The 288,358-nt window shown below is 37.9% G+C and overlaps 4 protein-coding genes across 11 annotated transcripts; 2 read left to right on the forward strand and 2 right to left on the reverse strand.

The window, feature by feature from the left end:
• Positions 1-14,210: 14,210 nt before the first annotated feature.
• NSUN3 (NOP2/Sun RNA methyltransferase 3) lies at positions 14,211-75,268 on the reverse strand. 5 transcript variants are annotated; one of them, XM_081138951.1, is made up of 7 exons: positions 75,103-75,268; positions 73,841-73,950; positions 62,998-63,341; positions 47,807-47,961; positions 46,955-47,016; positions 28,145-28,348; positions 14,223-15,700 (listed from the first exon to the last, which is right to left on the reverse strand). In XM_081138951.1, exons 1-7 carry the CDS (start codon positions 75,112-75,114, stop codon positions 15,439-15,441), a joined length of 1,149 nt encoding a protein of 382 aa, XP_080995077.1. In that variant the 5' UTR covers positions 75,115-75,268; the 3' UTR covers positions 14,223-15,438. The 5 variants fall into 5 exon arrangements, with proteins under 5 accessions (XP_080995078.1, XP_080995077.1, XP_080995076.1 ...); XM_081138950.1 differs by having other exon boundaries at positions 46,955-47,076; XM_081138952.1 differs by lacking the exon at positions 28,145-28,348 and having other exon boundaries at positions 14,211-15,700; positions 46,955-47,076.
• Positions 75,269-80,106: 4,838 nt separating this feature from the next.
• ARL13B (ARF like GTPase 13B) lies at positions 80,107-148,707 on the reverse strand. 4 transcript variants are annotated; one of them, XM_081139413.1, is made up of 10 exons: positions 148,332-148,707; positions 132,212-132,282; positions 125,829-126,078; positions 101,378-101,483; positions 100,356-100,558; positions 96,576-96,690; positions 92,874-93,099; positions 89,591-89,707; positions 88,557-88,625; positions 80,107-82,429 (listed from the first exon to the last, which is right to left on the reverse strand). In XM_081139413.1, exons 1-10 carry the CDS (start codon positions 148,388-148,390, stop codon positions 82,353-82,355), a joined length of 1,293 nt encoding a protein of 430 aa, XP_080995539.1. In that variant the 5' UTR covers positions 148,391-148,707; the 3' UTR covers positions 80,107-82,352. The 4 variants fall into 4 exon arrangements, with proteins under 4 accessions (XP_080995539.1, XP_080995542.1, XP_080995541.1 ...); XM_081139416.1 differs by having other exon boundaries at positions 132,212-132,278; positions 148,332-148,649; XM_081139415.1 differs by lacking the exon at positions 148,332-148,707 and adding an exon at positions 144,067-144,172.
• STX19 (syntaxin 19) lies at positions 105,754-117,544 on the forward strand. Its single transcript, XM_081139417.1, has 4 exons — positions 105,754-105,804; positions 105,970-106,020; positions 113,656-113,838; positions 115,683-117,544. The coding sequence occupies exon 4, from the start codon at positions 115,696-115,698 to the stop codon at positions 116,578-116,580; it is 885 nt and encodes a 294-aa protein (XP_080995543.1). The 5' UTR covers positions 105,754-105,804; positions 105,970-106,020; positions 113,656-113,838; positions 115,683-115,695; the 3' UTR covers positions 116,581-117,544.
• Positions 148,708-158,191: 9,484 nt separating the features above from the next.
• PROS1 (protein S) lies at positions 158,192-217,554 on the forward strand. The gene is made up of 15 exons (XM_081138720.1): positions 158,192-158,383; positions 179,692-179,849; positions 180,909-180,933; positions 190,281-190,367; positions 191,949-192,071; positions 192,168-192,299; positions 195,745-195,870; positions 197,999-198,120; positions 200,158-200,273; positions 203,025-203,214; positions 205,088-205,255; positions 207,287-207,455; positions 210,786-210,934; positions 212,927-213,152; positions 216,332-217,554. The coding sequence occupies exons 1-15, from the start codon at positions 158,308-158,310 to the stop codon at positions 216,490-216,492; spliced, it is 2,028 nt and encodes a 675-aa protein (XP_080994846.1). The 5' UTR covers positions 158,192-158,307; the 3' UTR covers positions 216,493-217,554.
• The last annotated feature ends 70,804 nt before the right edge of the window (positions 217,555-288,358 follow it).

The raw sequence follows: 288,358 nt of genomic DNA on the forward strand, positions 1-288,358 counted from the left end.
TATAGAAGTAGCAGAATCCTACTCAGAGTGGCAAGATGCTCACAGTAACAAAGGTATGCAGTGAGAGAACATCAGCCACAAGCCTCTCATACTCACTTCAGTGTATACTCTCACTCAGTGTGGAATAGTGGAATGAAATATGATTCTCTCTTTAGTCACTTGTTTCCCAAAGCACAAATGCTTGTTCAAAGAGGATCTGAAATTACTTCTTGTATTAGGCAGAATTCTAAGATCCCCGCCTCCTATGACCCACACCCTTATATAATTTCCTCTTCTTGAGTGTGAGTCAGACCTGTAACTATGATGGAATATTCCTCCCACGATTGGTTTACTGATGGTTGACTCTGACTTCATCAAAAGGGAAATTATGGTAGGTGGCTCTGACCTAATCATGTGAGCACTTATAAGGACTGGGAGGCTTTCCTGAAGGAAGAGATTAAGAAATTCATAGAGTGAGCGGGTCTATGGAGGGGAACACATGACAAGAGCCTGTCAGTGACTTCCAGCTGCTGAGAGTGGTTCTAGCCAACAGCTAGTGTAAAAATTGTACCAGTAACCTAAGGGAGCTTGGAGATCATCTCCCCTTGACAAGTCTCTCGATGAAGTCATACCTGGCTTACACCTTCATTTTAGCTTTTTGAAACCATATGGAGAGGGTCCAGTGAAAATGTGCTGGGCTCTTGACTCATGAAAACTGTGAAATAATAAATTTTTGTTCTTGTAAGCTGCTAGGTTTGTAATAATTTGTGACACAGTAAAAGAAAACCCGATACATCTGCTTTCTATATATAAGACACTGTGCTCAGCACTTTAAATTCATGATCTTTTTATTGTCCTTATTGGGGAGCTAAAGGATCTGACATTTAAAGGGGTTACATAACTTGCCAAGTTTGCATAACTGGGAAGTGACAGCGAAAGGATTTTATATCCAGATTTACTAACAAAGCCCATGCTCTTAGACACAGCTGATTGGAAAGTTGAGCGTTCTCCTTTGGTCTCATAGCCTCAGCTAATGTTCTGAATATCAAATTCTCTGTGCTTTCATCAAACTCTGTGGGGATTTTCACTCCTTTCTACTGAGATTGTTTTTGCTTTATTGACATTGAAAAGAACCTGTTTAATTAATTTATTTCATTAAAGATTTACCTACTATAGGAAAACATTGAATGAAGTGCTGGGGGAATTTGAAAATTAATAAGACAGCCCCTGACCCTCAAGTTTCTTGCATCCTAGTGGGAAAATAAACTCATACATAAATATCACAAAGGAGTAAGTGAGAAGTAGGGTGGAATTACCCAGCCTTAAGATTCCAAGACAAAACAGTCATCTGTTAATTCATCTGACAAAGGGACGTTTGTAAATTAGATGCAGAGACACATTGATATGCTCACTTCGGGTAAGACTACATTCATGGGACTTTCCTGGTTGTGTAATACTGGGAAAACAAGAAATCCTTAACTAATTGTATATTTGCTTCTAAAACTTTAGATGGTACTAGTAATAGCTTCATTCATTGTCCTCTTACTATAGGCTAAGCAATGTTCTAAGTACTTAAAAGTATTATCTCATTTAGCTGTAGCAAAAACCTATATTATATAGACACTATTGTTATTATTGTTATCCTAATTTTACTGTTGAGAAAACTAAGATACAAAGAGGTTAAGTAAGTTGCCTAACATCACACTCAGCTATTTAACTCTGGTATATGTTGCCTTAGCCAGTACATATTCCACAACATGACCATTTTATCAAAAAAGACAGTAGAGGGGGGATAAAAGCCATATGGAGAATGCTGTATGTGAAGGAAGGTAAAGCTATGTGCTGCAACTGATTATAGCATTTAGCTATGTTCTCACCACCCGAGGCAAAATGGGGGGGAAAGCTTGATTTACACAGGCTTTCTAATCTACAAATGTTCATTGACATCTAACAGAAATTCAGAAGGGTCCTCACATGGGAAGGCCTTTGAACGACATAGTGCACCATGTCTTATATAAGACTTTTTATGTTTTGAAAGTGACTCTTACTTAAACCAAGAACAAAAGAGTAAATTGAAATTCTGTAAGGACGCATGGAAATCAATTAATATAGTACAGTCATGTACCTGTTTACTTACTTCACACAGAGGGGAATGGCTGGTTAGCAGTGTTTTCTAAGTGCAAACCACAAACCGTTAATGGGTCATGAATCAGCTGAGTGAGTCACAAACAATTTTTTTAAAACTTCTATATGGGCTGGTGCATCTCAAGTTTAAGGATACTGTGGAATAAAAATGTTTGTATGTCTATGTGTTTACATGTGTGTGTCCTTTTACAAATGCGATTCACATTGTTTTGCTTTTATTTATTTATTTTTATTCAAAAAATATTTTCCCAATACCTTTTATCCCCTCTATGACCCCTTCCACCTCCACCCACCCCCTCCCCCAGCCATCACCACACTGTTGTCCACGTCCATGAGTTCTCTCTCTTCTTTTTCCCTTTTTTGCTCGATCCCTCCCCCCTCCCCCACCAGAGCTGCCTGCTTGCTCTCTAACAATGCATGTGATTCACATTGTTTTATAAAACTTTGAAAGCCACTGCCTTAGTTTCGATCATTTGTCTTCACTATCAATGATCTAAGCTGGTATCTTGTCAAAGCTCCTTAAAAAAATAACATCAGATTGAAGCCACCAGCAAGTGTTTGGAGTGTAGCATTTGAGTTGTTGATTAAAAGGAGATCCCCTTGCTTTAGATTTCAGGCAGAGAAGTGGAAGTCATTTTGTAATTAAAGAGGTTTATATTTGTGCCGAGATGAGAGAGCATCTCTGCAGAGAGGGGGGACTGTGGGAAAGTGTGCGGAAAGGACGCCAGCACTTCTCATGCAGCCTGAGATCTATTGTCCATTCAAACAAATGGGTGCCCATCCTCACCCTGCCCCATGCACATTTAGGGAGACCACATGACCTGTGGGCCCATGATAGTCCTAGTTATACTAGTTGTCCATTATTAACAGCTTGCTGTCCCACTCTCAAAAATATCCTGGTTAGGCCCTAGCCAGTTTGGCTCAGTGGTTAGAGCGTTGGCCTGCAGACTAAGGGATCTGGGGTTTGATTCTGGTCAAGGGCATGTACCTCGGTTGCAGGCTTGGCCCGGTTGGAGCACGTGCAGGAGACAATCAGTAGATGTGTCACATCTATGTCTCTCTTCCTCTCTCTCTCTCTTCTACTTTCTCTGAAAAGCAGTGGAAAAAATATCCTTGGGTGAGGGTAAATATATATACATATATACATACATATATATGTGTGTGTGTGTGTGTGTGTATGTGCATGTGTGTGTGTATATATATCTATATCCTGGTTTGATGATAAATTACATGACCACCCTTTCCATAAGCAAGAAAAAAATGTCCCGGGCCTGGAAAGAAAGATTTGTAAGGAAAAGCTGTGTACCAAAGATGTTCTGTCCTTCTGTTCAAATCATGATTTTTCTGTGCTTTCTTTCCCCTGGCAAATCCTCTGAGACATACTTGTCAGAGAAGACTCCACATTTTCTTGTTCAGGAGTGTCAATAAGGACCAGAGAAGTGTTTCTCAGACTGCAGCTCATGAACTTGAGGGTTCTCAGCTAATTCTCAATTAACGGAACTCCCTATGAGAATTGGGGTAATTTATATTCCATCTGAAACTATTCTAAATTAAAAAAAATAAAATGTAGGCATATTCTGCATCATCTAGTGATTACAATAATATTCCAGTCTTAAAGATGTTTCTGTTATCCCCTAGTTAATGTCTGTGACATAATAATTTAAGAACCCCAAAAGTGTTCTTAAGATATAAATTCCGTATTTATGAAAAGTTGGACACAACAAAAATGAAGGTTTGTTTTCTACAGTCCAAACAGAGAAAATTGGTGAAGGAAGTGAGAGATTGTACAATGCATGGGAGCTGAGACAGGCTGAACTCCAAAGCCCTATGTCTTAACAGTACGTACCATGCTTGGATTTCAAGTGGTACTATAGTTTCAGGAGGACAGCATCACCTGAGACATCAAATTAATGCTATTAATTTCAACTTTATTTTCAACTTTTAAAAACCTTATAAGGTTTTGTTGGGCTTTAGAGTTGTGTAAAACTATATACATACAGAACTTTATATACCATTCTATTTTAAGTACTTGATAAGACACTGGGGTCACAGAGAACGTTTGTTTTTTATAAGGGGTACCTATATTACCAAAGTGTGAGATACACAAGAGTGAAAAACATCATGCTTGGAAACAAAGACAAGTTTTCACAAAAAACACAGAAGCAACCAGGCTTGCTGGCATGTTGGCTTAATAGGAACGCCAGTTTAGCAAAATGAATGTTAGCTGCCAAGACCGTGAACTAACACAGGCAGCTGTCCTCTCTGACGAGGTCCTTCTGCTGCTTCTCCCTAGTCCATCCATTGCCTACTCAGACCATCCCCTTTATTTCCCAGCCCCTCTTACATCTGCTTTGGTTCTCCAGTACCGTGTATTTTCCTTCTTGACTTTCGTAAACAGAATTAGCCCTTTACCTCAATCTCAGTTACAGTCAGAGAACTTTTAGAAAGAAAACACACTGGATTAAATAAAATATATGTAAATACTTAGAACAATGCCTGCAATAGAATAATGGCTTAAAATATGTTCACTTTTCTTAAAAATAATCTGTTTTACTTACAAAATGAGGCAACCAAGGTTTAGAAAGTCCAAGACCCATTTAAGGTCACAGATCAAGTTGAAGGTAGAAGTAGTTCTGAATCACATTAATTTTCACATTTCAGAGAGAGAGAGAAACAACAACTCTGGAGTAACTGATAAGTTTATATAGAATAAGATTTTTCTATAGTTTCTGCAAGTGCCATTTTAATAGTCTATTTTTGACTGTCCTTGATGTGCTGAAGTACATTTCTTTTTCTATTTTAAGGCATTCTCATCTGCTGTTCCGCCCTTGGATATTCCTTGTAGGTTTGAAGTATCCTCCAGAAGACAATTAAGGATTTATCCACTGGCATTCCAACCTTATTACTGGGCCTGTTTCATTTTGAAATTTTCCCACACTGTATGCATGACTAAGCATGCCCATAATATAGTGGATTCTCTATTTCATTTACAACTCTCGGTCCAATGCACAAGCTTTTCAAAATAGTTTCACTATTCTTTCAATTCACTATGGAAAAACTAAGCACTGCAGCCTAAAAAAATACCTATATTGTTTTCACATAGGAGTACAAGAACAAAAAGACTATACTTTTAAATTTCTAGAAGACTTAGATAAAAAATACCATCAGGTCCTCTCACAGAACTCTAGCTAATTAAATGCGGCAAGTTACTTAAATGGTATTCCAATCAATAAGTTGGGACACTTTATTTTTCTTTGTTGTTTTTTAATTTCTCTTTTTTTGTTATTGAATTTATTGGGGTGACATTGGTTAATGAAATTACATAGCTTCAAGTGTACAATTCTGTAATACACCATCTGTATATTATATTGTGTGTTCACCACCCCAAGTCATGTCTCCTGCCATCACTATTTATCCCCCTTTACCCTCTCCTACCTCCCCCACCCGCTCTCCCTCTGGTAATCACCATACTGTTGACTGTATCCAGAGTCTTTTTTTCTTTTCTTTGTTTAATCCCTCTACCCTTCCCACTCAGACAGCCCCCATCCCTCCCCTCTGACAGCTGTTTGTCAGTACTCTGTACCTATGAGTCTTCCTCTACTTTGTTAGCTTATTTTGCTTATTAGATTCCACTATATAAGTGAAATTACATGGTACTTCATTTTATTTATTGGGTCCTCTCTCTCTCTCTTTTTTTATGAGTCTGGTTAAAGGTTTGTCATTCTTGTTTATCTTTTCAAATAACCAGCTGTTGGTTTCATTGATCTTTTATATTGTTTTTAATGGCTCTATTTCATTTATTTCTGCTCTTATCTTTATTATTTTCTCTCTTTTACTCACTTTGGAATGTGGTTTGTTGTTCTTTTTCTAGTTTATTTAAGTGTAAAATTAGATTATTTGAGATTTTTTTCTGCTTCTTGAGATAACCCTGTAATGTTAAGAATTTCCTTCTTAGGATTTCTTTCTCTCTGTCCCATAGATTTTGAGTTGTGTTCTCATTTTCATTTGTTTTAAGGTATCTTTTTATTTCTTCCTTGATTTTATTGTTAACTCATTGATTGTTTAGTAACATGTTATTTAGCCTCCATGTCTTTGTGTTTTACAGTTTTTTTCTTGTGGTTGATTTCATTTTATACTATTATGGTCAAAGAAGATACTTGATATTTCAGTCTTCCTAAATTTGAGACTTGACTAATGTCCTAAGTATCTTTGAGAATGTTCCATGTGCACTTGAAAATAATGTATATTCTGTTGCTTTGGGGTAAAATGTTCTCAAGATATCAATTAAATCCATCTGATCTAGTGTGTCATTTAAAGCTGCTGTTTCCTTGTTCATTTTCTGTCTGGAAGATCTACCCATCGATAGGGTATTAAAATCCCCTACTATGAGTGCATTACTGCCAACCTCTCCCTTTATGTCCATTAAGACTTGCTTTACATATGCCGTAGCCCCTATGTTGGGTACATAAGTATTTACAAGGGTTATATCCTCTTGCTGGATTGTTCCCTTTATCATATGTAGTGTCCTTTTTCTCTTACTATAGCTTTTGTTTTAAAGTTTATTTTGTCAGAAGTGATGCTACCCCAGCTTTTCTTCCTTTCCATTTGCATGAAATATCTTTTTACATCCCTTTACTTTTAGGCTATGTGTATCTTTTGTTCTCAGGTGGGTCTCTTGTAGACTACAACATATATGTGGGTCTTGTTCTCTTATTCATTCATTGGATCATCGAAGCTATTTACATTTAAAGTGATTATTGATAGGTGTGTATTTATCGCCATTTTACTCACTCAACTATGTTCCTCTCCCCATCCCTCCTTCTCCTCCTTCTTCTTCAAGACCCTTTAATATTTCTTGTAATATTGGGTCGGTGGTAACAAACTGTCTTTTTCTTGTCTGAGAAGCTCTTTATTTCTCATTCAAATTTAAATGATAGCTTTGCTAGGTAAAGTAGTCTTGTTGTAGGTCCTTGCTTTTCATCACTTTAGATATTTCATGCCAATCTCTTCTGGCCTGAAATGTTTCTGTTGAGAAATCAATTGACAGTCTTATGGGAGCTCCCTTGTAGGTAACTAACTGACTTTCTCTTGCTGCTTTTCAGATTCCCACTGGATTGCCCGGCTGGGTGTGGGTCAGCGGTTGAGCGTCAACCTAGGAGCCAGGGGATCGGGGTTCAATTCCCGGTCAGGGCACATGCCTGGGTTGTGGGCTTGATCAATGACTCTCTCATCATTGATGTTTCTATCTCTCTCTCTCCCTCTCCTTTCCTCTCTCTGAAATCAATAAAGATATATTTAAAAAAAAAAAAAAAGATTCCCACTGGATTAAAAAACACACATTGGATTAAATAAAATAACAAGTATGTAAAATAAGTATTTCAGATATTGTATTCTTCATTTATGTCTGGTTCTTTTTTATGGTTTCTATGTCCTTTTCATGCTGTTGTAGTTCTCACTAAGTTTCTTGAGCATCCTTATAACCATTTTTATTTTAACTCGACATCTGATAAATTGTTTGCCTCCATTTCATTTATCTCTTTTTCTGGAGATTTCTCTTGTTCTTTTATTGGAGCATTTTCCTTTGTCTCTCCATTTCGGCTGCCTCTTTGTGCTTTTTTCTATGTGCTAGTTAGATCTGGGGGATGGCCAATGCCCGAAAACCACACAACTCATTGTGTCCAAGATTCTGCCCAGACCTTGGTAGGGTGGAGTCACCAGGAGTCAGGGCCTCTGGAAACCTGGAGAATGGGGCTAGCAGATCTCCTGTGAAGGGGAGTCACGAGTCAGGTTTGTGGGAAAGTGCTCCCATACAACTCAGTCACTGACACTCCCTGAATCTGCCCAGACCTCTACACCCAGGCCCAGGCAGCTGACTCCTCAGCAGGGCACAAATTTTGCAGGGTGGGGCTACAGAGAGTACAGATAATGGGGCTCTTGCATTCCACCAGGCTAATGCTGTAAGGAGGGGAGTGCTCCACCAAAGAAAGATGGCCTCTGCAGTGTGGGAGAGTGACAGGGATCCTGGTGGCTCTCCGTTCAGCTATCTCCCCATAGCCACAAACCCCAGTCTCTCCTCATGCAACTCTATTCCACTGTGCCCTCCCTACATAGGAGGCCACAGTAAGTGTTTGCAAACAAGATTTTTGTGCACTGGCCTTTTCAGAGGTCACATGTGTCTCTAGCAGACTCTCCTCTCTCCCTGGTGGCCAGAAACCCTGCTGATTTTCACAGCCAGATGGTTTTTGGGTGCCTCATCCCAGTTCTGGTGCTCTGGGCTCGGGGGCCGAGTTTGGGTTTGAGATCCCACTCTTCTCAAGGGGAATCTTTGCAGCTGAGATATCCTTCTGGTACCTCAGCCACCATCTGCAGGAGCAGGGTTAGCCCTTTTCATGGTTTTTCCCTTCCTACCAGTCTTGATGTGGCTTCTTCTGTAAATCCTTGATTATAAGACTTCTCTTCAGCTAGTTTCAGTTGGTTATTCAGGTTGCTTGCTCTATATTTTAGTTGTAATTCCAGTTTGGTTTTGGGAGGAGGTGAGTTGAGTATAGTGTCCATTCACTCTGCTGCCATCTTGGATCTGCCTCAAGTTGGGGCACTTTATACATCTTGGTATTAGGTTTCCTCCATAAGACCATTCAAACTTTAAGTTAAAAAGGATGCAGGTATGTGTGTGTGTATAAGAGAGCAAGAGCGTGAGAGAGATCTAGATCTCAAAGCTAGAGGACCTAATATGAATGCTAAGGGTTTGGATTTCATCCTGTAGGCAACAGGGAACCATTGAAGAATTTTAAGCAGGGTAATGACATATTGGGATTCTGTTGTAGGAAGAGCCCTTCAGCAGCAAAAAAGAGTGTGGACTGTGAGGTGTGAGGCAGCAGGTGGGGAGATGAATTGGGAAGAAAATTAATAGGCTGGATCGCCTTAGTTAAGGCAATGCCAATAGTAATAAGTAATACGAGAGAACAATATAAAAGGCAAGATTTGCTTATTATTTAGAACTGAGGGTGAGAAAGAGAAAAGATGAAAACTACACATGACTTCCTGGTTTCTAACTTATGAGGTCAGATGGATGATGGTGCTTCTAAACAAAATAAAGAGTATGCATCAGGAAAGATTAAGGACACTCACTCTGATGGCCACAATTTTCACAAGAAACTAGGAGGCAGGGGCATCTTCTGAGAGAAAAGAGGAAAGTGTTTATCTAAGAGAGTTGTAGAGAATAGTGGAAGTTTGGAAAACTCACTATGAGAATGGAAAAGGAAGTTGATCAGAGAAGAGCCAAAGTTACTGAGCAGTGTAAAACTCATAGGAAAGGCAGGTGAGCACAAATTTGTAGTGAAATCAATCTGGACAGGTGTGTAAATTTGTAGTGACATCAATCTGCAATTCTACATCATTTTCTTTTTTCCAAACAATGCCAGCTATCTAGGTATATCAGTAGAGGCATGGACTATTAGACTGATCTAAAGTTGCAAGTTTAATCATTAGATGTAGTGAAATGCAAGAGCATGAAGGAGATGAAAGTACGTGAGAAAAAGTTTTAGGGCGTCAACCACAGGGTCCAGGATCAATAAGTAAAGGAGATCAGAAGAGGAAAGGATAGTCTTAGGGAATGAAGGTTTAAAAACTACAGTTGTCAAGGAAATTGGATTGCAGTTTTAATGAGAATGAGAGAGTAAGAGAGCTGGAAGAACAGGAGATACTGAGATTAAATTTTCCTAAATGGAGAAATTCTAGATCTGAGCTATCCAATATGGAGGCTACTAGCCACATGTGGCTTTTCACATTTAAATTAATTAAAATAAAATTATGACCCTCAATCACACTAGCCACATTCCAAGTGCTCAAGAGACATGCATGGCTACCATATTGGACAGGACAGGGCAGATAAAAAATTTCCATCATGTAGAAAAGTCAATTGGAGAGTGTGGCTCTAGATAATGTCAAGTTCTAGAGAATGCCTAGGTGTGTGAGTTGCAGAAGAAAATGGAGATAAAAGCCACTAAGGGAGAGGCAGTAAAGGAATCAGGAAGGTAGGATATGGGACAAGTTTTCTAAAGAAATGTTCAATTCAGCCTGTGGCAGGAGTTGCAATGGAGAAGACATGAGCTAGACACTAACATCCTCAGTGAATATGGGGGATGTGACCAGACAGATGAACACATAAACTTTGTTGGGAGTTGTAATGTGCTTCCTGTGTATCCTAAGCCCTTCAGGTCTATCATAGTGTCCTTCACTTCTGAAACATGTTTGATTGACTCATTCCAGACCCTACCCCAGAGTGATGTTGAAGTTCCAGATCCCATTTAAACCTCTTCAGAATCATTCTCTTGGTTCAAAAATTACCTCTTCTAAAATTGTACCAAGTGCTTCAGCCAACTCAATACTGGGATGGAAAAGAAACATACTGAGTTAATTCTATGTGGTCAGGTTAACTAGATAGCTAAAAACAATGCATCTATGGGCATATGGAAAATTTAACAGAGATTATCTGTACTAGAATATATGAAAAAAAGCAATCTTTTTTATTGAAGAGTAAAGGTAGTTTGTGTATGTCTGCTGAATTTGTTAAATACATTTATTATAATCTGAGACTTACACATAATTTTTTTAAATGATCAAGTCAAGAGGGATGTCTATCAATGTGGAAATGTGGTATAGCTAGTTATGTTGGCTGTTCATGGCTAAAAATATCACACATCACACAAAAGTTTCCAGTAGCATCATGTTAGTTGCCACTACCATGTCCCCATTTTCCTTTTCTTAAGAGTTGGCAGCTCTGAGCTACAACTGACAGTAATCCTTCCCTACTAACAATTCATTAGTCAGCACAGTTCTTTGGTCCTCTCATTCCTCCACCCCTCATGCCAGTGATTATTGTGACATGAGAAGGAGAGAAAGGTTTACCATTTTGGAAAGGTTTTTAGCACCTTGTTTAGGTGAGTAAATGAGGAATCTCTCTATAACTTAATAATTATAGGATGAAATAAGCCCAGTCCCTCTTTTTGCCTGTCACCAATGCTAATCCCTCTTAACTTTGTTCATTCTTGTTAATATATGCAATTTTACTCCTACTTATTTTTAAGAACTAGGGCATATCTGGGTGCTATAGTCCTGTTTCTTATTTTTCAATAGGCTATACGTTTCTAGTCTCTGTTGATTCTGCTAGGTTGTATAGTTATTTGTGTGTAATGGGCTCTTCCACAGCAATATGCAGCAGAAAATTCCTTTTGACAAGCCATAGCAAGCTTAATTGAGTCATGACGTTTTCCATCAAATAGTTTCCAGTGAGGCAAATGGTCCTTTTCCTAAGGTGGCATATGCTTTCGCACAATTTCAACAAGACTATATGGTCTCACATGACTGAGGAAATTACTTCCTTCATTTGTGAAAAGTTACAGAAAGGTATAGAGTTAATATCTGATTGAGCTAATTAATTTTTAAAGATGTATACACTCTACTGGGCTTTCTTCTCTCTAGATTTAATGAAATCTATTTCTTAAAAATCTTAGCACTAATTACAGGTCAATTTTTAATTTTTTTTTACTCTATTGTTTAAGCATCCCCTAATGAGAATGCCAAGTCAATTATTTTTCATTTTAAATGTCACACAATAAGTATTATTAATAGAAACTATTCAATCAAGATAGCATTTCTTTTTTTAAATTAAATTTATTAAGGTAACATTAGTTAATAACATTATATATATTTCAGGTGTAAGAAATGTAAATTGGTATAGCCACTATGGAAAACGGTGTGGAGGTTCCTTAAAAAATTAAAAAATATAACTTCCTTATGATCTAGCAATTCCTCTTCTGGATATTTACCCAAAAATATGAAAACATTCATTTGTAAAAATAGTATTTCTGATTCACTTCCAGTGACTTTGCAGCCTGAAGCCATTTCAAATCATGACATTACTTTTAATGTTTTCAAGACAGATGCTCTTAGGGCTTTCAGAACAAGTAGTAGATTATCAGCAGATATTAGGTAACTTACGAACCTTCATCTGAATATCCTTCAGATACCCATGGGGCCTGGGTGATATTACAGCTCCAATGTCAGCCTGAGGAGTAGCACCAGTAATGGGCATCATCCTTTCTTCCCTCCACAATGCAGCAATAAGGCAAGGAAAAGGGAGACTATAAACCATTGATTTGAACCATATAAATGGGTTGAAAAGAAATTGTGCTGTTATATTTGTCCCCAAAGCCAAATTTACCTAGCACATAATACAAGTAGCCCATTCAATTGCATCAAAGGACTTCCCAGTATCTAATAAAACTGTTGCCATTGGTTCCAATTTCCTCTTTGTATTCCAGATGAGTTGCATTAGCCTATGCAGATTATCTGATGCTTATCTCCCAAGATACAGCCTAGTTGGATAAGGGCCTATTAGATTTTTGATTATTTTATTTAGTCATGTAGCATGAAGTCTGGTCTCTATTATTTGATACATCATATAAAAGGTTATTTTTCACAATACTGCTAAGGGAGTAACATGCAATTTTGAGCATAAGGCTATATGGATATATGTAATTGGATAAAGGACTGTAGACTGCCTTGATTCCAAACCACAGATAATATCTGATGCTTTAAAAATTCAGCACACACCATTTAAATGCATTACATTTATTCATAGTCTATTTCTGAAACTAGTGGCTGCTCAGTGTGCTGATGGCAGAGAGAAGTTAATGTGTTGGTAAGCAACCTAAATTTTTATAAAGCTATTTTGAAAGTAACTCAATGCCACAGAAAGTAATATCAATTACTCCTTGCTTTTCAACTGACATTGCAAGGCTGCTCCAAATTTCTATTCTTCAGTTCAGCATCTGCAAAAAAAAAAAAAAAAAGGAAGGCACAGAATACCTCCTTGGGATATTTCCGGGTATGACAATCACAAGAAGTACTTCTTTAGAACACACCCTGAAATATTTCAATGTTTTTTTACCCCAAATATGGACTAAACCTGGATGCACTGGGAATAGGGAATTGCATTAGAAGACTGAGCAATGTAGAATAAGGGTAAAGCCAGTTGATGACCTTGAGGGTTCCTACAGCCTAAATCCTGTGAGACAGCATAGCATAGGACGAAGGGCTGGCCTTTGGAGCTAGTTTTATTATTGGATCCACCCTCTACAACTTTGGCAAGCCAGGAATATGCTGAGCTTGGGTTTTCTCACTCAGAAAAGGTGGTAACAATATATATACACACACACTTAATCAAATATTTAATGCTCAAAAAATGTCAGCTGTTTCATTATAATTATTGTTAATAATAAAGTGAGCTATGTATACATATACAGGGTAGGGTAAAAGTAGGTTTACAATTGTGCATATGCAGATATAATAATTAATATTTATTAATTAATTAAATGTTATAATAATTAATAGTACTAGACTAAACTCTATTTCGTGTACTCACAACCATAAACCTACTTTTGCCCCACCCTGCATATATACACATAGTTGCATTTTTTCAGTAATCATAGGAAGGTCTAATCCAATGGCACACAGTACTCAGAATAGGCTTCATGGCATTGTGCTGGGAAAATAAAGACATTCAACAATGTGCACCATGAAAATTTACTTTGTGATTAACCTGCTAAGAATGGATGCACTGAACCTACAGTATCTAAAGACAGGATTTCAAATTGAAAAAACAAATTAATAAGCACACACACATACACACAAATAAATATCTTTTCCATTATCATTATTCTTCTATATTAAGCTAATATATTTGAGTCTAAAAGATCCCGCTTTTCTTTAAACACATTGATTAGATATAATGAAAAAAATGGTTGTGCTCACTTCGGCAGCACATATGCTAAAACCAGAACCATACAGAGATTAGCATGGACCCTGCTCAAGGGTGACATGCACATTTGTCAAGTGTTCCCCCACAAAAAATGGTTAATGGAATGAAGGTATAGAACAAGCATTCTTCCTAGGACTTCCCAGTTATAGGAACCAGTTATATATATATATATGCTTGCAACACAAAAAAGGTTAATGAACAAATAGTCTCTAGTTTATGTGCACAGAATAAACAATTTGAAATGATTCAACTTCAGCAGAATTTTGTATTTATATAGTCAGTTTATTTATTTATTTTTAAAGCTAATTTACAAATAGATACAATCTTTTGAAGTGTGCTGCATACTTAACAGTTTGAAAAATGTGTTTGGACTCTAAGTGAAGCAATTTCTAAAGAAAACACATGATCCACCCTGAGACTAAAACCCTAAGCACATATACAGAAATGTGAACAATATCCCCAAGATATATGTAAACAGGGAGAGCAGCTTAGTAAATGTATTGGGTTTTGGTAACAGTATAATCCACTCTCATTAGGCATCTCCCTCTTGTGCATTAACATGTGACATCACACTCTCATATAACATTTCATAACGGAGTGAAATAAAAAGCCCCTCCAGATTGCAAATGTAAGATAATTAGATTCTGTAGTGCTCATTATAACTGCAATTATGTAACAAAACTCTCCAAATATAGTTCAGTTATTGCAGTTATTAATCATTCTGGTTTTGTTTCAAGTACTTGCTTTATAGTCTGCTGGATAGACCCCATTATTCCACAAGCTGGATGTCGGAAGTCAAATGTGTGCATGTGAGCCTGCTCTTCTAATGGCCTTTCAACATAATTTAGCCTTTCAATTTGTATTTGTGAACACAGAAAGCATGGAGAAGTAAAGCTGGTGTCGATAGAGTCACTGACCTTTGCAGTAAACAGAAGACAGTCCTTAACAAAAAACAACTTAGCAAATAAGAAACTTATTTTGCTAGACCTAGAAATAGTGCTGCTTAAGAAGTTAGTCTCAGAATACCAATCAGTTCTTATAGAAAAAGGGAGGGGAAAACTCTGAAAGAATTTGTGTATTTGATAAGGAGAAAAATTATAAGAGGGCAAGCAAATGTGCATTTTTAAAGTTGGTTCAAAGTACCAACGTCATGGATAGGACGCATTTCTACACATCCTATGCACAAAACCATGTAGATTAACTTAACTACAAAATGCCAAGTAGAAGACAGCAGATTTATTATACAGAACAAACACCATCTGCACCACCTTAAATCACTGCTGTGGATATATTTCTAGGAAAAATATACACCTGGAAAATTCTCAAGCCTAAACTCTGAGATGCTAGAGTATTAACTTAATAGGATTCCAAAACAGACCTAGGGAAACCGACTCCATAATTACTGAAATGTTCACACGTAGAGAGCCCAGAAAAATAAATATAATAGTACATTGCCATGGTTTACAAAATTCACATCACCAATTTCATACAGCTCATGATTTTTTCAATTTCGCTACATACATTGGGCCCCAGGCTTTGCCCTTTTCTGGAATCACCAGGAGTCCACATTCCTGGCCAGTGGGAGCAAATGTGAAGTCTTGGGAGCAAGTCCTTGCCATTTCCTTGATGTCCATGGGCATGATGTTACTGCAGGAATTTAAAATCTCACTGATCACATCCTGATTTTCTGCCTTGGAAAGTGTGCATGTAGAGTACACAAGTAACCCTCCAGGACGTAGCGCCTTAATTGCAGATCTGCGTGTAATCAGGAAAATGCATTAGATTGGTTAGGTGCATTAAAAGCAAGCTATGGGTTCTAAGGGCAAGGTAGCTTACATAGTTGAAACTAACCTTACTCTGACTCAGACTGCAGTAACTCTGCATGTTGTCTAGCCTACAACTATTTCTAATATATTTCTGGATGACTAGGAAAATGGTAACAAATCAACCAACATGGGAAAGAAAGAGAGTGTATTTGACTGGTTCACTATTTGGTTTTTTAAGAATAGGAGGAGGGGGGTAGGACATAAAATAATGGGTTTGTATTTTATTCTTTATTGTTGAGAGTATTACAGATGTCCCCCATTTCCCCCCCACTGCCCCCTCAGTTTGCCTTTGACTATATAGAGTGGCACTCAAGGACAGGTGGAATGGAGCAGCTGAACTTCAGGAAAGAGGTTAGGGCTCAGTAATAGTTGAAGTCATGGGAATAAGTAGGATTTCCCAGGAAAAGAGAAAGAAAAAAAAAAGTGGACTAAAGACAGACACTCAGAGAATGCCTGTATTTAAAGGGAGGTAGAAATTTAAAAAGAAATTAATTGGTGACAGAAGATGATTTGACTTTGGGTGGTAGACACACAGTATAATATATAGATCTTGCAACATAGAAATCCACACCTGAAATCTACGATCCTACTAACCAATGTGACCCCAATAAATTTAATTTATAAAGAAGAAATTAAGAAGGCTTCACCAGATGAAAGAGTAGCTTCAAGGGAAAGATGGGAAGAAAAGGTTATTGTGTGTTTGTTGGTATGTTTTGAAAGGGAAGACTTACACATATTTGTAAAAGTAGATCCAGGAGACGACCAGTCCCAGGCTTCAGACTGCAAACGGAGAAGTTAGCTTTTGAAAAGATGGGGTTCAGCTCTTCATGGGAAACAGGATAGAAGCATGAACGGGGAACCAGGATGTTTTAAGGTGAATGAAAGTTCATGATAGATAGCCTTGGTAAGAAGAGTGGAGTGGGAGGTAAGGTCATCAACTGAGACATAAAACTAGGAATGTTTTAGTCCTGCTGCTGTGGTGATAACCCCAGAACAATTACTAATCAATGAGTTAAAAAAAGAAAGAAAGAAAGAAGGAAGGAAGGAAGGAAGGAAGGAAGGAAGGAAGGAAGGAAGGAAGGAAGGAAGGAAGGAAGGAAGGAAGGAAGGAAGGAAGGAAGGAAAGAAAAAAAGAAAGAAAGAAGAAAGAAAGAAAGAAAGAAAGAAAGAAAGAAAGAAAGAAAGAAAGAAAGAAAGAAAGAAAGAAAGAAAGAAAGAAAGAAAGAAATCATGTTCCACCACCTCTACTGGATTTGAGTACAGCCAAGCCCCATGTCTCACATCTACAAACAACCTGAGCACATCCCAGTAACTGAGGTTTATAATACAGATCTATATGGCAAAAGGGCATTTGCAGACATGATTAAATTAAGGCTCTTGAGATGGAAAGATTATTCTGGATTATCAGAATGGGCCTAATGTAATCATAAAGACCCTTACCAATGGGAAAGGGAAGCAGGATAGTGGGAGAGAGAAAGGTGGTGACTGATGCTAACTAAGGTTGGAATGACAGGATTGCTAGCAATGGCCAGGAGCCAATCAATGCAGGTTGTTGCTAGAAGTTGGAAAAGGTAAGAAAATGATTATCAACTGGCTTTACTCTAGTTCATTCAGGCTTCTATAACAAAAATACCATAGACTAGGTGGTTTAAACAATAAACATTTATTTCTCACAGTTTTGGAGGTTGGGAAGTCCAAGATCAAGGCACTGGTAGGTTTGGCATCTGATGAAGACCTGCTTCCTGGCTCATAGATGGCCACTAGGTCCTCACATGCAGAAAAGGGCAAGGAACTCTCTAGTCTCTTTTCTAAGGGCACTAATCCCACTCATGAGGACTCTTCCTTCTAACCTAATCCCTCCCAAAGTCTCCATTACCTGATACCATCACCTTTGGGATTAGGAGTTCCATATATAAATTTTTGGAGGGACACAAACATTCAGCCTACTGCAGCTCCTATAGCTTCCAGAAAGAACTGTAGCTCTGCCAGCACCTTGATTTTAAAGTTATGACCTCTAGAAGGGTAAGATAATAAGTTGTGTTGTCTTAAGTCACTAAGATTGTGGTAATTTGTCATGGCAGCAATAAGAAACAAATATACACTCGGTGACGGTATTTTTATATTTTTAATAATGATATACTAAGGCATCAGATTTTGCTACCATTGTGTAAGTTACATCTATACTCATTTTAGATCATTTCCTACTGCCTACAGCAATGGATAAAAGATTTTCTTTTACAAAGTTAGAGTACTATGCAAGGGATATATGCAGATGTGAATGCAGAAATCTATAAACTTACATTAAAAGGACTTTTTAAAATCCTAGTTCCACAATTAGCAAAGCCAGTGCTTAATCAAATAAGTATAATTCTTTCTCATTACAATTGTACAAAAGGACACAGAAGCCTCATCATTCACAAACAATATGTTTCTGGTTTGATGCAAATTTAAATTAATTTCTATAATGTTGCCAATGTTGGCTGATTCTTCTGCTTTGTTTTCCATCCAACATTCATAATTTATCTTTCTAAAATTAGGTTGGTATAACTTAAGTGGTCTCATTAATTTCTAAACAAGGAAAGTCTTTCGGAAGCCTTTTTTACAAATTGGGTTAATCTCAACTCCCTAGGGCAAAATGTTAGGGATTCCTGTCAAATGGTTGTTGCTGTTTTGCTGCTGATGACTGTTCTTTAAATACCACTTTTATCCTTCTGCTTGTAATATTTATAGATTTTAAAAATGCCATAATTTGTATTCAAAGATCAAGGAAAAAGGGGCTGAAAAAAAATCACTCCCAGGGTTCATATAGCCAAGACTTTTCTACACTAAGACTTATTTTATGCCATAGAAGGCATTTTTCTCATGAATTGAACCAGTTCATACTGAGGTCCATCACTGGTTTTGCAGAAAGTATAAATCTATCTCTATATTAGCATTTATCAATACATATAAGAGTTTCTTTGCTTTTAATACATAAATGGCACTAGGTACTCAATTTCAATTAAGGCTATAGAGTATTTAACAACTCTATGATCAAATTAGTTCAATGATTTAAAACCAACACTTTTGGTATTCCAATAAAAATCAAAAGATAAATTTAATGTGTTTTATAATATATTAAATGATGATTAACACATGCCTAAAATACAAGTACTTAAATATACAGTAATCTGCCCACTACAGTAGTGCCTAGGATAAATCACTATAAATGTATTTGCAAGACACACAGTAGGATGTTGCTTCAGGAGAGAAATGATAAGAATGGAAGAAAAATGCTGCTTAGTAGTTCTTAACAAGTCCAGTAAGAAACTTAAAATTCTGGCGGGTGAAAAAACCATTTAGAAATTAGAGAGACTTGAATAACACCAATATACTGGCAAAGTTGTGGTAATGGCCGCATAAAAAAATAAGTCAGGATTACAGAAGGAAAACAAGACGTTGGATCTGGGTTCTGATAGAAGGCAAAGGGTTCTCTATACTTGTGTAAATTTCTAGGCCATGCAAAGTTATTATTATTTTTTTTAATAAGAGGAAGGAAAACCAAACAGCTAACTAAGCAACATCCATTTTGGCATAATGCTATCCTCTGCTAACCTCCAAAGGAGCTGTGCCCCCCTGATTTCTCAATGGCTGTAAGTTTTATGGCTTAAGAAGATCCTGAGTAATGGGTTATTTTTCACCTGTGCTATACCACTAACTATATTGCATGAAATTACTAAAAAAGAGGTTGTATTATGATTGGCATTATTTACCATTGAACTGTAACTGATACTAAAAGGGTTAGCAGAGCTTTCTAGGAATACTAACCAGTAGAAGGAAGAAGATGTCATGACTAAATATGGTAGATGAAGCAAAAGTATTATTCTGATCAGACTGAATAGAAGGCAAACCTAATGCTTTAAACAGAAATGGGAATTAGTAGACATTATCTTGGGCTTTATACATTATTCAATACACAATGTCCAACCCTAATACAGAGCTGGGGGAAGTACTTCTAAGGGAAGCAGACTGGCCACATAATACAATCCTTCCATCATTTTCCTGAAACATGTATGTTCCCCTCAGAAGCCTCCTACCTAAGTGCTGATTAGGCTTAGCCCTACTTGAAAAACGAAATAAGATTCTATCTCCCAATACTGTTGCAGGAAACAAAACTGACCTTGATCAATAATATAGCATAAAATAGAATGGGAAATGCTTTTACCCAGAGTACTCCTAACAGATAACGGATGATGGCTTTCTTGCCACAGAATGTATGCCCGATACCCTGTTGGGTGGTGGCAGATTGGCTTGCACAAATTTCTCCAAATCTCTGATTGTCTTTCAGTGTATTATGGAGTAGGCTGAAATACATTCTGTGCTAGAACCACCTAGTTAATAAAGCAGCTAAAACATAAAACATATTCTAAAAACTAAAACCATTAAATATGATGTAATGTTAAATTAAAATTTCCCTATTTACAAACAGAAAACCTTACTGATTTTTGGCAGTTCAGAGTATACCTGAATGGTACTTCACGTCTACTAGCTCTTACACACTGTTGTGAAACCCAAAGCTCTGCAACCTACAGTTTTTTCTTAAGTTTGTGGCAGACTCATTTGGCCTCAAAAATCTGACCTAAATTGCTGTAAAGCTATTTATGGTCAAGACTTAACTCCCTGTGGTATAACTAGTCATAGGTTTTGTTGAAATCATATGACTGTTTGGTTACAGGGTGCTGCACAGACACTACTGGGGGAAGCTGGTTATGTGACATGCCAAATATGTACATTATTACCTGTTTAAAAACAAAACAAAAAAATTGGAATTCTGAAACACATCTGGCCTCAAAGGTTTTGAATAAGATTTTGTACTTGTATTTTAGATTCAAATGAGTTATAAATATCTTCTATACTATATTGACATGTTAAACTAGCGACATAGTTATCTGATGAAAGCTTAATTACTTTTTAAAAGCTAACCATTTTAATGTTAACTTTAAAAAGCATCACATAGGCAAATCTGCAGTCTATATGTAGGAGTCCATCAGTGTTTTCTGGTTCTAATACTAAGTATGGAGGAAAACGATTGTTTTGTGTTCTCTCAATACACCAAGTCTTCCTCCCCAGCCTACCCCCAACAGCCCCGCAACATAAGTGTTTTAATTTGTATGTTTGTTATTTTTTAAAGAACACTTTGTACAATCAATAATAAAGCCATTTTTTCAGGAGTTCATTTTGTCATTTTGTTCAAGGGCTTTTCACTGAATTTCTCCATCCTTGAAAGATCTGCTTAGAGAAAAACAGAGAACCAAGTCCCAAGAGTCATTTAAGATACTGGCTTAGAAACAAGATGAGAAAGTGCTGCTTTCCCAGCATAAGAAGAGAGACCAGTTTTGTATTTCCAGATTTACAGTCCGTGTAGCTTTCCAACTATCAGTAAGTAAAGTATAATGACCCAGGAAAAGCAAAGAAAAATAATTACTCAATTTTAATACCTTGAAGAAAATAAGTATTATGCTAATGAAAGCATAAGTTTAATGACCCTGAAAAACAAAACAAACAAATAAAAACCTAAAATATCTTGGAACCCTGACAGCTATCCAAGTTCCAAGGAAGGGTATTTCAAACTTAATGGCAACTGAAAACATGAGGCAGGGTGTCCTGTTGTTCCTTATGGCAAAGCTCTGAGTCTCAGAGAATGTTATTTTTATACGCAGCTATTAAAACAACCTAACAATTTTTAAAATATAAATTCCACATTTCTGGTCTATTCTTCAGATCCTTGATTAGATTTCTGGCATTCTGTTGGGGAGGGTCAGTGTTAATTGGACCACTAAATTTAACTGTTTTCTGCATTTAAAAAGACTGAGACTAAACTGCAGAAGCAAACAATCAGCACAGCAATAGTGCCATCTTTTGTCCAAAGCAGAAAGCAACTTTCCCCCTTTTCATTAATACCTCTTGATTTAACATCAGGGGATATATAACTTCTTTTTATGTTTTCCTCGTAACATGTTTCAAGTTACGGTCACTGTCTCTCCTACAATTCATCATGCAGAAGTGAAGGAATCACAGGTCTATACTCTTCAAAAATTAAGAATACAGCTAAACACTGCTGTGACTAATATATTTATTCTTCATCTTTCTCCTGACTTTTCTATTACAATGAAAGCAACAAGGCAACAGCTACCACTATTTCAGAGGTAAACATGGGGAAGCAATCAAGTGAAATAGGCTTAAAGACTCCTTATTGCCACAATATTAGCAAGCCTGTCTCCGTCCCCCTTGTCTTAGAAACTCTAGCATTAAACACTTTTTAAAACCAAGTAAGATTGTAGTAATTTTAAAAATTTTAAATCATAAGAGCATCAATCCTGCAATTGGTTCCTTGTAACCATTTAATGTTCAATAGCTATTTCAGAGATTCTATATAAGGCTACTTCATAAGGTCACTTGCTACTTACGTAGAAAAGTTATATAATTCATTGTGTGGGGAAAAAATGTATGCAGGCTCCTGGCAGTCTTTGTATCTTACTGCCCAAATGACAATTTAACTAAATCCAAAACTGAAAAGGTGAAATGCTTACAGGACACGGCACACACCGCACATATTCTTCCGTGAGGAAATTCTTATTTTCAATAGAACAGAACAGAACAGAATATTCCTGAATCAACAGGATGTGGATTTGGTCCAGGAATCAAATGAGATGCTGATCCTGTGTTACCAAGTGAAGGACAAGGGATCAGCCTAATTAATAATGTTACCTTATGTTTATTTGGTGCTTAATTTAAAGACAGCTTCACACATAAAGTCTTAATAAAACCTTATGAGGTGTACAGGGTAAAGAGTCTGACCCATTTATCAAATGGAGAGTCACAAAGACTGGGTGACTTGCCCGTAGTTACACAGCCGATTAATGCAGCACAAAGACTGCCCCCCAATCTAATACCAGGAAAGGGATCGCAAGCCTAACCAGTGCTACATACCCTGAGGCAAGTATTCCCACTGCTGAAATAAGTATGGAATCTGGAGCAGTAAGACAGAGGACACCTCATGCATACATTTTATCTCCCCAACTGTCCCAAATACTCACTGAAGGAAAAGAAACACTACGTACTTGTAGGCACTTTTAACATAAAGAACTAAGATTTAATAGGTCTGAAGCTATACCCTGAGAATCTGGGCTACCTGCTTCTTTTACAGAGCATACAACCTCCACCTATTAAAGTGCTACTGCACAGAACTCACGATGCGATAAACAGAAGCAAATACCTCACGTTGAGACATAATCTGAACCTCTTCATCTCAGATTGACACCTAAATCATAGCTCTAAAGAGTTTTAATGAATCAGACTTAACAGTTAGAAACTCAAAGGTACTTACTTCAACATTCCAAGTAATCTGGACTAACATGATAATTATTCCACATTCCAAAATAATCTGGTAATTCATTTAACCAAATTTTGTTTCCACAACTCTAAAAGGTAGGTATCTGTTTTCCTCAGAAGCTTGATGATAAAATGAGTGCAAAACCAGTCTACGTGGAAAGGCTTATGTTCGGCCCTCATCCTACTATACTATCAGATTCTGTCATTCACCCTCAACTTCACAAAACACTGTGCCACTTTGGCTTCCTGGATGTCACTCTTTGTTCATCTCGCACGTTTCTGAAGTTTTCCTTCTGCCCTCCTTCTGTCCCTTCCCTCTTCTTCCTACCCCTCAAACATCTGTTTCCCTAGGACTTTATCCTTGCTTTATCGTTTTTCCTAAACTTAGATGTTTTACATATGTTATTTCATTCAACCTTTTAATTAAGTTTTGAGACATGAATTATCATTCTCACTTTTCAGGTAAGAAAGCCAAGGTAAGAAAGTTAAGCGCCTTGTACAAGTCCACCCCGTTAGTGAGTGTCCAAACCAGGATTCAAATCCGGACGCTAGAGCTGTACGTCGCGTGCTCTTAACCACAGTTATTCTTGACACGTTCTTTCCCTTCCCCCTCCAGAGCCAATCAATCACCAAATTTTATTAATTCTCCATTGAAAATATATGCAGAGGAAAAACAAGATGGCATAGGTCACAGCTGCACCCGCCGCCTCCCGCAACCACATCAAAATTACAACTAAAATACAGAACCACCATTATTCAGAGCCTCCTGAGATCTGGCTGCACAGAAGCCCTACAACCAGGGACCTGAAGCAGCACCGAGACGGCAGGAGGGGCGGAGACGCGGGGCTGAATCGCAGAGACGCGGCCTCGGGCCCACACCCGGTGCCGAGGTTGAAACCCGGAAGGGAATCTCAGCGGCGGCGTTTTCCCAGAGCAGGGAGGGGGTCCCAGCCCCACAGGAGGCCCCCAGCCCAGGGCTCCAGGCCGGGAAGAGACATCCCCACAACAACGGGCTGTGAAACCAGCGGGGACTGTCCCTGAGGGTCGCGGAGGCTGCGGGAGCCCAGCAGCTCCTCTTAAAGGGCCCGTGCACGGACTCACTCGGACGCTCCCTGTGAGCCCAGCGCCGGGCAGCAGCCTGAAAGGACCCGGGACACTCGGGAGGAACTAACCTGCCTGAGATCCGGGCGAGAGGCGGAGGGCGGCTTCCTCCCAGGCAGAAGGGCTGGCAGAGGCCATGGCTTCTGTGGCGAGTCCACCCCGCACACAGCCGGCAGGCAGGCGCCATATTTGAGTCGCCAGCACCTGACTCACACCTTTGGCCCCGCCCCATAATTCCCGGAGGCCCCGCCCCTCCCCACCTGCAGCTCATCCGGGCCATTTCCAGAGGCTTTTCTGTGCAAGTGGCCTCTCGAGCCTCATACTTAGGACTTTCCTAAAATCTCTCAAACAAGCAGCAGCGTGCCTCAAACGTCTTGATCAGTGGCCCCAGGCCTGGCACTAGCCGCAGCCTGCATTGGCTCATAGCTTGGCCTCTCCTGGACACCTCCAAGCCCAGTACAAGTAGCAGCCAACTACGGTTTGCTGTGTAGCTCATGCTGGGTGGCCCTGGGCAAGGCACTGGCACAGGCTGACTTTGCACCTCCCGGGAGGCCCCAGAGACAGTGCACCTGGTGGTCAGACTCAACCATGCTGGATTACAACCCTACCACATCCACGAGTGACACACTCAAGGGGTGCACTTGGTGAACACCAAAGCCCAACTGAAGTAAATCCTGCTCCATAGGGGTGTCTCCATCACAGCAGCTCTTTGGCTGTAGTTGCAGCTGGTCCTCACAGCTGATTGGCCTGGCAGTCAGTTCCTCCCAGGGATGCCAACAGCAACCAAGGCTCAACTACAACAGGACAGTGCACACAGCCCACACAGGGGAGCACCTAGAAGGCCCAGCTCCGGTGACTGGGGAGGCTGAGCCACTGTACCCTACAGGACACCTACTACACAAAGCCACTCTACATATTCCAGGAGACATAGCAGCTCTACCTAATACATAGAAACAAACACCTGGAAGCAGCCAAAATGCGGAGGCAAAGAAACATGTCACAAAGGAAAGAACAGAAGAAATCTCTAGAAGAGGAACTAAATGAAATAGATCCAAGCAAGCTAACAGATACAGAGTTCAGAATTTTGGTTATAAGGATGTTTAAGCTGACTATTAGGGAAATAACTGAGAAAATTGATAACATAATAAAGTACCAATTTAAAACGAAGGCTACAGGAACTGAAATGAAGAATAATTTATGGGGAATCAACAGTAGAATAGAGGACGCTGAGAATCAAATCAACAATTTGGAACATGAGGAAACAAAAAACACCCAACCAGAACCTCAAAAAGAAAAAAGAATCCAGAAATGTGAAGATAGTAAAAGGAGCCTCAGGGACAACTTCAAGAGGCCCAACATTTGTATTATTGGGGTGCCAGAAGGGGAAGAAAGAGACCAAGGAATTGAAAACCTATTTGAAAAAATAATTACAGAAAACTTCCCCTACCTGGGGAAAGAAATAGACTTTCAAGTCCAGGAAGCACAGAAGGTCCCAAACAAGAGGAACCCAAAGAGGCCCACAGCAAGACACATCATAATTAAAATGCCAAAGGTTAAAGACAAAGGGAGAATCTTAAAAGCAGCAAGAGAAAAGCAATTAGTTACCTACAAGGGAGCCCCCATACTACTGTCAGCTGATTTCTCAACAGAAACCTTGCAGGCCAGAAGAGAGTGGCAAGAAATATTCAAAGTGATGAAAAACATGGAACTACAACCAAGATTGCTCTACCCAGCAAAGCTATCATTTAGAATTGAAGGTCAGATAAAAAGCTTTACAGATAAGAAAAAGCTAAAGGAGTTCATCACCACGAGACCAGCACTACAGGAAATGTTGGAGGGTCTTCTTTAAGAAGCTAATGAACAAAAGAATCTGATGAACTAAATAGATCCAGAGACACTGACGCAGGCAACAGACGATCATATTTCAGAGGAAAGAGGGAAGGGGGGTGGAGGGTGGGAAGAGATTAACCAAAGAAGTTATATGCATATATGCATAACCCATGGACACAGTCAATAACGGGGTGAAGGTCTGGGGAGGGGGTGGGAGTGAAGTGGAGGGGGTCAGTTGCGGGGGAAAATGGTATACCTGTAATACTCTCAATAATAAATTTAAAAAGTAAAAAAAAAAAAAAAAAAAAAGGAAATATATTGCAAATCTCACCACATGTATCTATTCCCCTCCCATTCACTTAGTTGAGGCCTTTGTCATCTACTTCTTTCAAATTGGTTTTCTTGCTAAAGAATTTTCTTGTTAATTTTCTTTGCATCCTCCAGTGTCCTTTGATCAAGGGATTTCCGACTTGTGACAGATACTTCTAATTGTTCTTCAATATCTGTTCTCATTTTCTTCAGCAGTAATGAGATTTTTTAATTGGGCACAGCTAAGGCTAATTTCCTAAACTGCCTTTCACTAAGTCTGACCCATGAGATGTGAGTGCAGTAATGTGAGGTATGCTCTTTTGCCCCTTCCCACAAGTTGGAATGCAGATTAAATAGCAAGAGTTGGAACAGCAACCCTGGAGCATGAGGTGGAAGACAGATGGGGCCTGAATCCCTGAAGACTGTGGAGTCTGGCGATCAACCCTGGGAAGCCTGCTCAGACTTTTACTTAAATCACTATTGCTTTGAGTCTCTCTGTGTCTTTACCTCTTTTTCTCTGTGTTAAATTAGAAGAAAAAATACCTTAACTGATAGTGAATTTGGCATCAAACGTGGAATTGTTTTAGCAGAATCTAAAATCCAGAACTGGCTCAGAAAGAGGCCTTAGGGGGTAAAGTCACATAAATACTGCGGGCTAGAAAGCCAGTGATTACTAATAGTATGTGTCAACCTGGCTGGGCAATGGTGCCCAGATATTTGGTCAAACATTATTCTAGATGTTCCTGTGAGGCCATTTTTGGATATAATTGACACATAAATTGGTGGACTTTGAGTAAAGCAGCTTGCCCTCCAGAATGTGGGTGGGCTGCATCCAGTCAGCTGAAGGCCTGAAAAGAACAAAAGACTAAATGACCTCCCTTGAACAGGAGGAAATTCTGCCAGCACGCACGTGCGCACACATACATACACACACACACACACACACACACCCGTTTGGTTCTGTTTCTCTGGAGAACCCTAATACAGCCAGTGTCCCTCATTATGCCATGGAAATACACTTAATAAAATCACTATTTATGATATCTTGAAAGACAGATCACATGCTAAACAAAGCTTATATAACTCCAGGATGACTAAAAGAAATTCCCAAAATGTTAATATGTGTTAATGAGAGAAGTCCGTAAGAATCTTGGGAATTTGGAAGCAGAGATGGAAGGAATAGAGCTCTGCTAAGGAAGGCTCTCTGTCTGTGGATTATAATCTAAATCAACTACAAATTCAGTAATTCAGGCTTTGTAGGGTTGGAAAAGTCAACAGATTCTGTGCCCCAAAGTGAAGCAGTGATAAAAAGGTATCCCTGAAGAGGCAGTTCTTACAGAGATAAGACAGTGGCCCAAAGCCTTGCTCAAACACTTCTGAGTAAATGATCTGGTGTGGGCAAAAGGATGAAGTCCAAAAGCAAAGATGTTGTTTTCATACTTCCCCTAATAAAATGGAACAAACTTCTGATATACGCAATATGAATAAACTTCAAAAACATTATGCTGAGGGGAAAATCCCAGATAAAAGAGTACATGTCTGATTACACTTTTACGTAGTTTGAGAATAGACAAAGTTGATCTACAGTAAAAGAAATCAGAACAACGGTTGCCTCTGGTGAGTGGTGTGAATGGATTCGAAGGAGCACTAGGAATCTTTCTGGGGTGATGAACATGTCCTACACTTGAGAGGGCTGTGGGTTACACATGCCTACGTAACTGTCAACATTCCTTGAAGTGAACATGTAGCTTAGTGTACCCACATTTTGTTACAGATCCACTTGCTCAACTTGTGGGCAGGGTGGGGGGCAGCTCCCCCGGCAATCACAGGATCTTCCTTCAACATCTCTGTATTCTGGACCAGGCTCCTGTGCAGCTCCATGGCGAAATGTGCCACTCTTCCACTGATCACCCACATCATCAAAGTTGGATGCTTAGTGGTGCTAACAGACATACCTCTGCAGGTTCTGGTGAGAGTGAAGGGAGCAAAGTTTTGCCACCCTGAAGTCGCCTTCTTGGAATATTGATTTTTAAGCTGTTGATTAAGAAACAAAAGCCTCAGAAAGAATCTTTGACCCTCCCCCTTTTCCTGCCCAAGAGAGTTAGAAAGAGAACCCTGCTTTGGGAAGGACCTTTGGCTTAATCCCCTTAAGAAACTTCACCCTGGCAGGAAGGCTCCGAGCCTGTTAGCTAGATACCCTGTGACCCACTGTTTCTGAGTTGCCTAGCAAGAACTTTCCTGCCATGCATGTTCTGCCCTTCCTCAATTACTTGTAAATTGTCCATTCTAACTTATGATATCTAAAGCTCTATCCCTCACCCTTTCTCCTTTGTCCAAAAATGTCTTTTATAGCCAATGCTGCCTCACTGTCTTGGAAATTTTCATGGAATCTTCATGTCTATGTGAATTCCCCATGCGCATGTATTAAAACTTTGATTCTTTCCTGTTAATCTCTCTATTAAATTTGACTATTAGCCCAGTCAGAAGGACTTAGAAGGTGGGAGGAAAAGTATTAATATTTTTTAGTCCCCACAACAGGAAGGTGTGGTTCCTCTTTCACCTTCTGGGTTCTAGTGTGCCTTTGTTCCCTCCTGCGTCATGCGCTAGTTGCCAACCCTGCTACCTTTGAGGCCCACACCAGGAGGGACACAGTTATACACAATTTCTATAGACTGCTTAACCAGCTCCCAAGATTAAGATCTAATTCCTATAAGAAATTGCGTACATCACTTGCAGGGATGCCTCTCGGACTAAACGCTTACAGTCAGCAATACCTCTGCCCCTTATAGAGTAAGGCAGACACTGTTGTTTAATTAACTACCAAGTCAAGGAATTAAAATTCATTCTTTGCCTCATCTTTCTTGACACTTAGCAAGTTGCAATGCTTGCATAATTATTTTCCAGTTTCCTTTTGACCAGGAAAACTTGTATTCTTCATCCTTCTAGACCCACTTCAAAGCTCACATAGTCTCTCAAACCTTCACCAATCCCCCATAGAATTCCTCCCTTTTCTGTTTTTCCCAAGCAATAAATTTTTAGCTCCTTGAAAACAGTGTTTATACTATATTCGGTTCTTATTTTTTATATATAACACAACTGGAAAGAATGTTCTCAAAACACATTTATTAAACAAGTAAATGAATAAGTGCTATCTTAATTAAGAGGCAGGTGAAGCAGAGAATTTTTCGGTGTAAAACAAAGGATTCTATCTGTAAGCGTAGGTAGCTAAATATTAATAAAGGAAGAGAGTAAAGGGAATCAGACATCAAGCTAATAAACTAGGAAGCATAAGCCCGCATTGCTAGGAAGTTGTGGCATTCATAAGCACCCCAGGGGATTGCAGCATTTCCCAACCAAGGGGATTAACACCCTTCCCTCCCTATGTAGGGAGAAAGGACCGGTTTTCCAGTCTCCCCAGGGTACAAATGTCCATTCCCCGCAGATGACTGGGGGAGGGATCAAACAATAAAGGGGACATTCCTCTGCTGGGACATGCCCAGGAGACGCTGAGATGGCGCAGGGGGAAGTGCTTCTGCTAGGAGGCCTGTGCAGCAAGAGCCACGATGGTCACCACAGAGAACCTGTCAGTCTAGCCTGGGGAAAGGACTGGCCTAGATAAGGGACAGAGAACCCGGGAAGATCTAGGAAATGGACTGGTAGGAGGGGGATCCAGGGCGAGCCCGAAAGCTTGGAAAGCTGACAGGTTAGTTTGAAGAAGCTCCTGGTCCTTCCCAAGCCTGAGATAATATAACCCAAGCTTAATAAAGAGCTCTCTCTCTCTCTCACCTGGTAACATGCTCAAGCCTCGGTTGCACATTCTCTCTCCACAGCAGCCATGTGGCACTAGCAGCTGCCTGGGGCTGGGGCCCAGGGCCTGCGGCCCAGCCACAGGGGTTCCAAGCGTGGGGCCCAGGCACAGCCAGCTGAAGTGCAGCTGGGAATACAGACTAAGCTAGCTGGATGGTGACAGGGGCTGGACTGGACTGAGCCAATGGCATAGAATTTTGGACCTTGGCCTTTGTACTGGGCTTGATGAAGACACAGCTACACTTTTTCCACAGTGGGACAAATGGAGATGGTGTGGTAGGCAGTTAGACAGACATGAGCAGGGCAAGGACGACGGGCCAGGTAGAGGTCACCAGGGAGGAAAGCCCCAGGTGCCTAGCAATGAATAACTGTAGGGCGGGACCTCATCCCCAGGGTAACCTTTCCTCCACTAGCATATCTGGCCTTTCCTTTCTAGAGATAACATCCAGGTCTCAGTTGTATTTCAGCTCCAGGCCCAGAAAAGCCAGCGAAACCACCTCAGGACAGGCAGCATAGAATAAAGATCCCCCCCTGGAACTGAACAATCAGTGGAGACCTAGACCCTGAAAGGACACACCTGGAAAGCTGATGAATATTCTATTGAGATCTTCCCCTGGGACCTCCCCTAAAAACTCCATCCTTGAAACCCTTATGACAGAGGATCCAGCTCCTCTCCCTCCTTTCCCCTCTCCCTCCACCTCTTCATCCCCACCCCAAGGTGTATCACCCTTACCTTCTTCACTTCTAAGCCCCAAGGGTCCTTCCTTTGCCTCTGTAACCTGTTTCCTAAAACCAGCTCTTCTATGAATTACTTTTTATACCTCTGTGATTTTTCTAAATAAATGTTCTTATAGTTTGATTCGTGGCTCTAAATTCTTTCCTAACCAGAACTCAAGTACCGAGGTTGCTGAACCCAGGCCACGTCTGACCCCGCCGGTTTAATACCTGATGTTCTCACTGCCGCCAACAATGGGACATCAGGAACCTGGGGGCAGCCTTCTATTTCCACCCCAATAGATCTTACCGTGAAACCACAACCTCCCATGCGTGGGTCTCCCGAAATGCTTCTCTCACGACCCCGTGAAAGGATGCCATTCCCACCGGCAATACATCTAGCAACTAACACGCAAAAACACTGAACAGGGAACAACTCACATGACCTACAGTTCTTAATTGTAGATAAAAATGACAGCGGCCGGAGGATTTATTTGGAAAAAAGAAAATAAAGCTTTTGTCAACAAGTAATCTATAAAAGTGAGAAAGAAGGGTTTTTTCCTCTTGCCAACAGGGGTCATGGTTACCACTTAGCAATTATGGTCTCGTTTCTGACTGAATGGAAAAGATTGGTAACTTTCAGAAAGTGAACTTGACTCTATGAAAACCATGGCCACCTGAGCTACGTGGTACTGCGATACTGTGACTTATAATAAGAAATACATATATTGGACCCTCATCCCCTTTTCTGCACAGAGCTCCTAAAACCCTGGGATTTCCTTAGTGATGGGAGCGTTTGCTACGCTAGTGAGGTGACTCTGGGACTGCACCTAAGGTTGGGGGCTGGCTGCCAGGGGAACCAGCCACAGGACTAGAGGAATTTTGGATCACCCCTCTGACTTCTGGGGAGGAACAAGGGGCTGGAGGTTGAATCAGATGCTAGCGGCCAATGATGTCATCAACTGTGCCTATGTAATGAAGCCTTCATAAAACACAAGGATGAGGGTCAGAGAGCCTCTGGACTGGTAAACACGTGCTTGTGCCAGGAGAGTGGCATGCCCAAAGAGGGCACGAAAGCTCTGCACCCCTTTTCATAGACCTTGCCCTAGGCATCTCTTCCATTTGAATGTTATCTATATTCTTTATCATATCCTTTCATACACTGGTAAACGTAGGTAAACTGTTTTCCTGAGACCTATGAGCTGCTTTAGCAAATTAACCAAGGAGGGGGTGTTGGGAATTTCTGATTTACGGTTGACAGGTCAGAAGCACAGATGACAACATGAATTTGCAATTGGCATCTGAAGTGGGGTGGTGGCACTCTTGTGAGATTGACTGACTCCTTAACCTGTGTGATCTGACACTATCTCCAGGTGGACAGTCAAGCTATAGGGCACCCAGCTGGTGCTGCAGGAAACTACTTGGTGGTATAGGGGGAAACTCTCCACCACCACACTGGAACTGATACCAGAACACTTTTTAGGTACCAAAAGTTCCATCAAGACATATTTAAAAACAAAAGTTATCCCCGTGACACTATCTTTCTGGAAACAACGGAAATCTAACAGAGGAGGTTAGTGTGGGGGGCAGATATCCTAGTTTAAGAGAAATAAAAAAGATAAATCTAGTCTTTTAAAAAATTATTAGCCTAATTTAATGTACCAATAGATACATTTTAATTACTACAAAATAATTTAACAGCCCTGACTGGTGTGTCTCAGTGGTTAGATTGAAGGGTCACAGGTGGATCCCCGGCAAGGGCACATACTTGGGTTGCAGGTTCCATCTCAGCCCGGTTGGGGCCTGTGCAGGAGGCAACCAACTGATGTGTCTCTCTCACTTCCATGTTTCTCTCTCTCTCCTTCTCTCTCCCCCTCTTCCCTCCCTCCCTTCAACTCTCTAAAAATCAATGGAAAAAATATTCTCGGGTGAGGATTTACAACAACAAAAAAGATAATTTAACAAATGGTAAAACCATACCTTTAACCAACTGTTTGGAGCTCCACAAAGCTTTCACCTCTAGGTTGTTCCTTTTTGCCTCACCCACTCCAAATGTTTATTCCTCTACATTTCATTTTTTTTCCCTCTCAGCATTTCAGGGATTTTTGTTTCATTTTCTTTTCCTTACCATTCCATTTTTTATTTCTGTGTTATATTGTTGGCTTCTTGTATTCCTTTCCAATTTTTCTATTTTTGTTCCTTTTCAGCAGTTCTCATTTCTTTCATTTTTCCACTGCCTGCATCTCATCATTTCACTCATTTGATACATTTGTATCAGTTACTATTTCTGCTGGTAAACAGCAGTCTAGGCAAGAAAGCAAATAAAAAATTCCTTCCACTATTATGCACTAAAACCAAAGAAAACATTAAGGGGAAAAGTAGAAGCTCATGTTCAATCTATCAAATAAATGCAGATTTAAAATAAAGTTTCAGATACTATAGGCATCTAAAACAGATATTTCCGGGTTGACAGTTACCCAGTGCTATCATTGGCTTTAAAAGTATTATTTTACAAACCTTGAGGGTACTCTTTACTGTGCTCACAGTAAGTAATCAAAATTCTAGATATCAAACTGTTTATTATCAAAGAAGTTCTGTAAATTTAAGATCAAGGAACATGACCCAGCTTGCAATTTTCAGAGACATCATACCCAGCAGCTACTCCTTTGTCAACCTAAGAAACAAAACCAATGCTGATAATTATCTTTCTTCACCAGCAGTAAGTTTTTACCTTGAAGAAGGGATATTTTTTATATAGTACTGGTAGAGCAGGGTACTGACACTAGATATTCCTGAAATAGATTAAAAATGACAAGTTTTAACATATTTATTGTCAGTTTCTACTTGGAGATCTCTAGTTTAATGCATCTTCTCAACAGTTAATTACCTCTAAGGGGTATGGGAGGGTGCTGTAGGGATTAAAAACTCTGCTGAGGTTAAACATAAGGAATCCAGTTTTGTGTTGCTTAAATTAGAAGGGAATGGTAACAGACACATTAGACCTAATTTTTTTTTTTTTTTTGGAACTATCAGGGTAATATATTTTTATTGGTTAATAAAATGATATAGGTTTCAAGGGTACAATTCTATAATACATCAACTGTATATTGTATTGTGTGTTCACTACCCCAAGTCAAGTCTTCCATCACCATTTATCCCCCCGTTACCCTCTCCTACTTCCCCCCATCCCCCTTTTCCTCTGGTAACCACCATACTGGAACTGCCTTATGACCCAGCGATTTTACTTCTGGGAATTTATCCGAAGAAACCCAGAATACTAATTTGAAAGAATTATACGCACTCCCAAGTTCACTGCAGTGTTATTTACAATAGCCAAGATTTAGAAGCAGACCAAGTGTCCATCAGAAGATGAGTGGATAAAAAAGCTGTGGTACATTTACACAATGGAATACTATGCAGCTGTTTTTGAGGCAGCATGGATGGACCTAGAGAGTATAACGCTAAGTGAAATAAGCCAATCAGAGAAAGACAAATATCATATGATTTCACTTATATGTAGAATCTAATGAACAAAATAAACTAACAAACAAAATAGGAACAGACTCATAGATACAGAGAACAGACCGACAGCTGTCAGAGGGTAGGGGGTAGCAGGGCTGGGCAAAAAAGTTGAAGGAATTAAGAGAAAAAAACCCTCATTAGAACTAAATTTAAGATAGGGTCTTTGATCTACTATCAAATATAGTCTCTTCACTCATACAAAGTAAAAGAACTAAAAAGCTTTCAAGAAAACCACCAGGGCCCTGCCAGTGTGGCTCAGCTGGTTGAGCACTGTCCCGTGCACTGAAAGGCTACCAGTCCAATTCCAGTTCAGGGCACATGCCCAGACTGTGGGCTCGATCCCCAGTTAGGGAGCATGCAGGAGACAGCCCATTGATGTTTTGCTCTCACATTGATGTTTCTCTCTTTCTTTCCCTGTCCCTTTTTCTCTCTCTAAAAATCAATAAAAAATTCTTTTAAAAAAGAAAATCACCAGAATTGACTTGATTTTGGCCCATAGAAAATGTGCTTATGAGTGAACAGAGATTACTTATCACTGATTTAAGTGATTGTGAAAAGTTTTTTTCAAACTTTTTTTTACTAACAAGAAAAATCTTTCTCCAAATTAAATACTACAAGCTGAATCATGTAATATTACAACACCTCTAGTTGGATCTGGAGTGGTAAAGTAAGGGGCTCTCCTGTCATCCTTCTCTCTTCCCTCAGGATGGACCCTGAAACAATGCTACAGAATCCCTGTCTTTACAAAGCCAAGTTTAAAAATCACTGTCTTAAATAATTCTTTGGAGGAAAACAACAGCTGTTTCCCATTATAACCTGCAGTGGCCATGTTATAAGAATTAAAAGCCCATAAGGCCAAGTGCCAGGAAAACCTTTCTAATGGAAGAAGCAAGACTTTCATTTAGAGGCTTTTCAACTACTAAGAAAAACTAATTTAAACTCTTATTAACATCAATGATATTTTACAAATTGAATAACTATGAAAAGTTAGTGAAATGCTTACATATTTTATTTTGAATACCTTAGTTTTTTAACTTTAACCTATTGATAATCATTCTTACCTCAAAAATTTTAATAACTTCCTAACAGCTTTCCTTTCTCTGTTTGCTCCCTTCAATACATTCTCTATGTGAAATAAACTCATCTATCTAAAATAAATGTAATCATTTTACTCCATTATGAAAAATACTTAAGCAGCTACCCACTGTGTGTGTATAAATAGTTGTGTTAAATTATGGAATAATCTATCAAATTAAATATTACTGAAAAGTATAGACAATTAAAAGAAATAGAAGCAAACTGTCTAGCTCAAGACTAAATAGGGCCCGGCTGGCGTGGCTCAGAGGTTGAGCATTGACCTGTGATCCAGGAGGTCGAAGTTCGATTCCCGGTCAGCACACATGCCCAGGTTGCAGGCTCAATCCCCAGTAGGGGGTCTGCAGGAGGCAGCCGATCAATTACTCTCATCATTGATGTTTCTATCTCTCTCTCCCTCTCCTTTCCTCTCTCTGAAATGAAAAACATATTAAAAAACAAAACAAAGACTAAATATAGTAGAGCCCTACCTTTTAATAGCCAAAATAGGATGGTCCCTAAGAGTTCTGGACATAGTATGAAAATCACTAACAAAACAAAATTTGTATGCTTCCAATAACATTGGCTTAAAATGTGTAAAGCAAAACTTTACAGAACTACAAAGAGAGGTGCACAAATCCAAATCATACTTGAAGATTTTAACATTTTTCTTTCAATAACTGACAAGGTCAGGTTTTTCTTTTAAAAGTAATACTATAGAGAATTTGAATAACAATATTAACAAATGTTACCTAATGAGCATATAAAGAATACTATACTAATAAACAAATGTAAAATAAAATATTTACAAAAAAACTGACCCACCCTGGCTGGTGTTTCTCAGTGGTTAGAGCACCTGCCCATGCACCTAAGGGTCTCAGATTTGCTTCTCAGTCAAGGGCATGTACCTGGGTTGCAGTTCGATGCCATCCCCCCACCCCCGGTCCAGGTGTGTGCGGGAGGCAACCAAAATCAATGTGTTTTTTTCACATCCAATGTTTCTCTCTCTCTCCCTTCCACTCTCTCCGAAATCAATGAAAAAAGTATCCTCAGGTGAGGATTAATAACAACAAAAATTGACCTAATATGGGGCTAAGAAGCAAGTCAAAATAAATCTCAGGGGGCTGATATAATACAGCACATGTTCTCTAATCACAATAAAAATAAGAAAACAAGAAGAAAGATAACCAGAAAATCCTCATATGTTTGGATATAGAAAACAAACTTACAATTAAAAAGATGAGAAAAGATAAATGCTGGATCTTAGAATGAGCCTCAGGCAAGACTGATTAAAATAAAAAAGAGGACATTATAAATCCTGCAGGCACTGAAGGGGTAACAAGGAGACACTGTACACAACCCTGTGTCAATACATTTGTAGACCTGGGTAAAACACGAAAATTACTAAAAACAAAAAACACCCAACAAACCCAAAACTCATAGAACTGATTGAAGAAGAAAGAAAACATTCAACTAATTTGTTGAAATAATTTCAATGAATTGGAATTGCTACACCTAAGGATGCTCAAAATTTATATTTTGATTCCCAACTAGCTTTCCCCCTAATTGTCGATGCTTCTCATCAATCTGTGTCCCAGGGTTCGGTTATGAGAGTTCAAACTGTAAAACACTGTTCAAAACTGAAAAACGCTGGATGTCAGTGTTTTTAGTCTGTGACAGTGTGATACTGCACAGAAGCTGTTCTGTCGCTGTTCGGCACGATCACATACGCTTAATCGTTAAGCGTCATTTTCATTATTTCATTTTCTTTTTTTTAGTTTCCTTGGATTACAGTGTCTCTGTTACTGGTTTCTAAGAGCTTGTTTGTGACTAAAGATGTTAACCATTTCTCATGCATTGCAAATGAAATACCATGTTTTTTGTGATTATTTTACTGTGGTGTTTTACTTTTTGGTTGTACCGAAGTTGTGTATTAAATATTATCAGGTTCTGTTTAAAAAAAGAAAAGAAAAAGAAGAGGAGGAGGAGGGGGAGGAAGGGAGAAAAAAGAAGAAAAACATCTAAGAGTCTTATAACCATTAAAGAAATTAATTCAATGGTAAAAAATTTTCCCATAAAGAAAACGCCAGGCCCACATGGCTGTAAATGCAGGTCCCATCAAATAGTCAAGCAGGGAAAATCACTGCAATGTTACATAAACTGTCCCAGGGAATACAATGAAGCCCAATCCTCAATTCGTTTTATAAGGCTAGAATAACCTTGGTTCCAAATATAATAGGAAAAATTCAAGAATGAAAAATTACAGGCCAGTCTCACTTAGGAACATACATTTAAAAATCCTAAGCAAAATATTATCATACAGAATCCAAAAAATTATATATTTCTGTACATTACAGAATTATGAAAGTTTTGTTGAAAATTCAAAACAATCTAAACAAACTCTGAGACTTAAATTTATCAATATTGCAAAATACTGGAAAATGTCAAAACTCTCAAAATTTATACATTTAATGTAATTCCAATCAAAATCCCAACAAACTTTTCATGAATCTTGATAAACTGATTCTAAAATGCATATAGAAATGCAAAGTGGTCAAAAATAACCAAGATATTCTTAACAAAACAAAAGCAAAAAAATGAAACACAAAACCAAGGGAAGATTTGCACCTACATGTTATGGTATTGATGTCATGGTAATTAAGTTAGTATAGAACTAGCTTGAGGATCAATAAATAAAGCAATTAAATAGGCTAGAAATCAGACCCATGTTCACGTGGATGTTGAATTTATGACAGAAATAGAACTACAGAGTGCTGGAAAAAAGACAGACTTTTCAATAAATTCTGTTCTAACAACATTCTGCTGAAAGCAAGAAAAGAAAAACGAAAGTTGAGGGAGAGTGGAAAAGAAAATAGATTCCTCCCTCACACTAACAAGCAAAAATCAGCTGAGATGGATTATAGACCTAAATGTGGAAGTTTAAAAATAAAGCTTCCAGAAAATAAAACAGGAGATAATCTAGTATATGGAAAGTTTTCTTAAACAGGACATTTAAAGCTTTTATCATAAACAAAAATAAAGATATAATAAATTACATAAAAAGTAATAACCTCTCTTTGTAAACTCACACCTCCCCTGCCCCAAGAAAGTAAAAGGGCAAGGCACCAAGCTACAATATGGGAAAAGACATTTGCACCACAATGTCAAAAACTCTGAAAGGGCTGTCTTATCCTGCTTGCAAGCTAAAAAGTTAGCCTGTCAGTTTCATGGATGTTGGTGGAAGACACGAGACTCCTGAATCAGAAATGATGGGCAGCCCGGCCAGTGTGGCTCAGTTGGTTGAGCGTCATCCCATACACTAAGAGGTGGCCGGTACTCTCCACCAGGGCACATGCCCAGGTTAAGGGCTCGATCCCCAGGAGGGGGGTGCAGGAGGCAGCCGATGAATGTTTATCTCTCATCGATGCTTCTCTCTCTCTCTCTCCCTTCCTCTTTCTGGAATCAATGAAAATATATTTTTAAAAAAGAAGAAAACCCTAGGCTTGATTTTATTTACAATATTAAAAAAAGAAAGAAATGATGGACAGTTAATCACTCAAACAACAGCAGCCAAGTCAAATAATGTCTGAATCTGCCCTGCTTACCACTATGCCTGGAACATAAAAGGCAGTCAATAATAAATACTTATAGAAAGAATAAGTGGTTAGAAGACAACCATCACCATCATTGCCTCATGTTTCTATAGAGGAGATTCCTCCTTGCTTCCCACAAGGTAGAGGGTAGGCATTTCAGTGGCGTTAACAATTAAAGACTCTCTCCACCTATTTACTTGAGCCTCTGCAAACAAGGAGAGGAGAAGCAGCTAATGTAGTCAATGAGTGGCATCCATTGTTATTATTTGACTAGGGGATGGAGACAAGCCGGGAAATTCAACGGGGCTCCCTAAATCCTGCTTCTAGCTCACTATGTTTTCTAGTTAGACTAACAGATGAGCTCTCTAAGCAAAGTTCACAGATCACCTCACACATGGGGAACATTTAGGTTGTCACATCTCCAATATAGCCTAGGGAGTTGAACAGCTTATGTGACACTTCCCAGGAAGCCATGCCTCACAAATGTATAGATCCTAAGTTGTGTTTATCATAGGCAACTCTAACCAAGGACATTCTCCTCAAAGCATGCCATAAGCAAGAGGTTTCCTCCTAAAGTTTTCCTCTTAGCAAAATTCATTAGTCTATTTACCAAAGAGGTTGGTTATCAACATGTTTAACTCGGTTACCTGCCTTCTTTCTTTCCATGAGAGTGTCTCCCGGGAAATCAAAAGAGAAATGGATCACAGGACACCTGCTAACTCCTTCCCCAAAGAGTTATCAGGCTCTTGCTTGGATCATTAAAAAAGCTGATGTTTTAATCTCCATTAAGATATGTTTTATAATTATTTCTATTATTAGAAAAAACAATCTTTCATAGTCCTATGAATGAAGTGATTTAATATGATATCATTTCATAAGTATGATTTCAAAGACTATTTAATTAAATGTTCCTAATAAATTAAGTAGAAAAAAAGATATCAAATTGTATATCATTATGATTTCTATCCTGTAAATAGTATGTGCAGTCAAAGGAAATAAGTCAGTATAGTAACAGTTACTTTCAATAGATGGCTTATTTTATTCTTTATATTTCTTTGTATATTCCAAGTGTTTTATGAGACTATATTACTTTCCTGATTAAAATGAACAGAATAAACTGACAAACAAAAAGGATCCAGAGACATGGAAGCATGCAACAGACTGATGATTCTCAGAGGGAGGGGGGTGGGGGGAGCGGGAAGAGATTAACCAAAGAACTTATATGCATATATGCATAACGCATGACACAGACGGTAGTGTGGGGAAGGCCCGGGAGGAGGCGGGAACAGGGTGGAGAAGGTCAATGGGGGAAAGAGGAAGACAACTGTAATACTTTCAACATTGAAGATAATTTAAAAAAAAAAATAAAAATAAAAACAGAAATCATTAGAAAACATGTATTCAGTTTAAATATCTACCCATTGTTTGTTTGGTAAAATAAACCTTCTTACAACCATACCATATCCTTATCCTGGATAAATTAACAAATGCTGATAAAATGCTATTTTCCAGATTATTTCATACTGTCAATCTACATTTGACACATAGTTTTATGACAGAAAATATGATTGCTACAAATTATAGCTATGGATGTCTCCTCAACCTTTTACAATTTCATTTAGTGTGGAATATTTTGATCTGTAAACTCTTACTAAAAAGCAGTATGTTTTTTGCCCAAACAAATGACAGATTTTTAACTCACAATCCTGCTGCCTAACTTCAGACGAAAGGAGGAAAAGGAGGAGGAGGGGGAAGAGGGTTACAGCAGCCAGAGTCCTAGCAGTAGCAGCAGCAGCAGCAGCAGCAGCAGTAGCGGTAGCAATGGTATTAACTGTGCTTTGTCTTTGTCTTCTGGATTTCACACCCAAGACCAAGCATATGATGACAGTGTGCAAAGTGAGCTGAATTAGTTGGACTTTAAAAAGAAAATATGTGCATAGCTAAAACAGTGGTGGGGGTATTCCATTCTAATAGAACTATATGTCCAAAGATTATTTTTCCAATATGAACACATCAACCTTTTGGGCACTATGTTGATGAATGATGAAGGCCCATGCTCCAGGCACCAGGTATCTCTTATCTCAGCTCAAGAGCATAACAGAAGCGATGTTGGTGATGTTTTTTAATGTTTCTTTTAAAAATACAGTTTCCGCTTTTTAAGGATTGTTATCTGGATGATTTATACAATTTTTCAAAATGTTACAAAATAATCTAAGCTTCTCCTTTTTCGGTGAGTTCACAAATTGGATTTTACTTGTCAACTGGTGAGAAAAGAAAACCAGAAGGGGTCAGTATTTTAAATGTGATTGATTTCCTCTAAGGAGATGGATGACATGATACATTACTGCAATAAGATACCTATATTTTTGTTATAAATCATACTCTTCAATTCATACTTTCCCACCTAAAAATCATGTAAACTTCTCTTGCACAAACATGGTTACTTTCTAAAAAGACTACATATATAATATCATTTTTAGCATATTTTCTCACTGTTTTTATTAATATATTTAAATAAAAAATGAGCCAAGAAAATCTGATTGTGTAGTATGTTCATCTATAGTATGCAACAGAAATGATTAGTCTCAAAAATTATTTTGCGAAATAATAATAAAGGTATACTTTCAATTGCCACTCTATAATTAGAATTGGCTTATGGTCAATTATTCCTTATATCCTTTCCAACATTTTCATCTTCTGAAAATTATTTGGGGGACAGATGTTTAAGAGAGTTGTATGTAACTTCTTGTTCATGTTTTATAAATTTAATAGAAGATTCTAACTTTTCCACTTCTATGTGGATAAATCAGAGACTCCTTAATAAGTGGTACAACAAACTCATCTATTTTGAGATCTTTCTCCTGTCATCACTGTGCCTTCCAGTAAGCTTTTCATGCTAAAATATTAGGTTAGATTACCATTTTCATGATTATATATATTACAGATTCTATACATACATTAATTTTTTAAAGAATTTTTAAAAGACTATTATATATATATTACTATTCCATATGTATTAACATTACTCCTTTAAAAAAATTAACATCAAGAAGCTTCTATTTAATGAAATTGTGGGCCATATGGGTTGGTTATGGCATCAATATTTTACCCATGGGAAGTGGTTTTTTCCAAGCTTACACACCTTTGTTCAGATCACTTCATGTAATTGCCATCTCACTCATTATATTCTTAAAAAACAACTCTATAGCTCATTCTAGCGTTGCTTATTTAACAATATACAAAGGCCATGTTGAAATTTGAGGATTGCTGCTTTAAGGATTACTATGCTGTCAAACTTAAATTTTATTCAATTTATGTAAAGACTAGAGTTGCTTAGCATCATATCCATGTTTGTTGCACCTAGGTGGAGCTTCTGAGTTTTGTACTGCTTCAGATTTTCATAAATAAAATTTTTTCTCATGGTGGTAAGATAAAAACAAGAAACTTCTAATAAAGCATCGATTTTCACGTAAGTATCACATTCATAAAAATGTGTACAAGATTAATATTAGGTTGTAGACTATCGTGTTTCAAAAGCTATAATTCTGAACACTCTGCAGGCTGCCTGTTTAATATAAATATGAATGATTTCTGATAAGGTAAATGAATATATTGCCACAAAGAGCATAAAGTACCTTTGAGCACCATATGTCAGCAGACAAAAGCAGATACAAGTCTAGTCCAGCCAAAAAGTTTTCCTTATTTGTCTCTCAGTTTCTCCCTTCTGAGTGCCATCTTCGGTCCATAATACCAGGCTAGGCAGTATTTACTTGCTTGCTTTCTAACTGTTCTTTGCAAATGCAAATGAGGATCCACTATCAACCCTTTATACTTCTGACTCAACACACACACATCAATATATTGACTCTCTTGCAATTGTTTGATTTAAAACTTTTTATTTCTTATTGTGGAAAAAAAGTATTGCCTTTGTTAAAGAAATGTAATAACTAGGTGAGGAAGATCTAAAGAAAGAAAATTTTTTGTATGTGATACAGAGATAGAGCTGCCCCAATGAGAAAAATACTATAGACTTCCTTTCTTCATTTTTTGGAGTCAGGAGATAAAAGAGAGATTGTGGCTGGGATTATCATTTTTTTCCTTTATCTTTTTAACCCCCAGACTTGTAGATATGAGAGAATTAGAGCCATTTTCTGTGCCTATAGTTGGAGTATCCCCACTTTCCCCTTTACCATCATAATCACACAGCCAAGGACTCAGAGTTTTAGCTGCTTCAAGTGGCTCCTAAACCTCACACAGACCAGACATCAGAGGCAGGGACTATAGTAGCTGCTCAAGGGAAAGAAAGGGAGATGGCCTGAGTGATGGTCCTTCCCCATCACATAAGACTGTATGTATGAGAACCTACACTCATTGTGACTCAGATGTCAGTTTTGTGCCTGTCAATATGCTGCTACAGTGATGTGGTGCTAAAGCCAGTCCTTTGGAGAGTAGGATGATGGGAGGGAGGAGTGGCCACTGGAGAAGAGCCCTAGTTGCTCGGGCATAAGAAGGTGCCTAGGGGAGCTTTACATAAATGCAGCATCTTCATCACGATGACTGAAATGCTGTGCGATGTTAAGGGACATGTATTAAATGGGGAAAAACTAAACTAAGATGAAAACCATGCTTTGGTTATGTAAAAGCAATACTAATCAAAACAAGTTATGTGAATTGCTTCACATTTATGCCTAATTATACCATGCAGCACAATAATGATCATTATCATTATTTTTGTCAGATTAACTTTGCTATAAATTTAATTACAGATGTAAATTCTAAATACTCAGCCCTTGTAATTTAGTGTTTTTAAACAATTATTTACTGACCCCTTTCTATATTCCAGACAACAAATTTATAATATAGAACGCGAATAAAAACCACCAGACAATCCCTGCTCCCATGGGGCTTACGGTCATGTTGAGGGGAAAGACAAGCACTGGGCAAATGTCAAGCAGAGGAACTGACAATCAATAAATTTTTAAATAAAGTTAAAGATTTGAGGGGAATATCAATCTCAGGCCTACGGAGTCAGGTAAGAACCAGGAGAGTTAATCAAGAGAAAGGAGAAAATGAGTTAGAAGAACTCTTAAATGAAAGGAACAGGCAATGCACTGGCTTCAGAAATGAGACAGTGCAAGGTGAGTGTGAAGAGCTGCTCAGCTGGAACACAATGCCAAGAAGAGTCCTGCGACATGAGGCTAGGCTAGTGAAATAAGAAGGAACCATGTACAAAAAGGACTTGAATGTCATACTAAGGAATCTGACATCTCAGTGACAATGGGGAACCATTGCGCTATTCCAGAAAGGAAACTGACAAGATCAGATTTACATTTCAGATTGGATTTGGCTTTATTATGGGGAGTCAAATAGAGCTCACACCTGGAGACGTGAAGGGCAGTTAGGAGCCAGTTACAATGATTTAGGTGACAGATACTTATATTAGACTATTAAGGATGAAAAGAATTAGATGGGCTTGAGAAATATGTAACAGGTACAGCTGAAATGTCTTAGTGATAGATTGCATACAAGAAAGAGGAGTTGGAGATGAACTTCTGACTTAGTCAAATACGTGACGGTATGCATGGCGATTAATGAGATACAGGAGAGAGGAAAAGAGGCAGGTTGGTGGGGTTTCTATTTGATTTTTTGTTTTGCTAATTGGGAGGGGGAAGCAGAAGATCATTAGAAATTATGAGTTCCTTCTTGACAAACTTAGTTCTATGTGTCTGAGGGGCTATCAAATGGAGATCTCGAATAGGAAAATGAATGTACATATAGGTCTGAGACAAGGGAGAAAGATCTGAGCTTAGGCCCATATTTGGAAGATAGTGTCTTAAATCGGTTGAAGTTATCAGATAAATAGAACACCAGTAGCCTAAGGAAACCCAAAATTTATGGTATGAACTAATTAAGAGCAAATTAAGAAAATAAGTAGAAAGAAAATCAGGAAAGGATAGGATTACAAAAATCAAGCAAAGACACTATTTTAAGAGGAAACAAGCAGTCAACAAAGTCAAGTGCAACAGAAGGTAAGGAGTGGTACAGCCGTTTTAGAAAACAATATCTCTGCAAATGGTCAACCTTCAAGGAATATGTTAGCATGTATGTCCAATGAGACAAATTAAAAGATAGTTCCCAGAAGCGGAAAAAAAACGCTTAAGTATCCAAAACAGATAATTAAATGGAGCATGACAGACTGCCCCTTTGAATATTTCATAGAAAATATTCAAAAGGGGCAGTCTTTTGAAAAGAAAAAAGTATATCTAGAAGGAACAGACTTTAAGAAATATTAAGTACAAAAAAGAGCAAGTTTCAGAACAATATATACACAATGACAGCAGTTATTTTTTAATGTATTTCTCTAGGTATATGTAGTTGTAAGAAAAGCAACAGAAAAAGTTTGAAAGATTATACACCAAACTTAAGTCCAGTAGTTAACCCAGGGAACAAAGCTGGTATATGGTTGGGACTGTGGCCAAGGGGGCCTTTTACTTCACTTGTATTGTTTGAATATATTACAGTGAATTGAGACAAAATGGAAGGAAGGCAGTAGACAGAACATAAAAGACAGTAAGCTTGGTAATGACCAGGAAGAAAAAGAAGTGAAGGAAGAATTTTTCATGAGAGAGAGAAGAAAGATAATATTCAGATAAACTGTCTGATGAGAAATGTTTAGAAGAACCTTCTGGTTGCCTACTCACAGGCCATTACAAAAATTAGAGGTCATAATGCTAATAAGCCATCGTAAGATTTAGTGTCTGTTATAGGGTATAAGGTCTAACAACGGCAAGGCCCAGAGTAGCAGGAATAATTAACTAAGAAGGTAGATCAAGAAAGTTTAGGTGAGAAAGAAGATGTAGAACAGAAGCTATGTAACATCCCAAAGCTAATAACCCAAAAGATAAAAGGGAAAGTTGATAAGAATTCTCAAAATATCTTAGGATTACAGTGCATGAAAGGGTGACACTGGAGGCATACAAACAAATTGTCTGATGAGAAATGTTTAGAAGAACCTTCTGGTAGGCATTAGCAAGCATCCCCATAATGAGCTGATACATCATCTGATACAAAAACAAGACCAGCTATTAGTACTGACATAATACTTAGGTAATGGCAGATGTTCATAGTTGTATATCAGTTTGACATAGGAAGTAAAGCACATTGTCAAGCACACTGTCGGCAGTGCAGAGAAATCGTCACTCATTCTCCTTCCACAAGTGAGAAATAATGAGTGATGAGGCATCATTTAACTATATTTTAAATATTCCAGAGAAGTTGTATTCAGCATTAAACATAGGGATTACTTGGGAGCAGGGCATAAGTAGAAATCTTTTTTGAAATGAGGGTAGTCCCAAAATGCCTTATTTATGAAGGAAACCTAGCATCTCTTGGTCATGCCCTTTCGGAAAATTCTTAGGGACATAGGGGCTAACAATTTACTACCACTTCCTGGGAGGCTGACTCATCCAGAACAATGTGTTCATTACCAAACAAACAAACAAAAATGTATTCTGGTCCAAAGCTGCATTCTGGTTCAAATTCTGGCGAAAGAATAGGGTGATGAACCCTGGGCTTGGGATGGTCCCAATAAGAAAACAATTTTTAACCACAGTAAAATCATTTTAAAAGGCAATGTGCAGTAATACTGTATTTCATTGACAGGGCAGGGGCAGAAGGAACATTACAGCATGAGAGCCGAAAGGGAAGAGACTGAGAATTTTCTGGGTGCAGTCTTTGGAGGAATAATTGCTGACACCTACATAGGAAACCCTTCATTGGGGGGCTTCCCTGTGTCATGTTCTGTCACGCCAATTTAAATTACACTAGAAACCAAAATGAATGTTTGCATTAATAGCCCTTACCTTAAGAGTTCTATCTGTAGAACAGGCAACTTCCTCCTCTGGCTTATCCTACAGGCTGCCTTCTGCGAATCAGAAGAGAACAACCAACTTCGATCATTTGAACATGGAGCATCAACTAACACCTAGGAGAAAACGGGACATGTAATGCAAACGTGTGCTGGAAACACATCCTCAGACACAAAGCTATCCAGAACATGACCAAAAATAGCAAATAAAGACATTTCTTTTAAAGCCAAAAATACACCATGGTTAAGTTCTTCTTTATGACATTTCTTCACCAATACTTTTCAGCAAAATTTCCTGTGAACTTTCAGTGGCTGGATTTTGGGGGCGGGGGAAAATGGGAAGACTAAAAGTCTAACAATATCCACTAATATTTCATATTCTTGACAACTACAGTAAAAAATTTTACAAAAGTGACTCATTTTAAACAGATGTTATATTTCTGAACTCTCTGCATTTATTTTTAGGAACTGGTATTTCCATTTCAGTTTACTGAAATGCTCTTTTTCTTCAACTATCACACCCTAAAATGAAATGTTGCCGAATTAGAGCAATACAATGCACATGTTTGTGTCCTGACCCAAATAATATCTGATCTTTTCCTAAGTATCTTTGAGGTGTCTGGAAATAAAAAACATTCTACAATCTCCAATCCCAATGTTACTGCTTCCTTTGAACCATGCTGACCATCAAATGAAAACTGCTTCCATGTTCACTTTATCAGAATTTCCCAGGGTACTGAGAAATTGTATCAGGCTCCATCTGGAAGCTGACAGAAAACAACAAAAAAGCAACATACCAGTGGTATCACTGGGAGTCCATCAGTTTGTCACAATGTAATAAAAGTACCTTGTCAAACGTTTCAGGCGTGGCATCTCCCATTTCTCTGCCATCCAATTCAGACACTTTAATTACATTTACCAAAGGCTGTGGGATGAAAGATTCTAACGTCTGCCTCAGCCACCTCAGTCTCAGACTATCGTATTCATTACAGTGGAGATAACCTAAAGATAAAGAATTTAAAAGTTTTAAAATGAATGCAATGGACCTGTTAAATTTCTACTTTTGATTGAATAAATTTCAAAAATAAATAAATTTATCATAATTATGCAGAAATAGGGCTCATATGTAAATATTATGATTCTTATCCTCAGAAATACAGAAACACACACACACTACATAAAACATTAATAGTTTTGCCTATATGGTTTCTCAGGAACTCAATATTTACTCATTTAAATTTAATTTTGGAGGTGAAAACCTGTAATATACAACCAATACCTCAGTTCCCCCTTAAACTCTTAAGAATAAACGACTATTCTTTTACATACACAGAGCTTCTTCCAGGGCAGAACCCCTTCATGTTAAATAAAGGAAGATACCTGGTATGTGGGAAAAGGCATGTAACGTGCAATTGGCACTATGGTTAGAAATACATGGGCTCAAGTTATGAGCTGTGAGACTTCAGTGGGTAACGCATACAGCATGGTATGAAAAACAAAGGGATGATTCACATCTGGGGCTGGACTGAGCAGGACAGCACAGGATTTCATCACGCTACTCAGAATGGTGTACAACTAGGACTTCATGTTTATTTCTAAGATTTTCCATTTAATATTTTAGGGCCACAGTTGACCCTGGACAACTGAAACCACAGGAGAAAATATGGTTAGGGGGAAACTACTTTACAGAAGGCACTTAGCAACTGGTTCTCTTCCTAATAAAATTGATGTTTTGATTTTCCTTTATTTGAATATATTTTCATTATACTATAAATTATATAAAACATGTAATTATATAATATATATTTAAATACAAGCATATTTTTTAAAAGTCATAAAGGTATAAAGGAAACACATAAAAACTACATGAAACTCTTTGTGTTCAGATAACTGCCATTAACATTTCGATAAATAACCATACGGTATCTCTTTAAGTATATAACAGCACATAAAATTTAGAAAATAGAATTATATATTTGTGGTATCATTTTTTTCACCCCATTCTTCATCCACCCCTTCAACTAACTACCCAACTCCTCCATCAAAAGGAATCTACATAATTATTTATACACCCAGGATTATATTTACACACTTCTCTGCCTATGTCTATACTTCACATATGTCTATACTTCAAAAGAAATACCATTATCTTCAGCAGCAAAGATACAGAAGGAGACCAGCAAATGACTTTAAAAGATATATATTTTTTGTTTTAAGATATATAAGCTATTCTGTTAAAAAGGTAACTAGTGAAGAATCTCCTTTAGTGACTAGACTAGAAAGATGCACAATTTTGCACATCAATTTGTAATAAAAAACTTCTAAAATGTTTGGAAGAAGTAAAAAAAAGAAATACCATCAAGCCCAGCTGGCGTGGGTCAGCAGTTGAGCATCAACCCATGAACCAGGAAATCACCATTTGATTCCCGGTCAGGGCACATGTCCAGGTTGCAGGCTCAATCCCCAGCAGGGGGCGTGCAAGGAGGCAGCTGATCAATGACTCTTGGTGTTTTTATCTCTCTCTCCCTTTCCCTTCCTCTCTCTGAAATCAATAAAACACATATTTTTTTAAAAAGAAATACCATCAAGTCTGTTGGTAGTGATAAAATTTTTATTTATTTATTTTTAATAAAATATATCTTTATTGATTTCAGAGAGCGGAAAGGAGAGGGAGAAATAGAAATATCAATGATGAGAAAGTCATTGATCGAGCCCGCAACCCAGGCAGTGATAAAATTTTTAAAGGTTGCTAACTAAGTAGTCCATGGAATAGATGTACCATCCTTTATTCAACCATTACCAATTGCTGGGCATTCACACTGTTGTTGGTAATAACAACATTCAATAAACATCTTTGTTTATTTTCATAATGTGCTTTTACTATTAGGGATAGTACCACAGAAATGGATAGGTTTGGGTGGGGAAAATACTAGTTTTAGTAAATACTACCATGGCCCACCCACAGAAATGTTATTGTTAGTCTGATATGGGATGAGGTATTGTAGTATAATCCTTGATCTCTAACAATTGACCATCTTTTCATTTGTTGATTCACCATTTGGTTTTGCTTTTCTGTCAAGTGCCTATTCTTATCCTTTGCCCTATTTTTCCTGTTGCACAATTTATATTTTCTTATTAAGAAGACATTGTATTACAGATATTAACCCTTTTTCTGCCATCTGATTTTAAATGTTTCCTAAATTGTCTTCTGAATTCATTTGGAGTATCTTTTTTAATATATATAAGTTTCACAATTTCTTTTGTAGTTAGTCATATCACTTTTGTAATTTCTCAGTTATTGGTCTTATTTAACGTGGTCATTTCACCACTAGATTTTCATCTGATTCAACTATACATTTAAGCAGACCACATTTGTAATCAACCTACACAGGACAGGAACCAGAGCTTACCAAGACATTCCTCTTTCATGGAAGGCCTTCTGATGGTCCACACAGGTGGTAATTCAGGTTCAAGAAGATGAGGCTCACATTGGGCAGGTGAAGGAGCTGTCCTAGCTTAAAAGTCTCACATCCCACAGGTGCCCACACCTCTTCTAACAACTCCAAAGGCACAGCTTCCAGGGTCCCCACAAGGGACATGCTCAATTACAAGAACCATTGCACTTCGGAAGGCCCAAAGTACGGCAAACCTCTCCAGGGTTTTAGTCTTTCTCCCAATGCACATGCATTTCATCAGTCAGGGTCATTCTTATCATAAGCAATGTTGAAACACACTGATAATCTCTGTCAGGTTACCAGGGAAATAGAGCAAGAGAACTAATTGAAGGTGAAGTTCTACTGTAAGGGGGGGGGATTTTTGTAAACCCTTTGCTCAAACACATATATGTATGTACAAATGTGTGTGTATATTACATCTCTATATATTTATAACATGTGTTATTTTCTCCTGATTGTCACTTCACTGTTAAAAACTTTTAATTGACTTCCCATCATCCACTAAATAAAATTCAAACACCTAGCCTTTAATTCAAAGCCTATAATATTAAAACCACAGGACAACCTTCCAATTTTAACCTATTATTTCACCAACATACTCTGTGCTCCATTAGACTTGACTGACTAGTTCATCTCTCTAACATATTTTGTGCCTCTATGGTATAGAACTTACCATACTTTATCTCAGAAGAAAGATATTCACATGTTTTGCTTACCTTCTCTATACCAGGGTTCCAATTTCTATGTGGCAAGAGCTCAGGAGATGGCACCAATTTTGTTAGAAAGGGAGGAAGAAGTGGGAAATCAACTTAAAGCTGCATTTGCACAAGTAGGAAATTTTTTATTATTTAGTTTACATGTTTATTTTGGATGGTTTCTGGAGGATTCTCTAATGCAGCTTATGGATAGGTGACTAAAGGTTGTGTCTTAGCCTGGAATCACTAGAACACAGTCTAAGACAAACATTTATGTTATCGAAAGGGTGCAAGCCCAGGAAAGCATGAGTGAGAGGAAAAAAAGAAAGTAAATCATTCAAGAGGGAGCACTAATTTAAGAGGGTTTATAATCAAGCTGGCTACAGCTCTGCTCAGTCTCTCAGGATATGTCAATAGTTTGAATTACTGAGCCTTGGAAGAAACTGTGCGGTTTAGTGGAGTAGGGAGAAAGAACAATCTGCTGGTTTCTTCCTCTCTCCCGCCTTTCACTGGTCAACGTCCATTCCAACTGTTGATAACTCGCATACACTTTGGGTTTGTGTTACCTGGCCCTTCCAGGCAGATGCTAAAGAAGCCAGAGAGTGCCAAGGCGAGGCATCGCAAGCACTCGGGCATGGTAATCCCTGCTTGTCAGCTGGCACCCATCCAGAGGCTCCTCAATTATAATGTGGCAGTGGCAGCAGACACCTGCAGGACGGGCATGAGCCTTGGCTAGGGTTTCTCGGGTCTGGAAACAATTCAAAGCAGCTCAAGCTTTGAGGTGAGGAGTGGGAGGAAATGTGAAGCCAAGCATATCTAGGTGGTTCACAAGCTGGGGCCAAGAGAGTCCCCTGAAGTTACTCCTTGTCTCCAGCACTGCTGATTAGATACTAAGAGCCTTAAAGGAAAAAAACATGTCTTAATTATCTTCAATTCCATTTCTCCCTTTTTTGGTTTAAAGATTTTACAGTCTATTTCTAGTATTTTAGTAGTAACTCTAAGGTTTTTAACATGGATATGTAAAAGAAAAATCCAAATGAAGTCAATCTTTACCATTTTTCCTAAAAGATACAAGAATCTTACAAGAATCCTTCCCAAACTAGATGCTAATGTTATTATATATGTGGGTTTTATTCGAGCTTACATTTTTCAACTGCACAAAACATTATTATCATTGGCTTCTATACTCAATGCCTGTTAGATTTTCCCATATATTTCCCATCTTCTTTGCTCTCACTTTTTTGGATCTTCTGTCTTCCAGCTAGGATAGAGCTTTCCTTTCTCCTGAAGCACACCCTTCTGAACGGTTGGTGGCAAATTCTTGCCCTCTGTCTCTGTCTTAAAAAAAGAAAATGCTACTTCATTTTTGCTCTTCCAAGATATTTAAGTGACTACATTTGGGGATTCACAGTCCTCTTTCCTTAGCCCACTGGAAACATCATTGCTCTGAATGCAGGTTTCCATTGTTACTCTCAAAGGTCATCTCTCAGTCTAACTGTTGTTCCTTTGAAGGTAAAATGTCCTCTCTCGCTTCAATTAAGATCTTTTTTATTTTCCGTGTTCTGCAAGTTCACTATTTGGTGTACATTAGCTTAGTTGTGGTTACAAAATTCTATAGGGTATTTCTATTCTTGCATTTTCATGAAATAATAAAAATCAACATGTGTTTTAGGTTAAGCAAATGCACTCAAGTCAAAAGCCGGCTTCAATGCTCAACTTACCTTCCAGGTTCCCACTCTCTCTTAGATTTTGGCCACTGAGTATTTGGAGCTGATTAATACATTTTAAAAGATTTTTTCTTTCTTTAATATTATCCCCTACATTTTTTGGTTGTTTTCAGCAGGAGGGCTGGTTATGGTACCTGGTCTGTCATACCTCAGGAAACAGAAGTCTTAGTCATTTCTGTATCCCTCAGAGCTCCACTTACCATCCAATGCCTTGCACATAGTATGTGCTCCTTTTTTTTTTTTTTTTAAATATATCTTTATTGATTTCAGAGAGAGGAAGGGAGAGGGAGAGACAGAGACAGAAACATCAATGATGAGAGAGTCATTGATTGAGCCCGCAACGCGGGCATGTGCCCTGACCGGGAATCGAACCCCAATCGCCTGGATCCTAGGTCGATGCTCAACCGCTGAGCCATGCCCGGCCGGGCAGTATGTGCTCCTTAAATGTGGCTGAGTTGATTTGAAATGTGCCATTATAATAAAAATACTTAAGTATAATAAAAATACTAAACTGAAAATCAGGCAGCTTTTCATTAAATTATAGCTTTAGTAAAGATTCTCAATTCAGCGTTGTAAAATAGCTCCCAGCTGAAACACAACTTTATTATAAATTGCTGCTTTGCATAGGGGATTTCATTTGAAATAGTATTAGGTTGGCTAAACTTTTAAAAATATGCACTATAAGGCATCACCACCCAGGTTTCATGCAGATACTAAGACTTACTATACTGAGATAGAAAGAATTTCATGCTGAGATTATAAAAAATACATGAAATCTTCGTTTTCCATCTAAGTAGAAAGGGAGAGGGTGAATTTAACAAATTCCTGAAACAGTCATTAAGGCTTTACATTTGTATATGGCAGCCTTTGGTCCATGAAAAGGAACTGAGACGAGGAGTTTCACTCATTAATTTATTTTGGTACATATAATTTAGAAAAAAATAATTCTGCTAATTATTCCTTGGAGCCATAAGCCATAATGTGATTTTTTAATTGAATTTATTGGGGTGACATAGGTTAATAAAATTAGGTAAGTTTCAGGTGTATGATTCTATAACACATCATCTGTATATTGTCTTGTGTGTTCACCAACCCAAGTCAAGTCTCCTTCCATCACTAAGTACCACCCCCCTTAATCCTCTCCTTTTCCTCTGGTAATTACCATACTGTTGTCTGTCTATGAAGGGTTTTTTTGTTTTGTTTTGTTTTTTGCTTAATCTGTTCACCTTTTTCATCCAGCTCTACTACTCCCTTTCCTCTGACAGCCGTAAGTCTATTCTCTGTATCTATGAGTCTGTTTCTATTTTATGTTAGTTTATTTTGTTCATTAGATTCCCCATATAAGTGAAATCACATGGTACTTGTCTTTCTCTGACTGGCTTATTTCACTTAGCATAATACTCTCCATGTCCATCCCTGCTGTCGCAAAGGGTAAGATTTCCTTCTTTTTATGGCATAGTAGTATTCCATGGTGTAAATGTACCACAGCTTTTTTTTTTTTTTTAACTAATTTTTAGAGAGAGGGAAGGGAGAAGGGAGAAGGAGAGAGAGAGAGAGAGAGAAACACTGATGTGATAGTGAAACATCAATTAGCTGCCTCCTGCACACCCTCTACTGGGGATAGAGCCTGCAACCCGGGCATGTGCCCTGACCCAGAATCAAACTGGCAACCTTTCAGTGCATGGGAAGACACCTCAACCACCTGAGTCACACTGATCAAGGCTGTACCACAGCTTTTTTATCCACTTAATCTGCTAATGGGCATTTGGAATGCTTCTAAGTCTTGGATATTGTAAATAATGTTGCAATGAACATAGGAGTGCATATATTTTGTCAAATTCATGTTTTGGGTTTCTTCAGATATATTCCCAGAAGTAAAACAGCTGAGTCATAAGGCAGTTCCATTTGTAATTTAAAAATAGACATGAAGATCAATGGAATAGAATAGAGGGCCTCGAAATAAACCCATGCCTTTATGGTCAATTAATATTTGGCAAAGAAGACGAGAACATACAATATGGGAGATAGTCTATTCAAAAAATGCTGCTGGGAAAATTGAACAGATACGTGCAAAAATAAATAAATAAAACTAGACCACCTTCTTACACCATACAAAAGAATAAGCTCAAAATGAATTAAATACTTAAACATTAGACTTGAAACCATAAAAATCCTAGAAGAAAACACAGGCAGTAAAATCTCACATTTCTTGTAGTAATATTTTTTCTGATATATCTCTTCAGGCAAAGGAAACAACAGAAAAAATAAACAAATGGGACTACATTCAACTAAAAAGTTTTTGCTAATAAGTTTTTGCACAGCAAAGAAAATAATCAACAAAGTTAAAAGACAACCCACTGAATGGGAGAACATATTCACAATGATACATCGATAAGGAGTTAATATCCCAAATTTATGAAACTTCAACTCAACACCAACAAAAAACAAAACACCAACACAATTTAAAAATGGGCAAAGGACCTGAATAGACAGTTCTCCAAAAAGGACAGATGGCCAACAGACATGAAAAGATGCTCAGTGTCACTAATCATCAGAGAGATGCAAATTAACACCACAATGAGATATCACCTCACACCTGTCAGAATAGCTACCATCAACAAATCAACAAACAAGTGTAGGTGAGGCACTGTTTGTGACAACGCAGATTGGTATAGCCACTGTGGAAAACCATATGGAGTTTCCTCATAATGTGATTGTTTTGTATGTCCTTCTAGATGTAAAAATTGGAATAATGATACTGTCCATACAGTAAAAGTGCTGTAAGGGCTACCTGGAAACGAAGTAACAAAAACAAAATGGTAAGGCGGAAACAAGATGGTGGTGTAGGTAACCACTGTAGCCGCCGCCTCCCACAACCACATCAAAATTACAACTAAAGTACAGAACCACCATCACTCAGAGCCTCCTGAAATCTGGCTGAACAGAAGCCCCACAACCAGGGAACTGAAGAAGCGCCAAGACCCATAGGAGGGGCAGAGACACGGCCGGGGGCTCACCCCAGTGCCGAGGTTTAAACTTGGGAGAGACATCTTGGCAGCGGAGGTTTCCTGGAAGAGTGAGGGGTTCCAGCCCCACAGTGGGCCCCCAGCCCAGGGCACCAGGGCTGGGAAGGGAAATCCCCACAACCTTGGGCTGTAAAAACCAAGTGGGACTGTCGCTGAGGGTCTCGGAGGCTGCAGGAGCCCCAGGCTTTCCTCTTAAACGGCAAACGCACGGACTCACTCGAACATGCTCCCTCTGAGCCCCAGTGCCGGGCAGTGGCTTGAAAGGACCTGGGACACTTGGGGAGGAACTAACCTGCCTGAAGTTGGGGTGAGAGGTGGAGGGGCAGCTTCCTCCCAGGCAGAAGAGCTGGCAGAGGCTGTTGCTCCTTTGGCGAGTCCTCCCAGCACACAGCTGGCATGCAGGCACCATATGTGAATCGCCAGTACCTGACTCACACATTTGGCCCCTCCCTGGTGATTCCGGGAGGCCCCGCCCCTCCCCATCTGCAAGCTCATCCAAGCCATTTCCAGGGGCTTTTCTATGCAAGTGGCCTCTCGAGCCTTATGCTTAGGACTTTCCTAAAATCTCTCAAACAAGCAGCAGTGTGCCCCATACGGCTTGATAAGTGGCCCCAGGCATGACACTAGTGGCAGCCTGCACTGGTTCATAGCTTGGCCTCTCCTGGACACCTCCAAGCCCAGCACAAGTAGCAGACAACTACGGTTTGCTGTGTAGCTCATGCTGGGTGGCCCTGGGCAAGGCACTGGCACAGGCTGACTTTGCACCTCCTGGGGAGGCCCTAGAGACAGTGCATCTGGGGATCAGACTCCACCACGCTGGATTACAACCCTACTACATTCACGAATGACACACTCAAGGGGTGCACTTGATGAACACTAAAGCTCCACTGAAGTAAATCCTGCTCCATAGGAGTATCTCCAGCACAGCAGCTCTTTGGCTGTCGTTGCAGCTGGTCCTCAAAGCCAAATGGCCTGGGGGTCAATTCCTCCCAGTGACGCCAACAGCAACCAAGGCTCAACTACAACAGGTCAGAGAACATAGCCCACACAAGGGAGCACCTAGAAGGCCCAGCTCCGGTGACTGGGGAGGCTGAGCCACTGTACCCTACAGGACACCTACTACACAAAGCCACTCTACAAATTCCAGGAGACATAGCAGCTCTACCTAATACATCGAAACAAACACCTGGACGCAGTCAAAATGTGGAGGCAAAGAAACATGTCACAAAGGAAAGAACAGAAGAAATCTCTAGAAGAGGAACTAAATGAAATAGAACCAAGCAAGGTACTAAATACAGAGTTCAGAATTATGGTTATAAGGATGCTCAAGCATGTTAGTAAGAGTATTACGAAAACAACTGAGACCACTGATGACATAATAAACTACCAATTTGAAATGAAGGCTACATGAACTGAATTGAAAAATAATTTACGGGGAATCAACAGTAGAATAGAGGATGCTGAGAATCAAATCATCAATTTAGAACATGAGGAAACAAAAATCACCCAACCAAAAGAGCAAAAAGAAAAAAGTATCCAGAAATATGAAGATAGTGTAAGGAGCCTCTGGGACAATTTCAAGAGGCCCAACATTCATATTACTGGGATGCCAGAAGGAGAAGAAAGAGAGCAAGAAATTGAAAACCTACTTGAAAAAATAATTACAGAAAAATTCCCCTATCTGGGGAAAGAAATAGACTTACAAGTTCAGGAAGCACAGAGAGTCTCAAACAAGAGGAACCCAAAGAGGCCCACACCAAGACACATCATAATTAAAATGCCAAAGGTTAAAGAAAAAGAGAGAATCTTAAAAGCAGCAAGAGAAAAGCAATTAGTTACCTACAAGGGAGCACCCATAGGACTGTCAGCTGATTTCTCCACAGAAACTTTGCAGGCCAGAGGGAGTGGCAAGAAATATTCAAAGTGATGAAAAACAAGGAAACACAACCAAGATTGCTCCACCCAAGAAAGCTATTATTTAGAACTGAAGGTCAGATAAAGAGCTTCACAGATAAGAAAAAGCTAGAGGAGTTCATCTCCACCAGACCAGCACAACAGGGAATGTTGGAGGGTCTTCTTTAAGAAGAAGCTAATGAACAAAAGAATCTGACAAACTAAATAGATCCAAAGACATTGAGGCATGCAACATATGATCATATTTCAGAGGAAAGAGGGAAGGGGGGTGGAGGGTGGGAAGAGATTAACCAAAGAAGTTATATGCATATATGCATAACCCATGGACACAGTCAATAACGGGGTGAAGGCCTGGAGAGGGGGTGGGAGTGAAGTGGAGGGGGTCAATTGGGGGGGGGAAAATCAGACACCTGTAGTACTTTCAACAATAAAGATAAATTTTTTAAAAATGATAATAATGAATTTGTTAAACCGTGGTAGACAATAGACTAAAATATACTTGAGTATAAATACCTTAAGATTCTGGTTCATTAAGCACCTATTATGGACTGGGCACAGTGCTAGTTGCTACAGACACAAAGGTAAGCCTTCCAGAAGCTAATGGAGGATGCCTGACATGACAGCAGTTCACTAACCCTGGGAGAATGTAGAACAGAGGCAAGAACTAATGTATTAGTGAAAACTTGAGTTCAGATCCAAGTTCAAATCCAAGCTCTGCCACCCATCTACGGCAATTTCTCTTTGTCTCAATTTTGTTTTTAAAATGGTGATAATAATGCCCAAATAATGGGTTGCAGAATTCAATGAGGTCATATAAACCAGTGATAGTCATCACACTGTGTTCCTCAGAGCCCTAGGACTTCAGGCATATGTTTATAAGGAGATTCAACCTAAGATGCTGGAAGCAGACTACTAAAAATGTTTGAAAAACACAGATTTATGCAATGTGATTAATACAGTCCTTAGCAGATACTGAGTGTTCCAAGATGGTTATTACTTTTATTTTTATTATTACCACAAAGAAGGTACACCCAGTACAGGGAATTCAGGGAAGTTGATTCTGGAGTGAAAACCTGAAGAATGGAAAGAAGTTAGCAGAGGAAGAAGAGGGAAGAAATAGTACGTACAGGGTGTGAAAGAAGCTAGAAGGGCAAGAGCAATTCAGCAAAAAACTGAGTCTTTCTAATCTTCTCTACCACCAAAGACTGACTAGATGTCAAAAAGATATCACTAACAACAAAGAGAATTTCATGCCTGGAGAGACAGAGTCCTCAATAAGAAACTGATTAAGCCACTCTGCCAGGCTAGGTCATTCTCAGTGTATTAATGTTTTCCTAGAATCTGAATTGTTTTCTCTTTTTCTGTCAATACCAGGACATATCAAAGGCTGTGTTGACAAAAAACAAACCCAAAACACAATGGACAGCCCATCGCTGTGTGAACAGGTGGGAGCAGCTGGACCAACAGAGAAGTAGAATACTTTTTAAAATCAACCTAAAACATGAGCTTTTTAATCATTCAAAGCTGTGAGCTTCTTGGAATAAAGGCCAGTCTGATCCAAGGAATTTGGTGTATAAATGCACATTTAGCAAAGCCATCACTTTAAGTTTTGCTTATAAAGGCTTTGATTAGCAATGCTTCTGCATTCCAAATGCAAGCACTGTAGCTAACCTAATTTGGGCTTTGAGCATCAGCATGAAGACATCTGTACTTCTTAGTAAACCATTATCATTAGTCCTACTTAGATGAAAAGCTACTTTACTTGGAACACTGCCTGTAGTTCATTGCCCTTGATGTAAGAGCAGGAAGATTCTGCTCTACTTCTAAGTCCTAGAATATATCAGCTTGTCTTTGGCTTCTAATCACCTTCTCTACCATAAGCATGTAAAATATTTATAGCCTACTAATAAGGATAATTTAAGATTAAAATGCCCTCTCTTCAAAATGGTACCCCAGTTGACATTTCTCTTCCATCTTTTGCAATACTAAAAATTGTATTTTCAAAAATGATGTAACAACCAAAATAAGAATCCTGTCAAAGAACACAGAGTGAAAGTAAAGCCCAGTACTCCTTATGACACATAATTCCATGAAACTTCAGCTCAAATTATAAAAATGATAAACTTTACAAAATAATCTCTCTTGTTATTTCTAATATAAAAAATATAGCAAGCTTCAATATCAGAGTTTTAACCACAATTTGAAACACACTGGGTGTTTCCTCCTAAATATACAGTTAACTGATCTATTTGTACCAATGTCTACTACAACTGGATTCACAGTTCTCATAAGCATTTTTGTAATCTGTTACAATAGGGAATGCTCTCCAATGGAGATATAAATGAGCAGTCTTCAAACTCAGATATGAATGGTCAGGGGATACATACAACTTTCTAAGGAATATGTGGGCTTGGACAGTTTCATAAGAATCAATTTTCAGATCAAATTCCTCAAGGAGGGGAAGCCTTGAGTGAGGGCACCTCCTTTCACAATGGCTGTTCACCAACTTCACATATGAGAAGCAAACTTCCCGCCAATCCCGAATCTTATTACTGAAAACTGCCAGGTGTAGAAACCTCCAAAGCACCGAAGTTCAACACATTGTGTCTTGGCTAAGAAAGTGAATGAGTTCAACAACCAGGAGATAGACACAGCCTTTTGTAATTAAAATGGTTCTCCTAATCCTTTGCCTTCAACAAAATAAAAAACGAACCCAGAGAGTGCTCACCTAGTTGATAACTGAAACAAGGCTTGATGAAAGATAACTGTGTGACTTGAGGTTATAACTCAGGAGTTTAAAAACCTAGTGAAACTACTATATAACACAACTCCCACTATTTCCACCTTCTAATCTATGTGAACAACAGCACTTGCATTTAAAAAAACAAAACCATCAAACAAATGAAAACCAGACGAACTGATGCTAAACCCTATCTCATCTAGCTATAAGTAATTCATCCAAGGAAACTTGAATTTTTTAAAAAAATATATCTTTATTGATTTCAGAGAGAGGAAGGGAGAGGGAGAGAGAGAGAGAAACATCAATGATGAGAGTCATTGATCAGCTGCCTCCTGCACGCCCCCGACTGGAGATCAAGGCCACAACCTGGGCATGTGCCCTGACCGGGAATCAAACTTTGATCTCCTGGATCCTAGGTCAATGCTCAACCGCTGATCCGCGCCCGGCCAGGCCTAGTAACTTTTTTTTAGAAGTCCCACAGTCTCATTAAGAAAATAATTATGATGAATTGGCTAATTACTTTTAACAAATGTACACTATATACATTTCACCATTTTTTTTACTAATAAATGGCAATGCCAATTCACTTCAGAAGAACTTTAAATCTTTTGGAATTGCATTGTCGAATACTATTATCTACTTGTGGTTGGTTCAAAATGAAATGTGCTTTAAGTGTAAAATACACATTAATTTTGAAGACTTTGTAAGAAAATGAGAATGCAAAATATCTCATTAAAAATTTTTATTCTGATTTCATGTTGAAATGAAACTTTGGATGTACTGGATTATAATGTATTATTAAAATTAACTTCATCTGTTTCTTTCTACCTTTTTAATAAGATGAAAAGGAACAAAATTTTGTCACCCTAGAACTGACTTTTGAGATACTGACTTTAAGACTCGGAAAGAACATTTTGATACTGTTGTAATTAACCTAGTTATTAATAACAGGAAAGGCCAAATATTATAGGCATGTCACTTGGCAGCTTTGCTAGGAAGCTGCAGCTTTACACTCCCATGTGGCCCATGGCCATGTGGATCCTACACACAATGGATTAATGAACTACAACCAGCCTAATGTTCAACTGGACCCAGCTGCAATATGGAATGGAAACTCTGGACACTGGCTTTGCCTTTAGCTCTACCAAATCCCCAGCTATACTTTTTCCAGAACTGGATTAAGAGAAATGGGACTTTTGAAATGCAGAGATGTAATTCCATGCAAATAAAAATCACTTATCCTGCCTGGCCAGCATGGCTCAGCGATTGAGCACTGACCTATGATTCAGGAGATCTCAGGTCAATTCCCGGACAGAAAACATGCCTGGGTCTTGGGCTCGATCCCCAGTAAGGGGAGGCAGCCAATCAATGACTCTCTCATCAATGATGTTTCTATCTCTCTCTCCCTCTCCCTTCCTCTCTCTGAAATCAATAAAGACATTTTTTTTTTTAAAAATCACTTATCCTCCCACGTGAGTCTCAGAAAATTCTTTTTTTCAAGATATCATAAGGACCCAGCCCCAGCACTTAGTGGGAAAAGGGATACCTCAACTTTCCCGATAACAATTTGACTCTCTCCCTTTCCTGTCATGAGATTAAGATGGAAAGACCAGTTCTAGGAAAGAAATCTTAGCTTGCTCACCTTAACCTAATTTGAATTAAGTATAGTGGATAGGAGAGCTCCAAGCAGGGGCCTGAAAACTAGATTACTCTTTGAGTCCCACTGATTCTGTGTTACCTAGTAAGAATGTGCCTGCAACATGCGTTCTGCTCTTCAACTATCTGTAAATGGCCTATTTCCTTTGATATCTCAGAGCCCTGTCCCCTTTCTCCATTGTCCACAAAGACATATAAAATTCAATAGACCAATGTATTTTGGGGTCTCATATCTCATGACAACCCCTGGCATGTACATCTGTAATAAACTTTGGACATTTTATCCTGTTAAACTGTTTCTGTTGATTTATTAGCTGGGGGGAAAAACATCAAACTGTTTTTTTCAGCCCTCACAGAGACTACTCAAAAGTTTTAAATTATATGTAAATGTTGTATTATTTCTACTGGACAGAACTGCCATAAAACCTTATGGTCCAATGATACAAAAAACAATTATGTCAAATGTGTATGCCTCTGTTTCATAGTAGTAGGACAAGGAAATCAACATAAGACTCTTAAGCATAAAAGTAATAAAATTTTTAAAAATCTTTGTCATTGCTTTATTGGGATTCATATTATCTGATAGATTTTCATTCCCAAAACATAGGTTTTGTTCCCAATTACCTGCCAGGATTAAGTAACTGGGGGAAAAATGTTTTGGACACTGATTTCCTCGTCTAAAATCTCCATTCTCTCCACATGGTCCTGTTTTCATGCTTTCAAAGTGCGCATACTCAATCTTACATTTCTCCCCATAGACTTTAAAAGCACTTTATACAGGTGGACATTGCAAAGTGGTTGAAAACTGAAAGAAACGCACACTACCTGGATAAGCACACTGCAGCAGAGCGACGGATTTGCCCCCGGGGGCAGCACACAGATCCAGAACCTTCTCTCCATCCCTTAGCTCAAGAGCCAGTACTGGGAGAAGAGAGGCAGCATTCAGGAGATAGTACTTTTTCAGGCTTCCCACCTGGTGCCTTTCCGAAGGCAGCAGGTGGGGAATTCTGCTAACGTAGCACTTCACTGACTTCGGGCAGTAGGGTGAGGATCCTTGGAAGAGTGTGTGATAGCCCCTGGAGCGCAACTCCTCTTCCAGCTCCCAAGGGCAATTGAATCGATTAAGTAGGACAGCGTGTTGCCAGCATGATGGACATGTCAGTGTATCCCTGGAAAACAAAAGCAAAGTCCTGTTATTATGAACACTAATACAATTTTCTATTACTAATTGAGGAGATGTGGTCCTAGTTTTACATTTTACTTACCTGAGATTTTTAGAGCCAAGATCAGCATTACTGACTTTCCCTTTTGCCTCCGGCTCCAAATATGATCCTGTCTTTGTTGAAATCTTTGATATTTTGTTTAACGTGGGTTTTTTCTTTTATATCAGTTTTGACCATTACAATATTATTTACCTTCATTATGATAGATAAATAAATTTTCAGTGTCCCATACAATTCTGCACTGTTGAGGCCTCACTTGCCTCAGCCTAGTCCCTCCCTGCAGAATATCTTTCCAAGAAAACCAGGGCCTGCTTTTACATATCTCTAAATCCATCAAAATAGATTTTAATCAATCACCCTTTGCACAAGGAAGTGTTTTTCTCAGAGACAAAATTTAAAACCTGAGACTATTAATATCAGAAGGAAAATTACTATCATTAAAGGGTATTTAAATTATGAGGGTTAAAATGTTCCTTATGAAGATAAAAGTACGGAAAGCTAACTACAGTGAACTCTACAGCAAGAGAGTTAATGAGGCGATCAGTGGCTCAGATTATACAAAACCAAGGATGGCATAAAAATCACTTATGGATGGGTGCAGGCTCTCCCCCTCTCCCCCAGAAAATTTAACTTCCTAATTTTTTATTTAGTCCAACAGTTAGATCTCTTGACAATCACACCTTCACATCAACTGACAGATGATACGGCAGGAAATATGTAATTTATTTATGAGCTGACCTTTCTAGCTGAGTTATTTGGGAGCCTCATTAACCATCGTCAATTAAATAAATTCCAGCTGCTGCTCGCCCTGGAGTTGTCCATGTGAGGAATGGCTGGATTGAAATGTAACACCTGTGACTTGAAGTGTGCCACATGAATTTCCATTAGGGGCTTATGTGTGAAACTGCTCTCTCCTCTCACTGCCTCTTATTGTGATGGTACATCACGTGAGCCCAATGTTCCTGTTCAGTATCCTGGAGGATGACAACCTCTTTCTTTAAAAATGTGCTTCACTCATAGATCAGACTGAGGAATGTCAGAGAGATGGAAGGGGGCAGGTGGGTGGAGGGGGAGTGAGTAACCAAAGAATTTATATGCATATATGCACAACCCAAGGACACGGACAATGCTGGGGAGAGGGACTGGGGAGGGGGATGGGACGGGGTGGAATGGGTCACTGGAGAGAAAAAGGGACATCTGTAATATTTTTTTTAAAAATTTTTAAAAATTAGAATTTAAAAAAATAATAAATAATAAAATAAAAATGTGCCTCACAAACCTTAGCACACAAGTGCCTGTAAAAGACTGCTGGGTCCTAACGCAACGCTGCAGTTTCTGATTCAGTAGGTCTTAGGTGGGGCCTGAGAATTTGTATTTCTAGTAAGTTCTCATGTGATACTGATACTGCTGATCCCAACACCACACTCTGGGTACCACTGCATTAAAATGCACCCAAAGGGAAATCTGTGAATGCCACTAATGGAAATCTTACGTCAGTCCATCCTAATCTTACTCTTCAAACTGGGTGAAAATGTATCCGGGGTTTTGAGTCATGTAGTAACAGAGAACTAATGGTCAGAAACATAATTAATACAGGCTGGAGTGGCTTGGCTTATATCATGTGTCCACCCCTTAGCTAACAAAGGGTAGGAAACTTCCAGTTAGTTAATATTTGACAGACAAAATCTCCATTCTTTTCTTTTATCTTCTTCAGAATTTCCAAAACTGCTTTATGTTTATTCTTTCAGATGAACGTTAGAATCAGGTAGTCAATTAAAAATAATTATAAGACACTTGTGTAGCTAGATAGTAACTTTGATTAGAACTATATTATCTCATCATTGATGTTTCTATCTCTCTATCCCTCTCCTTTCCTCTCTCTGAAATCAATAAAGATATGTTTAAAAAAAAATTATATTAAATGTACTGAATTTGGGGAGAATTAACATCTTTATTGTAGTCAGTGTTTCCAACCCTAACCACAGTATGTTCTCCATTTATTCACATTTTCATTCAGATCCTTGCATATTTCCTTTTAGCCTTATTGTGTAAAAGGATTATTAGCTTATCGATTTCTGTATGTTACCCACTATCCTGAAGGATGAGGAGGGACTGGCGACAGGACCGGATGAGAAAGGGAGTTCCAGGGTGACCGCAGTAGCACGTGTACAGGCACACAGGTATCAAGGGCACTGCACTTGGGAACTAAAAGCAGCCCTTGCGGCATGTGGCAGACAATTATATGGGTCAAGTATAATATGATAAAGTTTTAAAATTTTATCTTATACATGATGGGAAGTCACTGAAAGAGTCTGGGGTGGGGGATGGGCTCGTTAGACAAATACAGCAGAATAAGGCAAAACTCTTCTGAAATTATTCTATCTCATTCTTTAACAAAATCAAAATAAAGCCTTACTTAGAACAAATAAATTTCCTGATCCCTCCTAACTTACACTCAGCCCTACTGAACTTCTTGAATTTCCTGGACCAAGTTTTCCTGAGCATTTACGAGGTTCCACATAAACTGCTCCCTCTGCCTAGAATGACCCACCTGTAGCCTGGCTGGCTCTCCTACTCTCCACTCAGGGGGCAGTTTAGGCTTTATCTCCCCAGGGAAGCCTTTCTATGTACCACACAATCCACCTGCTCCACCTCACCCAGATAAAACTAAAAATAATAAAGCTTACTGATCAGACGTTCACAATGTTCATTCTGCATGCTTACCTCATATAACCATCACAACAGCCATGAGGGGCAGCTATTCCCCTACTTTAAAGGTTAGGTAACTGAGGCTTTCAGAAATTTGGCAGCTTACCCAAGGGTACATCGTTATTAAGCAGAAATACCTGATTCAAAATCTGTCTGGGTTTAAAGCTTAACAGGGGTGAGAGATCCTGGTACTGCAGCACTAACGTACATAACAAAAAGGAGCAGAGGATTTGCACTCCAACCCTCACCTAGTGCCTGTGGCCCTGGCCTTCCCGCCGTTGTCTCTAACAATGTCTCCAACAAACGGAAGAGCCTGACACCCACTCCAACAGGACCAACTCAGTGAAAACACTGCACAGGCTGCTCAAGTTGGTGCTTCCTAGCCCCAAGAAAGCAAAGTGATGTATTAATGTGGGTCTCAGATACACCCCCCTTACGTGCAGGTGACCGCCACTCCCCGCAACACAGACACAGACACAGACACAGACACACACACACACACACACACACACACACAAACTCTCTCTTCAGTGTTTGCATTGGTGGAATGGCAGCCTGGGGCTGGCAGGGCAGAGGCTACTCAAGTCTGATGGATGGGCTAGTAGCCCAGCAGATAATAGAGTAAGTATACATTAGACGACTCAAGAAGACACTGGCCAGTTGTCACACTCCAGGCCTCCTCCCAAGATGCATGAGGAGGAATCTGAAGCTGCTCCACTTACTGATCTCCAGAACCAGAAGTTCCAGTACACCAGTGGCCAGAAGAATTGGGACCCAAAAAGTCAGCGGCTGGCAAATGTTTTGCTAGTATATTCACTGATATCATTGTAAAAAAACCCACAAAAAACGATGTACCCTCTGGCACATTTTCAGTTGACATCAAAATCTTCACCATATGTTTAAAAATGTGATTTCCAGCACACTATAAAAGCTGACATTTAAAATATAAATTATACCACTTTTTAAAGTGTATCCTGTGGAACCTAAATACCAGAGTGATTTTGAAACCTATCACTGTCCATTTAAAAATTCATGGACTGTTCTTGAACAGGTGGAAATTTTATACTGTTCCCTTTTCTCTTTTATGTACATTCTATTTCCCCATATAACTTTATCCTAATGTATTACTGTGATTGAAATCTTTTTTACTACCCCATCATACTTCACACACACGTACATACTACATTTGCTTTCACTGTGGCCTTAAATCTCTAAATGTTAAAATGGTGACTTCTGGATACCATTATAAATAAAATTATTAGTACGAGTTGATCAAAATGACATTATAGATTTGATCATTATTAAACATGAAAAGGAACAAGTGATAGAAAATGAATCTCTTAATGATATTAGTGTTGTTTTTCATAGATCTAGGGATAAATGTACCTAGTGCTATAATGAGTCAGATTTTTAACATCCACTTTATTCCTATTTTGTGTTTTTAAGGCCTGAGAAAGACCCTCACTTAAATAAGTGGGTGAGAATTAAATACATTTGTTATAGCAATGTCTCCCTTTTGTTAAAATTCTTTCTAAGTTATACTCCCAAATGACTTAATGACCTACCATCAGAAATATTTTCAATGACCTGTTAGCTGACAGGGAAAAGTTGGAACCTATCTGACCTGTCAAAGAATTTCAGTCTTGAGTCACTTTTTAAACCCTTACAATGACATTCCAGGAGCCTGGCATGGGGAGGTTTTGACACCCAGAGGAATGCAGTGTGTAGGAGTCAGGACGGGAAAGGTGTACCCTCCTCTGTAAAGTGGGAGAAAGACAACTGTATGGGGCAGGCTGGGAGAGGAGAACATTACCCCTTAGCCACACAGGAAGCAGAGTAATTTTCTGAAAGAGCACATATGGAAGTTGAGGATCTGAAAGTTGACTGTTGTAACTTGATTGTGCCTACATAGCCCTTGAAAAACTGCATAATGCATTGTTTGGACAATGTTATTTAATAATATGATTTTCATTCAATTTTTCTGTGACTTTATTCTTTTACTATTCTATTGCCCATTACACCTTCCTATGAGGACATTTTATCTAGATCATTTTATCTAGATATCGCTAAGCACAATGGGTATAACCCAGTAGATTACAAAACCAATTAAATGCCCATGATTAAAAAAAGGAACCCCTGCCCTGGCTGGTGTGACTAAGCTGGTTGGAGAGTCCTCCCATATACTGAAAGGCCGTAGGTTCGATTCCCAGTCAGGGCACATAGCCAGGTTGCTGGGTTCCATCCCCAGTCGGGGAGTGTACAAGAGGCAACCAATTGCTGCTTCTCTTTCTCTCTCTCTCTCTCTCTAAAATCAGTAGTAAAAAAAAAAAAAAAAAATTAGCCCGGTCGGGCGTGGCTCAGCGGTTAAGCGTAGACCTAGGATCCAGGCGATCGAGGTTCGATTCCCGGTCAGGGCACATGCCCGGGTTGCGGGCTGGGCAGCCAATCAATGACCCTCTCATCATTGATGTTTCTATCTCTCTCTCTCCCTCTCCTTTCCTCTCTCTGAAATCAATGAAGATATATTTAAAAAAAAAAAAAAAAATTTTAAATAAAGAAATTCCTTTTGTTTTATTGCTACTATTATCCACAAGGGGGTGCTCATTCACTCAATTTTAAAGTCTGGTTTAGAAATGAATGAATCAATTCAGGCAAGCGCATCTTGGTATGTTTTCCAGCCATTTCATTTTTACTTCTCAAAGATTCTAATGGCGAGAACTGCCTCCTGCTCTTTCTTGGCCTTGTTTCCTCCTTGTCTCTCACAGAAGGACAATCTATGTCCATATTTGTTATCCACAGTACCTCAGATAAGAAGTCCTGAGTGAAGGTTTGTATTTGTTAGTGGAGACAGCAAAAGACTGAAAACCCTGCACACAAGAAGTCCCTTACATAAGGAAACGTGTGGGTATACTCCCAAGGCTGGGAGTACAGCCCCTTCCCAGCAGCTCGCTTGGTAGACGAAAAGACACGGGCTTTCCAGTCACAGGTCTCGACTGGCCATAAACTGAGACACCTGGCAATTTTTCTAACCTGTGACTCTAAAAGGGGCTGAAAGTTACCACCTCACAGTGACTTGCACAGATTAATGTTGAAAATGTGCATAGAGGCAACATGAGGGGCGAAACAGAAACCAAGCTACTAGTTCATTTCTGTTTTCCCCAACTACCTCACTCCAGCCGCCTTCAGATTCTGGAAATGCAATCTGCTTATATAATGTTTTCCCCTCTAAATGTGAACTATGTGAATTCCGGGTTAGTGAAGACAGGCCAGACTTAACAGGGGCTTATTTTCCTTAGGCTTTCTACAAAGTGCCCACAAAATTTCCAAAGTTCATAAAGACTTTCAATTAATCTTCCCCTAATATATATTTGAGAGCAGAATATATGTAACCCATCTTTGTACCCCAGTGCTTAGCACAATGCCTGGTATATAAACACTACCTAAATTGTGAATAAGTACATGACTTGCTCAAATCTTAAGATATTAGTTCTTTTCTTTTTTTAAAAAAAATGTTTTTTTTTATTTCAGAAAGAGGAAGGGAGAGGGACAGAGACAGACATGTCGATGAGAGAGGAACACCAATCAGCTGCCTCCCACAAGCACCCCCCCACTGGGGATGGAGCCAGTAACTGGGACATATGCCCTGACTGGGAATTGAACCAGTGACCTCCTGGTGCATGGATCAGCACTCAACCAACTCAGCCACATGGGCCAGACAAGGTCTTGGTTCTTAAAGACTCTCCTTTGGCAGGAAAGAGACAAGCAAGTTACTAAATTATAACAATACAATCTTGAAAGAATTACAACAGTTATATCAACAAAATGCAATGGAAACATAAAGGGCAGAACTAATTTTGCCAAGGGTATATGGGACAGCTTGGTGGAGAACTGGTTAATCACTGTAACAATAAAAATAACACTAACATGTATCAAGGGCTTACCATATGTCAAACAATATTCTAAGCTATACATATATATATATATACACACACATATATAAATTCATTTTACCTTACCAAATAACTATATGAAATAGATACTATTTTTCCCATTTTACAGATAAGAATGGTGAGGCACAGAGATGTTAAGTAACTTACCTAAGTCATGTGCTGTAAGATGCAGAGGTAACATTTAAACCCACACTTTAAAGAAGGGAGGTAATTCATGGCAGAGAGAACAGCATATCCAGTCCCTAGGTGATAAAGGAGCCTGTCTAATTGTGATATTTAGTCCCAACATAGCACTGCAAAGAGCAGGGGAGCAAAGGAGGCTTGTACCCCAGAAGCGACACATGGTATATGGCTGCATTGAGAAACAGCATGACAGGGTGGATAAGACAAACTTCCAAGGTCCTTCCAAATGTGAGCTGTGTATCACTGGGCAAGTTACTTAAGATCTGTATTTCTCAGCTTTCCTATCTGTAAAACAAATAATAGCTATCCCAGAGGGTTGTACAAAGGATTATGTTACTATTGTAAAGTAATTAGGACATTGCCTGGCATATAGTTCCATAAAAGTGCTTGCTAAAATAAGCAAACAAATGAATACTTAAGGTGGGAGACTACGGAGAGGTGCTGTTGCAATATGTCAGGTAAGAAATGAAGGCCTACCTAAGCAGTGATAGTGGAGATAAAAGGAGATTCAAATAAGAAATCTCTCAGGTAGAACAAAAGTATTTGGTGGGCATTTAGATTTTGATGGGAGCAGGGTAATGATGCAGGGTAGTACATAGGGAAATCCCCAAGAGCACCCTAACCTCTGACACCAACTATAAGGTCAGGGTCCCCAAGACCACTTTCAGGTTTCTTATTAGCTAGGAAGACACACAGAACTTACTGTTACATTCATGGTTATAGTTTATTACAGCAAAAAGGTACAGATTAACAGTCAAGGTAAGAGATGCATGATGCAGAATCAGAAAAGTTCAAAGCATGAAGCTTCCAGCTGTCCTCTCCAGTGGAAACATGGATACGGATAACTTTTCCTTGCATTAATGTGTGATAACACGCATAGGAGTACCACCAACTATGGAGGCTCACCAGAACCTTGGTGTCTACATTTTACTGGGGCTCAGCCATACAAAGACGATTGACAGCCCATGTGACTGATCTTTAGTCTCCAGCCCCTTCGGAATTTAGAAGTCAAAGGTCAAGGGCCCAGCTACTGTCCTGACCCATAGCTCTCAGCGTCTGTGTGGCCCAAGCCCCCAGGTAAATAAAGACACTCTTAAGTGAGACATGCCAAGGGCTTAGAGACCAGCTCCAAGGAGCTAAGGGCAAATCCAGACCTGTTTTGGAGTAAGAGTCACTCTTTACTACAAAGGTAGTGAAGGTGCGGAAAAGAAAGGAAACTAGATTGATGGCGATGCCTCCAATTGAGATAAAGTATGCAAGCAGCAAACACCACAGGCTTGGAAAGGAAAATAATAGTATGCTTTTGAGTTTGCCTGGTATAAAACTAAGTCAGGTTACCAGAAAACACTTAAAAGTGTGGGGCTGAAGCTTGGGAAGGATCTCACAGCTCGAAATTACAGCATACTGAGGGAAGTTTAAAGTCATTCCATGAATGTGCTAATTGAAGAACACGCAGGCCAACAGGTAGAGCAAAAACTGAACCAGGATAAACTCCAACTTTAAAGGGCTGCTCAGAGGGTGACTTTGCAAGAAAGGTTATTAGAAAACAATAAAATTAAAATAAATACAAAATGTTCTCCTTTACCACAAGAAACTGACAATATTGAGTAAATTACTTTCAAGGTAGGATTAAAATACACTTGCCTTTCCCTAGAAGTAGGCTCTGCAAGCTACACTGCAAACAACATTATGTCTTGCAAATAAGCAGTTAAAAAACAAAAATATTTCTGTTCTTTTTTTTCTGCCTATGGTATTTTCCATGCTTTCTAAGCTAAGAAAGCCTTTATTTTGCCTATGGCAAATTTAGCACATGTTTATGCAAAACTTAAATTACCATGAAAACCCAACAAAAAGGCAAATGAAGCAGAAGGCACAGCTAATTAAACGGATTTGAGGTTCACTGCTCATTTTGTTTAGGGTCAAGTAATAATTTATAAATTTGTCAGAGCACATTAAATACAAAAATAACTCATTATAGGGTATGGATAGCCAGAGTACTATGAAGTCTAAAGACAATATACCTCTTGAAATTTTTTTTTCCAAATCATCCATGTATGCCTAATTACATCACAGGTATGAGAGGCATATAGAATAGAAGTTAGCAATGGGAGTTCTTGAACCAGAAAACCTGGGCACAAATCTCAGCCCTGCCACTTCCTAGATGAATGAACTTAGGAAATCCTGTTACTTAAACTCTCTGCAATTTCCTCAAGTGGAAAATGGGAAACAAACCTCATAGGTTCTGAAGATCACATAAAGTTAGTATTGGGTGGCGCATAATAAGCATGCAATAGGAATTTGGTTATTTTTCGTACCTTCGCATAATGACAACCTCATGAATTCACTTCACTATTCATTCTCTCTTATTTCTTCTCTGCGATAGAAAATACCCAAAAACCTAGTTTTGAAATAAAAACCACAACAATAAACTACATTTTCATATTTCAGTATTTACGAGTTACAAAAACTGCTTAATCTGTTATAAAATTATCTCAGAATCACCTCGGACTTTATTAACCAAGACTTAATCTCTGTTTTAAAAAGTGCTTAAAACTGTCCTTTGTAGAGAAGAAATTTTTATTGAGTTGACTCAAGAAGAGGTTAACCCAACAACCATCTATCTTACCAAGTTCCAGACACTGTCTACAGCCACTTAACTTTTCTTCCCCGAGTAAAATGTACTGGGGTTTGGCCCCTAACTTCACAAGCAGTGCACTCTCTTCCCTCAGCCTCAAATGCATGGCTCCTTTTGCCAAGGAAACTGTCTAAGTCACCAACACCTGGCTTCTCTTCAGGCCTCTGTTGGCACCATCAGGCTTTGTTAGAAAAGACCAGGAGCTCCTGTCTATATCTATCACGATACTTATGGAATTTGAGGTTTATGTAGTTTTAACCACACTCCTCCCTCCCCCATAAATACCAGACTAAAAGCAATGAACACAGGGACTGTCCTGCTCTTTGTATTCCTCAGGACACCGTGTGCTGTGTCAGAAACTCAATGTGAAGAGCCACAGAGTAATATTCTGACAAAAGGAAAAACTCACTAAACATACAAATCAAACATCCCTCACTTACTTCTATGGATTAAATGCTTGTTTTCTATAACACATTTAAAGAATCTATGTATGTGTGTGGGCGCACTCTTGTGTGTTCAAAACAGAGGCAGCCATAGACAGAGAAGAAGTATGATTACCAAAAGTGACTTTAACTAAGATAAAGCAGTGTTGGCTTTAAAGATATGCTGTGTTATCTTTTGAATTTCAGAAACTAGTCAAATATCCTCAAAAACTAGAAAAAGATTTTTCTGTTACAGTATAATTAATTTTGTCAAACTGGTGGGCATCCCTGTTTCAAAGATCAAAGCAATTGCTCAAGGCAAGGGCATAACAATTTTTGTTTACTATCACTACAAAGTTTTTTATCTCCCCTTATCATGTTCCTATGAACTAACCTATTTCCTCCTAGTTCTTCCCTTCAGTAGCCACCATAGGGAATGGCAACCAGGTTTAATTTCCTTCATCTTTCATCCTCACAGCACCCCTTCCCCCAAAAGGGTTTATTTCTTACTCTATCGAAAAGCATTGAGAGATGGATTATACTAACCTTACTGTATTCCAGGCATCTCCAAGTTCTTTGGAATATTGTTTTTCAAAATGATCCAGTACAACTTTGCAAATCTGTTTTGCAAGCTTCCTCTCTGATTTTGCTTTCAGCTATGATGATAAGAAAAAGTTGCTGACACACTCTGGTATTACAAATTTATTGAACTTCAACAATAGCAGCCTTCTTTCTTAAGAACACTTTAATTACTAATTCTTGCAATGGGAGCAGTGTTTCCCACAGAAGCAAACTGTATTACCATACTCTATCTCCTTATTTAAAAAAAGTGTCTCTCCAAATGATTACAGCTCACATGTAAAGCAATGGAAAAAGCAGAATCTAGTGGTGGTGTCACAGAAAGCCAACTTAAGTCAAAGGAACAACGTCAACTGAACTAAGTCGCTCCAGCTGTTAACAGCATACGGGAAGGGTGAAGAGCATACGGGAAGTCTGTATTATCTTTGCAACGTTTTGTAAATGTATAATTATTCCAAAATAAAGTTCACGTAGAAGAAAAGTCACTCTGGTTTCCTCGGAGACTTCCTTGCAATTCCGTTTCATTGACTCATCCACGCAAAGCTTATGGAGGGCCCACTAGGTAACAGGCCTTGTTCTAAGCGCCCAGGACAGAGCAGCACCAGGGGCAGTCCCAGCCCCCAGGAGCTGTCACTCTGCTCCAGCGGGAGGGCGCAGGCGCTCAAGTCTGCGCTCGGGGGCGCACCCAGGCCACCGGGGCTCACCCAGGCCACCCGGGCGCACCCAGGCCGCCGGGGCTCACCCAGGCCGCCGGGGCTCACCCAGGCCACCCGGGCGCACCCAGGCCGCCGGGGCTCACCCAGGCCACCCGGGCGCACCCAGGCCGCCGGGGCTCACCCAGGCCACCCGGGCGCACCCAGGCCGCCGGGGCTCACCCAGGCCACCCGGGCGCACCCAGGCCGCCGGGGCTCACCCAGGCCACCCGGGCTCACCCAGGCCGCCGGGGCTCACCCAGGCCACCCGGGCGCACCCAGGCCGCCGGGGCTCACCCAGGCCACCCGGGCGCACCCAGGCCACCCGGGCGCACCCAGGCCGCCGGAGCTCACCCAGGCCGCCGCGGCGGAGGTGCGTCTCGGAAGAAAACCACAGGCGACGCTCCGCAGCCAGCGACCCGGGCGGTGCGCCCAGAGGGAGCCGCAAGGTCCCTCATCCAGCCCTGCCTCCCCACCTAGGCCCTAAAATAAGCGTCCCGTTCGCTCAGAGGCGCCCGGCCGGGTCCCAGCCCTCACCCGGGTCAACATCCTCCCGCCAGGAGACGCCAAGCAAGCGGTCGACAACGTCCGACACCTAAGGCTCTAGGGAACCCAAAGAACAGGCGGACTTGCGAGTTTCGCGGGAATTTCCTTCCCGGCCGCCCTTTTCCGGCTCGACTTCTCGCGAGATACAGCTTCGCCTGTGTTATAGAAATCTCGCCACGGAGACCTAGGTCCCGCGAGAGGCACGCGCGAAGTTCCTGAGGTCCTGGGCCGGAGGAGGCGGTGCCCAGCGCCGGGGGCGTGGCCGGAGCCCGGCCGCCAGGCTGTGAGCTCGGACCTCCGGCTGAGCTGGCTCCTGGGGCTCCGCGAAAAGAAGGGAAATCTTTGTCGCTATTAAGTTTTGTTGCATGATCGTTGTTTTAAAATGTTCTCAGAGGCGAAGCTGGTTGCTGAATTAATTTACCAAATCGTATGACGCCCCCGTTAGCCCAGGTATTCAGAACTCAGGATAAAAGGATGGAGTCGAAGAGCAAGAAATGAAGTCACGTTTCCTAGAGATGGCCCGGGGGGGGTCTTCCTCCGTCAATGCGGAGGGTTCCGTGATTACACTGATTGCAATAAGTAAAGCGCTTGGCGCCGAGGCCAGGAAACATCGAGTGTTCGCTGCTGCTGCGGATGATCTTCACTCTCCTGACTTTTGTAATTATCAACTCCTGAGACCAAATGCCTGCGGAGCAAAACGCCCCCGCGCCCCGGCCGCCTCACCCGCCTCACTGGGGGCGGCATGACTGCTTCTCAGGGAGTGTTACACCCCTTGGGATAGGAACAGGAGTTTATTCTCTTAATGCTGCCCTTGAGCTGATGCCTTGTCGCAGCGACCGGCGGCTTGTCAGGGCGGATCCGTCCTTAGTGGGATCCCTCGCACTGAGCGGGCATCACGGTCTGAGGCCCCTGACGCCCCCAGGATCGGTGCAGGTGCACACCACAGGCGCCAGTCTTAGGGCCGTGCGAACAGGGAAAGGGTGTTCCCGCGAATGTGATTTGAAGCTTAAAATATCTACTTATTTAAACAAGTTCTCCAGTAACCTAAAAGTAAATTTAGATTCGGTGGGAAAGAAAATATAGTTTTAAGAAGTGAAATGATTCAATGCTTCCAGAGTGTTGGATGTTCAGGGGAAACCCATTCGTCTACTTTTCAGCCTCTGTAGGTAGAGATTTTATGTAATTTTTGTATGGTCATTACATAACGTTACATTTAATGAATTAGTGTGGTAGTATGTTTGCAATGTAGGCAAAAAAGACTTTTAAGGAACTATTAGAACCATGTATACTATATTTCTATTAGGGAAAGGGGATGTGTTATACTTGGAAAGAGGTCGTATTAGTTCTATCATAGTTTTGTGACTCTTTTAGCATATTTCTATTTTCTGATTTTAAATAATGTTCACTAAAGAAAAAAAATGTTTAAACCTGTAAGAATGAAAATTAGGCATATTGACACTAATCATTACGAACATTTTGGTGTATTGCTCTAATTTTATGTATTTTCAGGGTTGACCAGATAGTATATGTAATATATCACCTTGTTTTTATAAGCTTTTCTTAAGAATTTTTCATATGCATAATATCTAGATGTTCCAAGTATTTGAAGGTATGAAGGCTATTATACTTACTATCTCCCTATTGTTGATAAACATTTTTGTTCATAAATCTTTCCACAACTGGTAATCTTAAAATTTTTTATTATGTCCTTAGTTTGGGTAGTTTTTCAAATCTTATTAGTTACTATTTCTTTTGTGAATTATCTGCTCATGTCCACTTATCTAGAGCTGTGTTTGTGCTTTTATTTTTATTTATATTAGAAATGTTAACTATCACATTTTCAAGTACTCTCCCAATTTTTCCTGCAACCACTTTGAGTGTGAAAATATTTTAAATTTTTATGCAGTTAATTTTTTAATTGAGTCCATTGCTTTCAGGCTTGGAAATTTCTTTACACAAAGGAAAGCTACTTCTGTTTCTTTCTCTGCCACTCCTTTTTTTTTAGTTTGACCTTTAATATTTATCTCGTTAGTCTATCTAGAATCAATATGTGCATCATGAGAATGTTCATAGATTTCCCCTATCCCATACCAAATAGCTACTGAAAAATAAACAAAACTCCACACTGAGTTTTAATAATAAAAACTAGTAGACTTGTTTTAAACCACTGCAGACTGAGATAAGAAATTGAGCTGACACAAATACCAGAATTTTTATTATAGTGTTAAAAGAATTAAGCATCTTTAAAAAAAAATTATTACTCATCCCTTTTTTATTTCCAAAGCAGATAGTCAAGTTAATTAACCTGAATGATAATTACATAAACAGGGAGACAGTCATCCGGGACATCTTGGATATCTTGATAAGGGCATGAAGATACTGCTCAGCAGTGATGTGCCCATTGGCACAGTCTTGCAAAGAATGGTTTCTTTCTGCTGCGGAGCAGAAAGATTTACCTACCTACTTCCTCTTGGTTCTTATATTTGCTGTTTATTCACCATCAGAAGGTGGTAGTCTGAATCCTTTCCTCTAGTAACTAGAAAAATGATAGAGTTTGTCTGCTCTTGCTGTGTGTGCATATTTATATTTATATATTTGTGTCTATAATGTCTCTCCTCAAAGTATCAGCATACTACAGTTGGCTTAATTAAAAACCATTTGGCACTGTGAATTGCTTAAACTAAAAAGCACATTCACTGTCTAGAATAAAGCATCTTAGTAAGAACTTACTGCTAAACAGGAAAATAATTTGTTACATATCTAAGCAATTTTATTGTGAAGTCATTTAATTTAAAAAATGTTTCAGAGTAAGTAAGTACACTTTGTAGACTATCTCCTATACTGTTTTAGGAATTTTCATATTTACATAAAACATCTCTCAAAAACCTTCATGTTCATACAGAGGTTTATGTGCCAAAAGGTAAAGACAGGCTTCATAGCAAAATAATCTGACAATAAGAGAACATTAAAAGAGAGAGAGAGGGAGGAAGGGAGGGAGGGAGAGAGAACATTAGGATGGTAGAAAAACACAAAAGAAAGCTGCCATCAAAGCCGGAGAACAAAGCATAGTTAGTTAAAGGCAATCTTGGACGTTGACTTCAGCTAGTTAGCTGAGGCTCTCATTTTACTATTTAAGGTTTCCAAAATGGTGCATACAAACTCCAGCAGACAACCCACTGGGACTGGGAAGTAAATATAATAACTTATATTTTAACTTTCTCTAATCTTTAAAAAAATGTTTAGGGGGATATATGTACAAGGTGCAGCAGAACGTGTATATAAACTGTTATGGACTGAAATTTATCCCTTAAAATTCATATGTTGAAGCCCTTAACTCCTAGTACCTCAGAATGTGACATTTGGAAACAGGCTCTTTCCAGAGGTGATTCAGTTAAAAGGAGGCCTTTAGGGTGGGTCCTAATTCAACCTGACTGTTGTCCTTATAAAAAGAGGAAATTTGGACACACGGGGACACTAGGAGAGAACATACACAGAGAAAAGGCCATGTGAAGACACGGAGAAGGCCATCTCTAAGCCAAGGAAGAGAGACTTCAGAAGAAACCATTCCTACCAACACCTTGATCTGTAATTCCAGACTTCAGAATCATGAGAATATAAATTTCTGTTGTTTAAGCCACCCAGTCTATGGTACTTTTTTATGGCAGCTCTAGCAAACTAGTAGAACAACTTTAGTACAAATGTATACTCAAAATGTTTACTGAAGGGGATGCATTATCATAAAAATTTGACCACTGAGTCATTCCCCAGGTCATAAATTCTGTTTCCTCAACAGCACACAGAAAGAATTTACAACTCAGGCTCTAAACCTGCAAATGGATTTTCTTCCTGTTTTTCCTTTAATTATAAGATAATCCCCTTATTAAAGGAAATTCATTTATTTATTTATTTTTCTCCCCCCTCAAAAAAGGGGTTCTATTCTTCAGTTTCCACAAATCTAAAGAACTATGGCTATTTTGATAATTTATACCACAGTTTAATATACACTGTGAAATATTTGAATGTTTTGTTCTTTGGATTAGCTGGACTGAAGTTCTTGATAAATAGTATTAGCAGAATCTTAGTTGCAACATATACTCCACTTAGTGAAAAACTTAGGTATTAAAGCAAAGGATAATAAAGCTTATAAGTTACAGCTGTACTTGTATAAGCAATTTCAGTTTTGATATGATTTTGCCAGCTGGAAGCAGTGGATTTCTTTAGTGTGGATTGGGAAAAATCAAATAACTTATATAGCTTAGCATATAGGACCAATTAACAAAAAAACTAAAATATTGTCATAGTAAAAGAACACTTAGTAAGAGATTAGCTGCAAATATACTACAGTTGAATGTCTCTGAGCTACTCATAGGAATTTTTACATATTAAGTAAATTAATTATATGTAATCCTTCATATGGCACTTAAAAGAATATTTCATTTTAAACTTGCAGAAAAATGGCACATCATTTTTACAAAATTACAAATTTGGTTCCCCATTGTAAAAGTAAGCCAAATTACAAAAATTTGTTTAAAAAAATTAGGAAAACATACAACCAGTAACTCTAAAAAACTCACTGTTAGCATTTTGCAACAATTCTTTCTAATGTTGTTTCCATGCAGTTTTATACTTGAAATCAGTTACATAAAATAGTGTATATATGTTATATATGCATTTTACACATAAGGGAATATAGAATCATCTTTTAAATAGTAAAAAGATATCTTTTGGTCAGTAGCTTTAACTGAAGACAGACACTGAATTATAGAGAATCATAAGATGATCTGATCTGATTTTTAACTGTCTTTAAAATGATATTTCCCACATATATAAACCTTGTACAAGGAAGTTTTTCATGTAAATAACAAAAAATTTATTTTAATCTATCAATGTAAAATGTCTTTCAACAATCATATTTTAAAAGCCTTTTCCTATTTTATTACCCCAGAGAAATAATTTAAATTTATTCAAAAGACAAGAGAAAACAGCATACTTATATAAATTATTTTTATTGTGTGAAAATGTCATAATTTATGATGATTAAAAATAAAAATGCAGCATGTAACAAAATAGGCATTTAACTGTTAAAAGCCACCTGGATTTACAAAACTTCTTTTAAAATATTTTTAGAATGCTTTAAGAATACAAATTAGTTTTTGAGATATATAAAACATTAGTTCCACTGCATTGTATAATTTCAAAATCACTTTATTTTAATTAAATGGACTCTAACTATTGTATACTACAGCAATCACAAATTTAAAAAACATATTTCTTCTCAAACTAAGTGCATTTTTAAAAGATGGCAAAAGTATGGGTTTAGTGGTTTAAAAAATGAAATGTAAATGTTACAAATGAAACCAAAAAGATGTACAAAAGAATTCTCTCCCCCCTTTAAAATTCAGTTCAAATTTTTCATCTGTCTACTTGTGTTGATATTCCTTACATTTCAGCCACCTTATCAAATTTAGGTTGTTATTAATTTTAAATATATATATATTTTTTTATTTCAGAGAAAGGAAGGGAGAGGGAGAGATAGAAACATCAACAATGAGAGACACTGATCGGCTGCCTCCTGCACACCCCTTACTGGGGATGGAGCCCGCAACGCGGGCATGTGCCCCTGGGAATCGAACCTCGATCTCCTGGATCATATGTCAATGCTCAACCACCGAGCCACGCCGGCCGGGCCAGGTTGTTATGAATTTATGTCTGAAGTAGAATGCTTGGTGGGTTCCATGTACAAAACTCAGAAACTGCGTATGCTGCTGACTGTAGTAATAAGTGACCTGATTAATGAAAGTTCAGGAAGTTTAAAATGCGAATTAAATGTGATGCTCTCAAGTAAAACTTTAAAATAACCAGACTGAACTGCTTTAGACAAACTTATCATGCTGTTGTCAGGCACCACGTATGTCTGCTGTCAGTACAAGTTACCAAACTGACCAATTTTGACAAGGTGATATAGGAATCACACCGTTTATAGTATTTTCACCTTGATATAAATACATGCTTTCAATTAAATGCAACATTATGAATCTATTCCTCAAAATATACATCTAAAAGCCCATCTAAATGCCAGACAAAAAGAAAATCCTACAAATGCCATTCTTCAGTGCAAGAGAAATGCTATTATTTTAAACTGAGAAATTATTTTGGAATTATTTCATTGTAAAAATCATTTTGGAATTATTTCTTTATTCTTACTGCTTTAATACCCAAGCATTTCCCTGTTATAAAATACAAGTCTCTGGACCTACAGTAGCTTTTTCAGTCTTTTTGCCTTTCATTTCAAGGCACTAAAGAATTACAATAACCTAAGAGTCACTGCAGCTGCTGATAGACAAGGGAGTAACAAGGAGCACCTTGATCTCTGAGAGGGTGTCACCTTTAAAAGAGGGGTTTATTGGGACTTTTAATAATATCTCGCATAACATTTTTATTTTATTTTTCATGTGTCTTTTATTAGGATCATCATCAAAGAAAACAAACAACAAAAAACTGATCTATCTCCTTGGGTAGTGCTTTCAAATAATATAATTTGTTAGAATAAAGATCTGAGAATCCATTTTTTAAAAGTATTATTTTAAAATTAGGTCAAATTAGTATGTATACTTCAAGAACAATACTATTATAAAACATACCTCAAAACATATAAATATATCACTTGTATAGTTAATGTTTGTCCAGTAACTCGACTCTATTTTCCAGACACAATTTAAACAAAGCATCTATAGAAAAGTATACAGTCAATATCATAGTAATTAAAATTCTTAAACAAAAGTTTTAGAAAAATATAAAAAGTTAAAAATTTAGGTTATAAATTCCCAAGAGTTCCCCTTCCACACACATGTATCTTACATAAAAGGTTTATGATGTAGAAATAAAGACTATTAAACAAATAGTAATGAAGGTGTGCAAAGTTCACTGGCTCTGTTTCTGAAAGGTTTTCCTTCAGGAATATGCCCATGAGTGGGGATGTATAAACCAGAGTCAATAATAACTTTCACTAACTTGGTCCAAAATGCTCATCCCATCTGCTGGTTTTTTTGCTTCCCCTTTTTTTTTTTTTAAACCATGAACAACATGGATAAGTATCAGATCAGTCAGATCTTTGGTTATCAATCTCCTCACTGAAATCACTATGTTATCTTGCCCATCATCAAAGTTCAGGGTTTTTCTTTTTTGAGAAAGAAGGTCCTCTATTCTTGCCTATACTAAGACAGCTCATCCACACGACTTGGTTATGAGATCATGTCATGAACATCACTGTTAGGTCTCTGTCGCACAGCCAGGGGAGGCAGTGGCTTCCCGTAGAAATCTATAAATAGAGGCATAACAAAAATACAAAACAGTTATGATAAAGAGATATTTTTGACACAATTCATTGATAACCAACACCTTTTAAAAAAAAGACACTCTCACTTGACAGATGAAGCAATGAGAGAATAGAAAAAACAAAATCCAAGAAAACCGTAACTCTAGATTACCAATTAATCTCTACTTGATTTAATAAAAAGCTGCACCTAATGTATCCATTATTTCCAATTACACATTCATATTAGAAGAGAACAAATAAATAATCTACAGAACCTGAGGTCAAAGCCCTGATAAGTCAGTAGTTGTGCAACCCATGTTCTTACCAATGGCTATTTCTTCTAGGTATTTTGAGAGAAGTAGTTAATCATCATAATGTTCTGGTAAGTAGGAATCTTTTACAATGATTCTTCAATATATTTCAGTGATTTAGGGCATATTTGATATCCAAAAAATTCTTTTGGTATTTCATAATAAGTTCCTACCCCTATCACAAATTAGCTTAAAAATTTAATAGCTTATCTAACATTCCAGCAGTAATTATTTTCTGGCCTATTCCCTTAAAATTATTCTAGAAGCATAGGTGTTCAGGATCATGTGAAATAAATATATGGAAAACATATTAGGAGTCCATTTCCAGTTCTGCGTGTGTCTAGAGCTTAGCTAAGCTACTCCATGGTATTGCTGCCTCACCATTCATTTTCTCTCCTTAGAGAGTAGCCCCTCATGCAAGCCCATGCTCTAGATAACTGCCTGCACAGGAAGTAAATGTAAGTTCCTGATATGATGACTTCCCCAATGGCCCTTGTGGTCAACAGTCTCCCTCGCCTTCCAGGACCTTTTCTCAGATAAGACCCCAGTGGAACTTAACATTCCACTCCTTTTGGTTTGAACTGACCAATTTGGCCTTAGCCTGAAAACACCAAAGCACATCATCACAGACACTAATAAAGGCAAGTGCCCAGGTCCTGCAGCTCTCTCTGCCTGTACCCTGCCTTGAGCACCCCTGGTGGAACCCTTCAGGACGTATGAGTAATAAACTTTCTCTATTGCAATTTCTCTTGTGCTCTTTCAGAACCCAAGCTTACCATCCAGCGTGCAGAGGCTCCACTTAACAAATGTTAATTTAACAAAATCATAACAGCATTTAAGGAACTTGGAAGTCACCACTCCATCCTAACATGAAGTAAATAGCTGAACAAACTGAAAAGTCAACACTCTTCTTCAATCCATAAGACAGGACAAACCATTGCCTCCAATATTGGACATGCAGACAGATAAACACAGGGAGTCTCAGTTTGCTGGAGCAGATATTCATGACAGAAACTGCCGAGGGAACCAGTGTCCGGGTAGGAAAACCTGACAAGAAGTATCTTTTTCCCCCTCCCAAAATATTATTTTATTCTTGTAGCTGATTTTGTATTAGTTCTTTGCCAGAAAATTTAAATCACTCTATAAAGTAGGTTACTTATGCCTTAACTGTAGGGAATATAAGTTGATCTTAGTGCCCAAATGGTATGACCAACTTAATAAACACCCATTTTTATAAAGGGTTCAAACACTTTTAACATGTAAAATTGAAGAGTAATACTACATACAAAATTTTATCTTTGTTCATATTTTAAGATTTGAAAATATTCTTTGGTTTGTACATTTGGTATTTGTGAATAAACCTTTGATTTATTTCTCATAATGCATAATAACAACATACTGATGAAGTACGGATTGAGTGTTTACAAAGGAAAAATAGACTCTCGTCCCTTCTCTGAATGCATCTGTCTTACCTGTTACACTGAATAAACATTATAGATAATAAAAGCAATTAGAAAAGTAGAGTCAAAGTGCTATAAAGGCAAATGTCTATAATCAAAGAACAAGAAAGAATCTGCCTTAAATATTCCTATCTGACTATAAGAAAACTTTTTTAAATGTATCGTTATTATTGAAAGTATTACAAATGTCCCCATTTGTCCCCCATTGATCCCCTCCCCCTAGGCCTTCACCACACTGTCGTCTGTGTCCATGGGTTATGCACATAAGCATATAAGTTCTTAGGTTAATCTCTCCCCACCCTCCCACCCCACCTGCCCTCTGAGATCCCTCAGTCTGTTCCATGCTTCTGTGTCTCTGGATCTATTTTGTTCATCAGTTTATTTTGCTCATTAGATTCCACATATGAGTGAGATCATGTGATACTTGTCTTTCAAGAAACTGTTTTTCATTATGGTAAATTTTAAGTGTCACACCAATTACAGTTAACCTATAATTATCTACACTAGTTCATCATGTATCTGTCTACTTTCCATGAACCAAATGCAAAGAAATGTGTACAAAGTTAGGCAGGAAAAAGAAGATGCAATTATAACATTGGCACCTATAAGCATCTCAGATGAAGATCTCATGATAAACTCTAAAAATTAATTTATTAGTTTTTTATTTAAAAATTTAATTTATTGTAATTTTTTTTTAATCTTCACTGGAGGACATGCTTAGAGAAAGGTAAGGAGGGAGAGAGGGGGAGAGGGAGAAGGAGACGGAGGGGGAGGGAGGGAGAAACATCAATTGGTTGGATCAAACCCGAAAACCCAGGTATGTGACCTGACTGGAAAGGGAACCGGCAACCTTTCAGTGCACAGGGCAACACTCAACTAACTGAGCCACTCCAGCAAGATTGTATCTGCACTTTTCTCTCCATTAAAATAAGCAGAAATTATCATACATTGTTTTTTAACCTAGCTTAGGTATACTCTGACTTGAAATTTATGGGGAAAAAAAGATACTTTAAAAACTTGTAAAGTTATAGTGTTTTCTTCTCTGCTATGGGAAGCTAAATTTATTGATTCCAAGTGAAAATTAACTGAAATATAGGAATACGGTGGTCTTAAACTTAATTAAGTTATTCTAATTCTCTCCAAGAAGTTCTCACTTTAAACAAGCAGCAGCAGGGACAAGCGAACAGAAGCGGCCTCCGCCCGCGGCCCGCGCTGCACCGCCGCCAGATGCCGTCTAGCTCTTCCCCGCCCGCGCACCTTCCCTGAGAAACAGGCCGCGTCCTCCCCAGCCGCCGCGCTCAGAAAACAGCCGCCGAGCACACGGGCAAAGCACTCCCATCGTATGACGACCGCGGAGACTGAGAAACCCACCTACACAGACAGGCACAGCCCACGGACGCAGACGACAGCGTGGCGAGGGCCTGGGGGGGAGGGGTCAGTGGGTTAAAAAGGGGGAACATCTGTAATACTCTCAACAATAAAGATAAGTTAAAACAACGTCTACCTCCATACCCTCCCACGCATCCGGGTGCCTTCTCTTCTCCTGAGCTCCAGAATCTTACTTGTGGACCAGGGACATTTCCAAATAGATGAGCCCACAGACACTTCCAAAGCAGGTTTCCTTCCTCCTCGTGTATTTTCAGTCTTACAGGTAGCGCCAACCTCCCAGCCTCTTTATCCAAATAATCCTCTGTTCCTCCCTCCCTCAGTCCACACATCCATTATAATACCTATAATTGTTAAAATATTCTTCGCACACATTTTTTACTCTCCATTCCAATTTCCATTCCTCACTTCTCACTTTGATGACTGCAACAGCCTCCTAACTGAGATCCTTTCTTACCTCAGGTGTGGCCACCATTAAGTCCATTCTTTGCATCGTGTCAAAGATAGTTTTTCTAACAAATCTAGTAACACAATTTCCCTGCCAAAAATGTATAGTGCTTCTTATAAAATTATAGCAAGTCCAGACATCGTAACATCTATGTGAGGCCCTTCACAACCTGTCCCTAAACCATAATTCCCGTTTCAACACTCCCTGTAACTTTAAATTTCCTCTCTTATCCACTCTACCCAAGGAACACAAGCTCCAGTCACAGGTAACTTTATGCTCTTTTCCAAATACCCAGTGTCTTTTCCAACCTCTCTACCTTTGAAACCCGTTTCTTCTGCTGACAGACTCTTCTCCTCCTTTAAAGGCCCAGTTCTGGTACCACATCTACTACCGTCCCCACAGTTTGATCACAGTGCTCCATACCCTAGAACTCATGACTGTCTACTGTGAACTGTCATATGGTTAAGTAAACTGAAGTATGGTCGTCTTTTTGACTAGGATCCCGGAAAGGCAGAATTTGTCATTCATCTTGGTATCACCCATGTTTTAGGTGATGTCAAATACAAAATAGTTGTTCATTGGATACCTGATTCAGTAAGGGAAAAATAAGTCATAGGAGATATTAGTATTTTCTAGATATACATATGTTTGTGCATATGTACACATATATATAGGGTGTCCCAAAAAAATGTATAGACACTTTAACAGCTGATAACTCAATTTTCACTCCTTTTCATTTAAAATTAATGGGTGAAGCCAGACTAAGCCTGGAACAAAGAAAATTTATCCTAAAGTACCACTAGACCTTTTTTTTTTTTTTTTATGGGAAACATAAATGATAAAAATTACTATACAAAACCGGCAACAGTCAATGAACTGAGGGTGCACAAATACGGGACGAAATGATTCTTGATGTTTGCGATTCCATTGCTTCACGTTATCAGCAGTGTCTGGACCAGAACCATCATCAGTTTAAAAATAGGCATTTACAAAAATAATTATTCATTTCTGCAGATTTTTTTAAACTTTGAAAATGAACTGTATTTTAATAAACACTGACTTTATAATCATCCAAAGTGCATATGCCTTTTTTTGGAACACCCTGTATTAACATTACCTAATTTTTTCTAACAACACCCTGAATACTTAAACTGATAATGTATTCTAACCTACAAAATTTCAGAGTATAATAAAATAGGAACTAACCTATTACAGTCAGTAACAGCATTGTGATGTAAAGTCAGTCAACCAAACAGAAGTGATTTCACTGTAATTCTGGTATAGCCTAAGGACAAACTTTTCTCTTTAAAAAATTTATTGATTTTGAGAGAGAGAGAGGAAGACATCAATGTATTGTTCCACTTATTTATGTACTCATTGGTTGCTTCTTGTAATGTCCCCTAACGGGAGATCAAACCCGCAACCTTGGCATATCAGGACTGCTCTCTAACTAACTGAGCTGCCTGGCCAGGGGCAAACTTTTCTGTTTTTAGAAATGAAAATAAATATTTTAACTTTCACTAATAAAATTATGAGTAAATATTTCATTACTGACTTATAGTATTCTGAAAAGAAAGCAAAGAGCACATTTATATTTATATGCTTTTTGAATAAAAGTATTATAAAGTTTGATATAATTTCAAATTATATGGTAAAGCTTTTTTAAAGATTAAACTTCTGACTTTTTTTCCTAATAAATATGTCTCCTTAGGAAACCAAGCTCTAGATTAGGTAAGCAGAGCCATCAAAAAGCAAATGCTATGTTATTGACAGAGAAGTTTAATGAGTTATAATACAGATATCTCTATATATTATCCTTTTGCATTCTGGAAATATTTCATTGAAAGAATTTGGGCTGATGGTCTAAGATCAGAACTTCTGCCTGGGTATAAGGCAGTTCTCTACTCCCAACGGCCCTTTCTCTAGTTTTCCAGTTGTGGAGTTCTAATGCCTATGTTAATTTCATCCAAAGAAAATTATTTTCTTGAGGCAATAAAGCCTTCAGTTCAGTAACTTTCTATTTAACTGAACTTTATTTGGTATACTTGATTGGTCTCTGATCCTACAATTGTGTTGATCTTTACTTCATTTTAATATTCAGCAGCTTGGTGTCTTATTAGAAGCAGAGAAAGAACAATTATATGATATCATTGAGTATATTGAGTAGATACGTATAAGACAAGGCAGTTTTTAAGCACTGTAACTATAATGGCCATCTAATTTAAATTGCTGTAAAGCCTTTCCCTTTCTATCACTGTTTACAGAAATATATAACGGATAAACAAAAGCTTTGATTATTTTACCTCTGCATTCTATGGTAACATCAATTCAAATTATTTAGAGGCAAAGGCACTTAAGAAAAAAAAACTTAAATTAAAAAAAATGATGAGTGTATAATGAAAAAGGATGGCTGTGGATTTTAAAGGCTTCCAAAAATAAAAGTTTGCTGAAGTAATGAGGTAATGAGGTAAAGAAAAGTGAATGTAATAGGTACAGATATTTGAAAACTGATCCTTTTGCATTACCATTATGACGTGTTTCACCAAGAGGCTCAAGTTTTGGAAGTCTAGTGACTTTGGGGGTTCCCCAGCCAACTAAAGAAAAAGAAAAACATTTAAAACACTGTTAAACAATGTCTCTTTAGGTTGGTTGAGAGGATCCCTCCCTAGACAGGAATGTATATAACATTTGATGTCAATTCCTATTTACTGAATGACAATACTGAATAGGTATGAACCCATTTTAAATGACTTTGATTTTAAAATGTCATGGTAGGCTGGTAACATTTGCTTTAAATTTTTACTTACCTTTAGTTAAAAATATAAGCATCTTCACCACTACTATAAATAACCTTAGGCAATTGTTGTAAACCCTAGCAGAGGATACAAGAAATGTTCCCTTATGAAATGGAATACTAGAAATGAGTCTTCAATGAATTCTCAAAGGAAAATGTTACCATCTAAAGCCTTCTGGCTGGGCTAAAAGGACACTATAAACATAGACATTGAGACATTTACCGAGCACCTGTAGCATATGAGGTACTATGCCTAGTGCTGAAAAGTTACTTACAATTATTATGCAGTAACATGTCCCAGGGCTTTACATGCAGTATTCCATTTAATCCTCGTAACAATTTAGGAGGTCGGTATGTATGTTGGAAATATAATGGAAAAACTCACATATCTTGGTTTCAAATGTTAACTTTCAGGATGAAAGATGAAATTTTTTAAGAGCTCGTATTAGCCATCCATTCATTAAACTTAAATTCCTTTTAGCAATCTATGCACTGATATTTAAATAAGATTTGCATTCATTCTAGGAAGTGCCTGGGTAAGGTTTTCTTATTAATTTTTTCTTATCTTTTACCTTTATAAAACATTTTTATGGTTAAAAAACAGATCCTTATGTTGATAAAGTATGAACAAAATAGAGCAAAGAAATCTACCTTTTTCAGAAATTCACAAGCTAATGAATATACTGAGTGAAAACTGCTCACTTTCTCTTTCTTCATTGTTTAAAGTAGTATTTCTAAATTCAGGATTGGTATCAAATCACTCACCAGGCGGCGGCGGCGGGGGTGGCGTTGGGCTCTTAGGAGCTGTGTCATCGGTATTGACAGGTTCTACTCGGTGACTCCTTTTTATTCTTAATTTCTTAGTTTTCTTTTTATTGTTATCTACAAGAATATAAACATGGCACTCAGAAAAAATTAAACTTCTGTAATAAAAATTAAGAGAACTAGAATGTTGATATTATTCCCATAGAAATATATCTTCAAGTTTGAAATTACCAGTAATGAAATGTGAACTTGTTATTGCTAAGAATTAAATTTTTAAATGATTGCTTACTGAGTGATTAACAAATATGATACAAACAACAAAAAGCCTATATTCTAAATTCAATGAAAGGTTATTCGGAATACAAAGTAAGTACAAAGAAAGCTCATGTTTCCAAAAGTAACTTAGATTTTTGCCAAACGTCATATTAAGTAAATACAATTGTCTAATTGCAAGGATTTCCATAAACTCAGAATGGCCTGGGGAAAGAGGCATGGTGTTGGCTTGGCTAACTAGGATGTGCGCGCGTGCGTGTGTGTGTGTGTGTGTGTGTGTGTGTGTGTGTATTCTTAGATATAAATAATCCAAAGATAATTCTTTACCCATTAAAATAACTCCCACATCTGTAATATTTTAAAAAGATAAAATAAAAAAATAACCCCCAAATAAGGCATCCCCAATATAAATAGTGGGGCAAAAGTAGGTTTACAGTTGTGAGTACGCTAAACAATTTATTATTATGTTATTATGTATTAATTATTGTATTATTTTTCATATGAACAACTGTAAACCTTCCCTTGCCCCACCCTGTATATAACCAAAACTCACATTAGATCTTGCAGAATTGAATTTGTGTTCTTTCAAAAAATAACTATTTACAGATTCTCACTTAAGCACATAATAACATTCTAAGGCATAGTAGTTTAAATAACTAAACAAAAGTTACTGAAATATTTTCATTGACAATCCCAAACTAACTTTATATACTATGCAATACATTTCCTAAAATGGGAATTATCTGCTACTTAAGAAATAGTCAATATCTATGAAACCTACAAAGTAATGAGAAATACAACCATACTTAGAAACACGTTATTTTCTAAACCAATTAGTGTCATTTGACACATTTTACTCCCGACAGAAACAAAGACACCTTTTTATAACTAGAACTGTGAGCTTTACAGCTGGGAGAAAGGGAAGAGCCTCCAGAATAATGTGGTACTTTAGAATGGACAGTAGCTCGAGGTTATTATGGAAGAGCATAAAAGACAGAGCAGGTGATGAAGTAGGGTTTCAGCCCAGCCACAAACAAGATGTATGATCTTAAAGAAGTTACTCACCCTCTCCAAGTCCCTGGTTTCCTATTCTACATAAAGGGAATAATATACCCTACAGTAGCTGTTAAATGACATAATACTGTGTTAACCCTTTGCGGTCGTATTAAATTTGGACATGGGTGTCGTACTGGTCGGAATTAATTTCCATTGAAAGAGCAGTGATACATAACATACAAGATTATGAAGGATAAACAAGAGAAATTATGAACTGATACACGAATGAATAGAGTTAAGATTCGTACGGTTCCTTGCTGTGGTGGCTGAGAGCAGACATACGACCGCAAAGGGCATCTGAAACCATGCTCTAAATTGTGAAAGATAATGTTAATTTTTAAATAATTATTATTATACTTAAATGATTCACTATCTTAGATCTTCCTACGCTTTATTTTCAAATATCTGTCAAATCACTTTGCTCTTTAACAATGTACTTGTGTTAGAAAGAGTTCTTTCAATATTTTGAAAGGCTACTTTAAGTCTAACTTTCTGCTTAACTCTGCTAACAGAGCTATATAGGTACAAATATGACTGCCCTAACTTCCCAACTTACAAAAAGTATAACTTTCGAATCTAATTATTTTTTTATACAGCAAAATATCTGTTAGCGAATCTGCACCTTGAGGATTGAGAACTTATTTTGACACTGGATAAAAATTTTGACACTGTATAAAAATTCTTATATACAATGGAACCATACTGCTGACAAGAAATGGCAAGGAACTAATAATTATTCGGAAGCTTCCATGTGTCAGGCCCATGCTAAAACATTGTAGAGTTATTTTTATTACAAGTAACCCTAAAGTCCCTGTAAAAAATGATGCTTGCTTCCAATTTAGAGATGAAGAAGATTGAAGAACATCGCAGAGCACAGCATGTATCTAGTAGAGGAAAAGTCAGGGTTCTACCCCAGGTTGTTTGATTCCAGACACAGCCTGTATCCTTATGATGCCAAAACACATGAACTTCCTGTTAAATTACATAACTACTTAGAAAAAAGTAATTATGCCCGGACGGGCGTGCCTCAGCGGTTGAACGTCGACCTAGGATCCAGGCGATCGGGGTTCGATTCCCGGTCAGGGCACATGCCCGGGTTGCGGGCTCAATCAATGGCTCTCTCATCATTGGTGTTTCTGTCTCTCTCTCTCCCTCTCCTTTCCTCTCTCTGAAATCAATAAAGATATATTTTTTTTTTAAAAAAGAAAAAAGTAATTATGAACTGAAAATTTTATATGTTAAAATAAGAGAAAAATGGCTATTTGATAAGACTTTTAAAATGTTCAATTGATTATGTCTGCATCCTGCAGAAATAGCATGTCAATAAAGGAAGCAATCCTGACTGTAGCATTATGAGGATTAAAAAAACAAAAACCCAGCTGGCGTGGCTCAGCGGCTGAGCATCTACCTATGATCCAGGAGATCGGGGTTCAATTCCCAGTCAGGGTTTTGAGCTCGATCCCCAGTAGGGGACGTGTAGGAGGCAGCCCATCAGTGACAATGCTCTCATCATTGATGTTTCTCTCTCTCTCTCTCTCTTTCTTTCTCTCCTCCTCTCCCTTCCTCTCTCTGAAATCAATAAGGATACATTTTTTTAAAAATTTATTTTAATAAAAACTAAAAACAAACAAAACCCTCAAAAAGTCTTAAAAGTATTAAACACATTCAAAGGATTCCTTGGGCTATGCTACATTCCAAATTTATGAAAGTAAAATTGAAAATTTCTGCTGAAATTCACATTACCAAAGATTACATTTTAAGGCATAATGAATATAAACATGTTAACAAAGTGACTAATGAGTAACTAAAAACCATGAGAAAACCATGAGAAATACTGCATTTGCAAACCAAAAAATAGCATTTTTTGTGAAAATAATCATGACAAATGAAAAGTATAATTAAGTTATATATAGTACATATGTATATCTTTTTATTTAATAACTAGATTTATCACCTGATTCTGATGATGGCTGGTCTGTCTCATCTTCATTCTCCAACTGCTGCATTAATGCTTCGTTATAATTTTCTACTGTTCCAAACTCATTGCTTTTTTGGCTACCGTCACTGATCTGGCTCTGTGTCTCCATTTGCTCACGCTCCATTTTATGTTTCAGGGGGCAGGCATCACAGTCTTTCTCCACATTTTGCCTCTTTTTCTCTCTTTCAAGTTTTTTTTCATTCTAATAAAAATGAAATATATCATCTTTAATATAACAGTTGTATCTAAGATAGTTTTAAGGGAAATATCAAATAATCCAAGAGCATGCTGTAACTACGGGGAACTGTGATATGTCCATTAAAAATTATTTGTTAAATACATCACTGAAACATGCTAACTGCCAAGCATTCAGAAAACAGATGTATAAAGCAAGAAAACAACTATTACTAGTAACTCCACAATCCGGAGATGAACACTACTTGGTGTACAGTCGCTGTGAGACACTCTTCTCTGCCTACTGCACACGTACAGACACACAACACCCACAAACAAACATAAATGTGATAGACTGCTTCTCTCTCTATAGATATTTAAGTATTTGTTTTTTAAACAAAAATGAACTGAAGTTTTTATTTAAGAATACATATTTATTTCCTTAGAACAGTGCCTGACACCTCGTAAAAGTGTTAGCTATGTATGTGTTATATATGTGTTAGCGAAAATTCTTTCACCAATTACATTACCATTTTGAATGGTTATATCGCAACTTATTTTACCAATTCCCAGTCAATGAACAAAGAGGTTACTTTCAATTTTTCACTATTAAAAGAAACACAGCTGTTGAATTCGTTCTTTAGAATAAGTTCTTAATATTAGAACTGTTGGTCATGGGTAAACGCATTTTAAAATGTGACACACTACAAACTTCCCTTCAGAAAGACTAAAGTCAATTTATACCCGAGGCAAAAGGCTGAAAATGGTATTTCCCCACATCTTTTTCAATGCTATATATCATTATCAATCTTTTATGTCTGTCACACTAACAAGTAAATGTTTTACCTCAGTGCTGGTTTAACCTGCAGAGTTTGCTTGTTTACCACTACGAAGGTGAAGTACTAAGCACAGCTACTGCCATTTCCTTTTCTTTAGGGAACTACCCAGGGTAACCCAATGTCCACTTTTCTATTTGATTCTTGTCATTTTCACAGTACTATTTAAGGGTTCTTTTTTTGTTTTATGTGCCTCAAATGCTTTTCATTAGGGTTTGCTTACTGTGTTTAACTTTGTAGAACAGCTCCTTAAAAACTGAATTGGATCTGTCTACTTTCACTTCTTTTTTTCTTTTCTTTTTTTTAAAAATATATCTTTATTGATTTCAGAGAGAGGAAGGGAGAGGGAGAGAGAGAGATAGAAACATCAATGATGAGAGAGTCACTGATCAGCTGCAGCCCACAACCCGGGGGCATGTGCCCTGACCGGGAATCGAACCCTGATCGCCTGGATCCTAGGTCGATCCTCAACCGCTGAGCCACGCCTGGCCGGGCTACTTTCACTTCTTGACTTGTAGTTTGACTGTCCTGCTTTGGAAGTTTTTCCTCCTCGGTATATACACAAATGTTTAACTATACTATGTGCTAGTATTTTTAAGGTTGCTTCTTCTTCTTTTTTTTTAAATACATTTCGGTCTTCTGGGATTTAATTTGGCAAATACAGTGTTTAATAATTTTACTTTTTTCAAAATGATTATTCATTTGTCCCAACATCCTCTCCCCCAGATGTGAAATGTCACCTTTATCTTACACAAAATGCTCAGACATAATTAGGTTTATGCCATGTTTATCAATGTTCCATTGATCGATCTCTCTGCTCTAGAACCAATACCTCACCATTTTTATTATCTGTGGTAAAAATCAAAGAAATGTAAGGTGCTTCTCTAAAATACAAACATTTTAGAGGAGAAATTTTGTGGAAATAAAAAGCAAATATACTTGGCATAAAGGAGACTTATAATTTGTTTTCATTTGTTGCATTTCTTTACTGATTATCTTCTTAAAATTATTGTATCTTAAAAGCATAAAAAGGCCCAGCCGGGCGTAGCTCAGCGGTTGAGCATTGACCTAGGATCCAGGCGATCGGGGTTCAATTCCCAGTCAGGGCACATGCCCGGGTTGCAGGCTCCATCCCCAGTCGGGGGCGTGCAGGAGGCAGCCGGTCAATGACTCTCTCATCATTGATGTTTCTATCTCTCTCTCTCCCTTTCCTCTCTCTGAAATCAATAAAGATATATTAAAAAAAAAAAAAAAAAAAGACTCTAAAAAATAAATAAATAAAATAAAAGCATAATAAGTGCACTTTCCCCATGCCACTAATTCAGTGATTTTCAATAAGGTATACTATTCTGTACACCAGTATTGTTCACATCTTTATTCAGTGAAAAATCCAATGTTGTCAGAGGCACTAAGGCCTTTTCTAAGTAACCATGGCCCTGGCCACATGGTACTATAAAATAAGTCATTATTTACAAGGTGAGCTTTACTACACATATAAATTAATGCTTCACAGTGAAAAGTCAAACTTGATTTCCCTCTTCTCCACCAATATTTTTAAAGGGCATAAAAGAAAACTTGACATATATAATATTTAACAGGATGGAGACAAAACAATAGCTTAAGACAGCTCTACTGTACTTAGAAAAGCACACATTTAATTAAGTTAAATGCAACGGGGTTAATAAAGAGATTAAATCCAATTAACCTTCTGGTACCTAAGCAACTTAAATCCAAGTATTTCATATTACCAATTATTTTGCAAAATAAAGCAATACCAAAATTACCCAATCATCTTCTTACCTGCGGAGCTGCCTCCCTCCTCAGCAGCAGCCCCGAGGAAGAAAACAACCATCCACCTTCCAGATGAGCACCTGTGCAGGAGGCAGCGACAGGGGGAGGGGGTGGAGAGCAGAGAGCAGTGGGCCCAGCAAACCAGCTGCCACACTGCGCTCTGGTGAAGGGAGAGGAAGGTTAGGAAGCTCTGCCCTGAGGAGGCCTGGCTGCTGAGGGCGGTTAAAGCAAGGCCAATGCACACTCTGGACAACAGTGGAAAATGAAAACAAAGACACAGATACATACACACACACACACACACACACACAACCCCTTAACTTTGTCATGATTAAAATCTACAAGTTAATTTTGGTAAAACTTCTGACAATTAAAATTAAAATTAATCATATTTACATACAGAATAATTTATTATAATTTCAAACACTCTTAAGTATCCTGGGTAAACAACCAGAAATTCAATTATGTACTCTAATGGATCATGAGCATCTAAATATTACTGTAAAGAGATGATAGTAACAGTAATACAGGGATAGGGACAATGTAAACAAGAGTAAATATATTACTACCATATGAAATTAATGACAAAAAATGATTTATCACAACAGTATTACAGTGGCTACATTCAATCTTCCTTTTCATTCTGTTAATTCTGCAGCCACCTTTCCTGTTAGATCGGAAAATAAATCTGAAGAGGGAGAAAGGGCAGTAAACCTTTAACCCGCCGTCTCTTCCATTTAATTCTTTTCGAAACAATCTGTCTCTAGTGAAACACTTCTTCCTATCTCCCTGCCTCCTTTCCCAATTCCCTGCCTCCTTTCTTAACTTCCCACTTTATAACTTAAGATATAAAAATTACATTTGCCTTCATCCATACCTCAATGATTACAGTTGCTATCGGCTGGAAAGGATTAACAGTAATTGGTTCTGAGTCCACCTCAGCCAGACCACTGGTTCCATCGAGTTCAGCCTGCTCTCGCTCTCTTTGTTCTCTATTGTTAGAGGGGGAAAAATTGTAATTCCTGAGAAAATGCTGAGCCATGTTTAAGAACACTTGCAATAGGTTTGAGGCTATTAAATTTAGTAATTTAAACATCTGGATATGGCTTTAAATTACTGAGAGATTTTCAGAAATCCTTATGCAGCTAACAGGCCTCCAGGCCCAGGTAAAGATTATTCATTTGAATTTATAAAAGAAAGAAATGCTGACAAAAGTAACATTCCCTATGACTGATTTTTTAATGTCAAGAGTGCATTTAATTATTCTATGTGCTAAGTTACTATATTATCAATTTATTAATTACCGTCCCAAACTGACGTGTCCTCCTCACTGATGTGAACAAGTCAGTCCTCTTGCTGAACCTCTTCTGAAGGGCCCTGTCATACTCTTTACCATATATGAAGGAGACAGTGACTGATGCTTCTTTTTTCACTTCTTTTTAACTTTTTCCCAGAGGCCCCTTAAACTACCATCATCATCATCATTATTATTGTCACTATTTTGAATTTTAGAGGCTGTTCATTAAAGCTGGGGACAGTGAATCAAGGAAGGGCCTAGGGTAGGTAACAGGAGAGGGACTAGGTGGGGAAATGAACCTAGGCTGGGACTCTGGCTCACTAAAAAGTCAGAAAAAGGGGGCCTTCAGACAGGTTCAGGGGGTTTGCCTGGGATGAACTGCAGCTGCCCATTGTAGTCCTGGTTGCAAGCCTCGGGGGTACCTGAGTTTAAAGGATGCATGCCTGTGGGGGGAGAGGGCACCGGGACTGTCACCTTGCACAATAGAAGGGGCTATAAACATAAGTTGCACTATATCACTTAAATAAGTATTTCCATATCCATTACTACTGAAACATTTACTATCTCTGTGACTTATAGTTAATGTTGTCCCATACATGAAGAGTAATTAAGTTATAAAACAAGTAGCTGAAGACAGAAAGATGACTGGCTGAAGACAGAAAGATGACTAGTGTAGATCAGCAACTGAGCTGCAACCCTAGTATAGCAATGTGAATGTTCATTACCATGACGTTTATTAGTTGTCTCCTGATGGAAAGATCTATCCTTTCATTCTGAACCTAGCGAGCCAGGATTTAGAGATCTGCAATTTACTACCTCTGTGACCTTGGGCATGTATCTGGATCTTTGAATGATAGCCTTCCCACGTGGATAAAAATACCTACTTCATAGGACTGTTTCAACTAAAGTAATATATGTGAAAGCACTCTGTTACTGTTACTTATAACAGTAATTGTTATGAATGTTATTAACTTATTAGCAAGCAATTTCAGGTATCTATTATTAAAATGCTATTTTCAGATACCAACAATAATTTTTTACAGTTTTTCAAAAATATCTGAATCTATAAGATTAGATTTAATGAAGTAAAAAGGTGGGTTTTTGTTTTTTTTTAATCACTCCTCTCTAAATCCTAAATTTAATTTTAATTATGGAGACTCTGCTCAACAGGAGAGGCCTCAGATAAACATGTGGCATGGCTAGGAGAAAGGAGGAAAGGGGAATGGGTATTAGAAACGGCTGCCATAACACAACCTAGAATATCTTTATGGAAAAGGTAACAACTTAGGGGAAAAATGACTAACATTAGGTTTCTTTTATCCAACTCAATTTTTTGTTCATGTTTTGTTAATGAAAAAAGGAGTCTTCAGAAAAGTATGGCCATATATTTTATTTTTATAAATATATAAAAGGTAGAACTAAATGAATGATTGGTTGTACTGAGCTTTATATCATGAAAATATCCAGGAGGTTAGAAAACCAAAGATTCTCACAGGAACTAAAACCTCACAATAGTATCAAGAGGGACCTAGATGATGACCTGCTCATATTATTGAGCACTTTGGGATGAAGAGTTATCTCTACAGATATTTCTTTCCTTTAAGTCCTACCTCTAAATTTAATGAAAAATACCTGCAATCAAAGGACTTCCTCAACAGTGCAAGAGAACACTTACAAAGGCATCACCAAGGCGGCTTAGTGGGTTCATGTCTGCAGGCTGCAACTATGTGACAGCACATGGAAGGCCAATATTACTTAGGCAGGTGGAAGACAACTTTGCATCTTGCAGGAGCTCACTTAAATATAATTTCATTTCTCCCCTCCCTTGCCATGCAACCATCCAGTTGACAAAAGAAAGAGAAATCTTGGGATAAAGGGCTAAATTCAACTTCTAATCAAATCTGAATATTTTTGTAGCAGTAAGACTATTGTGATTCTGTGTTAGAATTTATGTAATCTTTTTTTTAAAAATTCAGTTTGCTAAATTTAGTTAAAAGTTTCCTTAAAAATAATTTGAAAAATATATTTAAAAACCTGAGACAGTGCACTTTAGTTTACTTTCTGAAAAACTAGTGTTGAAGATCAGATTTTGCCTCAGTTGACTGATCCACTAACAGCTTACCTTCTGTCTTTGCTGAGACTAAAGAAGGGTTTCTCAATCTACTGATAATGGACTCAATAACTCTTCGTTGTAGGGGACTGTCCTGTGCAGCACAGGATGTTGAGCAGCTTCCTGGCCTCTACCCACTAGATGCCAATAGCACTCCACCTCCCCCCAGCTGTGATAAGTAAAAATGTCTCTAGACACTGCCAAATTCCCTTTGAGAAGCAAATCCGGCTTATTTGAAAACCACTGCAATAAGGGTACCCATAAGAAACAGATAAAAATTTTAAAACTCTTAGAAGTAATAAATACATAAGGAATAAATTTAACTACCATGATACTGCCGTAATTAACCTAGTTATTAATAACAGGAAAGCAGCAAGGAAAGGCCAAATATTATGGGCATGTCATTTGTGCAGCTTTGCCAGGAGCTGCAGTTTAACACTCCCCAGGGAGCCACTGGTTTATTCTCCCATAGATCCCTGGGGGAAGGGACTGGACAGTGGGGAGAATAGACACAGGCCCAGTAACGTCTGGGTGAAACAGAAAGCTGCTTGCCTGTCAGTCACACCTGGGAACAGGTCATTGGCCAGAGTAGGTGTGGCCATTGCAATTGAGGGAAGATCTGAGATATCTAATCCCCTAAACAAAGAAGTTCGCTCCCTTGGCTATGGCTCTCTTGGTTCTCTTGGGACTCTTGTTGTAGAAGTCCCGTTCTCTTGGCTCCCCTGCATGTGCCCACTGGTCCCCAGCCATGTGGACCCCACACAATGGACTGATGGACTGCAGCTAGCCTGATGCAGTCCTGGACCTGGCTCCAACATGGAAAGGAAACTCTGGACACTGGCTCTGCTGTTAGCTCTACAGAATCCCCAGCTGCATTTCTTCCAGGACTGGATTAAGGGAAATGGGACTTTGGAAACCCAGAGATGTAATTCCATGCAAATAAAAAATCACTCATCCTCCTGTGCGAGTCCCAGAAAATTCTTTTTCTCAAGATATCATGAGGACTCCACCCTCAGTACCGAGAGGGGAAGAGGACACCCCACTTCCACCGATAACAATACCACCACCAGGAAAATTAGAATCTTATTGCCCAAACTTGTGTAGAGAAAACAGAAAACTTACCTAGTGTCTGCCTTCAGACAGAAAAAGGAAACTGAATACAAAAAAACTAAACTAAGAAATTATTCATAAAATTGTGGTGGTGTTTCTGACATTTCAAACACACTGTGTTAAAAAATTAATCTACTTACCTTTCTTCTCGTAATTTTCGCACACGCTCAGCCCTTTCTCGTTTCTCTTGTTCCTCAAGAGCACGTTGTTCTGTTGTGTCTTTTTGGATGCGTTCATTTAAGGCATCAAAGTCTCTTGCAATGATATGTAGCAGCCAATAAAGACCTTTTTTAATGGACTTGTCAATTTTCTTTCCAGATCCCAAGATTGCTGAACAAGGTTCCTGACAAACAGCAATTTATTTGACTTAAATATTAAAACTAAAAGTTCTCCACAAAAATCTGTTCATAAACCATTAAGTATAATCACTGGTAAATCAAAATTAACCCATTAAATTAATGATATAAAGCACCTGCTTATTTAACTCAAAAAACATACCGTTGCAATGACCACTAACATTAGTACATAGGAGCGGAAATATTTAAAGTACAATATCTGTAAGCTGAGAGAGATTATGACACAGGAAGTTGACAGTGCCAGTTAAAACTTTCAACAAACTCATTGGAAGACAAAATTGAACTTCCAGTCCTTATACTAGGGAATTTATAGCAGTAAATACCTTTGAAGATTGAGAGTCTAATGACCATCTTCTGAAATCAGAATAAAATCCTCTGTTCATCTTTCTTAAGATTATATGATAACTCTCCTGATACGGTTTTTCAAAACTCACTGCAAACCTCTCCTATGTTTAAATTTTGTATTTATGTTTTCTTTACCATTTACAAAATTTATAGCAAGATGTGCTTATACAGCTTACAAGTCCTGTCAGCAGTATCTTAAACAACAAGCAAATCTAAAGTCTTTAAAAATCTCAAAAGATAGCTTATGGAAGTCAATCACAACTATATAGAAAACAAATATTACAATATTAATAGCAACAAAACAGCGAGAATGTGATTTCCAGGATTAAAAATACATATTTTAAAACACTTATGAATTATTTTCTTAGGTGTCTGCCACCTAATTGCCTGTCACCTTTACAAAAACTAAGTTATACTGCACACATTTCATAGGGCAAAAAAAAGCAAACCCCAAAACTTACTATCTGACACAGGCACTTGTGCTCATTGACCATTTTTTCCAGAGACAGACATTCAATCACATCAGCTTCTCCTAAAGCCCCTTCCTTGTCTTGTTTATTTGCCAACCTAGAGCAATATAAAGAAAGTGGTTTATAGCAAATATATAATCAGACAGCCACTTAAAAATATTTTCACCATGTCGTCATTCCAAAGTTTTAAACCTATTGTCTACAGAACATACTGGTTTAAGAGAGTACTATACTATCTATTTCATCTTTTTTCCTTTATTCTACTAATGTAAGTTTGAAAGCATTGGCCTGAGAGAGAGGAATCAAGCAGTGTCAAGAAAACAAGCAACAAGTCAACAGGCCAACAGAAAAAGCTACAAAAAGAAAAGGTGGATTAGTTTCCACAGTCCTCAGCCATCAATTCTAATTTTCACATTTATTGTGTCTTTATCTTCTTAAACACACTGCAGCATGATGGAAATGCCCTTATCTTCTTAAAATACGAAGTGTTCGTGTTTATTTTTGTATTTTTAATTTTTTTTTTTTAATCCTCACTCGAGGATACTTCTATTGCTTTTCAGAGAGAGTGGGAGAGACAGAGAGGGAGAGAGAGAGAGAAACATCGATGTGAGAGACACATGGATTGGCTGCGCCCCGGCCCTTGGCCTACAATCAAGGTACATGCCCTTGGCCGGAATCAAACCGGGACCCTTCAGACTGTGTTCTGATGCTCTCACCACGGAGCCAAACTGGCCAGGGCCAAAGTGTTCATGTTTTAAACACCCAAATAGTCATTCTGAGCTTGTAATATCTGAGCTCATCTGCATTTCCAGTGTGTGAATGTGTCCATATACATGTGCAACTTACTGGACAGGTGGGGCCACTTCTATCTCATTCACTTTGCACAGCACTGAGCATAAAGAACATTATATTCAATTAGGAACAAATTGGAACACAACAAAATGAAAAACCAAAATAAGTTCTAAAAGGAAAAATGAGGGAATTATCACAAAATACCAGGATTTGCTATCAGATGGCAGAGGTCAAAAAGTTTAATAAAGCACTGTCTTGGTCAGGGTTTGACAGATATTTCAGGTGACTATATATTATTTAATAATTACATAGGACAATAAATCTAATGGGCCTTTATCACCTACCTTTAAAAATTGTCCTCATAGTACTAGTACTCAGGAGGCGTCTGGTTGTACCACGTTTAGTGATGTTAAAACCAATCAGTGGATTCAGCTGGAGTCAGCCTGATTCAGCCAAAATGCTTCTATCTAATGAGTTTATCATCCACTGATGACCTTTGCTAAATTCCATCATTTTATAAGAATTTATAGCCCGGCCGGGCGTGGCTCAGCAATTGAGCATCGACCTAGGATCCAGGAGATCAAGATTTGATTCCTGGTCACGGCACATGCCCGGGTTGAGGGCTCGATCTCCAATGACTCTCTCATCATTGATGTTTCTATCTCTCTCTCTCCCTCTCCTTTCCTCTTTGAAATCAATAAAGACATATATAAAAAAGTTTTAAAAATTATAAAATCATGACTTTTCTAGTTCTACATTCCTTCTGCATTTACTAGCTACATTTTTGCTAAAAAGTAAGCTTTCCCCAACTACTTGCTTACTCCTACTTAAATACAATTTAGAGAAAAGTAAAGATGAATGTTTCTTCCTTTGCCTTCATTTCCTAATTTTCATAATAATAAGTTGCTGCTCTATCAACCTCCAAAGGTGATTAAGTTGCTTTCTTTGGTTTGTGGGGCATCTCATTATGAAATAATGGATTTAAAAAATATATTTGATGTGCTGCAATACATTGTAGTTGCTTTTCTTTTTGAGGCTCAGTTACCCAATTTGGTCAGTGGGAGTCCCCTTTGTGTTGGCTACCGTGTTCTTTTGGTACAATTCCCATAGTCTTTGATATTTTCTTGCTTTTTTGTAAGAAACAACATTCCAGACCTGAAATCATCATTTCCCTATGGACCCCTTGCTCCTTTCAGAAAGGACTAGTATTCCAAGACCACAATCTGGGTGCTACAAACATTTATTACTATTGACTTGTCATTATTTTCTACACCCTTTTGGTGGACAAAACTAGGGGAAAATAAGGTAGTTTTTTAAGAAAGAAAAAATTTAAATCATGAGTTCATATTGATTTTTCCATTTTAAATCAAATATTACCAAGCTTTTACTTACCTTCTTAAATCGTATCATTTTTTCTTATGCTGAAAACTATAGTTCCTAATAACACTGACATTGACTATTTTCTTTATCCTACAATGTATATAAGTAAGAGTTTCAACACAACGATAATGATACCATTGTAATGAACTAGTTGTGAATAACTGAAAAGGAGCAAAAGGAAGGCCAAATACTAGAGGCATGCCCAGTAAAGTCGGGGTGAAATAGGGAAGGTAGCTGTGTGGCAGCCACCCCTGGGAACAGGTCATTGGCAGGATAAGCCTGGCCGCTGCAAGCACGGGAAGATGAGACACTTAAGCTCCTAAACAAAGGAGCTTGCTTTCTCTTGGTTCGTGCTCCTGGCTTGTGGGACTCTCACGCTCCTGCATTCACCTAATGGCCCATGGCCATGTGGACCCCACATGAAATGGACTATGGACTGCAACTAGCCTGATGCTAAACCAGACTCAGCTCCGCCATCAAATGGAAACTCTGGACACTGGCTTTGCTTCTAGCTCTACTGAATCCCCAGGTGCACATTTTCCAGGACTGAACTAAGGGAAATGGGACTTTGCAATCCCAGGGACGTAATTCCATGCAAATAAAGCTTTCTACCACATCTCATCCTCCCGTGGGGGCCTCTGGAAATGCTTATTCCAACGGTACTCCAAGAACCCCACTCCCACTAGCAACAGAGAAAGACCACCAACGCATCTCTCGAACAATACCAATATTATTACTAAAAATAAGATTACTAAATGTAGGTTAAAAATCTCTTTGTGGTTATTGTTGTCTCTAAAATATATCCCACAAGAAATACAGTCAAAATATGGGGTTTTAAAATTAAAATTACCTGAAATAATCCCTCTCTGCATGGTTACATCACCTCCTAGATATATAGCTAGGTTCACTTGTTTCAGGCTGCTTTTGCTTTTCAGTTTTATTTTAAGATCTAATTTTTAAAACATTATGTGGTTCTAAATTCAAAACTATAAAAACAAATCAGAAGTATTATCCAACTCTGTCCCCTTTACTCTCTATGCTCCATCCATTCTCCTGTAAGTAACTATTTTCTTTAGTTTTTAGCCCACAACCTCCCACCCCCATTACTTCTATTTGAAAATATAAACATGTATATGCAGAATATGATAAAGGTCATGATTTGGGCACTATATTCACTGCTACTGACTGGCTGGGGGGGGGGGGGGGTGTATATGTATCTCCACACTCCCTTTCCTTCTCAGAAACAAGCATATTATATATACTCTTGTGTACCACCTTCCATTTTTTTTAAACACTAAATCCTAAAATTACCCTGAAGAATTGTAAAGACATCTTCTTTATTATTATATTCTTTATAAATGAACAAAATGCTCATTACAGGGCCATTTCATCATTTATTCAGCCAAGCCCACACTGAAGGACTTCTGGGTTGTTTCCAGTGCTTTGTTTTCGCAAGGAGTGCTGTAAAGAGTAAGTGTGGGAACGAGTTACTTCTTATTTTGGGAACAGATTCCAGGAAGTGAGGCCACTAAATCAAAGAATAACGGCAAATGTGATTTTGATAGAAATTATACCAATGTCCCTCCTCTCACCCTCAAACCATAAAAATCAGGCAGAAAAAAAAGGGATGGTAAGGAAATTTACTACTGTTGGAGACATCTCATTTCTAATTTTTCAAACCAATATTTCACTCTGGTAAAAATTAATTTTGAATTGTTCTATTGACAATAAACAGCTAACATATTATAGCATAACTAGTTTTTCTATACTGAAAACTCTGGAAGAAACTTCAAAAATAGCAGGTATAATAACAGGAAAAATGGGGAGGGAGGCTTAAACACAGGAGCTCTTTTCTGGCAGCTGTAGTTCTGAAATTCAATGACTTTATGAGTGAAGCTCTTGGGATTTCCTAAAATAGGATAGGATTCAAACATTTTAAAGTAAGTGGAACAAAAAGCTTTTACACCGAGCTTCTTTCCATTCCTATTTATTCCGAATTCTGTATATTTAGCAAGTTTTGAAACCTAAAGAAAACAAAGTAAACTTTGTTTAAATACAAACCCCCGTTTTAGTGGTTAATGCACTTTATATATAATATAGAAATGGAATTACAGAGCCTGTCCAAATACCCTATGTAGTTGGTTTAACAAGGACTTCCTGTTACCAACTGGCTCCAATGAAAATGATCTTCCTTTAATCTAAAGAATGGGCGGTTAACTGGCAGAACCGGATTCTCCAGGCGTGAAGTAAGCAATTTGTTCTTCTAAGCAAAAGGACAACTTTATCTCAAACTTATTTGGCTTTCAATTAAGTTAACTATATGAAAATGTACAGAAATTGCCTGTGAACTGTAAGATAGAGACTTAATTTGATCAAAACGTTACAGATGATACTCAGTTTTTCTCTCAAAGGCAGGACTCCAACACGGCAGGTGGAAAAGCAACAAAAGGAGCAAGACAAAGGTAATAAACCACTCTTTTTTTTCTTTTTAATATGAGGCACCCATAGCCTGAAATCTGTGACATTTAAAAATAGCTCAACAGATAACTAAAATTACTTGTTTTGCTCAGATTTGGACCAGGCTACCGGCAGCTGATCTGCTTGTATATACTGCTAATAAATTGAACAGGATCTGGGTTTAGAGGTCTCAGAAATAGACCACTATAATAAAAATCAACTTCTTTTAAGTCCTTTAAAAAAAATAGCTTCTCATTTTGAAACGCTGGAAAGTCAGATCCTATAGGAACAAACTTAAAACTCTTTCTTTTATAGACTGGTTATACATTAGTCATACTGTCCTTGCTTTAAAGAACACTTAACAATGAATTCTGAAAATAAGCTTGTGCCCAAATCTGACACATACGTATAACCTTTAAAAATTTAAGGTAATTTTCTAGAAGGTCTTAGTTAATTCCTTCACTGTTGTTTCCAGAATATTTTAAAATTAATTTGAGGAAATTAGAAAATAATCTGCTAAAAGGACTACTGTGAAATATCAAAGTACTCACTTTTTTAATGTTTTAGCTAGAGTACTAAAAGTAATTATAAAATTTAATATAAATATATTTGATTTGATAGTTTTACATTTTTTAAGTCAGCATCACTTAAATACTACATATATAGGTAGGTGTAAGACTTTCAAAATAAAGCAATAGAGAGAGGCTTAACCAAAGCAGAGTTTATTTTCTGATATTTCTTCAAAGTTATTTTATAATTGTTACCATATTATGTATGTACAGTGTACTTTCATCAGGTAAGTAAGAGTCTTAATATTTAAACAAGTCAGTTAACAATTAACTTATTTAAACTAAGTAAAAAGTAAAATTTTAAAAAGGTCCTGAAAGACTACATTACAAAAACATCAGATAATTTAAACTTGGAGAAAATATATGCAACTTGCAATATGTCTGTTTGTTTTCCTTACTGAAGTATACAAAGAGGTAACTATTCCAATAACATCAGCTCCTTTCACCCTGAACTAGGGAAATTCTGCAAGCTATCCTCATACACAAAAACAAAAATAGTAAAATAAATACCCCATTTGATGTTAGATAAGAACTGGTTACATTTCTTGAAATGTTTTATTTAATCAGTAAAATAACTATAAAAAGAAAATACCTATAAAAATCTATAAATCTATAATGTATCTATTCCAGGGTATATTTCGCAAAGCACTAGGTAACTTTTATTTATATTTCTGTTCCTGGAAATGTTCCTTGTCTGTCTTAGGGTGGAGAAACTTTTGAGTCATACAAGTATACTTTGCTATTCCCAGAACAAACTGTCAAAGTTGATTACCATGTTTATAAATTAATGTTCTTTCGTTTTGCAAATATGTTTAAGCTCAAAAATATAGTCAGTTATTGACTATAGAATTCAAAACAGTATAGCAATGCAGTAAGTTAAACATGCTGAAAGATTCACATTTGAATAGAACTCTTCCAACATTAAAAAGGTAAATTTAAGGTACAGAAAAGATTGTGTAAAATAGTATCCTCATCAATTTCACCTAGCCTCAGCAATTAAATAACTGTGAGCTTAATATTTTATGTTCATGAACTTTGTCTCTTCCAACTTTTAAATTCTAATATGCTTACATGTCTCATTTTGCTTAATATTCTATTTTAAAAAGATATATGATTAAGTTGGAAATAGTTATACATGTAGTTATGAGTATACACACGTAGTTATGAGTATGCAACTACTAGAAAATGCAATTTATATACAGCATGTAAGTGCACCTGAGTACCTATATTAAGTCAATTTCTGCCGGAAAAAACAAGGATTTGGGGAACATTCTGAATTATGTTAATTCTGTAACGATAATCAATATGGCTTTCAGTCAAGATGTACAGAACAGGAATTCTTCCCTCTTCTACATACAGAAATGTTCGATATGGCCTTGAGAAAAGAAAGGCCAATTTTAGAATTACATATTACATTTGAAGTACAAAAGAGAAATTTCCAAGTGCTAGAAATGAAGAGGGAGCATACTCATAGCCAAAGTAGACAGTAGGAATTAAAGTAACTCAATGAGCTACTAGAAGCTGGGGTTAGGGTTTGTGCATAATAGGGAACTAAAACTGAGCTTCCTAGATGAAGCAGTGAACTACAAAAAATAGGACAGTCTATATACAGAGACAGGGAACTCTGTTGGCTTGTCCAGGATTACAACAAGAAGTGAGGGATCCGCTCAGGCTATAAAAATCTCTAGAGAAAAATTAGGCCCATATTTATACTGCCTGGGCTACAACAGGCAGAACCCATGGGGCCCTATTAGTGACAACCACAAACATGAGATAAGAATGTATCCACGATGGAGGGCACCGGAGACATTCTTATATCATTCCCCACTGAAGATAAACTGCTGACAAACTTCACTAAATCTACTTGCCCACCGCCAAGAGAAACAGTCAGTGGCCACAACAAACAAAGATATTTATTCCTCAGAAACCAAAAACAACCTAGTAATGTTAAGGATCTTTAACATAAATACCCTTTAACTATTCAAAGGAAATAAATGAAGACATAGGATCCATAAACCAAGATGAACACAGTATAAACTTTATAGTTAATTTTACATAAACATCACTTACTGTATTATGCATGCCATGATATACAGCCCTGAAAGGAAATCTGTTTGCCCTGTAATATCTGTAACATATAGAGATTTATATAAAAAAAAAATTCAGCATATTTACTTGTTTTTCCCCAGTAAAGTTATCAAGATTAATGAATATAAAATACATATCAGCATATTCTGAAGAGTTCTGTAAAGTACCTTTTATTCAAATATGAAAGTCTGGTACTCCTTCAGGAAACTGTTCTTCCGTGATGGGAAACCAGGGAAAGACAACCTTGGTAAGGGTCAGAGTCAAATATCTTGGTTTCCAAAATCAGTGACAGTAACATTCACCTCCCCAAAAGTATTTTGCAAAGATGTACTGTGCTACAATATCAATTTGAAATATTTTATTTCTTAAAAGAAAAAAATTTTTAACTATGATGCTTTAGGAAAAAAGGCTTTTGATAGAATTGGCCATTTATTTCTAATTTTAAAAAAGCAAGCTCTATCCAGCCATAAAAATGTTAGAGGGGGCTGTTTCAGGATTTGTTCCAAGGCATACTACCAAAGAGGAAGTTGGAGACCTTGCAGTTCCTGAGAAATGTAAAGGTTGTTAAATGCTTCGTAGCAGTGATATGAGCATTAGGTAGAACTTGATTCTCATGAATAAAAATTCAAAATGTTTTGTTTTGATCCTCTCATTGCTAATCTGAGTCTCCAATACTGTTACTTTTTTCTTTTTCCCATATTATCAAGAACACAAGTCCAGTAAAAAAATAGTGCAACAGAGCATATCTGCTATATACTGTAAGAATTCATACTAACAGGTTAGTACAAGAATAGGAAACAGAAATCTCTGTACATAAATAGGAATGAAGTATTCCTCTCTTCCTATTATCTCATCTCAGCCTATGACTGTGAGCTCAGGCAAAAGAAATTATAACCACCCCGATCTCTACATGACGTAAAGGACAGGGTCCAAAATTCCTTACAGACTTCCTGTGACATAGGTCTATGAGATCAGAACTCATTCCTTTTCTTCTTCTCAACTACAAAGTGTTTAATTTGGTCTGATTAAATTAAAGATCCTAATAAAGCTGCAAACAACATAATTACTTTAGCTCTGATATGCTATATTACCTCCTGCAAGAACTTTTTTCTTTTAAACACAGTGTTTATACTAATAATATTTGATACAGATCAACTTCATTTGTTTATTTCACTAGGATAATCTATCACTATGGATTAGGAAAAAAGAACAAATCTTCATCAGGTAGATTTATATTCTAATGTAGGCTTTGCCACTTTTTAGTTGTGTGTCTTCTGGCAAGAAACTTTACCCTGCAGACACTAGGAAAATTAAAGTTGTTAAGGAAGTAAACAACCAAATAAGGGGAACTTCAAAGAAAACTATACAAAGAAAGTGGAGAAGCTGAAGTTCTTTAATGAATTAGGATTCCCTGCCTCTCCACCCCCTTACCCCCAATCCTAAATACATGAATTTTCAGATTGAAAAAGCTACTAAATGTCTAGCAAATACTGCAGAAGAATCTACCCTGGGTATGTTATTGTGACATTTTAGTACACTAGGAATAAAGAGAAAAGGCCAAGAGTTTCATGAAAGGAAATTTTAAAAAAACACACAACGGATCTCACAAAAAATATCAGGAATCAGATGGCAGATTTCTCAAGGGCAACAAAAGAAGTGAGAAGAAAACAGCAAATTTTTTAAAATTCTAGGGGAAATATATAACTTCCAAGTAAAAATTATATCCCCAGAAAATATTTGGTTAGTCATAATAATCTAAACATAGAATACTAATTAACCAAAAATTGTGATATAACTATACTGAGAGGTAAACACTGAGGGAAGGACAGGGATGCGAAAAAAGGTTAAATTCACATCTATCGTAACAGGGATTCAGTATAATTTTTAAATGTGAAAAAGCAGAAACACCTACATAAGTAAATTACCTAGAAATAGGGGGTTTAAAAGCAACTTATAGCTAAGAAGCTGACAATGACTCCCTTTGGGAATTGGGAACTGAAAATGAGGTTGGCTGTATATTTTTATAAGTCTTGAAATGATTTGATTTCTTAAACTGTGTATATGAATTAACTTGAAGAAAATTAAAATCACATTTAAAAAGAGACTGTTTATATTCCCACCAACAGTGCAGGAGGGTTCCCTTTTCTCCACACCCTTGCCAACACTTGTCCTTTGTTGATGTATTGGTGATAGCCATCCTGCATCTCTCTAACGATTACTGACTTTGAGCATCTTGTCATATATCTACTGGCCATCTGCATGCCCACTTTGGAGAAGTGTCTATTCAGGTCTTTTGCCCATTTTTTAATTGGATTGTTTGGGTTTTTTGGTGTTGAGTTTTGTAAGTTCTTTATAAATTTTGGATTTAACCCCTTATCAGGCGTTATCATTGATGAATATGCTTTCCCACTCAGTGGGTTGTCTTTTCATTTTGTTAATGGTTTCCTTTGACTAAGATTAGTGCAGCCACTGTGGAAAACTCAAAAAATTAAAGATGGAACTGCCTTAATACCCAGTGATTCCACTTCTGGGAGTTTATCTGGAGAAACCTGAACCACTAATTTGAAAGAATAAATGCACCCCTATGTTCATTGCTGTGTTATTTACAATAGCCAAGATTTGGAAGCAGCACAAGTGTCCATCAGTAGATGAGTAGATAAAAAAGCTGTGATAAACTTACACAATGGAATACTACTCTGCCATAAAAAAGGCAGAAATTTTCACCCATTGTGACAACATGGATGGACCTAGAGAACACTATCCTAAATGAAATAAGCCAATCAGAGAAAGACAAGTACCTACGATTTCACTCATATGTGGAATTTAATGAGCAAACTGAACTACCACAGAGAGCAGGCAGAAGCTGGGGGGGGGGGGGGAGGCAGGTTGTGGGAATGGAGGGACTGAGCAAAAAAAAGAAAAAAAAAGAACTCGTGGACATGGACAATAGTGTGATGATTGTGGGAGGGGAGAGGGGTGGGTAGAGGTGGAAGAGGGAATAGAAGAGATAAATGGTGATTGAAAAAGTAAAATAAAATTAATTTTAAAAATGAGACAATTTTTTAAAAGCTTATGGCTATATCAAAAGTGACATGCCATTTTAACCACTTTTTAAAACTTTTTAATTTTTTAAACTTATTTTTTATTGCTGACTATATAACATATGTGCTCCACTTGCCCCCCTCTGCCTTTACCCCCTCCACCCACCCCAGGCCTTCACCACACTACTGTCTGTGTCCATGGGTTATGCATATACGCACATAAGTTCTTTGGTTAATCTCTTCCCTTTCCCCCCTGCCTCCTTCCCCTGAGACCTGTCAGTATGTTCCATGCTTCCATGTCTCTGGACCTATTTTATTAGTCAGTTTATCTTGTTCATTAGATTCCACATATAAGTGAGGTCATATGATGTTTGTCTTTCTCTGCTGGCTTATTTCACTTAGCATAATCTCCAGGTTCATCCATGCTGTCCCAAAGGATAAGAGATCCTTCTTTTTTACAGCTGCATAGTATTCCATGGTGTAAATGTGCCACAGCTTTTTTATCCACTCACCTACTGATGAGCACTTGGGCTGTTTCCAGATCTTAGCTATTGTAAATTATGCTGCTATGAACATAGGTGTATATATGTTCTTTCTGATTCGTGTTTCAGGATTCTTAGGATATATTCCCAGAAGTGGGATCACTGGGTCAAAAAGCAGTTTCATTTTTTAGTTTTTGAGGAAACTCCATACTGCTTTCCACAGTGGCTGCACCAGTCTGCATTCCCACCAGCAGTGTACTCGGGTTCCCCTTTCTCCACACCCTCGCCAGCACTTGTTGTTTGTTGATTTGTTGATGGAGCCATTCTGGTAGTCTTAAGTGATACCTCATTAGTTTTAATTTGCATCTCTCTGATAATTGAGCATTTTTTTCATATGTTTATTGGCCACCTGTATGTCTTTTTTGGAGAAGTGTCTACTCAGGTACTTTGCCCATTTTTTAATTGGATTGTTTGACTTATTTTTGTTGAGTTGTATGAGTTCTTTATATATAACTGGCAAATACGTTGTCCCATATAGTGGGTTCCCTTTTCATTTTGATGATGGTTTCTTTTGCTGTGCAGAAGCTTTTGTAGTTTTATTTTTGTAGTTTTATTTTTTCCTTTGTTTCTCTTGTCCTAGGAGATGTATCAATGACAATTGTGCTACATGAGATGTCTGATATTTTACTATGTTTTCTTCTAGGATTTTCATGGTTTCGAAACTTATATTTAAATCTTTAATCCATTATTTTTAAATATGTCTTTATTGATTTCAGAGAAAGGAAGGGAGAGGGAGAGAGAGAGAGAAAGAAACATCAGTGATGAGAGAGTCATTGATCGGCTGCCTCCTGCATGCCTCCCACTGGGGATCTAGCTCCCAACTGGGGCATGTGCCCTGACTGGGAATTGAACTTCAATCTCCTGGATCCTAGGTCAATTCTCAACTGCTGAGCTGGACAAATCATTTATCCGGTTTGAGTTTATTCTTGGGTATGGTGTTAGCTGGTGGTCTAATTTAATTTTTAAGTGTATATTGTCCATCTCCCCTTAGATAGTAAGTTATTCAAGGACAGGCAATACTGAATATATACTGCAACACTTAAAACTTTGCATATATTAAGCCTCAGTAATTATTTGACAAAATGTCAGTCCTTTAAATCCAAAGGAATAATATCAGGACATTGGCCCGGCCGGGCGTGGCTCAGCAGTTAAGCGTCAGCCTAGGATCCAGGCGATCAGGGTTCGATTCCTGGTCAGGGCACATGCCCGGTTGCGGACTTGATCAATGACTCTCTCCTCATTGTTGTTTCTGTCTCTCTCTCTCTCCCTCTCCTTTCCTCTCTCTGAAATCAATAAAGATATATTTTAAAAAATATATAATATATATATATATATATATATATATATATATATATATATATATATATCAGGACATTGGTTTAACTTTTTATGCAATGCAGGCATCATTTTTACAACATCCTCGACTGGGACATCTTGAACATCTCCAGTCATGGCCAGCTTATCATCTCATGAAGCAGTTCATTCCATCTTGGGAAAGCTCTAGTTGTCTGAAGAGTCTTCTTTATACTAATTAAACTTCTCTCCGTGCAATTTCCACCCACTGCCCTTTGGAGTTATGCCAAGTAAGTAGAATTCCTACACATTTTAGAAAACAGTTGTAGATATTTCCTGTATCTTCTCTTTTGCAGGACAAATATTTCCATTTCTGTGACTAATTCTCCATATACTATATATGGTCTTCCAATCTCATCCTTTCCATGACAGTTTGCAAATTCCTAATTTGTGAATTTTCATCTCAAAATTTCACACTCAGAACTTAACATAGTCCCTCTCCCATTTGCTTTGACTAGCACAGTCCACAGTGGAACAAATACCTTTCTTAGTCAATCTAGGTGTGACACTATTATTCGTGAGAGCATAATGACTATTCTGATAGTTCTGACAGAAAGCTTGTATTTAACTAAAATCTCCAGTAATTTTCATAAGCACTATTATGAATGCAAGGGCCTTCCACTTTGTAGATATGAACTTATTTTCTAAACTAGGTAAATATTTTATATCTACCCTGGTTAAACATATTGTTGTTACTTTTAGTAAAGTGTTCCATGTTATTTTAATAGTTGAATCCCAACTCTGTTAACATAATCTCTCTCCAAATGTTGTGCCATCAACATATTTGATAAGTATGCCTTTAAGACAACATCCAAATCACTGATAAAATAGTTGCATAAATATATCAAAACTGAGTCCCATATCATAACAGCATAACATTAGAGTCCTTTTCCTGTGATACTGATATTATGTGTGGTTCAATGAGCTATTTGTTGCTTTTTAACAGCTTCCTTTTAGCTGCAAAAATATCATGAAAGGTACTATTGGATGCCTTTCTAAAGTCAAGATGCTCTGTGAAAATTAAGTATTTTATTAACAAAGACTGCTATTTATTCACTTCATTTTAGATATATATGCATATAACTATATATATCATTATATATAAATTATGCACATCAACTTGAACCTATGGATAATTACCAACACAATGTCAATATTACCAGTGCCCCTAAAATAAGATTTTATATTAATATATTATCACATTTGTAAAAATCTCAATATAAAATAATGTTAATCAATCCAGAAGCCTCAGAAATTTTAAGATAAATTCAACATTATCCATATTGCTTAAAGCTCTCATATGAAATCTTCCCTGTCACTATACTGGTTTTCATTAAATCATGTATATTTAGCAAAAATTAGTATATTTTTAACACTACATAGACCAAATTAACTGGGAACAGTATCTCTAATAATAAGGGCACTTTCAGGGTGCTCTTTCCATTTTAAAAGTTGAAGGATATGGTCAAGTCAAACTTTCCACTAAGATATATCTTCCTATATCAAGAAAAATCAATGGCCCTGGCTGGCGTGGCTCAGTTGGTTGGGCATCATCCGTGCACGAGGATGTTGTCAGTTCAGTTCTGGTCAAGAGCACATGCCTGGGTTGCCAGCTTGATCCCCAGTAGGGGGCATGCAGGAGGCAGTCGATCGATGTTCTGCTCTCACATTGATGTTTCTTTCTCTCTCTCCCCCTCTCCCTTCCTCTCTCTCTAAAAATTAATTTAAAAATCTTGGGGGGAAAAGGAAAATCTATTATTATGTGGCAGTGTCATGATACAAAAAGTTATTTTGGGGCAGCTGTATCTCTATCACTGCTTTCTAAACTACTTCGCTCAACTGAATGGACTCAGTAGCCCCACATCATACAAAGTAATTTACAAATTATTTTACATTACTTTTTCTATTTTAGTGATGTTTATGAGGAAATTCTTCCTGACTTTTCTAATTTTTAAACCTCTTTTCAGAAACTTAGGATTTTTGGGGGGAGATAGGTATAGCTATGTGAAACCAACTGCTTCAGGGGAAAATACTAAACTTTTCTTTATTCAACAAAACCATTTTTGCTTTTTAGGAGGAAAGGGAAGATGAAGGACCGACTTCAAGAACTAAAGCAACGGACAAAGGAATTGGAACTCTCTAGAGACAGGCATGTGTCAACTACAGGAGCAGAGGACCAAGGAATGGTTCTGCAACAAGCTGTTATTTATGAAAGAGAGCCGGTAGCTGAGAGACACCTACATGAGGTCCAAAAACTCCAGGAGAGTATTAACAATCTGACAGACGACGTTCAAAAGTTTGGGCAGCAACAGAAAAGTCTGGTGGCTTCAATGAGGAGGTTTAGTCTCCTTAAGAGGGAGTCGAGCGCGACGAAGGAGATAAAAATCCAAGCAGAACACATTAAGAGAGGTTTGGATGACTTAGTAAAAGAAGCTAAAAAATCAGAGGCAGAGAACGGTCCATCATCCGTGGTCACAAGGATACTTAGGTCTCAGCACGCCGCAATGTTCCGTCATTTTCAGCAAACCATGTTGGCATACAACGACACAATAGCGGCGAAGCAAGACAAGTGCAAGACATTTATTGTCCGTCAGCTGGAAGTGGCTGGGAAGCACGTGCCTGACGAAGAAATAAACGACATGCTGCACCAAGGAAAATGGGAAGTTTTCAATGAAAGCCTGCTCACAGAAATCAGTATCACTAAAGCACAGCTCTCAGAGATAGAACAGAGACACAAGGAGCTTGTTAATCTGGAGAATCAGATGAAGGACCTAAGGGAGCTTTTCCTTCAGATCTCTCTCCTAGTAGAGGAGCAAGGGGAAAGCATCAACAACATTGAAATGACAGTGAGTGGCACGAAAGAGTACGTTAACACTACTAAAGAGAAATTTGGGCTAGCTGTGAAATACAAAAAAAGAAATCCTTGCAGGGTACTGTGTTGTTGGTGTTGTCCATGCTGTGGCTCAAAATAAAGAAGCTATTTTAGAAATGTCTGCAGCTTTGGGATGAAGGATGCCCCGTATTTCAGCGTCCTGTTTTTCTTCACTGCACAGGTTCATTCACATACCTTTCATCACTATTAAGTCATAATTTCCCCCTTCAGCCCTCACCCACTAGAATTGCATAAACTTCCGAAGCCAGTGACAGAAAACGTCTTCATTTATTAAACTAAAACCAGTATCCTTAGCTGTTGAAAGTGAGGTGAATGATCTTAAGTTTCTAATCAGGTATCAAGCTCTATTATATATTTCTGTAATTTCCAATGTCTTTAGAAGATGAATGTCAATAAGTGGCAACTACTTATACAATCCTTTTGGTTCATTTGAGAATATTTTGGTAGTTAAGAATTGTATAAAACAAGACTTCAAAGGGTGCTATATTCAAGCAAAATTAAATGGAAGCTGTATCAAATCTTTTATGCTGAGATACATCAGATAACTCAGTGGTCAGCAAATCCTGATAAGATCCAGCTATGTACCTGATGAAGAGTCTAGTTGGTAACAGGAGCTGAATCTAGTTTAAGGCCTAAGAAGACAAATTAAGGCACTGTTTTCCTGAAGACGGTTTTCTATTCAGCACACTGTATTACATACAGATCAGGAGGGTTGGCAAATGAAGTAAAAAATAAAGACAACTGTATTCTTGAACATTTCTCCATCACTTTTTTGTAAAGCCCAGCACTACACTAGGGGCAAGGGATATAGTTTGAACTCACAAAGGCATAGAAATCTGTAACACATTCTAGTGGAGAAAACAGGTAACAAATACAAATATCAGATCACGCTAAGTTCTTGACAAACAAAATGAGGATATGATGAGACAGAGACTATCAGGGTGGCTTCTTTTGGCAGGGTGGCAAATGAAGGCCTCTCTAAAAGGTAGTATTAAGTGAAAATCTAAATGATGAGGACAAGGGATGGTACATTCTAGGCATAGGGTACAAACAGTAGAAAGACTCTGAGGAGGGTATAATTTACTCTGTTCAAAACAAACAAACAAAAAATGAATAGTACATCTATATCAGTGGCAAAAAGAGCAGTAAGGAAAGAGGAAGTTAAGAAAGGTCAGCAGGGGCTAGAGTTAAGACTTTCTAAACCATGTAAGTCTGAAATTTAAGCAGTATAATCAATGAAAAGCCCCCAGATTGTTTTTGGCCTGGTAATGTCATATAATTTATATTTGAGAAAAGTCATCCTGTCTATTGTATGCAGAGTGGGTTAGAATGGATTTGAGACAGGTGAGTGGAAGACATGCAAATAGGTATAGAAAACAACTAGCTTAATGAAGTAGTCCCAGGAAGAGATGATGGGGGCTTGGACCAGGATGGGAATGGAGGTGGTGGTGGTGGTAGCAGCAGTACTCAAACTCGAGATTAATAAAGTTACTTGCTATGTTCCAGCATAGTTCTAGTAATTTTACAAGTTTACAAACAAGAACACTGACATACAGAAAGGTTAAGTAACCTGTCCCAGGTCACAGAAACTGTGTCTAGAGATTCAGGACTTGAACTCAGGCAGTATGATTCCAGAGTCAGCTCTTAACAACTATATACTATACAGTGGTGATTTAAAAAAAACAAAAGTGATAGACTAAACTGTGACAGATTTAAGAGACAGAAACTACAGGATACTGATTGGATGATATTGCCATTTACTGAGAAGGGAAAAGACAGAAAGGAAGGTTTGACCAAGGGAATCCATGACGATAATAAAATGTCCAAGTGGAAGTTTCTAAGATATTAGTTAAATCAGTAGGAACTCTTGGGAGATGTCAATGCTGAAAGTACAGATTGGGGTCATTTGAGTAAATAAATGGTATTTAAGGTTAGATGACTTTAGGATGAAGTCACCTAAAAAGTATATAAAACACTGGAAGCCCAGAACAGAGGCTGGGGCATTCCAAAACTTAGATGTAAAGCAGAAGAGTTAATAAAGGAGACTGAGAAGGAACCAGCAATGAAGTAGGAGGAAAACCAAGAAATGTGCTGCAAAATGCAAAAGAAGAGTGTTTAAGAAGAACAAAGTTGGGGAAATTGTTGATTTTAGGGAAAACAGGAATGGCAAAGTGACGGGGTTTGGGAACACGGTGGTAATTTGCTGAGCCCAACAAGAACAGCTGCAGGGAACTACGGGGATGGAAGCACAGCTGGAGTACACGGAGGAAACGCGGACAGGGAAGACAGCGGCCCCTGCAGACCGCTCTTCCCAGAGGCTGGCTGGAGGGCTATGGAAAGAGGGCAGGAGCCGGAGAGGGCTGTGGAGTCAAAGGGCTCTGTAATGCTTAAAGCTAGGAAACACGGGGGCACATCCCACTACTGGGAATAATCTGGAGAGAAACTCGATCTAAGAAAGGGAAGAGAGCATGAAAAAGCAGAAAGGGGGGCCACCTGGAGCACAAATGGAGATGCTGCCTTGGATAGGAGAAGAAACAATTCTTCCATATTACAGGACAAAAGGCAAGATTTAGGGATAAAACAGATAGCTGAGCAAATTTGGTAGGAAAATGAGAATTCTTACGTGACAGATTCTATTTCCTCAAGGAAGTATGAGGCAAAATTATCTAATGAAAGTGCAGTGGGATTAAGGGAGAACAGAAAAATATATACATATACCTCCTAACACTGTAATTTTTAATTTATAAAATGAAACTGAAAAGCTTTTCACTGTGTCACATATGTCAGCTTCAAATGTTTCAAGAACATTATAAAAAAGATAAATTGAGAACTGACGATTATCTCCCTAGCTAACCAGCGGCAGCAGACATCTCTCTTCTGTCCCTTCTAAAGTTGTGCTATATCCTTTTACCTAGTGCCTTACCTTGTTTGCAATGATTCCTAAATTGTGTATCATGAAAACTGAGAATACTAAGTACTATGTAATATTCATTAACATAATTATATCCAGATGGATTTGTAAAATAATAATTTTCTATTAACATTTATATCTATACATAGCATTTTAGAGCGAGGCTCCAACACAGAAGAGTTCAGTAACGTGTCACATACAATTCTGTTATATTTTAAAACCATAGTTATCATCCTAACTTAAGCATCAAAAATAACAACATGATATTTAACTAATTAGCCGCTGAACATTTTGTTCACATACTTAATAGGCACTAATAGTAATGTTTCCTTAAAATCACTGCCTTAATGGAAAAAAAAATTCTTAAGCATTGGAGGCACTATATTAGTAACCTACTGGTTCTGAAAGTACGGAGTATTAAAAATGAAAGCAGCATGAGTACTATTCTTACCCACTCAACTATATTGTTTTCTGCAATCAAAAGCTGGCGTGGTTCAGCAGCTGAGCATCCACCTAGGATCCAGGAGATCGAGGTTCGATTCCCGGTGAGGGTACATACCTGGGTTTCAGGCTCGATCCCCGGTGGGGGGCGTGCAGGAGGCAGCTAATCAATGGCTCTCATCACTGATGTTTCTATCTCTCTCTCTCCCCCTCTCTCTTCCTCTCTCAAAATCAATAAAGATATATTAAAAAACAAAAAAGCTTCATATAGCCTAAATTCATATGAGACACATCAAAACTGGATCTCCTAATTCATCTCTATCCAGACACAACATATCAGCAATAGTAACTATTCACATCCACCATCACATTTATAGAACACTAGTAAAGCACTGTACTAGATGCTTTAAACACATTATTTGGAATTCACATGAAAACAGAGGCATTAAAAACCTTATTTACAAGTGAAGACACAGAAGCTCAGAAAGATTAAGTAAGCTATCCAAGGACTGACTCCAAAGCCCACACTTTCCCCTATTCCAGTAGTTCTCAATTTTTGCTCTGCATCAGAAAGATCTGGAAAAACCTGTGGAAAAAAACCAGAAACATTCCTGGCCCTACCCTCTAAAATTTAGGAGGCCAGGGCTGATATTGATACAGGTGTTCCCTGGACAATATCTTGCTGCCTAACTACACTGCCAACAGGCTTTTCTTTGTTGATTTGTCATTAAATAGAGTGTGTGGAAGGGGAAGGATGGGAACCTCTGCAGGCTGCTTGTGCATAAATTACGAAGGAAATCAACCAGCTCAGCCACATTAGTGTAAACTACAGCTGCTAGGAGTGAAGCTGGATGCCCTTAGAGACAAAGGAAGCCCTCTGCAAGAAACTGTGCAGGTGAGGGAACAGAATACATAAGGTCTATGAACATGACAGCTTGGTAAAGCTCCACTGAAAGAAGAGAAATCTTAAGCCAATGGACCCTATAAATATAGTAAGTAGGGGTTTCAGATGGTAAAAATGGTAAATTAGGGAACTCGCCACTATATCTAAGGATCGAGTGATTCGGTGGCATGGGTAATCCATACTTCCATACTTCTGGGTTTCCAGCACTCTGAAAGGGACCCAGGTCCTTCTTTTATTATTTAAAGGTCTAACTTAGTAAAAGTACATTTGACTCAAATTCTAATGAGAGTATTAGGAAAATCATAACCTAGTTAACTTCTCCTGGGCATGTATAATCAAGAATATGATTTAAAAACAAACAAAAAAACGTGCAGACCAACATTTGTCTGTAATTTATCTAGAAGGAAGGAGAATCAGGTAGGAGACAGAAATCTCATATTGAAAAAGTAATGATAAAAGCTTAGTTGTTTCTAGTATGGAAACTCACTGTCATGGTTTTTAGGTTTTGGTCATGAAATCCTTTAGGTGTTTGAGGAGAGCTACAATCTGCTCCCAAGAAAAATGCACATGAAGTCAGAATTGGGTATGTGATTTCACAGTTCCTGGGAGGCCACCCACAGTGCAAAGACCTCCAGATCAAAAAACTCTTTTTTAGATACTGATGCTGTGTCATTCATATGCGAGGACCCAGGCCCCTCGGATATCTCCTAAATGAGAAACAACGAACATTTAATAAATGGACTTTAAATGTGGGGGGAAAAGTCTTTTTTTATTGAAATGTTCATAACATCTTGTAAGATCATATTGCAGATATTGTTTTCTTCCCTTAGTGAAACTCCTCTATATTTATCGCTTTTGTTGTGAAGTGTTGGCCAATTTGTAAGACTTGACCAAAGGTTAAGTTAGGTCATATGACTCCACAGAAAAGCAGACAGTGTGTAATGAGAATATGGCTCCATTCCAAGACTTCAGGTGTGCCAACACAGGTAGAACTGTTACTATTCTGGGAGGAAATTTTAGCCTGTGGATCTCCAGAGTTATTCCAATGATAAATATTAGGAGATTCAACCATAAAAAAAAAAAAAAAAAAAAAAAGAGGGTAATTTGCTATTTCTCTGAGGCTACCTTAGAGGGGGGAAATGTAGAAAGAGCATGAGTCTTCTTATAACATCAGTGTAGCCTTAGGGTGCTGAAAATTCAATAGGTAAAGGTGTTTAAAATACCTCCCAGCTCAGTTCTTTCCATAGGTCATCAACAAACAGTGCCTTCTATTTTTTTTTAATTAAATATTCTTTATTGATTTCAGAGAGAGGAGGGGGGGGGGAGGGAAGGAGGGAGGGAGGGGGAGAGGGAGGGAGAGAGAGAGAGAAAAACATCAATGATGATAGAGAGTCATTGATAGGCTGCCTCCTGCATGCCCCACCCGGGGGTCGAGCCCACAACCAGGGCATGTGCCCTGACCGGGAACTGAACTTTGATCTCCTGGATCACAGGCCGATGCTCAACCGCTGAGCCACGCCGGCTGGGCAGTGCCTTCTATTATTAATGGAAAACTCTCTGGTGGGTGTTGAGCTTCAAATTTGGGATTACTGCTGATTTCAGTGCTATTTAAAACTGCAGAAGTTGTTTACTTTTTCTCCTGGAAAGGTCTTCTGTATCTGTCAAAAATTACCTAGTTTTGAGTTTTAAATTAAGTTATAAATGGTTAAAACACAAGTGTGGGAGGCATGAGGGTAGATAACATAATTCACACCTCAGTAAGTAAGAATATAGGCTGAAGTTAATCTCTACAGTAGATATGAGAGAAAAAGAAAGACTTTCTAGCTAAATAAACCACTTAATTACAGGGCAGAATGTTTGCATGGCATCTACTCTTGTTCTCTTTAGAAGGAATATAAATCACTTTTACATTTTTACTGAAATAGATTCTTGTAATAGCTACAGTAGGTTCTTGTTATTATATACAGCTGAATACAAATGCAGAATTACAGTATTTTACCGCTACTCCTATTACAGAAGAGGCATTCAACCACTATCTGCTGAACAGAACTTCTGAGCTAATAAAACACAGAAGCCCAGTGATGTTCCATGATTCTGACCTTTCAGGAGAAACCTCAAGTCTATAACATAAAGTGAAATTCGGCTGAGGCTTTATCTGCAATGACATATGCTATCAGACTCATGTGCAGGAGCAAGTCAGGCAGAGATAGACTGTCCAGTACCTGCTACTGGGGTCATCCACTCTGCCTCCCATAATATGAATGAATCTGGCTCTATCAATTTGTAATTTTGTGATTATAGACAATACTCTAGTTCTTTAGGTTTATTTCATTCTGTTGAATGACTGAATCTTCTCAGAGATCTGTGGTTTTTCTCTATGTGCTCATTAGAGGGTGGGAAAAGAAAATTATCTAGGTGTTTAAGTGAGGGCAGGAGAGAAGCAGGTGTGTGCAACATGGAGCACTGCAGACTGCCTCTAAGTCAGGTGCCCTCCCCATACTTCTCCACAACCCACCAGCCCCTAGCACTGAGCTTAGCAGGGTTCTGCTAGAGGCCCCTCCCACTTACTATCCACTAGACTTTTCAATGCCATACCTAACAGGTGCCAGAGTTGTATCAGTTAAAATACAGAATTTTCTAGCTGCATAGAGCTATGAAGGCAACCTGAAGATCTTAAAGCAGAGAAGTAGCAAAATGATCAAATTTGCATTTTAAAAAGAATACTCATATTCTTTATATATTCTTACTTTATATCACTTATTAAGGCATGTAAAAGCATGCACTGGTTTTATAATTTTAAAAGCCTCAAATAAATGAGTTCCTGCTAAGGAATGTGGAGGAAACTGGAGGACAGGCAAGAGTGCAGAAGGGAGACTTGTTAGGAAACTACTGCTCTCAGTAACGGGGGGGGGGGGGCACGAAAGGAGGTAACATCAAAGGGAACAGAGAGCAGCAGAGATCAGAACTGACGTCCAGACAGAAACATCCAGGGGAGGAAGCAGGCAGGAGAACTATCAAACGTGGGGCTTAGGAAGATGTTCAACATAAACATAAAAAAGAGTAGGACACAAAATCTTATATAGGATCACGGCATACGTTCCATTTTTACAAAAATATGCACAGGAAATTCATCAAAATAGAAGTAGTTTGCTCTGCATGGAAAGTCAACCATTTTTTTAAAAACTCATTCTTTCCTACAGTTTCTAACTCTATTAAGAATATACTTTCTTGTACATTTTGTATATTTCTGAAGCACATTCATTTCAAAAAGCAGCTTACCTTTCTTAATGAAAATTCTATGGTTGTATAACTCCCTTGAGAAAAACTGGTCAAATGGCAAACCATATTTCATAAGACATAATACCATCCACAATTAATTCTCACATCTTTGTGAGACTTCACTCACTATGAAATTATAATAGTGAAGCAATCACCCTAGTTGTGGGTTTTCTTTCTATTCTAAAAATTCACTAGCTGCGAGAGGTGATGGAATTGACAGCAGGTATCTTGCTGACAGTTACCCGATTACTCAGTAATCACTGCAGTCACTCATGAATTGCATGCCCCTGCCTCGAGGCTCTTCTACTTCAGTCTGTGTGACTGACTCACCTCAAGTGTCATCCTCTCAATAACATCTATTATGTTTATCCTGACTATAAGAGTAAAGTGCCCCTGTCACCACCACCATTACCACCACCACCACAGGATTCCTGATATTCTTTTACCTGCTTTGTTTTCAATATACTTATCACCTAATGTATGACATAATTTATTTATTATATTCAATGTGTCTCACCACCTAGAATACAAGTTCCTGAGATACACATGGATTTTTATTCTTTTGTTCCCAAATATGTCCCCGTTGCCAGAACAACCCCTGGCACATAGTGGATGCTCAATAAATATTTGCTGAATTAACAAAGGCATGAATGAATAATGCATAAAAGAATAAATGCCTATTAAATTTTAAAAATCATACACAATTATTTTATAAATGAATATTAGTCAATGTTTTTTACTATAGAAATCACTGATTTTTCTGCTTAAACATGTGTGAAGACTTATTTAGCCTATGGGGTTCAACAAAGTTCACTCTTCACAGATATGTCTATTAAAGTTTCCTTTAGATTCAAAAAGGTGAGAATTATATAAATCAAATAATTTCTCTAATTAGTTAAATGTATGAAAATTAAATGGTATAAGCTTTACCAATAAATAATGAAAATAAGTTTCACTTTTTGGGATTAGAGCTTCCAAAATAGCTCATTTAAAAATATTCATTTGCTGTTGAGGACCACTAGGGAACACTGCTCACAATTTCTCATTTAACCACGTTTGTCTGTTTTTTTTAATCGCTAGTAATGAATCACAAGAATGAGGGCAAATGCACAAGAAGGAAAGGGCACACAATCAGCTTACTCCAATTTTAAAGGCAATTTAAACTACTTTCACTTCACTATGTCTTGTAGTTACAGCACCACCTGGTGTTTACTATGCAGAAATGCTATGAGGGCAAGTAATGCGAAAGTCCTGGCAGTTTTTAAAAAAGGTTTAGGCAGCTGGACAAAATGATATAAGCATGTGACTAAGTGACAGAACACATGTTTAACGTGGAAATCTAGAAGTAAAACTGAGAAATCAGTGTGGCATAAGAATAATAAGCCACGCAGATAACTTTCAAACAAGAATGCTCTTCAAGGAAAAAAGGACCACGGCAGAACACAAGTTAGCTATTCGTGGAGGAAACACTGGAAAAACATTCTAGAACTTTGTGCATAAACCATTTCAAAACGCAAATTTGATAAAAAGTAAATTATTTTTAAAAAGTTTCTATTTGAGTCCCCAGGAGCTCTAATTATAAGGCTTCACCATAATACAGCCTCAACCCTTAATCCCCACGGACAGCATGTAACAAGGCCTCGGCATACTACCAGCTCCCAGGTCACTAACATGCATTCCATTACACGAGGGCAGACTGTTTTAGCTTACTCAGTATTCTGCAGCTTAGGTGAATTTCCCCCTTGGCCAGTGCCACTGCCTCCACATTTACAATGACACCAACGTTACTTACACCAATATAGGCTTTCCTGATATCCTAGGATGTCTTAGCACTTCTGACATTGTCTCTTTTGTCTCTTCCATTCTCTCTTCATCACTAGAATCCACAACAAATATTACCCCATAGGACTCAGCATAGTAATTCTTCCAGATTCCCCGAATTCTTTTTCCACCTCCCAAGTCAAAGATGGTGACTTCGAACTTTCCTTGTCTAAGGTCAATTTTGGAAAATCCAACAGTAGGAGCTACATCTTCAGGATACTCTGTTTTGAATGATATAAAAGAAACAATCTTTAGACTTTAAATTAATAACAGTTTAACTTCACAACTTAAATGACATATAAAGTATATACTTTAATAAGAAGGAATGTGATCAAATGGAATGTTGGAAAAGAATGTTTATTATGTCCTCACAGAATGAGCATTACATCTAAGCATACTAGCTTGGGGGAAGGGTGGATACTATAAAATACCCAACTAGAATTTACACTCCATGCAGATAGGAATTTCTGTCTGTTTTTGTTCGTTAGTTTTTATTAATATAAACCCATCTCCTAGAATAATGCCTAACATATAACAGTTACTTAGTAAGTATCTGTAGAATGAATAAATAAATGAACTTTTGCCTTTAAGACTATTTACTCTCCAAGTTACAAACAATAAAAATTTCAACCCTTCAACACTACAGACATCTCCAGGAACCATAACGACCTCTGTGGAGTTATTAAAAAAAAAAATCTGACCACTTAGAGAAGAGTTTAAAAGAACAAAAGTATGGCAGGAGCTTAAGAGCAGGACCACTCTTTTTTAATTAACTGAATTCAAGCTATAACTGGAATAAAAAGACTTGTGAGGGCAGTTTACAAATATAAAGAGATTTCATTACTTCTACAGGAACATGCTTTAGATGTTCTTGTAAGTTAATAACTGAATTTTTTCTCATCTGTATATGACAACACAAAGAAGGTACAGGCTATATACGATTGTAACTGCCAAGGAGTGGCAGTGAGAACAAGAGATTAAAAAGATCACTAAGGTTCAAGAACGGCTTAAACTACAAGCTGGGACTCAGGCCTTAGAGTTAGGTAGGATTCAGATGGAAAAGTGATCTAAGTAACAGGAATGGCAAAGGCAAGAAGTATGAACTAGCTGAACACTGTGGGTGGAGCGAAGCCTTGAGATTGTGAATGCAGGCTGAAGAGAGCTCTGAAGACAGAATTGCAAGCTAAGGAAGATATTCCAGCTGACCAACAATATAATTAAGGGGACTAGGTGGGACTGAGAAACAGACTTGTAACACAACACTCCCTTTCACCAAGCACTTTAGGACACTTTACACAGCTCCCAAGAAAGTTAACAGAGACATCACAAATCACATTTGTAAGACTTTCTTATCTAGAAGGAGGAAAGGGCAAGTTTAGAAGCAATATAAGCAGCAGGATATTCCAAAAACAGGATTACACTAGACATTTAAAAATGTGAAATCTAGTGCAGGCCAGAACTGACTTCCACAGTTAAAATAGGCAGCTGTCTTTGAGTAGGATTTGAGAGAGACCCTCAGGACATTTTCAGTGAAAATAAACAACTACACTGGAAAGAGATAAAGGGACTAAAATGCACAGAACATCTACTCAGTACCAGGATTTGTTAGGCGTTAGGATGCACAGATAAATCACAGGGTTGCTGTCCTCAAAGAATACACAGTGTGATACAGAAAGGCAGAGTATTAATGAGAGCAGAGTAAGAACCAGTATGTTCTGTGAAAACTCTAGATAGTGTGAAGGTGTCACAGACTGCATGTCTGTGTCCTCACAAAACTCTTATGATAAACCCCTGACCCCAAAGTGATGGTATTTGAAGGTGGGGCCTTTGGGGGTTGATTAGGTTTAGGTGAAGACATGAGGGTGAAGCCCCCATGATGGGATTAGCCTCCTTATAAGAAGAGACACAAGAGAACTTGTTTCCCTCTCTTTGCTCCACCTGAGGACACAGAGAGAAGACACCAGGAAGAGGAGTCACCAAGCATCTGACCATGCTGGCACCGTGACTGCAGACTTCCAGTGTCTGGAACCATAGGAAGTAACTGTTTGCTGTTTAAGCCAGTCTATGGTATTCTGTTACAGCAGTCCCAACTAACTAAGACAGTGGGCACTGTCTATAGCATTCCGTTACAGTAGCCCAAACAAAAGAGGGCGTTCAAGAGGAAAAGCGTAAAGAGAAGGAAGGGGTGAGTTATAATCTAGAGAGGCTTCAGAGGAAATGAAATGGGAGTGAAGTATTAAAAGCTACATAATTATAACAAAAAAGGGAGAAGAACATTCTAGGCAGGAAAGCAATATAAACACAGATAAAATGATGGCAATGTTCCCAGGAAGCCAATTCAGATTAAGTAATTTTTTCAAGGTTACATGGTAGACAGAGCCAGAACTCAAATCCATGTCTTCAGGACTTTAAATGCCTGTTTCTTTTGGTACATGGAACACCCTACCCTCTTTCTCTATTCTTTTTTTTTTTTTTTTAAATATATCTTTCTTGATTTCAAAGAGAGGAAAGGAGAGAGAGAGACAGATAGAAACATCAATGATGAGAGTCATTGATCGGCTGCAGCCCGCAAACCGGGCATGTGCCCTGACTGGGATCCTAGGTTGACTCTCAACCGCTGAGCCACGCCCGGCCGGGCTCTCTATTCTTTCCTCTGGTTCCTACTCATGATTCTGTGTTTTAAGACTTGAGACTAAATATTCAGGTTATAATCTTCCCCTAAATCCTTCTCTGATGATCCCTTCCTACTTCCAGTATCACTTACACCTTCTATCATAAATTATGTCTTCTTGCTGGTCCTCACAATAGCCTATGCCTTCCCAACAGCTGGGACCTGTCTTTGTATTCTTAGCACTCAGCACAAAGCATATAGTGGCTCAATTCCACAATGCCAGCCTGCTAAGATAGCTGAAGCTGCTCTCCTATGTACATCCTTCCTTTTTCCTTCCATATATTTATCTATCCATCCATGCTTGTAATCATTTATTGAGGGCCTATTATATAGAGATCAAGCATCAGACAAGAACCAGGGGTACAAAGACATATGGTTCCCAACCCTGACAATTTCAGTAAAGTATATGTGTAAGACAACCTCTAGAAAGCCCAAGATAAAATGAAAATACATAAATCAATAATTACTTATTGAACATCTGTTATGTGCTGTGTAAGGTCTAGATATACAGAGATTAGTAAGATCCATCTTCTGACCTTAAAAAGCTTTTACATAAGAAGAAAAAGGAGGAAACATATAAACAAATAACTACAATGTAATGAAAATGTGTTAATATACAACAATACTAGGGACCCATTTACACAAAGGATTTTCCCACCCAAAATACCAACAGTTCCTTAGGAGCTTTTAGGAAATAGCACTGCATAGTCAGAGTCCTGGTTATTTTACTGAGCACATGGCTATTTAGGATAAAGACTACAGTCCCTAGTCTCTATGGCAATTAGGTGTGGCCGTGAAAGCAGGTTCTATGTACTGTGCTAGTGACATACTGTTAAACACTTAATTGGGTCAGGGGAACTCATAATAGGTAGTGTTTGCCAATTTCCATGGTGTAAATACTCCCACTATAGCCAATTTCAAACTACCAACATGAGGTAGCAGAACACAGAGCTGGAAAAGAGATCTGCATATTTGGCTCTTGCTAACTGATACGAGGCAATAAGTGCAAGAAGGAGCCAGATCCAGAACACCACTGATTCTAGTCAATGGCAGGTGAGCTGAATGGCAGGTGGTGGCTTCCAGTCACACACTTAAAGGAAAGGAGGATGGCCTCCCCTTGACCATTATCTCTTCCTTCCAGCTGAAATGCACTACAGTCATGAGCCACCTTGGAGCAGGTAGGCAAGGGAGAACACTTGTAATTGCAAAGCAAATAGGAGAAGGAACTTGAGTCACTAACACCACTGAAATGCTTTGCCAACCCTAAATACTTTTTGACTGTGCTGTTGAGAGAAATAAACTTCTCTTTTGTGAAGCCACTGTTATTTTAGGTCTCTGTTAGAACAACCACACCTATATGCAATCAATACAATAATTTTGACAGCCATGAAGAAGAGAAGTTGATTTTTGAAAGAAGTTAAGCTCAAGATAGGGAAAGTACTCAGATAAGGAAGCTATAGTAACGTTAAAGATAAAAACACTGTGGGTCTGGATTTAGACAATGGCAATATAGGAAGGAGATGTATCTCAAAAGAAACAAGCAAATATCAATAACAAAGAAACAGAGAAGAGCCAGAAATAAACTGAAGTCATAAGTAAAGTTTTCAAGAATATTGCCTACTACACATAAGGTGTGGCCCGAACTGAGACAGCAAAATGAGTAAAGCTGCCCTTTGGGAATTTACCATTTGGAGAGGTGCAGAGATACATAAACGAAAGGGCAAGTAAGTAGTAATACAAGCAGGTACAGTATAGGTACAGTACAGGTAAGAGTAGGACAAAACAGAGGAAGTAGTCAGTTCTATTGATGGTAATGGGTCAGGCAGCAGAAGATCAGAATGGATTTCATTAGGAGACTATGTTACAAAAAAAACATCTTCAGAGATAAGTAGATATTCTGTCTTTAAAGATAAGCAGATAGTCTCTCTACCAAGACAAGTGGAAACAGTATAAACAATAACGCAAAGGCATGAAAAGGCTCAATTTGGAAAAGTTCAAGTATTTTTACATAACTGGAATCTTTAAAAAAGAAAAAGAGGAAAAAAATAAATCACTGGAGTAGGCTGAACAGTAAAGATGAAGAACAAAATCAGAGCCAGAAAGGAGCTCAAAGTTGAAGGCAGTTTTGACTATTTTTTCCTTTGACACTCTGAGCATTTTCTGAACTCAGATAAAGAAACTGACGGATACATGGAAGTGGAAATGGGAAGAGGAGGTGCCTAATGGAAGGAGGGTATTCCAAGTACACATAACAAATGCGATGATCTGACTAGATTCCCAGAGTCTGTTCCCTTCAATGTAAGGCTCTGAAGGAATGGAAGATGTTTACATGAAGGAGTCACGGCCTGAAAGCCAAATCTGGCTCACCAATTTTTTTTAATCTTCACCCAAGGATAGCTTTTTACTGATTTTAGTGAGAGAAAAAGGGGGGAAGAACCATCAATGGGAGAGAGAAACATTGACCAGTTGCCTCTTGCGTGGGCCCCGCAGCCTTTTGGAATATGGGGTGATGCTCAGCTAACTGAACCACCCCGCTAGGGCTCACCAGCTGTTTTTGTACGGCCCTCGGGCTAAGAATGTTTTACACTGGAAAATAATTGCAAAAAGAATATTTCATAACACAACAAAGTTTCATTGGAACATGACCATGTTGACATGCTGTGTATGGCCACTTTCATACTACTATGTCAGAGTTGCACAGTTGGGAAAGAGAGCATATATGGGCCTCAAAGTCTAAAATATTTACTGTCTGGCTCTTTGCAGAAGTTTGCCAGCCCTGTTTAGATGATGACAGTGAGTGCTCTGCGAGGATATAACCCAGGAGATAGCATGAGGGAACCAAAAAGGCTTTAGAATAATCCACAGACAATATGTCAATTACATCTACTGTTACATAGTAAAATTTGAGGAAACAAAATGTTTTTATCCAATAGCAAGTTTTGCAAGGTGTTAATTTTCTTTCATAAACTTCCATAAATAAAAGCCCCACTGACTATCTGTATGTATGGTATCTTCTTGAAACATCCATTTTCAGAAATAAATATATTAGGTTTTCTGCCAATTAATACCCTTAAGATGCCTGGCTGGTGCTACATTTCCTGGGTACTCAAAAAACTCCATAGCACAGTTATTTCTATATTGTAGGACAAAGCATTAAATTAAGACTAAAGAAATATATCCAATGAGTTGTAATATAAATGACAGAAAACCCTTTAATGACACAGAGGCCCTATCTTTAATATAACTCTCAAAATTACATATCATATTTAAAAAAATAAAAAGATGCAGACAGGTGTGCTGGCTAACTATATTTCTACCTCCTCTTCATTTAGTGTAGCCTTATGACTAAACTCTGGCCAAGAAAGCGTAAGTAGAAGATGGGTACCCTTAAAAGCATGTAGGTGTTTTTTTTTATGTTTTCCTTCCTATGGGCTAAAAGATTGATGTGATCCCTATTAGCTGATAAAAGACCTCAAGGAGTCTCTGTGTCTTTGCATATATTCAAATTTGAAGTAGGATAACAGGCTGGCACAATGAAGCCAGGATCTATTCACATTAGCCACAGTATAGTGAGAATATAAAGTGATGGAGTGCACACTAGCTGTACTCAAGGAATAGGTAATACAGCAATTTAAATAAATAAATAAATCAGAATAATTTAATAATAAATATTTTCAGCTTACCTCCCTGGATTCCCTTTGCCGTTGCCGTTTTGCCAGCATTATCAAGTCCCACCATCACAAGAGTCACCTTTCTTAAAATAACAAAAATTTAAAAATCACTTTTTGAGTTAATTCAATATTAGGGGGCGGGGAAATCAAAGTAAATACATTCATTCAAGCAATATTTAGGAACATCTACTGTACAAAACAATCTGCTAGATACTAAGGGTAAAATGATGAATATATATTTAAAAAGCAAAATTTTGAAGAATACCTTTAAAGTATAATCCTTTTGTTATCTAAGCAAAAAAAACCCGGGAAAATTGTACAACAGAAACCCAGAGAATAGAGAAGAAATAACGGAAAGGAAAAAAGAAAAACAGAGGGAGGGAGATGAAGTCTAACATATGAGTTATGTATGTATCATGACCACAAACTGAAATTTCTAGTTAATTGAATTCTAAGGATTATCACAAATCTGTTTTTTCATGTGAAAGTACTTAAGAAAATAACTATTGTTATATTCTAGGCACTACCTGTCTGTTCAACTCTGTTTTTAGATATGTATAGCACCTTACCAAGTATAAATCTTAAGTATAGTAACATGATTATTAAATGCTGTTTTATGTTTTTTTAAATATATCTTTATTGATTTCAGAGAGAGGGAAAGAGGGAGAGGGAGAGAGAGACAGAGAGAGAGAGAGAGAGAAACAACAATGATGAGAGACTCATTGATCAGCTGCCTCCTGCACGTGGGGATGAAGCCCGCAATCCAGGCAGGTGTCCTGACTGGGAATTGAACCTCAATCTCCTGGTCCATAGGTGGATGCTCAACCACTGAGCCATGTCAGCCAGGCATAAATGCTAAGTATTTTGAAAAAGCACTACAATTATAAAGTTTAAAATGTTTCTGATGATATAGTTAAACTTCAGAGAGTCAGGGGGAAAAAATATAGTCTAGTTCAATTTTACAATTGAAAATGCAAAACATAAGCCCAGAGTCAGAAGACATAAGACAATGAATACGTTACAAAGAACCAGAACCTAATTCACCTAAATCCTAGGGAATTCTTTAACCTGGGACAGGTATAAAGGAACAAACCTATTATATTAGTCCTATTAACGTGATAATTCAGTCCACCACTAAAGCTCATTTCTGTTCTAGGCTACACCACTGCACAATATGAGATGAGACCTTCCATTAACACAATAGATTTGGGAATATAAAAAGAAAGCCACCCGATAACACTGCTCCTGGGTTAAAACCACAGGGCCACACTCCTATTGGGTAGAGTCAGGGTTTCTGCTAAGAATAGTCATTCTTCACTGGCAATCATCCCAAGACAAAAATTTTACCTGCATTATCAACTTTAAAAATATAAGTTTACTTCTTAAGAAAGATGTGAGATATTTAGAGTACAATTTATTATTTTGTTTGAAAAACTCGTAACTACCAAATATCAAGGAACAAGATTTAAATGCAAAATAATTTCCTAAACAAAACTGAGTAAATGACTATACTAAAAAAAAAGATAAATAATATAGTATTTTAAACAGTATTTTAGAAAATTCAAGATACTACATATACAATGAGTTAGACTAAAATTATATTAACGTTAACTCAATCGCTCTTTAATAATTTATAATGCAGTTCAAGATCTACAGTGCTACTAACATCACCATGAACCAAAACAATTACTTTTGGGAACAAATCACCATTTTCTGCTTGTCTGCATCATTTATTCTATAAGTATTGATTAAGCACCTATTATACAGTAACAAATAAACATCCACAATCTCTAGGCCTCATAAACCTTACAGCCTAGCAAGAAAATAGGCATTGGAGAGGTAATTATGTGTGATGACTGTTGTAAAGGGAAAGCACAGGCAGCCACGGGAAGAGATAACAGGCAACTATGCCTATTCTAGAAGTCACGGAAGGCCATACTACAAATATGCAGCAACTGGCTCAGCAGTTCCTAGAAACATCATAAAACCTTTCCCATCCCTTATGAGGCAAAGTAAAAAATCTTATATATACCTTTCCCCCACACCCCCATTCTTGTTAAAAAACAACCTTCCAAACTATTATTATTACATATTCCTCTTAAAGCTAGCTACCAAGAATGTTAGCTTTTACCTTAAAAGTTGTCCATTTTGGCCCAGCCTGTCGGGCTCAGTGGTTGAGCATCAACCTATGAACCAGGAGTTCAGGGCACATGCCGAGGGCTGCGGGCTCTGTCCCCAGTAGGGGGCATGCAGGAGGCAGCCCGATCAATGACTCTCATCATTGATGCTTCTCTCTCTCTCTCCCTTCCTCTCTCTGAAATCAATAAAGATATATTTTTTAAAAAGTTTTCCATTTTTTAATAAGATATTAGGTTCAAATAAAAAAAAAATCCTTCAAACACAAAAATCACTTTGGAAAATTGTAATCATGCTGAGACTAGCACAAAATAAGCCTCTCTGGATTTCTATTTTTACTTTGACTAACCTTGCAAGTAGTTAATGTTTAAGATCATTAAGACATATATTTGAAAACATGGATTTAATTAAATACCTGAGGTAATTAAAGCTTTAATGAATAAACATAACACTAGCAGTACAAATAAAAATCACAGTGTGAATTCCTACAATGCCTTAATAAAACTAAATTTATACATTCATAATAGAATGAATTTAAAAAGTTAACATTTACCTAACACTCAAAATTCTATGCAACTCTTTAAATAATGAAGATGTACAATCTAATGCATGTTAAAATGTACATGTCATTATAGCTTTGTAAAATATAGTAAATTGTCACTGATTGGAAACAGCTGGGCTGTGGTGCTCTATGACCAACACTAAGATGAAAGACTGTCTATGTCTTTTAATCTTATGATCATTGATCAAATACATTAGCCCTTCAATTGAAAAAAAAATTATATAAAGGGTTCTTAGGTTTATAGTATGTAGAAAAGTTGCCCCAAAATAAATCAATCATTTAGTCATTTGGTCAGACAAAAATTCAAAAAAAAGTAGGCATCAGCCATTGTGGACACAAAAATACCTGAGACATGTTTTCTATGCCAGAGTGCTCATGCTCTAATGGGCGTGACCAAAATGTAAACAAATATTGGTAGATTGTGACATGATAACAGTTTAAAATGCTCACCTATAAACACAAGATGCTACAGGAAACAGAGCAAGGGTACTTTATCCAGCTAGAGATACAGGAAAAGATCAGGGAAGCTTCTTACACAAGGTAATGCCTCAGCTGAGTTCTTATAGTGGAGAAGTTTGCCAAGCAAGGGGTAGGTGAAAACAGAAAAAGGAGAAGAGATTCCAGACTGAGAACACTGCCTGAAAAGACATCAGAGCAAGGGGAGGGAGAACGGGCAGGGTTTGAGCTGCTGAACCCAGGGGTTAAGACCGCACTTCGGTACAGCAGCCTTAAACAAAAGGAGAACAGGACTGTTTGACTCATACATAATCCCAAATCAATACAACCATGTATTGAGTCTAAAGGAACGTGACATACTTTTACTTAAGAAACCAGTATTATCAAATAGTAAATAATCTGAGCTTTTTAGAAGTTGAAAGTGACCATTTCACTCTTATTACAGTTATTCCTGATCTTTAATTATATACCAAACTAGAAAGGTTGATATGGAAAGAACTCTGATATTGTAAGATGTACAGTATATTTGTACTATAGTAATAAGTAACATAATAGGGATTGTGGGCACTCATATATATATATATATGGCTACAAACCTGGTGTTAGATCTGTGTTCAACTCCCAGATTTGCCATTTACAAGCTATATGACCTGGAATACATTATTTAATTTCTCAGAATTTCATCAGTAAAATGGGATAATAACAATATTCACCCAAAAATTAAGACAATGCAAGTAAGGTACACAATGCCTGTGACACATAGTAAGTGCTCAACCAACAGCTATTCTTTTTACAGCACCAAATTCAAAACAGGGAACCCAGCTGGCGTGGCTCAGTGGTTGAGCATCAACCTATGAACCAGGAGGTCACAGTTCAGGTCAGGGCACAAGCCAGGGTTGCAGGCTCAGTCCCCAGTAGGGGGCGTGCAGGAGGCAGCCGATCAATTTTTCTCATCATTAATGTTTCTGTCTCTTTATCCCTCTCCCTCCTTCTCTCTGAAGTCAATAAAAAAATATATATATATATATATTTATAAATATATATATAGTTTTAAAAATTTTTTTAATTCAAGACAGGGAGTCCATGAGATGAGACCAGAGAGATGGGTAGGGACCAGGTAATGGAGGACTATGGGGTTCCGTTTTGCACATGTTGACAGCGGTGCTTGTGACCCTGAAGTCTGAAGCTGGAGGAGAGACCTGGACTGGGATTATGAGACACATCAGTGTCAGTTGAAACTGGGAGAACGTATACAAGGGCCCAGAGAGAGCACAGGAGGAAGAGCCAGTGGACAGGGCAGCATGGAATGCTGAGAACCTTTGAAGAAACCCTTAAAATTGAGGTCAGAAAGAAAGGAGATCAAAGAAATGGCAGCAACGCAACAGTTTCCAGAAGGGTTAAAAAATGAACACTATCAAATAGTGCAAAGTTTTGTAAAATAAAAGTATCTTTTTGGTAATTGCCCCAAATTAAGCACCTCAGAAATAAATGCTCTGTTTTCCCCAAACCCTGCAATAACCAATGCTTTGACTTTATGTAGCATGTCTGACAGTTCAAAGCTATTTTACCGTCTCCATACTGTCCCTGCACGTAGAGCCCAAGGTTACAGTGCTACTAGAAGTTAGTCAAGAGCAGTTTCCATGGGAAGTTTAAATACAATGGTTTGTAAAAGCAACACCAATTATTACTATTTTAAGGGTAACTTGAACCATTTTATTTACCCTAAAACTTACTTACATTTATATATATATACACAAAGATATACATCAGGTATCCAGGTAGTTTGGCTCATTTTCATGAAGATATCTTGTAATTTTTCCCCCCAGATGTAGGCTTATCACAATCATAGCCTGGATCTAATAGAAGGTAGATTACCTAGTAATGGGTAAATTAACTAAAGTCATGAACTGCATGCTGCTAATAAAAGCTACCTATGATAATGATGAAAATCAAGCCATGGTATTTTTCTGCTTAAAATCCTTAAACAGAATCAAGTCTAAGCTCTGCATGCAGCCTCCTCCCCTGCCACTCCCCAGCAGGCCTGCAAGGCCAGGGATCCCCCCAGTCCTTCCTGACCATCTGTGCAAACACAGTAAATAGACCCTAACTTTTTCATGCAACTTATACAAGTCTCCTCTACTAGAATTTCTCTTCCTCAACTTTGTAGCCCCTGGATCAAATATGCTGGGAACACATTAGGCATCTTTACTGAATGAAACAACATAAATATAATTTCTGATGCCCCATTTGCTAAGTAAATACTAAGTAAAATTAAAATATATAACTTTGAGAAAGTACTGTATAGGATTTATAAAAATCTTTACATCAAGGTAACAGTTCAATATTAGAGAATGTAATAAAAATCACCTATCTTCTAACATCAAACTGGCTAAAGTTTTCTGAAAAAGTTTCATGCTTATGGTTTCAGGGTAAGTGTTATTTTCAATTAACTGAAGAAGATTTTTAAAACTGAAATAACTCCAAGTTTAAAAAAAAGAAAAGAAAAATAGGGATTAAGAGAATAAAGGCCTGTTTTATATATTTTATCTCATAGTCCCTTTTTATATAAAAGATGTACAAATAAGTAACATAATATTGGAGTTTTGAACTTAGACTCAGAAAACATTTGAATTTTGAAACTTTTCTAAATGACATTATCTCAATCATTTGAACATCTACAACTCTAAACCTCATCTGTCAACTAAGGAAGACAATACCTCAAATGAGGTAATTACATAAAAGTTATTCCTAATAAAAATATTATGCAAGTCAAAGTAAAATATTTCACTAAAAAACAAAATGTGACACATCAAAACTGGTATTTATTACCTAAAATATTTAAAACTATATGAAGCAAGTTCTAAACTTAAAAGTAGCATAAGCACATATATGAAAAGGGACTTGGAAATACTTTTATAATAGATAATTGAGAATGAAAGAAACCTACTACCAAAAACAATGATACAATGGAAAAAATTACCAAAAAAAATTATGATGATTTTATTGTACAAGTGAACAACTTTCTGACATTTTATTTTATTTAAAACACTTTTATTTTTATTTTTTATTTTTTTAATATATCTTTATTGGTTTCAGAGAGAGGAAGGGAGAGGGAGAGAGAGATAGAAACATCAATGATGAGAGAATCATTGGTTGAGCCCGCAACCCAGGCATGTGCCCTGACCAGGAATCGAACCCCAATCGCCTGGATCCTAGGTCGACGCTCAACCGCTGAGCCATGCCTGGCTGGGCTCTGACATTTTAATTCAGATTGTACAAACCAGGATAATATTACATCAAAATCACTATCTAAATTCATGGAGCACTAATAAATAGTAAGAGGACCAAACTTGGGATCATATGCTAGCTTTTAAGTCTTGATCAAATGAAATTTTTAGTGTCAGTTTGTTCATTTCTAAAATATAAAGGGGTACAAAGGATATCTCTAGGCCCCTACCTAACCTAAAATTCTAAAAGTCTTACCCCTAAGAAGCTGAAGGGGAATAAAAAGAAATATAAGATATTCCAGTTCTGCATACAGCACACCAGATAATCCTTGCTAATCTGTATGTACAGTTTAATTAAGAAATTAAGAACTCAGCAATTTCTATAAATGGTATAGATTTACCGTTATATTTATTTAGACCATGAAAGATGTCTATTAGGGTGCTAACTACTCCCCCACTGAAATAAATTCATAGCAAAGATGACACACCACATCACCATATGTTTACTCACACTACACTGATCAATGCACACTGCTTACTGTGACATCCAAGGCTCTTCTTTCAGACTTGACCACCATGAACAACAATTTACTAATAAATCTGAAGTAAAGCTTTGCTAGTCTGAAATAGGGCATAAACACCCCCCCCCCAGATGGGCAAAGAACTAGCAATGCCAATCAGTGGGTAACTGTGGGGCAGAATGGTAAGAGATGAACAGGGTGCAGGGACCTTCAAGGACTTATTGTCTATTTCTTTAGGGAAAAAAAAATTGAAATGTCATGAGCAAAAGTTAATATTTGTAAAAGCTGGGTGGTGAGCATGAGTACTTATTACATTTTTTGTTTAAATGATGGTAAAATACTTTTTATTATTTTAAATTATAATATTACATAATTCTTGTTGCCAAAATTCTTTCACTTAAATTAATGTGAATTTTCTGCTTCTCTTAAGTGGGCCATTCTTGAAATCATGCTCACAGTAACCTGAAAGAGCACAAATTTCCTCAAGACCCAAGTAAAATTAAACCCCGTCCAAAATCCTGCTACCAATTTCTGATAAAAATCTTGAAAATCATCTTTCAACTCTTGAATATTCTATCATACTTTATATGCACTATTTCATCAACTAGATGCTATTTGGTATAAAAAATAGGAGTTCAGAGTAGGTACATAATAATATGTAAGGGTGAGAACCTGCTTACAGATATTTACTGGTCCAGATATTTACTGAGCACCATGGCTTAACAGACCTTGTGTTGAGCCCAGGATGAAAGCTGCTTCCAATACACAAAATAAATTTTAATAAAGATTTAAATGTTAAAAATTAAAACACAAATGTACTAGGAAAAAGCAAAAGTGAATATAATCTTGAAGTAGTAATGAACTTCCTAAATGTTATACTGAAAGAGTGATATATTTGAATAAAAAATTTTAAATGTTTATAATTCAAAGGCCACCAAAAAATTAAAATACACAATAGAAGAAAAACATATTCAATATATACTACCGAGAAACAGTTCCTACCATAAACACTTAAAATCTCTTTTAGAAAATTCAGTAAGAAAATGCACCTGCCCCAATAGAAAAACATGGAAAAGAATCATTGGGAAATTCCCAAACAAGACGATTATCTTACCATTAATCAAGAAAATAAAAACTAAAACCAAACAGTGTTTCCTTTTATAACCTGGAGAGAAAAAAAACTCCCATTTTTTAAGAGGGAAAAAAAAGGCACTCTCAACTACTGTTAGTAGGAGTAGAAATTAGTTGGGGGAAAAAAAAGCTTTTTTGAAGAGCAATTTAACAATATATATCAAATGCCTTAAACTTTTTCATATCATTTGGTCTAGAATTTTCAAAGGTATTTATATAAAAATGCTCCCCAAAGCACTGTTGGTAAATAGTGAAATATTTTAAACGTTCTAAATATATAATAACAGGAATGATTAAATACACTTGGATGAATCTATGCAACACCCTACTCTGCTGCTCTTAAAAAGATGTTGAAGAAAAATGATGCCAAAAAGATGTGAATTATACATTAAAGCAAAAAATAAAAAAATAAAAAGAAGTTGTGAAACAGCACTATTATCTCATTATTGTTTTAAAATTTACATGTATGTAAGAGATTCTACACTAAAATACTAAAAATGGTAATCTCTGGAGGCGTGAGATTATGGGTAACTTAAATTTAGCACTTTTTGCTTAACTGAGCCTTCAATGTTCTACAATAAACATGCATTACCTTTAAGTAGCAATAAACATAATTAGTTTTTAAAATAACAACAGCTCCTGTCCACAAGATATCTTGGAGGACTACTGAAAAGAGTTGAGTAAACATTTCATTATAATACATGGATAAGTAGAGACAAATACAAGGTTCTAGGCAAATATAGTGAAAAGGTAAAGAACATAGCTGGAATTCAAAGACAGTTTCCTGAAGAAAAGAATCTCCCAGCTGAGATTTGAAGAATGATTAGGAAGAGCCAAAGAAGAAAAGGCATTTGGGAGGAAAGGGGGAACTAGAGAGCTTAAGTACCCCAAATTTGGCATGACAAGAGGAGAAGGAACAGTTTATGAAGAGTCCACTTAGCCAGGTTCAGGTCAAATCACCAGTAACTTCTAAGAAATAAGATTAGATGCTATCCTGAAGGGAATTAGGAAAGATCGAAGATTTAAAATCTGTGGTATACTAAAAACACCACTGACAGCAGTGTGGAGGATTCATCAGAAGGGATAGTGGAAAGTCTGTCAAGTAAATCTGGGAGAGAGTGGAATAATGGAGAGAGCAGTGGGTATGGAAGGGCTGAAAGAGTGTAAGATATTTAAGTGGCAAAAAAACCCCACAGGTAGAAACCAAAGGATTTGATGATTTAAGAGAACAAAGCTCAAAAGGGTGTCCAAGATTACTCTTGGCCTCTGATCTGGGTAACATGGAGGCAGAAGCAATTTGTCATGGAAATGAGAGGATTTAAGTGCAATTTTGGATGAGCTGGAATTGAGGGTTTTGTGGACATGTATATCTTCAAGTGGTAGATGAGTCTTTGTGCTGGAAACTTGGACTTGGGAGTGAATGTTGAGGTGGTAGCTGAAGTCCCAATATTAGGTGAGACTGACCATAAGGGAGAATGCATAGAAGAAAAGAGCTGAAGACAGACCCTGGGGCAAACTTGGAAGTCAGATGAAAAAAGGCTAACTGGCAAAGAGACATGGAAAAGAAAAAGGCAGAAAGGTAAAGATTTAAAAAATCAGGAAAAAGAAATCAGAGAATTTCAAAAAGAGAGTGGTTTTAGGTGTCAAATGATGCTAAGAGATTGAAAAGAATTCATTGGATTTAATAGCCAGGCCATATCTGAGATAGTAAAAACAACTGAATTGAAGAGTCTGGGCAGAAGTCTTCTAATGAAAGAAGCTAAGGAATACATTAGAGGGGAGGAAGTTGAGAAATTTCCTATAATCCATAACCAACTGTTAAATTTGGAGTGAAGGGAAGGAGGAAGGGTGGTTAGGGGCTGCAGGGAAAGAGGGTTAATATGGTAGACCCAGAATAATGGCCTCCCAAAAATATCTACATTCTAATCCCTGGAACCTGTGAATATGTTACCATACGTGGAATTTTGCCAAAGTGATTAAGGATCTTGAATGGGGAGTATATCTTTGAGTATCCAGGAAATCACAAGATTCCTTATAAGGGAGAGACAGAAGATCAGGGAGAAGATGCTAAAATGCTATGCTGTTGGCTTTGAGGATGGAGAAGGGGGCCATGGGCCAAATAATGCAGACAGCCTCTTTCCTTGTTAGAAAAGGCAAAGAAAAACAGATTCTTCCATAGATCCTCTAGAAGGTATGCAATTCTGCTGACCCATTTTGGGCTTCTGAAGTGAAAACTATAGGATAATAGTTTGAAATCACCAAATTAATAATTAATTACAGCAGCAATAGGAAACAGTTAGGTTTGATTTTTTAGGTAGGGAAACCGAGGATCCTTATGACTTTGATTAAATTTAGTTTTAAATCCTAGCTCTAGAAATCATATCTATCTCTATATATACTCCTCAGAGACCCAGCCTTTCCTCCAGATAATCAGCAAGTGCCAAGGCAGCAGAAGACAGCAGCCTGGAGCTGAATCATGGTCACACCATCTGGAATTCTGGCAGGCTAGCCACATCTTGACCCTAGTTATGTTACAGTTCCTGAGCCCTAAGGTGGAACAACCACCAACTACTTTTCCATGAGACTAGGCAGAGAGATGCCAGGAAAGACCTCAAAAAGCTGTCCTCAGGACCTGAAGAAATGATTCATTACCCTTACCTCACTTCCAGCCAATCAGCTCCCAGCGTGACCCCAAACCCCAAACCCACCATGTCTTGAGATTTTGCCCTATATAATCTGTAACCTATGTGCCATAGAGGAGTTCTCGCTTCTGAGCATTAGCTCCCCATTCTCCTGGGTAGCACCATTCATCAATAAAATAGTCTTTTTTCCACTGCAGTTCTCCGTGTCTAGTGTAGTGTCCGGCTCTGCCAGCACTGAGTGGACAAACTCTATCTGTTCTATAACAGTAAGAGGGGCTTGAGGATGTTTATGTACTGAAGGAGTAGGAGCGAAGTTCTGAGGACAAAACAAAAAGATTTATATAGTTTGGATAATAAGGTTGAACAACAAATTTGGGTGTAAAAGATTAGATTTTTCTTGTACCCCAAAAGTCCTCTCTTTGATCTCTGGCCAAATGCTGAACAACTGAAGTTCACCAGGAAGTGGGAAGAAATGGAATAAAGAGTACAGGCATAAGAATTAGCCTTGGAAAAGAAAACAGACCCTTCCTCCACTAACACAGAAAAGTACAAAATGGTGAGTACAAATGAAATGAGGAGGGAAATTTACTAATCAGCACTTGTCTCCTAGGATCATAGGTGTTATTTACTGAGGAAGTAATATGTGCAAAGTATCAAGTACTTGCACAAATTTTCTTTCTCAAAATGCTGCAAGACAGAAGTTATCCACACTTCACACATACACACACACACAAAAATTGCCAAAACTCCTAGGATTCAGATGCAAATCTGTTTGAGTCAAAACACTATGCTGAGAGATTGGGCAGACACCAACATTGGGCAGACAAGGTTAACAGCACCAGTAACAAGACATATTAACATCACACACCCCTGGATATAATGTACTAAGAAGGATACCTCATCTCTGCGGCGTCCCTCTTGCCTAATTAATGCAACAATACCTTTACCAAATCACAAGAAAACATCAAACAACTACAAAACAACTAACAAGTACTCTTCAAAGTCTCAAGATTATATAAGACAAGGGAAGACTGAGCAACTACTAAAGATTGGGGGAGACCAAAGAGACATGACAAAGTATTGTGGAATTCTGGAATAGATCTTGGACAAAAAAAAAAAGGGGGGGGGGGCAGTAAATGTTAAAACCGGTGAACTCAGAATAAAATCTGTAATTTAGTTAATAATATTGTACCACAGTTAATTTCTGCCCGGCCGGTGTTCTCAGTGGTTCAGCATCAATCGACCCACGAACCAAGAGGTCAACCCAGTTCAATTCCCTGTCAGGGCACATGCCCAGGTTGTGGGCTCAATCATCAGTAGAGGGCATGCAGGAGGCAGCTGATCAATGTTTCACTCTCTTATCCATGTTTCTCTCTATCCGTCTCCCTTCCTCTCTAAAAAAAAAAAAAAAAATCAACAAAAAAGTTAATTTCTTAGCCTTGATCACTATATTAAGGTCTCAAAGTAAAAGTTTTTTTTAAAAAAAGGTTTGCACTGCTTCTGTAGGAGCACAGCACTTACATAACTATGTGTCTAGCTATTAGTCTATTCAAGACTAGTTTATATAGATTGAAAGCCTAGCTCAGATTCTGACTGGTGGTTAACAATAGCATGCCTGTAGTCCCTGAACTGCCTGGCATCCTGGTCCTCACTCCTGACCTAGACTGGTGCCTTAACACTTGATCTCTGACTCCTACCTTGTCCTTATCACACATTCTGAATACTGCATCTAATCCCTGACCCCAGTTCTCCAGAATAATGTGCTCACTGGGAGAGCATCTAAGAGAGGATATGATAGGTGGGTAAACCCAAAAAGTGCAGGATATATTAGGTAAGTCAGCAAAGTAACCGCAAAACATAATGTATCAATAAACATCACCTTCACTTACACTCATGTCTCACATTTGCAATCATATCTCCATAAAATATGAACATGAAAAGAAAACTCATAAGGAGCAGCATAGCCAAAAGCTTTCGTAATACAAAACAATAGACCATAAAGGTACAAAACTTGATACTTTAAATCAGTTTACTCATTTCTCATTTATTCCGGTAATTGGAACTACTTGCGAATATTATTTCCATTAGGATGATTATTGCTAAGGAGTTATCAAACTACATACAATGTTTTGCAAATATTTATTTAGTCACTATTATGCACTAGGCATTGAACAACAATACTTAAAAGATGGGTGAAATCCAACTCATTTTTAATTCCTTTGACAGGTAACTCTATCCAACACTGAGAGATATTTACCTATGCCCTCTATATTAGGCCATGATCTAGATCAGGGAGGACCCATAGAAATATACTGTAAACCATATATGTAAGTTTAAATTTTCTAGTAACTGCATTTTTAAAAAGTGAAAATAAAAGGTGAAAATTATTTTAATATATTTCATTTAATCCTCTATATGCAAAAGTTATTTCAACATGTAATCACACCAAAAAAAAAAGGGCGTAAGATATTTACTTATTTTTTGGCATAATAAATCTTCTAAATCCACTTTGTATTATTGTTAGACAGACATTGTTAGAGCAGAGCAAGGACTATGGGCCAGGTACAGAAACTCACCAGGGCAGAAAGCCCCAGATGCCTAGGAAGGGGCAAAACTGGGAAAACCTTGTCCCCAGGGTAACCTAACCTATCCACTGGTCATTCAGTTTAGACCCCCTGAGCCTTTCCTCCCTAAAGATAACATTTAGGCCTCAGCTGTATTTCAGCTCCAGGCCCAGAAAAGCAGCAAAACTGGACAAGTGACACTGTGGCTGCCTCAGGACCAGCTGCATTGACTAATGACCCCCTGGAACCAGCCAATCAGTGGAGACTACGACCCTGAAAATGCACACCAGGGAAGCTGATGAATATTCTATTGAGACCCTCCCCTGAAACCTCTCCTAAGATTTCCATCTGCAAGAGAGAGATAAATATGCTTAAGACAAAGGACCCAGGGTGCTCTCCTCCACAGGGGAGTTTGCCAGTGCCATACCCTTCGCCCTTCTTCCTTCTGATGGGTCCCAAGACTTGCAACCAGGAAGCAATAGGCAGTGGCACTTGTCCAAGGCTTACCCCCTGTCTCCAATGTCCCCTTCTCTCTGACTTCTCCGTGAGCCAAAGCAGCCCAGCCTGGGCTCTCCTGTTGCTTCTTCTATGCACCTTCCTTCCTTGTTTCACAGTTGTAGTATATTTTTGCTGCCATCACAGACCCAATACCTTTTGGCTCAGTACTGTGTAGCCCTTCCCCTTGGATATCCCCATCCTCCTTCCCCTTTTCCTTAAATAAATTTAATTTTTCTTTATTCACCATCTGAGATGGCTATTTAGCCTGCCCACACATCAAGGACATTAACCTTTCAATTATATGCTTACAGCATCTCAATTCGGACTAACCACATTTCAAATGCTCAATTGCCACATGTAGCTAGACACTACTCAGATGGACGATATAGATGCTGCTTGCACATCAACACATTCTCCTTTCTCTAAACTCTGTCTTTTCCTTAAACAATTATCCCTGATATTACACTATGCCTGCTAAGAGAAGCAAACACAAAGAATGATGAATTAAACTGAAAACTCCTTTGGAGTGTAAGTTTTTGGGGTGTTTTAGTTAAAAGGGCACATGGCATTGTGACCTCCTCTAAAAACAAAACACATTTTTTAAAAAGCAGAAACAGAAAAAAAATTAAGGGACCATTTATTATGAATGATCCTCAAATCTTAGTAGAGACTCTGTAGTCAGCACAGAACATGATTAAAACAAATCTATAAACCCAAACACATCTTTGACTCTATCAGTCAGTCATATTACTTATATTTAAAACATTAAAATCCAGTAGAATTAATAAAGGGGAAATAATTTAAAAAGTTTTGTTTAGAGCACATTTCTTTTCCAAATGTAGACATATATTTTTTCCTTATAATATACAAGTATAGCTTTAATGATTTATTCTTTAAGGGATAGTTCATCCTTACGGTGAATGCTATGCTTGAAATGTTAATTCAAAAAAAAAAATTTTACTACAATTTCCCCTTGGCCTAATTCCAAAGTAGAACTGTAAGAAGTCTATATTATTGCTCGGCTGGAGTGGCTCAGTGGTTGAGCACCGACCTATGATCCAGGAGATAGAGGTTAGATTCCGATTCTCAATCAGGGCACATGCCAGGGTTTCGGGCTAGATCCCTAGCAGGGGGCATGCGGAAGGCAACTGATCAATGGCTCATCATTGATATTTCTCTCTCTCCTCCCTTCCTCTCTCTGAAATCAATAAAAATGTTTTAAAAAATAAGTCGATATTATTTATAAAGAGTAACAAACTTAAGTTTTCTTTATAGGTTGAACCTCTCAAATTTAAAAAACATCATTTTCACAGACTACTTCCTAACACAGTGCCTGGCATATTTTCTCAACAAATATTTGTTGAGAAATGAATGAATATCTAGTAACAGGCAATGAATATTAATATATCTAGCATTTCAAAATAAAAAGTTAAAAATTAGACTCTTTCCAGAGAGAGACAAGTATCACATGATCTTACTCATATGTGGAATCTAATGAACAAAATAAACTGATGAACAAAATAGATCCAGAGACACAGAAGCATGGAACAGACTGAGGAATCTCAGAGGGAAGGTGGGGTGGAGGAGTGGGTGGGGGGAGAAGAATTTATATGCATAAATGCATAACCCATGGACTCAGACAACAGTATGGGGCAGGCCTGGGGGTGGGGCGGATACAGGGTGGAAGGGATCAATGGGAGGGAAAAGGGGGACATCTGCAATACTTTCAACAATAGGGATAAATTTTAAAAAGAGAATTAGGCTCTGAAAACAGAAGCTACCCTACAGTAAAGAAAACACTTTCCATCAGTTACTTGCATTTAATACTCCTAAGGCATAGATATTATCAGCCCTCATTAAACATTTGAGGAAGGTGGGGCCAACAATGTTAAAGTCAGACATTGTAATTATGAAGTGGTGGAGCCAGATTTCAAGCCCAAGTAAGTCCTCAAACAAAACGTGTGTGTGTGTGTGTGTGTGTGTGTGTGTGTGTGTGTGTGTTGGAAAGGGGCGTGTGCATGTTATGAAAACTATATCCCATGCTTCCCTACTTACAAAAGAAAATTCCCATGACAAAAACTTCAGAGGAAAAATACACAACAGACAGTTTCCTATTCCAAACACACATGTACAAAATCCACAACTTTTTAAGTATCTGGAGCCCATTTAAAGGATAACAATAGGCGCTGTGGATGGAGACTTAAATGCAACCAGACAAAAAGGTTACATCTCCTGGACATCCCTCCGGGGACCAATCAAACCGGGAGCGACGGCGCGCCCCGCGGCCTGGGACGGGCTCGGCCGGGCGCGGACAGGGGGCGGCTCCCTCCCGAGTCCTCGGGGCGCAGCTGTCCCCTCCCCTGGGAGGGCGCGGGGCCAGCCGGCTCCTGCCTACCTGACGGGCTCCTGCCGCCGCTTGAACCAGCTGCAGCAATTGGCCATCAGACCGAACATGCCCGGCCGCTCCTCCCTCCGCCTCCCATCCGAGCCTGGAGTGGGGATGGGCCCCTAGTCGCCCCGGGCCGTGCCCCGAAGCCGCCTCCGCTCCGGAGCGCCTCGGTGCGGGTAGCCCCGGAGGAGAGCACGGGCGGGAGGGGAGGACGGTCAGTGCCAGCACAAAACCGGGACAACCGCGCCGGGCCGCGAGCGGACAACGTCCTCCCTCCCAGCCGGGCACAGCGAGGCAGCGGCGCGGATTCCCAGCCCCAGCGCCGCTAGCCGGCCGCCCGGAGAAACCCCCGCGCCGACGTGCTGACGTCCCTCCCGGGCGTGGAGGGCCCTTCCCAAGCACCGCCCCTGCGCTCCTCCAATCATCGCCAGAGGGCCGGCGGCGGGGGCCTCTGAGTGGCTGAAGGGGCTCGACTCCGCCCCCGTTTCTGCCCGCGAGGTGGGAGGAAGAAGGAGGTGGAACTCCGGGAAGGTAGTTCTCGTTACTAGGCAACGGGAGCGTTCAGGGATGAACTGAGGCATCATGGACAAATCTCAGGCGAGGTTTACTTGTACATCCATCCCAAAGTGTATTACCAGGCGAGGGTACTGCTCCTCCTCTGTCTCCAACCACAGCTGAGACCCAAAGATCTCAGGGCTTGTGCATGTTTTGTTTTGTTTTGTTTTATACATCAGGGATGGGGCTCTACTGGGATTACAGCAGATTCTGACTGCACAGCTATAGAAACAATACACTGGGGCAATTATTATGACAAGGGAAAAACTCATTTGCTAATTGTATCAATAGTTCAGATGAGAGTGATGTTTTCTTCCATATAGTATTATTGTGGTTTGTTAATAAAATGTGAAATGGAATTGTATATTTATTGTGTGGGGGGTATGATTACTAACAAAATGTATGTTCATTGTAGAAAACGTAAAAAAAAAAAACACAAAAAAAACACAACACTAAAAAAGGAATAAAATGAAGAAAATAAGATCTCACACCACCCAAAGATAACCAGTGTTAACATTTTGATATGTTCTTTTCAGGATTTTTAGACACATAGATTGCTAGTTTTTTTGGTTTCTCCAAGAAATAGGATGGTGATCTACTGGATGTTTTGTAATCTGATTTATTTAAAATAAATAAATATGTGATATTTGCATTATTTAATATTCTTGGAAAAAGAAATGACAAATACATTTCTATAGAAAAAATGCATGCATAATATATAGGGGCCTGTGTATACATTCAGTTTCTACTAATATATTTTGAAATCCTAGTAAAAAAAGGAAAGAGGGCCCTGGGAAGCCCAGTGTATCCATGAGAAAATAGTGCTTTGGAGCAAAGATAGATCTAGGTTTAATATTATTTCCTGTCCTTTACTAACTCATTTAATCCTAATTCAAACTAATATACATCACTTACAGTTTATTGTCCCTGAAACAAAGTACCCCAACTGTAAAAGGAGAATAATACCTACTTTGCATGGTTGCTAAGATGATGAAATGCAAGAAATAAAACTCAAGTGCGATTTCTAACAAATAATAGCAGATTTTGAAGTTGGTGTCACCTGTCCCACAAACACCTCGATCGCCTTTCTCAGTCTCCTGCCTTGATGCTTCAGCTTTCTTTCCAACTGCTCATGGATGTATGACCTCTATTGATTTTCCTCTATTGAACCTGCCCTTCCTCATCAGTATTAGATGTTGCCTCTGCCCAGACTGTCCTGTCCATACACTAAAATGCCTCTATTATTCACTAATGAAGAAAGTTAAGTGATACTTTCACAAATTTTCTTCCCTCCCTATTATCTGTTTCTTAATTTCTAATATCTCAAGACATCTATCTCCTCTTTTCCAAGGTTAACCACTTCCCTGGGACTTTGACAAACATCATTTTACCAATTTTCTGAAATCCTGTTCCTTCAATTATCTCTTCTCGATCCAACATCTTAAATATATCCCTCCCCATCCCCATTTTTCCCCCCTAGATCTTAGGCTACAACTGCCAGAATGGGGTGGGAGTTAGAGAGCAGGACAAGATAAGGCCACAATTCCTCCTTAACTATGAACAGGCTACTACTGTCCTGCTGATTCTTTAATTTCACACCCCAACTTCTTAAACTATTGGTTCACAAACCCTAAAGCACTATTTTTTGCTGTTCACTCTTTTTATCAATTTGCTGTGATTGGGCTTCTGTCCCATCAAACTACTCAAAACACATTTTTTTGATAGAACTTATGTCTTCCTTACCAAATCAGTTCTCATTTTCTTTCACATTGGTTAATACTTTTAATACAATTAACTCTTCTAAAGGTCTTTCCTCCCTTGGTTTTTCACAATTATGCACTATTCTGGTTCTCTTCTGACCTCACTGGTCATTCCTCCTCCAGCTTCCTACATGTATTCCCCAGGACCAACCTTATCCCTCTATTTTTCTTTTTAAAAACATGTTCTCTTAGAGAATCCAATTATTACTTCTGTGCTTGAGGGTCTTACTATGTGGATGTTTCTTGAGCATTTCTGGAACCATGCTCAACACCCTTTTTTCAAAAAATATACTCAACCAAGCTCAACTTCATGGCTTTCCTAGTTCTGATAGTGATCCAGCATCAACCATTTCTGGTGCCAACATACAGTCAGTTAGTTAACTAAGTTGACTATTAGTTCTCAGTCTAGTAAGTGATTGGTAAACATTAGTGTTGCTCACTATTTCTAGTTCCCTTTTCCCTACAAGCACATGAAATAGTTATTCCCTCCTTCTCGAAGTCATGGATTTGTTTCGTCCTGTGAAATGTGCATGGTAATAGTTGTGTCACTTCTTGGTGAAAGCATTTAAAAGCTGCTGCACAATTCACTGTTCTCTCTTCCCTTGCAATATTAATTGTGGAAGCCTATGTTAACTTCGAAGTAAAATAAAATCAAAACAGCATGGAACGCTGAGCCAATACATAGAAGACAGTGGATTGGAAAGTCCTACAGTGGACTTCCCATGAGCAAGAAATAAACACTTGTTAGCTTAAGTTACTGTAATTTCGTGGCTGTTCTATCACATTATAATCTAGTTTATTCTGAAGTATGAAAATAGTCTTGCTGCCATCATTCTTGTCAAGAACCTCATTTCATCTCCCAGGGATTGTTGAAATAGCACCCTAAATATTACTTGGTTTCTTCTTTTTTTTCCAGCTTTATTGAGGTACAATTGCCAAATAAAATCATAATATATTTAAAGTGTACAATGCAATAATATAATGTACATATACATTGAAAAATGATTCCCATAATTGAGTTAATTATCACATTCATCACCTCATGTTACTTTTTTTTTCGTGAGAACATTTGAGATCTACTCTCTTAGCAGATTTCAAGTGCACAACACAGTACAATTAAGTATACTCATGCTGTACCTTAGATCCTCAGAACTTATTCATCATTTATTTTACGCTCAATTTATTCCCGGGCCATGAGTTTTTGTTTCTTCAATTTCTTCTGGGATATCTTTTTTTCTGTGTAACCTCCTCTTCTGGTTTAAACACCATCTGATCTTTTTCAGTAGGATCATCTCAGTGTGGAAGGGAGAGATCGTGTATGGGTTCTGCACATCATCTTGGGAGCTTTGTTCAGCATCACTCTCTGCATTTTTAAGCATGTCCAGCAAAAATTCAGCAGTCTTTTGGGGCCACCGACCCTGTGTCCAGCCCCACTGTTTGGCCTGGGGACACCTACCAACTCCACCACTGTAACTACAGAAGGGCATACACTGGTTCTGTAAAGCGACGTCCTTCAGGTCCTTGGTGGCTTTACAGATATGCATACCCTGGACGCTCTGGGAGGGTTCATGAGTGTTCTTAAAGTGAACGTGAAGATTGGAACTTCTTGCTTTGCATGATTTTGTGGGGAATTTTGGGTCAAGTAAATAGCGAATAATTTTCAGAGGTCATCTCAGGCCAGTTACAGAAAGAGAACTTACTCATCTTATAACTGAAAATTTGTATGTTTTACCAACCTCTCCCCTTTCTCATATCCCTCACCCTCTGGCAACCACCATTCTATTCTGTTTCTATGAGTTTGATTTTTTTTTTAAGTTCCACATATAAATGATACAATGCAGTATTTGTCTTTCTCTGTCTGGCTTATTTCACTAGCATATTACCCTCTAGTTTCATCCACATTGTTGCAAATAGTAGAATTTCTTGGTTTTGGGGATTTTTTCCGGGGGGGAGTAAGCCTTAATAATATTCTATTATATATCATATATATGTGATATATAAATATATAGTATGTATATATCTGATACATGTAACATATAACTACATAATATATTTATATATAACGTTGGCTTATCCATTTATCCATAGATGGACACTTAGGTTGTTTTCATATCTTGGCTATTTAAATAATGCTGCAGTGAACATGCGAGCACAGATATCTCTTCCAGGTAGTGATTTCATTTCCCTTATTTCTATATCGAGAAGTGGGATTGTTGGATCATATGTATGTATTATACATATAGTAGTTCTTTATATATAGTTCTGTTTTTAGTACTAAAATATATGGTATTTTATGCTACTATAAATGCACAGTGTATACATATGTGCATGTGTGTGTGTGTATATATATGTATATATTCAATTTTTAATTTCTCAAGGAATCTCTATACTGTCTTCCATATGGCTGAACCAATTTACATTCCCACCTACTGTGTACAAGGGTTCCCTTTTCTCCATATCCTTGCCAACATTTATTTGTTGCCTAATGTTACTTGGTTTCTAATCTTTCCCAGCTCTGATCCATTTTGTAAACATTTCACAAGGTAATATACTTAAATACAACCACAAAAATCATTATCCTTTCTCAAACAAACAAACATACAAAAAACAAACAAATAAAACAAGACTAGTCCTTACTGCCTATGGTTTAAACACTTTAGGTTGATTGTTTGTTTTCACCAAGCAAATATTAAAAGATTATTGTAGAAAAATAAAATGTACAGTGTAGGGCAAAAGTAAGTTTACAGTTGTTCATATGGAAAATAACACAATAATTAACAAATAATAATACAAGAATAAACTCTGTGTTTTGCATACTCACAACTATAAACCTACTTTTGCCCCACCCTGAATAAATCGGTAAAAAAAAATTATCCATAATCCTACCATTAGAAACGATCACTGTGAATATTTGGGCATAAATATTCCCAGGGTTGCACTGTTAAATTGAATTTAGTTGAATGTTTATGTGCCAGTTACTGTTCTGGGCACTAGGAATATAGTGGTGACCAAAACATAAAAAAAAAAATATTCTAATTTCTACCTTCAAAGACCTACATTCTAGTAGTGGGAAGGAGGAGGAGGCAGATAATAAATAAGTAAACTAGACCATATATTAGTAGAAGATCACATGAAGAAATAAAACTGGGTAAGGGAATGGGGCAGGGATTAGGACTGGGAATGGGAGTAGATTAAGAGTTAAATTTTGGATGGGATTTAGTTGCATATTTAGAACTGTACCAAAATCAAATTTTGGCCAAGTAAAATTGACCCAGTACTCATTGATATTGAGCTAAAGACAGATATCACCATCACAGAATGAAGTTCTGAGATAAATTAAAAATCCAAAAATTTTATCCAAAGATGTAGTATTGAGTTTTAGTATTAAAATTTTCTGTATATAATTTTTCAAAGTTTGACATTACAACATAGGTAGGATACATAATTTTTCAGCACTAGCTATAATTGCTGGTACTGTGATACACATTTGTAGTATTAAAAAGTTTTTTTTAAATGTTGCTGTTAGAGATTAAAGATGGTGGCAGACTGAGTGGAAGCTACACTGACACTCTCCTGGGACCAAATAGGAATTACAACTAAAATATAGAAAAACCACCCTGAATAATCAACTGCAACTGAAGACGAGCTGGAGAGCACCGTCATAACCAAGGAGGAAAAGTGGAGACCACACAGATACCGGTAGGAAGTGCAGAGGCATGAGAGGCAGCAGCTGAAGGTCCGGAGGGAGATCTCAGCTGTGGGGGTTCCCACTGAGGACTCTGGGGCCTAAACCCCAGGCTGGGCTGCCCAGCCAAGAGCACCAGAACTGAGATACGTGCCCACATGACATCTGGCTGTGAAAAGCAGCCAGGTTTCTGGTCTGCCAGGGAGAGGGCTGGAAATACAGGTACCCTCTTAAAGAGCCAAAGCACAAAGTTTCATGTGTAGCCACTCACATTGGGCTCCAGCAGAGGGAGGGCAGAGTGAACTGGAGCTGTGTGAAAAGAATGTAGGGTTGTGGGCTCTGGAGATAGAGCTCAGAGGGCACCCCTCTGGATTCCTGTGCCAAATCATTCCCCCATGCTGCAGAGGGCATCTTTCATAGGCAGACATTTTACCTTCCAAGCAGCTTTTGCCTGAGGGGGAAGCAATGGCCCTACCCTGCTGGAAAACCTCTCGCCCTACCCAGAGGAGTTTCTATAGCCTGAAGCTCATTAAGAGACTGATAACAATTGGCTACCCCACCCTGTGGAGTTTCTACAGTCTGAGGCTCATTAAGGGAATCAGATTAATCAGCCTGCAGGCAGAGGCAAACCTACGAGTGCTTCGAGTCTTTGCCTAACTTGCTTCTGGACCCAGCCTTGGAAAAGCAGACTTTGGTGGGCATCTTGTTCCTGTCCAAACACACCCAGACCCAACAGAGGGGATCTCAAGCTGTGGGTTGGTGATAGCTTCAAACAGGGTACTCAAGGCCAGTCACAACGTCTGACATTGGCCTGCACCAGAGACCTTCCAAAAAGACTGAGAGTCCTAGCAGGCCTACCTAATACATAGAAACAAAAAGGCAGCCAAAATGAAGAGACAGGAAAATAAGCCCCAAATGAAAGAACAAGAGAAGTCTCCAGAAAAAGAGCTCAATGAAATGGAGATAAGCAATCTATCAGATATAGAGTTCAGAATACTGATTATAGGATGTTCAACAGCATGAAAAAAGATATGGAAACTATGAAAAATGACCAGGCAGAAATGAAGAATGGCATAGCAGAAATAAATACATTGGAATAAACAGCAGATTAGAGGAAGCTGAGGATTGGATCAGCAAATTAGAAGACAGGGTAGACAAAATCACTTAATAAGATATCCAAAAAGGAAAAACAATTAAAAAACAGGAGGACAGTCTAAGGGAGCTGTGGGACAATGTGAAATGTAACAATATTAGCATTACAGGAATGACAGAGGAGGTCGAAAGTAAGGGTTAGAGAATCTGAAGAAATAATGGCAGAAAATTTCCCTAATCTGGTGAAGGAAAAAGGCACATGAGTTCAGGAGGCACAGAGAGTCCCAAGCAAGAAGAATACAAAGAGGCCCAAGCCCAGACACATCATAATTAAAATGCCAAAAATTCAAGACAAAGAGAAAATATTAAAGGCAGTAAGAGAAAAGCAATCTGTTACCTTCAATGCAGCTTCCATAAGGATGTCAGCTGAGTTCTCACCAGAAACTCTACAGGCCAGAAGGAAATGGCATGAATTATTCAAGGTAATGCAAAACAAGGATCTGAAACCAAGACTACTCTATCCAGCAAGACTATCATTCAAAATAGGTGGTGAAATAAAGAGCTTCCCAGACAAAAAAAAGGCTAAAGGAATTTATCACCAAACCTGCCTTGCAGGAAAAGTTAAAGGGACTACTGGTGTTCTCTAGAAGATTAGAAACTACCAGGTGTCCCTTATCTTCCAGCTGAGTGAAGTAGGCTCTCATTTATCCAGCAAAAGGTTTTGTTCAGACCCTCAGAAAGCAATTCCAACTGAAAAGCCAAAGTTAAAAAGCCACTATTCCCCCCGCCCCAAGCCCCCACTGTACTTAGTTATCTTAATTCTTATCTTGAGCCTAGTGTCTCTCAACTTTAACCTTTAGCTCCACCTCAAGGATTTATCAACACCTTAAAACAAGGAGGTCCATAATACCAAGAAAAATTTATCCAAATCCACCTGATGCAAAGCCAGGAGCAGGTGGGACACAATGGGTCCCTGTTGATACCTAGCACTTGTCCAGGTCTGCAAGGTGGTCCTGGGTGGCCTTCTCTGGAATCCTGCCACACAACCTGAATCACAATCTGAGTCCAGGCACCATAATGTTGTGGGCAATGGGAACAGCATGAGGTATTAGACCTGTGGGGTCTGACCAGATCTGGGTTCAGCAACCTTGGTACCTGAGTTCTGGCTAGGAAAGAATTCAGACACAAGACTCAAACTGTGAGAGAATATTTATTTGGAAAGTCACAAAGGTAGAAGAAGTAATTTGTAGCAGAAATGGGTTTAGGAAAAAAGAGATAGAGGCAAAGGAAGGGCCCCTGTAGCTTAGAAGTGAGGAAGGTAAAGGTGATGAGTCTGGAGAGGGAGAGGAAAAGGCAAGGGTATGCAGCCAGGAGGGAGAGCACACTGGGTCCTCCGTCCTAAGGGTTTCAAGGGTGGAGATTTTAGGGGAGGTCCCAGGGGAAGATTTCAATAGCATACTCAGCATTTCTCCAGGTGTGTCCTTTCAGGATCTAGGTCTCCACTGGTTGGTCAGCACCAGCGCAGGGGGGCATTATCCAATGTAGCTGGTCCTGAGGTCAACCATGGGGTAACGTCTCTGGTTTTGCTGCTTTTCTGGGCCTGGAACTGAAATACAACTTTGGCCTAGATGTTATCTCCAGGGAGAAAAGCTCAGGGGGTCCAAAGCACATGACCAGTGATATATTAGGGGAGGAAATGTCACCCTGGAGGCAAGGTTTCACCCTACAATTGTCCTTTGCTAAGCACCCAGTGCTATCTACCCTGGTGACCTTCTGAACCTGGCCCATCCTCCTTGCTCTGCCTACCACAGAACCACAGAAAGCTAAATTAGCTGGAAGAGACTTCTGAAAGATGATCTGCCTATCAAATTTTGCTCACACACATAGGAAATCAATTGATATGTTCACTTGGTCAGAAATACTAGAAGTGATAGTAGTAAATACGCCTTAAATCCTACTATTTAACACACACTAATGGCTTTATATGTGTTCTCTGTTTAAATCCTAACATTAACACTTATGTTAACATTATTATGCCCATTTTATGGATGATACAACTGAGGCTTAGAGAGGTTAATCAACTTCCTTAAAGTTACATAAGTAGTAAATGGCAGAGTACTGCAATTTAAATCCAGGCAGTTTAGCCCCACAGCCTTAAAGATTAAATAACAGACATTTCAAATGTGAACGTCTAAAGCATAAAAAGTAGAGGGTAATACATAAAAAACAAAACGAGCTGCTGTAACGTGATGGAATTCGATACGTTGTCTTTTTTTCTCAAAACATTTTTTGGCTACAGTTTTTTTACACCTTACACGCAGGTACAAAATAAAAATGATGGACACGATTCCATTTGCTTCCATTATCCCTGTTCCCTGCTGCCTTAGAGTGGCTTCAGCCACTTCTTGGTTTCGGTTAATGCCTTCATCCCCAACTTCTACCTCCCGCTTTTCCTTCCCCGCGGGGATGCCCCGTCCTCTGTGTCCTCAAAGTTGTCTCGGCCGCTCAGCCTCACATCCCGGCTCGCTGGCGCTTTCCAAGGCTTTCGCTTCCCGTTCCCCTTCCCCGCGGAAACTTCGCCCTCGGGAGACTGTGAACGAAACGCCGGGGTTCGGGCACAGGCGGGGAGCGCCGTCCCCACGGTGTTTACCAGGCCTCCGACGCGGTCCCTGAGCCCTGCCCCCAGCTCCGAAAAGCTTCCTGGAAACGTCCCCCGATCGCCTCCCCTCTCCGCTGGGGGCTGGGAGCGGGCGGGCCTCCCCGCCCCCGGCGCGGGCTCCGCGGGCGCGCTCGCCGCCGCCAGCCCGCAGTCCGCCCGCCGCCGCGCCCCCGCCCAGCTCAGCCGCGCGCCCTGCACGCAGATCCCGCGGCCACGCGCCACGGCCCGGCCATGAGGGTCCTCGGTGCGAGCTGCGGGGCGCTGCTGACGTGCCTCGCCCTGGTGTTTCCCGCCCCGGAGGCAAACTGTGAGTAGCCCGCGGCGCCCGGTCTCCTCTCCCAGCGATGCGCGCTCAGCCGCCAGCCGCGTTGCATTCGCTTTCCCAGGGCTGCAGCCGCCTGGAAACTTCCCGGCGAGTCCGGGCGACGACCCGGCTGGTGGAGCCGCCGCGGTCCGGCAGGCTGTGTCGCGGTGGGGCAGGGTCGACGTTCGCCCTGCTCTGGGGACCCTCTTCTGCCCCCAGGACAGATGGAAGGACCTGAGTCACACTGAGGATTAAAGGAGGGAGGACGCTGCTGAAGTTCCCCGTCCGAGGGCCGGGATGAGCGCTTTGCCGTGGAAAAGTAGGGGAGAGGCACCCCGCTGTCTTCCCTTTGTACCTGCGCCTGGCCCCAGCTAGCACCCCCTGCTGCAGCCGACCTCCCCCCCTCCTCCCCCGTTTGCAATTTCTGGACTTTGAACTTGGTTTGCTTATTTCAACACTGACAAACGAATTGTTAGGATGAGGGCAGTTTTGCATAGCAGTTGGCACATGTCATTTTCCGACCTTGAAATCAAAAGGACTGTTAAATATTGTAATTCTCAGATCATTTTGTACTGAGAATATTTGACTCTGAGGGCCACTGAAGTGGCGGCATGAATTTTTCTGTCTTTATCTTTGTACGTCCAGTCTTTTAGGTCCCCATGCCTGGACTCAGGGCAGGATATTGAGTTTTCTCTGAAAAAATATATGAAGAGTATTAAGGTATTTAGAACACTTTAGTTGTCAGCTAATTCTTTGGTTTTCTAAAGTTTAAGCTCGTTCATTGATTAAGAATGCTTACTTCTTCTGTTTTATTCTCAGGAAATGACATGGAAAGATAAACTCTGAGTTAAAAATAACTTGGGTTGTGTCAAGTTCTAATATAAAAATTTCAAAGAAGTAATTTCAGGAGAATTAAATAGGAATTTACTAACATTCCACTAGCTTTTTTTATTACTGCTCATGATGAATGGGTTATTTTAAAATTCTAATTTAGAGGCTAAAAATTACTTGTTGATTTTATATTAAAGTGATACAACAGCAGACCTTCAACACTGAAACCCTTATCATTAAGCCTGCATGTAAACCTTAGGCACTGCCTTATTATCTATGTAGTTCATTAGGACAATCAAATATTTGTCTGTCAACCAGCGCTTTGGAGAACAGAAAGAGGCAAAAGTGACTTGCCACACTTACTGCTTGTCATCACAGGAATTTGCTAGGCCCTTTCTTTTTATAGAGATGGTTATATTTTCACTGAATCTAGAAAGAGTTAAAGTGTGTGTCTTATGTGCACATGTTCAAACAATATATATAAAGAAATACACTTGTTATGTATAGGTACTGTTAGAATAGATAAATTAATTCTATGTGATAACACATAAAGGCCCTATAATCTCTTCATTTAAAAAAGTATAATAGCCTGTGTAGCGTGGCTCAGCTGTTGAGCATCCACCTAGGATCCAGGAGATCGAGGTTCGAATCCCAGTCAGGGCACATGCCCGGGTTGCTGGCTTGATCCCCAGTAGGGGGCGTGCAGGAGGCAGCCAATCAATGACTCTCATCATTGATGTTTCTCTCTCTCTCTCCCTCTCCCCATCTCCCTTCCTCTCTCTGAAATCAATAAAGATATATTTAAAAAATAAAGAGTATGATAGTTTGCCCTGGCCAAGTAGCTCAGTTGGTTAGAGCACCGTCCAGATATGCCAAGGTTGTGGGTTCAATTCCTGATCAGGGCACATACAAGAACCAACCAATGAATGCATAAATAAGTGGAACAACAAATCGATGTTTCTCCCTCCCTTTCTCTCTCTAAAAATAAATAAATAAAAATTTTGAAAAAGTATGATAGTTTAATTGGATTGAAAATCATCTTAGTTTACTGATGAGGAAACTGTGATACAGATGGAATTATTTTCTCCCTAAGATTTTAAATTTGAGATAGAATTAGAACTCTAAATATTTGATTTATAATTCATTTTTAGCCCATAGAAATAGAGTTGCTATTTAAAGAAAATCAAATCACAGGTTTAGTTTTGAGAGAGTGAGAAAGCATCTAGTTCAACTTCTTCGTTTTAACAATAAAATGTTCAGAGATGTTAACTGACTTTCCAGACATTTCCATACCGTGTGTATATATACACACACAGAAAGAGAGAGAGAGAGATTTAAAAGGTATATTGTCTACATATTTTGTTATTTCCCACTAAGGGCTGTGGTGAAGAGAACCAGGAGAAAGGGGATGTCCGGTTTTGGCTGTGCTAATTTGGCCCTATCGAGACGAGACTTCCACTTCTGGCTAGATACCATCTACCCTAGTAATTACTGACTCATATTTTCCTTTTCTTTTTTACTCTTGTCTTTTCTAACTATTCCTTTCACTGTTTATCTAACTTTGTCTTTACTTAAATCCCTTTATTCAGAGTCCAACATATTGCACTGATGCAGAGATTTTATCAAGGTAGGATTAGAGTTGAGGTTGGTGCTAGAAGAGGTAGAAACAATCTCTGGTATGCTACAACAACAACACCCTGTGCCATATTCTCTCACCATTAATTCTATGCTAGGAAACATAGTAATGCTTTTCATAATAGACCTTTTCTATCCACCAGGTTTAATAGCCTCTTTATAGATAAATGTTCTATATACATATGTAAACTTTCAAAATATTATGAGAAAAATATGAGAAGCCTGCTAATTCCTATGTCTGTATTCTTTAGCTACAAGTAACAGTAATGATAACTAAAGAAGGAAGGAAGGAAAGCAGAGAGGAAGGAAGGGGAGGGGAAGAGAGAGGAGAAGAGGGGGAAAGAAAGGAGAAGAGAGAAAGGAAAAAGGAAGAGGGAAGGAAAAGAGAAGCTGAATGGATTTCTTGGAAGGCTACTGAATGGCATGCTGAGCAGGCAGGCCTAGGGAAGCCAGGGACTTGGGCATTTAGGTGATCCATATAGTGGGAACTCATGTGCTCACTATGTTGGGAGCTGCCACCATATGACTCATTTCTAACTGCCTTCTGGGCCTGTGTGTCTCTACTCATGATTGAAATTCCTAGAAAAGAGAGCTTCATCATTTTGGCGTAGCTTATTTCTGGAGTCCTGTGATTGACAGCTCCCTAGAATCAGGTAGAGCGCCTTGGGCAGCTCGCACAATGCTGCCCAGAAGCAAGAGACGTCCACACGTTCTGATTATTCCCTGTACAACAGTGCACACAGGACCTTCTTCCTGTAAACAACATTTGAAAGCATTTCAAATATATGCACTTATTTATAATATAATATAAATAGGTAATGTTCAACAGAAAGTACCTCCTCCTCAATAGGTTTTAGTCACCGTAGCTGGAGAGGAAGGCTCCAGGCTGCCATTTCCTACGTTAGTATCCTTGGGTAATACCCATACCCCTCTAGTACTCTCGCAATCACATGCCAGTGTGCTATGCTTTATGGACAAAATGATACATTGTAGTGTGCCAACACGTCCTATATGCCACAAAATAATAATAAAGAGGGGAATAAAGGTACTCCCATTAGGGCTTGCCTGTCTCCCTTGCTTATAAGCTTGAGGTGGTATTTATGAAGGACTTCACCCTTCGCTACTCAATTCATAGTCTCTTACTCCCAGGGAGTCCTCCACATTGGGGTTTTTGTCTGCTCTGTGAGCTGAATGAACCACACCTTTGTCGGGAAGAATCTGAGCCCTGTTGTTCCCACCTATGCATGGTTGTATCCATCTCTCTTTTACAGTTTCTACTGTGGACAATAGTTGTCCTGGAGGAATAACACTCCTAACCCTGTTTTATATGTGGCAACAGCACTATTTGTATTGATTATTGTCACTCCAGAATAATTCTTTTTTTTTTTTCCTTGAGGGTAAAGAATTTTCAATGGCCATAAAGCAGTTTCAGCTTCTAATTCAGTAGAAAATATATTAGGGCCCCGCGTGAATGTATTCCTTCCTGAGCTCCCCAATTTCTAGATGCGCAGAACCCAGCTGTGAGGGAAGAAAGCAAACAATTCAAGAATCGGTTTTTGGATTAGTTTCGTAGGTCTGTTGGAACAAAGTATCACAGACTGGGTGGCTTAGACAACAGAGTTTGTTCTCTCAGTTTTGGAGGCTAGAAATTTGAGATCAAGGTGTTACCAGAAAGGGGCCCTGGCCCTGAGCAGGTCTGCCTAGGGATAACTGGTAGTGTGTGGGTTCTTGACTTCATGCAGGAAAGATTTCACAGCCAAGTCCAGGTGATTTTTAGAGACATTTATTAAAGCTGGGGACAGTGGAACAAGGAAGGGCATAGGATGGAGGAAGCAAGAGAGAGACTAGGTGGGGAAATGAGCCCAGACTGGACTGCTTTTGCTCACTAAGAAGTCAGAGGAAAGGGGGCCTTGGGGTTAGGTTCAAGGGGTCAGCCCTGGTTGAGCTGTTGCTGCCCATTGCTCCCTGGTTGCAAGGGAGGGAGAGGGCATGGTAGAACTTTTCTTTTGAGCTTTTTGTTGTTGTTGTTGTTTTAAAAAAAGGTTGAGAGTTTAGGGTAGGTCTTAGGGGAGGATCTCCATAGAATATTCATAAGTTTATGCTGATATGCCAAAATAAGATTTATTCTCTTAACTTAATTTCTCCTTGGGTGTGGTTGGTAAATGGTAGTACATAATTGGATTTCTGCTGCCTCCCTGAGTAGGGTGACTTAAACTATATACCCTCTGGTTGGGGAGAAGTGTACACTATTTACTCATAAGTGTCCTTGGTTACAGAAGATATATGAGTTTGCTGTGTACTAGACGGCTGTTTACTAGATGGCTGTGAACTGCTTGGCCATTTAACTGTCTGTCTAAGTTTCCCTATTTCACTAGTCCTGGTTTACTAACTAGCCTGTCTCAAAGTTGTCAGCAGGGCTAGTTCCTTCCAAGGACTCAGAGAGAATCTGTTCCATGATTCTCTCCTAGCTTTTGGTTTCCAAAGACACACACATCATCATCATCTTTGCTCTGCATTTCCTCTTTTGATAAGAGCACCAGTCATAGTGGATTAGCAGCCACCCTTATGACCTTGTCTTTCCTTCATCACCTGCATAGCTCCTATTTCCAGATAAGGTCATGTTCACAAGTACTGGGGGTTAGGACTTCACTACCTTTATAGGGACACAGTTCATCCCGTAACAGTCACTAAGCCTCAAATCATGACAAGTACTTCTTTCTTTCTACCTTTATTCCTGACCTGTCTGTTCTTGCTTTAGGAAAAAGAGCACCAGATATGAATGATTGCTGGTACTAAGAAGGTACTTCCTTTTTTTTTAACCACATTGGAAGATAGCGTTGTGTCCCAAAAGGCCGTGAGTGAGCCATCAATAATTGGTCAGTCTATCATTCCCTGAGTCTAGCTCCTTCAAGGTATTAGACACACAATGAGACCAATGAAAACCATAATAATCATCCCATTCACTTATTTCCTTAATGAATTAATTCCTTAGTTAAAGGGTGTTGTGTGGCTTAGCATAAAGCATTGGACTAGTCTGTCTATAGTGGTGCTGACAGAAAAATTAAACAAATTGCTGTTCCTCCCTGATAGTAAAGCCCTAACTAGTCAACTATACACTAGGTGTCTGGTTGAATTTTGTAATACATCTAAGTCTCTAAGAGCTGCCTTCTTTAGATAGAAATACTTTCTCAGTTTGTAGCAATTCCAAGCATCTGCCATGGTCTTTCACACAATTCTTTTCCCCTGTTTATACCTATGTGACACTTGTAGATGTTTTTGTTTGTGACCCTTGTACTAGATTGCCCTGAGAAGAAACACAACTGATGATCACTAAGTGGGTCACCTGTCCCCTCTTTTTTTTAAGAACTTTTCTAGTATGGGGCTATGCTGTGAGCAGCCACCTGGAACACAAATATTCTCAGCCCTGTGCCAGTTCTTGCCCAAGCTGCCTTGTCCCTAGGCCTGAAATCTAGCTCTTTACAGGCCCCTGAACAACTGGTCAGACCATTGCAACAATTCAGAAAGTAGAAGAGGGTCTCATTTCAGATCAATTATCATTGCAGGCAGAGTGGACAATGAGAAATACTGCTGATATGTATGCCCATGAGAGGGTTTTGTTTCTCCAGTGTTCCTCAGGGCCACCTTGAGGGAGGCTGCAGTGTATGTGTGCGTTTGTTTTTGACAGTCGCAGGTTGACTCTGGCTCATGTTTGTACATCACAATATCTAGTAATCACTAAAGGTTTTTGAATCTCTCTCCTTGGTGCAGTTACCCAATACAGTTATTTTGTTTTAGAGAAAACTAGGAGAAAAGTTCACAGTACTGTATACTTCTGAGGGCTGGGAGGGAGAATGGTTCTTTATGGGCATCTCTCCTTCATTCAACAGGTTCTGATTCATGAACTGATTCAAGATTGGTAACTAAGGAGAGATTGTGATTTCTTTATATTGTGACTGAATACTGGGATGTTTGGGGTAAAAAACTCAATGAAGAATTTGTGAGTTGTCTTTCTATCTCATTCTGGGGAGGTTTTTCTCCAAGATTTGATCAGTACACTCACCCTAACTGATTCAGGTGAGTCCAGGCTCAACTACCCCAGGCTCCTCCCATTTCACCTGAGATCTGGGAGCCCATTTCATCATCAGCCCCTTCCACCAGTGTTTTTGATCAAGGGGGGATAGTCAGGAACATGCTTTTAAAAAACTCCAATGCTTTTTCTCAATAATCCATTTCTATAATAATTATGGGAATGTATTCTTTTTTTTTTTTTTTCTGTATTGGGGTGGGATGAATGAGTGAGGAGGTGAATAGGTAGGAACTGCATGAAATATTCAAGCCAGAATGCCTGTCTTCTAGTCTTTGTGAATTTTTTTTTTTTATATATTGTGCCAAGGAATGTCTGGCTTTTCAGTGTTATTTTGGTATGTGTTGAGGTGTCATCTTAGGATGGCATTAGCCAACCAAGAGAACTAACTGTTAGAGCTGAAGCTGGTGGTCCTAGGTAGCCCATGAAATGAAATCAGCAATATTAACACATTGCGCCTGCTTCAGAATTATATATGCCTCTCTGTATCGCTGTGTAACAGTTACCACAGACTTAGCATCTTAAAGAAAAACAATTTATTATCTCATAGTTTCAAATGTCAGAAGTCCAGGCACAAGTCCAAGGACCTGCTCAGGGTCTCACATGGCTAAAATCAAGGGGTCTGCCGGGGCTGAGGTCTCATCTGAAGCTCTTCCAAGCTCACTGACTGTTGGCAGAACTTCCTTTCTGGCAGCTGTAGGACAGAGGCTCTCAGATCCTGAGGCCTCCCACCGTGTGACTGTCTCCGCAACACAGCAGTTTGCTTCTGAGAAGTACACAGGAGGCATCTGCTGCTGCTTCTGGTCTCTCACTTCTATTTTTGATGTCTGAACCTGGCATACAAGGCTCATGATCTGGAGGCGTCTTCTCAAAGAGGGTCATTCTCTGCCCTCTCTTCCCCGTGGTCTTTTCCCATGCAAAATTCTCCTGTTTGGAAGACTTTCATTTTATAGCCCTCCCCCAGCCATCCCAGGTGACCTGTCTAAAGGTTCCCAAACTTTAGGATACTTTATGACATTTTGTTCTTTTTTAAAGAATCATGAATTGGCATGTGATAAAGCTTTCTAGGATATTTATCTCCCCATTTATATTAAAGGATAATTTAGAATATTGTCATTTTTCTTGATTGCTATTTTCTAATATTTAAAATATATTTGGGGATTTCTTTTAGCTCTTGCTTTATTGATAATTTTATTCAAGAATAAACTGAAGTACTCTGTCTTATCTACCTATATCTATCTATCTATCTATCTATCTATCTATCTATCTATCTATCTATCATCATCTATCTATCTATCATCTATCATCTCTATCTATTTATGTATTTTTGCTTTCATGAGAAGCCTCTGATTTTTAGAATTAACAAAGGAGCAAATAAGCACTTATTGAATAACCTCTGTTACAGGCATTAGTTTAATTTTTTCATAATCTTATATTTGGATAAGATATACTATGAAGTAATAACACTTTAATCCTGAAATCTTCAACTTAATCTCCAAATCAAATATTAGTAGTTTAGCAAAATAAGAGTTTATTCCTGAATCATGTAAAATCCAATGTGGTTTGTGCAGTCTCTTCCATCTTTAGTTATACTCTCTGGTGCACATGGCCTCAAATGTCCCTGCAAGAAAAGAGAGCAGTGGAGGAGGTGTACTTGTCCTTTACAGCCTTAGCGTGGAAGTGACAAGACTCACTCCTGCTTATAGTTCGAATAGCCGCATCCCAAGGCAACGCAAGGAATATTTGGTCAGCACTGTTTCTGTTACAAATATTTTTCTTTTAAAGTTAAGATGTTAAGGTTATGGTTTCTTCCTCAAAGGGAAATACAGATACTTACTGCCTTTTTAAACTTCAGTAATTGTAACTCTGTGAATAAGATTTGTGATAGACAGAGGGCATGGTTAACTATGCCTACTAACATACCACCCAGGGACTTAGTATAAGGCATTGAGTTCGTTATTAATGTAGCAGGATGAAAAAAATAATAAGGTAATAGCTGATGCTGAAATTATTTCTCTGGCAAGAACTGCTGTTATTTTAGAAATTACCTTCAGCAATGGCTTTACATTTAGAAAGTGAAGTTCTGAAAACATGGTCTATAACTTTGCTACTCAAATGGAATCCATGGACCAGCAGCAGCGGCATTACCTAGGAGCTTATTGGAAATGAAGTATCTCTGGCCCCACTCCAGACCTGCTCATTCAGAATATGCATTTGAATAAGACCCTCAGGTAATTCCTATGCACACTTAAAGTTTGAATGGTGCAGTCTCTAAGGAGCTAGCAGGGAAGATGGATAAATGGTTCTGCATAAGAAGTGAAGAATTGCACTGGCGGCAACCTGGGCGAGAGAAGGGGAAGGGTGTCAGAGAAGGGAGAAAAGGAGCTGAGCCACATGGCAGAGAGTGCAGCTGGTGTGGAAGGTCTCAGACAGAGAGTATTAGATGCCAGGTGGACAAAGGATTTTTAGGAACTGGCATTTCTAGGACTCAAAAACTTTAAGTTGCAAAAGTTGTTTTAAATGTAAGCTGCAGCCCTCCCCCCTGCTCCCCTGCCCCCCTGCCCCCAGTGCTTCTTTGGAAGAGGTTGACCCCCACATCTAGGTTAAGAATGGAGAGAATAGTGACGTGAAGAGTTTAGAGAAAGCTAGCGCACAAAGCCAGCCACTCCAAAAGACTGCAGATGTCTTGAGAGAAACTGAATCAGGTGTGGGATTGGTGTTTCATGTCACCATTCAGTGAATAAAAACGGGCAGGATGATATCTGACATTAGCAAAGTTAAATTATCTTTAAATTGCTAAGTTTTGATTGAGAGTAATGTTATGCTAAAAGAACAAAATCAATTTGGTGCTGCAAAAACAGTTCTTTTGGGTGATACAAATCCTTTTTATCTAAATATTCCTGTTTTACGGTTCTCTGGGAAATGCATATAGTTATTTGGGGAGATGGGCAAGAACTCAATTTTTTATTAAATATTTTAAATTGAAATATATTTGTCATACACAAAATATTTGCCTATATGGGTGATGGATGTTAACTAGACTTATTGTCATGATTATTTAAATGTATATAGGGTGTCCCCAAAAATGTATACACACACTTTGAATAAAGTCAGTGTTTATTAAAATACAATTAATTTTAAAAATTGGGCTATCAGCTGTTAAAGTGTGTATACATTTTTAGGGGGAATTACTTGTTTACTTTTTTTTTATATATCTTTATTGATTTCAAAGAGAGGAAAGGAGAGGGAGAGAGAGATAGAAACATCAATGATGAGAGAGTCATTGATTGGCTGCCTCCTGCATGCTCCCAACTGGGGATCGAGCCCACAACCCGGGCATGTGCCCTGACCCGGAATCGAACCCTGATCGCCTGGATCTTAGGTCTACGCTCAACCGCTGAGCTACCCCCGGCCGGGCACTTTTTTAAAAAAGATTTTTTATTGTTTTTTTAGAGAGAGAAAGGAAGAAGGAGAGAGAAACATTGATGTGAGAGTGAAACACTGATTGGCTGTGTCCTGCACCCTTCATACTGGGGATCGAACCTGAAACCTGGCATATGCCCTGACCAGGAATTGAACCAGGAACCACTGGGTGCATGAGACGCCACCCAACCAACTGATCCACACCAGCCAGGGCTATTCCTTGTATACTTCTAAAAATATATAATAAATTGTTATTAACTCTAGTTTGGGGCCAGTCTCCTTACTTAAGAGGTGTATTTATATTATGTTGTTCTAAATATAGAAACTTAAACCTTCAGGTTTATGAGGAAGTGAAATAAGTACAGTTTATCTAAATAAATTCCGAGTATTTCTACAGATGAGTAAAGTAAGGAACTGGTTCTCACTGGTTTTAGGCCATCAATATACGACTTAGTCCTCTTGTTCATTTCTTTTTGGAATGGATTTAAAAAACATTTTTTAAGAACAGCCTTGGCTTTTAGATCTTTATTAAAATAGTAAAATTGTAACTTCCTGCATTTATATGATATTTTCCATCTTTTAAAATGGTACATTTGGCATGTTCTCATTGAGTTTCACAGCTATTCTGAGATTTACCTTCACAACTTCAGGAAAATGTTACCATAGCTCCATCTCTAAGTTATTACTTCCTTTCTCTTCCTACTCTCAAATGAGCTTCTTGAAGAAATAGTTTATCCTGGAGTTCTCTATTTCCTCTCTTCTTACCCTCCCACTGGTATTGGTGACAGAATATTTGTGGTGGTGCTATTTTTAAACAAATGTACATTTTAACTTTCTTCGTAAGTAATAGTAATTATTAGTAATAATTATTAGTACATTCTTTGCAACACTTGACACTGTTGAAATTTACCTCCTTTTATGTCTATAAACATTACATTTTTCAAATTTTCTCTCTGTCTATGTATGTGTTACTAATTCTGCTTCTGTTGTTTTGATGATCTCTGCCTTCCCTTAAATGTTAGGGTTTCCTGAGGCTCTATTTTGACGTTCTGTTCTCATTGGTCAGCAGCTTAAAATACTAGCTACATTCTACTGATTCCCTAACATTTTTATAATTATTTATTTATTTATTTGTTAGGGCAGTTTATTTTTTATTTTTTTGCAAGACTGTTTGCTTTATATATTTTAAAAAGTTTTTCATTCCAGTAATCTTTGCTTAATATAATTTCACTTGAGAACTCTCTAGTGTCTCTTATAAGGACACTAATCCAGTAGGATCAGGGTCCCACCCTTATGACCTCACTTAACCTTAATTGTTTCCTTAGCGTCCCATCTCCAGATACAGCCACACTGGGGATTATGGCTTCCACATATGAATTTGGAGGTGACACACAAACATTCACTCCATAATGACCTGTTGAGTAGAACACAAATGCTTATTTTACTATTTTATTACTATGGAAGAAAACAGGTAGGTTTTGTATTTCGTCTGTGTTCTTTTTTTTAAGTAGCCCTGAGTTTCTCTATGTTAAATGCATCTTTCCTTATACCTTGTTTTATATTACTTCTTTTCCCTGACTTCTTATCCGAGTCATTTTCTCTCCTTTTCTTAATAAGCTATCATTTTATTCCATTGTTATTTAAACTGTGTCTCATTGCCTTTTGGCATGTCAACAGGGAATTCTGAGAGGCTGGCAGCAATTGTATTGAATTATTAACACCTACTCAAATAATCTCACTTCCACATCAGCACTTTAAAAAAAATAAATAATATCCTAAGAGTAAAAAAGGAAGCCATTGAGATCTAAAGTCTTTCTAAGCCTCTAAGTATACTTCAGATTTGCTTATTGGAGAGATCTGGGAGGTGTTGCAGGAAGTGGGATATTGCAGAATTAGGCCAACACTTTCATTGCTGCCATTAAAAATGTCCCGAAACAGTTTGCCTGTTGCTTTCCAAACATAAATACACACACAGGCCAGTGAACTAATAATATAATTGATGGCATCCTAAAAAAATAGGTCAAATAGAACAAAAAACAAAACATTTCCTGTGCTGTAACCTCTTGGTACATGACGTCAAAATCACATGATATTTTGGTGGCCTAGTGTGTAGGAAATAGAAAAGACCCGAAAGCTCACTGCATGAATATCTTGCTGCATGCCCTGCTCCAAAGAGACCTCCTGCTGCAGCCTCAGGAAGCCTAGCCAGTTGGCATTGTAGTAGCCTCGAGAAGAAAAGGTGGAGCTATAGAAAATTCTTCTTCATGCCTTGCCGAAATCTGAACTCAGATGAAGTACAGTAATTTATCACTCATCGAGAGCAAACAAGTCAAATAAAAGAGATGGTCAATGCAGTTATTTCCTGGGTAATAAATAAGCTGCCTGTTCCATCTTTTGGGTAGAAGTGTTTGTTTTGGAAGGAATATCTAAAACCTAGTGCTCCTGCCCTCTGTGGCTAAATCAAAGGTTTTAATCTTGAGGAAACAATGGCAGAGTGTTTAATTTATTCTATTTTTTTTCCTAGACTGAGGCTGTAAATTAAAGTTATAATTAAATCTTGGAGTAAGGAGAGGTCCATTTCACTTCTGTTGTGGCCAAACAGTTTAGGCATTGTTTCCCGGTTCTTTCATCGACCTGTCCCAGAACAGGGGTCAATGACCACAGGGCTTTTTTCTTGTTTTGTTTTGTTTTTTAATCTCCCCAGTGGCTTTCCTATTTCTAAATAAATGACAGCCTTCACCTCTTCCAATCCAAATGTTTTAGAATTCACCTTTATGAGTGCAGCATGTACTGTAATTCACAGATTATTTCATCATCTTCTTTCCCCGATTTATACCCTTATCTAGACCTATCTCTTGTAATCTTTGACTCCTTTAAAGTCAGTCTGTTTATTGCTCATTCCTCTTGAAGGACAGAGGCATAGTTTACCTTTAGAGAATAATTTTTCTAACTTTTTTCTAACCCTTCATTAACATAATAATGTGAGAAGAATCAGTTGTTCAGCAGCACAGTGTTCAATATGAAAAAAAAAATGTTAAATTCAGAGAAAAGCAAGGGCAGTAACGCTCTTTTTAAAACACATGCACACACAGCTTTTTTAAAAAGAAAATTGAGGTATGTTGTACATACAGACGTAGGATTTCATTCTGGAAGCTAGCAAGCTTCTCTGAAAATGCATAGTAATTACACAGGCTGATGAATGCCAAAGTAAAAATCTGTCTTTGGGTTTTTCTTAATCTTTGCAGCATTCAAGTTTTAAAATATCCTTCCTCAATTGAAAATCTTCTGTCGTAGAATTCTTTATTTAAAAAAAATGAAAGATTTTATAGTTACTTAATATGTGATCATTTAAAATAAAATTTGTAATATGTGGCCATACATTTTCCTGTCATTGTTAACTAAAGGTTTTTATGTATTAACATGCAATTCTATTATTTTCAGGCTTTGACTAAGGAAAACATGCCATTTTAATAGTTGAGACATAAGAGGCACAATTATATCTCAAATTATTATCTAGTTCTATTTGTACTTTGAAAGCCATTTTCCCTGACCCCGTCCCACATTGAACCAGAAACAAAGATTCAAAGATTCTGCCAACCCAAATGCTAGGCAAAGATTCTCTTCTCAGACACATTTTTTTTTTTTTTAACTTTTTCTTTTTTTATATATCTTTATTGATTTCAGAGAGAGGAAAGGAGAGGGAGAGAGAGAGATAGAAACGTCAATGATGAGAGAGTCATTGATCAACTGCAGCCCGCAACCCGGGCATGTGCCCTGACCGGGAATCGAACCCCGATCGCCTGGATCCTAGGTCTATGGTCAACCGCTGAGCCACGCCCGGCCGGACCTCAGACACATTTTTTTTTAAGGGCAGTTTTTCATTCTTGGGATGCCAGATAATAAGGGCCTGAGGAAAGGAAGAACAGAAAGCAGAACTAAAAAAGAGATGAGCTTTAGGAGGGAGGAATGTTTAGATAATCTTTGCAAGGACAAGAGAGCAGAATGGAAGTGATTTAGAGGATGATCTGTCCTCATGCATGGACCCCTTCCATCTGCGATCTCCTCCTCATCTGACTGACCAGTTTTGGGCAACCTACAGATCTATGGCCCTGACCCTTCTGAACAGAGGGTAGCAAGCTTGGACAACCAAGTAGGAAAGGGGCCTGAAGAAAAGACCTCCCCTTGACAGAGGTCCAACCGAATTGAACAGTGGAGGGATTTTCCTGAGTAGAGGCAATACCTAACTCCACTATCCTTGTTACAGATGCTTAAGTGAAGCAATAATAATAATAATAATAAACTGCTTTTTTGGAGATAAAACAATCAAACTTATGCTGGAAAAAAAACAACAAAAAACAACCCAAAGATTTGCCCCTACAGGAAATACTCAAGGGAGCATGTGAAGGCTGTGAAGACATTTTCAAAAAAGGATTCCAGTTAGTGTTTGAACAATGGTTATGATATGGACACAGTTGTTCAACAGGCTGTCGTCACTGTTGTGGAGAAGGGATGACTCAGATTAAGTTAAAAAAAGAAGCTGATTCAGCCATTCTTCTAATCTTGAAAGACTCATAACTAAACATTATAACCTAAAATTTTGATTCCGAATGTAACACTTTTCAAGCAACAGAGCTGGATTTTAACAGGGACGTTCTTGAAAAACTCCTTCATCTAAAGAAGTGCACCAAAAAATTAGAGACGAGGTGGTAATGCAAAAAGAACAGGTTTTGGAGGCAGGCTTGGCTTTGTTCTCGGCTCTGTGAACTTTGTAAAATTAAACTCAACTTACCCTGAGTTTTAGTTCATGTATAAAATGGGAAAATTATTATCCACTTAGAGCAGTTGTGATTAGGATTAAAGGAGATCATGCAGAAACAGCATTTATCTGCTTATGTGTGATGGCTATTATTATGATATATAATGGAACTTTCTAGACATTCCTGCAGGAAAGCAGGGTGGATGTTTTGGGGTACATAGACTCTGAGCCACCCCTCTAACCACATAATGTTCTTATCCTAGAATTCCGTAGTTCTTAGTTTGGATCTGTGATGTCATGTTTATACCTTGAGACAAGGAATAGTAGACTCCTTTGCAAACACACTCTGTTGGGTGGGTTTATTTTATAAAGGACACTGTCTTATTTAAGCTACGAAACTTGTCCATTCCACAACCACATAATTTCTTTTTTAATTAAATACATTGTGGGCATTGGAGTGACAGCATACGCAGAAGAAAGAGCACTGGACTAGGAGGATGGGGGTATATTTAAATTCCTGTCCCATTGGCACCACTTCCTAGCTCTGTGACCTTGGTCAAATCATGTATGTAATCTTTCTCTGTTCCAATTTCTTCAACAGGAAAATGGGAATGATAATTCTAACCTGTAGTTTATTTCATTACTTATGTGAGGATCAAATGAATTAACAGACATTTGAAAATTATTAAGCATCGTGCCTATTTGAACTATTGTTGGGCGAAATAAAACAAACGCTCAAATTTAGACAAAATTTATTTAGACAAAGTTAGTTTTTTGTTGTTTGCTTCTTTGCCCTTTAGGTCAAAGCCTTACTGGACCGGGTCTGGGCCTGGGGCAGGTCTGCATCTGGCAGGCCAGTAGTGTGTGGGTTCTTTACTTCGTGCGGGAAAGGTTTCACAGTACAAGTCCAAGTGATTCTGAGAGTGTGTTTATTACAGCTGGGGACAGTGAAACGAAGGAAGGGCCTAGGATAGAAGGAGCAACAGGAGAGAGACTATGCATAGCTGTTGTGGCTTACTGAGAATAAAAGGGACAGAGGTGAGCTCACTGGGAAGTCAGAGGAAAAAGGGGGTATGCCGGGGGCGAACTGCTGCTGCCCACTGCTCCCCTGGTTGCAAGTCTCCTGCGGTCTCTTAGAGTTTAGGAGAAAGAGCAGGGATACAAGGTGTGGGCTAGAGCATGCTGTGGGTCTTTTATCTTCAGGCTTTTTATCTTTCTTGGCTGGCAGGAATCCTAGGGGTGGTCTCAGAATATTCATTAGCTTTCTAGGTGTGTTCTTCAATATGTTGATTCATCAAAATGTGGGTATAGAGGGGTCAGGGGTTATTTTCTGGTTAGTTTTATTTTCATAGAATGTCATTGAAGAGGCACTGGACCAAGGCCATTCTGTCCCGGAATGGTCTGGAATGTGTAAACTATTTGCTCCTAAGTGTCCTTGGTTAGGGAAGATAAAACTTTGTGATTCATTAGCTGGCTCTAAGTTGCTCAAATCATTTGGCCTTGTTTAATTATTTTGTTTCAGTTTCCCTTATACCACTTGTCAAGGAATTTCCCTAGCTTCTTTCTATCCTACCTCATTCCCTCCTTAGAGATTTCCATCCCTAAAATCTTTTGGGGTTGATGAGGGAGGACAGTATGTCTTCAGTAATTGCTTCCTGCTGATAAAGGTCCTGGTCCCTGCCTGTGTAGGGTATGGAATTCTCTCCCTGCCTGATCTAAGGGGGACAAGGGAATGAGATCTGAAACTGAAACAGATAGGCTGTCGACTGATTCTTCTAAAGTGGGGATGGGCTGGAATCCCCAAGTTCATCATCTTGACATGGTATTGTTGTATCTAAGAGGTGATAAATTTGACAAGAAGATTAGTTATTATATTACTTACCTGTAACAGATTTTTTTTTTCTTGAAGAGGAGTTTGAGGTCCTTGATGGCTTCATAAGAATGGGTCTCAGGTTGTGGTTTCTGTGGGGACTCATAAGAAACAGGTTAAATTCAAGGTAAATGAACCCAACTGGCTATCCCGGTGAACTTTACTACAGTTGGGGTGCTTAGTAGGACCTGCTGTGGGCCCTTCCATCTGGGTTGTATTTGGGACTCAACAATTGTAATTCATTCTCTAAGATCCAAGAGATCTCCTTGGATGGGGGTATAGGAGGGGCCTTCTGGGGGCTGAGAGAGGTTGGGGAACCAGAGGTGTTTTCCTAATTATAAGACCCTAGTGAGTGCTATGAGTTCAGCTCTTTGGGCCTAAGTTAGGGGGAGCAGGGGTTTTGCCTCTGTTGTTTCCTAAAGACTGGCAATGGCAAACCGGGCCTTTTTGACCCCATCATGTATAAAACAGCTGCCATCTGTAAACCATTCTGCTTCAGGATTTGGTAAAGGTTCATCTGGGTCAAGCCTGCTTGAATATACGAGTTCAGTAGTTTCTATGGATTGGTGTGTGACCTGGGTTTCTGTGTTTATTGGTAGGAGGGTGGCAGGATTGAGAGTTTGTCAAACCTTCAGGGTTAATCCAGGAGAGTCTAGGAGGAGAACCTGATATTTACTTAGCCTTTGCCCTGTGAGCCATTGATGTCCCTTTATTTCTGTTATGGGCAGCCAGAAAGGCACTAGTTGTTAGACCTGTGGGGTCACACCAGACCTGGCTTCAGCGACCTTGGTACTTGAGTTCTGGCTAGGAAAGAATTCAGAGCCAAGATTCAAACCATAAGAGAACATTTATTTGAAAAATCACAGAGGTAGAAGAAGTAATTTATAGCAGAAATGGGTTTAGGAAATAAGTGATAGAGGCAAAGGAAGGGCCCTTGGAGCTTGGGAGTGAGAAAGGTAGTGGTAATATGCCTGGGGGGGTGGGGATGGGAGGAAGAGTAAGGCATGGCATGCTCCTGGGAGCGGGCGCACTCTGGGTCTTCCATCCTAAGGATTTTAAGGGTGGAGATTTTAAGAGAGGTCCCCGGGAACATTTCAATAGAATATTCAATCGTTTTCCAGGTGTGTCCTTTCAGAGTCTAGGTCTCCACTGATTGAATGGTCAGTTCCAGGGCAGGGGGTCATTATCCAACGCAGCTGGTCCTGAGGTCAGCCATGGGGTCACTTGTCTGATTTTGCTGCTTTTCTGGACCTAGAGCTGAAATACAACTGAGGCCTTTAGGGAGAAAAGGACAGAGGTTCCAAACCACAAGGCCAGTGATATGCTAGGGGAGGAAAGGTCAGTCACCCTGGAGGCAAGGTCCCACCCTGCAATTGTCCTTTGCTAAGCACCTGGGGTTTTCCACCCTGGTGACCTTCTGTACCTGACCCCACAGTCCTTGCTTTGCTTATGTCTGTCTAACTTCCTATCACATTTCTAACACAGCTTGTACTTGATGGGGGTTTTGTATTTCTAGTGACCGCTAAGGTTTGTAAACAGTGTGGCCAGTAGGTTGCTACAGGATCTAATTGTTTTGAAAAGTAAGCTATTGGCCTTGGAGTCAGGCTAATTTCTGAGTGAGGACTCCAAATGCTATTCCTTGTTTCTCTGCTATGTTTAGGGTAAATGGTTTTTCTAGATTTGGCAGCCCTAAGGTGGGTGACTGCTTAATTTTACTTTTTTAAAAATTGATTTTAGAGAGAGGTAGGGAGAGGGAGAGGGAGAGAGAGGGGGAGAGAGAGAGAGGTAAGAGAAACATCTATCAGTTGCCTCCCATACTTGCCCCAACCTGGGATCGAACCTGCAACCGAAGTATGTGCCCTGCCCAAGAATCGAATCTGCAACCTTTTGGTGTTTGGGACAACGCTCCAACCAACTGAGCCTCCCAGTCATATTTTAGTTTGACTGTTAACTCCTCAAAGGCATGGTGGCATTCAGGGGTCCAGCCTATAAGCCCTTTGTCATCTCCCTTTAAAGCCTCATATAGAGGTTTAGCAATTAGCCCCAAACCTGGTATCCAGGAGGCAGAAACCGGTTATTCCTAAAATCCTCGAAGCTGTTTACTTTGTGGGACTCGGAGAGCAAGTATGGCTTGTTTTCTTTGGGGTAACAGGGCCTGGGCTCCTGGGGTTAGTAATTACCCTAGGTTTTGGATCTGCTGGGAGGTTATTTGGATCTTACCAGGATGGAATTTTTATCCGAGTCCTCTTTGTTAGTACTAGAAATTATTAGGTCATCAACGTATATTGTAGGAGAGTCCGGTTGATCTGTTGGGGTTTTCTTAATTTTTTTAATTTGCCAAAGTTGCTTATAACTTTTGGATGTAATTTTTTCTATTCTATATGATGCAAATATTTCCCTCCAATCTGTTGCTTGATGTTGAATTTTGTTATGTCATTTTTGTTGTTATTGAACTATTAAAAATTTTTTTTTACCTTCTGCTTTTTCTTACATATTCTGTAGATGATACCATTAAACACTTTTTAAAAAATAAAACAATTAAATAAGTATTATAGTACCAAATAGGAAAAAGTAATGTATTAGTCATTTTTAATTATAGTAATCATTTTTTTAAAAGGTGGACAAACTCATACATACATATTGGTTTGTCACAGTAATGAATAGTTAGTTAATTACTTAAATTCCCCAAATTTTCAGAAGGAAATCTTATCGTTTGTGACAACATACATGGACCTGGAGATTATTATGTTAAGTGAAATAGGCCAGTCAGAGAAAGACAAATACCATATGATCCGACTTATGTGTGGAATCTAGTGAACAAAATAAACTGATGAGCAAAATAGAAACAGAGGCATGGATGCATGGAACAGACTGACAGCTGTCATGGGTGATGGGGGAGGGAGGGACTGGATGAAAGAAGATGAAGGGATTAGCCAAAGAACACATGTGCATAACCCATAGACACAACAGTGTGGAGATGGCCAGAGGGGAGGGGGGGCATCTGTAACAGTGTCAACAATAAAAATAAAATTAAAAAAAGAAAAAATCGTAACTATGTGAGGTGATGAATGTTAACTGCTTATTGTGGTAAGAGTTTGTATATCTATCTGTATATCTGTATATCTATATCTATATATCTATCATCTATCTATAGCATCTATCTCTCATCTATCACCTACCTATCATTTAATGTTGTATACCTAAAACTAATATGTTATATATCAATTATATCTCAATAAAACTGGAAATGACATCTAAAAAAATTCCCCAAATTTTCAATAACTTTGTAAAAACTGATCATCTTCACATATTCAAGTGCCACAGATAGTATTGCCTGATTTTTAAATCTTGATTCATATTTGGGTAAAGAGCATGTTTTATTAATTTAATTATGGAAGTTTTAAAAATGAAATCAGATATACCAATAATAACAGTTAAAGTGGTGAGAAGTGGTTATAATTTTTATAAATCTTGAAGAGAAAGCTGTGAGGACTTTGTGATGATGTAGAGAATTGGGATGTGGAAGAGGGTGGTGTTGGAAAGAGGAATGAAGGATTATTTCAAGATTTTTTGCCTGAGCTCCTAGAAGTTATCATCTACTGAGAGTCTTCGAGTGGAGCCAATCAGATGGAGTCGGAAATGAAAAGTTCACTCTTATGATGATGACATGTTTGAGATTTTTATTGGTCACCCAGGTGGAGATGTCCAATAGCCAATTGGACATATGATCTGAAGTGAGGAGAAAGGCTTAAGCTGGAGATACAGTGTATCATTAGGATTTAGCCATGAACCCTCAAATAACCAATATTGAGAGGTCAGTAAAATGAGGGGTGAATAGGCACTGGCCATTGAGATAGAAGAGTAATGGAGAATGCCCGGTGACCTGTAAGTCAGGTTTAAATATTGTATCCAGGAAGCAATAATCAAGGCTGTCTCAATTATTGCTGGTAGGTCATGTGAGATGACGAATGATAATTAACCATTAGAGTTAGTATCGTGACCTTGATAAAAGCAGCATGGTGGAGTCGTGGACAAAAGCCTGATTAGTGTGAGTGTGTGAAAGACTGGGAAGAGAGGAAGGGGGGGGTCTATAAATATAGACATGTGTTCAAGGGGAGCAAAGAAATGAGGGCATTTCTGATGGGATTGCAATGCCCTTCATTGGAGGAGGATGAAGGTCATAGAGGGCGTGCTAGGGTTAGTCCCAGTGAATTCTAGAGCCTTCTGCATGGCTTGCTTTTACCATGAATTTTCATCTTCCTGTTTGTATGACTAATTAAGTGTGTTAGCTTATCAAATATATTTTAAATGGCTGATTGGACTATATTCCTGCTTCAGTGATTGTGTAAGCTTTCCATTAAAACTGAGAAAGTAGCTTTCAAGACGTGATGCTATGACTTTTGACATGATGCTATTTCCAATGTAGTTATAAGGCAAAGAGTAAATATCGTCTGGTATGTATGACCTCCAGCAGGAACGTGAATAATTTGTGTAGATCATTATACAAGTGCTGTAGCTGGACACCAAACCTGCTCTTTGAGTTGTTACCAAGGTGCTATGTATCTGCTTTTTTTTTAGTTCTACCATACTGATTTTAAATGTCATGCAATTTACAGGCAGAAAATTATTTTAATTCTCATTGTTTAATAAAATAATATATTTTATTTGGGGAAATGAAAGATTTATTTACATAAACTTTTTTTCTTCTTCAGTTTTGTCAAAGCAACATGCTTCACAAGTTCTGGTTAGGAAACGCCGTGCAAATTCTCTTTTTGAAGAAACCAAAAAGGGTAATCTTGAAAGAGAGTGCATTGAAGAGCTGTGCAATAAAGAAGAAGCCAGGGAGATCTTTGAAAACTACCCTGAAACGGTAAGAACTCATGAAATGGTAAGAACTCATGAAAATCAGTTAGCACACCTAGACACACAGTTACAGACCGAGCAGTTCCAGCTTGAGGCTGTGTTCCGCTGTGTACCTTTTCTATGTTAACGATTGTGTGTATATCACATTTCACATGTAACCCCTGAAACATTGCAGAAGGAAGTACTTTCGAAGGAAGGTGGACTAGTTAGGAAGACACTATTCCCAAAGTAATGTGCTCTAACCAAACTATAGTTCAGTTATACCTCATTATCAGCAAATATTGACCTTGCTGTTTGTAAATACTATTTCCCAATCACAATTTGATAGTATGGGGAAAGAGCAGGAAACAGTTAGGACTTTTGACTCTACTGGATGAAGTTATGTTTTGTACTTGAGTATGTTTTTGTGTAGAAACACTGGTTTCTCAGGAAGTGTTCTTGTGCTATTAATGTTACACATTAGATGTATTATGGCTTAAGAAGGCTTTTGTGAACCAGCCTGAGAACCTCACCATTAGAAATCATTTTTAACATTTTTCTCTCTGTAGTAAAGTGCTTTCCTTAGTCCAAATTACTGATTTACAGACAAACTTTTGGTACATACCCCATTAATAAGTAAGGTATTACTTGTACCTATATGCTAGAAGAGAAATGTCCACTTCAGTTCAGTTCAGATGATGTCAGTGTTATCCAGCATTGGATCTGGTGTGTGTAATCGGCATGGCATGAATGTGTCAGATAGGTATCTAATCATTATGGAAAAATAAAGGATTTACAAAAAGGGGGCATGTATGATTATATTTGATAGCTTCAATAGAACCTGTTTTCAGATTAGATGTTTTTGAAGCATAGTTTAATTGATTAATATTGACTTAAGCCTAGACATTTTATTAGTTATTTACTCCTGGTATATTTTGCTGTAGAAAAAAAATCTTATAATGTGGAAATGACAGTTATATGTAATTTATTTGCATCTTTAAACTAAAAACACATTTTAAAATTGTTTTAACTCTATAGTGAAATTTAGGTTTGCTAAGGTAATTTATTTATTTTTCTTTCTTTCTAGGAATATTTTTATCCAAAATATTTAGGTAAGTTCAAAGGATTTTATTCATGTAATTCTAGAAATGGAGGGGAACTTAAATATGATAAAGTCCAATTCTCCACCTGTTTATTTCATCTAGTACAATTTCATTAGCCTTGGGAGTAGGATGCCATTCTATATGTCGTATTGCTGTCCTTTTATTAGTTATGTAGAAAAATGAAGAATGGTTCTTGAATTACCATGTGGCATTTTGACCTTTAGTTTTTTTCAATTTCCTGTCTTTCTCATAGAATCATTGAGCTAATGCTGTTATATTTAGGTCATGGGTTATCTTTTTCTATATATGTTTTTTTAAATTGATTTTAGAGAGAAAGAGGAAAGGAGAGAGAGAGATAGAAACATTAATGAGAAACATCTATCGGCTGTCTCTTGCACACCCCCTACTGGGGATTGAGCTTGCAACCCAGACATCTGCCCTGACTGGGAATTGAACTGGTGACCTGTTGGTGCATGGGACAATGCTCAGTCAACTGAGCCACACTGACTGGGCTCATAGTTTATCTTTTAATGAAAGGAAATATCTCTGTACTCTCCAGAGGTTGTGGCATAAATAATTATCAGAATGATTAACAACTTCTCTCTTGGCAGCATCATTTCATCATTCCCTTCAGTATCCCTCCTCATGTTTTGCTTTGTACACAATTCTGGACTCCCAAGAAGTGAAGTTTCATTTCCATACCCAGACAGATGAGATGATTTCAACTAAATATCAGTTAAAGATAACTAGGTTTCAGTTTGCTTTAAGGAAATATAAAAACATTTTGGATTAATATTACTTGGGATAGTTGTCAGCATTTCTCAGCAAGAACAGTTGAGTATAATTTGCTCAACTGTGTCTGATCCCTCTGATTCTCAGTTGTTTGCTCGTTCCTCTTTCTGGTGGGATCCTCTATAGGCCCAGCCCACAAAGGTGTGCTCTCCGTCCTTTGGGCTCAGAATGCTCCCCATCTGTGCATCTTCCCACTCTCTTCCCAGACAACTTGAGCTATAAGCCCTGCGGAAATGAAAAGTGAATCTTCCTTGAAAAAAGTAGCAAGACATGAATGAGTATGCAATTTCAAATGTATTAATATATAATTTTGCAAATAACTTTCTCTTAAACTCTTATTTCTCTTGAAATTTGAGGGTTTCATTATAGTTCAGGATCTTACTTTTTGTTTGTTTTTGTTTTGTTTCTGAACACGCGTGCCGAGATTGCAGAGACCATCTATAGATTGGGTGTATCTCTCCCTTTCCCCCTTCCTAGCGAGCCTTACGTTGAAGTGATGGTGTGTACTTATATCTACCCTGCAGGAAAATGAACAGCAGGAGCCTGAGACCACTGTGTAGAAGATGCGTTTAGAGCCAAGTGCTGTTTTTCATAGTCCTGAAGTGGTCACTCATTCATCTCTGAGAGTCCCTGATGCCTGAATCTTGTCTGTGTGGCACAGCCTGAGCCCAGTAGGCCCCACGGTGGCTCCTGCATTTCATTCCACCCTCTCGTCCGCTGCAGGACGCTTTAGAACTCCATGGTGTGGCCCGTTTCTGTTCAGTGGGCTGCTAGGGTCTTCCAGTTGACGTACTACAGTTCTTTTTATAATTTCCAGTCCAACAGCTTTCCTGCAAGATCTTAAAATTATGATAATCTGCTTTTTTCTTCTATGACTTCTCTGTTTCCCCCTTATTCTTCCCCTCACTTCCCTTTTCCAGCCACTAGTAGTAACGTGCTTAAACCGCTTCATTCAAATTTGGAAAGGGGCACTATGAAAATTATGTAGGGGTGTTATTTTTGTCTCTGGGTATGAAAATGCAGCAGGATTTCCTACAACCTTTAGCTGCTGCATCTTAAAAGAAAAATGGGATATAGATACACATCCATGTAAAACACCTTTTGTAAAGTTATATATGACTCACTTTCTAAAGCAAAAACGACAGGTGTGCACTGTTAAAGTGGAGAAAAGAGAATAATAGGACTATTTCAGCTTCTCAATTTTAGGTAGAAATTTAAATATAAGTAAAACAGACCATATTCAACTATTAAAAAATTATAAGCTTGCATTAAAAAACATAGTATTAATCTCTATTCCTTTTTATTGTTTGTTTGTTTGTTTATTTATTTATTTATTTATTTATTATCTATTTTTAATTGATTTCAGACAGAGGAAGGGAGAGGGAGAGAGAGACAGAAACATCAGTGAGGAGTCATTGGCCGGCTGCCTCCTACACACTCCCTTCTGGGGATCGAGCCCGCAACCCGGTCCTATACCCTGACCCAGAATCAACCCAAAATCTCCTGGATCCTAGGTTGATGCTCATCCACTGAGCCGCGCTGGCCGGGCTTAATCCCTATTTCTTAGGTCTATGTTTTGAGACTATTTCTGTAGGTGTCAGCACTCTAGAAAAAACATACCTTTTATCACAGAGTATATTTGGATAAAGGTAAATAACATGTTAGTAAAACGTGTTCTGGAGGAGTTCCTTTGATAAAATATTTTTTCTATTTTCTCCTTTTATCCATCTCAGCTTCCTCTTTGCTGGCTCGACCCAACTTTGTCTTCTCTTTGCCTGTCTTATTTGCAGCATGGTAGAAAAGCTAAATATCAAATAAATAAGATGTAGGCTCTAGTCCTAGACCTAAAAATTTCTATACTGTCAGATTATACAAGTTATTTAACTCTTCAGGTTCTGTTTAAATGTACACTATATTTTCTAACTTCAGAGCTATCGGGGATACCAAATAAGTATATTTATGGAAGTAGCCTTTTTATTACATCAAACTTTCTTCATATGTAAAGTATTATCATTTAACCAACCCATATATGAAACAAAAATATTTTTTATTATGGCTTTTTTAAATTCAAATTTTATACTTTGGACCTTAATTATAAATAGGCATATGTCATGAATTCAACTGTTGAAAAGAGAAAAGAAATGTTCTAAGTTAAACTTTTCTGTCATTGGATGTATATATTCTGTAGGCCAGATTTTCCTACTTAATAAAAAACCTTTATAATCCTGTCCCTGGTAGACCTAATAGTAATATTACTAATTACCACAGCCCATGCATGAAGCTCCTTATAGTGAGGTAAGAACACCCTTAGACCATTAATAACCCATACTTTGGGGACAGTGTTTAGATTTAGAGTTCAGGGATTTGGAAAGCACTTCTGTCTATCCACATGTCCCATTATGCATTGAAAATATAGAATTTGGACAGGAATATTCTGCGTGTTTAAGTTGTGTTCATTTCCTTAGAAAATAGAATAAATAACTCTACTATCTATATTGAACTTTAAAATATTACCTGACAGAGTGGAGGATTCTATTAATGGGAGAGAAACTTCGTCGGAAGAATGCTAAATTCTGAACCCAAATATAAACATTAGAGATAATTTTTAACTTCTAGCTCTTACCAAGTTGGTGAATTAACTCAGACTGCTGACTTCTCTTAAAATCATCTCAAAAAAACAATAGCATTCCAGGCACTAATAATAACAAAATAATAATAATAAAAAAACACACAACAAGAAATCCGAGAAATCCGTGGGTACACTGAAGGCTGGCTTGACTAGCACGTGTGCGTGGGAATTGGGGTGCTGACTGCCGAGGCTGCAGAGGGCAGATTGGAATATTCTAAAAGCAACCTAAGCATTCCAATCAAAAAACCTTCTGGAAGTAAACCCTGCGTAACAAGAAATGAGATAATAAAAATAGGGACATAAACAAGTTAAATGGAAAACAAAAGAGAGAGTAACAAAATCTCATTCTTTGAAAAGTATCCTAAATTAGATGGACCTCTGGCAAGAGTAATCAAGGAAAAATAAAAAAAGGAAAGGAAATGCCCAAAGTGTGGGATAAACACAGGAAATACTGGAAACCCCCAACATAGATGAGATTTATAGTCATAAAATAAAGATAACCATAAAATATTACAAATAGCTATACCAAAATATATTTAGAAACTGGGTAAAATGGATATATTCCTAGAAAAATATAATGCATCTATAATTTTACAGGGGGAAATAGAGAATTTGGTTATACAAATGAGTACTAAATAAGCTAAACTCCGCAGAGCCTTCTCCTTTGCATTCCCCCAAAACCAGACCCAGATGTTTTACAGGTGAGTTCTTCCACATTTAAAGAAACTGTTAAATTCTCTCTTATAAAATTGTCCTAGACAATAGAAAAAGATCTATGCTTATTCTAAAAGACTGCTGTAATCATGATTCCAAAACCAGATAAGGGCAACACAAGAAAATAAAAATAGAATTTCTTTTCATTTATGAATTCATTCTAAATAAAATGATATCCAATCTAATTAAAAGTATATTAAAAATAATATATCATGGTAAAGTAGGTTCTATTCCAGAAATTCAAGGGGGTTTAGTATCAGAAAATCCATTAATGTAATTAATACACATAAAGTTTATTACTACCTCAGTTCATACAGAAAAAGTAGTTGATGAAGTTCAACACTTAATTATGATTAAAACAAACTTTGGCAAACATGATTATAGAACTTCCTGAGCTTGTTAAAGGTTATATATAGAATAACCATATAATTTATCTTACAAATTTTGCTATTTTGTTCAGGACTAATACTACGCTAGATAAATGCCAAGTAAAAAAGAATAAATAGAACTGTCTGGATAAATTGGCATGTATGGTCATGCTGATGATATACACACAACATGAGGGAAAGAAAGGAAGGAGGGAGGGAGGGAGGAAGGAAGGATAAAACCTTCAGTATACATTATACTTCATAAACTTTAGGTACAGTCTCTTTATGATTGAGAGCAAGAATAGAAGCCCTTCAGGTTACAGATAATTCAATAAGGAACAAAAAGTAAGAACTGTATAGATATATGGCTGTTTGGAATTGATATACCTAGAAAAAAAGTATTAAAACACATAAAAGATATTAGATAGTTCTAAGTTTACCTCATAAAAATCAGTAGTAGTTCTTAATACAAACAATAGTTCTAGTAGAAAATAAAAAGTTGATTCCATTCGCAATAGCAGCAAATCCCATAGAATATCTAGAAATATCTTAAGAATATATACAACCTCCATAGGGAAAATTTAAAAATACAAATTAAGGATAGAGAAGATGACCTGAAATCATAGAAAAATATTTCATGCTCTTGAATTGAGTGATGCTATAAAGAGATCAATTAATCTACATATTTGAAGTGATCCTGTTTAAAATTCCAGCTGAATTTTTAAAAGAAATTCTTTAGTATTTAAATCAGGGAATAAAAGTCCATACCTGTCTGAATTAACTTTAAAAATGCAAAGGAGGAGGCCTGGCTGGTGTGGCTCAGTAGGTTGGGTGTTATCCTGTGCACGGAAAGGTTGCTGGTTTGATTTCTTGTCAGGGCACATGCTCCAATGGTGGGTGTGCAGGAGGCAGCCAATTAATGTTCTCCTCTCCTACTGATGTTTCTTTTTCTCTCTCCTTCCTTCCTCTCTCTCTAAAAATTAATAAAAATATTTTTTTTAAATGCAGAGGAGGAAACACCTGATCAAATATTAATAATACAAAGCTATAGAAAGAAAACCACTTGCTATTGTCAGAGGAACATGTAGACTAATGAACTTAACAAAGAGTTCAGAGACAGACCCATCTATGTATGGCAACCTAATATTTGATAAAGGTGATGCCATAGTCACTTTGAATTGTTTAAAAGATTGTAGTCGGAAGACTGGCTAACTATAATCAGAAAAATAAATCTGGGTTCCTAATTATCACCAAATATAAAGATGGATTGTAGGTGAAATAAAGATACTAATGTTAAATTATGAAATTAAACAAAAGCTATATGAGAATATCTTTATGATCAATGGCATGGAACAGAAAACCTCAAATGTACAAACCATAAGGCAAAATAATTAGTAAATTTGATTACAACAAAATTAAGAACTTTTCTTAAAAGACAGACATAAAGATAAGGTTAAGAGACAGATAAGAGAATGGGATGATATTTATAAATGTTTAAATTTCTGCAAACCCACATAAACAATAAATAAGTGCCAAAAGAAAAGTGGTTACAAAATAAAAAACTATTCAAATTTTTAAAAAATGAGATATGCTCCATCTCACTGGCAATCAGAAAAACAATGAGATATCACTTAATTACCAATTCTGGGAACAATTAGAAAGCCAGGATGTGGAAATTCTTATGGTCTGCTGGTGGGAATGCACCTCTGGAGAGCCCCTAAATTTATGTCTGCTAATTACCCTACAATTCCAGAAGCACCTTGGAATCTATTCCAAAGAAATTTCTTATGCATATACCAATGAGACATACACGAAGAGGAAGATATCTATTTGCAGTGCTACTTGTAGAGGTGGGAAATTGGAAGCAATCTGGGTATCGCAGGTAGAGAGGATTTTTAAAATGGTGATAGCATGCTATGAGTAATGTTTAGGAGTTAGAAGCAATAAATTATATGTAGCAATGAGGATAAATCATAAAAATACAATGCTAAGTAAGAAGTGTCAGAAAAACACGATACATAATACACAATCATTTACGGAAATGAAAATTGATGGACACAAAATTATAAATATGTATTTTATAAGGACACATACAAATGAAAAAATATACATTAGCTTAGAATCATTGCATAAAGGGTGAATGGGAGTGGAAATGGAGATAAAAAGGAATATATATATATATTTAAAAAGCAGCAAGCAATGGGCTTTTCAAAGACAGACAATAATGTATCATCAAGAGGAGAGTATAAATAACTCAGTTTTCCACTTAGGAGCAAACATTTAGACTTTTATGTGATGGCATATTCTGTGACATAAGGACAGAGGGCTGTAAACTAGTTTCTCAGAGAAAATAAAAAATTGCCAGACTCTGGCTCCATCATCCTGATAAAACCTTTGTTTAGGTTGCAGTGGCAGTTTGAACTGTTTTTTAGAATGGACAGATTCAGACAGTGCAGTGGTGCGTGCATCAGGTGGTAAAAGGCAATCAAATAGTTTGGTCCCTAATAAGACCAATGTGGGAAGAAGTAAATAGAGGGTGTGTGTAGGAATTGGCTTAGTCTAGACCAAGATTTCTGAATCAACGTGATTTTTTTTCTTAGGCTTTCCTCCCTGATGGCACAAATTTCTGTTTCTAATCCCATTTCTTACAAGAGCTTCTGCTTTAGGCTACAAAATCTGGGAGAGTCTCCTCTTTGACTTCCCCTATTCCTGCTGTGCAGTGAGGAGGAGGGCGAGAGGGAGGGGAGGGGGAGGGCCCTATGGCGCCAGGCTTTGCGGTAGCCATTCCGCTCCCTCTCCACGCTGAATTCTAATTGCAGGTTCCCATAAAGACACGATCACATATGCGTGTATAGACTTGCACCTAAGGTGCGTGGTGGCTTAAATCTACTTTGCAGTCCAGCCTAGGATCCTAATCACCATATGAAACATTTCACTTGGACCTCCAACCTAAGGTCTTTCAAATGTTAACTATCATTCACTGTCCAATGGTGCAGAATTCTGCTTTCTCACAAAGGAGGAATCCTAATGCAATATCTGCATTAATTAATTCTGGGATTGGGTGATTCAGGAGGAGGGACAAATGAATCTAGAGAAAGAATATTCAAACCCTAAAGCTGTGCTTAGGTCTCATTTGGCCTCTGGAAGGACCAGTATGTTGTAAGGTGGTGTTTCTGTGGGAAAATATTCTAACTCATCACGGTAGGCTGAACGATGACACCCCCAAATGCGTTCCTGTCCTAACCCTTAGGACCTGTGAGTGTTACCTTATATGGCAAAAGGGACTTTGAAAATTAAATGAAGGATCTGGAGGTGGGGACATTATTCTGGATTATCTAGGTGGGCCCGATGTAATCATCAGGGTCCTTGTACAAGGGAGGCAGGAGATCAGAGTAGATACTAGGTTATATGACAGTGAAGCAAAAGTTGGGGGTGATGTAAGGAAGAGCCAAAGAATGCAGGTGGCCTCTAGAATCTGAAAAAGGCAAGGACATAGCTTCCCCTTTGAAGTCTCCGGAAGGGATGCAGCCCTGCTGAGACCTTAATTTTAGACTTCTGGTTCCTATAGCTGTAAGAGAATAAACTTACGTGGTTTTAAGCCACTAAGATTACAGTAATTTGTCACAGCAGCAATAGGAAACTAATGTACACATTGACTTCAGATGAGCCTTTGAATCCACCTGTAATAAATTGTATCTTCCAGAGATGGCTGCAGAAATCTCTCCCATCTCCCATACCCTTCAGCAGCGTCATCTGCCGCTTCTCATTCACTAAAGGAGTCCATGCTTGCCACCTCGGCCCCTTGAATCTGTGGGATTTGGGACTGCTTTGATCAGTAGAATGGTGGAAGTGACAAAAATGCCTCCTAATTGGCCTGGCAACTTCTGCTTTCTTCCTCTTGAAAGCTAACTGCCATGAAGTGCCACGTTAGTACGAGCATGCTCAGAGAAACTCAGCCACGTGGAGCATCCCTGCAGCTGACATGCCATATGGAGAGAGATGCCAGGGAGCCTGAGCTGTCAGACGCGTGAATGAAAAGCTATCCTGGAGGTGGAAGAAGCAAACAGCCCAACCTAACACTTTCCAAATATTTGACCTACAAATCATGAGCAAAATAGAATAATTATTTTAAGCTACTAATTTGGTGGTTTGTTTCTCAGCAAAAGATAATCACATCCACCTTTTTAGTAAGTTGGTGACTATCTGCACAGTGAAGTGATACACATACTGTTCTTTCCAGTGGCTATTAAGAAATGTTATGTTGTTGGCACTAAGTGACCCCTACTTACTTTAAAGACTATAAGTATTTTATCTCTATTTTTCCAGCTATTATTTCTGCCAGATTGCCATATCTAATTTCACAGTGTTGTAGTGAGGAATAAAATGAATGCAATAAACCTTCTTGGCTTTGTAATATTGAGGCATTATGCAAATATCATTATGTTAGTCTCTGTGCAACACTGGAAGAATTGGACGTTGTCTACAGCAACCACAAACACTAACTCATTCTATTACCTTAATTACAGATACTTTCTAATTCAGGCTCTGGTCTCCAGCTTGGAGGATAACTGTAGGTCTCTGCTACAGAATTAAGCACATAGGTTTACGTGATAATACATTTCTTTGCAAATCCAAGATCTTTTTCACTTCTGGCTTTTAAGGCTCTGCTCCAAAGAAAAGTTTCCATAGACCTATTTTTCATGATTCTGCATTTTTGCAATCTTGCTTTGAATGCTGAATCCCGTAAATCCACAGGAGCATGAATACTGTACCTCTTGGCATAATTTCTGCCATGATTTCAGACCAAGTAAACATGCCTACTCTAAAAAAATGACATTTGCTTGTATTTCCAGGTTGTCTTGGCTCTTTCCGAGCTGGATTGTTCACTGCTGTACGTCAGTCAACTAACGCTTACCCTGACCTAAGGACCTGTGTCAATGGTAAACAACTCTACAATCAATCTAAAAACAAAACCAAACAAAAACCTGCAAGTAAAGTATACCCATGTAAATATAATGTTTGAAAGTTAACAAATGAACCCTTGAAGGTTATGCCCCAAACAAGGTATGCTCAAAATGCATTTGAAAGAATGCTTTTCGTATGTAAATGCTGCTGTTTTATTCAAAATGAATTTTCCACTTAACGTTTAAATTGAACAGTGTGCCTAGTTTACTCAACTTTGGTCACTGACTTCAGGATTTTATTCCTGACAGCTTTATTTTGGCTGTCGTTGCATAATCATGTAGTATTGACCAAATGTTACAGTTGATTAATAGATCAAAATTGAGCCAACTTTTTTTCTTCTAAATATTGGCATCAATAACATAAATGTGGAAAATGTTATGATTCCAAATTAGCCTTCTCCCTCTGAAATTCACATAGAGTCTAGTGATAATTCTGGTACATTATCTGTCTCTGATTTACCAGTTTCGTAACTGAGAGTAAGAGAGAGAAAGGTGAACTTGCAGGATGGTGAAAATACAAGACTGGGATGTTTGTCCAGTGAATATTTTACATGCAGCATTGGCAATATCTAGATATTTATCTGCATTTTATCAATATAAAGTTGGTTGTAATTATATAAGTAAAACCGCTTGAACACATTTATTTAATTCACACTTTATCTTTTCCTAATTTACCAAAGGGCAGGGAAATAATTTGATAACAATTTCCTGATTAGTCTTTCTATTTTAACTAATACCTCATTATTACTACTTAAAAAGAAACTTGATGAACTTATGAGGGCATTTTTTGAAAAATTTGGTAATTAAGTTTCAGCTAGGTTTAAAAAATTTTTCTTTGCAAGTAACAGAAATTTTCTTTAGCTAACCTGAGCAGCAGGGAATGTATTGGAAAGACAGAAGGAACTCTCAGAGTTCACTAGGAAGGCTTGAGAAGCAGGTGTGGAAATGTGTAGGCACCAAGGGACCCCTGCAGCGTCTGGTGAGGAGAGAGAAACCACTAACGAGTAAAGAAAAATGGGCATGTCATTTAAATGGTGATAAAGTGCTCTGACATTTTATGAAGAAAATTCCCTCCCCTAAGAGTCACAGTACTCTGCTACCTGTTGTTTAGTGTCTGAAAACCATTGTTTCACGTATTTTGAACAGAGTTCTATTTATTTAAGGCAAGAGGATAAGCCTGGTCCCTGTTACTCCATTTTAGCCCAAATTGGAAGCCCCTGATTTTTTTTTCTATTGATATTGTGAGTAGTTTTATTTGTTCTGAATATCTCATGAAATTGTTTTAAGGGTCAAATAAGGTAATATATATGAAAAAAATCTAAATTATAGTTGTAAAATACTATATATATTTGCAAAACTAAAAGTAGTTTTCTTTTGCAAAATAATTTAAAGGTTTGTCTGATGGACTCACTATTTTATGAAAAAGTATTATTTGAAGGAAGCAGTTACAATTGTTTTTTATTATAGGCTTCACGCACAGGATTTCTATTAAAGGGCATATCATTTTATTTTACCATGGCATGTGGTAAAAATTAACTAGATGTCTATTTCCTTTAGCTATTCCAGACCAGTGTAACCCTCTGCCATGCAATGAAGATGGATATCTGAGCTGCAAAGATGGCCAGGCTACATTCACTTGCATTTGTAAATCGGGTTGGGAAGGAGAGAAGTGTGAACATGGTATGTATACTAAACCCACCTGGCTTATCTGGATTGACCTGAATAGTTTTCTGAAGGCTGTATCACATTAAAAATAATTTATTTTCCCCTTTTTAGATATAAATGAATGCAAAAATCCCTTAAATATAAATGGAGGTTGCAGTCAGATTTGTGATAATATGCCTGGAAGTTATGAATGTTTCTGTAAAAGTGGTTTTGTTCTACTTTCAAATGAAAAGGACTGCAAAGGTAAGAGCAAGAGGGTAGAAGTAGAAGGTATTTGCCATGTGAGGGCAAAATTCAGTTAGAGAGCCCGGCCGGGCGTGGCTCAGTGGTTGAGCATCGACCTAGGATCCGGGCGATCGGGGTTCGATTCCCGGTCAGGGCACATGCCCGGGTTGCAGGCTCGATCAATGACTCTCTCATCACTGATGTTTCTCTCTCTCTCTCCCCCTCCTTTCCTCTCTCTGAAATCAATAAAGATATGTTTAAAAAAAAAAAAATTCAGTTAGAGAAATCTCCCCAGGAAATTCATGGCAAATTCTGTTTATAAGCTGATATAATCAATATACATAATTATGCATGTTGAAGTTTTGTGATTTAATGAGACTGCCTTTTAGTTTATTTTTTATAAGGTATTTTGTTATTTATATTTTATTGTTTTCTTATTGTATGTTCTTATTTATAGAGCATTTTCTTGTTTTCTTACTGCATGTGTATGAGTGTACATACACATGATTACATTTTAATTAAGAATTTCATTATACCTTGGCCATGGCTCAGCTGGTTGGGCCATTGTCCCTACACCAAAAGGTGTGGGTTGGATACCTAGGTGATGGTTCTATCCCTGGTCAGGCTGCATGCGGGAGGCAACCCATCTATGTTTCTCTCTCACATCGATGTTTCTCTCTCCCCCTCCCTCTGTCTCTAAAAATCAACATATGTGTCCTCAGGTGAGGATTTTTAAAAAAAACAACTTCATTATATGGTGATAAAGTTTCAGTGTAAGTCCTTGCATACTACAGTGTTTACAAAATTGTTGTTTATACTTTCTTTTTCAGACACTATAATATTTCCTTTATTTCAATGAGATAAACAACTGTACAAAGAAATCCAGCATAATCCTAAGTAACTTTTTTAACTTTATTTTATATTTTCTTGTCAGAAATACCTCTCTAATTTCCAATGAAAACCCTTCATCTTGCCCCTCATTTCTTGTTGTGGTTTTGGGAAATAAGAAGAACTAAAATTTGAGACTTAAATGATTCCTGTCAATTCAGCTCTATAACAGTCATTGTACTAGTCTGTTTCTTTTTTTTCTTTATGCTTCTTTTTTCCCCTAGTTTTGAGTTTTTTCTCTCTGCGTATGTCTTTTCCATTAGACTGCTTTAACTGTCATAACTTAATCTTCAAGTATAATTGCTAGGTGTCTGGATGACTAAAAACACAGTGTTCTCCAGCCTGAGGTTAAATTTTGCCTTTGGAAACTGGAAGCGAGTTTTCCTTCCTTCCGTCCTCCTTTCCTCCCTGCCTTCCTCCCTCCTTCCCTCTTCTTCCCCTTGCTACAAGGTAAAAAAAAAAAAAAAAAAAGTAAATTAAAGTGTAGAGTTTTCTTGGTCAACTCCATTCATAACTGCTCTGGTACATCTACTAAACTGAATTCATAGTCAAGAAAAAAGGTGTGTCCCTCTCTGCACTGTAGTGTCTGGTGCAGTGTAGTTTACTATATTATTATTTGAAGTGCAGTTAAATGACTAAAGTGAACTGTATTGACTAACAATTTGTTCTAAACATATATCTTTCTCGTTTGCCTACGTGGACATCCGTTTGAGGTTAGAAATTTAGAGAAGCAATATCATTAGAACACCGGTATAGAAAACAACATCATAATGCGGGGCACCACATGCATGCCATAGACAAGTAATACCCACTCATACCTCGACATTTAAAAACTTAAATGGTCTGTTCTTCTAAAGAATTTGTGACTTATATTTTTAATTATAAGGTATTTAATCCTTATACACTGAATTTATACACTCGTATGTAAATTATTACAGAAAAGTACTCATAACTAAGAATGTCCCTGTTGGCCAGAACATATGGTCTTGTGTACTTCATTTGCATAGCTTTTTATCCATGGTATCCAAGTAATAGAGTACAGAACTCTTAGAAGAATGTGTATACAACTATTATGATAAGGCCTTTGTCAACATGTGGATATGCTTGGATCAAGTTGCCAATAAATGTCTAAAAATTCAAGAATAAAACTTTTCATCAGTCATTAGATGTCAGTGTAGAGTCATAAAATCAGTGCGCTATAACCTGAACTCATATGATTTAAATAATTCCTTGCAATATTTCTCAGACCAAATAATTTAGGCATATGGTTTTACTTTCTTTAAAAAATATTAAATAGATTTATTTTGAAGGAATTGTAGATTCACATGCTGTTGTAAGAAATAAAAGAATAGAAAAGGATCCCATGCATCCTTGCCCCCAGTTTTCCTCAGTAGTAACATTTTACAAAACCCTACTACCTTATCACACCCAGAATACTGACACTGATACAGTCAAGATACAGGGAAAAGTTCCTTCCCACAGGGATTGATTCTGTTATTTTTGTGAATGTCATTTTAAATAGAGTAATGTCTGAAATTTTGTCTATTAGTCTGTAGAAAAGTTAAACTCCCAACTTTTTAGAGTAGAAAATATATTTTTTATTCTGAACTTGCCCTTCTTCAGAGTGTACAAATGAGAAAAATTCACTTGTATTTAGATCCATTGAACTATTTCTGTTGCTTGTGTTTGTTTTTTTACAGGGGCTTATCTAGTAACTAATTGCAGTCAATACTTCGTCTCCTACTCTTCTATGTAATGTAATAAATGCATCTGGAATTTCGGGAATGTTAATTTAGCACTAAAACTTGTATTGGGTTAACTGCAGCTTTATAAATACTTGGAGATTTTACTCAGTCTCATTTTAAGTTTGAATAACTCTTGAATATTTTAGGCAACAATAATGGCATGCAGACTTAGCTATCATTCATTCCCAGGGGAAAAGGCTTAAGACTGATGAGCCATCTCATTTGTTTTTTATATTTGTGATAATACAGATTGTATATACTTTTAAGACCATATTTCAGAAGCATGTATTTAGGAATACCTATGAAGAATATGGTGGCCCTGCCTGTGTGGCTTGGGCATCATCCCATGCGCCAAGAGGTTGTAGGTTTGCTTCCCAGTCAGGGCACATGCCCGTGTTGCAGGCTGGACCCCCGGTAGGGGGTGTGCAGGAGGCAGCCAATCGATGTTTCTCTCCCTCTCCATCTCCTCTCTCTCTCAAATGCAATTTTTAAAAAAAATCTTAAAAAAAAAAAAGAATATGGTGAATCCCTTATCCCATTTATTTTCATACTGGAACCTGGTAGGTAAGATGATAACTAAAGCCCTGTCTTTCTTTTATATAACTACACAGGAACATTGCAAACATCAATCAAATTCTCTGTGTTTGCTTAAAGATGTCATATTCAGTGAACTAAAGTATGATGATAGATTTAATACTTTGTTATTCTCAGGCCACTCGGTTGTCTTATTTCATATGTTAAAGCCGATCCAGGAAATGCAGATCAAGGTTCTTTGCTAGCATCTTCTGGTATGGGAAAAATGCCTTTTAATATATTGGTTTTGTTTATAGATGTGGATGAATGCTCTTCGAAGCCAGGCATTTGTGGCACAGCTGTGTGCAAGAACACGCCAGGGGCCTTTGAATGTGAATGCGCTGAAGGTTACAGATACAATCCCACATCAAAGTCTTGTGAAGGTAGAGTTGTGGTGGTGTCATTGTTGATCGTGGAGAGGGTGGGTTTGAGCCCTGATTAGATATTAGAAGCATTGGTTCTGTTTGACATCAACAATCAGATTTTCTAAGATGGTAAAACCCATCTCATAGTTTGGTCAGTTGAGTAATCACTGTCTTCCTTTCAGAGTAAAAATGTACATAAGACACATGGTCTTTAGGTTTAGTGTTATGTGCTCTAGTTGGCCCTCTAAACTGAATATGGATTGGAGACCTCCCATGTATGATAAAAGCAAAATAAATACATTCCAATATCATTTAAATAATATTCAACGATACAAAGAATTTCAAGCTGGAAATTTCAAAAAGGAAAAAAAGTTTCAAAATCATGTAGGTGTTACTTACAACAAGGGTGGTTAGAAACCTTTAATTTTATACCAAGCTTATCAATGATTTTTTGTGTTTATCAGTATGTCATTTATTGTAAAATAAGAAATGACGAAGTTCGATTATAATTAAATGCATGTAAAAGAAAAACCTAATCATGACCAAATGATAACTGAGCTCCTGAAATGAGAGTGCTGATTAGCAATGCAGCGCCTGGGGATTAGGAGGAGACCTTGGACCTGCTACCACTTCCTTTGGCTGCAGTGGTGCTGTCCTGTGTGCCCCAGGTAGCTTGGATGTATTAGGGTTTTTGTTTTTTTTTATAATGGATATATACATATCTCACATCCTTCTTTACATTTTTTAAAATTTCAAGATGAATTTAATATCATGACTAAAACTAATGAAATAAATACTAATTTTTCTATAGTGGCAAACTACATATGAGATATAATGTGGCTGTTTAACCATATTTAAGGGTACAATTCAGTGGCATTAAATACATTTTACATAGTTATGCAGCCATTACCATAATCTGTCCCAAAACTATTTTATCACCCCAAACAGAACTCTGTAACCATTAACAATAAATTGCTCTTTCTCCTCCCAAATCCTGGTAACCCCTAATCTACTTTCTGTCTATGAATTTGCCTAAATCAATAATTTTAGAATAGGGTTTTTTCAATTATATATACTCCTCTTGAGATTTTTGAGGCCTTACCTCTTTATGAACACTCCAAAAGTACCCCTCACCCCCCACTACAAACACCATTTCTACTCTCCCACAACTCCAGATAGAAATTACTGTGGTAACCCCTAAGCATTTGTAGATTTATCATTAGCTAACTTCATCTATATTGTAATTTTACTCAATGAATGACATTAAAAAAAGATTTATATGACATATAATATTTTTACCTTAATCATATAAGGTAATTCAGTTTCAGTGCTATTGAAGGATCACTAATATTGGGGTACTATTTTAAAGCATTTTGTGCTTTAACAGCACTTATGAATTTGGGAATTTTCAAAGATGTCATTGAGTGCATCCATCGAAAAGATCAAGCCTCTTAGTAGCCCTGAAGTGGACTTTAGCTGAAGCGTATTGTTACAATTTTTCAAGAATGATTTTCTCACAATATGGAGTGGGGACAGGGATCATATAGAATATTTCACAGTATGGGAGGTAATATAGCAACGTGGGTTTTGCTTGTTTGTTTTTTAAAGATAAGTTAAGAAATACAGGTATATCCGTAAATTTATTGCCACCATTAATCACTGCCTGATGCAAAGTCAAATGTTTTTGGTGTTGTCATTTCATCCTCAATTGCAGTGACCTTCAGTTACAAGGGATCTTTCTTCCCCTCATCTTTCTGTCTTCCTCTCCTCCCCACCTCTTCCCGTTCCCTTTTCTTCAAAGCCAGGAATTGGGAAGTAGTCTCAAAGGAATCAGAAATGCTAACTAACTTGAGGCTCTCGGTCTTTTTTCCTTCAAATTCAAAATAAAAAAATTAGTAAACTTGTTATACTTCTGTCAATTACTAATTAATGACATTTGTATATTAAACTTGTTCCAGGTGTATAAATATATAGAAATTACACTAGTGCCTCATTTAAATTTTCATGCCCAGTGTTTAAATGTAGTTTGATGTCATAGAGATTTCTTTCACTATTATCACTGATACTCAAACTAAAATCAGAATACTCCTTCTTCTACTGGCTTGAGCATTTAGGAGATATTAAGATTTATTTTCTTTTACTCCAGATGTGGATGAATGCTCTGAGAACATGTGTTCTCAACTTTGTGTCAATTACCCTGGAGGTTATTCTTGTTACTGTGATGGGAAGAAAGGATTCAAACTTGCCCAAGATCAGAGGAGTTGTGAGGTAACATTTTGCAATGCTAAACTTCCCATCTCTTCTCTAAAGTAAGAGATCCAGGTACTTATTTCCATAGAGCTGAGGTAAGTGGGGAAAATACAGATGTTCAACAATAATTGCCATTGTTCCATCTAGGCTATGAGTTATAGTCTGTTTACTAATGATAGTTATGCAAAGTCTTAAATAATTGGGAATAATTAGTGGCTGGGTAAAAATAAAAGCTGCAGGGTCACAGTTCAGAGAGTGCTCATCTGTATTGCATGCTGTATTGCATGTACATTTGCAAAATACAAAATATATGCTTATTCAAGAAACTTAAGGAAAACTGAGGTTTATGCTTCTTTTTGTGAGAAAAAAATCTTCCATAGAAACTTTAGCGAAAACATTTCCCAGTGTCTACTTTTCTTTATTCACCCTTCTGACAAGTTTGATCACGCCTTAGGCATGTTAGTACCTGCAAGAGTGCTCATAAAATCTCAGGTGGAAACAACCTTGTCAGACTAGTAGATTTAGTGGGGCTTAACTGTATCAAAATTCATAGAGGTTGAGTTTATTAATCTTTATCTCTTAAACTTCCTTTTAGTTACTTAGATTTAACACATAATTGACCCAGAAATTGAATGTTGGGGGTAAGTTCTAGTTTTTCCTTTATTGAAATGAATAGGTCAACCTCTGAAGCTATTTTTTTTCTAAATAAGGATCATGTGTTAGTAGTGATCTTTAGTCCAATTCTTGTATCTCTCTTTTTTTTTTTTTTTTTAAATATATCTTTATTGATTTCAGAGAGAGGAAGGGAGAGTGAGAGAGAGAGATAGAAACATCAGTGATGAGAGAGTCATGGATCAGCTGCCTCCTGCAGGGCCCCCTCCAGGGATCAAGCCCACACCTTGGGCATGCGCCCTGACCAGGAATCCAACTTCCATCTCCTGGATCATAGGTCAGTGCTCAACTGCTGAGCCACGCCCGGCTGAGCTAATTCTTGTATCTCTTTTACTTTTTACAAGCGAAGGTGAAATTTATATGATTGTGAGGCAAACAGTAAAAATACAAAACCCTTAATAATGATTTAATCATGTGTATACACATACCTCTCAAGACAAAGCTGTATTATGTCCCCCCAAAATGTAACATTCAATATTATGCTACCTACTTGGTAAAAGAAGGTAAGGTAAGATAGTTGGTATATGTACTAACTTTGGTAATACTTAATTGAAATGCCATTGCTGTGTGAATATCTATTTTGTAATTTAGTTTCTTATTATTTCAGTATTTGTTGTAGTTAAACAACACTGCCTCAGAATAGATTTATTAAAGTTCTAAGAGGAAATGAAATGTTATTTCTGGACCTAGATTTAATACAGTGCTATGTACATAATTTCTTCCAAAATAGCCAGTTATAAGACTTCCCATTTTAATGTTTATTTTTATTTTTAGGGGGGAAAAATACTAGATTTCCAATTTAATGATTCTAAATCACTGTTTTGTAGTTTCCTTGGAGACTATGATGATATCTCATTTCTATTTATTCCATCCAGGTTTTCCAGTATTTAATTTGCTACCTAGAGAGCACAATTGTTACTCAGAAAATTTTTGCTTAATAGTGAATGAGTGAATAAATGAGGTCCCATTTATTGGTACATTAATTTTCCCACCTACTTCTTACTCCAAATAAAAATAATTTTCAGATATAATTCATGGAAAGTATGATACTTGTATCAGTTAAATAAAGGGCTACATGTTGTTACTAGAGGAAAAAGTTTGCGTTTTGGATTTCAACTTAGAAAGGAAATATTAAAGACAAAAATATGAAGCCACACACATTGAACACTATTTTAAAACACACGTATTCTTGGAGGTTACATTGCTGGACTATAAAAGGAGGTAAAAGATATTGCTTTATTATTATCAAGATGTTTTTAATTTATTTTAGTGTATCTCAGAGGGTACATTTAACAAGAACACTAGGAACCAGAGGAAGGATGTATAATCTGACAAAAACATCAAGCAGTAAACTATGTGTTTTGTTTGTTTTCTTTTCTCCAGGCTGTTCCAGTGTGCCTTCCCTTGAACCTTGAGAAAAATTATGAACTCCTTTACTTGGCAGAGCATTTCATCGGGGTTGTTTTATATCTAAAATTTCGCTTACCAGATTTCATCAGGTGAGGTACCACTGTCAGTGATAATTTCCAGTGGTAAGCAGTTTAGGACAGAAGAAGGAAGTGACTGAAAATGTTTGAAATGTATGAAATTGCATTATAAATCAGATAATTTAGGTATATTATCAATCAGATGACTTGGGGAACCCTAAAGTTAATTCGAGTTGTTTTCGTGGATCTGACTCTAAAAGAAAGGGAAACAAAAGCACAAACAAACAAATGGGACTAGATCAAACTAAAGAGCTTCTACAAAGCAAAGGAAACCATCATCAAAATGAAAAGGCAACCTATTGAATTGGAGAAGATATTTGCAAATTATACCACCTGTGTTTCTTCTGTGTATTTTGTGGTTTCAGGTCTTCATTTTGATTTAATTTTTGTATATGTTGAGGTCTAGTTTCATTGTTTTGCATGGGGCTGACCAACTTTCCCAACACCACTTATTGAAGAGTCTGTCCTTTCTCCATTGTATGTTCTTGATCCCCTTGTCAGGAATTAATTGTCCATGTATGTGTGGGTTTATTTCTGGGCTCTCAGTTCTGTTCCATTGATCTATTTTTATGCCAATATGATACCATTCTGATTACTGTAGCTTTGTAGTATGGTTTGAAATCAGGAAGTGTGATAACTCCAGCTCTGTTCTTCTTTCTCAAGCTTGCTTTAGCTATTTGGGATCTTCTGTGGTTCCATACACATTTTAGAATTATTTGTTCTAATTCAGCAAAAAATGCCATTGGAACTTTTTTTTAATGGGGTTGAGGTTTGAGGGGACAGCTCATGGGGACTGAGGGTGTGGTGCCCCCTGCCCAGCTGGCCCTGGGGATACCCAGGCCTGGGGGCCTAAATTCCGGACAGTATCCTACAAAAGGGGATAAAAGAGGAAAGACTCTGGGATGGCGAGAGGGAGGGCTGTGGACCAGGAAGGGGGAGAGGGAGAGAAGAGGGGCAGACAGAGATGGGGAAGAGGAAGGTCTGAGGGATGGGGAGAGACAAATACTCCAGGAGGGGGAAGCGGAGGGACAGAGGGACAAAGACAGGAAAACAGAAGGGAGAGAGAGAATGAGAGGGGAGAAAGGGGAAGAAGCAGAGACTGAGAAAAAGAGAGAGACAGCACACAAGGGAGAGGGATTAGAGAGAGACAGACAAAGGGAGACATTGAGAGACAGAGGAGAGTGGAGAACAAAAGGAAAGAAAACCACCAGGGGCGGGGAGGAAGGAAGGAGGGAGGGAGGGCTGCCGGGGGTGGGGGTGGCCAGACCCTTCTGTCAGGGGGGAGAGGGCCCTGTGGCTGAAGGGCAAGGCCATTGGAATTTTGATAGGGATCGCACTGAAACTAGATTGCTTTGTGGATATTTTAACAATATTGATTCTTCCAATCCATGAGCACAAAATGTTTTTCCATTTATTTGTGTCTTCTTCAGTTTCTTTTATCAGCGTCTTATACTTTTCAGCGTATACGTTTTTCACCTCCTTGGTATTTGATCCTTTCGGATGTCATTGTAAATGGGGTTGTCTTAATTTCTCTTTCTGATACTTTGTTGTTAGTGTGTAGAAACACCGCAGATTTCTTTACATTGATTTTGTGTCCTGCAATTTTGTTGAGCATTTATTAGTTCTAACAGGTGTTTTGGTGGAGTCTTTAGGGTTTTCTATATGTAATATGTCATTTGCAAATGAGTTTTGCTTCTTCCTTTCTGACTTAGATACCTTTTATTTCTCTAGCCTAATAAAACTGGCAAGAGTGTGCATCCTTGTCTTGTTTCTGATCTTAGCTTTCACTTTTTCCCCATTGAGTATGTTGTTAGCAGTTGGTGTGTCATATGGCCTTTATTATGGTGAGCTACGTTCCCTCTATACCCACTTTGTTGAGAGTTTTTACCGTAAATGGATGTTCAATTTCGTGAAATATTTTTTCTGAATCTATTGGAATGATATATGATTTTTATTCTTTATTCTGTTAATGTGGTGTATCACGTTGATTGATTTGTGCTGTTGGATCATCCTTGCATCCCTGGAATAAATTCCACTTGATCATGGTATATGATCCTTTTGATGTAGTGTTGTATTTGGTTTGCTAATATTAGACTTTATCTTTTAAGCTCTTTTTCCATGTATTCTAGTATAGTGATTTATGCAATTAGAGTTTGGGAGACCTTTTGAAATCAAGCTAACAGATTCATTTTAAAGTTTTTGACTTTACCTTTTTTACCACACAGGAAGGCTTAACTATGTTTGCAATCATCCAGATGTTGAGTGATTCCTTCCTGACATACATGAAATCATAGGGAAAGTATGCTTTTTGATGGATAAACCAATCATGAAATTGCAATATCTTTTACTAACCACTTACAGATACAGCAATAAAAGAATCTTAATCAGATTATATAGTGTATAAAAGGTTCCAGGAGAGATCCAATATGCCTAATATTTGTACATGTGCATTTATTCCAACATTTGAAAGAGTGCCTCCAAAGCAAATGCCAAAAAAAGATGAAAAATTACCAAAGTATCTGTTCACTGGGAAAAAAGACTCCAAGAATAGGCAAGAAATTTTAATAACTTGATTTTAAACACACATGGAGCCAGACATAATACAGCAACAGTCTAATTCTGCCCTACTCTTTATTAATTCCAGGGACAGAAATAGTTGACTCTTTCAACATACTGCTTGTTGCCAGTGCAAGAAAAAAAAGAATGCTAAATTGAGCCTTCCATATTTTCACTATTAAGGCTTTCTCTTTGTCCACTGTTTAGATTTTCAGCAGCATTTGATTTCCGGACATATGATTCAGAAGGTGTTATCCTGTTTGCAGAAGCTCTTGATCACTCAGCTTGGCTCCTGATTGCACTTCGTGATGGGAAGCTTGAAATTCAGTTTAAGAACGAACATACAACCCAAATCACAACCGGAGGTCAAGCTATTAATAATGGTTTGTGGAATATGGTATGTTGTGCAGATTTCATAAAGAATCTTTCCACTTTGACACAGTTTATATAAAATGATTAATAATTTATTTTTATAGTGATACCAAACCTAAATGGAGTTGGGTTTAATCTGATGTTGTATGGAGTATATTGTATGTACTGCAAATCTATGAAATGGCCTGAGGAAGGATAATCTGGTATATTTAGGAGTCATAACTGAAGCTGTTTCCAGTTATTTGCTTGACCTATTCTGTCTTTAATTCTTACCCTTTTTAGTGTCTGTCCCTGGGTGAACAGTGGTGTCTTTCCTATAGGCCAGGGGTTATTAGCTGGCATAGTAATTTATGCAAAGACACCACTAGATAGCCACCAATTTTTTTAAATGAAAGAGAATTACACATAGGAACAAAATCAAAGTTAATTTGATTTTAAATATCAGCATATAGATAATCAACTTGTACAAACAGTTTACATTAGCCAGTAGCAATCAGAGTGCCTAGGAACAAGCAATTTTAGATAATCCCTGATCACGAGCCTTTATTTTAATAATCAATAACAACACTTTAATCAACTGGATTATAATGGAGATTTCCTTTGAGAAGGAATTACTGCTAGTCACAGTGGGGAGAATTCTTTTCTGCAATAGAGCTGTTGCTACTTACAGCAGAGCATAGCTTAGATCAGCTTCACCTTAGAACGTGGTACCCAAAAGAAGAACTTGCTGTGCCTGTGGGAGCTGATGAGAAGTCCATGTGGTGAAGCCATGTGAAGTCATCACAAAATTTATTCCTTTATTTACTCACTCATGCATGCATATATTCAATAAGCTTTCAGTGAGCACCTTCAAAGTGCTAAGTTCCTGAGTACAAGGCACTGGAACTATAGAACAGGTCTTCCTTACTCTTGAGCTTAGTTCCTCACAGTTTAGTAGCTGATGCTGCCTTATGACTTCTTGTCCGTATCTGTGGGGGTTTGTGGACTAATGCAATGTAATGTGAAATATGTTACAGTAGAGGGAGTGATAAAGTACAGTTGAGCACAGAGGTGGTTCACCAAAGAGGGGGCTCTCTGTTCTTTGACAGCAATAGATTTGGGGCTCTTAACTCTAAAAGAATAGTGTCTGCACAGGTTCAGATGCAGCTGTCAGAGAAATCACTAAAATTCTTTGACTTTTGATGCTCTCATTAGATGCTTTGCTACTATGTCTGTATCTAGAGTAGTTGATGCATATAGCTAAAGGATATATTTTACTGCCTAATGTCCCAAAATAACATGTCTAAAATGCAATGTAATGTGAAATATGTTACAGTAGAGGGAGTGTAAAATCACTAAAATCACTTTTTCAGCAAAAGAGGAGAAACCTTTTTTCCCCAGTGAGTTTATACAAATAGAAAGTAGCTGTTTGAAGGAGAATTTTGATAAATGCCTAAGGAGGATATGTGATGTATAGTGAAGAAAGTAAATGTTTACCTGTGAGATTAACATCATGAGTTGCAGATCACATTTATTTTATTTAAAAAATTAAAAAAATATATATCTTTATTGATTTGAGAGAGAGGAAGGGAGAGGGAAAGAGAGAGATAGAAACATCAGTGACGAGAATCGTCATGATCGGCTGCCTCCTGCACGCCCCCCACTGGGGGTCGAGCCTGCAACCTGACCGGGAATTGAACCCCAATCTCCTGGATCCTAGGTTGATGCTCAACCGCTGAGCCACGCCTGGCTGGGTTCGTATTTATTTTAAATGGTTATTTATTTTAAAAGGGTGCCTAACATATGATTACTTTGCAAAGTTATTTACTGGAATAATAACAGGATTGTTCAAACTTAGTACTTAAAATGACATGCGATGATGTTTGGTTGTTTGATAATCCCTGTCTTTTTAATTGTAGGTCTCTGTGGAGGAATTAGAACAGAGTATTAGTGTGAAAATAGCTAAAGAAGCCATTATGAATATAAATAAACCTGAAAGCCTTTTTAAGTCTACAGGTGGATTTATGGAAACCAAAGTATACTTTGCAGGATTACCTCAGAAAATGGAGAATACACTCATTAAACAGGTAATGATCCAAGCGTGTATCATTCATTACAGAAGAATTCCTTTTGTCTGTAATAGATTTGAAGATACTACAAAAGCCAAAAGAAGTTATTTTATTGAACATGCCAACTGTGACAACTTGAGTTGAACATGGAAAAATAACATTAGTAGCCCTTGAAATTATATTAAGGAAATAAGGAAATGAGTGTAATGTTTTGAGCCCATTTAACCCTCTAGCATTACTCATGGAGAAATAGAAAAAACTTTTTTTTTTAAATTCTCACCTGAGGATATTTTTCCATTGCTTTTCGGAGAGAGCGGAAGGGAGAGAGAGAGAGAAAAATATCGATGTGAGAGAGACACATCGATTGGTTGCATGTTTCCCAACTGGGCCGCGCCTACAACTGAGATACGTGCCCTTGGCCGGAATCAAATCCTGGGACCTCTCAGTCTGCGGACTGACGCTCTGACCACTGAGCAAAACCAGCTAGGGCAGAAAAGTTTATTATTTACTCATTTGTTTATTTTTGGAGGTGCTACTGGAAGGTTAGCCAACATTTATTAGACATGGTAGGGAAAGTTTTCTCGCTATGCATTATAAAAAAGACAGCCAGATATCAACTATCACAGAAATGAAATAAGATGAACATTTTTAACAAACTGAACTATTTTCTTTTTTTTTTTTTTTATATATCTTTATTGATTTCAGGGAGAGGAGAGGAAAGGAGGGGGAGAGAGAGAGATAGAAACATCAATGATGAGAGAGTCACTGATCGAGCCCCCAACCCGGGCATGTGCCCTGATCGGGAATCGAACCCTGATCTCCTGGATGCTAGGTCGACGCTCAACCGCTGAGCCACGCCCGGCCGGGCCTGAACTATTTTCTTAAAGAGACTTCCTCTACTCCCAGAGATCTTGAACAGCCTCCTGGTCAGTCATTGGAAGCCATGCCTCACGTAATTGATAAGCTTGTCTTCCACTTTGGGAAGAGAACCACTTTTTCGTATACTTGCTTTCAGAGAAATAGAAAATTTAAAATTCTTAAACTTCAATTCACTGCTAACATCTTAACAGTTCATACTTAGCCATTAAACATGTAAATACATATATTTGAATCCAAAAATACATTAGTTTGTAAAGTCAGTCGAAGAACTTTTGTAGGACTACTTTAGCACTTAAATTTGGGAGATAAGAGTGTCACATAAGATGGAGCTTTTTATTTAAGAAATCTTTCCCTGGAATATGACTGCAGCCTGTCATACATTGAAGTTACACACAGTAGATGATTTTCTGAACATGATCTTTGTCTAATAACTGCGGAATGGGTTTCATGAAGGAGACTAATCCCTGTCCTTGGAGAGTTTTAAATATTTCATCTGAAATCATGGATCTACCAATTGTACCTGCTGATTTAACTTAAATATTTTCTGTTTTATATCTTAACTTTCATTCATGGCAATTCACAGTTACCTTAACTTAAAAGATTTCTGCGATATAATAGAAAGCCTGAATTAGTTAACCCATGTCAGAGTGACTATATCTGTTCTTTGAAATTGATAAATCGAGACACTTTAACAGTAAAATAAATTACTCAAAAAGAATCAACTATTTATAACATGGCCACTGCATGTCTACTGTCTGACTTGATGCCATGGTGAGGCTAACAAATGGAAACACTTTAGTTCCTGAAGAGGCCTTGAGTCTGATGGCAAGAAAAGCCTGTGTGGTAAATGCAATTAAAGGAAAATAGAAAAGTTACTCCTGAATGACATACAAGAGGCAGGTAGGGCTTGAGGTATTAAAAATTATTAGGATCTTAGTGGAGGCTTGTGATGGCATAAACTCACTTTCACTGGAGAAGACTGTCCACCGAAAGGACACTTGGAAAAGAAAATTTTAGGTAAAGTTCAAAATATTTAAAATATTTAAGAAATTCTATCAAAGAAAAAGTTTTCCCTCTAAACGAAAACCTGTGTCTATAACTGGTTAAGCTATTATCACTCTGACTTACAAGTTAAAAGTGCACTCCTTGATGTGTATTCTATTTTGTTAGATTAACCCTCGTCTAGATGGATGTGTACGGGGCTGGAATTTGATGAATCAAGGAGCTTCAAAAGTAGATGAAATTATTCAAGAAAGACAAAATAAGCATTGTTTTATCACTGTGGAGAAGGGCTCCTACTATCCTGGTTCTGGAGTTGCTCAATTTAGCATAGATTATAGTAAGTGATTTCTCGTTTTATCTCTCTTTTCTCATTAATGACTAAATTTATTCATTGATAAACAGTATTTCCTTTAGTAAACCTTATGAGTACCTGCTTTGTGCCAGGCATAGTGTTAGGCTTATTCATAGTTATATACTTTTTATAAAAATTTCCCAGCATATTGGGGATACAAAGTAGTTGAATATGCCTATGTTATTATTTAAAGATATTGGCACATAGCCTGTTTAATTTTGGGTAAATTCAGCTGAAGATTCAACAATTTCTTAGTTGTATTGAGTCTACTGATTAATGCATCAAAAGGATTCATCTTCATTTTTAGCATTTCCATTTGATCCTTAAATTTTCCACCTCTTTCTTGAAATTTCCTATCTGTTCATATATGCTGTCCATCTTTTCCACATGAGCCTTCAACATATTAATCATAATTTTTTAAAATTCCCTGTCTGATAGTTCCAATATCTGTGTCATATCTAAGCCTGATCATGTTGATTGTTTTGTCTCTTGACCATGTGTTTGTTTTTTCCTTTCTTTCTTCCATATCACATAATTTTTTTTTTTAAAGGTGGGCATCTTATGTAGAACAGTAGAGACTGAGATAAATAATATTTAGATCTGGAAATCAGCACACCTCTGCTTTTGCTAGGCCGTTACTAAGGCATGTTGAATCAATCTACTCAAGAGTGAGCAGCTTAGGTTTTGCTGTTTCTGTGATTACTCTTCAAATTCCTTTAATAGTATCTTGTGCTTAGGGTAGCAGCTGGTTTGCCAGAGGTTTTTTCTTAATATCTGATCCATCCTAAGGTTTAGGTATTCTCTTTATGATCAGCATCAAGAAAGTGTCTCTCCACGGTCTTGCCTCACCCAGCAGAGTTTTCTTTCTTGTTTCTTTTCATTTGCTAGCATATTAGAGGGGTTTGGGAGTCGGGGCTGGAAAGGAGAGCATTCTCTATTGTACCAGTACAGATTCAGTCTTAGGTGAGTGTTGTATTCCTGGGATTCAGGGTTGGCCTTTTCATTGACTCTCGCCCTCACACCAATAGAATTGATGTCTAGGATTCAAGGTGTTTTTCTGGTTCTTCATCGTAGATCATCTGTGTGTGTGTGTGTGTGTGTGTGCACGCACGCACGCACATGCTTTACTTGTTTCCTTTCCCTAATCTGTAGGTATAATAGATCTTCACGTGTGTCCTAGTGGTGACAGATTTTCAATCTTTCCAGCATGCTTTAAGGCTTTTGTTGTGTAGAAGAAATAGAGAAGGATCTGGGTGGGACCTTGTCCCTTTTCTGCTGGTGGCTGCTGCTCTTTCCCAGGCCTGCACTAGGAGGAAGGCTCCCTTTAATCTCTTTCTCTGCCCCATTTTTGCTCTTAAGCACCCAGTAAGGTCTGTGTAGAAAGCCTGTGAATGGATATGAATTTCTCGTGTGTCTGCAGTGCCCAGAGCTGCTTTATCATACCAGCTCCCACTAGGACTTTAGCAAGCTGTTAAAATTTTACCTAAATTCTTCTTACCAAATTGTATAATATCTAGTGTTTGCCTTGAGTAAGTGAGGACTCTCATCCTGTCCCTCCTCGGAAGCACCTGTCTTTCTTTAGGTTTCTAATTAGTTGCTCTGCAATCTCAGCTCTTTGATAGTCCAGAAAAGTTGTGATTATGTAGATAGGCTCTTGATGTTGTAAGAGTGGGAGCCGTGCTCTTTCCAGTTTTCTACAGTCTAAGTAGACTTGCCAGACTGATCCCAGGTTTTTATCTTTACAAATAATACTTCCATGAGTGTCCTTGGACATACATCCTTGTACCCATATGTAATTAATTCTGTAGGACAGATTCTTAGATTATTTCTCTTAGAGGTTATGCAAATGTATAATTATTACTGTTTGATCAGACTCTTTTCCAAAGGTGTTTTGTCAGTTTCAACTCCTACCAATAGAATAAGTAGATTTATGCTTGAGATTTCTTTTTTAACGGAGAGTCAAAAAGTTAAATCTACAGTTTTAAGGAAGAGCTTTATACCAGTACTTTCCCCATTTTTCTAACATAAATTAATACAGGGTTTTTAACTTTTACTTCTGTAAATGAAGAATTTTTAAAAAAAAATGTTTGAATTGACATGATGACTGAATATAGGAAAATAATTGACCCACAACAATTTGTTGAAAGAAAAATAAATCTCAGAAAAAAATGAAAATAAGAGTTATATTGTATCTGAAAAAAATACTTTAATAAATAATTAGTTTGTTATGGATAACTTAAAAGAGATCTACTTTTAAATTAATATTTAATGTTATGTTATGTTATAATTTCTGTACATTTGTACATTTATTTTAGTTTGACTTTGCTAATACCTTTTAATAAATGTACTTCAAAATGATTATATATAATATATATTTTCTCTTGGGTGGGAATTAGAGGATTATAATGAAAACATGTAATAGCATTGGATGTGGCTAAATGGAAGAACATCTTGTCAAAGGAAAATCATTTTTTCCATTCACCCTTTCAAAGCCTCTAAGTGGTATTTGAGTTATTGTTATATATTACTTTATATTAAATGCGGAAGATTTCATTCAGATTGTGAACTAATATTGCTAGGAATCAAACTATTTTGGAAACATATTAATTCAACAAATATGTGTTGAATGACTCCTTTGGAAAACACAGTGATGGTAGAGGCATGTAGAGAGCTTGCATTCTAGTGTGGTAGACAATTAACCTAGTAATTAAGAAAAAGAATATTAGGTATTATGGAAAGAGAATCAGAGAGAAGAGTTTCTATTCAAATGTCAAAGTTAGCTGTTGACTTAAGAGTATTTCTCTACTATCAAACTCCCCAACTCCCCTAGGCATAGAAATCATAGTTTTCCTTTTTACTGCTCTAACCTTACCCCTTTATGGATGAGAAGTGGTGGGGTTGTGATGGTAACTATACCTAAATTTTCCCTCAGAAATATAACAATTTGTTGGACTTCCTTCTAAATGTGTACTTTAAAATATGACCACTGAGATTTGAGCATTGATGAATATGCAAAGCAGAAAGAAGAGCTGTTAAAGAGCAAACAGGAAATGCATAATAATCCTAAAGGCCACAGTCCAGAAGTCCACTCGAGGAAGCACAGAAAGATAGGGCTCTATTTACATGTTTCTTTCCTGCATTGATTTTCTTCTTGTGTTTTGTTTTGCCAGATTATATAGATCATTGAGCAGGGGGGACCAAAATCTGTAGTATTACAAAAAGTGGCTTTGAGAATTAATAATATTGTAATAATTCCTTCTGGTATAGTTTAGCTGTACATTGATCCTAATTTTGTTTTTTGTTTTGTTTCAACAGATAATATAGTGAACCCCGATGCTTGGCATGTTACTGTGTTTTTGAATATTCGCCCATCCAAAGGCACTGGCATTATTTTTGCCTTGGTTTCAGATGACACGGTGTCCTTTGCCTTGTCCTTGGTGGACTCCTCTTCTGAGAAGCTTCAGGTAACTTTATTCTAACCCTTTATGATCCTTGGTGGTTTCTTTTAATAATCTGTAAAATAGATATAATAGTAGTATTTGCTTCAAAGGGCTATTTTGAAGATTAAATGAGGGAACTGATGTCAAAGTATGTGATACAATCTCTAGCACATCATTAAGGACTCAATAAATGTCCATTATTGTTACTTTTTTGCTGTCTTATTTCCAAGGTCTGAACCAAGAAGTAAGGGTAAGAGATTGACAAGCTTTACTGTATCTGTAGCTAAGATTAGGCAGACTCAACAGGCTGCTTGGAGCCTCCCCAGCGTATGTGGGGATCCACCCTTATTCGGAATCCTTGAGGAGTCCTGGGCATTAGTTGGTACTCGCACAACAGAAGTGAGCCTGACTACAGCCTTCTCTCAGACGCTCATTGCCTAATTATAATGTTTGTGCTTTCTGGCACACTTCATCTTTTTCCCCACAAGTAAATTAGGAAAGACTAGAGAAAACGAAAACCAGTTCACGTGGCTTCTTTCTGGCAACTCTGGTTTGAAATGAGGAGGAAGAACAGGAAAAACTCTTGCTTCAAAGGAAACATGAGAGTTATCAGAAGATCTGTTTATGCAGCTTTCTATTAGAGGCTGATAGCTCCGTCCACGTGTCATCCGCTGTGGATTCCAACAAGTTACAGCAAGAAGCTTGCATTTGTGCCAGGGTTGGCTTGGGTGCTCTCTGGAGCTTCTAGAAAGAGACATATAATTGAATAATGTCTGTAGTAATGAATGGGTGCTGTTTGCAACTTAAAAAATAACTTGGAGGGCTTTCTCGTGCTTAACCATAAGCAACCTAAAAAGATACTGCTGAGTTTTTATCTCCAAACTACCATCACGGGAGCTTACTACGCTGGGGTTTCAGCTTTTTACTTGCTTGTTTGGATTTTTAAAACAAAATGGAATTCCTATCTTTAACACTACATTCTTGCAGTGGTGGTTAACTCCTGCTGGCCATGTCTTTGGTATTTATTTTATCTCTTTGTGTTCGTCTCCATGGCCCCCTGTTTTGGCATGTCAGATTGCTTTCTCAGAATCTGTATACATTGTTCTATAACATTATTCCACACATTAGTGATCATTCTGGAACATCTCAGCTGACTGTCTTTAAGTCTTAATGAGGTCAAGAACACAGAATGTATAACACAGTAACAGATTTTCTCGAATAACTTATATCTGAGATGCATAGACTTCACTTAATATAGGCATCTTGGGTTCCTGAGTAAACACTTCAGACTGTCTTTCTGCCATTTGACAGCACTGCATCTCCCTAGTTTTGATTTTATTTTCTCTTGCATTTTACATTTCCTCTGTATGTATATAAGCAAATGCATAGATCATGCTCAACAAGTCAAGTAATTTTGTGTATCGGTAGTTTGAAAAGTTCAGCAAAATAAATACATTTTCTGTTTTGAGAATCTTCTGATAAATACTCTGTAACTTACTGCTGGCGATCCCAGGTTTTTCTCTCTGAGTTTCCTCATACACTTTGTCCCACGTCTACAGGGTTGCTTGGGTGGCACAAAAATCCCTTCAGTCTTGCTGGCATGTGCTTACTAAAGCTCTATAAATTTTCCAAGTCTTTTTTCCAACAAATAGTGATTCAACTCCTTTCTTTTTTATATGTAAGTTTTGAAGTTAGGAAGGCTAATAAACAGAAAAATATTGCTTAAGACACTACTTTTTAGGTTCCCGTTGTGGGTATCACAACTCTATTGGTTTATTGAATTTTCAGAAGCCACTATACATTTACATTTTAGCTAACCCTGAAATTTATAAAATTAATGTACATTCTAAAATTATGATTACTATAATAATTAGTAATTATTCATTTAATCTCAGAGGCTCTATCATACTTTTTTTTTTCTCACTGAAATTCAGTTTATGATTTAAAAAACTCCAAGCCACTCTTAAGTGGCATTACCATCAGTACTTGCTTATTCTGGGTCTGCCTGTTCTTCAGGATATCCTGGTATCTGTTGAAAACAAGGTAATATCCCGGATAGAGGCCTTAAATCTGTGTTCCAGTCAACAATCCCATCTGGAATTAAGAATCAACAGAACAAATCTGGAGCTGTTGACGCCACTTAAAAATGACATCATCTACTCGGAAGATTTTCAAAGAGAATTTGGCAGCTTGGACAGAGCAATAAAAGGAACAGTAGCCACTTACCTGGGTGGCGTTCTAGGTATCTGCTCACTTTTTCTTCAGTTTCAGAAAGTGTATTTTTAATCACATCGATAGTATTTTAAATAAGTAATTTTAGTAAAAGGGCACCAGAAGGGAAGACAAAGTTCCTGTATCCATTATTCTTTTCCTGCGGGTTGGTATTTACATTTTATTGTACTTTTTTTTTTAAAGGTGAACCTGAAACTAACCAAATTTTGCTGCATTTAACTATCCTGGCCAGAAAGAATTTATTATTTCATCTTGCCTTCACAATACTCTTATGAATTCAGTATTTATTCTTCAATTCATCCATCCCTCACCCAATATTTCTTAAGAATCTATGTCCTTAGCACTAAAAATATAGTAATAAACACATAGACATGATCCCTGCTACTAAGGCTTTTACAGTCTAGTGGCAGAGGTGGACATTAAACAAGTAATTAAGAAAAATTTTTTAAAAATTAAAATTGTGATAACTTTTATGAAGGAAAAGTATGAGTTGCTTTTACAGCCTGAAAATGGGGAATTGTTCTGGTTTTGGGGGCCAGAAACAAGCTTCCTGAGGAAGAGATTAAGATATAAATATATTTTTTAAATTTATTTTTTATTGAATTTATTAAGTTGACATTGGTTAGTAAAATTATATCGGGTTCAGGTGTACAACTCTATAACACATCATCTGTATATTGTATTGTGTGCTCACCACCCCAAGTCATGTCTCCTGCCATCACCATTTATCTCCCTTTACCCTCTCCTCCTCCTTCCCACCCAAGATATAAATCTGATATTTGAAAGATTAAAAAAGCTTAACCAGGTGGTAGGGGTGGGGATTGGCATTAATATGCAGGTAAAATGGTCCATGGGCTGGAAAAATGGGAAGGGGTTGGCGTGCTCGAGGAATATATAGGTCAGTCTGGTGAAAGCACGTTGAGCAGGGGGGTGGCTGTGCAGGGCGAGGCTCTGAACTGGGTGGGTGGGGGTGGGGGTGGATTAAGGGTTTGTAGGCCTGGGTCAGGGTCCTGAGTCTAATTTTAAGAGGTATGAAAAATCATTAAAAAGTTTTAGACAAGGAAGTTGTATATCATCAATATAGCACCCTGTGTAGTGGGTGGAGATGGACAGATGGCAGGCAAAAAAGGAAGAGATGAGTCGGGGCTTCCTGAAGAAGCGGTGTTAATAGCAGCAGCGACAACTATACTACCATCAGCTGGTGCATCATAAACAGTCTGGGAAGTGTTCAGAGTGCTTCAAATGTATCCACTCCTTGAATTTTCAAAATAGTTCTGTGAGGTAGGTACTATTATTAACCCTTTTTACAGATGAGGAAGCTGTTGAGCTAGGGTGATGGCAGTTGAGGTGGTATACAGTAAGTAGATTGGAGATGTGTAAGAGAAAATTAATAGGATCTAACGGTTGAAAGGCGGGTATAGAATCTCCTAGGTATCTGGCATGAGCAGTAGCATGGGTGAAGATCTCACACCAAGATGGGGAAAACTGGAGGAAAAGCAGGTTTCTTTAACTTGAATGCCTCCAGAGATCTTTAACTTAATACCTCTTGTATTGGAAAATATGAAATTGGCATAAATATTTTACTTTAAATGGCAAAAAAATTGAGGCAGAAAGTTCTTTAGAACTTTCAAATACCTTTGTAGGTTATTCTCATGGGGAGATTTCTGAGTCTGATGTCTGGACTTGTAGTAATCTTCATTATATTACTTTAACTGATCAGGGTCTTCATTTCCCATATATATGAAATTTTTATATGGGTTCTTGGGGAATATAAGAAAATAGGCTCTAGCAGTTAGATGATAGATGATGATAGGTGATGATAGATAGATAGATAGATGATAGATAGATGATAGATAGATAGATAGATAGATAGATAGATAGATAGATAGATAGATAGATAAAGGTAGTTAAGTAAGTTGGTTGATTATTAGGATGTTAAGTTAACATGGTTAAGTATTAGAAATTATAATTAGAGTTCAAATGAATAAATTCTACCTTGAAACCCATCTACTACCTTATTTACAAATTATTTGAATACAATTCTAGGAAATCAAACAATGAAAGAGTTCGGAAGAAGTAAAGTCATGAAAATTTCAGTGGTTCCAAGACTTTAGTGGTAACGCTGTAGACAGACGTCAGGCAAGATGAGTTTAGAAAAAAAGAAGGGGAGCTGACAACTGAGAGATTAAGAGTGTCAACTGTGGGCTTGGTAAATTATAGTTGATGTGCAAAATAGGCATGTTAAATTGCATGTTATGAATTAAAAATCAGGGAAAATGGACTACTCTGAGGTTTTATATAATAGTGGCATAATCTATTGTGCTCAGCCAGACTTAAAAGGGTTTCTTAACAAATGTTACAAGCCCACAGAAAAGTGTATTGTCAGGTTAGAGGTTCAAAATTTAAAGTATTTCTATTTTGCATAAGGTACTGAGGTAGAAGAATAAGGACTGAGAGTATCTATTGGGAATTAAGATTTACAGAGAGGAGATGCCAAAAAAAAGAGAAGGCAATAGAGAGATGGATGTTTTTAAGATGAACCATAGTTCTTAGGAATCCAAGGGTGTTACTTAAGTATTAAGTTTGATAAAGTAGAAAAGCCCCAAAGGCCATAAACTATTCACTGAAACATCATTAAAATTGTTATTTTTTAGAACCTAACATTACATAAAAGTGAATTCGCTATCATGATCTGCCAATGTGTGCTCAGCAAAAAACTATTTCTTTGGAAAATACAGAAATTTGCTTTTATTCCAGTAATAATAAAAGAGATATATTTATTATGACATTTAAAAAAGACTTCTAAGTAGCTATAACTTAGAGTTGAGAAAGTGGTTTAACAATGCTTAAGCTGTTGCTCAGATTTAAAGAGACAATAATGAAGTTCAGCATTATAAGTAAGAATGTGCTTGTCTCTCTCTTCTTTAAATGTGTTTATCTTGGGTTTGGATGGAACTGATTGTGTTTAGGAAGTCAGAGGAACTCATGTATGCTGAGCTCAGTGCCATGCACTATACCTCATAGACATAGGAATCTCTTAATATAAATTTATTAAATAGAATTACAGTATTAACTTTTCCTTTAGAGTTAGAATTTGGTTGGAAATGGGAAGTCTGAATAATTCCTCTAAGTGTAAGCAAATAAGATGGTAAAATTCTTGGACTAATATTTTAATATTCTCTTTTTCAGTTACTGCTTTCAATGCGACACCAGTGAATACCTTTTTCAATGGCTGTATGGAAGTGAACGTGAATGGTGTACAGTTGGATCTAGATGAAGCCATTTATAAACACAGTGATATCAGAGCTCACTCATGTCCATCAGTTTTGAATAGCAATGAGAGTCCTTAAGTCATCTTTTCTCTGCTGATAACATCTTTTTCCTGTAATTATACTTATGTTTCAATACTAGTTGAAGGATTTTACTTATAAGAGGCAGACCTTATGGTACTTTGACCTTTTTGGAATTTTAAAAAGGTCCTTTTTCAAGAAAACAAGATTCTCTTGTGATATAAATCACATTAAAAAAATTCTTACCTCTGTTGCTGCCCAGAAACTAAATAATGAAAAACATAAAAAAATTTAATTTGAATTTTTGCTACAAATGACATTTCTTCATTTTTATGTTTGTAAAAGTAAATTTTAATTGTATCGTCATGAATTAGTGTTTAAATATCTATTTTTCTTGGAAGGCAAGGAAGTAAACCTAAACAAATGTTCATGGGGGTCTATACTGTTGATCATAGCAGATAATATTTTATTTGTTTTTGTTTCTTCTTAATGAAGGCAGGAGAAGAGACAGTGGCCTATTAATTTTAATCGAGCAGGAGGCCTTACAGCTTTGTTCCAAAACAATTCCTCAGGGGTACCAGCTTTGGCTTCATCTTTCTTTCACTTGCTTCACGTTTGAACCAGTGGTTTTACTGAATTAGAAAACAAGTGGACACATTTTCAGACAGCAGCACATGAATCTTGCTGGTGACTAATTGGATTCCTTGAGGATGAGCTACCAGGTTGTGTTGAGATGGGTGTGGAAGCTGGGGGTGGGTACGTTCCTTAGATTTGGCTGTGGCGGTCACATAAGCTCTAGATTAGAAAAAGCAGAACCTCGTGACAGAAAGAATGAATGATTCCAACTTCAGTTACCAGAGTAAGTTGCCAGAATGTGACTGATTATAGAAGAACAAAAGGAATGTTGAAAACTGAAATAGATTTTAATGAAAGAATAACAACAGAGGGACCTAGTTAACATTGTGTCTTTGAAGAAAGCAGTTTTATCACTCCTAAACCTCCCATTCTCTTTAGGAATGTATCTGGTGTTTCATTGACAGTTTGAGAAAATAAACTTTTACCCCCACTATAGATATTTTATATCATGTAAAACATAATAAATTGGTGTATATTTTAAAAATGTATATGCATGATATCTATATTCCATCACCTCTTCGAACAGAACATAAAATTACAGCTGTGGCCAGGTAGCTCAGTTGGTTAGAACATCGTCTAGATATGCCAGGGTTGCAGGGTTGGTCCCTGGGCAGGGCTCATAAAAGAATTAACCAGTGAATGCATAAATGATTCCCAACAAATCGATGTCTCTCTCTCTCCCCCTTCCTCTCTCTAAAAAAAAAAAAAAATCAATAATTTTTTTAAAAAGTTGCTAAAAAATGAACATAAAATTACATAGTATACATATAATTCTTCATGCAGCACAGTAGTTCTTTAGTTCAGAGGCAGATTAAACGGAAATATTTGATGAGTAGTTACGGCTGCATTGTAGACTGGGGCTGAGAAAGGAAGGAAAGCAAAAGTCACGCATATTGAGTATTTGCCAGAAATTGGGCCAGACACCATCTTACTGGATGGCATTTCTCTCCCAGTTACCACCGTGTACTGTGGGTGATGAATTTCAGCAAGCAACTACTGATAATTATGTTGGTATGAAAAAGAAAGGATGCAGAGCCTTGGCCAGTGTGGCTCGGTTGGTTGAGCATCTAGCCGTGCACCAAAAGGTTGCGGTTTGATGCCTGGGCAGGGCGCATACCCCATACATGGATGTTTCTCTCCCTCTTTCCCTTCCCCTCTCTAAAACCAGTAAAACATATCCTCAGGTGGGGGTGAAATAAAAATAAGTAGAAAAACAAAGTATATGAAAAGAAAAAAAAATAAAGAATGGAGGAAAAGGAAAAAAGAATTGGGGGGGGGCCTCTCTGATTCTCATTTAATTATGCCCAAATACACTGAGCTATAGGGATCAATTCCATATTTGTCATCAGAAATACAACTTTCCAATATACAATAATCTTCTTAGAGGTTCTAAATACTTATTTATGAATTTCATCTGTCTTTGAGATGGACTCACATAGGGTGCCTAGACCTGAGGCTAAGAATCTTTCATTTGATCTTAGTCAAGAAATTCAGATTCCTACTTTTAAAGAGAACAGTGGTGTTGAACATTAGGCAAGAGAGATTGTAGTCTGCCAGCTTGCTGATGTTAATAACATTGGAAAATATAGATCTGCAGGGGCATGCCCAGCAGCAGCGGTCCGGAAAGAATCTGTGACTCATCGGAAGTGGGTGCGTTTAGACAGCAGGTGTGGTGACCAACAACAATGAGATTTCATATCTGTGGAAGGGAGTGACTGGGAGGCCCACAAGGACCCTGGTAGAGTTCTCATTTCAGTTCAGTCAAGACAGTGCTTAGTTCAGATACTCTAAAATTCCTTCGTTCTGTCTTAGTGGGCAGTTGAGCTTCAAAATATTTTGCAGTGGATGAAAATCTTAAACAAGATGGTATTTAAAAATGTAGAACATAATGAAATTTGTATGCCTTGATTTGCTTTTACATTTTTATGCAGAGATTTGAAAATATAAAGCTAATATCTTGCTTGGCAAAGATTTTTAAGATATCTCTATATATGATTATTGATTTAAAAAGAACCACCTACTCACTTTTCAGAGTATATGTTTTTAATTAAGGAGCAAAATTGTATTTCAGATTTGTGATGCCAGGAACATGAACAAACTAAAAGTTACTGTGCAGTTGTCAGAAACAATAAAGCCAGCTTTTTGTGAAAAAATAAAAGAGAACAATGGTTTCAAGTAGCATATTTGGTGCTATTTGAGCTTTGTGTCACGAAAAAGTTCCAGAGTCATCACGGTGTCCCCTAGAACTTACCATTTTCAGAGATAGGTTATGGATCAGTGAAAATAATCGTTAATTTGTGAGAAGAGAGTTACTAACCTCAGTTTTCCTGTCTGAAGTTTTAATTCCTGTCTCAGTCCCTGGGATTCTTATAAAGTATTTACAATTATCTTTTCATTCTGAAATTGGTATTATTACAATTACCTTTTCATTCTGAAACTGCTAAGAGAAGACTTTTTTTCTTGTATGTTTGTTCAATAACAGACTTTTTTTCTTTCTTTTTTTTTGTGTGGAAATCCTTTAAGTCTTTACTCTCTATGGTCAGTACAAAAGACTGGGATATTGGAAATAATTTTACTTCAAGTTTCTTTATATTGCTATTAATGATACGGGTTTTGGGAGAAGACAGGGTCACTAGATCCTCTAGGGACAAGTGTGAGAAATTTCTAACTCATTCATTTAGCAACAAATACCAAGTAACTACCCGGTGCATGTAGGGTAAAAGGTAGAATGTCTGAAGAGCTAAACCCAACTGAATAGGAAATGACTACTCAAGTCAGCCCATGGTAGGCCTCATACTCCTGTTCCTTGGAGTTACAAAGCAGGTTCTTTCAGGTTGTACTAAGAAATTGAAGCAATAAAACTCTCGATCATTGCTCCTGTATTAGCGTAGTCTGTTCCTTACAAACAAGACTGATTTGACAGTAATCTAGCACATGGGATACTAGCTATTACCAGGCTGAATGCTTTCACAGAGAACTTAAATTTGAAAACTGGGCCTTCTGCAATGGACGAGGCATTCGTCAAAGGTTCATCCAGTGATGTACTCAGGTCCACTGCCAGCTCATGGCTATCCTGTGTTCATGATTGCAGAGTATGACAGTGAAGGGCAGTTACACGGCTCAGCATCCTCGGGGTTTTTTGGGTACATATTAATATAAACACAGCGAGGTCAGATTACCAAATCAGATCGACACCATGAAAAGATTGAATCAAAGTGTGAAGCTAAGAAAGTCAGGAGAAGGGAACTGAGCACGGAGCGGTGGGAACAAGCAGCACACCACTGAGGCTGTGAGGCATACCCGGAGCCAGCCGCTGCTCCTGCAGTGCTCTAGACCTGCCATGGCACAGCAGTCACCGTGTGGATAAGAGCAGCAGCCAGTAAACTAACACACTTCTGTGTCCCACAGCTACTTTCCACAGGAAGCCCACTCCAAAGGGAACCCTGGATATAGAAGAGAAATTGTACAATAAAATTTGCGGTTTACTAGTGAATAACCCTCTTCTATACTAAAGTTTCAAATGGTGGAATCTGAAATCTCATTCTGTAATTAGTCTTCAGATGGAAAAACAGCTTGGTACATGTGATCATTCAAGTTGATTTGAAGAGAAGGGAGATTGGGTCAATATTTAACTGACATAGAAAGAATATAACATTATTATCTGCCATTCCCTAATAATAAACAAACACAAAACAAATTATTTTATATAATTGTAAGTAATAAATCATAATAAATATAATAAGCACTAAGTAGTTAAAGCCATACTGAACCTTGGGGCTGAGGCTGGAGCCTTCAGGAGTGAGGATCTTCCTGAGCCAACTCGACATGAACAGGGTAGCCACAGAGGACTAACAGCTGGCTGTTCTGGAAAACAGGTATTGTCTTAGCCTTCTTTGTACATGCAGCTAGCAAGATGCCAGTCTGGAATTCAATCCTAGGACGACTGGCTCAAGGGTTCCTGCCCAAATTTGAAATTATATGCACCTTTATTCTTATTAGTTACCCCATCACATAGTAAATGTTACATTTTCGGAGTGAACAAATTCTACCTCCAGCTCTATGTACAACCTGCTGTCATTGAGTCCCAGGTTGATAATATTATCAATGTAATTGTTTTGAAGACAAATGTGATATTTAATTCAACTAAGCAAATGCTGATAGTGACTGAAAACTTACATAATTATATAATTAGAACTCTGAGCTAGACACTGTCCTAGGAAAACAGTGCCTAGGAAAATGCCCTAGTCCTGCCACCAACATATTTACAGCCTAGGGGATAGCAGACAAATGGACAAGTAATTAAAATATGAGCTTGAGTTTGATAAGAGGTGCAGCAAAGAAATAAACATTTCAGGAGGTTATGTGGAGGAATAAATGGATTTCAAATGGAAGCTTAGTGAAGAGCTATTTGAATTAGGCCCAATAAGATAGGAATTTCCATTAGTTTCTTTGCTTCCATGTCCTGTTGCCCACAATGTTTTCAGATGATCTCTCACACAAAGATCTTATTTCACTGTAGTCTTCAAAAACCTCTTTTGTTTATCTATTGAGTATTGCTTGAAGTACATATGATTAATTGGGCTTTCAAAGGCTTTCATCATTAAACTGGTGGATCTCAACCCAAGATGCTTACCAGATTCACTGGCCCCATCCCAGACAACTAAATCGGAAGATTCCCACAGGTAACCAAAGTAACAAGCCCCAGATCCAGCCTCTGGGTGACTCTCTAGCCGAGCGATTTTCAACTGCTGTGCTGCAAGAATTTTTAAAGCATGCAATACTTGACTAGTCAGGGGCACTGGCCTCTTTTCCCTTAGATTGTCAAATAAAAACAATGACAACAGCCAACACATCAATAGCCCTCCAATGTGAGTGCCCTGTCTTGAGCCATAAATATTTAGGTCATATAATAGAGTTGCATTGTATTGGTCATGTCTCATAGTAAGGCTGCATCTGGCCCAGCCAGCATGGTGCAGAGGTTGAGCATCAGCCTATGATCCAGCAGATCACGGTTCAATTCCCAGTTAGGACACATACATGCCCAGGTTGTGGGCTTGACCCTTGGTGGGGGGCGTGCAGGAGGCAGCCGATCAATGACTCTCTCAGCATTGATGTTTCCATCGCTCTCTCTCCCTCTCCCTTCTTCTCTCTGAAATCAATAAAGATATGTTTAAAAAATAATAAGATTGCATCTGATTGGTTAATTCTTGATACCAGAAATCTTTATATACAAGTCTAGACACCTGATTTTTTAAAATGTCACTTTGAAGCAAAAAGGGTAGTAGTTACTACTATTATTATTATTATTAGGAAAGCAATCAAAACTATGCCAATTTTTTTGTCAGATTGGCAAAAAATATGTTTTTTGTGTGCCACAGAATTTTAGTAATTAATGTGTGCCATGACATGAAAAAGGCTGAAAATCGCTGCTGTAGCCTCATGCACTCTCTTCCCCGCCCCTTTTGTCTCCTGTGTGCATGTGTGTACATGCACGCACACACACACACACACACACACACACGGCAGAAAGGGAGACAAGGCAAAAAGGGAGTAAAAAATAGAGATGAAAGGGAAGGATAGAGAGAACCAGGGGCGTGTGTGCAAAACCAGGAGAGAGAGGACATGGAAATGAAGCTCGGAGAGAGATCTGGTGGGATACAAAATAAAGCCTGGAGGCAGGAGAGAAACGGGGCGGAGCACGGGAAAGGTGCTGCGTGACAGGGTGCCGCAGAAACGGAAAGCACCAGAGGCAAAGGGATAGCCGCTTCCCTGCAGGCACTGAAAGGGGTAGGTAGTGGCAAATTGAGATCCCCACAGAAAAGAGATTAAAAAGAGGCAGAGACAGTGAAATAAGATTGGTATTTAAAAGAGAAACCCAAGCCTTGGCCGGGGAGCTCAGCTGGTTGAAGAGTCGTCCTCATGTGCGGAGGTTTTGGGTACAGTCCTGGTCAGGGCACGTACAAGAGGCCACTAGTGAACGCACCAGTAAGTGGAACAATAAGTCAGTGTCTCTCTCTCTCTCTCAAGTTAATAAATAAAAGTGTCAGGTAGGGGCCTTGTTACTTAAACAAAAAAAACAAAAAAAAAAAGCCCAAAAGTGAAAGAAGAAAAATAAAAGACTATAGGGAGAGAGAACGAGAAAGAAAAAAGACCAAAATAGCACAGACATACAGAAAAATATTAGGTAGAGAAAAGGAGAGAAGCCAGGCACAGAGAAGGGAAGGGAGAGGCAGAAAACAACAAATACCAATGGGAAGAAGAGGGCAAGAGCTCCAGAAGGAAAACAACAAGGAGAGGCAGACATGGAATTAATTAAAAAGGGGACTATGTCTGGAAAAAGAAAGCAGGAACAGGAAGAAAATAATAAAAATTAAAAGAGGGAAAAATGATTGGGAATTAGAGACAAAGAGACTGATAAAACAAGAAAAGGTGAGAAATACAGGTTGGGCCAAGAGTAGGTTTGCGGTTGTGAATCTGCCAAACACAGAGCCTATTCTCGTATTATTATTTATTAATTATTTTATTATTTTCCATATGAACAACTGTAAACCTCCTTTGGTCCCACCCTGTGTAGAGAGGCGGGGAGAAGCAATGCTCAGCTAGTGTATCCACGGTGAGGGAGGCAACCAACGGACGGAAGAAGATACTCCGTGTCCTGCAGGGGGCGCCCTTGGCCAAGCAGCTGCTCCACCGGGCACAGCCGGTGTCCGGGAATCAGTCATCAGGGAAGTCTGCGTAGGAGGCTGATAGTTTGAAATCAGGGTGTCGGGGTTTAGTTTCTTCTAAGGGCTGTGAGGGGAAGATCTGTTTCAGGAAAACGGTAAAATTTAAAAACTTGAGAGATGTACTTATGCTGTATGTTTTCACCATTGCAGTTTCCACCGGCTTTGCTAGAACATATATTCAGATTTATTATGATGCAAGAACAGAAGGGCTGTTCAACTAAGCACTCATGTTAATGTTCATTTAACAAAAGACATAGATTCCGACTCATAAATTGTGTGAGGGGGAAGGTAAAGAACCTAGAAAATAATTAACTAGCATAATTAATTTAGATGCATTTCCTCTGAAAGCAATAAAATATCCTTCTTGCTTCCTGCAGAAATTACTTTAAAGCATTGATATATTGTGGTTCTTCTACATAATTTTTAGATAGCTGATTGTGTGGTTTAAGAAAGTAAAAAAAAAAATCTCTAGAATTTTATATTCAACTTTGCCCTCATTTGTCAAATATGAATTCATTCAAATAAAAGTTATATTCCATGATCTTGCCAGTTATATAGGCAGTTATTATTTAATGCTTTGTTCTGTGAGGGTTTTTTTTAATTTTTAAAATCTCTTTTATTATATATAGATATAAGGCCTCTTTGGGTGGGCAGAGTGGGAGATACTACATAACTGAAATACCAAATAAGAAAAAAACAGTTTTAATGAATAAAGCTGTGCTTCTGAAAGTAGTTTCTATCTACTTATTTAGTTTGTCTTAGTCGAAAGTGGGAGATATCCAGCTATGAGATCTAGAAAAGTGGTCTGATGACCATGCTGAGGTAAAGTCAGGAAAAAAACATATAGTTCAAAATTTTCCTAGGGATTCTCTATTACTTTGCATTCATGGGACTACTCAGTACTACTTCAAACGTTAAGAAATATTTAGCTCTATTAGTTGCATAATAAAGTAAACCATAATCAAGTGCACTTACAGCTGAGAAAAGCTCAAAATATTTATTATGAGTCGTTCTAAATTCAATAATATGATTAGATGCCTTTCATTTTTGTTCTTAACTTAGATTTAAAAGTAGCATTTTAGATCCACTTTCTCTCCACTTACGCTTTTGGTTTAGTACACAAGTAAAACTCGTGGCAACTGGGGACAAATGTGGCAAATTGCTCCAACGCCTCAGTTCCTTCCCCGGACTTCTTTTTCAGCACCTGCAAAATTCTTCAGTCGTGGGAGAAAGAGGGAAATAGACAAAAGAGGCGGGCGAGTCCTGTTGTTACACTCATTTTAAAAAGAGACCACTTCCTTGGCTATTAACTGCTTTGCTTGAGTCTTGAGTTGCCTAGAGGGTTTCCAAGGTCCTTCATAACCTTCTCCCTTCTCCTGTCCCCAGACATCATCTCTGCCTCCTTAGATCACTTACTTAGTGGCCCTTCAGAGGTTCCCATTTAACCCACGTGTCTTCATTCTGCTTTGGCCTATGTTTTGCATTCGACTAATGGAGCCCTCCCGCTCTTTATTCACCTTGTAATATTTGTATATACTTTCATGCATACTGTTTCTTTACAGTGCGTCTTTCCATAGACTGTAATTTTTATGAAAGAAGAGGCATTCTCTGTACCCCAGTACCCGGCATTTAATAAGCTATCCATATTTGTTGAATAAATAAATAAATTGTATTGTTTATATGTACCTGCTTTGCTCCTCCCCAACTAGGTTGCAAACATTTATGTACAGTGGTGCCTCGGTTTTCGAACGTCTCCGTTGACAAACATTTTGGTTTACAAACGCGGAAAACCCCGAAGGCAATAATACTTCGGTTTTCGAACCAGCCTCGGAAGTCGAACAGGCCACTGGGCGTCCGCTGAGGGCAAGATCCTGAGGCCCAGCTGTGGGCTGTGGATCCCTCGGTTTTCCGATGTTTTCAGAACTCGGTCTCCGAAATGAGTTACATTCGAAACCCGAGGGACCACTGCACAGGGAAAACACTTATTCTTTATATCCACAGCCGCTTCTGGACAACCGCATTGCCTCCTAAAATGCCAGTGACTTCGGGGTACTTGATTTTCATTAAAATCATGAAGCACCTTGAAGATCCAAGGGAGCGCGGGGAAGGAGGTGAAAAGGAGCGTGGGATTCAGGGGGGCTTTTTCAGCTCCCGGAGAGGAGCTGCAGGAGCCTCACTTTGGGCTCATCTGGAAGGGAGACTAGCTCGGTGGTGGCGTCTTGGGCGCTGAGTATTTAGAACAGAGCATTTGCCGCGGGGAAGGGGAAGCCTTGGAGGTGTCTGTGTTCTGTCTGTAAAGAAGCAAGAGCCGGCTGTCCCTTCTCAAGTCCACAACAGGATGGCTTGGGGCAGAAGGCCTTGCACTAGAAAGACATGTTGCAGCATCGCGAAGACGCTGACATGCAAAGACGCATCCTGCTTTTCTCCCATTCTTGGAATTTCTTGTCCCAGGCGAAACAGATGACTCGCGTTACCGCAGGGCAGCCGACATCCTCGAATCTTGGCAGGGCTCTCGCACAGGAAATCCTCAACTTTGATATCAACCTGGACATGTCATCTTTTTTTTCAGATACTCTTACAAAGGAGCGTTTCATCATTCCTTTGACATCCTTGGGAGTGAGTCCATTGAATTCTACTCAGTCACAAAGAACCCCCTCCCCCCCAATTATTTACATTTAACAGACCTATTTTCCCCTTCTGACATAAAAGCCCAATATCCAACTGCATTTTGGGGGGGTGCATTTTACATTTTTTGCCTGCAATACTGCCTTTTCTCTCGGCCTGCCTTTGAAGATAAACCCATATTTCAGTCGGAATTTGTTTCATATCAGTAAAGTAAAAACAGAACTGTAACACCGTGGGCGGAACATGTTACAATGCTTGAGGATCCTGCTCTCTTCCTTCCTCTCTTCTCGTGCTGACGGTGATGGCAACTTCCCAGGCTCTCACCGATGCTCACTACTTTTGAAAAAATTGAAGTAAAATTCCCATACTGTATAATTAGCCATTTTAAAGCCTACCTAGCCTTTGGCCCTCTTCGCCCCTTCTCTCCCAGAGCAGAGGGGGAGCAGCTTTCCCCTGTCCGACGTGCTCCTGTCCCGTTTCCTCCTCCAGGTTGGTACCCTGTGCCACCAAATATTTTGGGGATTTGTTACCTTTTCTAGGTTACAACTGCAGCGCTCCTGTCCTAGGCCCGCATTCTCTCACCAGATTTATTGCATTTGCCCTTTAAATGTCTTTCTGCCTCAAACTTTTTAATGTCCTTACGTCCATCCAATTTTTTGTTATTATTTATATTTTGAAAAGAAAGGGCCATCAAGTCATTTTTGTACGTTAAAACCATGTTTGTCCGCGGCGGAGAGGAGGGAGTTCGGGCTGGCCTCCTGGTTGCTGGGTCTGCAGCACCATTCTCTGCTGGGTTCCCCTGGGCACCCCCAGCTCAGCTGCTGCAGACGCACAGGTTCGCAGACGCGTTCCTCTCCCCAGAGTGACAGGCATGTGGTAAGTCCGAGGACACAGAAGAAAATGCACCAGAAGGAGTTTCTGCTTCCAAGCAGCTTCATTTCAAGCGTCCACTGGTTTGGCCACTCTGTTTTCTCTGCATAAAATCCCATTCCCTCACGCGCTCTCTGCCAGACTTGTCTTCATCGTTCAAGTCCCCATTTACTGCTATTTCTGACACGACTTTCTTTTTCACTCCTAGAAAGAATGACTTATTTTGTCTGCATTCTGGCCAAACACTTTTATGCTCTTGTATATTTTTGTTGATATTAGCTGCTAAATATTTCTCAAATGGCGCTATTTCTGTCCACCTTCAACACCACCACTCCCGGCCACCATCCCCTTGCACGTGTACTGGTGCAGTCATTTTCTACCTGGTTTTTCTTTATCAGTGTTTGCTCGCTTCCAGCCATTCTCCTTACCACACCCAGAGTAATCTGGTCAGCACTCTGGCTGAAATCTCTTCTGGTGGCTTCTGTGGCACGTAGATGAAGATCAATGTTTTATTTATTTATCTTTATATTTACTTTTTAAAAAATTATCTTTATTGTTGAGAGTATTATAGATGTCCCCCTTTGCCCCCATTGACCCCCCTCCCGTCCCCTCCCCACATGAAGATCAGTGTTCTTAACTGAGCATCCCCCTGTCCGCGTGGTCTGGCCCACATTACCAGCCTAATCTCCTACGTTCCATTCTCTCGCTCTTTGCTCTCAAGTCACTTTGGTTGGCCAGTTAATTTTCTGGCCAGTTTGAGTTTGGGGATCTTTAACATGGGAATAAAATACATTTCAAACTACGACTGTGACAAATAAATGAACTATTACATATTGAGATTTAAATACAGTGCCTGGTATATAATAGGTATTTATTAAATATTAGCTAGCTTTTAAATATTGATGATAATTTAAATATTGTGTATTTAATCACAATTAGTAGAAAAGTTATGTTAAATTAGTCTAACCAATAAAATCCCCAACGACCAAATCGTGAGTTTACTCTTCTGTAAATGGCTTAGTTATTAATTTTTTTTCCTTTATGTTACACTCACTCTAAGCTTTTTCTGTACTCAAAGACAAATAGGTTGTTGGTCCAGGATATGCTCCCTGCCAATCAGGGTTTCCCCAGTGTGCTTCTCTAGATTAATGCTCCAAGAATAAGGCTCTTCATGTCTTCCTCCAGGTATTTCCCATAGCTTGACCTTGGGTGGCATCTGCCCACACCATGCACCTCTTCTCTTAAAAGAGGAGAACATTCTTGAAAGAGTGGGATGTGGCAGTCATTTTAATATTTTATAATTCTACTGATCCTACCCAATATCATTACCATTTTCTCCCAATATAATCTGGGTTAATCAGATCCACTTCTATTCAACACTGTCTTGGGACTGAAAGGAAATTAATTCTGGCTTATCGCTATAAAGAGTTTTGTAACTGTTTTAGAGCTGTGCAGCCATCCTTCTCTTAATGTTCACAGAATAAACTTCTTATATGTAAAATTGTAAAATTCATAAACTGATTATGGAAAGTTACTATGTTAAGTGGAAAGAAATGATAAATTGAGACCAAAAAGTTATGTTGAAGTAATAATTCACATACAGTAAAGCAAAGTCAAATGTGTGCAAAGATAAAAATAAGATAGACGTGCAGAGAGAAGCAGATTCATGAGGCTCTGGAGGTCCAGAGAGAGAGCTGGATAACCTGGTTTTTCAGGAGGTTTGGATACTCACATTGCCTTTTGTTTGTATGAAATAGTTTTTGTCTTAGGTTGGGTTCTCCAGACTAAGGGGACATTAAACAAGGTATCTGTGAAATATCCTTTGTGTTAGGCCAATTTCTTCAAAATAAAGAAACCTTAGGCAAGGGATTCATATGCAAGTAATTTATTAAGAAAGTGCTCCCAGGTAAACTAGTAAGGGAGGGAAGGTGCAAAAGGGGAGGTAAGAAGCAAGGTGCTATTTCAAGCAAGGGTGGTCACGGCCAAGTTACAGGGCACTGTTTGTCCTGACTCAAGGCAAAGTTGCTGGGCTTTCACACGACCTCACCAACCAGTCTCACCAACCAGTCATTGGCCTGTGGCCTGCTTTGGAACATGGTGTTTGTAAACTCTTAGGCACTTTCTGCTCTCTGCTTATCCTGGCAAAGGTGATCACTAGCTCAAGGCCCCCTTTTAAAAACATGGCAGGAGTGGTTCCAGAACTGTGAGAGAATAAATTTCTGTTGTTAGCCACCAAGTTTGTAGTGATTTGTTACAATGGCCATAATAAATTAATACAGAGCCTACACTTACTTTTTTTTGAATTAAAGAATCAGCAAACAAAAGCACTCTATCAAATGTTACACAACTTTCTAAATGCTTAATCTCAATTTCTATAAGTAATCCCATCATGGTTTTTGGATTTCTTTTTGATTAGCACTATCCACTTATATGCAAATAATGAATGCCCCTTCTTTGTTTAAACAATTTCAAATGAGTTTCTGTTATTTGTAGTCAAAAGAACAGTTGGCTAAAATTGCCTCCAGTCTTCTTTCTTCTTAATACAACAGATATGCAGCTGCGAAGCTGACCAATATTCCTTCCTTGATGTTACTCCATGCCAGGCCTGTTGGACGCCCTTCATCTCCTTCATGGGGATTGAAGATTCAGGAGACTTTTGATTTGTAGCCCTATCATCGGCAGCTGCCCCAACACTCGTATTGAACCAGTTTCTGGGATTGGCAGACAATTAAATAACTTGTTAACTGGTCTTAACTAGCGGTCCCACCCCACTTAATTATTAAGTCCTTTATCTGTGTCGAGATTCCACTGGGCTTACTACTTGTTTTATTATGTCTAATTATTGGGTTTGTTTTATTTTCCATAATAGACACTCCTAACTAAAATAATTGTGTTTATCTAATCTTTGGGTTAAATAAACTCCATGTCTACTCAATACATTTTTTCTTTCTTCATTAGGATATGTACTTACTAGGCCATTTTTTTCTTTTTCTCTCATATACAGATATACTTGTACTAAATGTCATCAAAACTAACTTATTTTATATAAAACTATCATAAACTCATGAACGTATTATAGAAAGTCACTATATTAAATAAAAGTTATAAAAATAGTGACAGCTTAAAACTCAAAATTTAGATTTATAGTTATGCTCTTTTTGATTTTGTGTCTGTTGATACTTCTATCTTTTAAATCTAATAAGCAATTTGTAGTTGGTGTTCAGTAGAGAACAGAAAAGAGGAAAGTAGATTAGAAATTAACCCCCAAAAGTTGACTGGTATATTTAAATTTTATAATCTGAGCTTTGGCCAGGTAGCTCATTTGGTTAGAGCACTGTACTGATACACCAAGGTTTTGGGTTGGATCCCCAGTCAGGGCACATACAAGAATCAATCAATGAATGTATAAATAAGTGGAACAACAAATTGATATTTCTCTCTCTCTAAAAAATTAAATTTTATAATCTGGGGTAAGTTTGAAAGCACTTGGCATGTTTTTAAAACAATATGTAAGACAATAGAATTTAAATGACCTAATTTCTCTTTCTTTATACTCGCAATTAAAGAAAAAAATTTCATCAGCTCATTTAATGCTTTATAAAGTAAGAGAAATCATTAACAGAATTGCACTTCTCCATAGGTTTTACCATAGTTACATTTTAGCAATGTTTTATATCTGAAAAAAATTTTAAAGGATTTATAAGAACTTTTGTATTTAAATCTCAAATCACTCCTTTACCAACTTGTGTTTTTGATTTCCATGTTCAGACCTTGAGAGAAAAAAATGTTAACTTATAAAATATAAATATGTTGAAATAATCTCATTGTCATCATGATTTGAATGATTATACTGATCCCTCAGTATTAAAGATGATATTGAAAATTAAGTAGAAGAGAGTTGGAACAAAAGTTTTGTTTTGTACTTTTGAAAATAGATGTGCATGATCTAAATGAGAAAAGAACAATGTCATGCTATGTGCTTAATATTTCCAATTTAAATTGCTCTGATTTGCCCCATATGTGCGCTTAAACACGTCTATTCATGTACCCAGATTTTTTTAGTTAGATAAAAAGGTCACTATGGTTATAAAATATCATTTGACGATAACTTGTGATTTTGGAAATAATTATAGAAATAACACAACTTTGAACTGTTGATAGGCCTTTTATGTAAGATACCCAAATATTAAACAGTTCTGGAGTGGAAAATGGTATTTTGCTACCTCAGGTCTTCTCAGTTATGTTGACTTGGTTCTGACCCCAAACACCATCTGAGCCTGCTGGTAAATAAGTGCCTGGGCTTAGATATGTGCAATGAGGTTACTACAATGAACTTTTTCTAGGTTCTTTTTGATAAGATGAAGGTTCTCAGCTTGAGCTTAACCCATCAAATAGTACATTCTTTCTCTTTTGGGGCTTTTCACACTATTTCAGATAAACTGGTATGTATGTGTTTGGCTCACCACACGGTGGTGCTACATGAAAGCCTTACAATGAAAGCAAGCTCTAAAAAGGCTTGTGAGGCTGGGCAATATAACAACCCAAATTACCCGCTTAAAACGTGAACGTGACCTAATTCAGTTCTCCTATTCCACAGAACATTCTTCATATGTAAAATATTGTCAGTTTATGCGGTTTATATTGAGGTTCCCTGCTCCCCACCATAGACTGATAGGGTTATTAGTAATCAGTGATAGCAGGTAGATGTTAAAGGCATGGTCGTTTCGGTTTTATTTTTAGTGAAAAGAATGATTGGAGGCATTAATATTGGGTAGGAAAACAGTAGTATTAATTATCATCCTATAACTCTTGCAAACTTCATTATTTTATTTCTATAAAGTGCTTTTTTTCTCTTGTATTATTAATTCTCAGGACATTCATCAGAGGTAATAAACTAAATATCATTTTTGAAATGAACAATATGTTATCTAGATATTAAAATTTCAGGGTAGGTGAGAAATAATAAAAGATACAATTTAGAAGGGGACAGTTTTGAGACCAGTGTTAGTACGTTTATCCATCAAACTGAAATAAAACCATGGCTAGCAGTATACATATTTTATTTTAGTTATTTGTTTATTTTTAATCATTTTTTAATTTTTCAATTACAGTTGAAATACATTATCATATTAGTTTCAGGTGTACACCCCAGTGAATAGACATTACATAACTTACTAAGTAATCATCCTGATAAATCTCGAACACATGACTGCATACGTTATTAGAATAGTATTGACTATATTCCCTATGTTGTACTTTACATCCCCATGACTGTTCTGTAACTACCAATTTGTACTTCTTAATCTCTTCACTTTTTTCACCCAGCCCCCAAACCCCCCACCGCCTGGCAACCATCAGTTTGTTCTCTGTATCTATGAGTCTGTTTCTGTTCTGCTTGTTAATTTTGTTTACTTATTTTTAGATTCAATTGTTGATAGATATGCATTTATTACCATTTTGTGTTCATATTTTTTACCGTATTTCCCCCTTCTTCTTAAAGAAGACCCTTTAACATTTAATGTAATACTGGTTTGGTGGTGATGAACTCCTTTAGGTTTTTCTTGTCTGGGAAGCTCTTTATCTGTCTTTCTCTTTTAAAAGATAGCTTTGTTGCTTGGTAGCAGATCCTTGGTTTTTGTCCCTTTGATTATTACTTGCCAATCCCTTCTGGCTTGCAAAGTTTCTGTTGATAAATCAGCTGACAGTGTTATTGGAGCTCCTTTGTAGGTAACTAAGTGCTTTTCTCTTGCTGCTTTTAAGGTTCTCTCTTGCACATTTTAATTATGTGTCTTGCTGTGGGCCTCTTTGGGTTCATCTTGTTTGGGACTCTCTGTGCTTCCTGGACTTGTATGTTTATTTCCTTCACCAAGTTAGGGAAATTTTCTGTTATCATTTTTTCAAATAGGTTTTCAAATTCTTGCTCTCTCTCTCCCCGTTCCAGCACCCCCATGATACACATGCTGGCGTGCTCAAAGTTGTCCCTGAGGCTCCTTATTTTATTTGGATTCTTTTTTCTTCTTACTCTTCTCATTTAGTGGTTTTTACTTCCCTGTATTTCAAATCGCTGATTTGATTCTCGGCTTTATCTGCTCTACTGTTGATTCCCTGTAAATTATTTTTCATTTCAGTTAGTGTATCCTTTATTTCTGACTGTTTTTATATGCAGTTGGGAAGTCCTCACTAAGTTCATTAAGCATCCTTATAACCAGTATTTTGAACTCTGTGTTTAGTAGATTACTTTTCTCCATTTTGCTTAATTTTTTTCTGGAATTTTGTTTTGTTCTTTCATTTGGGACATGTTTCTTTGTCTCCTCATTTTGGCAGACTCTCTGTGTTTGTTTCTTTGCATTAGGTAGAGCTGCTACATCTCCTAGGCTTGGTAGAGTGGCCTAATGTAGTAGGTGCCTTGTAGGATACAGTGGCACAGCTTCCCCTGTCACCCAAGCTGGGCACTTGAGGTGCACTTCCCATGTGGGCTGTGTATACCCTCCTGTTGTAGATGAGCCTTGATTGCTGTTGGCATGTCATTGGGAGGGCTGCAAGGGCTGGCTGTGACCACCAACCACTATGGAGGATCAGCTGTGCGGGTGCCCATCCAACAGAGTGACTCACTTCAGTGGGGCTCTGGTGCCCACTGAGTCTGCTCCTTGAGTGTGTTGCTTGTGAAGGTGATTGGGTGATGCTTCGACATGGTCTGAAGTTGTCCACAGGGTGTGCTGGCTCTGGGGCCTCTAAGGAGTTGTTGGTCAAGGTTAGCTACCACCTGTGTTGTGCTTGGAGCCACCTGACATGAGCTACAAAGAGATCTGCAGACAGCTGCTACTGGTACTGGGTTTGGAGGTGCCCAGGAGAGGCCAAGCTGCTCTAGTGTCCAGCCTGGGCCACTTAAGGAGAGACTGAAGTACTCCAAGGCCAGATGCTGCTTGTTTGAGAGATTTTAGGAAAGTCTGAAGCATGAACCATAACAAGCTGTTTTTATGGAAAGCCACTGGAAACAGCTTGGGTGGGCTGGCAAGTTGGGTGGCACAAGGTCTTAAGGAATAACCAGAGCCGGACAAACAGTGTGAGCCAGATTGATGGAGACTCAGACTTGGCACCTGCCTGCCAGTTCTGTTGGGGGAGAGCTCAGCAAAGTAACAACGACCTCTGCCAGCACTTCTGTCTGGGAGAAAGCTGCTTCCTAGCTCTCACCCTGATGCCAGGCAATTCGGTTCCTCCTCATATGTCTCTGTTGCTTTTTAAGCTGCTGCCCAAGTGCTTTAGCTCAGAGGGAGTGAGTCTGAATCTGTGCACAGGCCCAGTTCCCATAGGAACTGTCGGGAATTCCAGAAGCCCTCTGTCTCACTCAGCCACAATACCCACTGGGTTTTACAGCCAGAAGTTATGGGGACTTCTCTTCCTGGCACTGGAACCCTGGGCTGGGGACCGTGATGTGGGGCTGGGACCCCTCAGTCCTCATGGGGCACCTCCATAGTCAAGATATTCCTCCTGATTTTAAACTACCCCACATGGGTGTGGGACCAGCACTTTCACCATCTCCACCCCTCCTACCAGTCTCCATGTGGCTTCTTCTTTAATTCTCTAGTTGTAGGACTTACACTCAGCCAGGTTTCAGGTGGTTCTGAATAATGGTTGTTCTGTAGTTTAGTTGTAATTTTAATGTGGCTGTGGGAACAGGCGAGTACTGCGTCTACCTTCACTGCCATCTTGACGGGACGTTGAGTGTACATATTTTAAAAGGATAAATGAGACCACAGAAAGCGAGATGAATTTGATTATTTACATTAGATTTAAACCTCATATTTTTTCTATTTATAAAATGTAGGGTGAAAAAAGAAAAGTTGTTCCTATTACTCATACATTTTAATGTGACACCTTATTTCTTTTCATTGTTGTATTTTCAAGCACCTTATTTATTCGAGGTTTTAAAAAGTGCTTTAGTCCGTTTAGCCTGCAGCAGGTAATCTCACTGTGCTTTCATTCTATTAGGAAAATCATTGTACTAGTCCATGTAGGTTGCCCTTTGATTAATAGAAATTCCAAAAGTCTACACAATCTCTGTACATGGTCTTACTCTTCTTCACTATTTTCACTTATCTAAACAGACCTGAATTGAGTCTCATGTCCCATTTTACTCATTATTTGACCCTACTTGACCTTGTGTGTTTCCTCAGACTCCTTGGATGATAGAAGTCAATCGCTGATAAGAATTCCTCTAATTTTTTCCTAAATCTTCCCGCAGTGGAAACTAAGTGCACAGCTCATGACTATCGACCTGTTTCCTTTCACTAATTTATTTGGATGTGTAAACTCTACTACATGCACAGTCACTGAGGCTGTCTATTAAAAGAAAATCTTGTCTATTCTGATTTCGTCTTTTGGATAAGTCCATTCTTCGTTGTTAGGCTTACTGACTTAAATCACTTTGAGTGCAGAACATCCAAGCTACAGAGAAAGGACTCATATAACAAATTGCATCCTTTTTTCTCAGCTCTTTTACCCTCCTCTCTCCTCCCTTATTCTTAAATTTGGGATTCTAGGTTCTCCAAACCAGACAAGAAGGACAAGGAATGAGAGGCGGGGGTGGGGAGGAACATGACTGTCAAAGTACAACCTCAAGGGACACAGTAATGAACATCAACCTGAAGTTATTTTGGACTAGATTGCATAGTTATTATAAGTACATGCAAACCATATGTAAATAAACTTATGACCCACTTACATATTGATCTTGGAAGTCACAACCGAGTTCTTCAGTGCTGCTCAGTCTATCATGACATTTCTCTGTCCTCAGCATGAAAGATTATCCCTATTAAAAATAACATCAATATTTTTATTTCTATAGCCTTAAATACAGAGCCAAAATAAGCATGTGTGAACTGCTGCTTTGTCCTGTCATCTTCATCTGTTGGGCCATGATAATTACACGACAGTAACCAGCCTGGATTCTCTTTTAGCTCTAATTCTGAAGTGACGCACGTTACTGTGATGAATATGTGTTTTTATGGAGCTGGCTTCATTTCCTCTTCCTCACGATTGGGCGATTGTGTTTCCTCTCTGGATGAATTAGAGTACTATATTTGAGATTATATTTCATTAGTTTTATTGCTGCTTGTTAGAGTTTTATTATCCTCTCTGTTTTATATTCCAGGCTGGCAACACTTGCCAGCAGTGCTAAGTGACCTGATACATATGAATCATAACGTTGCGACCTAAGAATGTACTCTCTGCAAATATGATGGTGTCTTAGATGTGATACCTTGTAATGCTATTAAACACATGCATTCACAGAATAAGCAAATTTGCTTACAATGATTTTTTAGCCATTTAAAATGAAGGAGCCTTATTTCAAATTTTCTTTCATCTCAGTTAAAGTATTCAACATTTCTCTTAAGAGGTAAGTGGTTTAAATAAGAATTCATTCACTCTGTATGGTTTTCATTTATTTCATGTCATTGTTATCTACTACACAGTTAGGATTCAATAATGACTTTAGAGCAACAGAGCACTTGGGTAAAATCTGAAACTTGGTGCCCCTTAGGTTGATGTCTCTTTACTCAGCTGAATAAATAGTTGAGTAGACATAGAGGATAGTTACACATCACATAATTATAGTAGGATAGGACAGGGTGAGGGTTGAGCAGGAGGTATGTTAGAATATTCTAACATTTTCTACCATAATTGTAGACCCCATTCCTCTGAAATCACTATACTGTGGTTTCTTGTTAAGTAAATGGGGATTAAGAATGTAGCACTCCCTCCTTGATACATTTATAGTTATTAAAATATGTGCAATATTATCACAGAGAACATGATTTAAATAAACTACCTGAACTTGGACTCCTTAAGGGAAGTTTGCTTAAGGAATTTTTGTTTTGTTTTTCAGAAAAAAAGTAATGTTTTAGTTTTCTAGTAAAGGGATTGTTATCTGCAATCACCATCAATAATTTAACCTCTTGAAGGAGAATGATTCATTTATCAATATTTATCAAGGCCTTACTATGCGCCAAAGGATACTTTAAATTGTGTTTAACGCATTGTTATTTTTGCATCATTACACTTTATGTAATTGAAACTAGTGATTCATATAAATACCTCTAGTTAGCTAGATGTTCACTACCAATAACCTAAAATTTCTTGAACATTTTAGAAAAAAAGGAGAGTATTCTTTATTTTTATAGGATTTTTCTTTTTTGGTAGTACACTAACATTTAAAAAATTAAGTAAAATTTGATTAATCATGAAACAAAATTTTTTCTTATTCATTAAAAGCAAAACAGGAAAAAAACAAAGTCTGTGGGCCCAGCCGGCGTGGCTCAGTGGTTGAGCATCGGCCTAGGATCCAGGAGATCAAGGTTCAATTCCTGGTCAGGGCACATGCCCAGGCTGTGGGCTTGATCCCCAGTAGGGGGGCATATGAGTCAGCCGACCAATGACTCTCATCATTGATGTTTCTCTCTCTTTTCCTCTCCCTTCCTCTCTCTGAAATCAATAAAGATAAAAAAAAAAAAAAAAAAAAAAGATGGTGGGAGAAAAGGAAGCAAGGTGGAAATGTCAGTTTACTAGTCCTTGGAGCAGACATAAATTCCATGCTTGTTTTCCGGTGAGTGGCAATGCAGAAAGCCACAGATCTGTGAGCACCGTGTCTCCACCTTTCATCTCAGGTGCCATCTCAGGTGCCAGGAAAGCATTTGGCATCTCCAAGGTTAGAGGACTTTTGAGGTCTCTGTGATTTGACATGAAAATTTTCTATTCTGTTTCCCACTGATTTCAAAAGCCCAAGGGGATCAGAAAGAGAAGACCTCCTGAGAATTCTAAAGGTCTTCTGAAGAGCCTGGAGTTTGAGAACAAAATATAACATAATAACAGTAACTTATTTTGAAACTAAGTGTTTACATGTGATGGTAACAAAGAACGTTAATGGGTGCAGGATTTCCCTTCTCCCCATTTGCCCTTTCTCTTTTCCTTGCCCCAGACCTCCGGGGAGAACTCTTTCAGTTCCTATATTACTGAGATGCTGCTTTGAGCCAATGGAGAAATAAAAAATTGAAAAGGGAAGACGGGGTATTTACTTTGGGAAGAGATAAAAGAAGAGCAACAGAAGGGAAGAGAGAGGAAGGAAAAACAAAACCCTCACGGGATGCTGGGCTGAGTAGAGTGCTTGGTTGGGAGTTTAGAGTATTAGAGAGGAAGATTTTTAGGAGATGCTGCTATCCATGTGGGGAATGTTAAGAGTTAGACAGATGGGCAGAATGGCTATTTAAGATGATTTGTGGTTTTTTTAAAAAATATTTTTATACTGTTGCAATTTTTTTTAAAAGGACATCTTTAAATAATTTGGATGCCTTTTAATTCCTCCTGGTTTCTCTATTGTGTTCCTGTAACAATAAGCCTGAGTTGAGCCTGGATCGCATGGGCCTGGCTATTCTTCGGGTTACTCTGTATTTCCAGAGGACGTCAGGTTGCCCAAAGCAGGCAATGCTTGTGCTCATTGGGCTTATCTTCTCGTGGGGAGCTTGCACCAAGCCATCTTTCTGGGAGTGCAAGGATGGAAATGTGAGCAGGGTACTTACCCTTCACAGCGATAGCCTCGGCCCCTTCACCAGACTCATCATTTCTAGTGTCCTTGGAGTAAGTTCAAGTTCATGAATTAGAAGGCTCTGGGAAGAGCTGGGAAGACTTTTGGTGCATATGGGAAAGTGAGCCTATAAGAAATACCAGGGAAGGAGGCTTGACTCAGTGACTCTGATTTGAACTTTATTCCTCAGAGATGCTGAAAATTGAGGAGTCCTAGGGATGCTACTGAAAACTTCACTGAGAATATTCATTGCTCTGTGTTTCTGTGTTGAAAGAAGAGAGGCTGTGGTCAAAACAATTAAAAATTTTAGTGCTTGTGCTTTTCCCAGGAGCAGAAATGGTAGCAGCAATCTTTTCCTGTCATCACTTCTCATGCTGGTCAGGCATTCATACTACTCTTCATGTTCTTCTGGCTGTCCCCAAAAATGACTGAAAATTCAACATATTCAAACCCAAATGCAAGCTTTTCTCTCATGAGACTTCCCCTCAGACTTTGGCATTGTTCCCCAGCTTTGGAACTTAGAAATAATCTTTTATTTTCATCTTCACTCTTGTCCAACCTTTCATGATCAATAATTTCTTCCTTTTTAATGTTTTTCAGACCTTGATTATTGCCAATGATAATATTTTACTCAAGCTGTTCCTCCACATGGGGATGCCTGCCCCTTTCCTCTCTATCCAATTCTTTTAAGACCAAAGTAAGTCTCCTGCCTGACTTAGAGCAGTGTCTGCTCTGCACTGTAATGCTCAGGCCTTTCCCCAGTCTCCATATGTGCTTAGTAATTACTTTAGTACTTGTGGGAACTATTGTGGGGTTTATTAACATGCATTATTTCATGTGCATCTCTGTCCTATGCCCTTACTGAGTCTGTAAGCTATAAAAATTACCATGCTTTCTTTATTTCCTTAATTACAGTGTATGATTCTTGAGTATCCCTTTGAATAGATACAAAGTGCTGGGTTTGTGATAAGTCCTCATTACCTGTTGAATTTAATCAAAGAAACACAGTTTTGCTTGTATAATGCAGGGTAAGAGAAGCAGTTGACAGTTCACTGAACAAGGGGAAAGGAATACAGTTCTGCTTCTCAAACTTATTCTCAGAATCCTCCGTGACGCAGCGGTGGGTGCCCCAGGTGGCCGAAGTGCAGCCTGAAGCACTTGGATCAAATATGTTTGATGTCTCCGGTTTAATCCTAAAATTTGGGGGAATTATTCTTACCTCCATGTTATCAGTATTTGTTTAAAAACAGTGTTTTAAATTATACAAACTAGTCTAACAATTTCTCTTCTGACTCTATATGTCCCAAATATTGCTATGAAATTGATGGTTCAGGAAAATGTGCCTGATGACTGGTATCACTCATCGTTTCAAAGAGATCTTAGTTTGAGATTTTAGAAACTGGCCGATAATGAGACCAGCACTATGCAGAAAATCAAAGGTATGTTAATAACTATGTTAATAACACTGTTAATAACAGTGGGGAATTCTCACTTAAGGAGACTTGTGTCTATTTCACTTACTGAAATTTTAAGTATAGTAACAGATTTAAAATTGGATACCTTTGGCTCATAACAATTCATATTTTATGTATCTCTTATGTACTCAAATTTAGTTGCAATTTCAGTATATATCTCTAAAAGATAAAAATCTAATTTTAAAGAGTTTTTTATGAGAGTTTAGTTTTACTTCTAAAGAGATCTATATGAACTTAGTGTTTGAATGCAGTAGTTCTTAATCATTAGAGAACACACATAAAAACTTGTATTGCAAGGTTAGGTTGGAAACAGTATTAGAATATTAATATCAAAACTAATTTGTACAAATTATACATACATATTGTCAAATGCTTTAACTTTATGCATTCAAAATGTTAGATATTTGCATTGCAATTATGCATATCATTTATAATTATATAAATAACTGAATAAAATAATGTAAATAAATATCAATATTATACAAATTAATTATCAAAGTTAATTATCAATATTATGTTTCTAATGTCATTTATTCTTTTTCTATTTGTAAATATGGTTGCAATTATTTTGGTTATGACAATTGCAAACAAAATGAAATATTACTAAAAAGTTAAATAAGTTTAAATGAACACAACAAAATACACCATTAAAAATATCACCAGCATTACCCACTTGAGAATCACATATTAATGACCCGTATTTTCTTAAAATGTATTGAAATAATGTAAATGTGATACTCATATTTATTGTGGACTATCCCCTGGCATTCTGGTAGTCTTGAAAATTTTCTTTTTCCTGTAAACAAGTTAGTCTTTCTTTAAATTCCACTGAGTACAGTGTTCCTGTCAAACATTTTTTTCCTACTTATACATTTAAAGATATGTGGAAAATATATTAGACTTGCAAATTTTTCAGCTATAAAAATTATGTTCTAAAATGTCTAATTGTAAGTGGTTCCAACTTTCCAGAGCTCTTCAGTGTTATTTGCATCTTTTCAGATTCTGAGAAGGTATAAGTCAGCCTCATAATTTGAATTTCAGAAAAGTAGACAAAGCTGGATTTGATGCTGTCTGCAAGCCCCTAGTCCAGCTCTTCACACCAAGTGCTTTCAGAGCACAGCCTGTTAAAGTTACTCTAATTCCCTGGGACTACCTGTTTTCTCAGGAATATTTGCTGCAAGTGATCAATGCTTAAGGCAATATTTAACCACACTGTTAGCATTTCAGTCATAACTGATGGGGTTTTTGGGGGGAAGTGTGGCATCATGGCAGTTACCTTTATAATTCATCCATGGAGATAGTTGTCTAGTCTACTCACAATTTCACATGCATTATTTTGTTTATTTGTAGATTGCCTCCTTTGAATAAGAAGTTGTAGTAGCTATAATTTTTTTCCAAGATACTAAGATAGTCTTAAATCTAAAATCTGAAATATTTTGGGAATAACAGTTCCCCAATGTTTCTTATTCTTTGTATATATTAGTTCTTTGAGAAAAAAGTTCAAAGTCATCTCTTTGAGACTAATAAAATATTTTGCAGTATAAAAGTTTTCTGAAGGTTTAGGTTGCTTTTCTAAAATCAAAGTATATATTTGTTTATATATTTTTTACTTAAACATATATATTAAAACATGTGTCTTTAAAATACCTTAGGCATTGAAATAAATAATTTAAAACAACTCATCTTCCATCAGCCAATCACTAATACTTATTGAGCTGATGTCTGGGCTGGGACTGTTAAAATTCCTCAGTTGATTTAAAACAGAGACTCTGCTCTACTTGATCAAATGTTACAAGAACACTTCAGGATGGTTGCAGAGTATTTGTCATTCAAGCTCATCAGACTAGCAAACAAGAAGCCCAATTAAGGAAGAAAAGAACTCCATTATTAATCATTTTATTTTGAAAATTAGTGTTATGCCTAACTCAATGGAATTTTTCAATGAATGAGTATTTTTGTAATGAATTAAAATTATAAAGCCGAGAGAATGGGAAGTTATAAGGTGCTTAAGATCTCTATTTACTTTTCCCCAAAGCTTCACCCAACACTAGGCTGTTTCCAACCTCTGTTGGCTATAAGTGTAAAGTTTGTAACTATAAATTTAAAAATGATACTGTAAAGATTTTATGTATTTAATGATAAATAATATTGACTGTTTTCTTTACAAACTCAGTGACCTCATTTTTATAGTTTCATTGTAATAGAAGGCAGTGGTGCTCAACTTTGACTGCATATTAAAATCATCTGGGGAATTTTTAAAATGCAATGATTCCCCAGCCATCATGGATGTTCTTTCTTAATTGGACTAGGGAAGAGCTCTGCCATCTGTATATCATAAAAGCTCACAGGGTGATTTAATACACAATTAGGATTGAGAACCACTGATGGGGGGTGGAGGAAGGGAATTATCTGGAACAGCCCCATCACTGGGCATATTAATATATCCTGTGTGGATAGTTACATAGCATATGTTTTAGAAAAGCTCTGCCACCAGTTCTAATCTTGCAGTAGACCCCAGTGTGAAAAACAAGTTCCTCCATGTGCTGTGTTCTGCTGTCCATTGCAGCTCTTTGGAAAAATAATGTTGGCAGGAGTTAGGTTTATTCAGCCACATAAAAATCAGTCAATGTCAGCAGATCATCTCTGTACCTCATGGCATATTCACACTCTAGTCTGATTTGCTGTTATAGTTACGGCTGAGACTAAGAACCACTGGGATTGGAACACAGGACAGATAGGTTTTGATGGAGAGAATAGGACAACCTACAGGGTTTAAAACACTGCTGGAGCCGGCCGGGCATGTGGCTCAGCAGTTGAGCATCGACCTAGGATCCAGGAGATCGAGGTTTGATTCCGGTCAGGGCACATGCCCAAGTTGAGGGCTCGATCCCCAGTGGGGGGCGTGCAGGAGGCAGCCGACCAATGACTCTCATCATTGATGTTTCTCTCTCTCTCTCCCTCTCCCTTCCTCTCTCTGAAATCAATAAATATATATATATATAAAATCTATAAAACAGTGCTGGAGCCCTGTCACCAAGTTAGAAAAGTTGCTGGGAAGGAGAAGAGTAGCTTCATAACAGAACCTTGAGTGAATCTGGTGTCTATGTTTTCTTAAGCATCTCAAAATTTTATTTAGAAAGCTGGTCCTATTGGGTCACTGAGAACTTTGCCACTGATTATGACTAAACTGAATCACTTTGGACCATTCAAATTTTCTTATTGTTTCTACCAACATTTGATTAATTTCAATTTTTCCAATAGTAATTTGTAATAATAAAGAGATTCGAAGAAAAAAGGTTATCTTTTTTCAAGTTGGATTCAGCACTTGTGTACAGATGAGAATATGTTTGGTTAATTTTGTGTGTCAACTTGACTGGGCCATGGTGTCCATATCTTTGGTCAAACATTATTCTGGATGTTTCTGTGAAGCTGTTTTTTTTGGATATTAACATTTTAATTGGTAGACATCAAGTAAGGCACACTATGAAGTGGGTGGGTCTCATCTAATCAGCTGAAGGCCTTTATAGAACAAAGACTGACCTCCCCCAAGCAAGAAGGATTTCTGCCAGAAGAGAGCCTGTGGGCTCAAATTGCAAGACCCTGGCTCTCCAATCTGCTAGCCTACCCTGCAGATTTTGGATTTACCAAGACTTCAAACAATCACGTCAGCCAATTCCTTAAAACAAAAAGAAAACAAAATATCTATCTACATCTATATCTATATCTATATCTACACACCCTGTTGGTTATGTTTTTCTGGAGAACCCCAACTAACACAGGTCATACTCAAGATGAGGACAGTGTGATAGTTACTATAGGCTCCCCTGCCCCAGCTCCTGATCACGGGACCAGGGACATGAGCATTCTGTGGGAACCTGTCAGAAACAAACCCTGGGGCCTATCCCAGACCTACTGATCCAGAAGTTCTGTGGCGTGGCTAGTAATCTTTGTTTTAACAAGTCCTCTCAGTGATTCTAATGCACACTAAAGGCTACGAATAACTGTCCCGGTCACAGGAACTTCGGGAATTAGCATCATTGGCCTCCGTTTTCACTCTGATTATATTTTCTAGAGGTGGCCCTCCTTGGTAAGAAGGAACGCAGACGGGTGGTTCTTAAACTTGGCTGCCCATTAGAATAACCTGGGAAGCCTTTACCATTCTAATGCCAGGGCTGTAGCCTACGTCAGCTGTATTTCTAACAACTGCCCTGGTGACGTTGATGTGCTTGAGAACCAGGGGCCTAGCTCAAGAAGCTCCATTTGTCCTGCTGGGAACAGAGAAAGCAGTGATAGTGTCATACAATGAAAATGTCCTCCGAGTAACTGCAAATTCCAAAGTGTAACAGATATCACTAGCCTATTTTTTTTGAGTTTTACAAATACATGTTGACTCATTGAATTCTCATAATCACTTTGTAATGATCTTCCTTTTGCAGTTGAGGCAACTGAAGTGAAGAAAGGTTAAGTAACTTGGTAAAAGGTGCTGAAGTGTCAGAACAGGAACTTGAACTGAAGCCCCCTGGCTCCAGAGTTTTTCTCCATTATTACCCATCATGACCTTGAAAATATTAGTTCATGTCACTGAACACAGGCTTTCGATGCAGCTGGCTTGTCACTTGAGGAATGCTGGCTTTTGCCACTCTTGCTAATTGGCTCTCAGTGATCTACACAAGCATTAAAAGACATTGTTAACCAGAGGCCAGAACATCAGTCACCACTCCTCAAGCAATTGAATGAAAATAGACTCCTGGAAAATATCCCAAAAGGGAAAAAAATCTGAATGACATGAAAAGTTTTTGTGTTAAGCCCAGAGGAACAAGAAAAGAGGAGGTTCTGGTTGGTGACAAGGAATTGTCCTCTCTATTCATGTTATTAGCCTGGCATCGGCCTAGTGCCTTCCTTAAGGGAGTTGCATAGTGTCATCAAGGATGTATTTGTGTGGAGAAAAACACCCCACAGTTTCAGGGAGGTTTTTGTTGTTGCTGTTGCTGAATCTTTTAATCTCGTTTTCACATTGGTAGAATGTTTTAATCAGTTCTTGCCTGCTCTCACTCATGACGTGCTGTGTGTGATACAAAGAAAAATCCTGCATTTGCATTATATGCCTGTTAAATGTTGGGACTTTCTAAATATAATATCCATTGAATCTATTTAGTGTTCACTATATTAATTAAGTCTGGAACTTTTTCTGTTTTATTTATCATTTTACACATAATTAAATTTGGGGTTACAATACCATTTACAGATGTCTCTATGACAGGATTTTAATTCAACTTGCCAGGATCAGGGTCTAATTTTGGGGAAGGAAACAAAAATCAAAGGAATAGTTGAAGAACAGCTACAGTGACTTCTTTGTGGATGTCAAGCGTCAATCCGATTGATTGCGTGAGTTAACACGATCTTTGTGTTACTTGAGAATTGCAAAACAGCAGCGATTGTTTGATTCCACAATATGGATTTGTCTTAAACATAATCGCAGGCTATCTGTGTTGCTGGGTGGTAAAAACGTGCTGAGTAATTCCCTTCCTGTGAAAGGAAAGCTCCCAGACACGAAGCTTGGTACACATCCTATCCAGTGGCTCCGTCTCAAGCTCAGAGAGAACAGTAACCCTTTTCTCAGTTCAGAGATGCACTCGGTGCTTATTTACGGTAAATTAAAACTTACACTTTGAAACATCCTTTACGCACTTTAGAACCCTCGGCTATGTGTTTTGTTTTGTTTATGTTAAAGTAAGAGAGCTTCTGAACAAATTGGTTTACTCTGAAAATGTACCATTTCTTCAATGACCACTAAGCAGATGTAGAAATCTATTCTTGGCAATCACATCACACACATTCCTACACAAAAGTCTATGCTGGAGGGACAACTGGCCTATTTCCTGTTGATTGTAAAAGTATTGGGGTGCAGGATAAAGAAGCACGGGCGATCTTTTCCTTAACGAAGCTCTTCATCTACTGTGAAAAATCTTTGAGGCATTGTTTTTGTTGTAAACTCAGTGGAAGGGTGCATTTAAAAGTATAAAATATGAAAACAATACAAAAAGCATAAAATTCACCCCTAAATAATAAGGATTCAAAGGAGTAAAGTGTATACAAAGTAAATTCACTCTCATAATTAGTTTAGCCAAAATCGTTTGTTAAACCTAACACGTTTTCTTTGAAATAGAAGTAAATAAAACCAGAAAAGAGACTACTTACTAATTTTCTATTAGCTGTTATTATGTAAAAAAAAAATCATAAAAGAAAAGAATTTTATGCATTAGTACATTAATAATAAATGATACTTCTTTTATATTTATGTGTGTGTGTATGTGAGAGAGAGCTTTAGTTTTAATATGTGGTAATTTAGCCATGCATATATTTCCATAAGAAGTTAGAGCAGGTTAAGATCGAATTGATAACTATTTAGGAAAAACGGACACATACAAAATGATGCTCTTGCAATGGTAACAAAGCATCTTAACTTTCTTATCAGTTAAGACAAGTCTTTGGTTCTTAGGAAAGGGATGACGTGTGTATATCATGAGCAACTGCTTTCACTTGCTAAAAATAAAGGTTTTCCTAAGAAATTCATTGTCATATTTATCACTTCTAGTTACTCTATGTCAGGAAAAAGGAAGAGGTCATTGCTGATACAGTAAATGAAATAATGTATGTAAGAGTGCACTGTAAACAGCAACACAATTATAAATTTGAGGTATATTTTAGTTTTCCCTCTTCAAAAAAAAAAAATGCCCACAAATACCATTGACAAAGCAAATAATCCATTTGAAGGGACTAGAATATTAATATAATCTTTTAGCAATGGTTTGAGGAAGTAGATAACTTTGAAAGGAGATGATGAATTGCCTAAATATATCACATCAAATATATAATTTATACAGCTTCATCATATTTCTCTCATCTCCTCCTTGTCTTTTTTCTTTATATATTAGTTTTTTGTATGGCACTGTCCAAGTTAGTTCTCTAAATGTATCAGCTCCTAATGATTAATAAAAGGTAAAAAATTCAAATATAGTTTGAACAAAATTGCATTGTCCTTGCAGCAAAAGAGTTTTTCATATACGAGGATAAATGATACAGAGGTAGAAGCTTTAACAATATAAATAGAAGGATAGAGGGTGAACACAAAGGAACTGATTCATACAGTGGGTAAGAGCATGAACCCTAGAGCCATAACGCCTCTATTCAAATCCCAGCTCTTCTGCTTTCTACCTCTATAGGCCTCAGTTTATTGCCCTATATAATGGGACTAATGATGTACTTTCCTCACGGAGTGGTTGTGAAGATTAAATTAGCTGACATATGTAAAATATGCAAACCTTAGCTCGATTAATTAAATAAATTAGAGAAGCACTTGAAATTGGTGACATGTAAAAGACTAGAGTTAGTGCTACATAATCTGGGAAAACCGATTGGTTGACTTTGAAAAGCTGAAGAGAAATCATGGGGACTTTATGCTGCAGGTTGGGGGAAGAGGAATGTGCCAGTTCCCTCCCCTAACCGTGGAAAGGTTTGAGGGCGCAGGCGGAAGACCAGGAAGGTGGATGTGTGGGCTGCTGAGCAGAGCTTATGGCGAAGGGAGCGGAAAAAGAGAGCTGGGGATTACAAGCTAGAGAGAGATCAGTGTGAATTCAAATGAACCATGAGAAAAAAGGTTTAGTTCTAATCAGAAATGTTCTGGGAAACCATTTCAAGAATGTGAAATAAGTCATGCTGCAAAAAGAGAGTGGACTGACTGTAGCTTTTGGAAGTTTTGTGTATAGAAGTTCCTGAGGTAGAGTGTGCATGTAGAACTAATAGCATTTATTTATAATACATTATATTACAATCTTATATACAATAACATAAATAATAGAATTCATCATGTATACATATGTGTGCATATATATAATATATACTGAGACATGGATAGCTAAGAACAATTATTTATCAGATGTTAAGGTTAATTTACTTGGCAGTGAGTTTTTGATAACTCTTATTTCTTAGACTTCAGAGGAGAAAAAACCAAAATGGATTAAGTTTAGGCATGAAGTGACTATAGAGAAAGTCATACTGGATGGTGCACGTGGGCCTCTATTCATATTTCTGTTGTTGGTGGTGAGTGAAGGTACTCGAAAGCAAGTTATGATACCTAATAAGTATGGCATAATTTGATAAATTATAAAAAGCCTCTCTCTCTCATTTTGCTGGAGCAATGTACTAACTGAATCATAATTTATTTTGTGCCAAATGCCAGCCATTGTTAAGCATGGCAAGGCCACATAACTGCGTGTCTGGCATGGGCCTCTTCACTTTGCCTAATTGGTGTCAGTTGAACTTGATACTTCTCGGGGTCCCACTGCTTAATAGAGGTCAAGCACTTGAAACTTTCCTTCATTAAAAATTCTCATGCCTCAGTTTGAGGATTTTTTGTCTTAAAGTTGTAAAGGAATTAAGATCATTCTGTAGACGTGTCAGTGCTCTGCTGTTAATGATTTTCACCTACAGTGAGTTCAAGAAGTTTCTGAAAGAATCATCTTCACTGAGTATAATGGATTCAGACGCCTTAACTCTGGGGAAAAAACTCTTCTTTTTACTGGGCACAGCTTCTTACCCATTATTTGAGACCAGTCTTCTTTTTTTTTTTTTTTTATAGATTCTCTTGACCTCTACCATATTTACTAAAGGTAAATTATCAAATGATTAACCATGTTATTTATCTTAGAAATTAATAAAAATAGATTCAATGATCATAATTTCTCCAATGTATTTCTTGACCCTTAGGGTTAAATTAATAATATATATAAAAGATTCACTATAGGTGATATACACACAAATAAAAAGTTTTGGAATAATTAGCCAAAAGTATTTCCTTTTTTTAAATATTTTAGTGAGGGTATCTTAATCTGGGGTTCAGATTTTATAGGATGTTAAAACTTCTAATTATTTTTTAGACAATATTTATAACTGATTCAAAGAATATACAAAGGTAAGACTTTACATGCTCATGTTCCCCCTATTTCTCTGTCATTTTTCTCTGCTTCCCTTCCTTTCATCCCCCCACCCAGCCATGCTCCTCCTTGCTGTTCCTCCAACAGCCAGGCTTACTCCTGACTCAGGGACTTGCTTCTACTTCTTCCTGAAATGCAACTATATTGACAGAAATAGCTCCTTCGTGCTTTCAGGTTTTTCATCGAAATTCACCTTCACAGTGGGCCACCCGAGTCAACATTTAAAATTTCAGCCTTTCATCTCCACACTTCATCTTATCCCTCCCTGCTTGACCTTTTTCTCCTTAGTGCTGATTACAGTCTGACACATCATATAGATTATTTAGTTATTTTCTGTCTTCCACATCATAGTTTACACCCCCGAGAGCAGGACATTTTCTCCCACTATCATATCCTCAATGCTTAGTAGAGTGTTGGCACATCTAAATGCTCTATAAATGGTTGTTAATTTTAATTATTGTAAAAGAATGATTCCATGATTTCTGGACATCTAACTAGAGTTTTTCTTCTTCAAGTATAGCCTGTGCTTAATGTAAATCTCTCCTTCTGTAAGTCCAAACTACGGATTTTTGGAAGGCATAGATAGCATCAGTTTAAAACCTCTATGGTATTTGAAATCGTTATTGCAAATAAGGGTCAATGTATTGAAGATGAACATGCCTTTTGTAAGACCCTTGGATAGGTAAATTATATTTTTTGTCACATTGCTTTATTTTTATTCTAAAGAATAAATAAATCAGCAGAAAAAATATTTAGATAGGTGGTATGCAATGACACCATAGAGAACTGTATTTGATGACTTACAATAAACTGTGTTCCAAGAAAATTATAAGTGCTGCCCAGGAGAGAAAAGCAAAAACCAAGAGATTGTCTCTCTCTTTATTTGGTGGGACTTGTGTGCACATAATGCACTTGACAAAAATTAATGATAAAGGAGATGTAGAACTATCCACAGCAAAATATTTTTAATTTCACAATTGGGTACATGTCAAATGAGTGCCTAAAATAAAAGGAAGTCATAAAATTTTTCAAAAGCAATTCCTAGAAAAAAATAATGAGAGTTGGCCTATTTTATTTCAATTTTTTCCATTTATAGTTGATATTCAATATTATATTAGTTTCAGGTGTACAGCATAGTGGTTAGACATTTATATAATTTATGAAGTGATCATCCTGATAAGTGTAGTACTCACCTGGCACCATACATAATTATTACATTATTGACTATATTCCCTATGCTGTACTTTACATCCCCATGACTATTTTGTAACTGTCGATTTGTACTTCTTAATCTTTTCCCCTTCTCACCCAGCCCCCCAAGACCCTTCCCATCTGGCAACCATCAGTTTGTTCCCTGTATCTATGAGTCTGTTTCTGTTTTGTTTGTTTGTTTATTTTGTTTTTTAGGTTCCACATATAAGTGAAATCATATGGTATTTGCCTTTCTCTGTCTTACTTATTTCACTTAGCATGATATCCCCTAGGTCCATCCATGTTGTCACAAATGGTAAGATTTCCCTCTTTTTTGTGGCTGAGTAATATTCCATTGTATATAGTTACCACATCTTCTTTATCCAGTCATCTACTGATGGGCATTTTAGCTGCTTCCAGATCTTGGCTATTGTAAATATTGCTACAGTAAACATAGGGACGCATATATTTTTTCGAATTAGTGTTTTGGATTTCTTCAGGTAAATACCCAGAAGTAGAATTGTAGGATCATAAGGCAGTTCTATTATTGATTTTTTGAAGAACCTCCATACTGTTTTCCATGGTGACTGCACCCATTTGCAATCCTACCAACACTGCAAGAGTGTTCCCTTCCCTCCACATCCTCATCAACACTTGTTATTTTTTGATTTATCTATGAAAGCCTTTCTGACTGGTATGAGGTGATATCTCACGGTGGTTTTAATTTGCATCTCTCTGATGATTAGTGATGTTGAGCATCTTTTAATATGCCTACTGGCTGTCTGTACAAGAGCTGACCTATTTTAAAGGAGACTGTTCTCTGTGCCTGGCACTGTGCTAAAGACTTTGCACATATTAAACACTAAATTCTCCAGCCACATTGTGTGGTGGCTACTACTTTATTTTGCAGATGAGAAAAATGAATCTCAGAGAGGTTATGCACCTTGCCTAGTTACTGCACAGCTATTAAATAATAGGACAGAGATTCGACACTGAGTGGGCCTCTTAACTGCATAATATATTGCTGTACATTGAGGCCATAACTCAAACACAGTCCTAACAGCCACTTTAGGCTGTTTAAGCTCACCTCTATGTGGCCAGACATCTTTACGGCACCCCTTAGGGTTAAATTACCCAACTGAATAGGAATAATGAATGTATTTTATAGCAACTTTTTAACATCCAGTTTCTCATAGCCACCAGAAGCAGAAAACAAGTCACAGGGAATGTAGGGTCCTGAGTTTACATCAATTCTTTAATTTATCTGAGTTCTGAAGCCAAAGTTTTGACTAGATTCAAAATTTGAAAGAGTCAGCCTTACAGAGTTGACAATTGTAAATGATAAAGGAAGTCAGGAGAGAGAGCTAATTAAGCCTGAGGATTCAAAGATGGATAATCCCCTTGCCCCCTGGAGATTAGCTTCTCTGTCCCCTTGACAGTGAGATGTTGCATCCTATGGAGAGAAACAAAGGGGTCAGTAAAGCAATAAAGCAAATGCCAAGTTTCAATATATATACACATCTGGAGTCTTCTCTGGATGTAGTGAACACTTGGAAGTGGGGCAGAGCTGATGGAGATTTACAAACGTACAAACCAGAAGGAAAGACCTTGGAAAAAGCCACCTTTTTGTTGTTTGCTGTTTTTTCTATTGCCTAGCCATTCCTTTTGTTGGAAGGAAGGGTTTCAGGCTTGGTTTTCCAGATCCTTCTTTACTTCCATCCTTCTTAGCAGCTCTGTGACCCAGGACTGCCTAAGAGATGTTTTCAAACAGATTTGATCACAGTCACGGTTTCTGCTGACTCGAATGCTATTAACCCATGATTTCTCTTTAAAACTCTGGAGCACCTATATGACAAAGCAATCTTTTTTTTTTCCTTCTCTCTCCTTTCTTTGTTTCCCTGGCTAGTCTTAAAACTATACCCACTTTTCCCTAGCTGTAAAATTCTTCCTGTATTGTTGTGTTAAATTAGTCATAATCCATTGCGGATTTTATATTTTGCTATAGTAATTTAATCTGTTACAGCATAAACAGGTTCAATTTGTTTACTGCAGTGACCGACTATGCTGGAGTGGTTAAAAAAAAAAAAAAAAAGCCAAGTTCCCTTATGAGAGTTTTAAGCCAAATTCCCCTCTGTCCAGATGGCTCCTTCTACCAAGCCAGGAAAATGCAGAGCCTCTCTCCTTCCCACTGATTTGTTTATAGTGGCCCTTGATTGCTATTAATGATCCCCAGCTGTACCAGATACCCAGCCCCCCCCCCCCCCCCTCGTCTCTCTCACCCTCATTAACACCTTGGGGTTGGTTCCAGCTTCTCTCCTGTCTGATCCTTCTGCACTTCTTTTGCAAAAGAGGCAAAACTTGAATTTCAAAAACTTTGTAGGAAGCTGGAAGAACAAAAATAATCAATTCTGCCCATAAAGGGGAAACCGGCAATGCTGAAACCTGAACGATTCCAGGGAGAGCTTCTTTCTTTCCATTTCTCTTAACTGTGGTCTCTTGTACCATATACATGTTCATTTTCATTCGCTTTTAAAAGGAATAATAAATTGTGCACCGTCTAATCATACATAAGACTCATGCATGCATATCTATACCTGTACACATATGCATGCATAGATCCATTCAGACGGGCTTTGGAGGCATCTGAGGAGAGTTCTGTCCACTCCGGCAGGTTTCCCATTGCTCAAAGCCCGCTCCTGACTCCCACCTCCTGCCTCTTCCTGTCGGTGCCGTTTGTTTTGGATCCCGAGACATAAACAAACGAAAATATCAGTGTTATCCAATTTCCATTGTGTTCAGAAATGGAATATCTCTGTAGCCTTTGTTTGAAATAGAATGTTCTGTTAAAAAAAAGAAGTGATGAAGTGGAGAATCAGCCCAACTTGACCCTTTTAGCATCTAGGTAGAGCACAAAGTAGATAAGGCTGTATGAATTAACATGAAGTAAAGTGAATTTTTTACCTTTGGTATTTTTCTAACTTCTCTTTCACTGTTCTTTTCTCTCTTTGTGCCTTAAATGTGAAGCTACGAATTCCTTTCAAGAATCTCTAGAGTGTCTCTGTGTCTTTTAGTGGGGCACTTGGAGAATAAGCGGTAACATCCGCAGAACATGTGGGGACTGCCAGCTGTCATACCACGTACATGCATTTGCTCTTTTATTTATCACGAAAACTTTTGAGATAGATCTTTAAATCATTCCCATTCACAGAAGGAGGTCCTGAGGCTCAGAGAGGTTGGGCCTACCCCTCATGTGGGCAGGCCTTCCTTAAGGAGTCATTGACTCTAAGTCTTTGTCTCCAAGCAGAAGCCCTGAAGCTAAAGTGACTGAGAAGGAAGAACCTGCAACCACTGCTGTAGGGGTGACCTGCAGCCTTTCTTGTCGCATGGTGCACTTAAACTAATTACTAAAATTCTGCGGCACACCAGAAAGTGATGTTTTGCCGATTTGACAAGAACATAGGTATAATTTTCATTCATTCACACTGGGTGGCTCTTGCGTTTTAAAAATTCTTGCTGCGCACCATTTGAAAATCAATGCTTTAAGGAAAAGAATCTGAGGACTGGGGACAGGGGACTTGCTGTTAAATAGCAGCGGCAGGAAAGCCTTGCCGTCTCCAGATGGGAGCAGGTAAGGGGGCTGCTAGTGCTACTGGAGAAAAACGTGCCTCATCTTCCCCCCGTTGCTAGTGGGAGTGGGGTTCTTGGGGTGCTGCTGGAATAAGCATTTCTGGGGGTCCCTGCTGGAATAAGTATTTCTGGGGGTCCCTGCTGGAATAAGCATTTCTGAGGGTCCCTGCTGGAATAAGCATTTCTGGGGGTCCCTGTTGGGAGGATGAGGTATAGGAGAAAGCTTTGTTTCTGTGGAATTACATCCCTGGGTTTCCAAAGTCCCATTTCCCTTAGTCCAGTTGTAGAAGTGTGGCTGGGATTTCAGTGGAGCTAAAGTCAGAGCCAGTGCCCAGAGTTTCCATCCATATGGCAGCCGGGTCCGGCGCAGCATAGGCTGGCTGCAGTCCATAGTCCATTGTGAGTGGGGTCCGCATGGCCATGGGCCACAGGGGAGCATGCGGGGGAGCGAGCGCGAGCCACGAGCCCAGCTGCCAAGAGGAGCCAAAGAGTGAACTTTCCTGTTCAGGGGATTATGTGTCCCAGTTCTTTCTGTGCTTGCAGTGGCCATGCCCATTCTGGCCGGTGACCTCTGTTCCCAGGTATGACTGACAGCAAGCACATTCCTTATGTCACCCCAACTTTACAGGGCACTCATCTATCTTTCCTGTGTAGTTCCCTCCCCCAGTGTTTTGCAGGAAATATTCCTGTAATGTCTGTCCTTCTTTTTGCTCCTTTCCTGTTATTAATAACTAGTTAATTAAAACATATCACTAGGATTAAATTGATTCAATAATTTCACCTCTTTTCCTTTGTAAGGAAGGAAGATCGGACTGCTTTTGTTTTCCTCACTGGATGGTAGAAAGAAATCCCACATAATAGGAATAAAGAATATATCTGTTTAAAACAAAAAGACAGAGAAGCTCTCTGATAACCTTAAAATGCCATAAAATAACATTTATTAGTAACAAGTCTCATAATCTGGCCTACTCAATCATTTTAGAATCTGTGGGCAGTGTTTCTGGTGGTTCGTGGCCCAGTTCTTTGAAGGAGTTGCTTTCTAACTGTACTAAAATTCAGGCACTATTGATAGATCATATACTGGATCATTTAGCAATTATCTTTGCCACTTGGACTTATTTTTAGCTTTTTATTGTTTTGCTAATCCTAATAGTTCCTATTTTAAAATCACCATTAGCAGACAGTTTGTATTTAGGGCTGTGACCAGTAAAGTCAGATGCCTTTCATTGTGTGTCCAGGAGGGAGGTTTGGTTTGCGGGAACACAGGTTTGCTGCACTAATTCCCCTGGTACAGATTCACTATCCGAGGCAGGACATTACGGTGCGCTTTAAGGGAACAGATATATTCCAAAATCAAATGAGGGCTTGGGGAATTGCCCACATTTAACCAAATAACCAGCTGTGCAAATGTTAAAATGCAATTGATCTACTACAGTATTTGAGAATCCTGGAGGGTCACTTGGTTCAATACTCAGATGGTTACCCAGCAGGGCTGGAAGCTTTGCAGGCCCAGGCGTGACTGAGATTAGTCGTTACTGGACATGATCAAAAAGGCTGGCTGGCCTCTTTTACTCCTGCTACCATTCCAGTTATGCATCCCTCCCCTCAGTTCCTAAATCCTGTAAATTCCCTCCCTCAGATTTGGCAAAGAAGCTTTGTTTTTTTCTCCTTTTTAGTAGATATCTTTTTCTTCTCCATTGAATTCTTGCTCCTACATAGAAATGACAAAATTAAACAGACATAGAGGGAAAAATCATGGTTAGTATCAAAGAGAAAATAAGAATCTTACCCCCAGAAATGGTTTTCCAATGTCTTTCTTTCTAGTTTAACCCTCATGCTTTAGTCAACTTTACTTTGATGATTTTTGGCCTCTGATGTCTGTGCTCACTTTTTTTCTTTCACATGGATATAAAACTCTCACATAGATCCTAGGCCTCACATCGTTCTATTCTTTGTTTTTCTTGAGTGTTGGCTCTCAATTTTTTCACTCAGTTCTATTTTAATGAGTTATTCTTGGTAACTAAAATATTGTCCTGGCTTATAGATTTTGCTTTCTCACCAGTACATAAAATAATTAATATATTAAAAAGAGATATGCATTCCACCTAAAATTATAACAACATATTTTCATAATATTTAGAATAGCATGTTCAATCAGTAATCAAATCCTTTGCTCTTTAGATAAGGGCTCTTATGGCAAAAAGAAAAGTATTTCCTTTTGGCTACACTTAGCAATTTGAGTTTCTAATGTGTTTTGGAACAATGATTTGGACCATGCTTAAGAAATATAATTTCGATTCATATAAAAGAGTACTTACTCTTTGGAAGAACAGCTTAGGGCTGAAATTTCACATTTTTTGATAAGATGCAAGCCAAAAAAGAATCAATTCAAATTATTCTCTTGCATAGATAACTAGCAATTACATCAGAAACATCATACCTCAGCAGAACCTAGAGTTTTATGGAAAGCAGTGTTAGAGTGTAAAAGGGTCCAGGAAACAAACGGTGGAAGGAAAATGAAACTACCAAGCGGACAGAAGCTTTTTCCTCTGTATTTGCTTTAGTGGAGTGGGACCTGGCTCCAAGAGGCAGAAAAACTGGCTTTAGTGCTCTCTCTCCCCACCTTAGTCTTCGTATTCAATTTCCCATCACTAAGTGATCTATTTGCAGGTGATTTCTGCGATCCCTTCCACTCTAAGGTCTATGAATTCTAGGACTATTGACCTAGATACTGTTTTATAAGTCATAAGTATAAACCAACTAATCCATTCACAGACATCAGCACAGGAGTGACCCTCCAGATTTTCCATCACCCTAGCTTGAGCCTCTGAACCAAAAAGCCAACAACCTCATTTGATGTTACTGAAAGGTTGCAATTTAATAATAAAATATCAGTGCATCTTGAACTCTGAGTTTCAGGGGCACACTCTTTAAGTTGAGCTTTGTCTTGTTTCATGGCCTTAGAGTTTCAAATGATAGCTTCTTTCTTAGACGATTTGTGTGGAGAGCAAGGACTACTAGGTGCCTCTACTGCACTCTAAACACTTTGAAGTTAGATTTCTATTTGTATCTCTCACCACTAAGAAGTGTAAGGAGCTATTGTGATGTATATTTAGAGCAACTTTCATTACCTGCATTTAAAATCTTGCCTCCATTTCTTCACAAAAGGATAACTTAATTAATTTAATTTGCAAAGTCACTCAAATGCTTAGCATCTAGGGTCAAGTTACAGGCCTTCCTTTGTCTCGTTTTGTGCAGCGTGGAACACCTTTTATACTGACATTGTTGTTCTATCTTTCACAATATCTAGCATGGCTGACCAGCACTGTTAGAACACCAGTAAATATTTGATGCATTTGATTGAATTAAATTGCCCTCTGATAATAAGTGGATAGATGAAGATGAATTATGCTCACCAGCCAAGCTACGTTTGCTCTGTCCTTTTGGGAAGACATGAGCCAGTTTTCTATAAACTTGCCTTTGAATTTGCAATCTTATACTAGGCCAGTTTCTGGGTTGGTGCCTTTGACTACTTTAATTCACGCTGTTAATCTCGGGTAAAACTGATAACTACTTACATATAATATTTTTTCTGAGTTAGGAATTAGATAAGATAAACTATAAAGGAAGACAGAGCTGGGCAGTGAATACGTGGGGAAGAAAGTTGCCAAAAATGAGGGGGAGGGGAAGTTAACTAAAAAGTTTGGTTTGGAGTCACCATGAAAAAAGGTGGGAGGAAGAGGGCTCCTAAAACATTTCAAGGCCACCTACCTATATAATGGGCTAGCAAAACACATCCACATCTTCAAGTTACTGCAAGCAAATGAAGGCTAAGATAAACAAGGTGAGGCTAAAACACTGAACATACTTTGTTTCACTGATAACTGGACTATCTGAAGCCACAAGCCCGTAACAGAAATTGACTGATAACAAGGCTTGTTGTTGCTAAAACCAATCAAAAGGAGCAAAATATTGTTAATCTTTTTATGATTAAATGTAATTACATTTGCATTATAAATACAGTAGCATATGTTATGGAAAAGTTAACACATTTGTGCAAATTGCATAAAGGCTTATATTGTTGAGAAAGTAAAATTATGGGAGAAATAATGATTGGCCTTGCTATAATAAAAACCCCTCCATATCTAATTACTACCCACTTTAGATATTGATATAATTCACAGTATAGTCTGCACTGCCTTCTAAGAGTTTATTTTAAAAGTTTGGCTATAACTTGGCATTTTCTTTATTTTTGGCTGGGTAGCATTTTTGTTTACCTTATTTCTGGTAATCTGCTTTTGTTGGTCATAAGTCAGTGATGATTAAAATTGGTTTGTGGTCTGACTCGGGGAAATTTTTATTTTATGCTTGGTATTTGCCAAGCTTTTATTTTAAAACAAAAGCTCTACTTTTAACCTAGGCACAGCCTGAACAAAATGGGAATTTAGTATATTTATTTGTTTGTAATTAGCATCCTCTCAATTTTATAGTTCTCACAGTCAACTGCTTTGCTAAATTAATTCCTTTTCTTCCTTCAAATTCTATTCCCTTTAAACATGTTCCCAGTGGTAAGAAAAACTGAAAGTAAGAAATATGACCTATGATGTCAATGACAAGGCTTTATTTTATTATATTACACTGTTATACACATAAAAATAAATATATTACTCCCAGCACTGGTATTATTATATTAGTCAGATTCTTTAATACTGCAGGAAAGAGGCACACAGGAATTTCCTTTGGCAAGGGAAGCTTATTAAATTTATATGGAAATACTGGGTTGAAAGTTCCTCTAAGATTGGCATGTACTGCCCCTTTAGGAGAACTGAAACCATAACTCGGTGTTATCTAGGATCTAAGAGGAATACGAGACATCTTTTCATTGAACTTTTATGCTTCTAAAAACAGAAGTATTTGATTGGTTTATTTTATCATCTTTTGATATGGGGCAACTTTATTAGGTAAGTTTTCAGAACGGAGCCCTTCAGAGCAGGTTGGCCTCTCTTCAAATGTGTTTTTCTTTCACTAGCACACTGATTATTGCTACAAGCAGCTGTGGCCAAAACTGAACTTGGTTTCACTCAATACACATTTGAAAACTTCATATCAGTTCTGGTTACGTTCCTTTGGAGGCTACAGCGGGCTTGGAAGTCAGCTGAGGATACAGGCTTCTCCCTCCAGCGTGCCCAGGAAAAAGGCCATTAGGATCATCTTTCCAATTTAAATTAGTTAACTGAATTAAATTAGTTATTTTCTTCTTTAAATCAGTTAGACAATGTGGTGGGAACGAAAGAATTCAGGAAAAATTGTCTTATGTTAAAGTACTAAAATCCAAATGTTTTCTTATCAAGAGACCAGCTTCCAATTTCATACCTTTCTTCCTTGAAATCACATGTATTAAATATGAGTGTATTGCACGTATGAAGGAGTTGGCAGGTATTGTTTCATAAAAGGTAAAATTTCAGGCTTCTTATATCTGTGATCTGTAGGCTTCGCTGTGAAATGCCTGGTGTTTGTAAACGGAATTTATCAGAGACTTGTGAATTTCCAGTGATAACTCACGGCACGGGAGGCCCGAGAAACCTTTCCTAAGTTTAGTGTTCAGTTTTACTACTATAAATAAAAACAGTGCCTCTTCTTTTTTTTTTAAAAAAAAACAAGACATTCATAGAGAATGGAACAAATAAAAACTACTGGCTTTCTTCCACTCGTTTTTGCCCTTTAATGGGCTGTCTTATGAGGCAGTTAGCAGGAAACAACTGACACACATATTTGGGGAGAGGGGGCCAGTGAAACAGCAGCGGCAGGGGAGAAGCTCCTTAGGTGATCCAACAGCCTCATAAAACGGAATTCTGCAAGGAGTTGTCAGGCTCAGCTGTCGCATCCTGAAAGAGTTCGTGTGCTCTGGGAGGAAGTTTCTAGTGGCTTTAAAAGAGGGTTTTGACACACAAGCCACAGGAGTGGAGCTTAACACTCCCACTGAGCCAGTCACACCAAATTAGACACAAACGACTGGGGAGAAGTAGCTTGGCGACTTTAAATTACACAGGAACAAGAGGTTAATTATTGACCCTCTCTGGCCATCTGCACACAAGTTTAAAGGTTGAGAGAAATAGTAAGTTGCATTATTTTGATGACTGCAGAAGAAATGCACTCACATTGCTTACAGGATGTGGGAATGAAGTTAACATTTATGGCAGGTTATTATATGCATCATACTGTATGAAAGTGCTTTTTTGATATCACTTATAATCAATCCTCAACACTTTTTGTGTTGGGAGTTATCATGATAATTTACATTGATGAGAAATGAGCCCAGAGAGGTTACTGATTTATTTAAGGCCCCACAGGTAGTAAGAAGCCCATCTGGAATTGAGACCCAAAGCTGACTAATTTAAAGGCCCAAGGTGCCTTCAGGGACTTGGAAAATATTATTTACTATTGTTCTAGGAGCAATGCGAAGTTTCCTCATGGAGTTAGTGTAGAGAGCTGCTTGCTAATTAGAGGGTATAAACAACTTATAAATAAAAAGTTAGTACCTCTTTCATTTATTTATTTGTTCAACAATGTCTTCCTCTAGACAATGCCATGGATATTCAGTGTAGCAGAATAAAACAGATATAAATAAGTCATAGTATACACTCCCCAAAGGAGGAGAGATGGATATATGAGTGAAAATTACTATATCAAATAAAAAGAGCTAGAACAAAGGAACATCAGATAAAAGCGCTGGTTCCTCCAGATGTTATTCATTTAAATGTTTTTTAAAAAAAATATCTTTATTGATTTCAGAGAGAGGAAGGGAGAGGGGGAGAGAGATAGAAACATCAATGATGAGAGAGTCATTGATTGGCTGCAGCCCGGAACCCGGGCACGTGCCCTGACCGGGAATCGAACCCCGATCTCCTGGATCCTAGGTTGATGCTCAACTGCTGAGCCATGCCTGGCCAGGCCAAATTTTTTTGTATTGTTTTGTTTTATGTTGAGATAAACTTTATACACAATGAAACGTTCAGATCTCAAACCATTTAATGAATTTTGATAAAATTATGTACCTCAGTAACAAACACCCAAAACCAGACATAGGACATTTTCATCACCCTAAAAATTCCTCCTGTACTCTGTTCAGTTGTTCCCCATTCCTTAACAATGACTGTTCTAATTTCTATCACCATAGAATTTCAGCTGCGACTGCATACTAATAAAATCAGTATATTTTGGTTTAATTTTATTTTTCCCATCACCATTTATCCCCTCTATGCCCTCTTCCACCCGCCCCCCTCCACCATCACCATACTGTTGACCATGACCATGAATTCTCTCTTTTTTTCCTTGTTTGCTCAATCCCTCCCCTCCCCCCCATCCCAAGAGCTGTCAGCCTGCTCTCTATCTATGAGTCTGTCTCTATTTTACTTGGTAGTTCAGTTTGCTCATTAGAGTCCACATATGAGTGAAATCATATGGTACTTGTCTTTCTCTGACTGGTTTATTTCTTGCCCTTAGCATTGTGTTTTGGAGATTTGTCCATGTTATTGGTTTTATAATTCCTTCTTTTATAGCAGAGTAGTATTTCATTGTATCGATGTACCACAATTTGCTTACCCATTCTCCTATATATGGACTTTTAAGTTGCCTCCAGTTTGGGGCCAACTATTGTTATTTGATATCCAGCTCCTTAAGCAGAGCACTGGTCTCCAAATATTTTTGGTTATGCTAGTTATTTATTTATTCATTTATTTATTATATATACAAACAGCATTATCATTAACCAATTTCTCAACGCACAATTCTAATGCTCGTCTGTTGCCAGAGAATTGAACTTCTCTGTTGCTCGTGGGAGCAGGGATCTTATGATATCTTTAGAAAATGAATTTTCTAAGATTTGCATGGGAGAATGAGATGTGGTAAAAGGCTTTATTTGTGGGGAGTTAGATTTCTCGGGTTGTAAAATCTGATGCCCCTTAAATCAGTCCTGAAAGAGGTGCAGCTGGGGTTCTAGTAGATCCAAAAGGAAGGCCAGTGTCCAGAGCTTCTGTTCCATGTTTCAGCTGGTTCCAGTTCAGCATCAGATTAATTAATGTCCATTAGTCTATTGTGTAATGCAGGAGTGCATTCCCTTGCATTACAACAAATGCAGGAGACCGCACACCCTGCAACAGGAGTCCCAAGAGGGCCAAGAGCCAAGAGAGAGAACTCCCTTTGTTCAGAAGTTTAGTATTCAGGTTTTGCACCCTTGCAGTGGCCATGTCTTTTCAGGCTAATTACCTATTCCCAGGTGTGATTAACAGACAGGTAAGCACCTTCCCAAAGCTGTATAAATTTCATGCCTATATTATCTAGTCTCCCCTTTACTCCTTTCCTATTAAATAATAATCAGATTATTACAAGGGTATCACTTTGACTTATAATGGGGTTATGTCCTGATAAACCCATTGTAAGTTGAAAATATCATAAGTCAAAAATCATTTAATACACCTAACTTATCAAACATTCTAGCTTAGCCTAGTCTACCTTAAAAGTTCTCAGAACACTTACATTAGCCTACAGTTGGGCAAAATCATCTAATACAATGAATACACTGTAGAGCATGGGTTGCTTACCCTCATGATCATTTGACTGACTGGAAGCTGTGGCCCAGCATCACAAGAGAGTATGTACCACACATCACTAGCCTGGCAAAGATCAAAATTCAAAATTCAAAGTACAGTTTCTATTGACTGTGTGTTGCTTTTGCTACCAGAGAATCAAATTCCTCCCTCGCTCATGGGAGTGGGGTGGCCCTTGGGGTACTGCTGAAATAAGCATTTTCAGAAGCCCCCATGGGAAGATGGGATGTGGAAGAAGGCTTTATTTGTGTGGAGTTCATTCCTCGGGTTCCAAAGTCCCATGTCCCTTAAACCAGTCCTGAAAGAGGGGCAGCTGGGTTTCCAGTAGAGCCAAAAGGAGGGCCAGTGTCCAGAGCTTCCGTTGCATGTTGCAGCAGGATCTAGTTCAGCATGCAAGCTAATTAAGGTCCATTAGTCCATTGTGTGGCTCTCACATGGCCACGAGCCACGTGGGTGCAGAGGAGCACAGCACCTGCGACAGGAGTCCCAGGAGCCCTGCTCGCCAGAGAGAGAGAGAGAGAGAGAGAGAGAGAGAGAGAGAGAGAGAAAGAGAGTCTCCTCTTTTCAGAAGTTTAAATATTTAGGTTTCAGCCTTTGCAGTGGCCAGGCCTATTCTGGCCACTAACTTGTTTCCAGGTGTGACTGACGGACAGGTAGGTACCTTCCCACGTCACTCAGACCTTACTGGGCATGTGTCTGAACTGCCTTTGACCAGTCTCTTCCCCCAGCGATCAGAGGGGAATAAACTTGGAGAGTGTTAAATTAGCAAAGCTATGTAAATGGTACACCTATATTATCTAATCTTCCCTTTACTCCTTTCCTGTCAAATAATAAACAGATTATTATAACGCTATCTCTTTCACAACATAGTAAAGTTGAGAAATTGTAAATTGAATCATCATAAGTTGAGGACCCTATATTTACAATTAGGGTAAGATTTTTGTTATTGGCAGTGGATATATGTTCATATTTAAAAAAATATGTTTTTATTGATTTTTAGAGAGAGAGAAAGGGAGATGGAGAGAAAGATAGAAACATCTATGAGAAGGAAACATTGATTGGCTGCCTCCTGCATGCCCCCCACCGGGATCAATCCCCAAACCCAGGAACGTGCCCTGACTGGGAACCGAACATTTTCTGTTGAACTGGCTACCTCTAGGTGCGTAGAACTGGCTCAACCACTGAGCCACACCGGCAGGCTGTCATATTTTTAATAGTCTTCTTAGTAATTTTAATTTTTTTGTTGATATCTTGTCAGATCTGATTAGAGTTTTATTGATTTTACTTTGTAATGTGGCCAGCGAGGCTCTTATACTAGAATTAACAATAACGTAGTCCTAGCTACTCGTCCACTTTATGTAGGTTTAATTTAGTTGAAACAGGGTGATATAATTTGTAAATTCACTTGTTGGTTAAAATTGAGTAATGTGATCTGCAAATCCACTTTCTGGTGCAAATGCAGACTACAACATGCATCAATAAGATGAAAGCCAATGCATAAGTGAAGAAACCCCTTCCCATCTGTCTTTTTTTTTTTTTTTACTTGTAGTTTTTATTTATTTATTTATTTATTTATTTATTTATTTATTTATTTATTTATTTATTTATTTTTCAACCCTCACCTGAGGATATTTTTTTTCCATTGCTTTTCTTCCTTTTTTTTTTTAAAAAATAAAATTATCTTTATTGTTGAAAGTATTACAGATCTCCCCACCCCCCATTCATCCCCTCCACCCTGCATCTGCCCTACCCCCAGGCCTTCCCCACACTATTGTCTGTGTCCATGGGTTATGCATTTATGCATCTAAGTTCTTATGCATAGGTGAAGGAACCTCTATCCCATTTGTCCTAATTGTAGATGTCCCACTCTTTCCTCAGGACAGCTGATTATTGCAGGTGACATGAACATCTGACATATATATCACCCTAATGAGGGGAATAGCGTCAATCTGCATATTAAAATCTCATGAAGCTTAATTGCTTATTTCTTTTTCTCTTTTAAATATAACAGTAAATATATTTAGAAATGCTAACATTTTCTGCACTCAGCACAGTGGCTTGGTTTATGCACATCCTGAGGTGTGTGCATTCCACTTTGCAGACCCCTGACCTAGAACACCCATCAGTGGGAAAACTGTGGACCAGCTAGCAGTCAGAACACTTATCCTCTAATTATATCACATCCTCTGGCTCACTGCAGAAAGCTGTATCAGTCACTCCATATCTTGGCCCATTTGCAAGACAGGGCGTTTGGACTACATGACCTCGAAGATCTTGCAGATCCAACACTGCACCATCTTGAATCCCTTCATGTCTTCGTGTCCTTTCGCTTTCTCAGGGAGCCCGGATTTTTTAATGTGATCTTCACTTTGTTACAGTGATGCCCTCTCATAGCCTTCAAGACAGCACTGAAGGCTAAGCTAGTCTCTGACGTATCTTTTTTCCCTTATGTGTAGCTAAATGTCACATTCTGAAAAGACTCCAGAAGATGCTCTGCCAGGCGCAGTATGTAGGAGTCTACAAGGAGCAAGGCCAGGGCCACCCAGCTGGTAAGATACTGAGGCAAATGTCCAAAAGTCAACGATGAATAAAATGACAAATTCTTGTAGCATATACTTAGGGTGGTAGCAAGAGTTGGCAATAATCGTAGGGCACTTAGAAGCAGGAATCTTCACAGCAGGAAACTTTGTCTCGTCGTTTCCTTGGTCAGGACTTAGTTGTCTTTCTGGTGCTAAGTAGAATATTAACCTTAAAGAGAAGTTCAGCATTGTTCGAAAGACCACTATAATAGCTGGCAATTAGAGTACTTTGAATTTTCGTCATCTTATTACTGAATTACTAACTTTGGCAAAATAAGGGTAGCTACGTTATTTCATTCAAGAACTATTTAAAAAGGAATGGAAGAGTGAAGTGAGAGCTGAGGTAGAACTAGGTTGGATTTTGATTAGACTGAATGTCAGGCTGCAGTATCGGGACTTCATTGTAGGTGATGAGAACCATCGATACTTTTTGAGTTGGTTAAGACCTAGTTGTTAACCATGTTTTAGGGAGGAAGAAAATTGCTCACTATGTATAAGATGAAATGTTGGAGTTAAAAAATAAGCATACTTAGAGGAGATCAGACATGTAGTGATGGGAGCATGTGAAATGGGAAAATTGAAATAGGTCTAGAAATAAAAATAAAAACAAATTGATGACTGATTGAATATAGGAAGAAGGAAAGAGAAAGTCTCAAAGGTGATACTGAGATAGTTTAAAATTACTTCCTTTGAGTTTAATGCATTTAAATACAGTAATTATAAATATACATGCAGTTATAGCATCTATACATATGATACAGTGTATGCATATATTTTTATCCCTTAAATTCTACCAAAGCTAGATTTTCTGAAGGAGAGTTATTATTCCTCAGCCAAAGAACCATGAGGTGCATACTAATGAAAAACATGAAGGTTTGCTCTCACTGTATTTTTCCACCCCCTCTGGCAGTGCTGTAATGAGGAGCTATTAGTATTTTAGTTGTCACCAGCTACTCATGCAAACCACATTAATTTTGTTGAAAATGGTCATTAGGAAAGTTAATTATTTTTAAAGTGTTAACTGATTATTGTGTAAGTATTATGTATTCATTAATTATTATTCCTTTCCATTAATTATATATAATTACTTAATTCCTAAAAGCAGATGATTCTTGTTTTGCCATGCTGTTCACTTCTGCTAATTTGGCTTACCAGATAATCCTTTGTATTAATGCAGGACCATACACTTGAGTGTTCAGGATAAATTTGATAAACATTAATGTTAATCCTAATGACTTCTTGGTATCAAAATGAAAAACTCTTTTTTTGCTAGCTTGTGTCTTATTGTCACCATCAAGCTGACAATTGAGTCATATCTGAATAAACAAAGATAATGAAACCATATATAATGCTGGGTAATCCACGGGAATTAGTCCATTTCCCCAATAGGGAAGGAAAATAAATCATAACTGAGATATAGAATAAATTATTCTTCTTATCTTGTAAATACAGAAACTTTAAAGATCACAGTTTTAATATAAAGAGGAAGTAAATAAATATAGAGCAACAAATATAAATCAAGCAGAGGGAGTCTTCTTTATATCCACATTTTATGTCTACATGCACAACTTGAAATTTATTTGCAGACTAATCCAATTTTGGAACACAGTTTGATATAAACAAATGTGCAAGAAACAATTTAATATTGTGCTATTTTTTTTCTATTTTCAGCATACCTGTCTTTAGCAGTTCCCTCCAAATGTTTAAATGATGGGTTTGAGTGTCAACAAATTCATCTGTTAATCAAAAGAGCACGGTTCTTTTCTTTTCTTAGGCTTTCATCCCTACTAGAGACATTCATTATAATTTCAATTATATTTGCAAATATCTCTTTACTCTCAAGATACGACCATCAACATTTTATATAATAGTAGCCTGGAAGGAAATGCTTGAGAAAGCAGGTTAGTGAGCAATTCACCATGAAATAGAATAAAGTGGTTTAGCCTTATATTTTCTGCCATTGTAGTATATTTGAACATATTTCAAAGATCATTTTATATGCTTCTGATAAGCACTATAGGGGAAAAAACAACTATACAAATATAGGAATTTTATTTAAATGAGTGGTTTATTTTAGCTTAAACCAGACGAACATAGAGAATTATTTGCTAATCAAGTAACAATGGTAGAAAATGTGAATTAAAAACTCACTGTTCTCATTTGTTAAGGCCAATAATCTGAATGTTACTGATTGTCATATAAGAAAATCACTTTGCTTAAGATAGAAGAATGACATTCATCATACAAAGATGAGCTGTTCCATCCCATTAAAAAGCAGCTAGTTAAAAAGCAAGTAAAATAGTTTATTTCTATGCACAATTATACAATTACTTAGAATAAACAGAGGAAACCAAATTGAGGGGGAAAAACAGATTGGTGTGGTGGAAAGTGCATTAGATAAAATGATGTTTGCTTGGAAGTGTTTTCTAATTGTAATGCAATCTACTAGTCTAAGTTATTATTTTAAATCACTAGAAGTGGGTCCTATTCCAAATTTGGCAAACTAACTAACAGGGAGATCTTGGGCAAGTGTTTCATTTTCTCTTGACCTAAATCTCCTTCATTTTAAAGTAAGTAGTATAATTGGACTAGACAATCACAAAATGCTATTTTATTAAAGTTGAAATAAATATGTAGTAGCTTAGTTGTGTTAAAAACCACACAATTAATCATGTAAATTAAAAGCTCCAGATCCAGATCCATTTAAAAATTATCTACAGGTATTAAACATTTTTTCAGCTCTGTACATTTCTGTAAATTTATGTTCAGGTTTTTATTTATGCTGATGTTTTTAAAAAATATAGAAATGTGTCAGTAATTTGCCATCTACATTTTAAAAAGTTAGATCAGTTTTACAGATTGTAAGAAATAAGTTTAGGTTTCTAAAGTGATGAAGGTTTCACTTCTGAACTTAGTTATTTCATCTCTATCACTATAGAGCATAACGTATTTCATTGTAAAATACAAACTTATTTAGTAGACATGACTGAATTTCATAGAATTGATATAATTTCCCTAGAGTCATAATTATCATCGAGAAATCTCTGAGAAATAGAACAGAATTTTATTTTTGTCTCTTTTACATATTGAGAAAAATAGATGTTTATTATTTTCTATGTGGAGTTACCCTGTGATTTAACACACTGAAGTTTTCCATTGAAGTTCTCAATTTTTATAGACAAACACTAAGTAAGGGAATTTTCAAGGGCATGGACAGTGGCTTAAAAACTGAGTGACATTCATTCAATTAAAATAGAGTGAACTTTTGTTATTTTCCAAGTCGTATTTCCTCCCCATCTGTTATTTTCTAGCTAACACCAACTTAAAATGTAGAGTAAAATGCTTAAACCTAGTGGTGTTTATTACATCACTTGTTATTATTTGTATTTTTATCAACCCCTTTTAAAGCCCAGCAAGGGATTCCTAGATACCTTACTTTAAAGTCAATTGGACTAGTCTCTGAATATTATTGGCATTCTGCTTTTCTTCAAGTTAAATCTGCCAAATGGAAGACAAGACAGAAGAATGTCTCATATAATATGGATGCACTTTTCAGGAAAAGGAGGTCATATAAAGACAAGATTTGTATTCAGAGAAATATAATTAACACAAACTTTAGCAAATATCATTTATTCGCGTGTGACCATACTTTTTAAACCCTTTCTGTGAAAAATGACATTAGAATGGAGGCTGAGATTGGTAAGGTGGCAAAAACAATACACATTTCTGGAGAGAAGCAAAGAAAAACAGTTCCCTTTCCTTTTATATTTTACTTCAGCAAAATCAAATGTTTCTAAGGAACATAATTATAGTCAAGTTACCAGAGGGTGGCAGAATTAGTTCTGGAAATGTATTGTAGTGTAATTAATGTGACAAACAATGACCCATATATATAAGCAGAAATGAGAGATCATTTCTGCTAAGAAATGAGAGGGCATCTGCTAAGACAACAAAGTTCAGATCAATCAAAAGTAATCCACTTGACCAAAAGCTATTAATTTATCCCAATAAGATCATTTATGGCTCGAGAATAATTTCAGTGGTAGAATCTTTAATGCCTTCAAAAATGTCTTACTCAAAATTCCAAACTATACAACAGACCAAAGTGAGGTTGTCCCAACAAAATGTCACAGACTAGGTGGTTTAAACAACACAAAATTATTTTCTCACAGTTCTGGAGGCTAGAAGCCCAAGATCAAGCTGCCAGCAGGTTGGTTTCTGGTGAGTTTTCTCTTCCTCGATTGCCAAAGGCCACCTTCTCCCTGCCAGTGTCCTCTCGTCGTCTTTGCCCGTGTGTGGGGAGACAATGTGAGCGAGCGTTCTGGAGTTGCTTCCTCTTAGAAGAACACCAGCTGTGTCAGATTAAAACACCACCCCTATAAGCCCACTTAACCTTAGTTATCTCCTTCAAGTCCCTACCTCCAAACACGGTCACATTAGTGGTTAGAGCTTGACTATATGGATTTTGGGGGACACAATTCTGTCCGCAACAGTAACAAATTCACAACACTTCATGGCTTAAAAACAAAACAACACTGATTTTGCTCACAAATTTTCAGTGAGCAAGGCTCAGGAGGTTCAGCTTGTCAACAGGGACAGACAGAAAGCTGGGCATTGGAGGCCTCTACTCATATGCCTAGGAACTGGTACCGGCAGTCCCACAGGATTTTAGCAGGGGCTTTGGCTGAACACCTAACAGTTCCATGTGGTGGCTCGTTTCCAAAGGTCAGAGTCCCAAGAGTTGAGAAAGAACCAAGCAGAAACCATGTCATCACTTATAACCCAACCTCCAAGTAACAAGGCATCACCAGTGGTACATTTTAGTCATAAAGCCCCACTCATTTTCAAGTGGAGGGAAAACAGACTCTACCTCTTGATGGAAGAATGGCAAAGATCTGAAAATACTGCTGTGGAATGAGAAATATCACTGTGGCCCTTTTTGAAAATGCACCCTGTCACGCTGTATGTATGGTTAACGAGCTTTGAGGAGTATAAATTGGGATCTTTTCTTTGGTTTACCACTAATCACATCTTCTCTTGCAGTTCTCCATCATAGCAAGTAATCAATCATAAATATTTTTTTCAGAATTACCAAAAAGACAAGGGCAGAAACCAACAGGAGTTTATGCATGGCTCAGCAATTTGCAGATTTAATGGATACCATTTATATTTAATCTAATACGCATACCTATATTTATAAAGAAAGGCAAGAGTCTTAGCACAGACAACTTCAGAAACTATTTTTAACCTGGAAGGTGGCTGGATGTATGAAACAGGAGGACAACAGAGAATTATAACTGCTGTGGAAAACACTTTGAAAGCAAATGAAAGCCCCTAAATTATTCTACAGCTAAGCATTACAGGTTGAGGCTTCATGTGACACATTTTCTCAAGTCAATGTGGTAAAATTATTTAAGTACTTGTTAAAATTTAATAATATATTTCATAAAATAATAAATTAATACAATTTTTATTTTATTTGGATTTGAGCATTTATTCTTTTAATCAACAGCCTCTGTACAACTCCCCACTTTTGCGTAGTTCACTAGTTGTATGTCATCCATTGTAAAATGGCCCTTTTCCCCCAGAGCTTTGTTAGAGAATATTGCAGAGAAAGTCAGATATTCGCTGTAAATGCTCCCTATTGCCACTTTTCCTTTTTTATCCACAGTCACTCCCTTTCCATAGTGCTTCCCTTCATATCACTTTCTTCCTCGGTTTGCTCTGATCCAGGTGGCGTCACATGGGAAAGGCATTCTGAAACGGCTGGGCGTTCTTGAGGACGTCCAGCGAGATGTTAGTTAGCCCATGGTGGTCATGGAGAAACACAAGTTGGCATTTTGTGCCCCCGCAGGAACTGGCTGTGGGTTTGTCTTCATTATTACCGGCTCCAGGCAAAACTGAGAAGCAAAGTTGAGTTGAACCACATAATAATTCTGGTGGGCATTACAATTTAAGGTGGTCCAGAAAGAAGATGAATTCATGAATTGCAGATCAGATCTTCTGAGTAAGAAGTAAACACATAAAACGAGGCCAATACACTTTTATAGGCAAGGTTGAAATTGACCAGCATTATTTTTCAAAGATATTCTTCTCTTTGCATGTGACAGGCAGTTATTTAGTTTAGACAATTATAGACAGTTCTGGCTGCTGTAAGAAATGATCATAGATTGGGTGGTTTAGGTAACATTCATTTATTTCTCGCGGTTCTGGAGGCTGGGAAGTCCAAGATCAAGGGGCCTGCAGATTGGATGCCTGGTGAGAATCCACTCCCTGGTGTAGATGGCTGTCTTCTTGCTCTGCTGTCACATGGCAGACAGCAGCCAGGAGCAAGCTGTCTCATGACTTTTTTAAAGAAAGCAACATATTTTTGAAATAGGCAAAATGCATAAATAATATTGAAGCAGACAGTTTGATAATGTCAGTGTACAAGATACTTGCTTAGCATCTACAGAAACTTATCATTGCTAAGTACATACTGTTGCATATATTACTTGCCATGATTGACTGTCATGCCCCCTAAATGCCCGAGTCTTTTACAGAGAAGACTGTTGCATGCCACCTGGATTTAAGGGGATAATTTATTCACCACTAGATTTTTCTTGGACTAAAAATATAAATAAACAGATAGGTAAATAACAACCAAGCTTATGAAGACAGGTTCTTATTTTAATTTGGAACAGTTCTACTCTTATAAAATTGTCAATGAGAGCATACAAATTGAGTCTTATTTATTTTATTGCAATTAAGTCATGAGTGGACATTTTCCACACTATCCCTTAAGAAATAAACAATCAGGTAAGTTACTTGTTACACTATTTATTTTCCCAATATGAAACTAATTAGTGAGCTCATTCTTTTAACAGCTGCCCCTCTTGTTCAGGATTTTCCTAGGAAGATTAGGGCCACTGGATGGAAAATACAACTTAAAAATCTAATAGTAATAATAAAAAGCCCACAAAGCATGTCTGAGGAATTAAGTAAAAACAATAAATAAGTCATTTTACAAGAGTTCAGTGATCTTGAACTTCCTATTCCACTTATCCACATTGAGGTTGTGTTGGTTAGTGTCAGTGGGAAATCTTACTGTAAAATGGAAAAATATTAGCAATGAGTCGACCTCAAAGGGTTCAAAATGAGTTTGAGTAAGTATTTCGAGTTCAAAAGTCTATTGGGATCTTAATTAAACCTCCACGATCTACAAGAGCAGACCAAACCTTAGAGAGAACTGGCTTTTTTCCAGTATTGTCTCAGCATCTTCTTGTTTCTATCAGAATGTTAATTTTGAAATTCCCATATCCCTTAAGTTTAATATCTTTTCCATTCACTCTCAGTGGGTGTTCCTTCACCACAGACTTAGTAAAGTTGAAGGTAAATTTATATATGCAGAAGATATGCAATGGTAATAGGTAAAAATATAATGCCAAAGAGGTAAAACTGAGAGTTTTTGAAGCTTTACTTCAAAGTGAACATGGAAAAAAAGCGGGAGAAAAGAAAGGTTAAAAATTTTCAAAACCATACAAAAATACATGGCAATAGGTAGAAACAGTGTTAAATTAGCAGGTTTCATATGTTAACTGTCATTTGATTAGATCTTTATAAAAATAATTCAATTATTTGTCAATTATATCTCAGTAAAGCTAGGGAAAAATTCAAGCTCTTAGCTTTTGGTTGTACTGCCAAGCAGAATCTGTCCACTATCTGCTCCTCATTCTATCAAAAATTTCATATAATTTATCCCAAATAATTTCTAAAAAGTGATATGGGGATCAGGACTTCTGAACACCAATATTTCTATTACTAGTATTTCAGACTCCCTTTATCTTACACAAACCAGATCTTAAAGTAGGCTGCTTTCCATACAGAGGAACTCTCTTTTACTTGATTTTATTGATTGCAGCCATGATAACCCAAAATTGCCTGCTAGTGTTTTCAGAGTTGAACAAATTAGGAGGAGATGGGAGATCGAATGGGCTTTCTTGTATCTTATCTAAATTATCATTGGATGTTCTGCTAACTTTTTTTTGGTAATCTCTAATAAAATATTCGATTCAGGGAAGGCTCATTAATGGATGGAAGATAGCTACAGATATTCATAGGATGTCGAAGTATCACAAATATTATTTGCAGGTCACAAAGAAAAAATGATTTTACAAAGGAGGAATCAGGCTGTCATCCCCTTAACCAGGAGTTCAAAGTTAGCATCACTAATAGCGCAGACATTATGTGTTTTCTATTGTGATATGAGTTACACAGCACCACCTATAAAATATTATGTCTCATCACACCCCAACACAATGTTTTGTTCTTAATTGGCTTCTTGTTTGAATAAATACTTTTTTGATCATTGGAGAATTTAAAGATGGAGTGAATAATTAATGATATAAAGAATTATAAAGTTTGTTAAGTATGAATATATAATTTTCTTATATAGGAAAATATAGTTACAGCAATTACAGATAGTAATGTACTGACCTGTTTAGGGATGAAATGTCATGATATCTGTATTTACTCTAAATTATAATACACAGATATAGATTAAGTAAATACAGCAATTACCAACCGTTGATAGTGATGATGAGTGATGTATTATTCAGGGTCTCTAGAGAAATAGAATCAATAGGATATATTGAAGGAATTGGCTCACACAATTATGGAGGCTGGTAAGTATAAAATCTGCAGAATGGGTCAGCAGGCTTAAGGCCAGGGAAGATACTATGTTGGGGTTGAAGTCTGAAGGCTGTCTGACAGCAGAGTTCTCTCCTGCTTGGAGGGATTAGTCTTTTGTTCTATTCAGGCCTTCAACTGATGGCACAAGGCCCACTCATTTAATGAAGAGCAATCTGCTCCACTCAAAGCCCACCAATTGAAATGTTAATCTCATCTAAAAACACCTTTACAGAAACATTCAGAGTAAGGTGAGCCAAATATCTGAGCACCATGGTCCAGAAAGCTGATACATAAACTTCACAATCACAGTGGGTGAATGGAAATTCCTTATATTACTCTTTTTACTTTTCTGGAAGATTAAAAATCTTTAAAATAGAAGCTTTAACAATAGTTTTAAAATTGCATGTATCCATTTCCCAAACTGAAAATATTTTGCTTCACAATAATCTTCACAAGAAGCATTATGCAGAGAACAGAAACAAAAAGGAAAAAAGAAAAAGAAATTTTTAAGGTGCTCCAGGTTTAATTTGTGATTTTGAGTAGCGAAACACATAGCCACACATCCCACAGACACAGCTTAAGAAGCATAACAGTGACACACATACCACTTAAATATCTGTGAGATTGGCTTTGTTAAATATAAATTAAAATGTATGTACAGACTCACTCTGTCAATATGATCATGTGTGAAATTATTTGTGTTTAAAGCTATACGATGCAGCAGGAGATTCACAGGATGTAGATCTGAAGACTACTCTCATGTCTAGCCCTTCCGTCTCGGACGCCTTTGCCAAGCTCCCTGACTTTTTCTGGATTTTGTCATCTTATAAATGGTGACAATGCTCAGTCTGCGTAGAAAACTAATGCTTGAGTTCCAAGTCTGTGCTGAGCACTATGCTTTAAAAATTTTTACGACAACTTTATGTGATAAATATTATTATTTTCATATAACAGAAAAGACAACTCAACTTCAAAAGGAATAGAAAAAAGGAAGGTCAAAGTCTCACACAGCCAGAAAGTGCCAACGCCTGAACCAGCTATTCGCTCTCCAACCTAGGACAAAATAAATAATGTAAGTGATTAGGCTTCTAAACTAGGAAGTGCAGCTTAAATCTAAAGAATTAAAAAAAAATTCTCAGTCAGCTCTCATCATTTTTAAATAAAAATCGTAATTTTTAAAGAATCTGTCAAACCTGTGGGCAGCAAATCCTAACACAAAAATTCTTCTCCCGCTGCAACTTAGTTTGCTATGATTTGCTCTATTTTTTAACATGGATTGAAAGTATTCTAACAATTACTCAGTTTTTCACTTTTTAAAAGTTTTGTATAAAGGGAACAACAATGTTCATTAAGGTAACGTCAAAGCGTGTTTCGTGTGCTAGAGAAATGAGAAAGCCTCACTGTTCCAGTATAATCCATGCTCACTCCATGTGTTTGATAATATTTTTTATTGGCAATGTCCTCCTGCAACCCTATACTTTAAATATGCTTTCTTTGTTTCCAAACCCAATTCACAATTCAAATATTCTGTATCTCACTTAATTTCTTATTTATTTGAATTCCATCAGTATTTGAAGTACAGACTACATTAATACTTAATTATATATTAAAAAATGACTTACTCTAAAAGGAGATGAATTTTCATAAGAATATTTAATGGCAGCAAGTTTTGTTTCACATTGCTACCTATTTTTTTCAGTGTATTATTGTTTTTCCAAGGTAATTATAAACACTTTGAAACAAGCTATATTTTCATGACTATGCCAAAAACTTTTAGCAACAACTATTATCTTGTGGTTGCTCACAAATTTAATTAACATCATTACTTCAGCAAAAATTTATTATAATGGCTCTTCAAACTTTCCCGCTGCTATTCATGTAGAGTCAGCTTCAATCTCTACCAATAACCTTATTTTCAAAGTTGAAGAAAAGAATGCATAAGAAATAGTGAAATGAAGTCTTCCATGCTCATATTGAGTTTCTATAGTTCTTTCTCTTTTTTTCTGCAAAAGGTTTATTTTGAGAAGACTTCTTTGGGGGGGGGGAAGCTTCGATGCGAGAGTTTAGCATTAATATTTAATCAGTCAATAAAGAAATGTCAAAACTTTATGATACATAATTCAGAAATTTATTTTAAGCTTTTCAGCTAAGAGAAAAGTGGGGTGGGTGCACTTGTTTGTTGTTTTTGTTGCACCTGCTAAGTGAAATAACAAGTGAAGGTAAATCTAAAGTTAGAAACCGAGTGAAATGGGTGATGAAGAAGGTATACCATCTGTTGAAGGAAAAAAAATAAAGAAGCAAAAGGAAATGTGCAAATCTTAGTTAAAAAAAATAAGAAATATTTTTAATTCATCAGTGTTTCCTTGGTTTATGAACTGCCACAGTATGGCAAAGATCTATAATTATTTCAATAAAAATCTTTAAATGCTCTAAGTGAATTTTTTATGGGAGGGAATAAGTGAAAAACAAATTGCTTCAAACAAATGATTCTCATTTAAAACCAGATTGTAATGGATTCATACATACAGAGAACATTTTGACAGTTGCTAGATAGGAAGACAGTTGTGGGGATGGGTGAAATGTGTAGGGATTAAGAAATAAACATGAGTAGTTACAGAACAGTCATGGGATGTAAAGTACAGCATAGAGATATAGTCAATAGTATTATAATAACAATGAATTGTGTCAGATGGGTACTAGATTTACTGGGGTGATCACTTAGCAATTTATATTATGTCTAATCACTGGGTCGTACACCTGAAACTAATATACTATTGTATGTCAACTGTAATAAAAAATAAAAATAATTATTTCAGCTACAAAATAAATAATTAAAACCATATTGTATATTATCAACCAGAAGTCATTATTACCGGGTGGTAATGACTAACCAAATGTGGCTTTTTCTCTCCTTGTTCCCCAGATGTCCCCTAGTAACAAAGAAATACCCATCCCCCTATCACAACTATTATTAGTGCCAACCAGTGAGCACGGTGTCGTTTCTGTGAAAGTAGAAAGGTAGACTGTGTGAATGTAAACTTTCTCTGAGACTTTCTTTCAAGCTGGGAAAACGCAGGTCACTATATCTAAACCCCATCTGACACTGGGCCCATAGACGGGTCATTGTTGGGGCCAGGTCCAAACCAGCTCTATCTTTCAATAAGTGTGCTGATTGAATACATTCAATCAAGGCTTTATTCAGTTCCAACTGCAAAAAAAAAATCTCTTAAAACGTAAAAAGAACCTCTTTTAATACATCTACCCTCACACTTATAAGGACTATCAGAAAAAAAGGAATTGTCAGAAGAGATCATGACCCTGATACCACATTTTTAGAATCAGCTTATCCAGGTAAGAATTAACCCACTTCACCTGGTAAACTAAAAGAAATTGCAGTCAGTGCCCTGCTAAACCTTGGAAGAAATGAATAATTCCAGTCTTTGGTGCTGTCAAACAGACACCATTCATCATCCTTGAATTGGCTTTTGGCTTTAAAATAAATAAAACAAACCAGAGATTCCCTTCAGACCCCCATAATAAAGGCAACTCCCTACAATAGCTTTTCTTGGTTTTTTAGTGATAGCAAAAAACAACAACAACCCCCAAGCCCCAAACTTCAAGTCCTTCATACGCCCAAGGCTGCAGCTCACAGCAGGCCCAAGGAGGTGCCGATCTAGGCATCGATTGCGGACACTGGGGCTGCTTGTGATTTGACTTTTCTGTTTTCAAGGAACAAGGTGAAATTCTCATCTCTCTAAAAGACAGCCTGCTCTGGTGTCTGAAAGCCAGAGTTTACGTGACTCGAGTTCATGGGGAAAGAATGATTTATACTGGCATGAATAAATAATGGCAGGGGGTTCTGTCTAAACAAGATATATAATACTCTGAGAAAAAATGTGGACCACAGTGTAATGTATCCTGTATTTTATATTATGGGCAAGTACAAGAACAAAATCATTTCAAAATCACCTATCCACTTAGGTTTTTTTTAAAGTTGGATTTGTCAAAAAGTGTCCTGGCATCGCTTAGAGACACAGAGGAGCAGCTTATGTGGTAATCAACTGTCTCTTTGCTAAGCTTGCTTGGTAAACTTCGAAACAGATGCTTCACAAAGGATATCAGATTGACATTGTGCTCTTTTGTCAAGTCTCTCTTCATGAGCAATAATAGTTACATAGCCAGTGAATTTTATGAAACCATAAACCAACTTGTTTGGTATGAGAGAGAACATTTCTGCATTTTAAGTCGGTTTGAAGGTGGAAGCCTCCACAGCTGTTACAAATCAAGCCCCTTTCGCTGCTTCTGGTAGACGTATCTGTACCGAGTATATTTGCAGGTTTTGTTTCCTGTGCCCACCTTAAATCGTAAGTGAACCAAAGTCCTTTGAATTAACCTAATCGTGGTTGACTATTGAACACCATCCTCCTGAATTCTCTCTTTTACAGATCAGACTTTTGTTGGTCAGGGGTCAGTAAGAATATTTATAATATTAAATCCAGAAATAAAGACTTAAATACTGAATAATGTGCTTTAATTCTACGGATTAAAGAAATCTGGACAGGGGAGTGATTAAAACCAGCTTTTATTTCAGTAAATGACCAAACAAACAAACAAAAAGGAGTTGCACAGCTTAAAGGAAAGAGCACAAACCAGGGATGAAGAAATATTAGTTCTGATCCTATTTTGCCACTATGAACAGTGGCATCTAAGAACAGTCATATGACTCAGCCTTTTCTTATCTAGAAAGTATAGATGATGGGCTGAGATCCTGTCGAGCATTAAAAATTCTGTGGTGAGCTAGGGTTCTGCACTGAGCTATTTTAGACTTTACTACCCTAAAGGGAGAGCAATAAATTTACTTTACTTATGTAGTGCTCTTAGTAGAGGCATTTGTGAGTAATGGAATTTTACAATGGTCCATTTACACAGACCATTTCACAAACACTTTTTGGCTTCCTGAAATCTATTCTATTCTCAGTACTGAAAACTAAAAGTCTTACTTGTAACTATGATGTGAGAATTAATTCCATTAGTTAAGATGTTATTGAAATCCAATGTGATTTCTGAATTTTGAATGCCAGTTTATTACCTAAAATATATGGGACAATAAAAAGTTTTACTCCACATGTTATATGATATATCTATTGCTTTTCATGTGTTTTGGTAAGCTGAAAAATGATTTTCAGCCACTGAAACAAAAGACAACAACTGAAACCTGTGAATATTACCTTATGTGGGGAAAAAAGGGCCTTTGCAGATGTGATAAAGCATTTTGAGATGGGGACATTATCTTAGATTGTCAAAGTGGGCCCTAAATATAATTACATGTATCTTCATAAGAGAGAGGAAGGGGAGGTTTTCCACACAGAGAAGAGAATGATGCAGTGTAACAATGGAGTCAAGATTGCAGTGATGTGACCACAAGCCAAGGAATATGGGCAGCCACCAGAAGCTGGAGAAGACAAGAAATGGATTTTCCCCTACAGCCTCCAGAGAAAGAAGAACCCTTCCAAAACCTGATTTTAGTTCAGTGAAGCTGATTTTAGACTTCTGGCCTCTAAACTTATGAGAGAATACATTTCTATTGTTTTTAGTCACCAAGATTTCAGCAATTTGTTATGGCAGCCACAAGAAGCGAATACATATACCAATATTTATTTTCATTCTTACACCATAGAGCATTCACAATGCAAGCCTTGATTCCAGAGACTTGGTAAATAACAGAGCTATAGGAATATTTCCTTCTATTTTGCTTCTATTTGGCATCTCTTACTGTAGATGCCACACTTAATGAGCTTTTTTTTCAGAGAGTAGTCCTAGGAAAACTTTGTGTTCATGAGGGCATGGTGTGACACTTACTTTTGGAAATGAAGATTATACGACTGAGTTTTTCTTGGGTGTTTGGTCTCCAGGAAGCTGAATGTGAAATGTCAAGTATGCCTCATAACCATGTGGGATATATATATAGCTGATAGCTCAACTAATGTTTCTTTTCAGCCAGACTAAGTTTGAACAAAGGAAATTTATCCTAAAATGCTACTGGAAGTTTGAAAATGCAGTTGAAGTACAAAAACTGTCTTTATAATTATTCAAAGTCTGCATACATTTTTTTAGGATGTATCCCCCTAAAAATGTATACACACTTTAACAGCTGATAAGTCAGTTAATTTTCACTCCTTTTCAGGTTTAACTGATTTGAAATAATGAATGAAGCCAGACTTAGCTTTGAACAAAGAAAATTTATCCACAAGACTTTTAATGGGGATACATAAAAGATAAAGTTTATGGTACAAAACCAGCAACAGTTGACAAATTGAGGGTGCACAAATACCAAACAAAATTCTTCTTCTTTTTTTAATATATCTTTATTGATTTCAGAGAGAGGAAAGGAGAGGGAGAGAGAGGGAAACATCAATGATGAGAGTCATTGATTAGCTCCTCCTGCACGCCCCCGACCGGCGTGTGCCCTGACAGGAAATCGAACCCCAATCGCCTGGATCCTAGGTTGACACTCAACCGATGAGCCACGCCCGGCTGGGCCAAAATTATTCTTGATGTTTGTCATTTCATTACTTTGTATTATCAGCAGTGCCTGGACCAGAATAGTCATTGGTTTGAAAACGGGCATTGACAAAAAATTATTCATTTCTGTAGATTCTTTTAAATTTTGATAATGAACTGTATGTTAATAAACACTGACTTTATAATCATTCAAAGTGTATATACATTTTTGTATTACATATATATACATATACATATACATATATATATATACATATATATATATATATATATATATATATATATATTTCCTTTCTTATCAGGTTGAAATTATCTTTGAATTTCCATGGACTGAACCCATATTTCTATTTTTATTTCACCATTTTATCATAAAAGTCTCTTAGGAAAGTCATCTTAAAATCCTTTCCATAACAAGAAAGTGTACATACACTAAATAAGTAATGTAAGTACTACAGCTCAATTCTATCCAACAACTAGAGATTCATTAATAATAGTATTGTGATGGTTATAAGTATAAATTAAAAAGTGTTTTGTCTCAGTGGATAGAAAATAAGTTGTTACATAAATGATCTTGAGCCCATACATCATTTCCCCCCTCAAATAATTCAGAATACTTATCTATATCACAGATGAAATTTCATGGTCTTCTTATTCCTTTGCAATGAAATAACTCTATTAAGTTAATAAATATGACTTAACAAACAAACATATCATATGACATAGCTAAGAGGCAACTTGATTTTGTCTCCTACAACCCATTTAAAATGCTTTCAGTGAGGATATTCATTTATGGGTGAAAATAGATTCAGTCACCATGATTTTTCTATCGTTCTGATATAGTAGGACTTCCATTAACTTGATGTCTCAAACTTTGCCTCAAGTTGGTCCATCAGGTGTTTGGTCCAATACTAATAAAAAAATATGAACTTGATTCACTATAAAAATCTCTTATGTCCATCCTCAGGTTGAGGCAGCCTCAGACATGGAAGCCTGCAGTAGGGAAGGAGCAATGCCTGGTTTCTCCTCTTCTCCTCTCCCCTGTCTGAACCACCACACCACACCGATCTCAACACTTATTAGCTCCCTCTATTTGATAGCTGCTATTTCTTACCCTGCAGGTTAAAGAGGAGGGAGAGAGAAAAGGAAGTGAGGAATTTGGAGAGTTCTGACTTGAAACTGTTCATCTCTAGCTCACTGTGTGCTCTCTGGGCCGTGGGGGTAATTCTTTCCAACATAGTGCCCTTGGTAGAGAAATTAGTAATCTATGAAGTTTTATGCATTTAGACGATTGAGACTTTCCTTTTAATTTCCTTTTACTGCAGTGTCATTTAGTAGATAATAAAATATGTATCAAATGCATCCATAATTTCTTGGTGTGTGTCATTGCTAGAGGCTACTATTAGTGGAGAAACAGTGGTTTCACTCACATTATCAATTCAGACTCTTTCTGGGGCTTATATTTCCCTAAACAAAGTAATATTATTGAAATATATTTTGATTTACTTTTAGAGAAATAAAAATTTCCAGGAAAGTCTCCCCCTTAGTATATAATATGATAATAGTATAAAAATACACTAGGATATTTTAACTAAGAATTGTAATTAAACACTCTTGGTAGCCAGATAAAATTAAAATAAAGAAAATTTTCTCTGTTGATTCCTTCATGCCTTTGTGCTTTGGGATAGCATGCAGAAGCCATCTGATACTACTATGAAGACTTCTGCGATGTCAGCATGGAGCTACCAAATCAATCTGGAAAATAAATGATATTTCACATAAGTATTGTACTCATGGCCTTGTTTGATATGAATTTAAATTTAACTCACCCTTGAGAATCTTAAACCACAATCTTAAACCTGGAATCAAACAAAAATTATGACTAATATTTCATGGGCAGATAAAAGTTCATAGGTAAAGCCAGGAATAAAAGGCAGTTGCCCATGTGGAATGACTTAGGGGTTGCGTGAGCAGGGTAAATCCTTACCCATAAGTATCAGCATCAAAGAACTTCTCCTTGTCTTCTCTCTTTAAATACAAATATTCCCTCACCCCAAATTAACACATTATGACCAAATAATACTTTAGCAGTAATACATTTGGCAGATTGATTTCCCTTTTTGACAAGGAGGCCAGTGACAGATAAAAACTGAGAATTTGGGAACCCAAAAGGAGAGGTAATGAAAGAGAGGATAGAAACGCAAAGATATTCTTGGTTTCCATCAAACATTTTGTCCTGGGGTAACTTATTTATTTATTTATTTATTTATTTATTTATTTATTTATTTAAAATCTAATTTGCTCTCATAATTTTAACTACCATGTATTAGTGATCTATTGCTGTGAAACAAATTACATAAGAACTTAGTGGCATAAAATAGCATACATTTATTATCTCACATTTTTGTGGTCAGAAATCTGGACACAGTATACCTGGATCTTCTGCATCATGGTTTCTTGTAAGAAACTAATCAAGGTTCTGACCAGAAGAGGAGTCTCACAAGGCCAATGTTTGACTGGGGAACGATCCCTTTTGAAGCTCACATACGTGGTTGCTGGCAGAATTCAGTTCTTTAAGTGTTCTTGGGCAGAGGGCCTCAGTTCTTCACTGGCCATTGGCTGGGGGCTGTCCTCAGTTTGTGCCATGTGGGCTTTTCCAACATGGCAGCTTCTTCCATCAAAACCAGAAAGATCTGTTAGCCAATAGGAGTTGCAATTTTTCTAACCTAATTATGGAAGGACTATCCTATTGCCTTCACTATATTTTATTGGGTAGGGACAAATCACTAGGTCCAGCTCACTCTCAAGAAGAAAGAATTATGTACCCAAGGATATGAATTCCATTATACAGGAATTACTGGGGAGTAACTTAGAAGTTTGCCTACCATAGACATTGACATGCTAAGGACCCTTAAATCTAAATCTTCAGCTCAACAAAGCAAACACATGTGAATTCCCTCAAGAACCACAGCCTAAAAATGTCCAAATCTACTTCTCTTGTCTTCTTTCATTTCAGTTAAGGTAACTCCAGCCACAGAACTTCCTATGCTAGAAACTTGATGGCATGTTCAACAATGCTCCATTTTTCTCACCCACATCAAGTTCATCCCTAAGTCATGTAGATGCTTTGACCAGGATTTTCTTTAATATCTCTAATCCACCCAGATGTTCTTTACAGATCACCCTTCACTTGGGCCACTGCATGAGCCTTCCATGTGTCCTCTGATTTCAATTCACCACTTTCATAACTTGGTACTTTGCTTGGGTTATTTCTTCTCCAGGGAATACTCTTTTTTCCCCTATCACCATTCTTTGCCCAGAAAACCCTAATTCATTCATTAATACCAAGTTTAAATGGGGCTGATTACTAAAAACTGGTTATACCAAAAGGCACTATCTCTGAAATGTTGGAGAAAAATGATATATAATATAGAGATGACAAGAAAATTTTACTCCAAAGAGAAAACTTTTCAGTTATGGACAAAGGCTTGTATTTGTTACTCATCGAAATTCAGCTATGAAAATCTACATACAATTTTAAAGAATGCTATCTCCAGTTAATAGCATTATCTAGAAGTGTTACTTTGGTTTTCTGTGTTTTGCCCTTTCCTTTGCTTCTGATCAACTTAATGCGATGGCTAACAAAACACACAGGTATTTAAAAGTTACTTAGCAACAGAAAGTTACAATACCTAGTTTCGCTATAACTTATTCAATTGCCTAAACACATTAAGAAAACTATTCTTTGAAGCCTTGTGGTGTAGTAGGTAAAAAATGGGGACCAGGAGATCTGGGTTTTAGTGCTAATTCTGCCACCGACCAGGTTTGCCTCTTTGGAGAATTATGAGCATCTTTATAGAATAAAGGAATGGGACTAGATCAGTGGTGTTTAACCTCAGTTCTTGTAAACTGCCAGGTGGGCAGTGCATTACAAGTTCTGAAATAGGGTCTAATCATAGTGTAGACTCATTCAATACTTACTCCTTTAGTATTCCTTTTACCTCCACCACTAACTGTATTCAGTTTCACTTCTGGGACTCCAACCCTCTTGCTTTTGGTGCCACCATCAACTAAAAACAGAGATGTCCAGAGTCAGCCGTCTTTCCTTGCCCCATTAAGCCTCTCTCATCCTCTTTGGGCTCAGGCCTCCTAGTCTACACAAATAAATATTTCTCTATAAACAAATTACTTTAAAAAAAATATCTTTATTGATTTCAGAGAGAGGAAAGGAGAGGGAGAAAGAGAGATAAAAACATCAATGATGAGAGAGTCATTGATCGAGCCCGCAACCGGGCATGTGCCCTGACCGGGAATCGAACCCCGATCTCTTGGATCCTAGGTGGAGGCTCAACAGCTGAGTCACACCCGGCCGGGCTAAACAAATTACTTTTAAGAGAATTTGGTTCTAGTAATTATTGTTAATTCAAGTATACTCATACCACTATACTACTATAAAATTACTGGCTCGGAATGACTTTGAATGTTTAAAACAATTATAAATTCGAACTACCCCTTTAATTTTATTGAACACATCGATTTATCCTTTGTGTGGCTTTCTGCAGTGCAGATCAATTTCCTGAAAATTTAATGTTAAAAAACTAAATCATCTTGTAGTAATTGCTTTAGTTAAAAGCCTAAGACTCTACACTTGGCAAACCACGCTTCTTATTACATTGCATATAGAATTAACATATACATTGTTTCACTTTAGGCTAGCCTCAGGCTCTGATCTCTAGCGAAACCCAGCATTTTCTTTAACTTCCCATTTACTCATTAGAATTGGGAAAATATTTTTGTTTTTAGATATGCTATGATTTAACATTAATATTTTTAGGGGCTTTTGTTTTCCTGTAGTTGTCTACTGTGTTATGTGTAGAGGTGGGGGAAGAGAGATGTAGAGTTGACGTGCAGAAAAGGAAAATGTGAAGACAGCATTGAAGACATAGTGTTGCAGGCCTCCTTTCTTACAGTAGGTTTTACTTTTTATTTTTCTTGCTGCCAATATAATATCTTAGTCATTAGGGTGATCTATTAAGACACTGGGTGACAGTAAGCATTCTAATCCTCTGCTGAGAGCTTTAGGTGAGCAACTGAATATGGCCCCAGATATGAAAACTGAATGGCTCCTGTGTCTAAAATGACTTCTTTGATACATGATATATGGAAGTTATATGAGAGATTTTATTCTGCATGTAACAAATGAGATAGAGACCTCCCGATAGAAGTGCTATGCTTCCTGCAATCAGGAAACACTAATATTTAACATAGTAAGATCACTCAGAGGCCTGATTCATCACAGGTTTGGAGATTTCATTGCTCTGTGCAATAATTGAAAACCTACTTCTCACATGCACCCTGATTCCTTTATGATAAATAAGAATTTTACAAGAAGAATCAATATTAGTTTAACAAGAAGAATCAATAAACCGGTTAAGTCACTGCAAAAGTAATTTGACATTTTCAGGATTCCTTTCCATTCATTCAATATGTCATTGAAAGCCTATTCAGCGATAGGTACTAGCATCAAAGATGAATGCTAAATAATTGTATTGCTGTTATGCAAGGATATCTTGCTATGCAGGGGAGACTCGACACTAAGTGGGAACTAGCCAGTTATGTTATTCGAATCTATCAGGTGATCTCAGATCCTGCAGAGGGACTATGACCAGCTAACTGCTGGGTGGGCTCTGGCAAGGCCTATTTTTCCAGCTTGTACCAGACATCTTCCTTTATTAAAGTGCTTCCATTTACTGCCAGAGTTGCACTTTCAGGTCCAAGAAGAGGTCATGGGCAAAACCAAAAAGTACAAGTTTATCTGTGTAAGGCATATGAGGGTATCTATCACACTATTGTAAAGGAAAGGACTTTTGAATGAGAATTACTAAGAAGTACTGGGCTACAATCTACATTAATGCTGCAGACCAGGCCAGGGATAAAACATCTGAATAGGTGCTAACTGTCCAAAAACGTGCCATCAAGGTCCATGAGGCCTACCTGAATTTCCCTGCAATGATCAGAGCTGCCTGTAAGTTCTTTGTAGCCCAAGGATTGCCAGACACTATCATATCTTCATTTACTCAACTGAGTTAAATGGATTGTTAGGCAAAAGCACCAAAGTAAAATATGATTACTTTGGGGGTTAGATTTAATTAGTTTTAAATCCTGGCTCTGATTCTAGGTAAATTATTTAACAACTCTGTGCCTCAGTTTTCTCATTTGCCAAATAGAGTCATGCCTATGCTATAGAGTAGCTGTGGTGATTAAACAGAACACAGTTCTATTAGTGCTAAACACTGAGTCAGTCAAACAAATAAATGTAAAGTTCCATGTCTAGCCCAAGAATGTAGTCGATAAATGTCAGTTTCCTTTCTCTTCACATGCTTTTTCAGGAAATAATTTTATAACAATGAGACTATACTCCCAATTAGATAACCATGATCTCAGATTAGAGTTTTCTTTACAATAGAGAGTAGTGTTAAAAGCAGAGACTCTAACTTTTTGGGTGCAAACCTTAGCTCTGATATTAGCAAGCTGAGTGGCTATGAGAAAAGCTCTTCACTACTCTGGGACTCAGGGCGTAAAATATAATGTCCCTCAGAAATGACATAAGAATTACATGAATTAATAAATTTAGAGCACGTGGCACACAGTAAGCTTTTTAAAAAAATGTTAACTCAACATAAACAAAACAAAAGGCACTTAGAACAGTGCACAGGCGACATTCTCTAGTCAGAAGTCAGGGCCCCAGTTTCACTTTTACACCTGCTAGATTTCTGCGTCAAGATTTAATCTTACTAAATGGTAGTTTTCCTGTTTATAAAATTAGATTATTACCTTCCTGTCCAGCCTATAATTACAGGGACAAACTACATGGGATGATGTAAGTTAGATGATGAGCGTATTTTGAGCAATGTTATTATCTAGGAACGTGTTGTCTTAATTGCTTACAGTCTGCCGATGTTATGAGAAAACAGCTTATTAAACAGTTACTTATGTACTATTTTAAACTCTGCAGGACTGACTCAAGTGTGCATTCAATCTTATAACCACTAGATCAAGAAGCCAAGCCACAGAGATCTTCAGCGATGCTGCCACTGATGCCCCATACTTTAATATTCTCCTCTGCAACTTCTCTTTGTATAATTTCTAATTGATAAGAAATAGCTTCTTGACTTTAGGTCCCGGCTTTTAAAGTTAAATTCTGAAGATGGAGCTCAAGGCACATTATTATTATTATTATTATTATTATTATTATTATTATTATTATTTTCTGCTAGTTAAATTTAATTATGTGAACCCAGGAAAGAAGCCACTTCCACAAGTAAAATAATTAAATTATTCTATAAAAGCTTAACATTTCAATTACTTTAACCTACTAAGGGAACAAGGGTTGTGCTGGGATTAAGTCAATCCAATTAATAGGTGGGAAATATACAAAAGATGTTTTCCATAAGAAAGAATGAAAGGTGATAAGGCTGTGGACAGAATGTGGCTGGTCTTTACGGTGAATTAATCTGAACCTTCCCACCATTTTCCTCCTCAAATGCTCACTGCATGATTTCTTTCCAAACTCATTAACTTTAAAGTGAATTTCATGTATGAAGGAGATAAACAGGGTTGGAAGAAAAACAAAGAGTGGGGGAAGAAAGACAGGCTTGCAAGGTGAAAAGACTTGTGTTTTTGCCTTCAATACAGAGAATTTAACTGTTCCATTTTGGGAAGTTCTCTATATTCATATGTTATGTTTAAATCCCTTATTTTTCTTTTTGTATTATTTATTAAAATATAGTCAACATACAATATTATATTAGCTTCAGGTTTACAGTATAGGG

The sequence above is a fragment of the Miniopterus schreibersii genome (assembly GCF_964146895.1).
Source record: "Miniopterus schreibersii genome assembly, chromosome: 5".
NCBI lineage: Eukaryota > Metazoa > Chordata > Mammalia > Chiroptera > Miniopteridae > Miniopterus > Miniopterus schreibersii.

Excerpts from the sequence above, each read along its gene's own strand:
- ARL13B (XM_081139413.1), bottom strand. The coding sequence starts at position 148,390 with ATGTTCGGTCTGATGGCCAATTGCTGCAGCTGGTTCAAGCGGCGGCAG. Across the intron at positions 132,283-148,331 it reads CGGCGGCAGGAGCCCGTCAG|AAAGGTGACTCTTGTGATGG; the intron begins GTAGGCAGGAGC and ends TGTTATTTTAAG. Across the intron at positions 126,079-132,211 it reads GGCAAAGGGAATCCAGGGAG|AGTATCCTGAAGATGTAGCT; the intron begins GTAAGCTGAAAA and ends CATTCAAAACAG.
- STX19 (XM_081139417.1), top strand. The coding sequence starts at position 115,696 with ATGAAGGACCGACTTCAAGAACTAAAGCAACGGACAAAGGAATTGGAA.
- PROS1 (XM_081138720.1), top strand. The coding sequence starts at position 158,308 with ATGAGGGTCCTCGGTGCGAGCTGCGGGGCGCTGCTGACGTGCCTCGCC. Across the intron at positions 195,871-197,998 it reads CACATCAAAGTCTTGTGAAG|ATGTGGATGAATGCTCTGAG; the intron begins GTAGAGTTGTGG and ends CTTTTACTCCAG. Across the intron at positions 198,121-200,157 it reads AAGATCAGAGGAGTTGTGAG|GCTGTTCCAGTGTGCCTTCC; the intron begins GTAACATTTTGC and ends TCTTTTCTCCAG.
- NSUN3 (XM_081138950.1), bottom strand. Across the intron at positions 47,962-62,997 it reads GCTGCAGTGTGCTTATCCAG|GTTATCTCCACTGTAATGAA; the intron begins GTAGTGTGCGTT and ends CTTTATCTTTAG. Across the intron at positions 15,701-28,144 it reads AAGTGGATCTGTAACAAAAT|ATCTGCAATTAAGGCGCTAC; the intron begins GTGGGTACACTA and ends GATTACACGCAG.